The following is a 266,536-nucleotide window of genomic DNA, read 5'->3' on the forward strand; positions in this document are numbered from 1 at the left end:
CGATCCTCCCCTCTCTCGTCATCACCCGACTTCAGCGGGCAACGCGCATGCGCCGTGTCCGCCCGAAAGCACGCCTGTGCACTGGGATCCCCTTCGTCGCCAGTGGGCTGCGCGAGGCAAGCGCAACCGATTCCCCATCCCGTGGCTGACGCAAGCGCGTTGTCTCACAATGCGCGTCTTTGAATGGCACAAAGATTCAAAGCGCAGGCGCGACCCTCCGCTGCGCTGAACAGTTCAGCCGCCCCGCCCGTGACTGACGCAAGCACGTTGTCCAACGTCTTCAGACATCGCAAAAGCTCAAAGCGCAGGCGCAACCACCAACCGACTTCAGAAACCACCCCTCCCAACCACCGCCCAACGGTTAATTTAATCGGATTTGAAACATTTTATCGACTGAAATCGGTGAACTGAATGTTCGATTCTTGGCCGAAGTTGCATTCAGTACGCTCTCTGTCCCTCCCTCCTTCTCAACCAATCTTGAGTGGCGGCCATGATTGACGTGGGCGCTGCACCAACCAGGAGCGCGGAGACAGACGGGCGGGAGTCTCAGTGGTCCAATGGCGGCAGGGCGGGGGCGGGACCTCCACCAGCCAGGCTCCCAGTCCTTGTGTCTGTCCCTGTGGCTGAACATCTGAAGCAGTCGGGGGTGCAAAAAGTTTACTCTTGTATCTTTTATACGAGTTATATTATTTTGTCTGTTGCAAAACACTGCATTAAAAAAAGAGAACGAAATCCAATTGATAAAACGATTTGGAGAAACCAACCTTATGGTGTGGGGAACTAACCCTTGTGAGTAAATGTGTTAGATTGCCTGGAGAGTCAGAAGGTTGTGGGTCCCACTCCAGGGACTTGAGCTCAAAAATCTAACATGACACTCCAGTGCAGTGCTGATGGAGCGCTGCACTGTAGGACGTGCCGTCTGTCGGATGAGACGTTAAACCGAGGCCCCGCATGCTCTCTCTCGGGGGGGATGTAAAAGATCCCATGGCATGATTTCGAAGAAGAGCGGGGGGGTTCTCCCCGGTGTCCTGGGGCCAATATTTATCCCTCAATCAACATCACTTGAAAAACAAGATCTGGTCATTATCACATTGCTGTTTGTGGGAGCTTGCTGTGTGCAAATTGGCTGCCGCGTTTCCTGCATTACAACAGTGACTACACTTCAAAAAGTACTTCATTGGCTGTAAAGTGCCTTGAGGTGTCCGGTGGTCGTGAAAGGCGCTGTATAAATGCAAGTCTTTCTTTCAGAGACACTGAGTCCCTGATTTAGACCAGAGCCACTGAGTCCAGTGAATTCAGTATACCTGAGGCTGTCCTGGTGGGGGTTGGAGGTGCAGAAGGATTGGACATCCACGGTGAAAAGGAGACGGTTGGGACCTGGAAACTCTTAATGTGGCGGAGGGGGTCTGAAGATGTAGGTGGGAAGAGACTGGACAAGGGGAGAAAAAATAGAGTCGAGATAGGAAGAAATCAGCCGTGGGGCAAGAACAGGCTGAAACGATGGGTCTACCAGGGCAGTCTTGTTTGTGGATCTTGGGAAGGAGGTAGAAGCGGGCTGTGCGGGGTTGGGGAACTATGAGGTTGGCAGCAGTGGGGGCAAGATCTCCAGAGGAGATGAGGTCAGTGACAGTCTCGGAAACGATGGCTTGATGTCGGGTAGTGGGGTCATGGTCCAGGGGGAGGTAGGAGGAGGTGTCAGAGAGTTGGCATTCAGTATACTGTATTCGCTGCTCACGATGCGGTCTCCTCTACATTGGGGAGACCAAACGTAGATTGGGTGAGCGCTTTGCGGAACACCTCCGTTCAGTCCGTAAGGGTGACCCCGAGCTTCCGGTCGCCTGTCACTTTAATTCTCCGCTCCACTCCCACTCTGACCTCACCGTCCTCGGCCTCTTGCACTGTTCCAATGAAGCTCAACGTAAGCTCAAGGAACAGCACCTCATCTTTCGCATTAGGCACTTTACAGCCTTCCGGACTCAATATTGAGTTCAACAATTTTAGATCATAACCTCTCCCTATTTTTTCAGATGGCAGCTGTTGCTGATGATTCTGCCATTCCCATTTACACCTTTTCGCGACCCATCTTTTGTTTCTTTACTTGTCCCATTACCATCTCCTTTTGCCTTGTACAATCGTACCTTTTATCATTTAATCACTCCTGCCTTCCAGCCTATCACAGACCTTCCTTTTTGTTCTTTCCTCCCCTCCCCCCTTTCCCTGCCCCTGCACTTGCTTAAAATCTGTTACATCTCTTACTTTTTCCAGTTCTGACGAAAGGTCATCGACCTGAAACGTTAACTCTTGTTTCTCTCTCCACTGATGCTGCCTGACCTGCTGAGTGTTCCCAGCATTTTCTGTTTTTAATTCAGATTTCCAACATCTGCAATATTTTGCTACTGTATGCCGTTGAGTTATTTTCCCGTGTTGTCATCCTAACTTGAGTTCACTGTAGTTCCGGTTGTTCCATGTGCTGATTTGTAGAGCTGCAGTCGGTGATGGCCAGTGACGCGTCCACGGATACCACCCAGCAATTCAAGGACATCTTCACAACAATGGAGTTTGATAGCTATGAAGAGTTTACTTTGAAATTGGAGGAGTTTCAGCAGGTACCTGCGCTCACCTGTGTATTTTGTTGCCGTTGTGTTCAGTTGCAGGCGCTGTGTTACCTTACATTTTTGGCGAAAGACTCAGATTTCAGTGAACGGCAGCCCTCTTCCCTTCTCGCAGGCGACTGGGAGCCTCTTCAACAAGGCCTCCTCGCACACCGTGGCATTTGAGAACAAGAGGCGGAAGATGCCAATTCCCGCCCGATTCCAGTACACGCTTGTGAAACTGTGCTGTGTCCACTATGGGCAGCCACGCACCCAGTCAACTGGGCTTCGACCGATTCAGCGGTAAGTGTTGACACATCTGCCTTGGTTACTGTGGTGTTCAGGTTAAAATGGTTGTGGACTGGGGTCCAGCAAGTGGGCTGCAAGCCGGGCCCCCCGCCGAGAGGGGCACGTGTTCATGCCGCTGTCTCAATCAGGTGAAGTACTGCAATTCACGCACTGACTTAATGTCCTGTGCCCTGCAGCTTCCTACCTGCCGGCATAGAAACATAGAAAAATAGGAGCAGGAGTAGCCATTCGGCCCTTCGAGCCTGCTCCGCCATTTAATATGATCATGGCTGATCCTCTATCTCAATACCATATTCCCGCTCTCGCCCCATACCCCTTGATGCCTTTTGTGTCTAGAAATCTATCTATCTCCTTCTTAAATATATTCAGTAAAAGTAACAGAAGATCCACAAACAGGACTGCCATGGTAGACCCATCGTTTCAGCCTGTTCTTGCTCCACGGAACTTATCTCTTCCTATCTCGACTCTATTTTTTCTCCCCTTGTCCAGTCTCTTCCCACCGACATCCGCGACTCTTCCGACGCCCTCCGCCACTTTAAAAGTTTCCAGTTTTCCGGCCCCAACTGCCTCCTTTTCACTATGGACGTACAATCCCTCTACACCTCCATCCCCCACCAGGATGGCCTGAGGGCACTCTGCTTCTTCCTTGAACAGAGGCCCAACCAGTCCCCATCCATCACCACCCTCCTCCACCTGGCTGAACTTGTTCTCACATTGAACAACTTCTCCTTTAACTCCACTCATTTCCTCCACATCAAAAGTGTGGCTATGGGTACCCGCATGGGTCCTAGCTATGCCTGCCTTTTCGTGGGATATGTGGAACACTCTTTAGAAACATAGAAACATAGAAGATAGGAGCAGGAGTAGGCCATTTGGCCCCTCGAGCCTGCTCCGCCATTCAATGAGATCATGGCTGATCATCCAAACTCAGTACCCTGTCCCTGCCTTCTCCCCATATCCCTTGATCCCTTTAGCCTTAACAAATATACCTAACTCCTTCTTGAATATATTTAATGAATTGGCCTCAACTGCATTCTGTGGTAGAGAATTCCACAGGTTCACCTCTCTGGGTGAAGAAATTCCTCCTCATCTCTGTCCTAAATGGCTTACCCCTTATCCTTAGACTGTGACCCGTGGTTCTGGACTCGCCCGCCATCGGGAACATCCTTCCTGCATCTAGTCTGTCTAGTCCTGTTAGAATTTTATAAGTTTCAATGAGATCCCGTCTCATTCTTCTAAACTCCAGCGAGTATAAGCCCAATCGACCCAATCTCTCCTCATACATAGAAGATAGGAGCAGGAGTAGGCCATTCGGCCCCTCGAGCCTGCTCCGCCATTCAATGAGATCATGGCTGATCATCCAAATTCAGTACCCTGTCCCTGCCTTCTCCCCATATCCCTTGATCCCTTTAACCTTAAGAAATATATCCAACTCTTTTTTGAATATATTTAATGAACTGGCCTCCACCGCCCACTGTGGCAGAGAGTTCCACAGGTTCACCACTCTCTGGGTGAAGAAATTCCTCCTCATTTCAGTCCTAAATGGCTTACCCCTTATCCTTAGACTATGTCCCCTGGTTCTGGACCCCCCCGGCCATCAGAAACATCCTTCCTGCATCTAGTCTGTCCAGGCCTGACAGAATTTTATAGGTTTCGATGAGATCCCCTCTCAATCTTCTAAACTCCAGTGAGTATAAGCCCAATCGACACAATCTCTCCTCATACGTCATTCCTGCCATCCCAGGTATTAGCCTGGTGAATCTTCGCTGCACTCCCTCCATGGCAAGAACGTCCTTCCTCAGGTAAGGCGACCAAAACTGCACACAATACTCAAGGTGCGGTCTCACCAAGGCCCTGTACAACTGTAGCAAGACATCCTTGTTCCTGTACTCGAACCCTCTTGCTACGAAGGCCAACATACCATTTGCCTTCTTAACCGCCTGCTTAACCTGCATGCTTACCTTCAGCGACTGGTGCACAAGAACACCCAGGTCTCTTTGCACTTCCCCTTCTCCCAATCTATTGCCATTCAAATAATAATCTGCCTTCCTGTTTTTGCCACCAAAGTGGATAACCTCACATTTATCCACATTATAGTGCATTTGCCATGTTTCCGCCCAATCACCCAACCTGTCCAAATCGTACTGGAGTTTCACGACATCCTCCTCACAGCATACCCTCCCACCCAGCTTTGTGTCGTCTGCAAATTTGGAGATATTACATCCAATTCCCTCGTCCAGATCATTAATATATATTGTGAACAGCTGGGGTCCTAGGACCGATCCTTGCGGTACCCCACTAGTCACTGCCTGCCACTCGGAAAACGACCCGTTTATTCCAACGCTTTGCTTTCTGTCCGCCAACCAGTTCTCTATCCAAGTCAATCCCATGTGCCTTAATTTAGCACGCTAATCTCTTATGTGGGACCTTATCGAAAGCCTTCTGAAAGTCCAAATACACCACATCCACTGGTTCTCCCTTATCTATTTTACCAGTTACATCCTCAAAAAATTCCAGTAGATTAGTCAAGCATGATTTACCTTTTGTAAATCCATGTTGACTTTGTCCGATCCTGTCACTGCTTTCCAAGTGCTCTGCTATTACATCTTTTATAATGGACTCTAGCATTTTTCCCACTACTGATGTCAGGCTTACCGGTCTATAATTCCCTGCTTTTTCTCTACCACCTTTTTTGAATAGTGGGGTAACATTAGCTACCCTCCAATCCATGGGTACTGTTCCAGAGTCTATCGAGTTCTGGAAGATGACCAGCAATGCATCTACTATTTCTAGGGTCACTTCCTTAAGTACCCTGGGATGTAGATTATCAGGCCCTGGGGATTTATCGGCCTTCAGTCCCATCAATTTTCCTAACACCATTTCCCTACAAATACTGATTTCTTTCAGTTCCACCCTTTCATCAGACCCTATGTCATTCCTGCCATCCCAGGTATCAGTCTGGTGAATCTTCGCTGCACTCCCTCCATGGCAAGAACATCCTTCCTCAGATAAGGCGACCAAAACTGCACACAATACTCAAGGCGTGGTCTCACCAAGGCCCTGTACAACTGCAGCAAGACATCCTTGTTCCTGTACTCGAATCCTCTCGCTACGAAGGCCAACATACCATTTGCCTTCTTAACCGCCTGCTGCACCTGCATGCTTACCTTCAGCGACTGGTGCACAAGGACACCCAGGTCTTGTTGCACTTCCCCTTTTCCCAATCTATTGCCATTCAGATAATAATCTGCCTTCCTGTTTTTGCCACCAAAGTGGATAACCTCGCATTTATCCACATTATACTGCATCTGCCCAATCACCCAACCTGTCCAAATCATACTGGAGTTTCTCGGCATCCTCCTCACAGCACACACGCCGACCCAGCTTTGTGTCGTCTGCAAACTTGGAGATATTACATCTAGTTCCCTCGTCTAGATCATTAATATATATTGTGAATAGTTGGGGTCCTAGCACCGATCCCTGCGTTACCCCACTAGTCACTGCCTGCCACTCGGAAAAAGAGTCGTTTATTCCAACTCTTTGCTTCCTGTCTGCCAGCCAGTTCTCTATCCAAGTCAGTACCTTGCCCCCAATCCCATGTGCTTTAGCTTTACATGCTAATCTCTTATGCGGGACCTTATCAAAAGCCTTCTGAAAGTCCAAATACACCACATCCACTGGTTCTCCCTTATCTATTCTACAAGTTGCATCCTCAAAAAATTCCAGTAGATTCGTCAAGCACGATTCACCTTTTGTAAATCCATGTTGACTTTGTCCGATCCTGTCACTGTTTTCCAAGTGCTCTGCTATTACATCTTTTATAATGGACTCTAGCATTTTCCCCAGTACCGATGTCAGGCTTACCAGTCTATAATTCCCCATTTTCTCTCTACCACCTTTTTTGAATAGTGGGGTAACATTAGCTATCCTCCAATACATGGGAACTGTTCCAGAATCTATAGAATTTTGGAAGATGACCAGCAATGCATCTACTATTTCAAGGGCCACTTCCTTAAGTACCCTAGGATGTAGATTATCAGGCCCTGGGGATTTATCGGCCTTCAATCCCGTCAATTTCCTTAACACCATTTCCCTACAAATACTGATTTCATTCAGTTCCTCCCTCTCATTAGACCCTATGTTCCACGACATCTCTGGGAGGTTATTTGTGTCCTCCTTTGTGAAGACAGAACCAAAATATGTATTTAATTGGTCTGCCATTTCTTTGTTCCCCATTATAAATTCCCCTGATTCTGACTGAAAGGGACCTACGCTTGACTTCACCAATCTTTTTCTCTTCACATATCTATAAAAGCTTTCACAGTCAGTTTTTATGTTCCCTGAAAGCTTACTCTCATACGCTATTTTCTCTCTCTTAATTAATCCCTTTGTCCTCCTTTGCTGAATCCTAAACTGCTCCCAATCCTCAGGTTTGCTGCTTTTTCTGGCCAATTTATATGTCCTCTCCTTGGATTTTATGCTATCCCTAATTTCCCTTGTTAGCCACGGTTGAGTCACCTTTTTTGTTTTATTTTTATGCTAAACAGGGATGAACAAATTCTGTAGTTCATCCATGCGATCTTTAAATGTTTGCCATTGCCTATCCACCACCAACCCTTTAAGTAACATTCCCCAATCCATCCTACCCAACTCGTGCCTCATACCATCGTAGTTTCCATTATTTAAATTCAGGACCCTAGTCTCCGAGTCAAATACTTCACTCTCCATCTTAATGAAGAATTCGATCATATTACGATCGCTCCGCCCCAAGGGGCCTCGCACAACATGATTGCTAATTAATCCTTTCTCATTACATAATACCCAGTCTACGATGGCCTGATCTCTAGTTGGTTCCTCGACATATTGGTCCAGGAAACCATCCCGTATACACTCCAGGAATTCCTCCTCCACAGTATTGTTACTAATTTGGTTTGCCCAATCTATATGTAGATTAAAGTCACCCATGATAACTGCTGTGCCCTTATTGCACGCGTCTCTAATTTCCCGTTTAATGCCATCCCCAACCTCGGCATTACTGTTTGGGGGTCTGTATACAACTCCCACTAACGTTTTCTGCCCCTTGGTATTTCTCAGCTCTACCCATACAGATTCCACATCATCAGAGCTAATATCCTTCCTTATTGTTGTGTTACTCTCCTCTTTAACCAGCAATGCTACCCCACCTCCTTTTCCTTTTTGCCTGTCTTTCCTGAATATTGAATACCCCTGGATGTTGAGTTCCCAGCCTTGGTCACCCTGGAGCCATGTTTCCGTAATCCCAATCATATCACACCAATTTACATCTATTTGCGCAGCTAATTTATCCACCTTATTACGAATGCTCCTTGCATTAAGACACAAAGCCTTCAGGCTTGTTTTTTTAACACTCTTAGAGCTTTTAGAACTATTATTTACTGTGGCCATGTTTGATTTAAACCCTTGACTTCTCTGCCTGCCACTTTTGCTTTTCTTCTTCCTGTCTTTTGCTTCTATCCTTGTTTCCCATTCCTCTGTCTCCCTGCACAGGTTCCCAACCCCCTGCCGTTTTAGTTTAAACCCTCCCCAACAGCACTAGCACTTTGTTCCAGTCCTACTCGGGTCCCCTCCCTCACTTCTTTTTCCGGTACATTGATGACTGTATCAGTGCTGTGTCCTGCTCTTGCCCTGCACTAGACAATTTCATTCACTTTGCTTCCAATTTCCACCCTTCCGTCACCTTCACATGGTCCAGCTCCGACTCTTCCCTTCCCTTCCTTGACTTCTCCGTCTCCATTTCTGGGGATAGGTTATTGACAAACATTCACTACAAGCCTACTGACTCCCACAGCTACCTGGACTACACTTCCTCCCACCCCGCCTCCTGTAAGGACTCTATTCCATTCTCCCAGTTTCTCCGTCTCCGCCGCATCTGCTCTGACGATGCCACCTTTCATACCAGTGCTTCCGACATGTCTTTCTTTTTCCTCAACCGAGGATTCCCCTCTACTGTGGTTGACACGGCCCTCGACCGTGTCCGTTCTATCTCCCGCACTTCTGCCCTCACCCCTGCCCCTCCCTCCCGGAACCACGATAGAGTCCCCCTTGTCCTCACCTTTCACCCCACCAGCCTCCATATTCAACGGATCATCCTCCGCCATTACCTCCACCTCCAGTGTGATCCCACCACCAAACGCATCTTCCCCTCATCTCCCCTTTCAGCATTCCGTAGGGACCGCTCCCTCCGAGACACCCTAGTCCACTCCTCTACCACCCCCAGCACCCCTTCCCCTTCGCCCGGCACCTTCCCGTGCAAGCGCAGGAGATACAACACATGCCCTTATACCTACCCCCTTCCCACTGTCCAGGGCCCCAAACACCCCTTCCAGGTGAAACAGCGATTTACTTGGACTTCCTGCAATTTAGTGTACTGTATTCGCTGCTCACGATGTGGTCTCCTCTACATTGGGGAGACCAAACGCAGATTGGGTGACCGCTTTGCGGAACACCTCCGTTCAGTCCGTAAGGGGGACCCCGAGCTCCCGGTGGCCTGTCACTTTAATTCTCCACCACATTCCCACTCAGACCTCACTGTCCTCGGCCTCTTGCATTGTTCCACGGAAGCTCAGCGTAAGCTCGAGGAACAGCACCTCATCTTTCGATTAGGCACTCTGCAGCCTTCCGGACTCAACATAGAGTTCATAGAAACAGAGAGATAGGAACAGGAGTAGGCCATTCGGCCCTTCGAGCCTGCTCCGCCATTCAATGAGGTCATGGCTGATCTTCGTCTGAGATCATAGCTGATCTTACCAGTTCAGTACCCCGTCCCCGCCTTTTCTCCGTAACCCTTAATCCCCTTAGCCTTCAGAAATATATCCAATTCTCTCTTGAAAATATTTATTGAATTAGCCTTCACAGCCCTCTGTGGCAGGGAATTCCACAGGCTCACCACTCTTTGAGTGAAGAAATTCTTCCTCATCTCTGTTTTAAATGATTTGCCCGCTATTTTTAGACTGTGGCCCCTGGTTCTGTGCTCCCCGGCCATTGGAAACATTCTCTCTGAATTCAGCCTGTCCAGGCCTGCCATAATTTTATATGTTTCGATGAGATCCCCTCTCAATCTTCTAAACTCCAGTGAGTACAAGCCCAAACTATTTAATCTCTCTTCGTAGGTCATTCCCGCCATTCCAGGTATCAGCCTGGTGAATCGCCGTTGCACTCTTTCCATGGCAAGAACATCCTTCCGCAGATGGGGCGACCAAAACTGTACACAATACTCCAGATGCGGTCTCACCAGCACCTTGTACAGCTGTAGTAAGGTATCCCTATTCCTATACTCGAACCCCCTTGATATGAAGGCCAACATACCATTTGCCTTCTTAATCGCCTGTTGCACCTGCATGCTCTCCTTCAGTGACTGGTGCACAAGAACACCCAGGTCCCTCTGCACTTCCCCATCTCCCAATCTATTGCCATTTCGATAATAATCTACCCTCCTGTTTTTACCCCCAAAGTGGATAACCTCGCATTTATCCACATTATAGTGCATCTGCCACGTATCCGCCCATTCCCCCAACCTGTCCAAATCGCACTGTAGCCTCCTGACATCCTCATCAGAGCCCACCCCTCCTCCTAGTTTAGTGTCGTCAGCGAATTTGGAAATATTGCATCCAATTCCCTGATCCAGATCATTTATATATATTGTGAACAGCTGGGGTCCCAGGACAGATCCTTGCGGCACCCCGCTGGTCACTGCCTGCCACTCCGAAAACGAGCCGTTTATTCCAACTCTCTGTTTTCTATCCGCCAGCCAGTTCTCTATCCACGTTAATACTTTGCCCCCAATCCCATGAGCCTTAATTTTGCATGATAATCTTTTGTGTGGAACCTTATCGAAGGCTTTCTGGAAGTCAAGGTACACCACATCCACTGGCTCTCCCCCATCTATTTTACCAGTTACTTCCTCAAAAAATTCCAGCAGATTAGTCAAACACGATTTACCCTTTGTAAATCCATGTTGACTCTGTCCGATCCTTTCCCCATTTGTCAAGTGCTCCGCTATTTTATCCTTAATAATGGACTCTAGCATTTTGTCCACAACCGATGTAAGGCTTACTGGTCTATAATTCCCTGCTTTCTCTCTACCCCCCTTTTTAAATATTGGGGTAACATTAGCTACCCTCCAATCCACGGGTACTGTTCCCGAGTCAATGGAGTTCCGGAAGATGATCCTTAGAGCATCTGCTATCTCCAGGGCCACCTCCTTAAGTACCCTAGGATGTAGTTTATCAGGCCCCGGGGATTTGTCGGCCTTCAGTCCCCTCAACTTACCCAACACCATATCCCTAGAGATACTAATTTCTGTCAGCTCCTCCCTCTCATTAGTCCCTATGTTTGCCGATATTCCTGGGAGATTATTTGTGTCCTCCTTTGTGAATACAGAACCAAAGTATGAGTTTAATTGGTCTGCCATTTCCTTATTCTCCATTATATATTCTCCCGAATCGGACTGCAAGGGACCGACTTGGGATTTTACCAGTCTTTTCCTCCTGATATACCGATAAAAGCTTTTGCAGTCTGTCTTTATGTTTGCTGCAAGTTTACTTTCGTATTCTATTTTCCCCTTCCTGATTAATCCCTTTGTCCTCTTTTGCTGTATCCTGTACTGCCCCCAATCTTCCGGTCTGGTGCTTTTTTTTGCCAGTTGATATGCCCTTTTTTTTTATTTTATGCTGTCCCTAATTTCCCTCGTTATCCACGGTTGAGTCACCTTTTTAGGTTTATTTTTATGCCAAACCGGTATAAACATGTTCTGGAATTCTTCCATTCTATCTTTGAATGCTTGCCATTGTCTATCCACTGTCAATCCCCCCAGAAACACCACCCAATCAATCTTACCCAATTCCCGTCTCATACCCTCGTAATTCCCTTTATTTAAGTTCTGGACCTTAGTCTCTGATTCAATTTCCTCACTCTCCATCTCGACTGAGAGCTCGATCATATTATGATCGCTCTGACCCAAGGGGCCTCGTACAAGAAGATTGCTGATAAGTCCCTTCTCATTGCACAATACCCAGTCTAAAATGGCCTGATCTCGAGTCGGCTCCTCGACATATTGGTCCAGATAACCGTCCCGAAAACATTCCAGGAATTCCTCCTCCTCAGAATTTTTACTAATTTGGGTAGTCCAATCAATATGTAAATTAAAGTCACCCATGATGACAGCTGTGCTCTTATCGCACGCTTCTCTAATTTCCCTTTTTATGCCTTCCCTCACCTCCATATTACTATTTGGAGGCCTATATATCACACCCACTAACGTTTTCCTCCCCTTGCTATTTCTCATTTCTACCCATACAGATTCCGTTTCATCCGAGTTAATATCCTTCCTTTCCATTGCATTAATCCCCTCCTTTACCAGCAATGCTACCCCACCTCCCCTACCTTTTTGCCGATCCTTCCTAAATATTGTATATCCCTGGATGTTAAGTTCCCAGCCTTGCCCACCCTGCAGCCACGTTTCTGTAATCCCAATCAAATCATACTTGTTTACCTCTATTTCCACAACTAATTCATCCACCTTGTTCCTAATGCTTCTAGCATTAAGATACAAAGCCTTCAGGCTTGCTTTTTTCACACTCTCATTATGAATTAGTTTGGCCCTTTGTGTTTCTCTCCTTTGCTTATTGCTTCTCACCTTTCTACCATCTATTTCTGACTTCATATGACTTCCCTCTTTTCCACTACCTAGGTTCCCATCCCCCTGCCAAATCCCCCTTCCGGACTCAACATAGAGTTCAACAATTTCAGATCATAACCTCGGCCCCTATCACATACACATACACATATATATTCCCTTTCCTTTTTTGTAATCCACACTTTTTGTCTCTTAATCTCTCCTGTTTTCTATTCTATCTCTGACCTTCCCTTTTGTTCTTTCATCACCTCCCCCTTTTCCCAGCCCCCACTTGCTTTAAAATCTATCCCTTTTCCTGCTTTTTTTCCAGTTCTGACGAAGGGTCTTCGACCTGAAATGTTAACTCAGTTTCTCTCTCCAGGGATGCTGCTCTGGCCTGCTGAGTTTTTCCAGCGTTTTCTGTTGTTATTTCAGTAACTTGGCCTCCACAGCCTTCTGTGGTAGAGAATTCCACAGGTTCACCACCCTCTGAGTGAAGAAATTTCTCCTCATCTCAGTCCTAAATGTCCTACCCCGTATCCTGAGACTGTGACCCCTCGTTCTAGACCCCCCAGCCAGGGGAAACATCCTCCCTGCATCCAGTCTGTCTAGCCCTGTCAGAATTTTATACGTTTCAATGAGATCCCCTCTCATTCTTCTAAACTCTAGTGAATACAGGCCTAGTCGACCCAATCTCTCCTCATACGACAGTCCTGCCATCCCAGGAATCAGTCTGGTGAACCTTCGCTGCACTCCCTCTATAGCAAGTATATCCTTTCTCAGGTAAGGAGGCCAAAACTGCACACACTACTCCAGGTGTGGTCTCACCAAGGCCCTGTATAACTGTAGTAAGACATCCTTGCTCCTGTACTCAAATCCTCTTACAATGAAGGCCAACAGACCATTTGCCTTCCTAACTGCTTGCTGCACCTGCATGTTTGCTTTCAGTGACTGGTGTACAAGGACACCCAGGTTCCTTTGTACATCAGCATTTCCCAATCTAGCCCCATTTAAATAATACTCTGCCTTTCTGTTTTTCCTACCGAAGTGGATAACTTCACATTTATTCACGTTATACTGCATCTGCCCACTCGCTCAACTTGTCTAAATCGCCTTAAAGCCTCTTTGCATCCTCCTCACAACTCACGATCCCACCTAGAACCTATAAAATTCTGTGAAACCTATAAAATTCTGTCAGGCCTGGACAGACTAGATGCAGGAAGGATGTTTCTGAAGGCCGGGGAGTCCAGAACCAGGGGTCATAGTCTAAGGATAAGGGGTAAGCCATTTAGGACTGAAATGAGGAGGAATTTCTTCACCCAGAGAGTGGTGAACCTGTGGAATTCTCTGCCACAGAGGGCGGTGGAGGCCAGTTCATTAAATATATTCAAGAAGGAGTTGGATATATTTGTTAAGGCTAAAGGGATCAAGGGATATGGGGAGAAGGCAGGGACAGGGTACTGAATTTGAAAGATCAGCCATGTTCTCGTTGAATGGCGGAGCAGGCTCGAAGAGCCGAATGGCCTACTCCTGCTCCTATCTCCTATGTTTCTATGTGTTGTCAGCAAACTTGGAAATATTACATTTGGTTCCCTCATCCAAATCATTGATATATATTGTGAATAGCTGGGGCCCAAGCACTGATCCCTGCGGTACCCCACTAGTCATCGCCTGCCACCCCGAAAAAGACCCATTTATTCCTACTCTCTGGTTCCTGTCTGTTAACCAATTTTCAATCCATGAACGGGTGGGGAAATTGATGGCTGCCAGCACATTGCCGGGAAATTCCAGCAACCATCTTGGGCATAATAAGAACATATAAGAACATAAGAATCAGGAGCAGGAGTAGGCCATACAGCCCCTCGAGCCTGCTCCGCCATTCAGTAAGATCATGGCTGGTCATCGACCTCAACTCCACTTTCCCGCCCGCTCTTCATATCCCTAGATTCCCCTAGAGTCCAAAAATCTATCTACAGTATCTCAGCCTTGAATATACTCAAAGACTCAGCATCCACATCCCTTTCGGGTAGAGAATTCCAAAGATTCACAACCCTCTGAGTGAAGAAATTCTTCCTCATCTCAGTCTTAAATGGCCGACCCCTTATCCTGAGACTATGCCCCCTAATTCTAGACGCTACAGCCAGGGGAAACAACCTCTCAGTATCTACCAATGTTCCCTCTAATTTCTTTTTGTACTGAGCGGGCCACGAGCGCGACCTTTTAGTCCGTGAGCAAATTTTAAAACAACAACAACAACTTTTACAACAACGACAGCAACAGCCACCACTTAAAAGCATATATACAGTAATGCCATATTGCCACCCCACCGACTCAAATCACGAGACGATCAGACAAGGTTCGATACAGGTTTAATATAACTTCTCTGCTTTTGAATTCTATTCCTCTAGAAATGAAACCCAGTGCTTTATTTTCACTTTTATGGCTTTTTTAACCTGCGTTGCTACTTTTAATGATTTGTGAATCTATACCCCTAGATCCCTTTGCACCTCTGTCCCATTTAGATTCTTATTTTCCAACGAGTACGTAACATCCTTGTTCCTCCTTCCAAAAATGCACCACCTCACACTTATCTATATTGAAATTCATTTGTCATTTACATGCCCATTCTGCAAGTTTGTTTACGGTAGAAATAATTAAAAGCTTTTAGTTCGACATGTACATTTAATAAAAAAATACTTGTCAGAAATGACTGGGATATAAAAGAACTGCATAATAATGCATTAACACTTCAGAAACGTCACTCAGTTACACGGTTATGCATCGACAAACAATCCACAATTCCAAGGTGAGCTGTAAGCGGCATATCTATTTGTGCAATTTGTATTAATTTTAAAGTTTTCAACGTGTTAACCCATCCCTCATGTTACTATAGCAGTGGCTGCACAAGCAGCAGGAGCAGCGGCTTTCCTATGGCGCTGACGTGCTGTACGTCCACATAAGTGATTAGGGGCAGCACGGTGGCATAGTGGTTAGCACTGTTGCCTAACTAGCGCCAGGGACCCGGGTTCGAATCCGGCCTCGGGTGACTGTCTGTGTGGAGTTTGCACATTCTCCCCGTGTTTGCGTGGGTTTCCTCCGGGTGCTCCGGTTTCCTCCCACAGTCCAAAGATGTGCGGGTTAGGTTGATTGGCTATGATACATTGACCCTTAGTGTTAGGGGGATTAAATACATGGGGTTACGGGGATAGGGTGGGATATGTGTTGGTGCAGGGGTTATGGGGATCGGGTGGGATATGTGTCGGTGCAGGCTCGATGGGCTGAAATGGCCTCTATCTGCATTGTGGGGTTTCTGTGATTCTGTGATTGTGAATATTAATCACAATGCAACCAGACAACCAAATGTAAAGTGCTGTAGTTCTTTAGTTCACAGTATTAAAAAGAATTGAACAATTGAACAAGAATGGGTATCCGTATTTCCAACTTCAATCACTTCCATTAATAAACGTTGTCTTCTTGAACCAGCACACCCCTGCCCCCCATGTAACATGTCAGAAATGCAGCACTTATTCACAAGTGCAGAAAAACACATACACAATTTGCGTCACCGAATTATAAACAAAAAAAGCAGGAAAAGCAATGTTTTAACAGAAATAAACATTCATCTTTGGTTCTCGGACAGGAGAACCAATCAGACTGACTTGGAAATGTTTACTAATATGTTGACGTAAAGATGTTAATTTACGAATTTCACTTCTAATGTTTTTGTCTCAAACATTCTCCACAATATTAATCCTTGCTCTTATCATGAAAAGTGTTGAATTATTTTAGGTACTTCCCAATTAAATAGCGGGAAACAAACTTCATTGTACTCTCAGTTTTTAATCTCCTATTTCAAACATTTATATCAAATCAAAATTGTACATTATCTGTGTCTTTCTCAATAAACAAATAGTGGTTTCTTCTAAAGTAGCTTCCTGCAATTTTTATACATCATTACATAACTCGTGTTTCTATTAGCACTCCACTAAACGTTTAAGAGGAAATCTATATTTACATTATTCCTGGGACTTGTTCGGACTATAGAACGACAGACAAAATAAAATGGTTTGTGTTTTTCCCCTTTTTTGGATCTCTTCCTAAATGTTTTAATGATACTTATTAAAAAGTCAATAAAAAGTAATATGTAACTCCGACAAATCCTTCCCTCTCTTCCCCCTCCTCAACAGCATGGTTGCATGTTTGTGTAAAACTACTCACTTCAATCGATCGTTCAAAATCAAATATTGAGAAATTTCAATTTTAAAATGTTTTAAGCATTTCAGACCCTCTTTAAAAGCATTTGGACTTCAAGACCTGGTTGAAACTTGTTTGGATGAAAATTGTTAGGGGAAAATTGATTTTTGTTTCTGTTGCTTCCAAAATCATAGTTGAAACTTAGGGAGGGAAAAGGAAGTGTTTTTATTGTTTGTGAAAAGTTCATTAAAAATCTTTAAATCCTTTCAAGTCTCGTTGAAGCTTTGACAGAAGTTGCACCAAGTTTCTCTCTCCCTCTTCAACGCTGTCATTAAACAAAAGAGTGGGAGAGCAATAGTGATAGTGATAGGGGATTCTATCGTAAGGGGAACAGATAGACGTTTCTGTGGCCACAGACGTGACTCCAGGATGGTATGTTGCCTCCCTGGTGCCAGGGTCAAGGATGTCACTGAGTGGCTGCAGGACATTCTGAAGGGGGAGGGTGAACAGTCAGAGGTTGTGGTCCACATTGGTACCAACGACATGGGTAGAAAGAGGGACGAGGTCCTACAAGCAGAATCTAGGGAGCTAGGAAATAAATTAAAAAGCAGGACCTCAAAGGTAGTAATCTCAGGATTACTCCCATTGCCACATCAAAGCGAGAGCAGAAATAGGAGAATAGACCAGATGAATGCGTGGATGGTGTAGGAGGGAGGGATTTAAATTCCTGAGGCATTGGGACCGATTCTGGGGAAGGTGGGACCTGTACGAGCTGGACGGGTTACATTCGGCAGAACCGGGACCAGTATCCTCGCAGGGGAGTTTGCTAGTGCTGTTGGGAAGGATTTAAACTAGTTTGTCAGGGGCCCAGAACAGAGAGAAACAAAGCTGGAAGTGCAAGTTAGAAAAGTAGTCAGCAAAACTAGCAGTGAGCAGAAACAAAGGCCAACAGTAAAGGGGGTCAAAGTGCAGAAAAATATTAAACAGGCAAAGTTGAAGGCACTTTATTTAAATGCATGTAGCATTCGCAACAAGGTGGATGAATTAATGGCACTAATAGAAGTAAATGGGTATGATGTAATTGCCATTATAGAGACATTGTTGCAGGGTAACCAAAGCTGGGAACTGAATGTTCAACATTTAGTAAGGACAGACAAAAAGGAAAAGGAGATGGCGTAGCGCTATTAATAAGGGATGAGATCGGTACAGTAGAGATAAAAAAATCTTGGCTTGGCAGATCGTGATGTAGAACTGGAATCAGTCTGGGTGGAGCTAAGAAACAGCAAAGGGTGGAAAACATTGGTGGGAGTTGCGTATAGGCCACCAAACAGTAGTGGTAATGTAGGGCACAGTATCAATCAAGAGATTAGAAGTGCATGTAACGAGGGCAATACAGTAATCATGGGGGACTTTAATCTACATATTGACTGGGCAAATCAAATTACCACTAATGGTGTGGAGGACAAATTCTTGGAATGCATGTGAGATGGTTTCCTGGATCAGTATGTGGAGGAACCAACCAGGGAACAGGCTATTCTGGATCTGGTACTGTGTAATGAGAAAGGGCTAATCAATAATCTTGCGGTAAAGAGGCCTTTAGGGACACGTGACCATAATATGATTGAATTTTATATTAAGTTTGAGAGTGATGTAGTCCAATCTGAAACTAAGGTCTTCAATCTAAACAGAGGAAACTACAAGGGTATGAGGGACAAGTTGGCCATGGTAGATTGGGAGACTACACTAAAAGGTATGAAGGTGGACATACTATGGCTAACATTCAAGGAAATAATGCATAATTTGCAACAAACATGTATTCCTCTAGGGCATAAAAACCCAAAAGGAAAAGTGATCCAACCATGGCTAACATAAGAAATTAAAGCAAGTATTAAGTCAAAGGAGGAAGCTTATAAAGTTGCCAGAAAAAGCGGTCAGCCTGAGGATTGGGATTTTTTTTAGATATCAGCAAAGGGGGACCAAGAAATTGATAAAGAAAGGGAAAATGGAATATGAGCACAAACTAGCGAAAAATATAAAGTATGTGAAAAAGAAAAGACTGGCGAAGGTAAATGTAGGTCCTTTACAGTCAGAGACGGGAGAATTTATAATGGGGAATGAGGAAATGGCAGAGAAATTAAATAAATACTTTGTTTCTGTCTTCACGGAGGAAGACACAAAAAACCTCCCAGAAATATGAGAAAACCAAGGGTGGGCGAGAATGAGGAACTTAAAGAAATTATTATTAGTAAAAAAACAGTACCAGCAAAATTAATGGGACTAAAAGTTGATAAATCCCAAGGACCGGATGACCTACATCCTACGATTTTGAAAGAGGTGGCCATTGGGATAGTGGACGCATTGGTTGTCATCTTCCAAAATTTTATAGATTCTGGAACAATTCCTGCAGATTGGAGGATAGCAAATGTAACCCCGCTATTTAAGAAAGGAGGGAGAGAGAAAACGGGGAACTACAGACCTGTTAGCCTCACATCAGTAGTTGAGAAAATGCTGGAATCTATTATAAAGGATGCAATAACTGGGCACTTAGAAACTAATAGTAAGATTGGGCAGAGTCAACATGGATTTATGAAAGGGAAATCATGTTTAATAAACCTATTGGAGTTCTTTGAGGATGTAACTAGTGGAGTAGACAAAGGGGGACCGTTAGATGTGGTGTATTTGGATTTTCAGAAGGCCTTCGATAAGGTCCCACACAAGAGGTTGGTGAACAAAATTAGGGCACATGGAATTGGGGTTAATATACTAGCATGGATTGAGAATTGGTTAACAGACAGAAAACAAAGAGTAGGGATAAACGGGTCTTTTTCAGGATGGCAGGCTGTGACTAGTGGGGTACCGCAAGGATCGGTGCTTGGGCCCCAGCTATTCACAATCTATATCAATGATTTGGATGAGGGGACTAAATGTAACATTTCCAAATTTGCTGATGACACAAAGCTAGGTGGCAGTGTCAGTTGTGAAGAGGATGTGAAGAAGCTTCAAGGGGATCTCGACAGGCTCAGTGATTGGGCGAGAACATGGCAGTTGGAATATAATGTGGATAAATATGAAGTTATCCACTTTGGTAGAAAAAACAGAAAGGCAGAGTATTTCCTAAATGGTGAAAGATTGGAGAATGCAGATGCTCAAAGGGCCCTGGGTGTCCTTGTACATGAGTCACTGAAAGTGAATGTGCAGGTGCAGCAAGCCATTAGGAAGGCAAATGGTATGCAGGCCTTCATTACAAGAGGATTTGAGTACAGGAGTAATGAAGTCTTACTCCAATTATATAGGGCCTTGGTGAAACCACACCTGGAGTACTGTGTACAATTTTGGTCTTACCTAAGGAAGGATATACTTGCCATAGAGGGAGTGCAATGAATGTTCACGAGATTGATTCCTGGGATGGCGGGACTGTCGTACGAGAAGAGATTGAGTAAACTAGGCCTGTATTCTCTTGAATTCAGAAGAATGAGAGGGGATCTCATTGAAGGATGCTGGGAGAATGTTTCCCTTGGCTGGGGAGTCTAGAACCAGGGGTCACAGCCTCAGGATAAAGGGTAGGCCATTCAGGACTGAGATGAGAAGAAATTTCTTCACACAGAGGGTGGTGAATCTTTGGAATTCTCTACCCCAGAGGGCTGTGGCGGCTCAGTCATTGGGTATATTCAAAACAGAAGTCGATAGATTTCTGACTAGTAAGGGCATCAAGGGATATGGGGATAGTGCCAGTGAATGGAGTTGAGGTCGATGATCAGCCATGATCTCATTGAATGGCAGAGCAGGCTCGAAGGGCCAAATGGCTTACTCCTGCTCCTATTCCTTATGTTCTTAACCCTTCACTCCCTTATCTTGCAAAAATCTGTCTCTCTCCACCTTAAATGTATTTAATGACCCAGCCTCCACAGCTCTCTGGGGCAGAGAATTCCACAGATTTACAAGAGAAGGCGAATAATCAGAGTGCGGGGCATTCTCCCGCTGTCCCGGCGAAAGGTCAAAGTTCAAGGGAGAGAACCAAACCCCTCCTGGCGTTTCACAGCAACCCATTGACCATGGGAACACACATTTCAAGAGCTGCAATTGAGATCAGCTCTGAGGTCATAATCGAGTCTCCCTGGATTCCCGGGGCCATTGTGTGTTGGGCCCCTCCCCCGCTCCAGCTACTGTCCAGCTCTCTCCGCGGCATTTCATTTGAAGTGCACGCGAGCTCCGGGACGTGTGCACGGCCACACAGGCGCGCACCTTCGAGGGAACAGTGGCATCTACCCTGTCAATCCCCCTCAGAACCTTATATTCTGCAAAGGTCCCGGCAGATTGGAAAACTGCTAATGTAACACCCTTATTTAAAAAGGGTAGTAGGCAGAAGGTGGGAAACTATAGACCTGTTAGCCTAACATCTGTGATTGGTAAAATTTTGGAGTCCATTATTAAGGAGACAGTAACAGGACATTTGGATAATCATAATTTAATAGGACAAAGTCAGCATGGTTTTATGAAGGGGAAGTCATGTTTGACAAATTTGCTTGAGTTCTTTGAGGAAGTAACATACAGGGTGGATAAAGGGGAACCAGTGGACGTAGTGTATTTAGACTTCCAAAAGGCATTTGACAAGGTGCCACACAAAAGATTATTGCTCAAGATAAAAAATCACGGGATTGGGAGTAATATTCTGGCATGGGTGGAATATTGGCTATCTAACAGAAAGCAGAGAGTTGGGATAAATGGTTCATTCTCAGACTGGCAATCAGTAACTAGTGGTGTTCCACAGGGGTCAGTGCTGGGTCCCCAACTCTTTACAATCTATATTAACGATTTGGAGGAGGGGACCGAGTGTAACATATCAAAGTTTGCAGATGATACAAAGATGGGAGGGAAAGTAGTGAGTGAGGAGGACATAAAAAACCTGCAAAGGGACATAGACAGGCTAAGTAAGTGGGCAGAGATTTGGCAGATGGAATACAATACTGGAAAGTGTGAGGTTATGCACTTTGGCAGGAAAAATCATAGAGCAAGTTATTATCTTAATGGTAAGAAACTGGAAAGTACTGAAGTACAAAGGGATCTGGGGGTCCTGGTGCACGAAACTCAAAAAGTTAGTATGCCGGTGCAGCAAGTGATCAAGAAGGCCAATGAAATGTTGGCTTTTATTGCTAGGGGGATAGAATATAAAAACAGGGAAGTCTTGCTGCAGTTGTACAAGGTATTGGTGAGACTGCACCTGGAATACTGCATACAGTTTTGGTGTCCATACTTAAGAAAAGACATACTTGCTCTCGAGTCAGTACAAAGAAGGTTCACTCGGTTAATCCCGGGGATGAGGGGATGGACATATGAGGAGAGGTTGAGTAGATTGGGACTCTACTCATTGGACTTCAGAAGAATGAGAGGCGACCTTATTGAAACATATAAGATTGTGAAGGGGCTTGATCGGGTGGATGCGGTGAGGATGTTCCCAATGATGGGTGAAACTAGAACTAGGGGGCATAATCTTAGAATAAGGGGCTGCTCTTTCAAAACTGAGATGAGGAGAAACTTCTTCACTCAGAGGGTAGTAGGTCTGTGGAATTTGCTGCCCCAGAAAGCTGTGGAAGCTACATCATTAAATAAATTTAAAACAGAAATAGACAGTTTCCGAGAAGTAAAGGGAATTAGGGATTACGGGGAGCGGGCAGGAAATTGGACATGATTCTAGGTTCGGAACGGTCATGGCCCTGTGGGTAGCGGAGCGGGCCCAGGGGCCGTGTAGCCTGATCCTGCTCCTACTTCTTGTGTTCTAATTCTGTGTTAGTTTTCAGGAGTTGGTTCTATTCACAGGGATTAGTGGAGACATCGAACAGGCTGCCAGCTAGGTGTCCTTCAAGAGTAAATTGGGCCTGTTCCTGGCTGGGGTGGAGATCACCTTTTACAGAAGGTAAGTACTGCAGGAAATACAGGGACAGAGTGATCTCCTGGACGAGTTTCGATCGCCTAGATGGGTCGGAGAGGAATTTCCCAGATTTATTTCTCCCAAATTGGCCATTGGGTTTTTTATCTGGTTTTCGCCTCTCCCGGGAGATCACATGAGTTCGGGTGGGATGGAGAGTGATAGAAGATTTGAGGTTTAGGATCAGATCAGCCATGATCTTATTGAATGGCGGAGCAGGCTCGAGGGGCCGATTGGCCTACTCCTGCTCCTATTTCTTATGTTCTTATGTTTCAATGAGATCACCTCTCATTCTTTTAAACTCCAGAGCGTTATAGGCCCAATTGGTCGGCCCCTCACCTCTGAGGCAGAAGGTTCTGGGTTCAAGTCCCACTCCAGGGACTTGAGCACATAAAGCTAGGCTGACACTCCAGTGCAGCGCTGAGGGAGCGCTGCACTGTCGGAGGTGCCGACTTTCGGATGAGACGTTTAACCGAGGCCCCGTCTGCGCTCTCGTGTGGATGTAAAAGATCCCATGGCACTATTTCGAAGAAGAGCAGGGGGGAGTTATCCCCGGTGTCCTGGCCAATATTTATCCCTCAACCAACATAACAAAAACAGATTATCTGGTCATTATCACATTGCTGTTTGTGGGATCTTGCTGTGCGCAAATTGGCTGCCGCGTTTCCCACATTTCAACAGTGACTCCACTTCAAAAATACTTTGTTGGCTGTGAAGTGCTTTGAGACGTCCGGTGGTCGTGAAAGGCGCTATATAAATGCAAGTCTTTCTTTTCAATCTACACAATCTCTCCTCATAGGACAACCCTCTCATAGAATAGACGGATGTGTCTCTGGTGTCACTGCAACTAAACCTGCTCACTTCTCCCCTGAACCCTCCCAAACAATGGATGTGCTGCAGGCAAGGAGCGCTACAAGTGAACTATGTTGCGCCCTAATAGGCTGTGATCTACTGCCACTGTGAGCATGTAAGAATCATAGAATGGTTACAGCACAGAAGGAGGCCATTCGGTCCATCAAGCCCGTGCCAGCTCCCTGCAAGAGCACCTCAACTAGTCCCACTCCCCCACCCTTCCTTCGTAGCCCTGCAACTTTTTGTCCTTCAGGTACTTATCCAATTTCCTTTTGAAAGCCACGATTGAATCTGCCTCCACCACCCTTTCAGGCAGTGCATTCCAGATCATAACCAACTGCTGCGTAAAACGTTTTTCCTCATGTCACCTTTGGTTCTTCTGCCAATCACCTTAAATCTGTGTCCTCTGGTTCTCGACCCTTCCACCAATGGGAACAGCTTCTCTCTATCTACTCTGTCCAGACAGCTCATGATTTTGAACACCTCTATCAAATCTCCTCTCAACCTTCTCTGCTCCAAGGAGAACAACCCCAGCTTCTCCACGTAACTGAAGTCCCTCATCCCTGGAACCATTCTTGTAAATCTTTTCTGCGCTCTCTCTAAGGCCTTCACATCCTTCCTAAAGTTGCGGCGCCCAGAATTGGACACAATACTCCAGTTGAGGCCGAACCAGTGTTTTATAAAGGTTCATCATAACTTCCTTGCTTTTGGACTCTATGCCTCTATTTATGAAGCCCAGGATCCCGTAAGCCTTTTTAACCACTTTCTCAACCTGCCCTGCCACCGTCAGTGATTTGTGCACATATACCCCTAGGTCTCTCTGTTCATGCACCCCCTTTAGAATTGTACCCTTTAGTTTATAATCGATGGTGTGCAGCTGATAATTCTGACCCCGATTCTGTTTTGTCTCAGGTACCTCCCAATGGGGTGCGAGGCCACACTTACTTTGGCTTACAGCGGGAAGAAGTCGAAACTGTTTGTCCGATCCCACCATCTTGTGCACACACACCACGTACTGAGGAAGGAGTTCCTCCCCTTTTACCCTAGGAGGCGGCGCCTCAGTCCCGAGGAGATGAAACATGTGGCGGAGTTGCCCAAGCTCCAGCTTAAAAACAAGCAGTTGAAGGAATACATCGCGCAGAAATTCAACAAGGTCGCAACCTTGAGCGACATCAGGAACATCAAGACACGGCTGAAAGCCGGGAATGGTGGCGTGGCTGCTCTGATAGCCGCCCTGGAGCGTGTCTCGGAGGCAGTCCCGGCTCTTCCAGCTGCCGTTGCTGACCCTGCCCTCCCCCCCAGCGTAGGTCGCGAGGAGGACATCGCCGCCACCCCCGCCCTCCGTGGCTGACCTAGCTCCCGCCCCCCCGCCGCCTCCTGCAGCTGAGGCTTTGGACGCCGGCAGTGCGGGCCGGTGCACCGCTCTCCCGCCTCACGCGCCCGGGCAGCGGTCTGTCAGGCGGGAGCTGACGACCGGGTCTTGGCGAGAGACGGCCGCAGCTGCTGCACGACCCCCTGGGGAACCGGGTCAGCTCCGCCTCCAGGCACTCGAAGGTTGCCGATTGACGTCCGCCGAGCGACGTGACCCCCCAGGGGGGTCAAAGGGCTTGGGACGCATCAGTCAGGAGAAAAGGCCACGGGAGGGAAACGCTGCCCCGGCTCGTTGCGGCTTTTGTCACTTGACATGCCCACCCAGCCACCTGAGCACCGAGCCCAAGATTCTGTGGGTGCGCTGTGGGCATGGGTGCCCTCAGCTGTTTCACCGTTGTTGCTTCCCCCCCGCCGTGACACCGGGCACATATATATGTGAGCGGTGCTCGTGTTGACTCTGTCTTTTCCCACGACGGGCGCCTAACACGCTGCGCAGTGGACGGCAGCGCTGAATCGCTCAGAACCGGTCCTCACACACACGGTCAGGGCTGCCATCACTGCATTTTATTGTGACAGTGCATCGTGGCCGACCCCAGTATTCTGGAGCTTTGCTTGAAACATAGAAACATAGAAGATAGCAGCAGGAGTAGGCCATTCGGCCCCTCGAGCCTGCTCCGCCATTCAACGAGATCATGGCTGATCATCCAAATTCAGTACCCTGTCCCTGCCTTCTCCCCATACCCCTTGATCCCTTTAGCCTTAAGAAATATATCCAACTCCTTCTTGAATATATTTAATGAATTGGCCTCTACTGCCTTCTTTGGCAGAGAATTCCACAGGTTCACCACTCTCTGGGTGAAGAAATTCCTCCTCATCTCAGTCCTAAATGGCTTACCCCTTATCCTTAGACTGTGACCCCTGGTTCTGGACTCCCCGACCATCGGGAACATCCTTCCTGCATCTGGTCTGTCCAGTCCTGTTAGAATTTTATAAGTTTCAATGAGATCTCCTCTCATTCTTCTAAACTCCAGTGAGTATAAGCCCAATCGACCCAATCTCTCCTCATACGTCATTCCTGTCATTAGCAGCCTGGTGAATCTTCACTGCACTCCTTCCATGGCAAGAACATCCTTCCTCAGATAAGGTGACCAAAACTGCACACAATACTCAAGATGTGGCCTCACCAAGGCCCTGTACAACTGCAGCAAGACATCCTTGTTCCTGTACTCGAATCCTCTCGCTATGAAGGCCAACATACCATTTGCCTTCTTGACCGCCTGCTGCACCTGCATGCTTACTTTCAGCAACTGGTGCACAAGGACACCCAGGTCTCATTGCACTTCCCCTTCTCCCAATCTATTGCCATTTAGATAATAATCTGCCTTCCTGTTTTTGACACCAAAGTGGATAACCTCGCATTTATCCACGTTATATTGCATCTGCCATGCTTCTGCCCAATCACCCAACCTGTCCAAATCATACTGGAGTTTCTCGGCATCCTCCTCACAGCACACACATTGCCTTTGGGAGTCGGGGAGGAATTTTTCCCACAAATTGGACAGTGGTTTTTTCCCTCTGGGTTTTTGCCTCCACCCCCCGGGAGTGAGACACGGTAGCTGCAGCTGATAGCTGTACGCCGTTACGTTGACTGGTAAGAGTTTGTTCTGCTATCTATTAAATCCCATGAACGCTGTACGAGGTCACTTGTTTGTCTTGTGAGTCCGGTGTCAATAAATTTCATGAGATTCTTTCCGTGTCACGCGTTTGTTTTCGTGAATCCTGCATCCTTTGGGCCAGTGACTATTGCCAGCTTCTCGGGCTTTGGGGTTATCTTTCGAAAATCAACGACTATGTTAAAGGACCTTATAGGTTACGGCACTTCAATGGAGAATTCGAGTACAGGAGCAAGGATGTCTTACTACAGTTATACAGGGCCTTGGTGAGACCACACCTGGAGTACTGTGTGCAGTTTTGGCCTCCTTACCTAAGAAAGGATATACTTGCCATAGAGGGAGTGCAGCGAAGGTTCACCAGATTGATTCCTGGGATGGCAGGACTGTCGCATGAGGAGAGATTGGGTCGACTAGGCCTGTATTCACTCGAGCTTAGAAGAATGAGAGAGGATCTCACTGAAACGTATAAAATTCTGACCGGGCTAGACAGACTGGATGCAGGGAGGATGTTTCCCCTGGCTGGGGGGTGTCTAGAATGAGGGGTCACAGTCTCAGGATACAGGGTAGGACATTTAGGACAGAGATGAGGAGGAATTTCTTCACTCAGAGGGTAGTGAACCTGTGGAATTCTCTACCACAGAGGGCTGTGGAGGCCAAGTCACTGAATATATTTAAGAAGGAGATAGATTTCTAGACACAAAAGGCATCAAGGGGTATGGGGAGAGAACGGGAATATGGTATTGAGATGGAGGATCAGCCATGATCATATTGAATGGCAGAGCAGGCTCGAAGGGCTGAATGGCCGACTCCTGCTCCTATTTTTCTATGTTTCAAGGGCATATCCAAGTACTTTTAAATGCAGTGGAGGTTCCTGCCTCTACCACCCTTTCAGGCAGTGAGTTCCAGATTCCCACCACCCTCTGGGTGAAAACATTTCTCCTCAACTCCCCTCTAATTCTTCTACCAATTATTTTAAACCTATGCCCCCTGGTTATTGACTCCTCTGCTAAGGGAAATAAGTCCTTCCTATCCACTCTATCTGGGCCCCTCATAATTTTATACACCTCAAGTAGGTCTCCCCTCAGCCTCCTCTGTTCCAAAGAAAACAACCCCAGCCTATCCAGTCTTTCCTCATGGCTAAAATTCCCCAGTCCTGGCAACATCCTCGTAAATCTCCTCTGCACCCTCTGGTGTGATCACATCCTTCCTGTGATGTGACCAGAACTGTACGAGGTACCCTAGCTGTGGCCTAACTAGTGTTTTATACAGTTCAAGCATAACCCCCCTGCTCTTGTATTCTGTGCCTCGGCTAATAAAGGCAAGTACCCCGTATGCCTTCTTTAATCACCTTATCTACCTGTCCTGCTACCTTCAGGCATCTGTGGACATGCACTCCAAGGTCCCTTTGTTCCTCTACACCTCTGTGTCCTACCATTTAATGTGTATTCCCTTGCCTTAAATGCATTACCTCACACTTTTCCTGATTGAATTCCATTTGCCACTTTTCTGCCCACCTGACCAGTCCATTGATAGCTTCCTGCAGTCTACAGCTTTTTTTCTCACGATCAACCACATGGCCAATTTTTGTATCATCTGCAAACTTCTTAATCATGCCCCCCTACATTTAATTCTAAATCATTGATATATACCACAAAAAACAAGGGACCTAATACTGAGCCCTGCAGAACCTCACTGGAAACAGCCTTCCAGTCACAAAAACACCCGTCGACCATTACCCTTTGCTTCCTGCCACTGAGCCAATTTTGGATCCAACTTGGCATTTTCCCATGGAGCCTATGGGCTTTTACTTTTCCGACCAGTGGGACCTTGTCAAAAGCCTAGCTAAAATCCATGTAGACTACATCAAACGCAATAGCCTCGTCAACCCTCCTCGTTAACCTCCTCAAAATATTCAATCAAGTTAGACATGACCTTCCCTTAGCAAATCCATGCTGACTGCCTTTGATTAATCCGTGTCTTTCTAAATGACGATTAATACTGTCCCTCAAAATTTTTTCCAATAATTTGCCCACCACCGAGCAACGTTCCCTCTAAGCTGCGCGGCCGCACAGTTGCCTGCCAGTCCCGTGCAGCCCTGGACCGTCTTTTCCAATGTAAAATTAAGCGCATGCGCAAAGCTTTGAATGGGCCACGCAGCCCACTAAATTAAAATTAAGAGGAACATTGCCACCAAGGTTAGGCTGACTGGCCTGTAATTACTCAGCCTATCCCTTACTCCCTTTTTAAACAACGGTACCACGTTAGCAGTCCTCCGGCACCACACCTGTAGCCAAAGAGGATTGAAAAATGGAGGTCAAAAGCTCCACTATTTCCTCCCTTGCTTCTCTTAACAGCCTGGGATACATTTCATCCGGGCCTGGCGATTTATCTACTTTCAAAGATGCTAAACCCCTTAATACTTCCTCTCTCGCTTTGCTCATCCCATCCAATATTTCACACTCCTCCTCCTTAACTACAATGTCTGCATTGTCCTCCTCTTTTGTGAAGACCGACGCAAAGTATTCATTAAGAAACGCTAGTTAGGCCACAGCTGGAATACTGTGTGCAGTTCTGGTTGCCACACTATAGGAAGGATGTGATTGCATTGGAGAGGGTGCAGAGGAGATTCACCAGGACGTTACCTGGGCTGGAGCGTTTCAGATATGAAGAGAGGCTGGACAGGCTGGGGTGGTTTTCCTTAGAGCAGAGAAGGCTGAGGGGGGACCTGATTGAGGTGTACAAAATTATATGGGGCATAGATAGGGTAGATAGAAAGGGGTCAATAACCAGGGGGCATAGTTTCAAGGTAAGGGGCAGGAGGTTTAATGGTGATTTGAGGAAAAAAAATTTCACCCAGAGGGTGGTTGGAATCTGGAACTCGCTGCCTGAGAGGGTGGTAGAGGCAGGAACCCTCACAGCATTCAAGAAGCATTTGTATGAGCACTTGAAACGCCATAGCATACAAAGCTACGGACCAAGTGCTGGAAAATGGGATTAGAATAGACAGGGCTTGATGGCCGGCGCAGACACAATGGGCCGAAGGGCCTCTTTCTCTGCTGTATAACTATGGGCTAAAAATTGAGTAGCGCCCCAATTGGGGCACTAACTTCGCCGGGGCGCTAAAAGTAGCGCCCCGGAAAAATTAGCATCCCCGTGCCGGAAATTGAGTGGTTGCGCCCCAAGAGGGAAGCAGGGCGCTACTGGAAGCGCCCCGCATCCCTCTTGGGGCGCTGCGAGTCAATATTGCGCCGTTATGTGCTGCAGCGCCACACGCTGCGGCACATCGCGCCGCAGTATTGCAGGCCTTCCTCCCCTTCTTAAAGGGGCGGGGCCTTATGCAGCGCGACCTGGGGCCCAGCTGGGCCCCCGGGGATCGGGAGTGCAGGCAAAAGAGCCCGGCACTCAAGAGAAGTGCCGGGCTCTTGGAGCGCAGCCAGCACTCCGCGGGGGGAGCGTTTCAGGAGGTCTGGGACGGGAGCGCAGGCAGGTGTTGGCAGGCAGCCAGCAACAAAAATGGCCGCCCCGCACCTCGCCTTTAAATAGCGCCTCCCCGGCTGCAGGTACGCCCCCCTGACCCCGTCGGACATAGCGTCCGGCAGTAAGTCAGGGGGCGCTCCCGAAGATCGTGAGCGGGGCGCTGCACACGCCAATGGCGTCATCGCCAGCGCCGCAGGGCGCTACCGGTTAACACTAACCTCCCGCTGAATTTTGCGGGAGGCGTGGGCAGTGCCGCGCCCGGGCGCTAGTTGCTTTGCGTCCCGTTAGCGCCCTCTTAAGGCGCTAACGGGAGGCGCAACCAACTGAATTTTTCCCCCCATGACTCTAAGTACCATACCCAGGTCTTCCGCCCCCACACATAGGTTACCTTTTTGGTTTCTAATGGGCCCTACCCTTTCTTTAGTTCTCCTTTTGCTCTTTATGTATCTATAAAACATCTTTGGGCTTTCCTTGATTTTACTTGCCAATATTTTTTCATGCCCCCTCTTTGCTTTCCTAATTTCCTTTTTAATTTCACCCCCGCACTTTCTGTACTCCTCTAGGCTTTCTGCAGTCTTTAGCTCTCGGTATCTGACGTAAGCTTCCCTTTTTGTGCTTTATCCCACCGTGTGTACCCCCTTGACATCCAGGAGGCTCTAGATTTGGGAGTCCCACCCTTTTTCTTTGTGGGAACATATTTGCTCTGAACCCTCACTATCTCCTCCTTGAATGCCTCCCACTGCTCTGACACTGATTTACCTTCAAGTAGCTGTTTCCAGTCCACTTTTGCTAAATCACATCTTAGCTTAGTAAAATTGGCCTTTTCCCCAATCGAGAACTTTTACTCCTGATCTACCTTTGTCCTTTTCCATAAATACGCTAAATCTAACTGAATTATGATCACTAGCACCAAAATGCTCTCCCACTGATGCCCCTTTCAGCTGCCCAGCCTCATTCCCGAAAACTAAGTCCAGAACCACCTCCTCTCTTGTTGGGCTTGCTACGTACTGGCTAAAAAAGTTCCCATAAAGGTATTTGAAGAATTCTGTGCCCTCGATACCTTTCACACTGATTCTATCCCAGTTAATATTAGGGTAGTTGAAATCCCCTACTATTACTGCTCTATTGTTTTTGCACTTCTCAGAAATGTGCCTACATATTTGTTCTTCCATCTCCCTCTGACTGTTTGGGGGTCTATAGTACACTCCCAGCAATGTGATTGCCCCTTTTTTGTTTTTCAGTTCAACCCATATGGCCTCATTTGATGATCCTTCTAACATATCATCCCTCCTCATGGTTGTAATTGTTTCTTTAACCAATATTATGACCCCCCTCCTTTTTTATTCCCCTCTCTATCTCGTCTGAAAACCCTGAATCCAGGAATGCTGAGCTGCCCTTTAAGCCATTTTTAAAAATTCGTTCCTGGGATGTGGGTGTCGCTGGCAAGGCCAGCATTTATTGCCCCTCCCTAGTTGCCCTCGAGAAGGTGGTGGTGAGCCGCCTTCCTGAACCGCTGCAGTCCGTGTGGTGAAGGTACTCCCACAGTGCTGTTAGGGAGGAAGTACTGGAGGGAGCTGCTGGGGGCTCTAGAACGAGGGGTCACAGTCTCAGGATACGGGGTAGGACATTTAGGACTGAGATGAGGAGAAATTTCTTCACTCAGAGGGTGGTGAACCTGTGGAATTCTCTACCACAGAAGGCTGTGGAGGCCAAGTCACTGAATATATTTAAGAAGGCGATAGATAGATTTCTAGACACAAAAGGCATCAAGGGGTATGGGGAGAGAACGGGAATATGGTATTGAGACAGAGGATCAGCTATGATCATATTGAATGGCAGAGCAGGCTCGAATGGCCGACTCCTGCTCCTATTTTTCTGTGTTTCGATATGTTCTATGTTTCTATGTTCCAGGATTTTGATCCAGCGACGATGAAGGAACGGCGATCTATTTCCAAGTCAGGATGGTGTGTGACTTGGAGGGGAACTTGGAGGTGATGGTGTTCCCATGCGCCTGCTGCCCTTGTCCTTCTAGGTGGTAGAGGTTGCGGGTTTGGGAGGTGCTGTCGAACATGTTTCAGTAATAGCTATGATATCATACTTCCACGTGTTTACCTGCGCCTTCAGCTCATCTGCCTTATTCTCTTGGGTTTGTGCTCTTGATTAGTCTGCAGTGATCCGGGCTGCAAAATGTACGTGTGTAGATATCGGGTAAAGGCCCCTGTATCTGAATATCCAGCCAGTACCCATGCTCTAAAAAGAAAGGAAGACTTGCATTTATATAGCTTCTTTCACGATCTCAGGAGTGCTTTACAGTCAATTAAGTACTTTTGAATTGTAGTCATTGTTATAATGTCAGGAAATGTAGCAGCCAATTTGCGCACAGCAAGCTCCCACAAACAGCAATGTGATAATGTTGGTTGAGGGATAAATATTGGCCAGGCCTTAGAGAAGGTGCAGAAAAGATTTCCGAGAATGATTCCAGGAATGAGGGACTTCAGTTACGTTGATAGACTGGAGAAGCTGGGGCAGAATGCTCCTGGTCTGCTTTGAAATAGTGGCCATGGGATCTTATACGTCCACCCGAGAGGCCTCGGTTCAACTCTCATCCGAAAAACTGCGCCTCCGGCAGTGCAGTACTCCCTCAGTACTGCACTGAAGTGTCAGCTTCATTTATTGTGCTCAAGTCTCAGGAGTGGGACTTAGAATCATCGAATGGTTACAGCACGGAAGAAGGCCATTCGGCCCGTTGAGCCCATGCCGGCTCTTTACAAGAGCACTTCAGCTAGTTGCACTCCCCCACCATTGCCTCGTAGCCCTGTAAATTTCTTTCTTTCAGGTACTTATCCAACTCCCTTTTGAAAGCCGTGATTGAATCTGCCTCCACCACCCTTTCAGGCAGTGCATTCCAGATCCTAACCACTCGCTGAGTAAAAAAGTTTTTCTTCATGTCGCCTTTGGTTCTTTTGCCAATCACCTTAAACCTGTGTCCTCTGATTCTCGACCCTTCCACCAATGGGAACAGTTTCTCTCTATCTACTCTGCCTAGACCCCTCATGATTTTGAACACCTCTATCAAATCTCCTCTCAACCTTCTCTGCTCCAAGGAGAACAACCCCAGCTTCTCCAGTCTATCAAGGTAACTGAAGTCCCTCATCCCTGGAATCATTCTCGTAAATCTTTTCTGCACCTTCTCTAAGGCCTTCACATCCTTCCTAAAGTGCGGTGCCCAGAATTGGACACAGTACTCCAGTTGGGGCCAAACCAGTGTTTTATACAGGTTCATCATAATTGCCACACTTCTGTACTCTATAACTCTATTATTATCTCTATATATGAAGCCCAGGATCCGATAAGCCTTTTTAACTACTTCCTCAACCTGCCCTGCCACCTTCAACGATTTGTGCACACATACCCCCAGGTCTCTTTGTTTGTGCACCACCTTCAGGATTGTACCATTTAGTTTATATGTCCTCTCCTCATTCTTTCACACTTTTCTGCATTAAATTTCATCTGCCACGTGTCCACCCATTCCACCAGCCTGTCTCTGTCCGCTTGAAGTCTGTCACTCTCCTCCTCACTGTCCACTATACTTTCAAGTTTTGTGTCATCTGCAAATTTTGAAATTATGCTCTGTACACCCAAGTCCAAGTCATTAATATATATCAAGAAAAGCAGTGGTCCTAGAACTGACCCCTGGGGAACACCACTGTATACCTTCCTCCAGTCCGAAAAACAACCGTTCACCACTACTCTCTGTTTCCTGTCACTTAGCCAATTTCCTATCCATGCTGCCACTGTCCCTTTTATTCCATGGGCTTCAACTTTGCTGGCAAGCCTATTATGTGGCACTTTATCAAACGCCTTTTGGAAATCCATGTACCGCATTGCCCTCATCAACCCTCTCTGTTACCTCATCAAAGAACTCAATCAAGTTAGTCTTGAACACTGAGCCACAGTTGGTATGTCTGGGCTTATATGGAAAAATGCATCAGAGACAAAACAAGTCAGGAGACGGTGCAATGAACCTTGATTTCAAACAGAGTCCGGATGCAGGGAAGGAGAATAGATATAGGGGGGCGGTGGAGCGGTTATAGCTTAGGAAGCACAATACGGAAAAAAATGTTGTAGAGAACCTGGAAATATTTTCTGAATTTCTATCCTGTACCTACAGTGATGACTTTTGTAAACTCCTTTTACAGGGTGTTAGAAGAGGAGGGTTTGCAGACAGGAAACAAACCAAACATCACGTCAAGATCTGACGGAGTCACTCGACTCAACAGGACCTGCATATCATCGACCTTTGAATGTGGAAGGAGTGATGTTTGTCTGTGGGAAAAGATTTCAAACATCAGTGTGACTGGTAAAGCACCGAGACACACACACCCGAGTGAGAGTGTTCCAGTGCACTGACTGGAAAGAGCTTTAACCAGCTACACAGCCTGAAAAAACATCACACCATTCACAGCGGGGAGAAACCGTACCCGTGTTCTGTGTGTGGACGAGGCTTCAACCGATCGTCCAACCTGCTCAGACCTGGGTGCAACCAGACCAGGCAGCATCTATATCAAAGTAACAACAGAAAATGCTGGAAAAACTCAGCAGGTCAGGCAACATCCGTGGAGGGAAATTTGAGTTGACGTTTCGGGTCGAACCCTTCTTCAAAAGGGTTATTTCGGATTTCCAACATCTGCAGTATTTTGCTACCATCTATATCAAAGTACCTGACGCAGCTGAAAAATTGTGTAGTCACTGGGGGAAAGGCCTTCGCCTACTTTCTCTCTGGTAAAGAATTCACTGGTTGGTCCACGTTGCTGAGACACCATCGTGTTAAACCAATTAAACGCTTTAAAGGTTCTGAGTGTAGGAAAAGCTTTGAAGGTTTGATGAACACTGGGGAGAGGGCGTTAACCTGCTCCCTGTGTGGGAAGGGATACACTCAGTCATCCAGCCTGCTGACACACCAGCGAGTTCACACTGGAGAGAGACCATTCACCTGCTCCATGTGGGAACGGTCATCCAACCTGCTGACACATCAGCGAGTTCACACTGGGGAGAGGCCGTTCACCTGCTCCGGGTGTGGGAAGGGATTCACTCACTCATCTCACCTGCTGACACACCAGCGAGTTCACACCGGGGAGAGACCGTTCACCTGCTCCATGTGTGGGAAGGGATTCACTCAGTCATCCAGCCTGCTGACACACCAGCGAGTTCACACTGATAAGAGACATTTCAAATGTTCTGACTGTGAGAAGACCTTTAAAAGCACGGTCAGCCAGCGGACACACTGGATACTTCACAGCGGAGAGGGCCTATAAATATCATGTGTCTGGGAAGAGATTCACCCACTCCTCAGACCTGCTGAGACTCCAGCGAGTTCACAAGTGACTGCAGAGGTTGGATTCTGCCGTTATTGCTGCTGTTAATCACATCCCGGACTGAACCATGTTCATTCGGACAGTTGTGGGGTTTGTTTCTGCTGCTGTTAATAACCCCTATGATTGGGCTGGAGTTCAATATCCTGTAAAAATGTCACATAAATCAGCTTTGCTTTAAACGCACAGGGTGTTGAGTCCTTGACGGCTCTGAGAGAGCTGATTTAAAACTCTCCTCATTTGCTCCCTGTCCCTCAGTCTCGGTGTGTGTGTATGTGTAGGGGGAGTCTGTTTGTGTGTAGGGGGTCTGTGTGTGTGTAGGGGGGACTGTGTGTGTGTAGGGGGTCTCTGTGTGTGTAAGGGGGTCTGTGTGTGTGTAGGGGGGTCTGTGTGTGTGTAGGGAGGTCTGTGTGTGTGTAGGGGAGTCTGTGTAGGGGGGTCTGTGTGTGTGTAGGGGGGGTCTGTGTGTGTGTAGGGGGGTCTGTGTGTGTGTGTAGGGGGGTCAGTGAGTGTGCAGGGGTGTCTGTGTGTGTGTAGGGGGGTCTGTGTGTGTGTAGGGGGGACTGTGTGTGTGTAGGGGGGACTGTGTGTAGGGGGGTCTGTGTGTCTGTAGGGGTGTGTGTGTGTGTGTAGGGGGGTCTGTGTGTGTAGGGGGGACTGTGTGTAGGGGGGTCTGTGTGTGTGTGTAGGGGGGTCTGTGTGTGTGTAGGGGGGACTGTGTGTGTGTGTAGGGGGTCTGTGTGTGTGTAGGGGGGACTGTGTGTGTGTAGGGGGTCTGTGTGTGTGTAGGGGGGGTCTGTGTGTGTGTGTAGGGGGGTCTGTGTGTGTGTAGGGGGGACTGTGTGTGTGTGTAGGGGGTCTGTGTGTGTGTGTAGGGGGTCTGTGTGTGTAGGGGGGTCTCTGTGTGTGTAGGGAGGTCTGTGTGTGTGTAGGGGGGTCTGTGTGTGTGTGTAGGGAGGTCTGTGTGTGTGTAGGGGGGTCTGTGTGTAGGGGGGTCTGTGTGTGTGTAGGGGGGACTGTGTGTGTGTAGGGGGGTCTGTGTGTGTGTGTAGGGGGGTCTGTGTGTGTGTAACAAACTGAGAAGAACCTTGACAAGGTACAGACTTAGCGAACATAGCCTAGCGATCGAAAAAGGCAGACACAGGCAGACCAGGCTGCCAAGAGAAGACAGGATATGCTCTCACTGCAGTCAGGGAGTAGTTGAGACAGAGATGCACTTCCTCACAGCCTGTGGAAAATATCAGGGCATCAGAGAGAATTTCTATCAAAAATTCTCACAAATATGCCCTGAATTCAGAAATCTGACTGACAACCAAAAACTCCCATTCCTACTGGGGGAGGAGAGAAGCTGTGTAACACTGGCGGCACACTATGTTACAGCTTGCCATGAACAGAGGGACAACCAGTAAACTAAGACAAGAGTATATATAAACAAGGCGAAAATATATTTATAAACTCAGGGATATACCTGTTTATACACTGTATGAATGGAACCGCGTTTATGTGTTCAACCATAAATGTATTTTGATGCTTTGGCAACATAAGATGTACCTTATCATGCCAATAAAGCGATTTGTATTGTATTGTATTGTATTGTGTAGGGGGTCTGTGTGTGTAGGGGGTCTGTGTGTGTGTGTAGGGGGGTCTGTGTGTGTGTGTAGGGGGGTCTGTGTGTGTAGGGGGGTCTGTGTGTGTGTGTAGGGAGGTCTGTGTGTGTAGGGGGTTCTGTGTGTGTGTAGGGGGTCTGTGTGTGTGTAGGGAGGTCTGTGTGTGTGTAGGGAGGTCTGTGTGTGTGTGTAGGGGGGTCTGTGTGTGTGTATGGGGGGTCTGTGTGTGTGTAGTGGGGTCTGTGTGTGTGTAGGGGGTTCTGTGTGTGTGTAGGGGGGTCTGTGTGTGTGTAGGGGGTCTCTGTGTGTGTAGGGGGGTCTGTGTGTGTGTAGGGGGTTCTGTGTGTGTGTAGGGTCTGTGTGTGTAGGGGGGTCTGTGTGTGTGTTGGTGGTCTGTGTGTGTGTAGGGGGTCTGTGTGTGTGTAGGGGGCCTGTGTGTGTGTCGGGGGGTCTGTGTGTGTGTAGGGGGGTCTGTGTGTGTGTAGGGGGGTCTGTGCGCGTGTGTTTGGACTGTGTGTGTGTAGGGGGGTCTGTGTGTGTGTAGGGGGGTCTGTGTGTGTGTAGGGGGGTCTGTGTGTGTGTAGGGGGTCTGTGTGTGTGTTGGGGGTCTGTGTGTGTGTAGAGGGTCTGTGTGTGTGTGTAGGGGGAGTCTGTGTGTGTAGTGGGGTCTGTGTGTAGGGGGGCCTGAGTGTGTGTAGAGGGGTCTGTGTGTGTTGGGACTGTGTGTGTGTAGGGGGGTCTGTGTGTGTGTGTAGGGGGGTCTGAGTGTGTGTAGGGGGGTCTGTGTGTGTGTTGGGACTGTGTGTGTGTAGGGGGGTCTGTGTGTGTGTAGGGGGGTCTGTGTGTGTGTAGGGGGTCTGTGTGTGTAGGGGGTCTGTGTGGCTTTCTATGCCATCAAAAAATCAATCCAAATAGAAATCCCAATTAGCATTTGGCTCAAAATTTTCAAATCAGTAATTGAACCAATTGCACTCTATGGCAGTGAGGTCTGGGGACCACTAACACAACAAGATTTTGCAAAATGGGACAAACACCCAATTGAGATCCTACATGCGGAATTCTGTAAAAGTATCCTCCGGACTCAAAGGAAAACAGTAAACAACGCATGCAGGGCGGAACTAGGCCAATACCCATTAATAATCACTATCCAAAAAAGAGCCACCAAATTTTGGAATCACCTACAAATGAGCAACCCCCAATGCTATCACTACGACGCCCTGAAATGCCAAGAGCTGACCATAAAGAAGAATACCCTCAGTCAACTAGTCCTGGGACTCAATAAAGTAACTAATAACAATACTAACAATAACCAGCCCCAGGACAGTGACAGGGTAACACAAAGAATTCGACCCAACACAATCGTCGCTAAGCAAAAGGAAAAATATCTGTCATATTGGGCAGAAACAACAAAAACCCAAAGCAAACTCAATTGCTACTTGGCCCTAAACAGACAATACAACATAGCTGATTACCTGACCATGGTAAAGGATAACAAACTGAGAAGAACCTTGACAAGGTACAGACTTAGCGAACACAGCCTAGCGATCGAAAAAGGCAGACACAGGCAGACCAGGCTGCCAAGAGAAGACAGGATATGCTCTCACTGCAGTCAGGGAGTAGTTGAGACAGAGATGCACTTCCTCACAGCCTGTGGAAAATATCAGGGCATCAGAGAGAATTTCTATCAAAAATTCTCACAAATATGCCCTGAATTCAGAAATCTGACTGACAACCAAAAACTCCCATTCCTACTGGGGGAGGAGAGAAGCTGTGTAACACTGGCGGCACACTATGTTACAGCTTGCCATGAACAGAGGGACAACCAGTAAACTAAGACAAGAGTATATATAAACAAGGCGAAAATATATTTATAAACTCAGGGATATACCTGTTTATACACTGTATGAATGGAACCGCGTTTATGTGTTCAACCATAAATGTATCTTGATGCTTTGGCAACATAAGATGTACCTTATCATGCCAATAAAGCGATTTGTATTGTATTGTATTGTGTGTAGGGGGTCTATGTGTGTGTTGGGGGTCTGTGTGTGTAGGGGGTTCTGTGTGTGTGTGTAGGGAGGTCTGTGTGTGTAGGGGGTCTGTGTGTGTGTAGGGGGGTCTGTGTGTGTAGGGGGGTCTGTGTGTGTAGGGGGGTCTGTTTGTGTGTGTAGGGGGTCTGTGTGTGTAGGGGGGGTCTGTGTGTGTGTAGAGGGGTCTGTGTGTGTGTAGGGGGGTCTGTGTGTGTGTAGGGGAGTCTGTTTGTGTGTGTGTAGGGGGGTCTGTGTGTGTGCAGGGGGTCTGTGTGTGTAGGGGGGACTGTGTGTGTGTAGGGGGGTCTGTGTGTGTGTGTAGGGATCTGTGTGTGTGTTGGGACTGTGTGTGTGTAGGGGGGTCTGTGTGTGTGTGTAGGGGGGTCTGTGTGTGTGTAGGGGGTCTGTGTGTGTGTTGGGACTGTGTGTGTGTAAGGGGGTCTATGTGTGTGTAGGGGGGTCTGTGTGTGTGTAGGGGGGCCTGTGTGTGTGTAGGGGGTCTGTGTGTGTGTTGGGGGTTTGTGTGTGTAGGGGGTCTGTGTGTGTGTAGGGGGTCTGTGTGTGTGTAGGGGGGTCTGTGTGTGTGTAGGGGGGTCTGTGTGTGTGTAGGGGGGTCTGTGTGTGTGTAGGGGGGTCTTTGTGTGTGTAGGGGTGTCTGTGTGTGTGTAGGGGGGTCTGTGTGTGTGTAGGGGCGTCTTGTGTGTGTGTAGGGGGGTCTGTGTGTGTGTAGGGGCGTCTGTGTGTGTGTAGGGGGGTCTGTGTGTGTGTGTAGGGGGGTCTGTGTGTGTGTAGGGGGTCTGTGTGTGTGTAGGGGGGTCTGTGTGTGTGTAGGGGGGTCTGTGTGTGTGTAGGGGGTCTGTGTGTGTGTAGGGGGTCTGTGTGTGTGTAGGGGGGTCTGTGTGTGTGTAGGGGCGTCTTGTGTGTGTGTAGGGGGGTCTGTGTGTGTGTAGGGGCGTCTGTGTGTGTGTAGGGAGGTCTGTGTGTGTGTGTAGGGGGGTCTGTGTGTGTGTAGGGGGGTCTGTGTGTGTAGGGGGTCTGTGTGTGTGTAGGGGGGTCTGTGTGTGTGTAGGGGGGTCTGTGTGTGTGTGTGTAGGGGGGTCTGTGTGTGTAGGGGGGTCTGTATGTGTGTAGAGGGGTCTGTGTGTGTGTAGAGGGGTCTATGTGTGTGTAGGGGGGTCTGTGTGTGTGTAGGGGGGTCTGTGTGTGTGTGTAGGGGGGTCTGTGTGTGTGTAGGGGGGTCTATGTGTGTGTAGGGGGTCTGTGTGTGTGTAGGGGGGTCTGTGTGTGTGTGTAGGGGGGTCTGTGTGTGTGTAGGGGGTCTATGTGTGTGTAGGGGGTCTGTGTGTGTGTAGGGGGGTCTGTGTGTGTGTAGGGGTTGTCTGTATGTGTGTAGGGGGATCTGTGTGTGTGTAGGGGGGTCTGTGTGTGTGTAGGGGGGTCTGTGTGTGTGTAGGGGGGTCTGTGTGTGTGTAGGGGGTCTGTGTGTGTGTAGGGGTTGTCTGTGTGTGTGTAGAGGGGTCTATGTGTGTGTAGGGGTTGTCTGTGTGTGTAGGGGGGTCTATGTGTGTGATAGGTGGTATTTGCAAAGGAGATGGGGCGAAGGCTGTACACAGGAGGGTGACCTGGTACTATCCACCTCCCGCCTCCTCCTCTGCGCACCGGGCTCTCTTGCCGTGTCGGAGTTCTGAGTAAAGAGCTTGTTCTGGGAGTCTCGTCAAGGACACATTCAAAGCCTACTTGAAAAAGTGCAACATCCCCACGGACACCTGGGAATCCCTGGCCCAAGACCGCACAAAGTGGAGGAGAAGCATCCGGGAAGGCGCCAAACACCTCGAGTCTCTTCGCCGGGAGCAAGCAGAAGCCAAGCGCAGACAGCGAACTCATTGTTAGTGTGGAAGCAAGTCATCTTCGGTTCCGAGGGACTGCCTAAGAAGAAAGAAGACTTCCCGCCAGTTACCAGCGATGCAGACACCAGGCACTGCCCGTCCGTATCAGCGGTGGAATCTACCTGGGCCGGGCACAGATCAGCTCTGAATTATGGCACAGAACCATAGAGCAGCTGCTGGAAATCCGAGACTCTCAGCCGGTCGGGAAGTGTTTGCGGAGAGGACGGAGGAGTTAACCCTTCGGGTGTGGCCTCCGCTGCGTACAGTCCAGAAGGAAAGGGAGGTGGAGAGCGGCGTGCAGATATATATGGGACATCCTCTGGATCAGGACATAGCAGAGAAATTCCTTCACACAGAGGCTTCTTGGGGCGTGGAAAGCTATGTGGGAAAGTAAGCTTCGAGGATGACCCATGGAGGCTGCAAAGGGATGTAGACCGGTTCAGTGATTGGCCAAGAACCTGGCAGCTGGGGAAATGTGAAATCATCATTTGGTAGGAAGACTAGAAAAGCAGAATATTTTATTAAAAGTTGAGAGATGAGTAAATGTTGGTATTCAGAGGGATCCTTGCTCACAAATTACAGAAAGTTAACATGCAGGTAGAGAAAGAAAAACCTGCATTTCTATAGCACCTTTCATGACCACTGGACGTCTGAAAATGCATGAAGTATTTTTTGAAGTGTAGTCACTGTTGTAAAGTCAAGGAACCAACTAGAGATCAGGCCATCTCAGACTGGGTATTATGTAATGAGAAAGGATTAATTAACCATCTTGTTGTGCGAGGCCCCTTGGGGAGGAGCGAGCATAATATGATCGAATTCTTCATTAAGATGGAGAGTGAAGTAGTTGACTCGGAGACTAGGGTCCTGAATATAAATAAAGGAAACTATGATGGTATGAGGTGCAAGTTGGCTAGGATGGATTGGGGAACGTTACTTAAAGGGTTGATGGTGGATAGGCAATGGCAAACATTTAAAGATCGCATGGATGAACTACAGAATTTGTTCATCCCTGTTTGGCATAAAAATAAAACAAAAAAGGTGACTCAACCGTGGCTAACAAGGGAAATTAGGGATAGCATAAGATCCAAGGAGAGGACATATAAATTGGCCAGAAAAAGCTGCAAACCTGAGGATTGGGAGCAGTTTAAGATTCAGCAAAGGAGGACAAAGGGATTAATTAAGAAGGGGAAAATAGAGTATGAGAGTAAGCTTTCAGGGAACATATAAACTGACTGTAAAAGCTTCTATAGATATGTGAAGAGAAAAAGATTGGTGAAGTCAAGCGTAGGTCCCTTGCAGTCAGATTCAGGGGAATTTATAATGGGGAACAAAGAAATGGCAGACCAACTAAATACATACTTTGGTTCTGTCTTCACAAAGGAGGACACAAATAACCTCCCAGAGATGTCGTGGAACATAGGGTCTAATGAGAGGGAGGAACTGAATGAAATCAGTATTTGTAGGGAAATGGTGTTAGGGAAATTGATGGGATTGAAGGCCGATAAATCCCCTGGGCCTGATAATCTACATCCTAGGGTACTTAAAGAAGTGGCCCTAGAAATAGTAGATGCATTGCTGGTCACCTTCCAAAATTCCATAGACTCTGGAACAGTACCCATGGATTGGAGGGTAGCTAATGTAACCCCACTATTCAAAAAAGGTGGTAGAGAGAAAACGGGGAATTATAGACCGGTAAGCCTGACTTTGGTAGTGGGGAAAATGCTAGAGTCCATTATAAAAGATGTAATAGCAGAGCACTTGGAAAACAGTGACAGGATCGGACAAAGTCAACATGGATTTACAAAAGGTACATCATGATTGACTAATCTACTGGAATTTTTTGAGGATGTAACTGGTAAAATAGATAAGGGAGAACCAGTGGATGTGGTGTATTTGGACTTTCAGAAGGCTTTCGATAAGGTCCCGCATAAGAAATTAGCTTGTAAAATTAAAGCACATAGGATTGGGAATAAGGTACTGACTTGGATAGAGAACTGGTTGGCAGACAGGAAGCAAAGAGTTGGAATAAACGGGTCTTTTTCCGAGTGGCAGGCAGTGACTAGTGGGGTACCGCAGGGATCGGTGCTAGGACCCCAGCTATTCACAATATATATTAATGATCTAGACGAGGGAACTAGATGTAATATCTCCAGGTTTGCAGATGACACAAAGCTGGGTGGGCGTGTGTGCTGTGAGGAGGATGCCGAGATACTCCAGTATGATTTGGACAGGTTGGGTCATTGGGCAGATGCATGGCAGATGCAGTATAATGTGGATAAATGCGAGGTTATCCACTTTGGTGGCAAAAACAGGAAGGCAGATTATTATCTGAATGGCAATAGATTGGGAGAAGGGTAAGTGCAATAAGACCTGGGTGTCCTTGTGCACCAGTCGCTGAAGGTAAGCATGCAGGTGCAGCAGGCGGTTAAGAAGGCAAATGGTATGTTGGCCTTTGTAGCGAGAGGGTTCGAGTACAGGAACAAGGATGTCTTGCTGCAGTTGTACACGGCCTTGGTGAGACCATACCTTGAGTATTGTGTGCAGTTTTGGTCACCTTATCTGAGGAAGGATGTTCTTGCCATGGAGGGAGTGCAGCGAAGATTCACCAGACTGATACCTGGGATGGCAGGAATGATGTATGAGGAGAGATTGGGTCGATTGGGCTTATACTCGCTGGAGTTTAGAAGAATGAGAGGGGATCTCATTGAAACTTATAAAATTCTAACAGGACTAGACAGACTAGATGCAGGAAGGATGTTCCCGATGGCGGGGGAGTCCAGAACCAGGGGTCACAGTCTAAAGATAAGGGGTATGCCATTTAGGACTGAGATGAGGAGGAATTTCTTCATCCAGAGAGTGGTGAACCTGTGGAATTCTCTACCACAGAAAGCAGTTGAGGCCAATCCATTAAATATATTCAAGAAGGAGTTAGATATATTTCTTAAGGCTAAAGGGATCAAGGGATATGGGGAGAAAGCAGGGACAGGGTACTGAATGTTTCTATGTTTCTATGTAATGTAGGAAATGTGGCAGCCAATTTGTACACCACAAGTTCCCACAAACAGCAATTTGATAATGACCAGAAAATCTGTTTTAGTGATGTTGATTGAGGGATAAATATTGGGCAGAACACGGGGGATAACTCCCCTGCTCTTCTTCGAAGTAGTGCCAGGGGATCTTTCACATCCACCTGAGCAAGCAGATGGGGCCTCAGTTTAACGTCTCATTTGAAAGACGGCACCTCCAACAGTGCAGCACTCCCTCAGCACTGCACTGGAGTGTCAGCCTAGAGTTTTGTGCTCAAGTCTCTGGACCAAGCAAGCAATTAGGAAAGCAAATGCCTTTATTGGTGTATAAGAATAAGGAAGTCTTGTTGCAATTATATAGGACTTTGGTGAGGCCACACCTGGAGTATTGGGCACAGTTTTGGTCTCCTTACCGAAGGAAGGATATACTTGACTCAGAGGGAGTGCAACGAAGGTTCACCAGACTGATTCCTGGGATGAGAGTTTTCTTTTCCATTCATTCACGGGATGTGGGTGTCGCTGGCAAGGCCAGCATTTATTGCCCATCCCTAATTGCCCTTGAGAAGGTGGTGGTGAGCCGCCTTCTTGAACCGCTGCAGTCCATGTGGTGAAGGTACTCCCACAGTGCTGTTAGGGAGGGAGTTCCAGGTTTTTGACCCAGTGATCGTGAAGGATCAGCGATATAAGAACATATGAACACAAGAAATAGGAGCAGGAGTCGGCCATTCAGCCCTTCGAACCTGCTCTGCCATTCAGTATGATCATGGCTGAATCTCTATCTCAATACCATATTCCCGTTCTCTCCCCATACCCCTTGATGCCTTTTGTATCTAGAAATCTATCTATCTCCTCCTTAAATATATTCAGTGACTTGGCCTCCACAGCCTTCTGTGGTAGAGAATTCCACAGGTTCACCGCCCTCTGAGTGAAGAAATTTCTCCTCCCCTCAGTCCTAAATGTCCTACCCCGTATCCTGAGACTGTGACCCCTCGTTCTAGACCCCCCAGCCAGGGGAAACATCCTCCCTGCATCCAGTCTGTCTAGCCCTGTCAGAATTTTATACGTTTCAATGAGATCCACTCTCATTCTTCTAAACTCTAGTGAATACAGGCCTAGTCGACCCAATCTCTCCTCATACGACAGTCCTGCCATCCCAGGAATCAGTCTGGTGAACCTTCGCTGCACTCCCTCTATGGCAAGTACATCCTTCCTTAGATAAGGAGACTAAAACTGCACACAGTACTCCAGGTGTGGTCTCACCAAGGCCCTGTATAACTGTAGTAAGACATCCTTGCTCCTGTACTCAAATCCTCTTGCAATGAAGGCCAACATACCATTTACCTTCCTAACTGCTTGCTGCACCTGCAGGTTTGCTTTCAGTGCCCTTCAACCCTGCTCCGCCATTTAATAAGATCATGGCTGATCCGATTTTGGCCTCAACTCCACTTTCCTGCCTGTTCCCCAAACCCCTCGACTCCCCTGTTGCGCAAAAATCTGTCAATCTCCGCCTTGAATATATTCAGTGACTCCGCCTCCACAGCTCTCTGGGGTAGAGAATTCCACAGATTCACAACCCTCTGAGAGAAGAAATTCCTCCTCAGCTCCATCTTAAATGGGTGACCCTTATTCTGAAACTATGCCCCCTAGTTCTAGATACCCCCACGAGGGGAAACATCCTCTCAGCATCCACCCTGTCAAACCCCCTCAGAATCTTATATGTTTCAATAAGATCACCTCTCATTCTTCTAAACTCCAATGAGTATAGGCCCAACCTGCTCAGCCTTTCCTCATAAGACAACCCCTTCATCCCAGGAATCAACCTAATGAACCTTCTCTGAACTGCCTCCAATGTAAGTATATCCTTCCTTAAATAAGGAGACCGAAACTGTACGCAGTACTCCAGGTGTGGTCTCACCAACACCCTGTACAGTTGTAACAGGACTTCCCTACTTTTATACTCCATTCCCCTTGCAATAAAGGCCAACACTCCATTTGCCTTCCTAATTACTTGCTGTACCTGCATGCTAACTTTTTGTGTTTCATGTACAAGGACCCCCAGATCCCTCTGTACCTCAGCATTCTGTAGTCTTTCTCCATTCAAATAATATTTTTCTTTTCTATTCTTCCTACCAAAGTGGATAACCTCACATTTTCTCACATTATACTCCATCTGCCAAATTCTCGCCCACTCACTTAACCTGTCTGTATCCCTCTGCAGACTCTTTGTGTCCTCCTCACAACTTACTAACCCACCTATCTTTGTATCATCAGCAAATTTGGCAACAGTACACTCGGTCCCTTCATCCGAGTCATTAATATAGATTGAAAATAGTTGAAGCTCCAGCACTGATCCCTGTGGCGCCCCACTAGTTACAGATTGCCATCCTGAAAATGACCCATTTATCCAGACTCTCTGTTTTATGTTGGTTAGCCAAACCTCTATCCATGCTAATATATTCCCCCCAACACCATGAGCTCTTATCTTATGCAGTAACCTTTTGTGGCACCTTGTCGAATGCCCTTTGGAAATCCAAGTACACTTCATCAAAACTGGTTCCCCCTTATCCACCCTGCTAGTTACCGCCTCAAAGAACTCTAATAAATTTGTCAAACATTCAATGGCATTACCATCGCCAAATCCCCCACCATCAACATCCTGGGGGTCACCATTGACCAGAAACTTAACTGGACCAGCCACATAAATACTGTGGCAACAAGAGCAGGTCAGAGGCTGGGTATTCTGCAGCGAGTGTCTCACCTCCTGACTCCCCAAAGTCTTTCCACCACCTACAAGGCACAAGTCAGAAGTGTGATGGAATACTCTCCACTTGCCTGGATGAGTGCAGCTCCAACAACACTCAAGAAGCTCGACACCATCCAGGACAAAGCATCCCGCTTGATTATCACCCCATCTACCACCTTAAGCATTCACCATCTCCACCACCGATGCACTGTGGCTGCAGTATGTACCATCTACAAGATGCACTGCAGCAACTCGCCAAGGCTTCTTCAGCAGCACCTCCCAAACCTGCGACCTCTTCTACCTAGAAGGACAAGGGCAGCAGGTGCATGGGAACACCACCACCTCCAAGTTCCCCTCCAAGTCACACACCATCCTGACTTAGAAGTATATCACCGATCCTTCATCGTCGCTGGCTCAATATCCTGGAACTCTCTCCCTAACAGCACTGTGGGAGTACCATCACCACACGGACTGCAGCAGTTCAAGAAGGCGGCTCACCACCACCTTCTCAAGGGCAATTAGGGATGGGCAATAAATGCTGGCCTTGCCAGCGACGCCCACATCCCATAAATGATTAAAAAAAACACGATTTCCCTTTCATAAAACCATGCTGACTCTGTTTGATTGCATTTTGATTTTCTAAATGTCCTGCTACTACTTCCTTAATAATAGATTCGAGCGTTTTGCCAATGACAGATGTTAGGCTAACTGGCCTATAGTTTCCTGCTTTCTGTCTCCTTCCTTTTTTGAATAAGGGCGTTACATTTGTGGTTTTCCAATCTGCTGGGACTTTTCCAGAGTCAAGGGAATTTTGAAAGATTACAACCAATGCATCCACTATCTCTTTTCTTTTAAGACCCTAGGATGCAGGCCATCAGGTCCAGGGGACTTGTCAGCCTTTAGACCCATAAGTTTGCCTCGCACTTTTTCTCTAGTGATAGTGATTGTTTTAAGTTTGTCCCTCCCTTTTGCCCCTTGATTTTCTACTATTACTGGGATGTTTTTAGTGTCCTTTACTGTGAAGACAGATACAAAATATTTGTTCAATGCCTCTGCCATTTCCTTGTTTCCCATTATTATTTCCCCAGTCTTGTCCTCTAAGGGACCAATGTTTACCTTAGCTACTCTCTTCCTTTTTATATACTTGTAGAAGCTCTTACTGTCAGTTTTTATATTTCTTGCTCGTTTACTCTCATAAGCTATTTTCTCCCTCTTTATTTTTTTTTAGTCATCCTTTGTTGGTTTCTAAAATTTTCCCAATCTTCTGGCCTACCACCAATCTTTGCAACATTGTATACACTTTCTTTCAATTTGATACCATCCTTAACTTCCTTCATTAGCCATGGTTGGTTCGCCCTTCTCTTTGAGTCTTTCTTTCTCACTGAAATATATCTTTGTTGAGTCATGAAATATCCCTTTAAATGTCTTCCACTGCTTTTCCACCATCTTACCTTCTAATCTATTTTCCCAGTCCACTTTAGCCAACTCGCTCCTCATAACTTTGTAATTGCCTTTATTTAAGTTTAATACTCTAGCTTCAGACCCAAGTTTCTCACCTTGAAACTGAATGTGGAATTCTATCATGTTATGATCACTCTTCCCTAGAGGATCATCTACTATGAGATCATTAATTAATCCTGTTTCATTACACATTACCAGATCTAAAATAGCCTAAAACAGAAAGGTTCCACAGCGTATTGTTCCAAGAAACTGTCCCGAATACACTCTGTGAACTCGTCCTCAAGGCTGCTTTTGCCAATTTGATTTGTCCAATCTATATGAAGAGTAAGATTGCCCACGATTATTGCAGTACCTTTCTTACAAGCCCCCATTATTTCTTGATTTGTACTCTGTCCTACAGTGTAGCCACTGTTAGGGGGCCTATATACTACTCCCACCAGTGCCTTCTTTCCCTTACTATTTCTTACCTCCACCCAAATTGATTCTACATCTGGAACTTCCGAGCCAAGATCATTTCTCACTATTGTACTGATCTCATCCTTTATTAACAGAGCTACCCCACCTCCTTTTCCTTTCTGTCTATCCTTCAGAAATGTCAAGTACCCCTGAATATTCAGTTCCCAGCATTGGTCACATTGCAACCGCATCTCTGTGATGGCTATTTCTTGATTTGTACTCTGTCCTACAGTGTAGCTACTGTTAGGGGGCCTTTGTGTGGAGTTTGCACATTCTCCCCGTGTCTGCGTGGGTTTTCTCCGGGTGCTCCGGTTTCCTCCCACAGTCCAAAGATGTGCGGGTTAGGTTGATTGGCCATGATAAAAATTGGCCCTTAGTGTTAGGGGGGATTAAATACGTGGGGTTACGGGGTTACGGGGATAGGGCTTGGGTGGGATGGCTGTCAGTGTCGGGACCGGGTGCTAGGGTTTGGATGATCAGCCATGATCTCGTTGAATGGCGGAGCAGGCTCGAAGGGCCGAATGGCCTACTCCTGCTCCTATCTTCTATGTTTCTATGTTTCTATACCCATTTATTTCTATTTGTGCCATCAATTCATCTATCTTGTTACAAATGCTGTGTGCATTCAGATAAAGAGCCTTTAATTTTGTCTTTTTATCATATACTTCTAAGTCAGGATGATGTGTGACTTGAAGGGGAACTTGGAGGTGGTGGTGCTCCCATGCACCTGCTGCTCTTGTCCTTCTAGGTGGTGGAGGTCGCGGGTTTGGGAGGTGCTGCCGAAGAAGCCTTGGCGAGTTGATGCAGTGCATCTTGTAGATGGTACACACTGCAGACACGGTGCGCCGGTGGTAGAGTGAGTGAATGTTTAAGGTGGTGGGTGGGGTGCCAATCAAGCGGGCTGCTTTGTCCTGGATGGTGTCGAGTTCCTTGAGTGTTGTTGGGGCTGCACTCATCCAGGCAAGTGGAGTGTATTCCATCACACTCCTGACTTGTAGATGGTGGAAAGGCTTTGGGGAGTCTTCTCCTGTCCCCTTTTCCCTGGCTCCGTACTTGCGCAAAAACTGCGCACCTCTAACATCTTCCAGTTCTGACGAAAGGTCATCGAGCTGAAACATTAGTGCTGTTTCTCGCTCCACAGACGCTGCCTGACCTGCTGAGTGTTTCTCAGCATTCTCTGCTTTTGATGACAAAATGGTACGCTTTGATACTGACTTGTTCTGTGAATACTCCCTAAAACCCTGTTGGCTTTAGCTATAGCTTTGTGGCATTGGTCATGAACCTTTAGAGAGTGGTGCATGAAAACACCCAGATCTCTTTCTTTCATCACTGGCTTTAGTTCCGTTCCCTGTAAGGTCTAAGTATATTCAACATTTGCTCTGCCATCTGTAGGATGGAGTGTACCTGTAGGATTTAGTAAACATTGTTAAGATTTTGTAACCATTATTAAATAACTATAATATGTGAAATTGTATGTACAAAACCTAAAAAGCCTGTATAAAATGGCGAATGGCCGAGAAGCAAAGCATGATGGTAAAATTAACTATGTTAACTATGAGAATAGTGCTGAGGTGGTGTAGATTTTCTGTTATATTAAAAACAAGAAGCCAGTGAAGTACAAAACATTAAGTCTCAAAGTAAGATAGAGGGTTTTCAATATCGAACATCCCTTATCGCTGAAGGTTCAGACCAGTCTAGATAATGGGCTATGGGAAAGGCAAAAGACCTCTGTTGTAATTCATGGGAAGTCTGGCTATGTAAAAGTTCTCACCCTCAAAGCTCACAGCAGAATAGGGGAGGGAATCATAGACCGCACTTGTGAAGGTCAGAATGGTGAGATAGCCCAAGCAGCTGCAAGTTGCTATGTATTTTGAAGGGGAAAAAAGATATAAAGAAACAGCTATTGAACACTGAAAGCAGTGTGAAGCCAGAGGTGGTGAAGCTTCAGTCAACAGAACACAGCAAGAGTTAAAGACCACGCCACAGTCACTCGGAGGGAACGCCGGGGTTTAATGAACAGACTGTGACTATCTTCTTGTTAAGTATTACTTCTTTGTACTGGATGTTTAATAAACCTGTTTTACTGATACACAATATTCCTGTACCCAAAGTGATTTGTGTAGTCACGGACTGTTTTACTGATACACAATATACCTGTACCCAGAGTGGTTTGTGTAGTCATGGACTGTTTTACTGAGACACAGTATACCTGTACCCAGAGTGGTTTGTGTAGTCACGGACTGTTTTACTGATACACAATATACCTGTGCCCAGGGTGGTTTGTGTAGTCACAGACTGTTTTACTGATATACAATATACCTGTGCCCAGAGTGGTTTGTGTAGTCACGGACTGTTTTACTGATACACAATAAACCTGTACCCAGAGTGGTTTGTGTAGTCACGGACTGTTTTACTGATACACAATATACCTGTACCCAGAGTGGTTTGTGTCGTCACGGACTGTTTTACTGATACACAATATACCTGTGCCCAGAGTGGTTTGTGTAGTCACAGACTGTTTTACTGATACACAATATACCTGTTGTGTCCGTGTGTTAATAGAGACACTGAAGGCAGGAGTTGGTTTCACAGGTGTTTACTGAACAAAGTCTGGAGGGGAAATAACTGATACAACACAATATACAGGCTTATATAGCCCGAGTGGCCATTACCGGCATTACAGTACACAGGGGGCTCTTAAAGGCACATACACTACATTTCTGTTTTGGACCTTCTGGCATCCTAGGCAGCTCTTGGTCATTTCTTCGATGTCTCCATCGATACCTGGCCACCATACAAACGCCCTGGCTAGGTTCTTCATTTTCACTCCACCCAGATGCCCCTCGTGAAGCTCCTTTAGAACTTTATCCTGGAGTTTGGGTGGAATCACCACTCTGGATCCACACATCAAGGTTCCTCGGCACACTGACAGCTGTTCTCTTCTTTGCGAGAATGCTGGCAACAGTGGTTCACCATGTGCTGGCCATCCCTTCACTGTTAAATCGTAGACTCGAGAGAGAGAGTCGGGTCATTTCTAGTTTCCCTTTCAATGGCAGAATTTGTTACTGGTAGACATTCGACTATGGTAGAGTGGAAAATCTCCACTGGGTCTACGGTAGGTGCCTCTTCTACCGTTGGCAACGGTAGGTGCGATAAACCGTCAGCATTCCCATGCTGTTTTGATCCTTTGTATTCTATGTTATATTGGTGTGCCCCTAGAAAAAGGGACCACTTCTGTAGCCTTTGCGCTGTCATAATGGGAACACCCTTTTTAGGGTTGAATATGGAGATGAGGGGTTGATGGTCAGTCAACAAGGTAAATTTTTGTCCGTGTATGTAATGGTTGAATTTCTTCACTCCCCATACCAGGCTGAGTGCTTCCCTGTCGATTTGGGCATAGTTATGCTCAGCTGAGTTCAATGAGCGTGACGCAAAAGCTATCGGCTGTTCCGAGCCATCAGGGAATCTATGCGATAATACCGCTCCTACGCCGTAAGGGGAGGCATCGCACACCAGTCTGATTGGCAGTGATGGGTTGTAATGAGCCAAAACTTCTTTGGACGTGATTAAGTCTTTGCATTTATGGAAGGCACGTTTACAGTCTTCGCTCCATTTCCAAATTACTCCTGTTTGTAGCAGTTCATTAAGAGGGTGCAGAAGAGTTGATAAGTTCGGTAAAAATTTTTGACAGTAATTTATTAATCCCTGGAACGACCTTAATTGTGAAACATTTTCAGGTGCTGGTGCTTTTATGACCGCTTCAATTTTTTCAGGTGACTTATGCAACCCTTCCTTATTAATTATGTAGCCACAATATGATGGCCCAGAAATTCCAGAACGGGGCTTGCAGCGCGTGCAAGCCCCGTATTTACACTTACCCCGCGCTACTGACGATCAGCTCCAGGGACGCCTGGACTTGGTGAATGAAAAAGAAGAATCCCGGGCAGCGTATGACGTCACGCCGCCCAGGAGTGCAGCCAGCGCGAAGCCAGGAGCGTGCAGTGTAAGTGAGACACGCCCCTTGAGGTCTCAGTTTCACTGGACACGCCCCCAATGTTTCTGTCAAGCTGCTAAGGATTTTTACATGCAAAGCAGCAGTTTAAATAGGTTTTTGGAAGTTTTTTGAAGATTTTGGTAACTTTTATAAACTTTTTAAAATATTTACATTATTTTGAGTAATCTGAAGTAGTTTTAAAGAGAATTAAAGCAATTTAAAGACTTTTAAAAGCCCTAAAAGAATTTTTTTAATTCCATTTATTTATTTAGCAATGTCGTCGTCATACGTGTCTTCACACTGTTCCCTTTGGGGAACTGTATGAAGTGGTGGAAGGATTTATGGCCGTGATTAACGCTCATTCCGTGACCGTAACCATCTTTGAACCAGGCATTAGGGCGGTTAGTCCTATGGCGGGAGGGTTTTACGGGCTCCCACAAGCTATACAAGGAGGGGGGGCCACCCACACTCACGGACGCAAATATCCCACTGGATGTCAACCCAGAATTTAGAGCCGGAGCTCCGACTCCACTTGCCGGGACTGTCTGGAGCGGGGTTCGAAACCCTACCCTGATCTGGCCCAGCGGCGGGGAAGTTACCGCTATGACAAAGGCCCAATCCGATTAGCAACGTGAAATGGCAGCATAGGGCTCCAGTCACGGGGAGGGAAAAGGCGCAGGAAACGTATGGGTGTCACCTTTTGTGCGGAGTGGGCCTTTTGCGTAGCAGTAAGCATCCCCGCCGCTGGGCCAGAAGGAGTAGGGTTTTGAACCCCACTCCAGACAGTCCCGGCAAGTGGAGTCGGAGTTCCAACTTTAAATTCTGGGTGGACATCCAGCGGGATACTTGCGTCCGTGGGTGTTGGTGGCCCCCCCCCCAGATGGGTTGTGGGAGCCCGTAAAACCCTCCCGCCATAGGACTAACTACCCTAATGGCTGGTTCAAAGATGGTTACGGTCACGGAATGAGCGTTAATCACGGCCATAAATCCTTCCACCACTTCATACAGTTCCCCAAAGGGAACAGTGTGAGGATACGTACGATGATGACCTCTTGCGCAATGCACCTCCTTGGACCCTCAGTCGCAGATGCGAGGGGGCAAGTCGTGCAATTGTTAAATTTTTCATTTTATTGACATGTAAAATGTTGGCCCAGTAATTCCCTTCCAACTGCGCGAGTACGGTCAGGGTACATACGCATCTGGCCGGATGAAATGCCGGTTTTCAGCATGCACAGTGCTTTTGGGCAAAACCGGCATTTCCTGTCCTCTGAACGAAGGGGTTCAGAGGCAGAACGCGTGCGACTGCACAGGCAGCGCGTGCGCAGTATAATTCACCGCTTTCATTACTGCTTTCAGTGAGGTCAAGTCCTGACAACTTGCACGTTGCTCCAGAGGCTGCGGAGGAAGATATTTCTTATCATGGAGCTTCTGAAAGTATGTATGTCTGTATATATTCCTTTGCGTGTTATGTATATATTCCTTTACTTATGTGTATGAATGTATTATTTCATTATGACTTTCAGAGAAAGTAACTCATTTGAAAATCATAATTAAAAACATACATTCATACACATTAGTAAAGGAATATAAAACATACATACATATACGTAAAGGAATATATGTGGACATACATACATAACTCATTCTCACATTCCATTCACACAGCCACAATTGCTCCTTCTACCTACCGTTCTGAAAACCCTTTTTAAAAAAAAAAAAATTTAAACTTTAAAACTTACTTAAAATTTCTTAAAATAACTTCCCTCCCTTTCCCAAACAAAAATATTGCATTTCAGAAGCTCCACGATAAAATGTTTCTTCCTCCGCAGCCAATGAACCACTTTACACTTGCTTTTTTCAAGTGTAACTTCTGAGGACTTACCCTCACGGATTTCATGAATGAAATCTACGAAGTTCACTGCGCAAGCGCTGCCTGTGCAGTCGCACGCGCTCGAGGTCTGGAAATGCCGGCGTTCCCCGCATGCGCTATTCATGCTGAACGCCGGCATTTCCAACGGCCAGATGCGTGAGTACCCCGAGCGCATTCACGCCTTTGGCCGCGAATTTCTGGCCCGATATTTGATTCTGGAAAAATTCGCACTTGGGGTGATTTGCTCGTAGGCCCCGTTCTCTCAGCCTAGTGAGCACCTGCTCCAAATTGGCAAGGTGCTCATTGTCGTTTTCTCCTGTTACAAGGATGTCATCTAGGTAGCATTGAGTCCCCAGAATCCCTTGGAGGACTTGCTCCATAGCTCTTTGCCAGATAGCTGGAGCGGATGCTACTCTGAAAACCAGTCGATTGTACTAGTACAGGCCTTTGTGTGTATTTATCGTGAGATACTTTTTAGAGGCCTCTTCAACCTCCATCTGTAGATATGCCTGTGCCAAGTCAATTTTGGTGAAACGTTTCCCTCCGGATAGTGAGGCGAAAATATCTTCTATCCTCGGAAGAGGATACTGTACTGTGTGAAGGACCGGGTTTACAGTCACCTTGAAGTCTCCACAGATGCGAATTTTTCTCTGTTCTTCAGATTTATCATTATTCAACGTTTTCTTCATAACCGGGACGATGGGTGTTGCCCATTCGCTCCAATCTATTTTGGATAATACGCCTGCCTTTTCTAAATTCTCCAGCTCTGCCTCGACTGCTGGACGAATTGCGTATGGCACTGGTCTTGCCTTAAAAAACTTGGGAATTGCCGCATCTTCCACTTTTATTGAGGCGGTGATGCCTTTCAAGGTTCCTAGTTTCTCTTGAAACAATTCCTTGGCGTTGGCCAAGATGTCTTTTAATCGTTCAGGTATGACGTCATCATCATTTTTTTCCTTACTGGTCACCGTCAGTGCCTGAATGGAGTGCCAGTCTAAACGTATTTTCCTGATCCATTCACGTCCCAACAGCGGTGGACCACCATCTTGTAGAACGTATAAATACAACTTCTGTATTTCCTTGCCGTTGTATACAACAGGCACCCTTATTTTTCCTTTGGGGTATACTTTCTGCCCCGTATATGTTTTCAAGATAATGGATGTGTCTTTTAAAGGTATATGCGGAAATAGCCGCTCGTAATCCCGTCGATTTATGACGGTCAGAGCTGATCCTGTATCTCGCTCCATTTTAACTGGGGATCCTGCTATCGTGAGGGTAATCCAAATGGTCTGGTAATCTTCTTTGGCAATTACATTATGTAATTTGAGACAGCTTAGTCTCTTGTTTTCGGAGTCGCTATCGCTCTTCTGGTCTTCGGAGCTACTGTCTCTCATCATTTGTACCTTTCTGTACTTTTCTTTATTGATTTTTTTTTTCCTGTCCATGGATTTTTTTTGTCCAGATCGGCATACCCGTGCAATGTGTGCAATCTTTCCGCATTGCCTGCATGCTTTGTCCTTGAACCAGCAGTCCCTCTGGTCATGGGTGGATCTGCCGCAGCGATAACATCTCTCGAAACCCTGTGCCATTTCATGGGTGCCGAAGTCCTGTGTCTTTTGTTGTATCTCTGCAGCTCCTCTTGTGGCTGCTTCATATGATACAGCCATACTGAAAGCCTTGTCCAGTGTCAAAACTTTCTCAGAAATCAGCTTTTTCTGTGTTCCTTCACTTAGGAGACCGCAGACGAATTTGTCTCAAAGGTAATCTGCTAGTCCTGCCCCGAATTGGCAGTGCTTTGATAGCTTTCTTAATTCGGTGAGGTAATCAGCGTTACTTTCATTCTTGTGTTGATTCCTCTTGAAGAATTTGAATCGTTCCACTATCAGCAGCGGTGTTGGGTTTAAGTGCTCCTGTAGGGTATCAACAATTTCCTTAAAATTCTTGTCCTTTGGTTTGGCTGGAGTGACTAAGTTTCATAACAGCCCATTCAAGTGGGGGGAGTTAAAAGAAATGTTGTAGTGGTAGGGGATAGTATCGTTAGGGGGATAAATAGAGTTCTCTGCAGCCGAGAGCGAGAGTCCCGAAGGCTGTGTTGCCTGCCCGGTGCCAGGGTTAAGGACATCTCCTCTGGACTGGAGAGAAACTTGGAGTGGGAGGGGGAGGATCCAGTTGTCGTGGTCCATGTTGGTACCAACGACATAGATAGGACAAGGAAGGAGGTTCTGCTGAGGGAGTTTGAGCAGCTAGGGGCCAAATTAAAAAGCAGAACCACAAGGGTAATAATCTCTGGATTATTACCTGAGCCACGAGCGAATTTGGCTAGGACAAATAAAATTAGAGAGTTAAATGCATGGCTCAAAGACTGGTGTGGGAGAAATGGGTTTTGCTTCCTGGGACACTGGCACCAGTACTGGGGCAGGAGGGAGCTGTTCCGTTGGGACGGCTTCACTTGGCCAGTGCTGGGACTAGAGTCCTGGTGGATCATATAACTAGGGCTGTAGAGAGGGCTTTAAACTAACTAGTGGGGGGGGGAGGTTCCTAGAGAGCAAATAATACAAATGACAACAGAGAAGGTCATAGACTTAGGTAGCAGTGGGGAAATTAAAAACCAGAGCATGTCAGGAAGGGGCAGAAGGTATGGAGTAAAAGGTAAAGTAATAAAAAGGGCAAAAGCAGGAACTAAGTGTCACAAAACATCTTTGAAAGTTCTCTATCTGAATGCACGTAGCATTCGTAACAAAACAGATGAGTTAATGGCACAAATAACTACATATGGGTATGATCTTGTGGCCATTACAGAAACATGGCTGCAGGGTGACAATGCCTGGGAATTAAACATACCAGGTTATTTAACGATCAGGAAGGACAGGCAGGAAGGAAGGGGAGGTGGGGTGGCTATGTTAATAAAGGAAGGAATCACTGTAATACAGAGAAATGATATTGGGTCAAAAGGTCAGGACAATGAAACAGTTTGGGTGGAGGTAAGGAATAATAAGGGGAAAAAAACACTAGTGGGCGTAGTCTATAGGCCTCCGAACTGTGGCAACTCTGTTGGACGGAGTATCAATCAGGAAATAGTTGAGGCTTGTAATAAGGGAACAGCTATAATTATGGGGGATTTTAACTATCATATTAATTGGACAAATCAAATTGGGCAGGGCTGCCTTGAGGATGAGTTCATTGAGTGTATTAGGGATGGGTTTCTTGAGCAGTATGTAACTGAACCGACCAGGGGGCAGGCAACCTTAGATCTGGTCCTGTGTAACGAGACAGGATTAATTAAAAATGTCCTAGTAAAGGATCCCCTTGGAATGAGTGACCATAACATGGTTGAATTCCATATTCAATTAGAGGGTGAGAAGGTTGGATCTCAAACAAGCGTGCTAAGCTTGAATAAAGGAGACTATGAAGGTATGAGAGCGGAATTGAGTAGAGTGGATTGGGAAAATAGATTAAAGGGTAAGACGATACATGATCAGTGGTGTACATTTAAGGAGTTATTTTACAACTTCCAAAAAATATATATTCCACTGAGAAGAAAAGGGTGTAAAAGAAAAGACAGCCATCCGTGGCTAAGTAAAGAAATTAAGGATAGTATTCGACTAAAAACAAGGGCATATAAGGTAGCCAAATCTAGTGGGAGGATAGAGGATTGGGAAAACTTTAAAAGACAGAAAAAATAACAAAAAGATTGATTAAGAAAGGGAAGATAGATTATGAAAGTAAATTAGCAAAAAATATAAAAACAGATAGTAAGAGTTTTTATAGTTATATAAAAAGAAAAAGGGTGGCTAAAGTAAATGTTGGTCCCTTAGAGGATGAGACCGGGAAATTAATGGTGGGAAATATGGAGATGGCAAAAACACTGAATGAATATTTTACATCAGTCTTTACAGTAGAAGACACTAAGAATATCCCAACACTGGACAAACAGGGGGCTAAAGGGGGGGAGGAGCTAAACACAATCAAAATCACTAAGGAAGTGGTACTCGGTAAAATAATGGGACTCAAGGCGGATAAATCACCTGGACCTGAAGACTTACATCCTAGGGTCTTGAGGGAAGTGGCGGTAGGGATTGTGGATGCATTGGTAATAATTTTCCAAAACTCCCTGAACTCGGCAATGGTCCCGGCAGACTGGAAAACTGCTAATGAAACACCCTTATTTAAAAAGGGCAGTAGACAGAAGGCTGGAAACTATAGACCGGTTAGCCTAACATCTGTGGTAGGTAAAATTTTAGAGTCAATTATTAAGGAGACAGTAACAGGGCATTTGGATAATCATAATTTAATAGGACAAAGTCAGCATGGTTTTATGAAGGGGAAGTCATGTTTGACAAATTTGCTGGAGTTCTTTGAGGAAGTAACATATAGGGTGGATAAAGGGGAACCAGTGGACGTAGTGTATTTAGACTTCCAAAAGGCATTTGACAAGGTGCCACACAAAAGATTATTGCTTAAGATAAAAAATCATGGGATTGGGGGTAATATTCTGGCATGGATAGAGGATTGGCTATCTAACAGAAGGCAGAGAGTTGGGATAAATGGTTCATTCTCAGACTGGCAATCAGTAACTAGTGGTGTTCCGCAGGGGTCAGTGCTGGGTCCCCAACTCTTTACAATCTATATTAACGATTTGGAGGAGGGGACCGAGTGTAACATATCAAAGTTTGCAGATGATACTAAGATGGGGGGGAAAGTAGTGAGTGAGGAGGACATAAAAAACCTTCAAGGGGACATAGACAGGCTAAGTAAGTGGGCAGAGATTTGGCAGATGGAATACAATACTGGAAAGTGTGAGGTTATGCACTTTGGCAGGAAAAATCGTAGAGCAAATTATTATCTTAATGGCAAGAAACTGGAAAGTACTGAAGTACAAAGGGATCTGGGGGTCCTGGTGCACGAAACTCAAAAGGTTAGTATGCAGGTGCAGCAAGTGATTAAGAAGGCCAATGGAATGTTGGCTTTCATTGCTAGGGGGATAGAATATAAAAACAGGGAGGTATTGCTTCAGTTGTACAAGGTATTGGTGAGACCGCACCTGGAATACTGCGTACAGTTTTGGTGTCCATACTTAAGAAAGGACATACTTGCTCTCGAGTCAGTACAAAGAAGGTTCACTCGGTTAATCCCGGGGATGAGGGGATGGACATATGAGGAGAGGTTGAGTAGATTGGGACTCTACTCATTGGAGTTCAGAAGAATGAGAGGCGATCTTATTGAAACATATAAGATTGTGAAGGGGTTGGATTGGGTGGATGCAGGGAAGATGTTCCCGATGATGGGTGAAACTAGAACTAGGGGGCATAGTCTTAGAATAAGGGGCTGCTCTTTCAAAACTGAGATGAGGAGGAACTACTTCACTCAGAGGGTGGTAGGCCCATGGAATGTGCTGCCCCAAAAAACTGTAGAAGCTACATCATTACATAAATTTAAAACAGAAATAGACAGTTTCCTAGAAGCACGGTGGCATAGTGGTTAGCACTGTTGCCTCACAGCGCCAGGGACCCGGGTTCGAATCCGGCCTCGGGTGACTGTCTGTGTGGAGTTTGCACATTCTCCCCGTGTTTGCGTGGGTTTCCTCCGGGTGCTCCGGTTTCCTCCCACAGTCCAAAGATGTGCGGGTTAGGTTGATTGGCTATGATAAAAATTGACCCTTAGTGTTAGGGGGATTAAATACGTGGGGTTACGGGGATAGGGTGGGATATGTGTTGGTGTGGGGGTTACGGGGATCGGGTGGGATAAATGTCGGTGCAGGCTCGATGGGCCGAAATGGCCTCTATCTGCACTGTGGGGTTTCTGTGATTCTGTGTAAAGGGAATTAAGGGTTACGGGGAGCGGGCAGGAATTTGGACATGAGTCTAGGTTCGGATCGGTCATGGTCCTGTGGGTAGTGAAGCGGGCCCAGGGGCCGTGTAGCCTGATCCTGCTCCTATTTCGTGTGTCTAATTCTGTTAGATGCAGGAGATGGTTCTGTGATGGTGGATTGGCAGTTAGGACCAGGTCAGCCATGATCTTATTGAATGGCGGAGCAGGCTCGAGGGGCTGATTGGCCTACTCCTGCTCCTATTTCTTATGTTCTTATGTATGTCTTTGTGCCCATTAGGTTTAGAAGTACTGACGCTTTTTTATCATTTTCTATTCCATTTGCGGTGCAATATACCTCCACTCTTTCCACATATGTGGTCCAATCCTCTATATCGTTATCAAAAGCATCAATATTGCCAGCCTTAGGCATCCTGGAAAAAAATGGCGCTTCCCGCGCTTTTCTTTATTTCCTGCAGAAAAGATATGGCACTTCCCGCGCTTCCCCGCCGCTGCTGCCAATGACAACGCTGTTTTCCGTGTTTTAAAAAAAAAAATTATTTACAGGTGGAGACTCGTTCCCGCCGGACTCTCTCTGCTAGGTCTGAACGCCGACCTGCTTGCAGCGCCGGCCATCTCCCGAGTGTTCCCTACCCATCTGTTACTGCTTGCCTCCGCCTTCGCTGCTTGGCCTCGCTGCAGAGCCAGCCGCTGGAGCCCCAGCCCGATGCCCAGGAAGGATTATTGCAGTACCTGCCACCAGCTCGGCTAGCTGGTGAAACCACAGCTTTTTCTTTTTCTTGCTTTTCTTCGACTTTGGACGTCTGAGGAATCGATGTCCTTGAGGTGCTGCCGAATTGCAGGTAAGTCCGTTTCCAATTCGTCACCACTGTTGTGTCCGTGTGTTAATAGAGACACTGAAGGCAGGAGTTGGTTTCACAGGTGTTTACTGAACAAAGTCTGGAGGGGAACTAACTGATACAATACAATATACAGGCTTATATAGCCCGAGTGGCCATTACCGGCATTACAGTACACAGGGGGCTCTTAAAGGCACATACACTACAATACCTGTACCCAGAGTGGTTTGTGTAATCACGGACTGTTTTACTGATACACAGTATACCTGTGCCCAGGGTGGTTTGTGTAGTCACGGACTGTTTTACTGATACACAATATAGCTGTACCCGGAGTGGTTTGTGTAGTCACGGACTGTTTTACTGATACACAATATACCTGTACCCAGAGTGGTTTGTGTAGTCACGGACTGTTTTACTGATACACAATATAGCTGTACCCGGAGTGGTTTGTGTAGTCACGGACTGTTTTACTGATACACAATATAGCTGTACCCGGAGTGGTTTGTGTAGTCACGGACTGTTTTACTGATACACAATATACCTGTACCCGGAGTGGTTTGTGTAGTCACGGACTGTTTTACTGATACACAATATAGCTGTACCCGGAGTGGTTTGTGTAGTCACGGACTGTTTTACTGATACACAATATACCTGTACCCAGAGTGGTTTGTGTAGTCACGGACTGTTTTACTGATACACAATATAGCTGTACCCGGAGTGGTTTGTGTAGTCACGGACTGTTTTACTGATACACAATATACCTGTACCCAGGGTGGTTTGTGTAGTCACGGACTGTTTTACTGATACACAATATACCTGTGCCCAGGGTGGTTTGTGTAGTCACGGACTGTTTTACTGATACACAATATAGCTGTACCCAGAGTGGTTTGTGTAGTCACGGACTGTTTTACTGATACACAATATACCTGTACCCAGAGTGGTTTGTGTAGTCACGGACTGTTTTACTGATATACAATATAGCTGTGCCCGGAGTGGTTTGTGTAGTCACGGACTGTTTTACTGATACACAGTATACCTGTGCCCAGGGTGGTTTGTGTAGTCACGGACTGTTTTACTGATACACAGTATACCTGTGCCCAGGGTGGATTGTGTAGTCACGGACTGTTTTACTGATACACAGTATACCTGTGCCCAGGGTGGTTTGTGTAGTCACGGACTGTTTTACTGATACACAATATACCTGTACCCAGAGTGGTTTGTGTAGTCACGGACTGTTTTACTGATACACAATATACCTGTGCCCAGGGTGGTTTGTGTAGTCACGGACGCATTAATTCAGAGCTTTTAGAAGATACACCATGTGTGTAACACTACACTTTCCTAAGTAACACTACACTTTCCTAAGTTAGGCATTGTTTGCCAAGCACGGGCCGTTCTTCCAACCCTTCCAGATCTGTTTGCAGTGGTCGCACAGAGGTTACAGTAACCATTTATAAATCACTGGTTAGGCCCCAGCTGGAGTATTGTGTTCACTTCTGGGCACCACACTTGAGGAAGGATGTCAAGGCCCTGGAGAGGGTGCAGAGATTTACCGGAATGGTACCTGGGGATGAGGGACTTTGGTTATGTGGAGAGTCTGGAGAAGCAGGGATTGTTCTCCTTCGAGCAAAGAAGGTTAAGAGGAGATTTAATAGAGGTGTTCATAATTATGAGGGGTTTTGATAAGAATAGATAGGGATATGGGAATCGGGCAGGAAAGTGGAGTTGAGGTAGGAGATCAGCCATGATCTCATTGAATGGCGGAGCAGGCTCGAGGGGCCGAATGGCCTACTCCTGCTCCTAATTCTTATGCAAACTGATTCCACTGGCAGGAGCATCAGTAACCAGAGGACACAGATTTAAAATAATTGGCATAAAAGCCAGGGGCGGCAGATGAGAATTATTTTTTAAACACAGCAAGTGGTTGTAATCTGTAATGCACTGCCTGAAAGGGCGGTGGAAGCAGATTAAATAGTAGCTTTCCGAAGGAAATTGAATAAATACTTGAAAAGGAAAAAATTGCAGGGCTCTGGGGAAAGGGCAGAGCAATTGGATTAATTGGACAGTTCTTTCAAAGAGCCAACACGGGCACGATGGGCCAAATGGCTTCTTTCTGTGATGAATCATTCTATGATCCCCTTCAGTCTTAACACTCCAGTCAGGGGATGGGGGATCTTAGCCTCTAGAACAGGTTGGAGAAGCTGGATTTGTTTTCATTTGAGCAAAGGAGGTGGAGGGGTGATTTGATAGAGGTGTACAAGATTATGACAGGTTTGGAGAGGCTAGACGGGGAAAGGCTGTTCCCACTAGTTGATGGTACAAGGACTAGGGGTCATAGATTTAAGGTTTTGGGAAAGAGATACAGGGGGGACGTGAGGAAAAACTTTTTTACGCAGCGAGTTGTGAGGACCTTGAATTCGCTGCCGGCGGAAGTGGTGGAAGCGGAGACACTCAATGTGTTCATGGGGAGACTGGATAGGCACTCGAGGGAAATACACTTGCAGGACTACGGGGATAGAGTGGGGGAATGGGAATGACTGGATTGCTCTACAGAGAGCCGACACGGACTCGATGAGCTGAATGGCTTCCTTCTGTGCCATTATGACTCTGATTTACACACATCTTGGTATTGTGTGCAAACTTGCAAATCATTCCCCCAACATGTACACCCCCAAAATCATTAATGAAAATAGCAAACGGTCCCGACATCAATCCCTGTGGAACACCACTGGTAACTGATCACCAAGCAGATCCAAATCCATTGGCAGCAACCTTCTGCCTGCAGCCAATTCCCAATCCGTTCCTGGGCTCTGGGCGTCGCTGGCAATGCCGGCGTTTATTGCCAGTCCCTCGTTGCCCTTGAGAAGGTGGTGGTGAGCCGCCTTCTTGAACAGCTGCAGTCCGTGTGGTGAAGGTACTCCCACAGTGCTGTTAGGGAGGGAGTTCCAGGATTTTGACCCAGCGACGATGAAGGATCGGCGATATACTTCTAAGTCCGGATGGTGTGTGACTTGGAGGGAAACTTGGAGGTGGTGGTGTTCCACCTAGAAGGACAAGGGCAGCAGGAGCAGGAGAAGAGGTCGCGGGTTAGGGAGGTGCTGCCAAAGAAGCCTTGGCGAGTTGCTGCAGTGCATCTTGGAGATGGTGCACACTGCAGCCACGGTACGCCGGTGGTGGAGGGAGTGAATGTTTAAGGTGGTGGATGGAGTGCCAATCAAGCGGCCTGCTTTGTGCTGGATGGTGTCGAGCTTCTTGAGTGTTGTTAGAGCTGCACTCATCCAGGCAAGTGGAGAGTGTTCCATCACACTCCTGACATGTGCCTTGTAGATGGTGGAAAGGCTTTGGGGAGTCCGGAGGTGAGACACTCGGCACAGAATACCTAGCCTCTGACCTGCTCTTGTCACCACAGTATTTATGTGGCTGGTCCAGTTGCCACTAATACCACAAGATTCTATCTTGTAGAGAAGCCTCCTGTGAGGGACCATATCAGAGGCGTTCTGAAAGTACAGATAGACAAATGTCTGCCGGGTTACCCTCATCCACTGATCAGGTGGCGACTTCTTCAAAAAAAAAAATCGATCAAATCGGTGTGTGGAACTCGCTACCACAGGGAGTGGTTGAGGTGAACAGCGTAGATGCATTTAAGGTGAAGCTAGATAAATATATGAGGGGGAAATGAATAGAAGGATATGTTGTTAGGCTGTGATGAAGTAGGGTGGGGGCATAAGCACTGGCACAGACCAGTTGGGCCTGTTTCTGTGCTGTAAATTGGTAAGACACAACCTTCTTTTCTGGGAGTCATGTCTGGTGTGCCTGATAAGGGCTTCTCTGGCTAACTGGTCATATAGGACAACAACAACAACTTGTATTTATATAGCACCTTTAACATAGTAAATCGTCCCAAGACGCTTCACAGGAGTATTAGAAGACAAAAGAATTTGACACCGAGCCACATAAGGAGAAATCAGGTCAGGTGACCAAAAGCTTGGTCAAAGAGATAGGTTTTAAGGAGCGTCTTAAAGGAGGAAAGAGAGGTAGCGAGGCGGAGAGGTTTAGGAAGGGGATTCTAGAGCTTAAGGTCTAGGCAACAGAAGGCATGGCCGCCAATGGCTGAGTGATTATAATCCGGGATGCTCAAGAGGGCAGAATTATAGGAGCGCAGATATCTCCGGGGGGGTGGGGGATTGGAAAAAAAAGCCTTGCATTTATATAGCACCTTTCACGACCACCGGACGTCTCAAAGTGCTTTACAGCCAATGAAGTACTTTTTTGGAGTGTAGTCACTGTTGTAATGTGGGACACACAGCTGCCAATTTACGCACAGAAAGCTCCCACAAACAGCAATGTGATAATGACCAGATAATGTTTTTGTTATGTTGGTTGAGGAATAACTATTGGCCAGGACGCCGGGGATAGCTCCCCCCTGCTCTTCTTCGAAATAGTGCCGAGGGATCTTTTACGTCCACCTGGGAGATCCGACGGGGCCTCGGTTTAACGTCTCATCCGAAAGACGGCACCTCCGACAGTGCAGCGCTCCCTCAGCACTGCACTGGAGTGTCAGCCTAGCTTTATGTGCTCAAGTCCCTGGAGTTGATTACAGAGATAGGGAGGGGCAAGGCCATGGAGGGACTTGAAAACAAGGATGAGAGTTTTGAAATCGAGGCGCTGCTTAACCGGGAGCCAAACGTAGGTCAGCGAGCACAGGGGAGATGGGCGAACGGGACTTGGTGCGAGTTAGGACACGGGCAGCCCTAACGATTCCCTGAAGCAGCTTGCCTGTTACTGAAGTTAAGCTAATGGGCTTATAGCTACCCGATCAGCCTCCTGACAACCCCCGACTCCAGCGAGCTATTATAGATACAGGCAAGGGACTCGCAGCACGGTGGCATAGTGGTTAGCACTGTTGCCTCACAGCGCCAGGGACCCAGGTTCAAATCCGGCCTCGGGTGACTGTCTGTGTGGGGTTTGCACATTCTCCCCGTGTTTGCGTGGGTTTCCTCCGGGTGCTCCGGTTTCCTCCCACAGTCCAAAGATGTGCGGGTTAGGTTGATTGGCCATGATAAAAAATTGGCCCTTAGTGTTAGGGGGGATTAAATACACGGGGTTACGGGGATAGGGCTTGGGTGGGATGGCTGTCGGTGTAGGGACCGGGTGCTAGGGTTTGGATGATCAGCCATGATCTCATTGAATGGTGGAGCAGGCTCGAAGGGCCGAATGGCCTACTCCTGCTCCTAGTTTCTATGTTTTTATAGCACCTGTCCCATCTACCCTCAGGTGGTTATCATCCAGGCCGCCCACCCAATCTATTTTAAGGTTCCTTATTCTACCTAAGACGTTATCCTCATTACATAGAATTACACTGAATTTGCAGCACAGGAAACGGGCCATTCGAAAAGCATTTTTGTTTACGTCCTATTTGAATTCTTACATGACCAGTCAGCCACCATGGCTTGTTGCTTCCACACTCCCTTCTTCCGACTCTCGGGGCGTCCACGCCTTCGATGCATCTGAACTTGCTCTTGGAATACCTGCTCGAGAGCCCGTCGCCGGTTGCGCTCCCCCCCCCCACCCCCCCAGCCGGATTTGGCCGGCAGACAGACCGGTTCCAGGCCCTCTTGCTGTCTCAATCAAGGCGGCCCTTTGGAAATCAGGAATTAATGGCAGACTTTCAGTTACCCTTGGGTTGTGAAATTAAGTTTAATGGAAACCCATACTAAAGAAAAAAAAGGTCAACAAAGGACCGAGGACGTGAATTTAGATTACAACGCAAGTGTGCACATGCGCCCCCACCCCCACACAGGACAGCGATACATATTATAATACGGAGTGACTCCTGCCAACGACCGGAAGCTGCGCAGAAGCATACTGTGCATTAATCTGGAACCAAAAGCTTTTTCCCCCCCCCCCCAGAGCATTTCTCCTCAAAGCCCGCTCTCTCCCGGCATTTTTTCCCTCACAGCCCGCTCCCTGCCAGCATTTAAAACATTTTTTTTTAATGAACCCGCTCCCGCGACGAACCGGCAGCGGCCTGCGCAGTCCGCTTCCGGTTCATTGGCCGCAGTCGCGTCCATTATAAAAAGAAAAAAGTCTGGCGTTTCTACAGCGCCTTTCAGGGAAGTCCTGCTACAACTTTACAGGGCGCTGGTGAGACCGCACCTTGAGTACTGCGTACAGTTTTGGTCTCCTTATTTAAAGAAGGATATACTTGCATTGGAGGCAGTTCAGAGACGATTCACTCGGTTGATTCCTGAGATGAGGGGTTTGACTTATGAAGAAAGGTTGAGCAGGCTGGGCCTATACTCATTGGAGTTTAGAAGAATGAGAGGTGATCTTATCGAAACATATAAGATACTGAGGGGGCTCGACAAGGTAGATGCTGAGAGGATGTTTCCCCTTGTGGGGAAACCTAGAACTCAGGGGCATAGTTTCAGAATAAAGGGTCGCCCTTTTAGAACTGAGATAAGAAGGAATTTCTTCTCTCAGAGGGTCGTAAATCTGTGGAATTCTCTGCCCCAGAGAGCTGTGGAGGCTGGGTCATTAAATACATTAAAAAAAAAATTGTTTATGGGATGTGGTCGTCACTGGCAATGCCAGCATTTATTGCCCATCCCAAGTTGCCCGTGAGAAGGTGGTGGTGAGCCGCCTTCTTGAATCGCTGCAGTCCGTGTAGTGAAGGTACTCCCACAGTGCTGTTAGGGAGGGAGTTCCAGGATTTTGACCCAGTGACGATGAAGGAACGGCCGATATATTTCTAAATCAGGATGGTGTGTGACTTGGAGGGAAACTTGGAGGTGAACTTGGAGGTGGTGGTGTTCCCATGCACCTGCTGCCCTTGTCCTTCTAGGTGGAAGAGGTCGCGGGTTTGGGAGGTGCTGCCGAAGAAGCCTTGGCAAGTTGCTGCAGTGCATCTTGTAGATGGTACACACTGCAGCCACGGTACGCCGGTGGTGGAGGGAGTGAATGTTTACCCAGCCTCTGACCTGCTCTTGTTGCCACAGTATTTATGTGGCTGGTCCAGTTAAGCTTCTGGTCAATGGTGACCCCCAGCATGTTGATGGTGGGGGATTCGGCAATGGTACTGCCATTGAATGTCAAGGGGAGGTGGTTAGACTCTCGCTTGTTGGAGATAGTCATTGGCTAGCACTACTGTGGTGCGAATGTTACCTGCCACTTATCAGCCCAAGCCTGAACATTGTCCAGGTCTTGTTGCATGCTGGCATGGACTGCTTCATTATCTGAGGAGTTGTGAATGGCACTGAACACTGTGCAGTCATCAGCAAACATCCCCATTTCTGACCTTATGTTACAGGGAAGGTCATTGATGAAGCAGCTGAAGATGGTTGGGCCGAGGACACTGCCCTGAGGAACTCCTGCAGCGATGTCCTGGGGCTGTGATGATTGACCTTCAACCACCACAACCATCTTCCTTTGTGCTAGGTATGACTCCAGCCAGTGGAGTGTTTTCCCCGATTCCCATTTAAGGTGGAGAGACACAGATTTTTGCAAGATAAGAGTGTGAAGGGTTATGGGGAACGGGCAGGGAAGTGGCTTTGAGCCCAAGATCAGCCATGATCTTATTGAAGGCGGAGCAGGCTCAAGGGGCCAAGTGGCCTATTCCTGCTCCTATTTCTTATGTTTTTATATTCACGACCACCGGACGTCCCAGAGCATTTACAGCCAATGAAGTACTTTTGCAGTGTAGTCACTGTTGTGAGGTAGGAAACGCGGCAGATAATTTGCGCACAGCAAGCTCCCACAAACAGCAATGTGATAAAGACCAGAAAATCTGCTTCAGCGATGTTGGTTGGGACAGTTAAAAAGGAGAGTTTATTTCTGTGTGTTGTTCTTGGGATGTGGGCAGGGCTGGCGAAGCCCTTCCCCAATGGCGTTAAGAGTCCACCGCAGAGCGTGGGGCTGAAATCACACGTAGGCCAGACTGGTTCGGGCTGGCAGGTTCCGTCTGCTGCAGATCATTTCTGAGCCAGTTGTGTCTTTCCAACAATCGAGCAGCTGTGGCGCCAGCCCGTAATGAGTCGATGTGTTGAATTTTCTCTTCTCTCTCTTAGGCAGTCCCTTGGAACCGAAGATGACTTGCTTCCACATTAAAAATGAGTTCTTAGGTGACTGACGAGTCCAATGCGGGACCTACAGTCTCTGTCACAAAGGACTTATGGAATATACTGGGCGGCCTGCTGGTAATACTCGGGCACAGGCCCAGCTTGCTCAGGGACATTTTGTAAACAGGAACTAGTGAAGGATAACTAGGCTTCCATGTTGTGAAAGTCGATTAAAGCCTTAATACTCTGACCAAGTGCCTAGTAGTTTTCTTACGTCAATGGTGGTGTTGGCCTGAGCGAGAACACTGAAATTAACAGCCCAATTATAGGGGCTCGTGAACAGCAGCCGAAACGGCCGAGGGACGAACGCGGGGGGATCAAGCCCTGGAGGTGACGGGACAAGCCCTGCGGTCACACGTGGACCCGCTGGTGCCGCAGCAGGTTGGACGAGTGGGTGAAGCCCTTCCCGCACTCGGAGCAGGTGAACGGCCGCTCCCCGGTGTGGACTCGCTGGTGCCTCATCAGGGTGGACGAGTGCCTGAACCTCTTGGCGCACAGCGGGCACCGGAACGGCCTCTCGTCAGTGTGGATGCGCTGGTGCCGCAGCAGCTCCTCGGACCTCTTGAAGCTCTTCCCGCAGTCGGAGCACTGAAAGGGCCGCTCGTCGGTGTGGACCCGCTGGTGGGTCAGCAGGTGGGAGGAGCGGGAGAAGCCCTTCCCGCACTGGGAGCAGGTGAAGGGCCGCTCCCCGGTGTGGATGCGCTGGTGGGTCAGCAGGTTGGAGGACTGAGAGAAGCCCTTCCCGCACACCGAGCAGGTGAAGGGCCGCTCCCCGCTGTGGACCCGCTGGTGTCGCAGCAGGTTGGAGGACTGTCCAAACCTCCTGCCGCAGCTGGAGCACCTGAACGGTCTTTCTCCCGTGTGAGTCTGCTGGTGCACCTTCAGTTCACTGGGGTTTTTGAAGCTCTTCCCGCAGTCCAGGCATTTGAAAGGTCTCTCGTCCGTGTGAACGCACTGGTGTTTCAGCAGGGAGGACGACTGGGTGAACCCCTTCCCGCACACGCTGCAGGTGAACGGCCTCTCTTCGGTGTGGACGTACTGGTGCCTGAACAGATGCGAGGAGTGAGTGAATCCCTTTCCGCACACACAACATTTAAACACGGTCTCCCCACTGTGAACACTCTGGTGTGTCAGCAAGGCAGAGGACTGAGTGAATCCTTTCCCACACTCCGAGCAGGTGAACGGCCTCTCCCCGGTGTGACTGCGCCGATGGGTTTCCAGCTGGGACGGGTAATTGAATCCCTTCCCGCAGTCCCCACATTTATATCGTTTCTCCGTGGTGCGGGTGTCCTTGTGCTTCACCATGTTGGACGATCAGCTGAAGCCTCGTCACACACACAACACGTGTACGGTTTCTCCCCGCTGTGAACAGTGCGATGTTTTTTCAGGCTGTGTAACTGGTTAAAGCTCTTTCCACAGGCCGTGCACTGGAACACTCTCACTCGAGTGTGCGTGTCTCGGTGCTTTTCCAGTCACACTGATCTTTGAAATCTTTTCCCACAGACAGAACAAACATTTCTCCTTCTATATTCAAAGGCCAATGATATTGAAGTCCTGATGAATCTAGTGACTCCGTCAGATCTTGATGTGATGGTTGGTTCAAGCTTCCCTTCTAATACCCTGCAAAAGCAGTTTACAAAAGTCAACATTCAGAACAGACAATTCTAGTTTCTATAGAAAAATCTGACCCTCCCTCCACCCCTTCGGGAGCTGCGTCTTCCCCCAATTTAGGACTCTTCCCCGCCCCACTCCTAACCCCTCCTGACACTCTCCACAGGACCCTACCCTACTCGGACCCCCTCGTTGGGAGCCTGCCCTTTCCACCACCCCACCCCCCTCTTTCAGCCACCAGGCACCAATATGTTCACACATTCAGTGTCAGCCGTGGCTCAGTGGGCAGCACTTTCACCTCCTGAGTCAGAAGGTTGCAGATTCAAGTCCTGCTCTAGAGACTTGAGCATAAATATCTAGGCTGACGCTCCAGTGCAGTGCTGAGGGAGTGCGGCACTGGCAGAGGTGCCGTCTTTCGGACAAGACGTTAAAACCAAGGGCCCTGTCTGCCCCCCTCAGGTGAACGTAAAAGATCCCACAGGCACTATTCCGAAGGAGAGCAAGGGAATTATCCCAGGTGTCCTGGCTGATATTTATCCCTCAATCAACAACAACAACTTGTATTTATATAGCACCTTTAATGTAGTAAAACGTCCCAAGGTGCTTCACATGAGTATTTTAAGACAAAAAAATTTGACAACGAGCCACATAAGGAGAAATTAGGGCAGGTGACCAAAAGCTTAGTCAAAGAGGTAGGTTTCAAGGAGTGTTAAAGGAGGAAAGATAGAGTGGCAGACAGGTTTAGGCAGGGAATTCCAGAGCTTAGGGTCCAGGCAACAGAAGGCACGGCCACCAATGGTTGAGCGATTATAATCAGGGATGCTCAAGAGGGCAGAATTTAGAGGTGCGCTGGAGGTGGTGGGGTTCTGAGGCTGGAGGAGATTAGAGATAGGGAGGGGGCGAGGCCATGGAGGGATTTGAAAACAACGATGAGAATTTTGAGATCGAGGCGCTGCTTAACCGGGAGCCGATGTAGGTCACGAAAACAGATAATCTGGTCATCATCACATTGCTGATTGTGGGAGCTTGCTGCGCTCAAACTGGCCACCGCGTTTCCTTCATTACAACAGTGACTACACTTCAAAAAGTACTTCATTGGCTGTAAAGCGCTTTGGGACGTCCAGTGGTCATGAAAGGCGCTATATAAATGCAGGTCTTCCTTTAGGACTGTGCCCCACCGGCTCTTTACCATTTCACTGGTTGGGAGTCAGTCTGTCCATCCATCCACCCCAACCCCCGCCACCTCTGTTTAAACATCTGGACATTAATAATGAATTCCAACCAATAACCCTGATTTTACTCACAGAGGTCCAAATTTTGGTCCAAATTACAGGCTCCAATTTTCTCCACAAATTCTAAAACAATCAATCCAAACAAGAAACTCTGCATTTTGTTATTAATAATTAGAAACAATAACACACACTCCACAACCCAGTTGCAGCTACAGGCAGGACTGGCGGCCTTGTGGACAAAGAAGCAGCAACAGCCGCCTCAAGGGCGGCCGGAAGTCACGCCCTCGACCTCTGCGATTGGTTGGAGGATCACCCATTCCCTCTCGTCATTGGTCGAGAGCCGCGTCAGTCAGCGGCGCGACGGTCGGCGTCCCAGGCCGTCACGTCCGGCTGGTTCGTCACCGCCCCCCCGCCCCGTGAATAAAATAAAATGGTGCCCAGGCGAAAAAGGCTACAAATTGTGAGTCAGAAAATACCGGAAACGTTCAGTTGAGCATTGCGAGGGGGAAAAGGGAAAAGAAGAGGCCCTCGATTTAAGGATTCATTTGAGCCTGGCTTTATGAACGCCGAGTGCGGGGCCGCCGACGGTCCAGCGGGAGGCCGCCATCTTGATAGAGGAAGCCGGTAAGGTTCCGTAGGGAGTTTCCGTCTAAGAATTTCAAAATGGAAACACTCCAAGAAAGACACTCACTGTCGCTTTAAGGAACACCAGACATTAAAATAAAAATAGAAATGCTGGAAATATTCAGCCGGTCAGAAGTTCTGTCCCATCAAACACGCCCAGGGTAGGTATAGCACGGGGTTAGATACAGAGTAAAGCTCCCTCTACACTGTCCCATCAAACACTCCCAGGGCCGGTACAGCACGGGTTAGATACAGAGTAAAGCTCCCTCTACACTGTCTCATCAAACAGTCCCAGGGCAGATACAGCATAGGTTAGATACAGAGTAAAGCTCCCTCTACACTGTCCCATCAAACACTCCCAGGGCAGGTACAGCACGGGTTAGATACAGAGTAAAGCTCCCTCTACACTGTCCCATCAAGCACTCCCAGGGCAGGTAGAGCACGGGTTAGAAACAGAGTAAAGCTCCCTCTACACTGTCCCATCAAACATTCCCAGGGCAGATACAGCATAGGTTAGATACAGAGTAAAGCTCCCTCTACACTGTCCCATCAAACACTCCCAGGGCAGGGACAGATAATTTAATTCACTTTGCTTCCAATTTCCACCCTTCCCTCACCTTCACATGGTCCATTTCCGACTCTTCCCTTCCCTTCCTCGACTTCTCCGTCTCCATCTCTGGGGATAGGTTATTGACAAACATTCACTACAAGCCCACTGACTCCCACAGCTGCCTGGTCTACACTTTCTCCCACCCCGCCTCCTGTAAGGACTCTATTCCATTCTCCCAGTTTCACCGTCTCCGCCGCATCTGCTCCGAGGATGCCACCTTCCACACCAGTGCTTCCGACATGTCTTCCTTTTTCCTCAATCGAGGATTTCCCTCTACTGTGGTTGACACGGCCCTTGACCGTGTCCGTTCTGTCTCCCGCACGTCTGCCCTCACCCCTGCCCCTCCCTCCCAGAACCACGATAGAGTTCCCCTTGTCCTCACCTTTCACCCCACCAGCCTCCACATTCAACAGATCATCCTCCGCCATTTCTGCCACCTCCAGCGTGGTCCCACCACCAAACACATCTTCCCCTCACCTCCCCTTTCAGCATTCCGAAGGGACCGCTCCCTCCGCGACACCCTGGTCCACTCCTCTATCACCCCAATTCCCCTTCGCCCGGCACCTTCCCGTGCAAGCGCAGGAGATGCAACACATGCCCTTATACCTTCCCACTGTCCAGGGCCCCAAACACTCTTTCCAGGTGAAACAGCGATTTACTTGTACTTCTTGCAATTTAGTAGACTGTATTCGCTGCTCACGATGTGGTCTCCTCTACATTGGGTAGACCAAACGCAGATTGGGTGACCGCTTTGCGGAACACCTCTGTTCCGAGTTTCTGGTTGCCTGTCACTTTAATTCTCCACTCCACTCCCACTCAGATCTCACTTTCCTCGGCCTCTTGCATTGTTCCACAGAAGCTCAGCGTAAGCTTGAGGAACAGCACCTCATCTTTCAATTAGCAACTTTACAGCCTTCTGGACTCAACATAGAGTTCAACAATTTCAGATCATAACCTCGGCCCCTGTCATATATACATTTTTTATCCACACTTTTTGTTTGGGCCTTCTGTTCTTCTCTCCCACATGGCAGCCGTCTTTCATTCTGTCAGCGCAATTTACACTTCATCTAAAGCCATCCTTTGTTTCTTAACCTGTCCCATTACCATCTCCTTTCGACTTGAATATCTGTTAATGTCTCTTAACCTCTCCTGCCTTCTATCCTATCACAGACCTTCCCTTTTGTTATTTCATCCCCTCCCCGCTTTCCTAACCCCGACACTTGCTTAAAAATCTGTTCCATTTCCTGCTTTTTTCCAGTTCTGATGAAAGGTCATCGACCTGAAACGTTAACTCTGTTTCTCTCTTCACAGATGCTGCCTGACCTGCTGAGTATCTCCAGCATTTTCTGTTTTTATTTCAGATACGGCACAGGTTAGATACAGAGTAAAGCTCCCTCTACACTGTCCCATCAAACACTCCCAGGGCAGGTACAGCACGGGTTAGATAGAGAGTAAAGCTTCCTCTATACTGTCCCATCAAACACTCTCAGGGCAGGTACAGCACAGGTTAGATACAGAGTAAAGCTCTCTCTACACTGTCCCATCAAACACTCCCAGGGCAGGTACAGCACGGGTTAGATACAGAGTAAAGCTCCCTCTACACTGTCCCATCAAACACTCTCAGGGCAGGTACAGCATGGATCTTGTGACGATGAACCCCCAAGTCTCTCTACTCATCCCCATCAGCCAACCTTCCGTCATTTAAAGTATAATCATTTTTTTTTGCCAAAATGTACCACCTGACACTTAGACATGGAATTCCATCTGCCGCTTTTTTTAGCCCATTGTTTCATCTTGGTATTACATTGTTCTCCGGCACACATCTGTTCTCAAAGAGTACTGATGAAAAGTCATCAATCTGAAACGTTAGTTCTGTTTCTCTCTCCGCAGATGCTGCCTGACCTACTGAGTGTTTTCAGCATTTTCTGTTTTTATTTCAGATTTCCAGCATCCGCAGTATTTTGCTTTTGTAACAGACATTAAAAGTCCCGTACACAGCAATGGTGACGACACTAACCCTTTAAATTACTTCATAGGTAAGACTTGCATTTATATAGCGCCTTTCACGACCACCGGCCATCCCAAAGTGCTTTACAACCAATGAAGTACTTTTGGAGTGTAGTCACTGTTGTAATGTGGGAAACGCGGCAGCCAATTTGCGCACAGCAAGCTCCCACAAACAGCAACGTGATAATGACCGGATAATCTGTTTTAGTGATTTTGATTGAGGGATAACTATTGACCCCAGGACACCGGGGATAACTCCCCTGCTCTTCTTCGAAATAATGCCAGGGGATCTTTTACATCCACCCGAGAGAGCAGACGGGGCCTCGGTTTAACGTCTCATCGGAAAGTCAGCACCTCCGACAGTGCAGCACTCCTTCAGCAGTGCACTGGAGTGTCAGCCTAGCTTTATCTGCTCAAGTCTCTGGAAATGGGACTTAAACCCACAACCTTCTGACTCAGAGGTGTGAGTGCTAATGAGCCACATATAATAAATAAAAGGAAAATATTAGAGAAGTTAGTTAAGCTAAAGGAGGACAGTGTGCCGGGGATCTTGATGGAAATGGGGAAGAAACAGCAGATGTCTTAGATATTACAAACATACGAATCAGGAGCAGGAGTAGGCCACTCGGCCCCTCGAGCCTGCTCCACCATTCAATAAGATCATGGCTGATCTGATTACTCCACATTCCCGCCTACCCCCGATAACCTTTCACCCCTTGCTTATCAAGAATCTATCTACCTCTGCCTTAAAAATATTCAAAGACTCTGCTTCACAGAATCACACAGAATCTCCACAGTGCAGATAGAGGCCATTTCGGCCCATCGAGCCTGCACCGACACATATCCCACCCGATCCCCGTAACCCCTACACCAACACATATCCCACCCTATCCCCGTAACCCCTACACCAACACATATCCCACCCTATCCCTGTAACCCCACGTATTTAATCCCCTAACACTAAGGGTCAATTTATCATAGCCAAATCAACCTAACCCGCACATCTTTGGACTGTGGGAGGAAACCGGAGCACCCGGAGGAAACCCACGCAGACACAGGGAGAATGTGCAAACTCCACACAGACAGTCACCCGAGGCCGGATTTGAACCCGGGTCCCTGGTGCTGTGAGGCAACAGTGCTAACCACTATGCCACCGTGCCCCCACTGCCCTCTGAGGAAGAGAGTTCCAAAGACTCACGACCCTCTGAGAAAACATTTCTCCTCATCACTGTCTTAAATGGGCGACCCCTTATTTTTAAACAGTGACCCCTGAGATTCTCCCACAAGAGGAAACATCCTCTCCACATCCACCCTGTCCAGACCCCTCAGGATCTTATATGTTTCAATCAACTCACCTCTTACTCTTCTAAACTCCAGCGGATACAAGCCTGGCCTGTCCAACCTTTCCTCATAAGACAACCCGCCCATTCCAGGTATTAGTCTAGTAAACCTTCTCTGAACTGCCTCCAACGCATTTACATCCTTCCTTAAATAAGGAGACCGAGACGGTACACAGTACACCGGATGTGGTCTCACCAATGCCCTGTATAACTGAAGCATAACCTCCCTACTTTTGTATTCAATTCCCCTCGATAACATTCTATTAGCTTTCCTAATTACTTGCTGTACCTGCATAGTAACCTTTTGCGATTCATGCACTAGGACACCCAGATCCCTCTGCATCTCGGCGCTCTGCAATCTCTCACCATTTAGATAATATGCTTTTTAAAAATTCTTCCTGCCAAAATGGACAATTTCACATTTTCCCACATTATACTTCATTTGCCAGATCTTTGCCCACTCACTTAACCTGTCTATATCCCTTTGTAGCCTCCGTATGTCCTCTTCACAATTTATTTTCCTACCTATCTTTGTGTCATCAGCAAATTTAGCAACCACACCTTCGGTCGCTTCATCCCAGTCGTTTATGTAAATTGTGAAAAGTTGAGGCCCCAGCGCTGATCCCTGTGGAACACCACTTGTTACATCTTGCCAATCAGAAAATGACCCATTTATGCTCATATGTTTGTATGCACAGAAAATAGTTAGAAGCAGCCAACACTGATTTCAGAATCGAAGATCATGCTTGAGAAACCTGACCGAGTTCTTTGAGGGGGTGAAGGCTATGGGGGAAATGCAGTGGATGTGGATTACATTGACTTTCAGAAAGCCTTTGACAAGGTACCACGCACCTTGGTTAAGGGGTATAGAATTAGGGGGAAGGTAGCAATTAGAATAAAACTGGTCCGAAGAGAGGGAGTGGGAGTGGGAGTTACGGATGAGTTTTTCAGGGCGCTTCGAAGTGGGTAGTAGTGTCCCACAGGGTTCCTTTCTGGGTCTGCTTCTGCCCATCGAGTGCATTAATGATTTCGCAACAGATCTAGATGGAGTGGTGTCAAAGTTTGCAGATGATACTAAAATAGGAGGCACAGTAAATAATTCTGAGGACCAAAGGAAACTGCAAGGGATGTTGATGAGGGAATGGGCTAAAAATAAGTGGTAGATAGAATTCAATGTCTAAGTGTCAGGGGGAACATTTTGGCAAAAAAATAGAATGATTATACTTTACATGACGGAAGGTTGGGTGATGGGGAAGAGTAGAGAGATTTGGGGGTGCATCGTCACAAGATCCATGCTGTACCTGCCCTGGGAGTGTTTGATGGGACAGTGTAGAGGGAGCTTTACTCTGTATCTGACCCATGCTGTACCTGCCCTGGGAGTGTTTGATGGGACAGTGTAGAGGGAGCTTTACTCTGTATCTGACCCATGCTGTACCTGCCCTGGGAGTGTTTGATGGGACAGTGTAGAGGAAGCTTTACTCTGTGTCTAACCCGTGCTGTACCTGCCCTGGGAATGTTTGATGGGACAGTGTAGAGGAAGCTTTACTCTGTATCTAACCCGTGCTGAACCTGCCCTGGGTGTGTTTGATGGGACAGTGTCTTCTTCTTCTTCTTCTTCTTAGGCAGTCCCTCGGAACCGAGGATGACTTGCTTCCACATTAAAAATGAGTTCTCAGGTGACTGATGAGTCCAATGTGGGACCTACAGTCTCTGTCACAGGTGGGGCAGACGGTGGTTGAAGGGGCGGGTGGGTGGGGTGCTTGTGTTGACGTGCGCTCCTTGCACTGCCTGCGCTTCGCTTCCGCTTGCTCCCGGCGAAGAGACTCAAGGTGTTCGGCGCCTTCCCGGATGCTTCTCCTCCAGTTTGTGCGGTCTTGGGCCAGGGATTCCCAGGTGTCGGTGGGGATGTTACACTTTTTCAAGGAGGCTTTGAGGGTGTCCTTGAAGCGTTTCCTCTGCCCACCTGGGGCTCTCTTGCCGTGCCGGAACTCCGAGTAGAGCGCTTGTTTTGGGAGTCTCGTATCGGGTACGCGGACAATGTGACCCATCCATCGGAGCTGATTGAGCGTGGTCAGAGCTTCGATGCTGGGGATGTTGGCCTGAGCGAGAACACTGACGTTGGTGCGCCTATCCTGCCAATGGATTTGCAGGATCTTGCGGAGGCAGCGTCGGTGGTACCTCTCCAGTGCTTTGAGTTGCCTGCCTGTACATGGTCCATGTCTCTGAGGCATACAGCAGGGCAGGTATCACTGCTGCCCTGTAGACCATGAGCTTAGTGCCGGGTTTGAGGTCCTCATCTTCAAACACTCTCTTCCTCAGGCGACCGAAGGCTGCACTGGCACACTGAAGGCGGTGTTGGATTTCGTCGTCGACATCTGCCCTTGTTGACAGTAGGCTCCTGAGGTATGGAAAGTGGTCCACGTTGTCCAAGGCCTTGTCGTGGATTTTGATAATCGGGGGGCAGCACTGTGTGGTGGGGGCAGGTTGGTAGAGGACCTTTGTCTTACGGATGTTTAGTGTAAGGCCTATGCTCTCGTATGCTTCGGTAAAGGTGTTTACGATGGTTTGGAGTTCGACCTCCGAGTGAGCGCAGACGCAAGCATCGTCTGCATTCTGTAATTCGACAACTGAAGAACAACAAGGCCTCAGGTGCAGATGGAATCCCCGCCGAGGCACTAAAGCATGGCGGAGAAGCACTACTGGCGCGAATTCATGAACTCATTTCTCTTATCTGGAAAGAGGAGAGCATGCCAGGGGATCTCAGAGACACCGTAATTGTGACCATCTGCAAGAAAGGTGACAAGTCCGATTGCGGTAATTACAGAGGAGTTTCCCTGCTATCTGCCACAGGGCAAGTCATCGCAAGAATCCTCCTCAATCGCCTTCTCCCAGTGGCCGAAGAGCTCCTCCCAGAGTTGCAATGCGGATTCCGCCCACTAAGGGGCACAATGGACATGATCTTCACCATGCATCAATTACAAGAGAAATGCAGGGAACAGCACCAACCACTGTACGTGGCCTTCTTTGATCTCACAAAGGCCTTCGACACTGTCAACCGTGAGGGATTATGGAGTGTCCTCCTCAAATTCGGATGCCCTCAAAAGTTTGTCACTATCCTCCGCCTGCTTCACAACAACATGCAAGCCGTGATCCTGACCAACGGCTCCACCACAGACCCAATTCACGTACGAACCGGGGTCAAGCAAGGCTGTGTCATCGCACCAACGCTCTTCTCAATCTTCCTTGCTGCAATGCTCCATCTCACCCTCAGTAAGCTCCCCACTGGAGTGGAGCTAATCTACAGAACAAACGAGAAACTGTTCAACCTCCATCGCCTCCAGTCCAGATCCAAGGACAGTGTAGAGGGAGCTTTACTCTGTATCTAACCCGTGCTGAACCTGCCCTGGGTGTGTTTGATGGGACAATGTAAAGGGAGCTTTACTCTGTATCTAACCCGTGCTGTACCTGCCCTGGGAGTGTTTGATGGGACAGTGTGGAGGGAGCTTTACTCTGTATCTAACCCGTGCTGTACCTGCCCTGGGAGTGTTTGATGGGACAGTGTAGAAGGAGCTTTACTCTGTATCTAACCCGTGCTGTACCTGCCCTGGGAGTGTTTGATGGGACAGTGTAGAGGGAGCTTTACTCTGTATCTAACCCGTGCTGTACCTGCCCTGGGAGTGTTTGATGGGACAGTGTAGAGGGAGCTTTACTCTGTATCTAAACCATGCTGTACCTGCCCTGGGAGTGTTTGATGGGACAGTGTAGAGGGAGCTTTACTCTGTGATATACCTATCAATTCATTCCATGAAAAGCGACGAGTTAAGATAGTAACTATAGGTTTTTATTGGCTAAATAACAAAGCCCACCCTCGTGGGTGATCGGTTCCAGCAAGGAAGAATACTGGCCAAGCAATCACCTTTATACCTGGGCAAGCAGGCGGAGCCATGGGCGGAGTCAGCTGAGGTCAGCCCAGGTATAACAGCGTGCGTGGCAAGAGGTAACCTTGTGTAGTGATAACAACAGTGTAAACAGTGATAACAACAGTGTAACAATAGTGAACGGTTGTGAACGATAACAGTGGTTTACCACACTCTGTATCTAACCTGTGCTGTACCTGCCCTGGGAGTGTTTGATGGGACAGTGTTGAGGGAGCTTTACTCTGTATCTAACCCGTACTGTACCTGCCCTGGGAGTGTTTGATGGGACAGTGTAGAGGGAGCTTTACTCTGTATCTAACCCGTGCTGTACCTGCCCTGGGAGTGTTTGATGGGACAGTGTAGAGGGAGCTTTACTCTGTATCTAACCCGTGTTGTACCTGCCCTGGGAGTGTTTGATTGGACAGTGTAGAGGGAGCTTTACTCTGTATCTAACCCGTGTTGTACCTGCCCTGGGAGTGTTTGATGGGACAATGTAGAGGGAGCTTTACTCTGTATCTAACCCGTGCTGTACCTGCCCTGGGAGTGTTTGATGGGACAGTGTAGAGGGAGCTTTACTCTGTATCTAACCCGTGCTGTACCTGCCTTGGGAGTGTTTGATGGGACAGTGTAGAGGGAGCTTTACTCTGTATCTAACCCGTGCTGTACCTGCCCTGGGAGTGTTTGATTGGACAGTGTAGAGGGAGCTTTACTCTGTATCTAACCCGTGTTGTACCTGCCCTGGGAGTGTTTGATTGGACAGTGTAGAGGAAGCTTTACTCTGTATCTAACCCGTACTGTACCTGCCCTGGGAGTGTTTGATTGGACAGTGTAGAGGGAGCTTTACTCTGTATCTAACCCGTGTTGTACTTGCCCTGGGAGTGCTTGATTGGACAGTGTAGAGGGAGCTTTACTCTGTATCTAACCCGTACTGTACCTGCCCTGGGAGTGTTTGATGGGACAGTGTAGAGGGAGCTTTACTCTGTATCTAACCCGTGCTGTACCTGCCCTGGGAATGTTTGATGGGACAGTGTAGAGGGAGCTTTACTCTGTATCTAACCCGTGCTGTACCTGGCCTGGGAGTGTTTGATGGGACAGTGTAGAGGGAGCTTTACTCTGTATCTAACCCGTGCTGTACCTGGCCTGGGAGTGTTTGATGGGACAGTGTAGAGGGAGCTTTACTCTGTATCTAACCCGTGCTGTACCTGCCCTGGGAGTGTTTGATGGGACAGTGTAGAGGGAACTTTACTCTGTATCTAACCCGTGCTGTACCTGCCCTGGGAATGTTTGATGGGACAGTGTAGAGGGAGCTTTACTCTGTATCTAACCCATGCTGTGCCTGCCTTCAGAGTGTTGGTTGCTGACTTTTGTCGATGAGCACAAAAATTCACCTAAAGTAAGCAACACAAACCCATCAGCTTCTCCCCTGGACACAGATACTGAGGTACAGGGAATGTCAGCAAGAAGTCATCAATCAGCTCTTGTCTTATCACAGATGTTAAAGAGTCGATGCACTGTATCTTTGAATCAAAATTGGATTTATTTGACATATATCCAGAATATTAAACTCGAGTTACAATTGTTATTAATATCAGCAGAAACAAACTCCCAACTGCCAGAATGAACATTGTTCAGTCCTGGATGTGATTAACTTCAAGTAACCTAAGAGTCTAAAGCATGGAATCAGGACACTCGGCCCAACTGGGCTAGGTCGGCGTTTATGCTCCACACGAGCCTTCTCCCACCCCTCTTCATCTAACCCCATATGCGTATCCTTCTATCCTTTACTCCCTCATGTGCTTATCTAGCTTATCCTTAAATGCATCTCTGCTAGTCGCCTCAACCACTCCTTGTGGTAGCGAGTTCCACATTCTCCCCACTCTCTGGGTAAAGAAGTTTCTCCTGAATTCCCTATTGGGTTTATTAGTGACCATCTTATATTTGTGACCAAATAGTGGAAAAATCTTCTTTACGTCTACCCTATCAAACCCTTTCATTGTCTTAAAGACCTCTCTCAGGTTACCCCCTCAGCTTTGCCCCAGTGTGTTCAGCCTTTCCTGATAGTTACCTCTCAGTTCTGGTATCATCCTTGTGAATACTGTTTGCACCTTTTCCAGTGCCTCTATATCCTTTTTATAATATGGAGACTAGAACTGTTCACAGTACTCCCAAGTGTGGTCTAACTACGGTTCGACACAATTTTAACATTACTTCTCTGCTTTACAATTTTATCCCTCTAGAAATGAACCCCTGCTCTTGATTTGCTTTTTTTTAATGGTCTAATTACCCTGCATTGCTACTTCTAATGATTTGCACATCTGATAATGGCAGAATCCAACCCCTGCAGTCACTTGTGAACTTGCTGGTGTCTCAGAAGGTCGGATGACTGAGCAAATCCCTTCCCACACATGGAGCAGGTGAACAGCCTCGCCCCGGTGTGAACTCGCTAGTGCTGCAGCAGGTTGGAGGAACTGGTGAATCCCTTCCCGCACAGGGGGCAGGTGAACGGCTGCTCCCCGGTGTGAGCCCGCTGGTGGTCGAGGAGGACAGACGAGCGAGCGAACCCTTTCCCGCACAGGGAACAGGTGAACGGCTGCTCCCCGGTGTGAGCCCGCTGGTGGTCGAGGAGGACAGACGAGCGAGCGAACCCTTTCCCGCACAGGGAACAGGTGAACGGCTGCTCCCCGGTGTGAGCCCGCTGGTGGTCGAGGAGGACAGACGAGCGAGCGAACCCTTTCCCGCACAGGGAACAGGTGAACGGCCGCTCCCCGCTGTGAGCCCGCTGGTGGTCGAGGAGGACAGACGAGCGAGCGAACCCTTTCCCGCACAGGGAACAGGTGAACGGCCGCTCCCCGCAGTGAGCCCGCTGGTGGTCGAGGAGGACAGACGAGCGAGCGAACCCTTTCCCGCACACGGGACAGGTGAACGGCCGCTCCCCACTGTGAGCCCGCTGGTGGTCGAGGAGGACAGACGAGCGAGCGAACCCTTTCCCGCACAGGGAGCAGGTGAACGGCCGCTCCCCGGCGTGGGCGCGCTGGTGCTCGAGACGGTTGGCCGACCAGGCGAACCCCTTCCCGCACACAGGACAGGTGAACGGCTTTGCCCCGCTGTGCACTCGCCGGTGGCTCAGCAGGTTGGAGGAGTCGGTGAACCGCTTCCCGCACTTGGGGCATTGGAACGGCCGGTCCCCGGCGTGGAGCCGTCGGTGCCTCAGCAGGCCGGCCGAGCAGCTGAACCCCTTGCCGCAAACGGAGCAGACGAACGGCCTCTCGCTGGTGGGTCAGCAGGTTGGAGGACCAAGTCAGCCCCTTCCCACACACAGAACAGATGAACAGCTTAATGCCCTCCATCTTGCGGCAGTCAATGGGGGGGGGAACCCTTCTGCGGCTGCGCGCTGGGCCCCCCTTTAATAATGGATAGGGCGTATGCCGGCGCGCTGCGAATTCTGGGTAGGGACAGCCGCCATTATCCGGAGGAAGCGGTTGGAACGTGAACTCGGGCCTGCGCAGCTGGGACTCCTGCGCGGGGCACGCTGGGTACCGGAAACGCATTCGTCCTCACATCCTGTCACCGCCCTAGACATCCCGCCGCCATTTTAGCACATCTCGGACCAGGTCGGTATCTGGGGGCAATCGTTTCGAATTATTATTTTTAAAAATATTTTCAAACCGTTTCGGGCGATCAATGCGATGAATTCTTTACTGCCAGACTGCGAACTGCCGTCTGGCTGAGCCGAAAGCCGTAGATTTTGACGACGCGAGCCGTCGGCCAATCCGAGCAAGGAGGCGTGGCCGGAGGACCAGCCAGCCGGCGGTTCTCCAGCCAATGGGGGCGCGGGGTGGGTAGTGCTCCGCCGTCGCTGATTGTTCTCCAGCTGCAGATGTTTCTTTGACACAGGACAGCAGCAACAACAACAACTTGCATTTATACTGGCCTTTAACATAAGAATTAGGAGCAGGAGTAGACCATACAGACCTTCAGCCTGCTCCGCCATTCAATAAGATCATGGCTGATCATCGACCTCAACTCCACTTTCCTGCCCGATCTCCATACCCCTTGATTCCCCTAGAGTCTAAAAATCTATCTATCTCAGCCTTGAATATACTCAAAGACTCAGCATTCACAGCCCTCTGGGGCAGAGAATTCCAAAGATTCACAACCCTCTGAGTGAAGAAATTCCTCCTCATCTCAATCTTAAATGGCCGACCCCTTATCCTGAGATTATGTCCCCTATTCCAGCCAGGGGAAACAACCTCTCAGCATCTACCCTGTCAATCCCCTTCAGAATTTTGTATGTTTCAATGAGATCACCTCTCATTCTGCTAAACTCCAGAGAGTATAAGCCCATTCTACACAACTCTTATACTCCAACCCCCCTTGCAATTAAGGCCAACGTTCCATTTGCCTTCCTTATTGCTTGCTGTACTGTGTTTCTTGCACAAGGTCACCCAAATATCTCTGAAAACCAGCATTTTAATGTAGTACAACTTCCCAAGGCGCTTCACAGGAATGTTATAACTCAAAATAAATTTGTCACCGAGTCACATAAGGAGAAATTAGAGCAGGTGACCAAAAGCTTGATCAAAGAGGCAGGTTTTAAGGAGCGTCTTAAAGGAGGAAAGAGAGGCGTAGAGCTTTAGGGAGGGAATTCCAGAGCTTAGGGTCGAGGCAACAGAAGGCACGACCACCAATGGTTGAGCGATTATAATCGGGGATGCTCAAGAGGGCAAAATTAGATGAGCGCAGATATCTCGGAGGGTTGTGGGACTGAAGGAGATTACAGAGTTACGGCGGGGCAAGGCCATGGAGGGATTAGAGAACAAGGATGAGAATTTTGAAATCGAGGCGTTGCTTAACCGGGAGCCAGTGTAGGTCAGCGAGCACAGGGTGATGGGCGAACGGGACTTGGTGCGAGTTAGGACACGGGCAGCCGAGTTTTGGATCGCCTTAAGTTTACGTAGGGTAGAATGTGGGAGGCCGGCCGGGAGTGCGTTGGAACAGTCAAGTCTAGAGGTAACAAAACATAACATAGACAGAACATAAGAATTAGGAACAGGAGTTGGCCATTTGGCCCTTCGAGTCTGCTCCACCATTCAATAAGATCATGGTTGATCTTCTACCTCAACACCACTTTCCTGCACTAGCCCCATATTCCTTAATTCCCAAAAATCTATCGACCTCTGTCTTGCATATACTCAACGACTGAGCCTCCACAGCTCTCTGGAAGTCCAAAGATTCACCACCCTCTGAGTGAAGACATTTCTCCTCATCTTAGTCCTAAATGGCCGACCCCTTATTCTGAGACTGTGACCCCTGGTTCTAGACTCCCCAGCCAGGGGAAACATCCTCCCTGCATCTACCCTGTCAAGCCCTGTAAGAAGTTTGTATGTTTCAATGAGATCACCTCTCATTCTTCTAAACTCAAGAGAATATAGGCCTAGTCTACTCAATATCTCCTCATGGGACAATCCCCACTTCCCAGGAATCAGCCTGGTGAACCTTCGTTGCACTCCCTCTTTGTCAAGTATATCCTTCTTTAGGTAAGGAGACCAGAACTGTACACAGTACTCTAGGTATGGCCTCAGCAATGCCCTGTATAATTGTAGTAAGACTTCTTTACTCTTATACTCTAATCCCTTTGTAACAAAAGCTAACATACCATTTGCTTTCCTAATTGCTTGCTGTACCTGCATGTTAACTTTCTGTAATTCATGGACAAGGACACCCAGGTCCCTCTGAATGCAAACATTTCCCAGTCTCACCATTCAAAATATATTATGCTTTTTGTTTTTTCCTACCAAAGTGGATAACTTCACACTTCCCCATGTTGTATTACATTTGCCATGTTCTTGCCCACTAGGCCAACCTGTCTGTATCTCTCTGCAGCCTCTTTGCGTCCTCCTCACTGCTTACTTTCCCACCTAACTTTGTATCATCAGCAAACTTGGATATGTTACACTCAGTCCCTTCATCAGGATCTGAGACAATAGAGAGAAGGGTTAGAGTCATACAGTTATACAGCACAGAAAGAGGCCCTTGACAATTAGGAAGGACAGACAGGAAGGAAAGGGAGGTGGGGTTGCTATGTTAATCAAGGATGGAATCACTGCAATAGTCAGAAATGATATTGGGTCAAAGGATCAGGATAGTGAAACAGTTTGGGTGGAGATAAGGAATAATAAGGGGAAAAAGTCACTAGTGGGTGTAGTCTATAGGCCTCCTAACAGTTGCAACTCTGTTGGTCGGAGTATAAATCAGGAAATAGTTGGGGCTTGTAATAAGGGAACAGCTATAATCATGGGGGATTTTAACTTTCATATTGACTGGACTAATCAAATTGGGCATGGCAGCATTGAGGAAGCGTTCGTAGAGTGTATTAGGGACGGGTTCCTTGAGCAGTATGTAACTGAACCAACCAGGGGGCAGGCAATCTTAGATCTGGTCCTGTGTAATGAGACAGGATTAATAAAAAATGTCCTAGTAAAGGATCCCCTTGGAATGAGTGACCATAATATGGTTGAATTCCAAATTCAGTTTGAGGGTGAGAGAGTTGGATCTCAAACCAGCGTACTAAGCTTAAATAAAGGAGACTATGAAGGTATGAGAGTAGAATTGACTAAAGTGGACTGGAAAAACAGATTAAAGTGTAAGATGGTACAAGAGCAGTGGTCTACATTCAAGGAGATATTTCACATCTTTCAAGATAAATATATTCCACTGAGGAAAAAGGGGAGTAAAAGAAAAGACCGCGATCCGTGGCTTAGTAAAGTAATAAAGGATAGTATTCGACTGAAAACAAGGGCATATAAATTAGCCAAATCTAGTGGGAGGATAGAAGATTGGGAAGCATTTAAAAGCCAGCAAACAATAACTAAAAGATTAATTAAGAAAGGGAAGATAGATTATGAAAGTAAACTAGCAAAAAATATAAAAACAGATAGCAAGAGTTTTTACAGCTATATAAAAAGAAAAAGGGTGGCTAAAGTGAACGTTGGTCCCTCAGAGGATGGGACTGGGAAACTAGTGGTGGGGAACATGGAGATGGCAAAGACGCTGAACAAATATTTTGTATCAGTCTTTACAGTAGAGGACACTAAAAATATCCCAACACTGGACAAACAGGGGGCAATGGGGGGAGAGGAGCTAAACACGATTAAAATCACTAAGGAGATGGTACTCAGTAAAATAATGGGACTTAAGGCGGATAAATCCCCTGGACCTGATGGCCTACGTCCTAGGGTCTTGAGAGAAGTGGCGGTAGGGATTGTGGATGCATTGGTGATCATTTTCCAGAACTCCCTGGACTCGGGAAAGGTCCCGGCAGATTGGAAAACTGCTAATGTAACACCCTTATTTAAGAAGGGAAGTAGGCAAAAAGCTGGAAACGATAGACCAGTTAGCCTAACATCTGTGGTTGGCAAAATGTTGGAGTCCATTATTAAGGAAACAGTAACAGAGCATTTGGATAAACATAATTTAATAGGACAGAGTCAGCATGGTTTTACGAAGGGGAAGTCATGTTTGACAAATTTGCTCGAATTCTTTGAGGATGTAACATACAGGGTGGATAAAGGGGAACCAGTGGATGTAGTGTATTTGGACTTCCAAAAGGCATTTGACAAGGTTCCACACAAAAGATTACTGATCAAGATAAAAAATCACGGGATTGGGGGTAATATACTGGCATGGGTGGAAGATTGGCTATCTAACAGAAGACAAAGAGTTGGGATAAATGGTTCGTTCTCGGGCTGGCAATCAGTAACTAGTGGTGTTCTGCAGGGGTCAGTGCTGGGAACCCAACTCTTTACAATCTATATTAACGATTTGGAGGAAGGGACCGATTGCAACATATCCAAGTTTGCCGACGATACAAAGATGGGAGGGAAAGCAGTGACTGAGGAGGACATAAATAACCTGCAAAAGGACATAGACAGGCTAAGTGAGTGGGCAGAGATTTGGCAGATGCAATATAATGTTGGAAAGTGTGAGGTTATGCACTTTGGCAGAAAAAATCAAAGAGCAAGTTATTATCTAAATGGAGAGAAACTGCAAAGTGCTACAGTACAAAGGGATCTGGGGGTCCTGGTGCATGAAACACAAAAAGTTAGCATGCAGGTGCAGCAGGTGATCAGGAAGGCCAATGGAATCTTGGCTTTTATTGCAAGGGGGATGGAGTATAAAAACAGGGAAGTCTTGCTGCTGTTATACAGGGTATTGGTGAGGCCACACCTGGAATACTGCGTGCAGTTTTGGTTTCCATATTTAAGAAAAGATATACTTGCTTTCGAGGCGGTTCAGAGAAGGTTCACTCGGTTGATTCCAGAGATGAGGGGGTTGACGTATGAGGAAAGGTTGAGTAGGTTGGGACTCTACTCATTGGAGTTCAGAAGAATGAGAGGCGATTTTATCGAAACATATAAGATTGTGAGGGGGCTTGATCGGGTGGATGCGGTGAGGATGTTTCCACTGATGGGTGAGACTAGAACTAGGGGGCATAATCTTAGAATAAGGGGCTGCCCTTTCAAAACTGAGATGAGGAGAAACTTCTTCACTCAGAGGGTAGTAAATCTATGGAATTTGCTACCCCAGAGAGCTGTGGAAGCTGCAACATTAAATAAATTTAAAATGGAGATAGACATTTTCCTAGCAGATAAGGGAATTAGGGGTTACGGGGAGAGGGCAGGGAAGTGGACGTGAGTCTAGATTCAGATCAGCCATGATCCTATTGAATGGCAGAGCAGGCCCGAGGGGCCGTATGGCCTACTCCTGCTCCTATTTCTTATGGCCCGTCGTGTCCGCGCCGGCCATCAAGCCCTGTGTATTCTAATCCCATTTTCCAGCACTTGGTCCGTAGCCTTGTATGCTATGGCGTTTCAAGTGCTCATCTAAATGCTTCTTGAATGTTGTGAGGGTTCCTGCCTCTACCACCCTTTCAGGCAGTGAGTTCCAGATTCCAACCACTCTCTGGGTGAAAAAGTTTTTCCTCAAATCCCCTCTAAACCTCCTGCCCCTTACCTTGAAACTATGCCCCCTTTATTGATCCCTCTACTAAGGGGAAAAGTTCCTTTCTATCTACCCTATCTGTGCCCCTCATAATTTTGTACACCTCAATCAGGTCCCCCCTCAGCCTTCTCTGCTCTAAGGAAAACAACCCCAGCCTGTCCAGTCTCTCTTCATAGCCGAAGCGCTCCAGCCCAGGTAATATCCTGGTGAATCTCCTCTGCACCCTCTCCAATGCAATCACATCCTTCCTATAGTGTGGTGACCAGAACTGCACACAGTATTCCAGCTGTGGCCTAACTAGCGTTTTGTACAGCTCCATCATAACCTCCCTGCTCTTATATTCTATGCCTCGGCAAATGAAGGCAAGTACCCCATATGCCTTTTTTAACCACCTTATCTACCTGTCCTGCTGCCTTCAGGTTGCTTTCATTCAGGGGGATATCTGGATGGTTCTCATTTGGAATTTTTTTTTTAACGAAACATCCAGAGCGAGGAACCATTTGTGAGCTAACAGAATATTTTCTTTCAATGGGGTTTTACTATTTAGTTTCAACCGTATTACAGAAAGTTGTGGGGGTCAGGGCCTGTAAAGCTTCCAGTACTATTTGTCATGTGAACGGCTAGACAGAGATTTTGTCGGCTTTTGAAAGGAACAGTGTGTACCCCTGGCCCGTGGGCGAAGGTATTCAAAGGGACAGTGTGTACCCCTGGCCCGTGGGCGAAGGTATTCAAAGGGACAGTGTGTACCCCTGGCCCGTGGGCGAAGGTATTCAAAGGGACAGTGTGTACCCCTGGCCCGTGGGCGAAGGTATTCAAAGGGACAGTGTGTACCCCTGGCCCATGGGCGAAGGTATTCAAAGGGACAGTGTCTCCTTCACTGCCCGTGAGATAATCGCAAGAGACGGCGTTGCCACCTTTTCTGTGTATTTTCCACGTCTTTCGGATGAGGCGTTAAACCGAGGCCCCCGTCTGCCCCCTTCGGGTGGACGTTAAAGATTCCCGTGGCACTATATCGAAGACGAGCAGGCGAGTTCGCCCCGGTGTCCTGACCAATATTTATCCCTCAGTCTGCATCACTCAGAACAGATGATCTGGTCATTATCACAGTGCTGTTTGTGGGAGCTTGCTGTGCGCAAATTGGCTGCCGCGTTTCCCCATTGGACATGGAATGGACTCCCGAGGGAGACGGTGGAAGCAGATATTATTGATCCATTCAAATAAAAATTATATTTATTTTAAGTAATAACATTTTGGGATACAAGTATGCGAGTAATTTGAGACGTGAAATGTGGTAAGTTTTACATGCTTGGGAGGAAATGGGTGACTTTGGTCCTAAGGTTCCTAAAGCTCTCCACCACTGGGGGTTTCCTCGCCTCATGTCTGGGTCTGTTATAGACTAATTGATAAGAGATTGATCGCTGTGATTAGGCAACAACTCCATTATCGTTGTATCATGGGACTACCAGGATGGTGGAAGGTGAAATAGATGGACCTTGGTCTTTTTGCATCTAGCAATTTGAATGACTGACAATACACCGTGAGGATGGAGAGGGGAGATAGTGTGTCAAACGGGCGATTTACAGTTTAGGAGGAACAAGAAATAATTGAATGTTCTCGAGAAACTAGAATTGTCTGTTCTGAATTTCTATGCTATACTCAGTAATGAAATTTGTAAACTCCTTTTAATAGGGTTTTAGTTGGGGAGGATTTGCAGACAGGAAACTCCAGTCAAAAATGTGGGGAACTTATTTAAAAAATCATTGAGACTGGAAAAGCCCCGAGAGACACACACCTGAGTGAGAGTGTTCCAGTGCACTGACTGTGGAAAGAGCTTTAACCAGTTACACAGCCTGAAAAAGCATCGCACCATTCACAGCGTGGAGAAACCGGACACGTGTTCTGTGTGTGGACAAGGCTTCAACCGATCGTCCAACCTGGAGAGACACAAGGACACCCACACGACGCGGAAACCATACAAATGTGGGGACTGCGGGAAGGGATTCAGTTACCCATCCCAGCTGGAAGTTCATCGACGCAGTCACACCGGGGAGAGGCCGTTCACCTGCTTCGTGTGTGAGAAGGGATTTGCTCAGTCATCTGCCCTTCTGACACACCAGCGTGTTCACACCGGAGAGAGGCCGTTCACCTGCTCCATGTGCAGGAAGGGATTCACTCATTCTTCGCACCTGGTCAGACACCAGCGCAGCCACACTGGGGAGAGGCCGTTCATCTGCTCCGCGTGTGGGAAGGGATTCACTCAGTCATCCCACCTGCTGAAACACCAGCGGGTTCACACTGACGAGAGACCTTTCAAATGCCCTGACTGTGGGAAGAGCTTCAAAAGCCCCAGCGAAGTGAGGATCCATCGGCAGATTCACACCGGAGAGAGACCATTTGGGTGCTCTCATTGTGGGAAGTGTTTCGGGCAGTCCAGTGACCTGCTGAAGCACCAGAGCGTCCACACCGGGGAGAGGCCGTTCACCTGCTCCATGTGCGGGAAGGGATTCACCCGTTCATCCCACCTGCTTAAGCACCATTGCAGTCAGAACAATGAGAGATGCTTCAAATGCTCCGACTGTGCGAAGAGCTTTAAAAGGTATGCGGAATGGATGAAGCACCAGCTCATTCACACCGGGGAGAGACCGTTCAGTTGCAGTGTGTGTGGGAGGGGATTCACTCAGTCATTCCTCCTGCTGAGACACCAGCGAGTTCACAAGTGACTGCAAAGGTTGGCTTCTGCCATTATTGCTGCTGTTAATCACATCCCGAACTGAACCGTGTTCATTCAGGGCAGTTGGGGTTTCTCTTTGTTGATGTTCCCAACCCCTATAACTGGGCTGGACTTTAATATTCTGGTTAAATGTCAAATAAAGCAGCTTTGTTTCAAACACATGTTGTTGATCCATTAAGTCCTTTGTGTCTCTAAGATAAGATGAGAGCTGATTGATGACTTGTCGGGCTGCAGTGTCCCTTTAAGAACCACTGTCTGTGATCTTTCCTTTTAATCCAGGGACTCTCAGCTGAAATTAGTTTAGAACATAAGAATTAGGAGCAGGAGTAGGCCATTCGGCCCTTCGAGCCTGCTCCGCCATTCAATAAGATCATGGCTGATCATCTACCTCATCTCCACTTTCCTGCACTATCCCCATATCCCTTGATTCCCTTAATATTCAAAAATCTATCGATCTCTATCTAGAATATACCCAATGACTGAGCCTCCACAGCCCTCTGGGGTAGAGAATTCCAAAGATTCACCACCCTCTGAGTGAAGAAATTTCTCCTCATCTCAGTCCTGAATGGCCGACCCCTTATCCTGAGACTGTGACTCCTGGTTCTAGACTCCCCAGACAGGGGAAACATCCTCCCTGCATCTACCCTGTCAAGCCCTGTAAAAGTTTTGTATGTTTCAATGAGATCACCTCTCATTCTTCTAAACTCAGGTGAATACAGGCCTAGTCTACTCAATGTCTCCTCATAGGACAATCCCACCATCCCACGAATCAGTCTGGTGAATCTTCATTGCACTCCCTCTATGGCAAGTATATCCTTCCTGAGGTAAGGAGACCAAAACTGTACACAATACTCCAGGTGTGGCCTCACCAGGGCCCTATATAATTGCAGTAAGATGTCTTTACTCTTATACTCAAATCCTCTTGTAATAAAATAATTATCTTTTGACATCAATCAAAAATGAATCTTTGGTACAAAATCTACAGTTCAGTGTCTGAAAGGTTTCACTGATTAAAATCTCCAATTAGAAAGTGCTGATTAATCCTTGCTGGCAATTCTTACTGACTTGCACACTACACTCAGTGCCGCCTCCAGTATTCACCAGAAGGAAGGGGAATGGGAATTGGTGGAGAATCGAGAGTCCCCAAATATTGCCCCTCCCGTCTGATACAGCAATCCCCTCGGCACGGGAATGGACACAAGTCCAATCCAAGTAACGGGCTGAGTTTAATCTTTCTGGGCCTGTGGGGTTGGTTTATATCAGACGGGAGGAGATTGGTGTCAGTGATTGTGGGGTCGGTTTATATCAGACAGGAGGAGATTGGTGTCAGTGACTGTGGGGTTGGTTTATATCAGACGGGAGGAGATTGGTGTCAGTGACTGTGGGGTCGGTTTATATCAGACAGGAGGAGATTGGTGTCAGTGACTGTGGGGTTGGTTTATATCAGACAGGAGGAGATAGCTGTCAGTGACTGTGGGGCTGGTTTATATCAGACAGGAGGAGATTGGTGTCAGTGACTGTGGGGTTGGTTTATATCAGACAGGAGGAGATTGGTGTCAGTGACTGTGGGGTTGGTTTATATCAGACAGGAGGAGATAGCTGTCAGTGACTGTGGGGCTGGTTTGTATCAGACAGGAGGAGATTGGTGTCAGTGACTGTGGGGTTGGTTTATATCAGACAGGATGAGATTGGTGTCAGTGATGTGGGGTTGGTTTATATCAGACAGGAGGAGATTGGTGTCAGTGACTGTGGGGTTGGTTTATATCAGACAGGAGGAGATTGGTGTCAGTGACTGTGGGGTTGGTTTATATCAGACAGGAGGAGATTGGTGTCAGTGACTGTGTGGTTGGTTTATATCAGACATGAGGAGATAGCTGTCAGTGACTGGTGTTAAGTCCGTGAATGATTGAGACACGGACTAGCAGGAGAGAAAACAAACAGATCTTTACTGGTGGAAGTCCATAATGAAACTAAACAACAGAGGCTCTCTAGCGCCTTTTATACAGGGGTGGTCACTGCCGGTACTGCAGTCTGAGACCAGTTATTCGCTTAAAGATACACAATTCCTCCCCTTTTAGATAAACAGTACATAACATTCATTTAACAACTAAATGATAACGAATTACAATCACAATTACTGTTGCTAGATACATTGGTTAAGTTTAAGCAATTATAAGTTCAGTCTTTGAGGAGGCTTCCTGATTCTGTCTGGATAACGCCTCTTTGGGGTAACAGGTTCTTCTGGCAATGTTGAGTCGGAATCAATGTCGTTGTTTGGTTCATCTGCTTCCAATATTACCGGTTCTGCGGTAGCTGCAATTGGAACGTCGATTTCATTACCAGGTGTATCAGATCGTGGTGTGGAGTTGACGTTTTCCAGTGACTCTAGAATCTGGTCAGCATGGCGTCTTACAATGCTCTCCCCAACGTCCACGGTATACATTAGAGGTCCTTGTCGTGTACAAATCGTTCCTGGCTGCCATTTCTCAGTGCGGTAGTCCCGGGCCAAAACTGGTTGCCCTATCTTAAAACTCCTGGTCGGCCTTTCATTTATATTCTGAAACTGCCTGTTCTCCACATCTCTTCGGACGTTTGGCTTAACCAAATCCAAGCGGCATCGTAGTCTTCGATTGAAGAACATCATGGCTGGAGTTTGGTTGGTAACCGCATGTGTCGCATTCCGGTAGGCAAACAAGAAGTTGTCCACCTTGTGTTGTAGGGGTATCTCTTCATTACACATTGCCTTGATAGCCTTCTTGAATGTTTGGACAAACCTCTCGGCCAATCCATTAGTGGCTGGATGATATGGGGCAGATGTGTAATGCTTAACACCATTGTTCTTTAAGAACCTCCGGAACTCTTCAGACACAAACTGTGGTCCATTGTCAGAGCAAATCTGTTCAGGCAGCCCATTCCTGGCGAATATGGTTCGTAAAACTGTGATAGTTTTTTCCGTGGTGGTTGAGGACATTTTTATTACCTCTGGCCACTTTGAATGTGCATCCACCGCAATTAAAAACATCGAGTCCATGAAGGGACCAGCAAAATCAATGTGCACCCTTTGCCATGGAGATGAGGGCCACTCCCATGGATGCAGAGGAGCTTGTGGTGGGGTGTTTTGGACCTTCTGGCATCCTGCACAGCTCTTGGTCATCTCTTCGATTTCTCTATCGATTCCCGGCCACCACACAAACGCTCTGGCTAAGCTCTTCATTTTTACCCCACCCAGATGACCCTCATGAAGCTCATTGAGCACTCTATCCGTCAACTTAGGTGGAATTACTACTCTGGATCCACACATCAAGGTTCCTATGCACACTGACAGCTGTTCTCTTCTCGACGAGAATGCTGGCAGCAGTGGTTCGCCATGTGCTGGCCATCCCTTCACCGTTAAATCATAGACCCGTGATAGTGTCGGGTCATTCCGTGTTTCCTTTTCTATGTTTGCATTCGTCACAGGAAGACATTCGACTATGGTCGAGTGGAATAACTCCATTGGATCCACTGCAAGGTCGTCTTCTTCCACCGTCGGCAACGGTAGACGTGACAATCCATCAGCATTTCCATGCTGTTTAGTTCCTTTGTACTCGATATCATTGGTGTGCCCCTAGGAAAAGGGACCATCTCTGCAGCCGTTGTGCTGTCATTATCGGTACGCCCTTCTGAGGGTTGAAAATGGAGACAAGAGGTTGATGATCGGTTAGTAGAGTAAATTTTTGACCGTGCAGATAGTGATTGAACTTCTTCACCCCCACACTAGGCTGAGGGCCTCTCTGTCAATCTGGGCGTAGTTACGCTCGGCAGAAGTTAACGAGCGTGACGCAAAAGCTATCGGCCTCTCCAAACCATCAAGGAATTTATGTGACAGTACCGCCCCAATGCCGTAGGGAGACGCATCACACGCCAGCCTGATTGGCAGTGCTGGGTTGTAGTGAGCCAATACTTCCTTTGAAGTGATTAAGTCCTTACTCTTCCGAGAAGCACGCTTACAATCATCGCTCCATTTCCATGCTACCCCCGTTCGTAGCAGGGCGTTCAGTGGGTGCAGAATTGTCGACAAATTCGGCAAAAACTTATGATAGTAATTCACCAACCCGAGGAATGACCTCAGTTGCGACACATTTTCAGGCGCTGGGGCCTTAACAACCGCTTCAATTTTGTCAGGGGACTTATGTGACCGCTCTTCATCAATCACGTGGCCACAATACGATATCTGTTTCTTTAAAAATTCGCACTTGGGGCGGTTGGCTCGCAGCCCATGTTCCCGTAGTCTAGTGAGCACCTGTTCTAGGTTGTTAAGGTGTTCACTGTCATCTTCACCTGTTACAAGGATGTTGTCCAAGTAACACTGAGTCCCCGGAATCCCTTGCAGGACTTGTTCCATCGCTCTTTGCCATATCGCCGGAGCCGATGCTACTCCGAATACCAATCGATGATACTGGTAAAGACCTTTGTGAGTGTTTATCGTGAGATACTTCCTAGAGGACTCTTCAACCTCCATCTGCAAATATGCTTGTGCCAGGTCAATCTTTGTAAAACGCTTTCCTCCAGACAGCGAGGCGAAGATGTCTTCTATCCTTGGAAGAGGATATTGTACTGTGCGAAGGACAGGGTTCACCGTCACCTTGAAATCCCCACAGATGCGAATCTTCCTTGGCTCTCCGGACTTATTGCTTAACGTTTTCTTCATGACAGGAACGATGGGTGTCGCCCACTCGCTCCAGTCGACCTTAGACAACACGCCCGCCTTCTCCAGATTCTCCAGCTCTGCCTCGACAGCTGGGCGAATTGCATATGGTACCGGTCTCGCTTTGAAAAACTTGGGAACTGCATTCTCTTCTATTTTTATCGAGGCGGTTACGCCTTTAAGCGTGCCCAGTTCTTGTTGAAATACCTCTTTGGCGTTAGCTAAGATTGTTGACAATCGTCCAGGAGTGACGTCTTCATCTTTTTTACCGCCCACCGTCATTGCATGAATGGAATGCCAATCTAAGTTTATCTTCCTGATCCATTCCTGTCCCAATAACGGTGGTCCACCATTTGGCAGTATGTAGAGATACAATTTCCGTATTTTCTTGCCATTGTATTCGACAGGCACCCTTATTTTTCCTCTGGGGTATACTTTTTGCCCTGTATACGTCGTCAAGACGATGGATGTCTCTCTCAAGGGTATGTGTGAAAATAGCCGCTCGTAGTCTCGTCGATTCATGACGGTTAGCGCTGATCCTGTATCCAATTCCATTTTAACTTGGGACCCTGCTATCGTGAGGGTGACCCAAATGGTTCGGTGATCCTCTTTTGCGATTACATTGTGAAGTTTGAGACAGCTTAATCTCCTGTTCTCGGATTCACTATCGCTCATCTGGTCTTCGGAACTACTGTCCGTCATCTTTTGTACTTTCTTGTACAGTTCCTTAGTAGCCTTTTTGTTGTCGCTGGTCTTCTTCCCAGACCTACAAACTCGTGCAATGTGTCCAATCTTCCCGCATTGTCTGCATATTTTGTCTTTGGACCAGCAGTCCTTCTGGTCATGGTTAGTTCTGCCGCAGCGATAACATTTTGCAAATCCCCGTGTCATTTCGTGGGTGCCGTATTCCTGTGGTTTTTGTTGAATTTCTGCAGCTCCCCTGGCTGCTGCTTCATACGATACTGCCACACTGAAAGCGTCAGCTCTTTTTCTGCGAGTAACTTCTTCTGTGTTCCTTCACTCAGGAGTCCACAGACAAATTTGTCCCGTAGGGTATCTGCCAGTCCTGCTCCGAACTGACAGTGCTTTGATAGCTTGCGTAGTTCCGTAAGATACTCAGCATTGCTCTCATCTTTGTGCTGAGTTCTCCTGTGGAATTTAAATCTTTCTGCTATCAACAGCGGTGCAGGGTTTAAGTGTTCCTGGAGGACAGCAACAATTTCGTTAAAACTCTTCGCCTTCGGTTTGGCTGGAGTAATCAGGTCCCGCAATAGGCCGTACGTTCTAGCGCCCATTAAGTTTAGCAATATCGATGCCTGTTTCCCCTCCGCTATATCGTTTGCCTCGAAATATACCTCGACTCTTTCCACATACGTGGTCCAGTCCTCTAATGTATTATCAAAAGCAGTGATACAGCCAGTCTTCGGCATCTTGCAAATCTAAAATGGCGCCTCCCGCGCTTTGCCTTCTTCCCCGATTTAACAAAATGGCGCCTCCCGCGCTTTGTCTTCTTCCCCGCTGTTGTTAGCGCTGCTTTCCACGGTTTCTTGCGCGTTAAATATTGATTCTTTTTCTTTTATTATTTTCCCGTCGTGGAGCGGACCCTCTGGGACACTTCCCTCCCTCTTCTTCGGTCCGAACGCTGCCCGGCTTCGAAACACCGGCCGCGCCCTGTATGCTCCACCCTCTCTCTCTCTCTTTGCTTCCCGACTCGCTGCCCGGCCACGTTGAAAGGCCACCCGATCGAGATTCAGCCCGCCGCAGCCCAGGAAGGATCAGAGCACTACCTGCCACCAGCCCGATTAGCTGGGAAATCACGGACCGAGGAACCCAGCCTGGCTCTGGACAATCTCTCCTGCAAGTTTTGAACCCGATGATTGACGGTCGACGCCCGTTTCTCGAGTTTCAATGGACTCTTTTTTTTCTTCTGGCTCCGACCTTCAACAACGTCGTCGGAGCTGCTGCTGAGTTGCAGGTAAGTTCGTTTCTTACTCGTCGCCAGTGTTAAGTCCGTGAATGATTGAGACACGGACTAGCAGGAGAGAAAACAAACAGATCTTTACTGGTGGAAGTCCATAACGAAACTAAACAACAGAGGCTCTCTAGCGCCTTTTATACAGGGGTGGTCACTGCCGGTACTGCAGTCTGAGACCAGTTATTCTCTTAAAGGTACATACACAACAACTGGGATTGGTTTACATCAGACAGGAGGAGATTGGTGTCAGTGACTGTGGGGTTGGTTTATATCAGAGAGGAGGAGGTTGGTGTCAGTGACTGTGGGGCTGGTTTATATCAGACAGGAGGAGATTGGTGTTAGTGACTGTGGGGTTGGTTTATATCAGACAGGAGGAGATTGGTGTCAGTGACTGTGGGGTTGGTTTATATCAGATAGGAGGAGATTGGTGTCAGTGACTGTGGGGCTGGTTTATATCAGACAGGAGGAGATTGGTGTCAGTGACTGGGGGGTTGGTTTATATCAGACAGGAGGAGATTGGTGTCAGTGACTGTGGGGCTGGTTTATATCAGACAGGAGGAGATTGGTGTCAGTGACTGTGGGGCTGGTTTATATCAGACAGGAGGAGATTGGTGTCAGTGACTGTGGGGTTGGTTTATATCAGACAGGAGGAGATTGGCGTCAGTGACTGGAGTTGGTTTATATCAGACAGGAGGAGATTGGCGTCAGTGACTGGAGTTGGTTTATATCAGACAGGAGGCTTGCTGACCTACATTGCCTCGATTTCAAAATTCTTATCCCTGTTTTCAAATTCTTCCATGGCCTTGCCCCTCCCTATTTCTGTAATCTCCTTCAGCCCCACAATCCCCGAGATATCTGCGCTCCTCTAATTCTGCCCTCTTGAGCATCCCTGATTGTAATCGCTCAATCTTTGGTGGCCGTGCCTTCTGCTGCCTGGGCCCTAAGCTCTGGAACTCCCTCCCTAACCCTCTCCACCTCTTTTTCCTCCTTTAAGACACTCTTTAAAACCTACCTCTTTGACCAAGCTTTTGGTCATCTGCCCTAATTTCTTATGTGACTCGGTGTCAAATGTTTGTCTTATAACACTCCTGTGAAGCGTCTTGGGTTGTTTTACTTTGTTAAATGTGCTATATAAATACAGGTTATTGTTGTTGTCCCTTAGAGGCTGAGACAGGTGAAATTATAATGGGGAATAAGGAAATGGCAGAGACTTTAAACAAATATTTTGTATCTGTCTTCACAATAGACACAAAAAGCATACCAACAATAGTAGGGTACCGAGAGTGAGTCAGAACAGATCTAGAAGCTCAAAACTGGACATCCATGAGGTGCTGTGGGCCATCAGCAGCAGCAGAATTGTATTCCACCACAATCTGTAACCTCATGGCCTGGTATATCCCTCGCTCTACCATTACCATCCAGCCAGGCGACCAACCCTGGTTCAATAAGGATTGTAGAAGAGCATGCCAGGAGCAGCACCAGGCGTACCTAAAAATGAGGTGCCAGCCTGGGGAAGCTGCAACACAGGACTACATGCATGCTAAACAGCGGAAGCAGCATGCTATAGACAGGACTAAGTGATCCCACAACCAACAGATCAGATCAAAGCTCTGCAGTCCTGCCACATCCAGTCGTGAATGGTGGTGCACCATTAAACAACTGACGGCAGGAGGAGGCTCCATGATCCCCATCCTCAATGATGGCGGAGCCCAGCACGTGAGTGCAAAAGACAAGGCTGAAGCATTTGCAACCATCTTCAGCCAGAAGTGCTGAGTGGATGATCCATCTCAGCCTCCTCCTGAGGTCCCCACCAACATAGAAGCCAGTCTTCAGCCAATTTGATTCACTCCATGTGAGCGCACTGGATACAGCAAAGGCTATGGGCCCTGACAATATCCCGGCTGTCGTACTGAAGACTTGTGCTCCAGAACTAGCCACGCCTCTAGCCAAGCTGTTCCAGTACAGCTACAACACTGGCATCTACCCAACAATGTGGAAAACTGCCCAGGTATGTCCTGTCCACAAAAAACAGGACAAATCCAACCCAGCCAATTACCGCCCCATCAGTCTACTCTCAATCATCAGCAAAGTGATAGAAGGTGTCATCGACAGTGCTATCAAGTGGCACTTACTTACCAATAACCTGCTCACTGATGCCCAGTTTGGGTTCCGCCAAGACCACTCGGCTCCCGACCTCATTACAGCCTTGGTCCAAACATGGACAAAGGAGCTGAATTCCAGAGTTGAGGTGAGAATGACTGCCCTTGACATCAGGGCAGCACTTGACCGAGTGTGGCATCAAGGAGCCCTAGTAAAATTGAAATCAGTGGGAATCAGGGGAATGACTCTCCACTGGCTGGAGTCATAGGAACAAGAGTAGGCCGTTCAGCCCCTCGAGCCTGTTCCGCCATTCAGTGAGATCATGGTTGATCTGCGACCTAACTCCATATACCTGCCTTTGCCCCATATCCCTTAATACCGTTGGTTAACAAAAAGCTATCAATCTCCGATTTAAAATTAATAATTGATCCAGCATCAATTGCCGTTCGCAGAAGTGTGTTCCAACCTTCTACCATCCTTTGTGTGTAGAAGTGTTTCCTAATTTCACTCCTGAAAGGTCTGGCTCTAATTTTTAGGCAACGCCCCCTCGTCCTAGAATCCCCAACCAACAGAAATAGTTTCTCTCTCTCTCTACCCTGTCTGTTCCCCTTAATATCTTGAAAACTTCAATCAAGTCTCCCCATAACCTTCTAAATTCCAGGGAACACAACCCTAATTTGTGTAATCTCTCCTTGTAACTTAACCCTTGAAGTCCTGGTATCATTCTGGTAAACCTACGCTGCACTCCCTCCAAGGCCAATATACCCTTCCTAAGGTGTGGTGCCCAGAACTGCTCACAGTGCTCCAGTTGTGGTCTAACCAGGGCTTTGTACAGCTGCAGCATAACTTCTACCCCCTTGTACTCTAGTCCTCGAGATATAAAGGCCAGCATCCCATTAGCCTTTTTGATCATTTTCTGTACCTGTTCATGACATTTTAATGATCTGTGTACCTGGACCCCCCAAGTCTCTTTGGACATCCACTGTTTTTAGCTTTTCCCCATTTAGAAAGTATCCTTTTCGATCCTTTTTAAGTCCAAAGTGGATGACCTCACATTTGCTTACATTGAAATCCATTTGCCACAGTTTTGCCCATTCACTTTATCAATATTCCTTTGTAATTTTATGCTTTCATCTACACTGTCTACAATTCCACCAATCTTTGTGTCATCGTCAAATTTGGATAGATGATTTTCTATGCCATCGTCTAAGTCGTTAATAAATACGGTGAATAGATGACGCCCCAACACAGGTCCCTGCGGGACACCACGAGTCACATCCTGCCAATTTGAGTACCTGCCCATTATTCCTACTCTCTGTCTCCTGCTGCTCAGCCAGTTTCCTAACCAGGTCAATAATTTGCCCTCAATTCTGTGGGCTTCTACCTCAGTTAACTGTCTCTTATGTGGGACTTTATCAAATGCCTTCTGGAAGTCCATATAAATAACATCCATAGACATTCCCCTGTCCACTACTTTAGTCACCTCTTCAAAAAATTCAATCAGGTTTGTCAGGCATGACCTACCTTTCACAAATCCATGCTGGCTCTCTCTGATCAACTGAAAATTTTTGAGGTGTTCAGTCACCCTATCCTCAATTATAGACTCGAGCAATTTCCTGATAACAGATGTAACTGGTCTATAATTCCCTGGTTTCCCTTTCTCGCCATTCTTAAATAGCGCAATTTTCCAATCTAAAGGAACAGTCCTTGAATCTAGGGAACTTTGAAAGATTATAGTTGGGGCATCTGCAATGTGCTCACCTACTTCCTTTAAAACCCTGGGATGGAAACCATCTGGTCCTGGGGGTTTATCACATTTTAGTGCCATACCTAGCACAAAGAAAGATGGTTGTGGTTGTTGGAGGCCAATCATCTCAGCCCCAGGACATCGCTGCAGGAGTTTCTCAGGGCAGTGTCCTAGGCCCCACCATCTTCAGCTGCTTCATCAGTGACCTTCCCTCCATCATAAGGTCAGATGTGGGGATGTTCACTGATGATTGCAGTGTTCAGTTCCATTCGCATCTCCTCAGATAATGAAGCAGCCTATGCCCGTATGCAGCAAGGCCTGGATGACATTTGGGCTTGGGCTGATAAGAGGTAAGTAACATTCGCACCACACAAATGCCAGACAAAGACTATCCAACAAGAGAGCATCTAACCACTGCCCCTTGACATTCAACGGCATTACCATTGCCAAATCCCCCAACATCAACATCCTGGGGGTTACCATTGACCAGAAACTTAACTGGACCAGCCACATAAATACTGTGGCTACAAGAGCAGGCCAGAGGCTGGGTATTCTGCGTCGAGTGTCTCACCTCCTGACTCCCCAAAGCCTTTCCACCATCTACAAGGCACAAGTCAGGAGTGTGATGGAATACTCACCACTTGCCTGGATGAGTGCAGCTCCAACAACACTCAAGAAGCTCGACACCATCCAGGACAAAGCAGCCCGATTGATTGGCACCCCGTCCTCCACCTTAAACATTCACTCCCTCCACCACCGGCGTACCGTGGCTGCAGTGTGTACCATCTACAAGATGCACTGCAGCAACTCGTCAAGGCTTCTTCAACAGCACCTCCCAAACCCGCGACCTCTACCACCTAGAAGGACAAGGGCAGCAGGCGCATGGTAACATCATCACCTCCAAATTCCCCTCCAAGTCACACACCATCCTAACTTGGAAATATATCAGCCGTTCCTTCATCGTCACTGGGTCAAAATCCTGGAACTCCCTCCCTAACAGCACTGTGGGAGTACATTCACCCCACGGACTGCAGCGATTCAAGAAGGTGGCTCACCGTCACCTTCTCAAGGGCAATTAGGGATGGGCAATAAATGCTGGCCTTACCAGTGATGCCCACATCCCATGAACGAATAAAAAGAAACTTAAAGTAATGATTATCAGTCAAGAAAAATTACTTGAGAAACGAATGCGACAAATACCCTGGACCTGACGGCCTACATCTGAGGGTTCTAAAAGAGGTGGCTGCAGAGATAGTGGATGCATTGGTTGTGGTATTCTAAAATTACCTAGAATGATTGCAGCGGACTGGAAGGTAGCAAATGTAACTCCGCTATTCAGGAAAGGAGGGAGAGAGAAAACCAGGAACTACAGGCCAGTTAGCCTGACATCAGTTGTTGGGAAAATGCTGGAATCCTTTATTAAGCAAGTGGTAACAGGGCACTTAGAAAATGATTCAGCAGAGTCAACATGGTTTTATGAAAGGGAAATCGTGTTTAACAAATTTATTGATTTTTTTGAGGATGTAACTAACGGTAGATAAAGGGGAACCAGTGGATGTAGTATATTTGGATTTCCAAAAAGCATTCAGTAAGGTGCCACATAAAAGGTTGCTACGCAAGATAAGTGCTCATGGGGTTAGGGCCAATATATTGGCATGGATGGATAGAGGATTGGATAACGGACAGAAAACAGAGAATAGGGATAAATGGGTCATTTTCCGTTTGGCAGGCTGTAACTAGTGGGGTGCTGCAAGGATCAGTGCTGGGGCCTCAGCTATTTACAATCTATATCAATGACTTCGATGAAGGGACCGAGTGTAATGTATCCAAGTTTGATGACGATACAAAGCTAGGTGGGACAGTAAGAGCCTGCAAAGGGATATAGACAGGTTAAGTGAGTGGGCAAGAAGGTGTCAGATGGAATATAATGTGGAGAAACGTGAAGTTATCCACTTCGGTAGGAAGAACAGAAAAACAGACTTTTTTAAATAGTGAGATACGATTAAATCTTGGTGTTCAGAGATATATAGGTGTCCTCATACAGGAAACACAGAGAGTTAGCATGTGGGAACAGCAAACAATTAGGAAGGCAAATGGCATGTTGGCCTTTATTGAAAGGGGGTTGGAGTACAAGTGTAAGGCAGTCTTGCTGCAATTGTACAGGGCTTTGGTGAGACCACACCTGGAGTACTGGGCACAGTTTTGGTCTCCTTATCTAAGGAAGGATATACTTGCCTTGGAGGCGGTACAACGAAGGTTGACTAGATTGATTCCTGGGATGAGAGGGCTGTCCTATGATGAGAGATTGTCTAGAATGGGCCTATACTCTCTGGAGTTTAGAAGAATGAGAGGTGATCTCATTGAAAGATACACGATTCTGAAGGGGATTGACAGGGTAGATGCTGAGAGGTTGTTTCCCCTGGCTGGAGTGTCTAGAACTAGGGGGCATAGTCTCAGGATAAGGGGTCGGCCTTTTAAGACTGAGATGAGGAGGAATTTCTTCACTCAGAGGGTTGTGAATCTTTGGAATTCTCTGCCCCAGAGGGCTGTGAATGCTGAGTCTTTGAGTATATTCAAGGCTGAGATCGATAGATTTTTGGACTCTAGGAGAATCAAGGAATATGGAGATCAGGCGGGAAAGTGGAATTGAGGTCGAAGATCAGCCATGATCTTATTGAATGGTGGAGCAGGCTCGAGGGGCCGTATGGTCGACTCCTGCTCCTAATTCTTATACTGTTGAGGCAAGGCTGACGCCTCACGAAAAGTTGGAGAGACTTGGGCTTTACAGCCTAAAAAGGAGACTCCTAAGATGCTGATCCTATGGCGGTTTCTGAGATTTTGGTGTGAGCCGTGGACCAGTGGTCACATTCTCCCTCCTTAGTCAGACGTTCGTGGCTCAAGCTCCTCCTCCAGAGACTTGAGCTCACAATCCAGGCTGACACACCAGAGCCAGTACTGAGGGAGCGCTGCACTGTTGGAGGGGCCGCATTTTTTTTCGGATGAGACGTCAAATCGAGCCCTCTGAGGTGGCACTAGAAGATTCCCCCCGGCCACTGTTGGAAGAAGAGTGGGGGAGTCCTGGGCCAGCATTTGTCCCACAGCCAATATCAGTTTTTAAAAAAACACACACAGATCCTGGCATGCATTTTATTGCTGTTAGTGGGATCTTGCTGCGCGCAAATTGGCTGCCGCGTTTCCCGACGTTACAGTGACCGCATTTCAAAAAGTACTTCATGGGCTGTAAAGCACTTTGGGACGTTCTGAGTTGGTGAAAGGGCTGATATGAATGTAAATCCCATTCCTTTCTATAATAAATGGTGTGGAAAAGGTTCATCTCTAATGCTACTTTAAATTAGAGTCATAGAGTTATACAGCACAGAAAGAGGCCCTTCGGCCCATCGTGTTCACGCCGGCCATCAAGCCCTGTCTATTCTAATCCCATTTTCCAGCACTTGGTCCGTAGCCTTGTATGCTGTGGCGTTTCAAGTGCTCATCTAAATGCTTCTTGAATGTTGTGAGGGTTCCTGCCTCTACCACCCTTTCAGGCAGTGAGTTCCAGATTCCAACCACCCTCTGGGTGAAAACGTTTTTCCTCAAATCCCCTCTAAACCTCCTGCCCCTTACCTTGAGATTATGCCCCCTGGTTATTGACCCCTCTACTAATGGGGAAAAGTTCCTTTCTATCTACCCTATCTATGCCCCTCATCATTTTGTGCACCTCAATCAGGTTCCCCCTCAGCCTTCTCTGCTCTAAGGAAAACAACCCCAGCCTGTCCAGTCTCTCTTCATAGCTGAGGCGCTCCAGCCCAGGTAACATCCTGGTGAATCTCCTCTACACGCTCTCCAATGCAATAGTGTGGTGACAATTAAACAGTGCCTAGTCGCACATGGGGACACAGTTCAAACTAGGAAAAGGTAACTAGGACTGATCTCAGGAGGTGATTCTTCACGCAGAGAGTGATGGACTCGAACAGAGAGGTGGAGGCAAAAACCCTGGAATCATTTAAAAGGATAACCAGATGCAGCGATGGGGGAAAAGCATAGATTTGTTCAGCAGGGAAGAACTAAGATGGGCTGAATGGCCTCCCTCCCCCCCTGTAAGTATCTCATGCCCTGCTGAGTGTTGGCAGCATTTTCGGGTTTGTGTTTCCCGTTCCCACCAGATGCAGTTCTTTACAGTTCGCTTCAGGTATCGCACCAGCCTGGGTCTAAACACCCCCCCCCCCGCGCCCCCGCTCCCCCCGTTGCACCAAGGTAACAGTGTCAGCCGTGGCTCAGTGGGCAGCACCTTCGCCTCTGACTCAGAAGGTTGTGGGTTCAGGGACTTGAACGCATAAATCTAGGCTGACACTCCAGTGCGGTGCTGAGGGAGCGCTGCACTGTCGGAGGTGCCGTCTTTCGGATGAGACGTTAAACCGAGGCCCCGTCTGCTCTCTCAGGTGGACGTAAAAGATCCCACGGGCACTATTTCGAAGAAGAGCAGGGGAGTTATCCCCGGTGTCCTGGGGTCATAATCAACATAACAAAAACAGATTATCTGGTCATTATCACATTGCTGTTTGTGGCAGCTTGCTGTGCGCAAATTGGCAGCCGCGTTTCCTACATTACACTTCACTTAAAAAAAAAAGTACCTCTGTAAAGTGCTTTGGGACATCCAGTGGATGTGAAAGGCGCTATATAAATGCAAGTCTTTCTTTCTTAAGGCAGGTAGATGGAGTTAAGATACAGATCAGCCTTGAGCTAATTGAGTGGCAGAACAGGCTGGAGGGGCTGAATGGCCTCCTCCTGTTCCTGTGATCCTAACTGCTTGAATGACAGCCTCTCCAACGCTCCCACTCCTAGGATTGCCCTGAGTATCGCCAGGAATTGAAGATAATTGAAGACACTGCTGCAAGCAAACCAGGAAAGAAATCTTAGGGCGTTTTTATACAAATGTGTTTCTTTTTCATTTTCTCTGAACACTTTTGTTTGTTCATTATAAAAATATTGGAGAGGGGGGGAAAAAAGACTGTTTGACTGACAGACCACAATCAGGTAACAAACCGTGCGCTGTGCGGGTGGATGTGGCGAGAGGTCATGTGATAGGGCCCTGGTGAGACCACACCTGGAGCATTGTGCACAGTTTTGGTCTCCTTACCTAAGGAAGGATATACTTGTCATAGAGGGAGTGCAACGAAGGCTCACCAGACTGATTCCTGGGATGAGGGGATTGTCCTCTGAGGAGAGATTGAGTAGACTAGGCCTATATTCTCTAGAGTTTAGAAGAATGAGAGGGGATCTCATTGAAACGTACAAAATTCTTACAGGGCTTGACAGGGTAGATGCGGGGAGGATGTTTCCCGTAGCTGGGGAGTCCAGAACGAGGGGTCACAGACTCAGAATAAGGGGTCGGCCATTTAGGCCTGAGAGGAGGAGAAATTTCTTCATTCAGAGGGTGGTGAATCTTTGGAATTCTCTACCCCAGAGGGCTGTGGAGGCTCAGTTGTTGAATATATTCAAGACAGAGATCGATAGATTTTTGAATATTAAGGGAATCAAGGGATATGGGGATAGTGCAGGAAAGTGGAGATGAGGTAGAAGATCAGCCATGATCTTATTGAATGGCGGAGCTGGCTCGAGGGGCCGAATGGCCTACTCCTGCTCCTAATGCTTATGTATTACATCCAAACAGAGTTGGCAACCCAATCTGGGACTGGGAACAAGCTCCATCCCAGCCGCACCGCACCCCCCCCCCCCCCCCCGACCCTTCAAAAAACGTCTGAGTCCCACAGAGACTCCTTGAATGGGTATAGAGAAGATTCCAACTGCGTGCCGCATTCTGGGTGAGAGAATGGCCATTAGAACCCCTGACTGGCTGCGGGTAACCGGGTCCCTCTCCTCTGATTGTGGGTCAGAGAAGCACGCGCAAGCCCCGGGTTCCATCATCAGGCCCATCTCCAACCTTCCTTTCCTTTCCAAAGTCCTTGAACGTGTTGTCGCCCCCCCCCCAAAATCCGTGCCCATCTTTCCCACAACTCCGTGTCTGAATCCCTCCAATCAGGTTTCCGCCCCTGCCACAGCACCGAAACGGCTCTCATCAAAGGCACAGATGACATCCGGTGTGACTGTTACCGTGGTAAACTATCCCTCCTCATCCTTCTCGACCTGTCTGCAGCCTTTGACACGGTCGACCACTCCATCCTCCTCCAACGCCTCTCCACCGTCGTCCAGCTGGGTGGGACTGCACTCAACTGGTTCCATTCTAATCTATCTAATCGAAGCCAGAGAATCACCTGCAATGGCTTTTCTACCCGCTCCCGCACATGTCCCTCCTATTTCTCACCTACATGTTGTCCTCGGCAACATCATCCGAAAACACGACGTCAGCTTCCACATGTATGCTGACGACACCCAGCTCTACCTCACCACCACCTCTCTCGACCCCTCCACTGTCTCTGATTTGACACCCTGCTTATCCGACATCCAGTCCTGGATGAGCAGAAATTTCCTCCAACTAAATATTGTCTTCAGTCCCCGCCACAATCTCCGTTCCCTAGCCACCGACTCCATCCCCCTCCCTGGCATCTGTCTGAGGCTGAACCACACGCTTAGAGTCATAGAGTTATACAGCACAGAAAGAGACCCTTCGGCCCATCGTGTCCGCGCACTTTGTCCGTAGCATAGAAACATAGAAGATAGGAGCGGGAGTAGGCCATTCGGCCCCTCGAGCCTGCTCCGCCATTCAATGTGATCATGGCTGATCATCCAATTTCAGTACCCGGTCCCTGCTTTCTCTCCATACCCCTTGATCCCTTTAGCCTGAAGAAATATATCCAACTCCTTCTTGAATATATTTAATGAATTGGCCTCTACCGACTTCTGTGGTAGAGAATTCCACAGGTTCACCACTCTGGGTGAAGAAATTCCTCCTCATTTGTGTCCGAAATGGCTTACCCCTTATCCTTAGACTGTGACCCCTGGTTCTGACTCCCCGACCATCGGGAACATCCTTCCTGCATCTAGTCTGTCCAGTCCTGTCAGAATTTCAATAAGATCCCCTCTCATTCTTCTAAACTCCAGCGAGTACAAGCCCAATCGTCCCAATCTCTCCTCATACATTATTCCTGCCATCCCAGGTATCAGCTGGTGAATCTTAGCTGAACTCCTTCCATGGCAAGAACATCCTTCCTCAGATAAGGCGACCAAAATTGCACACAATACTTAAGATGTGGTCTCACCAAGGCCCTGTACAACTGCAGCAAGACATCCTTGTTCCTGTACTCAAACCCTTTCGCTACGAAGGCCAACATACCATTTGCCTTCTTAACCACCTGCTGCACCTGCATGCTTACCTTCAGCGACTGGTGCACAAGGACACCCAGGTCTCGTTGCACTTCCCCTTCTCCCAATCTATTGCCATTCAGATAATAATCTGCCTTCCTGTTTTTGCCACCAAAGTGGATAACCTCACATTTATCCACGTTATATTGCATCTGCCATGTTTTTGCCCAATCACCCAACCTATCCAAATCATCCTGGAGTTTCTCGGCATCCTCCTCACAGCACACACTCCCACCCAGCTTTGTGTCGTCTGCAAATTTGGAGATATTACATCTAGTTTCCTTGTCTAGATCATTAATATATATTGTGAATAGCTGGGGTCCAAGGACCAATCCCTGCGGTACCCCACTAGTCACTGCCTACCACTCGGAAAAAGACCCGTTTATTCCAACTCTTTGCTTTCTGTCTGCCAACCAATTCTCTATCCAAGTCACTACCTTGCCCCCAATCCCAAGTGCCTTAACCTTACACGCTAATCTCTTATGCGGGACCTTATCGAAAGCCTTCTGAAAGTCCAAATACACCACATCCTCAAAAAATTCCAGTAGATTAGTCAAGCACGATTTACCTTTTGTAAATCCATGTTGACTTTGTCCGATCCTGTCACTGTTTTCCAAGTGCTCTGCTATTACATCTTTTATAATGGACTCTAGCATTTTCCCCACAACCGATGTCAGACTTACTGGTCTGTAATTCCCCGTTTTCTCTTTACCACCTTTTTTGAATAGTGGGGTAACATTAGCTACCCTCCAATCCATGGGTACTGTTCCAGATTCCATCGAATGTTGGAAGATGATCAGCAATGCATCTACTATTTCTAGGGCCACTTCCTTAAGTACCCTAGGATGTAGATTATCAGGCCCTGGGGATTTATCGGCCTTCAATCCCATCAATTTCCCTAACCCATTTCCCTACAAATACTGATTTCTTTCAGTTCCTCCCTTTCATCAGACCCTATGTTCCCCGACATCTCTGGGAGGTTATTTGTGTCCTCCGTTGTGAAGACAGAACCAAAATATGTATTTAATTGGTCTGCCATTTCTTTGTTCCCCATTATAAATTCCCCTGATTCTGACTGCAAGGGACCTACGCTTGACTTCACCAATCTTTTTCTCTTCACATATCTATAAAAGCTTTTACAGTCAGTTTTTATGTTCCTTGCAAGCTTACTCTCATATTCAATTTTCCCCTTAATTAATCCCTTTGTCCTCCTTTGTTGAATCCTAAACTGCTCCCAATCCTCAGGTTTACTGCTTTTTCTGGCCAATTTATATGTCCTCTCCTTGGATCTTATGCTATCCCTAATTTCCCTTGTTAGCCACGGTTGAGTCACCTTTTTTTATTTTTATGCCAAACTGGGATGAACAAATTCTGTAGTTCATCCATGCGGTCTTTGAATGTTTGCCATTGCCTATCCACTGTCAACCCTTTGAGTGACATTCCTGTGGTAAACCACTAATCTGCCTGTACAGAACATGTCTGGGCATGCCTCAGCTGGCTCCGCCCCTGGCCCAGGTATAAAGGTGATTGACCTCCAGTCCCCCTGGCTTTAAGGATCGGTCTACCAGCAGAGGCATGCTCGTATTCTTTTGTTAATAAAAGCCTACTTGTTATAAGTTTAACTCTTAGTCTTCTGGGGTTATTGATGGCGCATCAATTCCCCAATCAATTCTACCCAAATCGCGCCTCAGACCATTGTAGTTTCCTTTATTTAAATTCAGGACCCTAGTCTCTGAGTCAACTACTTCATTCTCCATCTTGATGAAGAATTCGATCATATTATGATCGCTCCGACCCAAGGGGCCTCGTACAACAAGATTGCTAATTAATCCTTTCTCGTTACATAATACCCAGTCTAAGATGGCCTGATCTCTGGTTGGTTCCTCAACATATTGGTCCAGGAAACCATCCCGTAAACACTCCAGGAATTCCTGCTCCACAGTATTGTTACTAATTTGGTTAGCCCAATCTCTATGTAGATTAAAGTCATCCATGATGACTGCTGTGCCCTTATTGCACGCTTCTCTAATTTCCCTTTTAATGCCATCCCCAACCTCCGCATTACTGTTTGGAGGTCTATATACCACTCCCACTAACGTTTTCTGCCCCTTGGTATTTCTCAGTTCTACCCATACAGATTCCACATCATCAAAGCTAATATCCTTCCTTACAATTGTGTTAATCCCTTCTTTAACCAGCAATGCTACCCCACCTTCCTTTCCTTTTTGCCTATCTTTCCTGAATATTGAATACCCCTGGATGTTGAGTTCCCAGCCTTGGCCACCCTGGAGCCATGTTTCCGTAATCCCAATCAAATCATATTCGTTTACCTCTATTTGCACAGCTAATTCATCCACCTTATTACGAATGCTCCTCGCATTAAGACACAAGGCCTTCAGGCTTGTTTTTTTAACGCTCTTAGACCTATTAGAATTATTATTTACTGTGGCCATGTTTGATTTAAACCGTTGATTTCTCTGACTGCCACTTTTGTTTTTTGTGGTGTATGTGCCTTTAAGAGCCCCAGGTGTGCGTAATGCCGGTAATTGCCACTTGGGCTATATAAGCCTGTGTATTGTGTATATCCTTTAGAACCCCCCCCCCAGACTTGCTTAGTAAATACCTATGAACCAACTCCTGTCTTCAGTGTCTTTATCTACACACGGACACTACAGTGGCGACGAAGTAGAAATGGACTTACCTGCAATTCGGCAGCACCTCAAGGACATCGATTCCTCCAGCATCCAGAAGACTCAAGGAAGTAATAGAAACTGTGGTTTCACCAGCTGGCCAAGCTGGTGGCAGGTACTGCGCTAATCCTTCCTGGGCGTCAGACTGGGGCTCCAGCGGCGGGCTCTACAGCTGAGACAGGCAGCGAAATCGGAGGCAAGCAATAACGGACTGGGAGGGTGCACTCGAGAGACGGCCGGCGCGGCAAGCAGGTCAGCATTTAGACCTCCGTCGGGAACGAGTCTCCAACAGTGAATAAACGGAAACCACAGTAAAACAGCGTTGTTATCGGTAGCAGCGGCGGGAAAGCGCAGGAAGCGCCATATCGTTGATACAGAAAAAAAAAGCGCGGGAAGCGCCATATCTTTTTTTGAAATGCCTAAGTCTGGCAATATTGATGCTTTTGATAACGAAACAGAGCCTAACTTTGGCAATATTGATGTTTTTGATAACAAGATAGAGGATTGGACCACATATGTAGAAAGAGTGGAGGTGTTTTGCACCGCAAATGGAATAGAAGATGAAAAAAAAGCTTCAGTGCTTCTGGATCTAATGGGCGCAGAAACATACAAGCTGTTACGCAACTTAATCACTCCAGCCGAACCGATGGACAAGAATTTTGAGGAGATTGTTGATACCCTACACTGCCAATTTGAGGCAGGACTGGCAGATTCTCTGCAAGACAAATTCATCTGCGATCCCCTAAGTGTAGAAACACAAAAAAAGGTATCTTCTGGAAAAGATTTAACACTGGACAAGGCTTTCAGTGCAATAGGAGCGGCAAAGATACAGCAAAGGCCACAGGACTTCGGCACACATGAAATGACACGGGGTTTCGAGAGATGTTATCGCTGCGGCAGATCCAACCATGACCAGAGGGATTGCTGGTTCAAAGAAAAAGCATGCAGGCGATGCGGAAAGATGGGACACATTCCACGTGTATGCCGATCTGAAAATAAAAAATCCACTAACGGGAAAAGAATCAATAAGGAAAAGCACAGAAAGGTACAAATGATGACGGACAGTAGCTCCAAAGACCAGAAGAGCGATAGCGACTCCGGGAACAAGAGACTAAGCTCTCTCAAATTACATAATGTAATTGCCAATGAAGATTACCAGACCATTTGGGTTACCCTCATAATAGCAGGGTCCCCAGTTAAAATGGAGCTAGATACAGGATCAGCTCTAACCGTAATAAATCGACGAGATTACGAGAGGCTATTTTCGCATATACCTCTAAAAGACACATCCATTATCTTAAAAACATATACGGGGCAGAAAGTATACCCCAAAGGAAAAATAAAGGTGCCTGTGGTATACAACGGCAAAGAAATACAAAAGTTGTATTTATACATTCTACAAGATGGTGGTCCACCGTTGTTGGGACGTGAATGGATAAGGAAGATACGTTTAGACTGGCACTCCATTCAGGCACTGACGGTGACCAGTAAGGAAAAAAACAATGATGACATTGTGGTAAACCACGTTCACTATCGTATCACTGTTAGTAGTTAGCACTGTTCACCACTGTTCGTTATAACTGTATCACTGACCACTATTGTATCACGGTACGAGGTCGCCTCTTGCCACACTGCTATACCTGGGATGACCACCGCCGACTCCGCCTTGGCTCCACCCACCAGGCCAGGTATAAAGGTGAGCGACTGACTGGTATTCCTCCTGCTTGGATCGGATCACCCACGAGAGTGGGCTCTGTTATTTAGTCAATAAAAACCTTTAGTCACCTTCGTAACTCTTCGCCTTTTATTGGAGGAATTGATAGGTATATCAATTTTATTGACTAAATTTAATGATGTCCGACAACGAGTCACAACCGGCGGAGGAGCCACCAGCGCAGCTCCCAGGAGCACAGCCACACCAGCCAGCTTGGCTGCGAGCCCTCAGACCGCCGTACCTGGACCTGAACCCACGAGCAGCAAACTCAGCCGCAGACTTTAAACACTGGCTGGTCTGCTTCGAATCATACCTGAGAGAATCCAGCGTCCCTCAGGCATCCAAACTAAGTGTCCTGCAGGCGCAACTGAGCCCGAGAGTATACACTCTCATCGAGGACATGACTACCTACAAGACCGCCATCAACCTGCTGAAACAGAAGTACCGGACCCCGGTAAACTACATGTACGCTAGGCACCTCCTAAGATCACGGCCGCAACAGCCAGGAGAATCAGTAGCCGAATTCTCACAGGCGCTATATGCACTCGCCAGGAACTGTGACTTTAAATCGGTGTCGGCAGCCGAAAATACTGAAGATAATATCCGCGACGCATTCCTGAAAGGCCTACGGTCCGAGTACTCACGGCAAAGACTGCTGGAAGCTAAAGACCTCAGCATGGAAAAAGCTGAAGCCCTCGCTATCTCCCTGGAAGTGGCCCACCAAGATCAGGAAGCATTCACCAGGTACTGCTCGCGACCCTGGGACTCGGGCCCGACCCCTACCACAGCACCCTTCCCAGCGCCGCCCCCGGGACCTACCTCTGCGTCGGCGTCCCGGACCCGACCGGCCCCGCCACCCCCCGGCACCGGCCCCGACATCGGGCATCCGCGATCGGGCCGCCGGCTGTTTTTTTTGTGGCCAGGAGAAGCACCCGAGGTCGCGCTGCCCAGCCAAGAACTCCACATGCAGAACCTGCCTGAAGAAAGGCCACTTCTCCAAGGCCTGCAGGAGCGGATCCTCAGAGGCCAGCAGTGCCGCATGCGAACTATGGGGGCGGCCATCTTCGTTTAGGGCAACTGAGGCCAGCATCCCCACACATGAGTCATGGGGGCGGCCATCTTTGATTAAGGCAACCGACCCCAATAGTGCCTCATGTGAGCTACGGGGGCAGCCATCTTCTCCGTCATTTTGCCCTACCTCGTGGGAGACGCCATTTTACTCACCACGCCCGACCGCCTCGCCCGCAGATGACAACAACTCGCTCAGCTACACACTAGCTTCCGTCACCCTGGACCAAGCCCGCCCGCACCATCTGTCCAAGTCAATGATGGACATCAAAGTGAACGGCCACGCCACGACCTGCCTGTTCGACAGCGGAAGCACGGAGAGCTTCATCCACCCAGACACGGTGAGCCACTACTCCCTCTCTGTCCTACCAACGCGCAGCCGAATCTCGATGGCATCGAGGTCCCACGCCACGGACATCAGCGGCTACTGTGTCGTGACCCTGTCGGTTAAGGGCACGGAGTATAAAAACTTTAAACTCCTCGTCCTCCCCCATCTCTGCGCTGCCGTCCTACTAGGGCTGGACTTCCAATCCCACCTCCAAAGCGTAACCCTAGCATACGGTGGACCCCTCCCCCCACTCACAGTCAACAACCAGCAAACATTAAACCGCCCACCGCGTAACACCTGCAGCCTCTCCACCCTCAAGGTCCCGCCACCCTCTCTGTTTGCTAACCTTACCCCTGACTGCAAACCCGTTGCTACCAAGAGCAGGCGGTATAGCGCCGGGGACAGAGCCTTCATTAGCTCTGAGGTGCGGCGCCTCCTGAAAGAGGGCATTATCGAGGGGAGCAGCAGCCCCTGGCGTGCCCAGGTCGTAGTCGTAAAGACCGGCGATAAAAACCGCCTGGTCATCGACTACAGCCAGACCATAAACAGATATACCCAGCTGGACGCATACCCCCTCCCCCGCATATCTGACATGGTCAATCAGATTGCACAGTATAAAGTATTCTCGACCATCGACCTGAAGTCGGCCTACCACCAACTCCCTATCCACCCTGAGGACCGCCAGTATACCGCCTTCGAGGCGAATGGGCGCCTATACCACTTCCTTAGGGTCCCCTTCGGTGTCACTAATGGGGTCTCGGTCTTCCAAAGGGAGATGGACCAGATGGTTGACCAGAACGAACTGCAGGCTACATTCCCCTACCTAGATAACGTCACTATCTGCGGCCGCGACCGGCAGGAACATGACGCGAATCTGGAGAAATTCCTCCGTACGGCCCAACGGCTGAACCTCACCTACAATAAGGAGAAATGCGTGTTTAACACCACACGCCTTGCCATCCTCGGCTGCGTAGTGGAGAACGGAATCATCGGCCCCGACCCAGAAAGAATGCGCCCCCTCATGGAGCTACCCCTCCCCCACTGCCCTAAAGCACTTAGGAGAACCCTGGGGCTTTTCGCCTACTATGCCCAATGGGTACCCAATTACGCGGACAAAGCCAGACCCCTCCTGAAAGCCACTTCCTTCCCCCTCACGGAGGAGGCGTGCGCGGCCTTCTCCCTCATTAAGGGAGACATAGCCAAGGCCACGATGCACGCAGTGGACGAGTCCATCCCCTTCCAGGTGGAGAGCGACGCATCCGACTTCGCCTTAGCCGCCACCCTAAACCAGGAGGGGAGGCCAGTGGCCTTCTTCTCAAGGACCCTACAGGGCCCCGAGATCCGACATTCGTCGGTCGAGAAAGAGGCCCAGGCGATCGTGGAGGCAGTACGGCGCTGGAGGCACTACCTGGCAGGCAAACGATTTACCCTCCTCACCGACCAGCGTTCGGTGGCTTTCATGTTTAATAACAAGCTGAAGGGCAAAATCAAGAATGACAAGATTTTGAGATGGAGAATCGAGCTCTCCACCTACGATTATGAGATCTTGTACCGGCCAGGCAAGCTGAACGAATCCCCTGATGCCCTTTCACGAATGACATGCGCCAGCGCGCATATCGATAGGCTTCAGACCCTCCACGACCAGCTCTGCCACCCCGGAGTCACCAGACTCTACCATTTCATTAAGGCCCGCAACCTGACCTACTCCATCGAGGAGGTCAGGACCATGACCAGGAACTGCCAGACCTGTGCGGAGTGCAAACCGCACTTCTATAGGCCGGACCGAGCAAGCCTGATCAAGGCCACCCGCCCCTTCGAGCGCCTGAGCATCGACTTTAAGGGGCCCCTCCCGTCCTCTGACCGTAATGTGTACTTCCTCAACATCGTTGATGAGTACTCCCGTTTCCCCTTTGCCTTCCCCTGCCCCGACATGACCAGTAGCACGGTCATCAAGTGCCTGAATGCCCTCTTCGCCTTGTTCGGGTTCCCGAACTATATACACAGCGACCGGGGCTCCTCCTTCATGAGCGAGGAACTCCGGCAATTCCTCCTAGAGAGAGGTATTGCAGCAAGCAGGACCACCAGCTACAACCCCAGAGGTAACGGTCAGGTGGAAAGAGAGAACGCGACGGTATGGAAGGCCGTCCTCTTAGCCTTAAAGTCTAAGGGCCTCCCAACCTCCCGCTGGCAAGAAGTCCTCCCGACAGCGCTGCACTCCATCCGGTCATTACTTTGCACGGCCACTAACACCACCCCCCATGAACGAATGTTCGTTTTCCCCAGGAAGTCGACTACGGGAACCACTCTACCAACCTGGCTGACCGCCCCGGGGCCGGTCTGGCTGCGGAAACACGTGAGGGCCCATAAAACGGACCCCCTGGTCGAGAGGGTGAACCTCCTGCACGCCAACCCCCAGTACGCCTACGTGGCGTACCCAGACGGGCGGGAGGACACTGTCTCCCTACGAGACCTCGCACCCTCAGCCGATCCGGAAACACCGCCACCACCCCCCCCAACCCCAGCCCAGGTAGACGGCATGCCGGAACCCCACGAGCCCTCGCCGACCACGCAAACACCAGCATCAACACCGGATAAGGCACCAGCACCGGATAAGGCAACACCACCGCTGCGGCGATCGGAGAGGCTTACGAAGCCTCCGGACAGACTGACCTACCAGAATTGGTAGTACACTTCACCCCGCCGGACTTAATTCTAAACAAGGGGTGAATGTGGTAAACCACGTTCACTATCGTATCACTGTTAGTAGTTAGCACTGTTCACCACTGTTCGTTATAACTGTATCACTGACCACTATTGTATCACGGTACGAGGTCGCCTCTTGCCACACTGCTATACCTGGGATGACCACCGCCGACTCCGCCTTGGCTCCACCCACCAGGCCAGGTATAAAGGTGAGCGACTGACTGGTATTCCTCCTGCTTGGATCGGATCACCCACGAGAGTGGGCTCTGTTATTTAGTCAATAAAAACCTTTAGTCACCTTCGTAACTCTTCGCCTTTTATTGGAGGAATTGATAGGTATATCAGACATCATACCTGAACGATTAAAAGACATCTTGGCCAACGCCAAAGAAGTGTTTCAAGAGAAACTAGGAACCTTGAAAGGCATCACCGCCTCAATAAAAGTGAAAGATGCAGCAATTCCAAAAATTTTTAAGGCAAGACCGGTGCCATACGCAATACGTCCGGCAGTCGAGGCAGAGCTGGAGAATTTGGAAAAGGCAGGCGTATTATCCAAAATAGATTGGAGCGAATGGGCAACACCCATCGTTCCAGTCATGAAAAAAGCATTGAAAAATAACTCTGAGGAACAGAGAAAAATTCGCATCTGTGGGGACTTTAAGGTGACTGTAAACCCGATCCTTCACACGGTACAGTATCCTCTTCCGAGGATAGAAGATATTTTCGCCTCACTATCCGGAGGAAAACGTTTCACAAAAATTGACTTGGCACAGGCATATCTACAGATGGAGGTTGAGGAGACCTCTAAAAAGTATCTCACAATAAACACACACAAAGGCCTGTACCAGTACAATCGACTGGTTTTTGGAGTAGCATCAGCTCCAGCTATCTGGCAAAGAGCTATGGAGCAAGTCCTGCAAGGGATTCCGGGGACTCAGTGTTACCTAGACGACATCCTTATAACAGGAGAAAACGACAACGAGCACCTTGCCAATTTGGAGCAGGTGCTCACTAGGCTGAAAGAACGGGGCCTACGAGCAAATCGCCCCAAGTGCGAATTTTTCCAAAATCAGATATCATATTGTGGCCACATAATTAATAAGGAAGGGTTGCATAAGTCACCTGAAAAAATTGAAGCAGTTATAAAAGCCCCAGCACCTGAAAATGTTTCACAATTGAGGTCATTCCTGGGATTAATAAATTACTATCATAAATTTTTACCGAACTTATCAACTATTCTACACCCTCTTAATGATCTTCTACACACAGGAGTGATTTGGAAATGGAACGAAGACTGTAAACGTGCCTTCCATAAATGTAAAGACTTAATCACATCCGAGAAAGTTTTGGCTCATTACAACCCATCACTACCAATCAGACTGGCGTGCGATGCATCCCCTTATGGCATAGGAGCGGTATTGTCCCATAGATTCCCTGATGGCTCGGAACGGCCGATAGCTTTTGCGTCACGCTCATTGAACTCAGCTGAGCGTAACTATTCCCAGATAGACAGGGAAGCACTCAGCCTGGTATGGGGAGTGAAGAAATTCAACCATTACCTACACGGACAAAAATTTACCTTGCTGACTGACCATCAACCCCTCATCTCCATATTCAACCCTAAGAAGGGTGTCCCCATTATGACGGCACAAAGACTACAGAGGTGGTCCCTTTTTCTAGGGGCACACCAATACAACATTGAATACAAAGGGTCAAAACAGCATGGGAATGCTGACGGTTTATCGCGCCTGCCGTTGCCAACGATAGAAGAGGCACCTACAGTAGACCCAGTAGAGATATTCCACTCTACCATAGTGGAATGTCTACCGGTGACAAATTCTGCCATTGAAAGGGAGACCAGAAATGACCCTACTCTCTCACGGGTCTACGATTTAACAATGAAGGGATGGCCAGCACATGGCGAACCACTGTTGCCAGCATTCTCGCAAAGAAGAGAACAGCTGTCAGTGTGCCGAGGAACCTTGATGTGTGGATCCAGAGTGGCGATTCCACCCAAACTCCAGGATAAAGTGCTAAAGGAGCTTCACGAGGGGCATCTGGGTGGAGTGAAAATGAAGAACCTAGCTAGGGCGTTTGTATGGTGGCCAGGTATTGATGGAGACATCGAAGACATGACCAAGAGCTGCCTAGGATGCCAGAAAGTCCAAAATGTTCCGCCACAGGCCCCTCTACATCCATGGGAGTGGCCCTCATCTCCCTGGCAAAGGGTGCACATCGACTTTGCTGGTCCATTTATGGACTCAATGTTCTTAATCGCAGTTGATGCACACTCCAAGTGGCCGGAGGTAATAAAGATGTCCTCCACCACCACGGAAAAAACCATCACAGTATTAAGGACCATATTTGCCAGGAATGGGCTGCCGGAACAGATATGTTCTGATAATGGACCGCAATTTGTGTCCGAAGAATTCAGAAAGTTCTTAAAGAACAATGGGGTAAAGCACTACACGTCCGCCCCATACCATCCCGCCACCAATGGATTGGCTGAAAGGTTTGTCCAGACCTTTAAGAAGGCCATAAAGGCCATGGGTAATGAAGACATAAAACTTCAGCACAAGGTGGATAACTTCTTATTTGCATATAGGAATGCAACACATATGGTTACAAACCAAACTCCCGCCATGATGTTCTACAATAGAAACCTAAGATGCCGGCTGGATTTGGTCAAGCCCAACATCCGAAGGGACGTGGAGAACCGGCAGTTTCAGGGCATGAATGAAAGGCCAACTAGGGCCTTCCAGATAGGCCAACCGGTTTTGGCCCGGGACTACCTTCCGAGAAATGGCAGCCTGGAACTATCTGCACACGACTAGGACCACTGATGTATACCGTGGACATTGGAGAAAGCATAATAAGGCGCCATGCTGACCAAATCATCAAGTCATCCGAAAAGGGACAACCTACACCACCACGCTATACATCTAACGATGAAGTAGAGATACCCATATCTACCTCCGATCCGGTGATACTGGAACCCGATGAACCCGACACTGGCCTTCAAGCCGAATCAGCCTTGCCAGAAGAACCTACTACACCACCAGAAACTACTACACCCCCGAGGCATTATCCGGACCGAGTCAGGAAGCCTCCTGAGAGACTAACTTATAATTAACTAGCTGGGGAGCCCCACGTTGCGAGGGCAATTTTGGGGCGCGAGGGCAATTTTGGGGCGCTTGGTCTCCCTGCCCCTGTGTGTCCCCCCTCTCCCTGTCATGTCCTCTCCCTGTCCTATCCCTCCCTCCCCTCCCCTCCCCTCCTCTCCCTCCCCTCCCCTGTCTCCCTCCCCCACTCCCCTCGCCCACCCCCGCTCCCCTCTGTCCCTCTCTCTGGCCCCTCCCCCTGCCTAGCGCCTGAGGTCCTGAGCTGAGGCCCCCCGCGTATGGCGCGGCTGATGGACGGCTGCTGTGGGCGGGCGGGCGGCGCATGCGCGGTCAGTGTGGGCGGCGCATGCGCGGTCAGTGCGGGCGGCGCGAGCGCCCCGCGATTTCCCGAGGCTCGCCCCCCCCGCGATTTCCCAAGGCTCTTCCCCCCCCCGCGATTTCCCGAGGCTCTCCCCTCCCCCCCCCGCGATTTCCCGAGGCTCTCCCCCCCCCCCCCCCCCCCCCCGCGATTTCCCGAGGCTCTCAATGCCAGTAATTGCCACTTGGGCTATATAAGCCTGTGTATTGTGTATATCCTTTAGAACCCCCCCCAGACTTGCTTAGTAAATACCTATGAACCAACTCCTGTCTTCAGTGTCTTTATCTACACACGGACACTACATTTTTCTCCTTCCTATCTTTTGTTTTTATCCTTGTTTCCCTTTCCTCTGTCCCCCTGCTCAGGTTCCCAACCCCCTGCCATTTTAGTTTAAACCCTCCCCCAGAGCACTAGCAAACACTCCCCCTAGGACATCGGCCCCGGCCCTGCCCAGATGCAAACCGTCCGGTTTGAACTGGTCCCACCTCCCCCAGAACCGGTTCCAATATCCCAGGAATTTGAATCCCTCCCCCTCGCACCATTCCTCTAGCCACGTATTCATCTGAAATATCCTTCTATTTCTACTCTGACTAGCACGTGGCACTGGTAGCAATCCTGAGATTACCACCTTTGAGGTCCTATTTTTTAATTTACCTCCTAACTCCCCATATTCAGCTTTTAGGACCTCATCCCATTTTTTACCTATATCGTTGGTATCTATATGCACCACGACAACTGGTTGTAGCCTTGTATGCTATGGCCTTTCAAGTGCTCATCTAAATGCTTGAATGTTGTGAGGGTTCCTGCCTCTACCACCCTTTCAGGCAGTGAGTTCCAGATTCCAACCACCCTCTGGGTGAAAACGTTTTTCCTTTAATCCCCTCTAAACCTCCTGCCCCTTATCTTGAAACTATGCCCCCGTTGGTTATTGACCCCTCTACTAAGGGGAAAAGTTCCTTTCTATCTACCCTATCTATGCCCCTCATAATTTTGTACTCCTCAATTAGGTCCCCCCTCAGCCTTCTCTGCTCTAAGGAAAACAACCCCAGCCTGTCCAGTCTTTCTTCATAGCTGAAACGCTCCAGCCTAGCGTTCACTGCCTTGTATCATATTTGACCCTGAGATGAGTTTCCAACCACATATCCACGCCATCTCTAAGACCGCCAATTTCCACCTCCGTAACATCGTCTGAAACCCTCACCCAGGCCTTTGTTGCCTCTGGACTTGACTATTCCAACGCACTCCGGGCCGGCCTCCCATCTTCCACCCTCCATAAACTCAAGGTCATCCAAAACTCTGCGGCCCGTGTCCTAACTCGCACCAAGCCCCGTTCACCCGTCACCCCTGTGCACCCGTCACCCCTGTGCACCCGTCACCTCTGTGCTCGCTGACCTACATTGGCTCCCGGTTAAGCAACGCCTTGATTTTAAAATTCTCATCCTTGTTTTCAAAGGACAGGTTGGAGAAGCTGGATTTGTTTTCATTAGAGCAAAGGAGGTTGAGGGGTGATTTGATAGAGGTGTGCAAGATTATGACGGGTTTGGATAGGCTAGACGGGGAAAGGCTGTTCCCACTAGTTGATGGCACAAGGACTAGGGGACACAGATTTAAGGTTTTGAGCAAGAGATACAGGGGGATGTGAGGAAAAACTTGTTTACGCAGCGAGTGGTGAGGACCTGGAACTCGCTGCCGGTGGAAGTGGTGGAAGCGGAGACACTCAATGTGTTCAAGGGGAGACTGGATAGACACTTGAGGGAAATAAACTTGCAGGACTACGGGGATAGAGTGGGGGAATGGGACTGACTGGATTGCTCTACAGAGAGCCGGCACAGACTCGATGGGCCGAATGGCCTCCTTCTGTGCCATTATGACTCTATGACTCTAAATCCCTTCCTGGCCTCACCCCATCCTATGTCTGAAACCTCCTCCAGCCCTACAACTGCCTGAGATCTCTGCGTTCCTCCAGTTCTGGTTGGGGAAGCCCGACAGCCCGGGGTGCCGTCACTGCGCAGGGAACCCTGAGATTTGGGAGTCCTGTCACCGCACTGGTATGGACAGGCGCCTGCTCAGCCTCGCACATTTAATGCACAGAACGAAAGTCTTGCATTTATATAGCGCCTTTCATGACCACCGGATGTCCTAAAGCGCTTTACAGCCAATGATGTACTTTTGAGGTGTAGTCACTGTTGTAATGTAGGAAATGCGGTGGCCAATTTGCGCACAGCAAGATCCCACAAACAGCAGTGTGATAATGACCAGATCATCTGTTTTTTAGTGATAGTGCGGCGCACCCTCAGTTCTCCCCTTCCAACAGAGCAGCGCTCTCTCAGTACCGCCCCTCCGACAGTGCAGCTGTACCGCCCCACCGACAGTGCAGCGCTTCCTCAGTACTGCCCTCCGACAGTGCAGTGCTCCCTCAGTACCGCCCCGCCGACAGTGCAGCACTTCCTCAGTACTGCCCTCCAACAGTGCAGCGCTTCCTCAGTACTGCCCTCCGACAGTGCAGCGCTCCCTCAGTACTGCCCCTCCGACAGTGCAGCGCTCCCTCAGTACTGCCCCTCCGACAGTGCGGCGCTCCCTCAGTACTGCCCTTGCGACAGTGCGGCGCTCCCTTATTACCGCCCCTCCGACAGTGCGGCGCTCCCTCAGTACCACCCCACCGACAGTGCAGCGTCCCTCAGTACTGCTCCTCCGACAGTGGAGCACTCCCTCAGTACTGACCCTCCGACAGTGGAGCACTCCCTCAGTACCGCCCCACTGACAGTGCAGCACTCCCTCAGTACCGTCCCACCGACAGTGCAGCACTCCCTCAGTACCGTCCCACCGACAGTGCAGCACTCCCTCAGTACTGTCCCACCGACAGGGCAGAGCCGCCTCAGTACCGCCCCTCCGACAGTGTACCGCCCCTCCGACAGTGCAGCGCTTCCTCAGTACGGCCCCTCCGACAGTGCCGCGCACCCTCAGTACCGCCCCACCGACAGTGCAGCGTCCCTCAGTACTGCCCTTCCGACAGTGCAGCGCTTCCTCAGTACTGCCCTCCGACAGTGCAGCGCTTCCTCAGTACTGCCCCTCCGACAGTGCAGCGCTCCCTCAGTACTGCCCTCCGACAGTGCAGCACCCCCTCAGTAATTCCCCTCCGACAGAGCAGCGCTCCCTCAGTACTGCCCCTCCGACAGTGCAGAGCCCTCTCAGTACTGCCCCTCCGACAGTGCAGCGCTCCCTCAGTACTGCCTCTCTGACAGTGCAGCGCTCCCTCAGTACTGCCCCTGCGACAGTGCAGCGCTCCCTCAGTACCGCCCCTCCGACTGCAGCACTCCCTCAGTACCGCCCCTCCGACAGTGCAGTGCCCTCAGTACCGCCCCTCCGAAAGTGCAGCGCTTCCTCAGTACTGCCCTCCAACAGTGCAGCGCTCCCTCAGTACCGCCCCTCCGACAGTGCAGCGCTTCCTCAGTACTGCCCTCTGACAGTGCAGCGCTTCCTCAGTACTGCCCTCCGACAGTGCAGCGCTCCCTCAGTACTGCCCCTCCGACAGTGCAGCGCTCCCTCAGTACTGCCCTCCGACAGTGCAGCGCTCCCTCAGTACTGCCCCTCCGACAGTGCAGCGCTCCCTCAGTACTGCCCCTCCGACAGTGCAGAGCCCTCTCAGTACTGCCCCTCCGACAGTGCAGCGCTCCCTCAGTACTGCCCCTCTGACAGTGCAGCGCTTCCTCAGTACTGCCCTCCGACAGTGCAGCGCTCCCTCAGTACTGCCCCTCCGACAGTGCAGCGCTCCCTCAGTACTGCCCCTCCGACAGTGCAGCGCTCCCTCAGTACTGCCCCTCCGACAGTGCAGCGCTCCCTCAGTACTGCCCCTCCGACAGTGCAGCGCTCCCTCAGTACTGCCCCTCCGACAGTGCAGCGCTCTCTCAGTAATTCCCCTCTGTAATGAAATCTGTTTGTCTTGCCTGTATTCGTTTTGCACTCATGTATATTACCCTCCCCCACACGGTGCATAGTTTCACTTCCTCTTTCCTGACTAACCTGGAAGGTTCCAAGTCTTGGCTCTTGGCTCCGCCCCTGACTTCTCTTACTTAAAGATCTCAGGATCTGTATGACTCATTCCTGTGAGCCAGTCGGTGTGTTGAGATGTTAGCGCTGATCTTAGTGATTAAAAGCCAACTTGTTAAAGTCTATAACTTCCAGTTTTATGGTTATTGAAGGCACATCACCCTCCGACAGAGCAGCGCTCCCTCAGTACTGCCCCTCCGACAGTGCAGAGCCCTCTCAGTACTGCCCCTCCGACAGTGCAGCGCTCCCTCAGTACTGCCCCTCGGACAGTGCAGCGCTCCCTCAGTACTGCCCCTGCGACAGTGCAGCGCTCCCTCAGTACCGCCCCTCCGACTGCAGCACTCCCTCAGTACCCGCCCCTCCGACAGTGCAGTGCCCTCTCAGTACCACCCCTCCGACAGTGCAGCGCTTCTTCAGTACTGCCCTCCAACAGTGCAGCATTCCCTCAGTACCGCCCCTCTGACAGTGCAGCGCTTCCTCAGTACTGCCCTCCGACAGTTCAGCGCTCCCTCAGTACTGCCCCACCAAAAGTGCAGCGCTCCTTCAGTACTGCCCTCTGACAGTGCAGCGCCCCCTCAGTAATTCCCCTCCGACAAAGCAGCGCTCCCTCAGTACTGCCCCTCTGACAGTGCAGCGCTCCCTCAGTACTGCCCCTGCGACAGTGCAGCGCTCCCTCAGTACCGTCCCTCCGACTGCAGCACTCTCTCAGTACCGCCCCTCCGACAGTGCAGTGCCCTCTCAGTACCGCCCCTCCAACAGTGCAGTGCTTCCTCAGTACACCACCTCCGACAGTGCAGAACCCCCTCAGTACTGCCCCTCCCGACAGTGCAGAGCCCCCTCAGTCCCGCCCCTCCGACAGTGCAGTGCTTCCTCAGTACCTCCCAACCGACAGTGCGGCGCTCCCTCAGCACCGCCCCACTGACAGTGTGGCACTCCCTCAGTACTGCCCCTGTGACAGTGCGGCGCTCCCTCAGTACCGTCCTACTGACAGTGCAGCGCTCTCTCAGCACCGCCCCTCCGACAGTGCGGCGCTCCCTCAGTACCGCCCCTCCGACAGTGCGGCGCTCCCTCAGTACTGCCCTTGCGACAGTGCGGCGCTCCCTTATTACCGCCCCTCCGACAGTGCGGCGCTCCCTCAGTACCACCCCACCGACAGTGCAGCGTCCCTCAGTACTGCTCCTCCGACAGTGGAGCACTCCCTCAGTACTGACCCTCCGACAGTGGAGCACTCCCTCAGTACCGCCCCACTGACAGTGCAGCACTCCCTCAGTACCGTCCCACCGACAGTGCAGCACTCCCTCAGTACCGTCCCACCGACAGTGCAGCACTCCCTCAGTACTGTCCCACCGACAGGGCAGAGCCGCCTCAGTACCGCCCCTCCGACAGTGTACCGCCCCTCCGACAGTGCAGCGCTTCCTCAGTACGGCCCCTCCGACAGTGCCGCGCACCCTCAGTACCGCCCCACCGACAGTGCAGCGTCCCTCAGTACTGCCCTTCCGACAGTGCAGCGCTTCCTCAGTACTGCCCTCCGACAGTGCAGCGCTTCCTCAGTACTGCCCCTCCGACAGTGCAGCGCTCCCTCAGTACTGCCCTCCGACAGTGCAGCACCCCCTCAGTAATTCCCCTCCGACAGAGCAGCGCTCCCTCAGTACTGCCCCTCCGACAGTGCAGAGCCCTCTCAGTACTGCCCCTCCGACAGTGCAGCGCTCCCTCAGTACTGCCTCTCTGACAGTGCAGCGCTCCCTCAGTACTGCCCCTGCGACAGTGCAGCGCTCCCTCAGTACCGCCCCTCCGACTGCAGCACTCCCTCAGTACCGCCCCTCCGACAGTGCAGTGCCCTCAGTACCGCCCCTCCGAAAGTGCAGCGCTTCCTCAGTACTGCCCTCCAACAGTGCAGCGCTCCCTCAGTACCGCCCCTCCGACAGTGCAGCGCTTCCTCAGTACTGCCCTCTGACAGTGCAGCGCTTCCTCAGTACTGCCCTCCGACAGTGCAGCGCTCCCTCAGTACTGCCCCTCCGACAGTGCAGCGCTCCCTCAGTACTGCCCTCCGACAGTGCAGCGCTCCCTCAGTACTGCCCCTCCGACAGTGCAGCGCTCCCTCAGTACTGCCCCTCCGACAGTGCAGAGCCCTCTCAGTACTGCCCCTCCGACAGTGCAGCGCTCCCTCAGTACTGCCCCTCTGACAGTGCAGCGCTCCCTCAGTACTGCCCCTGCGACAGTGCAGCGCTCCCTCAGTACCGCCCCTCCGACAGTGCAGCGCTTCCTCAGTACTGCCCTCCAACAGTGCAGCACCCCCTCAGTACTTCCCCTCCGACAGAGCAGCGCTCCCACAGTACTGCCCCTGCGACAGTGCAGCGCTCCCTCAGTACTGCCTCTCTGACAGTGCAGCGCTCCCTCAGTACCGCCCCTCCAACAGTGCAGCGCTCCCTCAGTACTGCCCCGCTGACAGTGCAGCGCTCCCTAAGTACTGCCCCTCCGACAGTGCGGCGCACCCTCAGTACAGCCCCTGCGACAGTGTAGAGCCCTCTTAGTACTGCCCCTCTGACAGTACAGCACTCCCTTAGTACCACCCCTCCAACAGTGCAGCAATCCCTCAGTACTGCCCCTCCGACAGTGCGGCGCTCCCTCAGTACTGGCACCTCCAGAAGTGCGGCGCTCCCTCAGTATTGCCCCTCCTACAGTGCGGCACTCCCTCAGTACTGCCCCTTCAACAGTGCAGAGCCCCTTCAGTACCGCCCCTCCGACAGTGCGGCACTCCCTCAGTACTGCCCCTGCGACAGTGTAGAGCCCTCTCAGTACTGCCCCTCTGACAGTGCAGCGCTCCCTCAGTACTGCCCCTGCGACAGTGCAGCGCTCCCTCAGTACTGCCCCACCGACAGTGTACCGCCCCTCCGACAGTGCAGCGCTTCCACAGTACACCACCTCCGACAGTGCAGAACCCCCTCAGTACTGCCCCTCCCGACAGTGCAGAGCCCCCTCAGTCCCGCCCCTCCGACAGTGCAGTGCTTCCTCAGTACCGCCCAACCGACAGTGCGGCGCTCCCTCAGTACTGTCCTACTGACAGTGCAGCGCTCTCTCAGCACCGCCCCTCCGACAGTGCGGCACTCCCTCAGTACCGCCCCTCCGACAGTGCGGCGCTCCCTCAGTACTGCCCTTGCGACAGTGCGGCGCTCCCTCATTACCGCCCCTCCGACAGTGCAGCGTCCCTCAGTACCACCCCACTGACAGTGCAGCGTCCCTCAGTATTGCCCCTCCGACAGTGGAGCACTCCCTCAGTACTGACCCTCCGACAGTGGAGCACTCCCTCAGTACCGCCCCACCGACAGTGCAGCACTCCCTCAGTACCGTCCCACCGACAGTGCAGCACTCCCTCAGTACCGTCCCACCGACAGTGCAGCACTCCTTCAGTACCGCCCCACCGACAGGGCAGAGCCCCCTCAGTACCGCCCCTCCGACAGTTTACCACCCCTCCGACAGTGCAGCGCTTCCTCAGTACTGCCCCTCCGACAGTGCAGCGCTCCCTCAGTACCGCCCCTCCGACAGTGCGGCGCTCCGTCAGTACTGCCCCTCCGACAGTGCCGCGCACCCTCAGTACTGCACCTCCGACAGTGCAGAGCCCGCTCAGTACTGCCCCTCCGACGGTGCAGCACTCCCTCAGTACCGCCCCACCAACAGTGCAGCGTCCCTCAGTACTGCCCTTCCGACAGTGTGGCGTTCCCTCAGTTCCGCCCATCCAACAGTGCAGCGCTCCCTCAGTACCACCCCTCCGACAGTGCGGCGCTCCCTCAGCATGCCCCTGTGACAGTGCAGCGCACCCTCAGTACTTCACCTCCGACAGTGCAGAGCCCGCTCAGTACTGCCCCTCCAACAGCGGAGCACTCCCTCAGTACCGCCCCACCGACAATGCAGAGCCCCCTCAGTACCGCCACTCCGACAATGCGGCGCTTCCTCAGTACCACCCCACCGACAGTGCGGCGTTCCCTCAGCACCGCTCCGCTGACAGTGCGGCACTCCCTCAGCACAGCCCCTCCGACAGTGCGGCGCTGCCTCAGCACCACCCCCCGACAGTGCAGCGCTCCCTCAGTACTGCCCCTCCGACGGTGCAGAGCCCTCGCAGTACTGCCCATCTGACAGTGCAGCGTTCCCTCAGTACTGCCCCTGCGACAGTGCAGCGCTCCCTCAGTACTACCCCTCCGACAGTGCAGAGCCCCCTCAGTACTGCCCCTCCCGACAGTGCAGTGCCCTCTCAGTACCGCCCCTCAGACTGCAGCACTCCCTCAGTACCGCCCCTCTGACAGTGCAGTGCCCTCTCAGTACCGCCCCTCCGACAGTGCAGCGCTTCCTCAGTACTCCCCTCCGACAGTGCAGCACCCCCTCAGTACTTCCCCTACGACAGATCAGCACTCCCTCAGTACTGCCGCTCCGACAGTGCAGAGCCCTCTCAGTACTGCCCCTCCGACAGTGCAGCGCTCCCTCAGTACTGCCCCTGCGACAGTGCAGAGCCCTCTCAGTACTGCCCCTCTGACAGTGCAGCGCTCCCTCAGTACTGCCCCTGCGACAGTGCAGCGCTCCCTCAGTACTGCCCCTCCGACAGTGCAGCGCTCCCTCAGTACTGCCCCGCCGACAGTGCAGCACTCCCTTAGTACCGCCCCTCCGACAGGGCAGAGCCCCCTCAGTACCGCCTCTCCGACAGTGTACCACCACTCTGACAGTGCAGCGCTTCCTCAGTACGGCCCCGCCGACAGTGCAGCGCTCTCTCAGTACCACCCCTCCGACAGTGCGGCGCTCCCTCAGTACTGCCCCGTGACAGTACAGCGCTCCCTCAGTACTGCCCCTCCGACAGTGCCGCGCACCCTCAGTACTGTACCTCCGACAGTGCAGAGCCCGCTCAGTACTGCCCCTCCGACAGTGCAGCACTCCCTCAGTACTACCCCACCGACAGTGCAGCGTCCGTCAGTACTGCCCCTCTGACAGTGTGGCGTTCCCTCAGTACCGCCCCTCCAACAGTGCAGCGCTCCGAGTACCACCCCTCCGACAGTGCAGCGCTCCCTCAGTACCACCCCTCCGACAGTGCGGCGCTCCCTCAGTACTGCCCCTGTGACAGTGCCGCGCACCCTCAGTACTGCACCTCCGACAGTGCAGAACCCGCTCAGTGCTGCCCCTCCAACAGTGCAGCACTCCCTCAGTACCACCCCACCGACAGTGCAGCCTCCGTCAGTACTGCCCCTCCGACAGTGTGGCATTCCCTCAGTACCGCCCCTCCAACAGTGTGGCGTTCCCTCAGTACCACCCCTCCGACAGTGCGGCGCTCCCTCAGTACTGCCCCTGTGACAGTGCCGCGCACCCTCAGTACCGCCCCTCCAACAGTGCAGCGCTCCCTCAGTACTGCCCCTCCGACAGTGGAGCACTCCCTCAGTACCGGCCCACCGACAGTGCAGCGTCCCTCAGTACTGCCCCTCCGACAATGCAGAGCCCCCTCAGTACCGCCCCTCTGACAGTGCGGCGCTCCCTCAGTACTGCCCCTCCAACAGTGTACCGCAACTCCGACAGTGCGGCACTTCGTCAGTACCACCCCAGCGACAGTGCAGCGCTCCCTCAGTACTGCCCCTCCGACAGTGGAGCACTCCCTCACTACTGACCCTCCAACAGTGTAGCGCTCCCTCAGTACTGACCCTCCGACAGTGCAGCGCACCCTCAATACTGCCCCTCCGACAGTGCAGCATCCCTCAGTACTGCCCCTCCGACAGTGGAGCACTCCCTCAGTACCGCCCCTCCAATAGTGGGGCGCTCCCTCAGCACCGCCCCTCCGACAGTGTGGCGCTCCCTCAGTACTGCCCCACCGACAGTGCAGCGTCCCTCAGTCCTGCCCCTCCGACAGCGCAGCGCCCCCACAGTACTGCCCCTGCGACAGTGCAGTGCTCCCTCAGTACTGCCCCTCCGACAGTGCAGCGCTCCCTCAGTACTGCCCCTCCGACAGTGCAGCACCCCTTCAGTACTTCCCCTCCGACAGAGCAGAGCTCTCTCAGTACTGCCCCTGCGACAGTGCAGAGCTCTCTTAGTACTGCCCCTCTGACAGTGCAGCGCTCCCTCAGTACTGCCCCTGCGACAGTGCAGCGCTCCCTCAGTACTGCCCCTCCGACAGTGCAGCGCTCCCTCAGTACCGCCCCTCCAACAGTGCGGTGCTCCCTCAGTACCGCCCCTCTGACAGTGTACCGCCCCTCCGACAGTGCAGCGCTTCCTCAGTGCTGCCCCTGCGACAGTGCAGAGCCCTCTCAGTACTGCCCCTCCGACAGTGCAGCGCTCCCTCAGTACTGCCCCTGCGACAGTGCAGAGCCCTCTCAGTACTGCCCCTCTGACAGTGCAGCGCTCCCTCAGTACTGCCCCTGCGACAGTGCAGCGCTCCCTCAGTACTGCCCCTCCGACAGTGCAGCGCTCCCTCAGTACTGCCCCGCCGACAGTGCAGAGCCCTCTCAGTACTGCCCCTCCGACAGTGCAGCGCTCCCTCAGTACTGCCCCTCTGACAGTGCAGCGCTCCCTCAGTACTGCCCCTCCGACAGTGCAGCGCTCCCTCAGTACTGCCCCTCCGACAGTGCAGAGCCCTCTCAGTACTGCCCCTCCGACAGTGCAGCGCTCCCTCAGTACTGCCCCTCCGACAGTGCAGAGCCCTCTCAGTACTTCCCCTCCGACAGAGCAGCGCTCCCACAGTACTGCCCCTCTGACAGTGCAGCGCTCCCTCAGTACTGCCCCTGCGACAGTGCAGCGCTCCCTCAGTACTGCCTCTCTGACAGTGCAGCGCTCCCTCAGTACCGCCCCTCCAACAGTGCAGCGCTCCCTCAGTACTGCCCCGCTGACAGTGCAGCGCTCCCTAAGTACTGCCCCTCTGACAGTGCGGCGCACCCTCAGTACAGCCCCTGCGACAGTGTAGAGCCCTCTTAGTACTGCCCCTCTGACAGTACAGCACTCCCTTAGTACCACCCCTCCAACAGTGCAGCAATCCCTCAGTACTGCCCCTCCGACAGTGCGGCGCTCCCTCAGTACTGGCACCTCCAGAAGTGCGGCGCTCCCTCAGTATTGCCCCTCCTACAGTGCGGCACTCCCTCAGTACTGCCCCTTCAACAGTGCAGAGCCCCTTCAGTACCGCCCCTCCGACAGTGCGGCACTCCCTCAGTACTGCCCCTGCGACAGTGTAGAGCCCTCTCAGTACTGCCCCTCTGACAGTGCAGCGCTCCCTCAGTACTGCCCCTGCGACAGTGCAGCGCTCCCTCAGTACTGCCCCTCCGACAGTGCAGCGCTTCCACAGTACACCACCTCCGACAGTGCAGAACCCCCTCAGTACTGCCCCTCCCGACAGTGCAGAGCCCCCTCAGTCCCGCCCCTCCGACAGTGCAGTGCTTCCTCAGTACCGCCCAACCGACAGTGCGGCGCTCCCTCAGTACTGTCCTACTGACAGTGCAGCGCTCTCTCAGCACCGCCCCTCCGACAGTGCGGCACTCCCTCAGTACCGCCCCTCCGACAGTGCGGCGCTCCCTCAGTACTGCCCTTGCGACAGTGCGGCGCTCCCTCATTACCGCCCCTCCAACAGTGCGGCGCTCCCTCAGTACCGCCCCACCGACAGTGCAGCGTCCCTCAGTATTGCCCCTCCGACAGTGGAGCACTCCCTCAGTACCGCCCCACCGACAGTGCAGCACTCCCTCAGTACCGTCCCACCGACAGTGGAGCACTCCCTCAGTACCGCCCCACCGACAGTGCAGCACTCCCTCAGTACCGTCCCACCGACAGTGCAGCACTCCCTCAGTACCGTCCCACCGACAGTGCAGCACTCCTTCAGTACCGCCCCACCGACAGGGCAGAGCCCCCTCAGTACCGCCCCTCCGACAGTTTACCACCCCTCCGACAGTGCAGCGCTTCCTCAGTACTGCCCCTCCGACAGTGCAGCGCTCCCTCAGTACCGCCCCTCCGACAGTGCGGCGCTCCGTCAGTACTGCCCCTCCGACAGTGCCGCGCACCCTCAGTACTGCACCTCCGACAGTGCAGAGCCCGCTCAGTACTGCCCCTCCGACGGTGCAGCACTCCCTCAGTACCGCCCCACCAACAGTGCAGCGTCCCTCAGTACTGCCCTTCCGACAGTGTGGCGTTCCCTCAGTTCCGCCCATCCAACAGTGCAGCGCTCCCTCAGTACCACCCCTCCGACAGTGCGGCGCTCCCTCAGCATGCCCCTGTGACAGTGCAGCGCACCCTCAGTACTTCACCTCCGACAGTGCAGAGCCCGCTCAGTACTGCCCCTCCAACAGCGGAGCACTCCCTCAGTACCGCCCCACCGACAATGCAGAGCCCCCTCAGTACCGCCACTCCGACAATGCGGCGCTTCCTCAGTACCACCCCACCGACAGTGCGGCGTTCCCTCAGCACCGCTCCGCTGACAGTGCGGCACTCCCTCAGCACAGCCCCTCCGACAGTGCGGCGCTGCCTCAGCACCACCCCCCGACAGTGCAGCGCTCCCTCAGTACTGCCCCTCCGACGGTGCAGAGCCCTCGCAGTACTGCCCATCTGACAGTGCAGCGTTCCCTCAGTACTGCCCCTGCGACAGTGCAGCGCTCCCTCAGTACTACCCCTCCGACAGTGCAGAGCCCCCTCAGTACTGCCCCTCCTGACAGTGCAGTGCCCTCTCAGTACCGCCCCTCAGACTGCAGCACTCCCTCAGTACCGCCCCTCTGACAGTGCAGTGCCCTCTCAGTACCGCCCCTCCGACAGTGCAGCGCTTCCTCAGTACTCCCCTCCGACAGTGCAGCACCCCCTCAGTACTTCCCCTACGACAGATCAGCACTCCCTCAGTACTGCCGCTCCGACAGTGCAGAGCCCTCTCAGTACTGCCCCTCCGACAGTGCAGCGCTCCCTCAGTACTGCCCCTGCGACAGTGCAGAGCCCTCTCAGTACTGCCCCTGCGACAGTGCAGCGCTCCCTCAGTACTGCCCCTCCGACAGTGCAGCGCTCCCTCAGTACTGCCCCGCCGACAGTGCAGCACTCCCTTAGTACCGCCCCTCCGACAGGGCAGAGCCCCCTCAGTACCCGCCTCTCCGACAGTGTACCACCACTCTGACAGTGCAGCGCTTCCTCAGTACGGCCCCGCCGACAGTGCAGCGCTCTCTCAGTACCACCCCTCCGACAGTGCGGCGCTCCCTCAGTACTGCCCCGTGACAGTACAGCGCTCCCTCAGTACTGCCCCTCCGACAGTGCCGCGCACCCTCAGTACTGTACCTCCGACAGTGCAGAGCCCGCTCAGTACTGCCCCTCCGACAGTGCAGCACTCCCTCAGTACTACCCCACCGACAGTGCAGCGTCCGTCAGTACTGCCCCTCTGACAGTGTGGCGTTCCCTCAGTACCGCCCCTCCAACAGTGCAGCGCTCCGAGTACCACCCCTCCGACAGTGCAGCGCTCCCTCAGTACCACCCCTCCGACAGTGCGGCGCTCCCTCAGTACTGCCCCTGTGACAGTGCCGCGCACCCTCAGTACTGCACCTCCGACAGTGCAGAACCCGCTCAGTGCTGCCCCTCCAACAGTGCAGCACTCCCTCAGTACCACCCCACCGACAGTGCAGCCTCCGTCAGTACTGCCCCTCCGACAGTGTGGCATTCCCTCAGTACCGCCCCTCCAACAGTGTGGCGTTCCCTCAGTACCACCCCTCCGACAGTGCGGCGCTCCCTCAGTACTGCCCCTGTGACAGTGCCGCGCACCCTCAGTACCGCCCCTCCAACAGTGCAGCGCTCCCTCAGTACTGCCCCTCCGACAGTGGAGCACTCCCTCAGTACCGGCCCACCGACAGTGCAGCGTCCCTCAGTACTGCCCCTCCGACAATGCAGAGCCCCCTCAGTACCGCCCCTCTGACAGTGCGGCGCTCCCTCAGTACTGCCCCTCCAACAGTGTACCGCAACTCCGACAGTGCGGCACTTCGTCAGTACCACCCCAGCGACAGTGCAGCGCTCCCTCAGTACTGCCCCTCCGACAGTGGAGCACTCCCTCACTACTGACCCTCCAACAGTGTAGCGCTCCCTCAGTACTGACCCTCCGACAGTGCAGCGCACCCTCAATACTGCCCCTCCGACAGTGCAGCATCCCTCAGTACTGCCCCTCCGACAGTGGAGCACTCCCTCAGTACCGCCCCTCCAATAGTGGGGCGCTCCCTCAGCACCGCCCCTCCGACAGTGTGGCGCTCCCTCAGTACTGCCCCACCGACAGTGCAGCGTCCCTCAGTCCTGCCCCTCCGACAGCGCAGCGCCCCCACAGTACTGCCCCTGCGACAGTGCAGTGCTCCCTCAGTACTGCCCCTCCGACAGTGCAGCGCTCCCTCAGTACTGCCCCTCCGACAGTGCAGCACCCCTTCAGTACTTCCCCTCCGACAGAGCAGAGCTCTCTCAGTACTGCCCCTGCGACAGTGCAGAGCTCTCTTAGTACTGCCCCTCTGACAGTGCAGCGCTCCCTCAGTACTGCCCCTGCGACAGTGCAGCGCTCCCTCAGTACTGCCCCTCCGACAGTGCAGCGCTCCCTCAGTACCGCCCCTCCAACAGTGCGGTGCTCCCTCAGTACCGCCCCTCTGACAGTGTACCGCCCCTCCGACAGTGCAGCGCTTCCTCAGTGCTGCCCCTGCGACAGTGCAGAGCCCTCTCAGTACTGCCCCTCCGACAGTGCAGCGCTCCCTCAGTACTGCCCCTGCGACAGTGCAGAGCCCTCTCAGTACTGCCCCTCTGACAGTGCAGCACTCCCTCAGTACGGCCCCTGCGACAGTGCAGCGCTCGCTCAGTACCGCCCCTCCGACAGTGCCGCACTCCCTCAGCACCACCCCTCCGACAGAGCGGCGCTTCCTCAGTACTGCCCCTCCAACAGTGCGGCGCTCCCTCAGTACCGCCCCTCCGACAGTGCGGCGCTCCCTCAGTACCATCCCTCTAACAGTGCAGAGCCCTCTCAGTACTGCCGCTCCGACAGTGCGGCGCTCCCTCAGTACTGCCCCTGTGACAGTGCAGAGCCCTCTCAGTACTGCTCCTCTGACAGTGCAGCGCTACCTCAGTACTGCCCCACCGACAGTGTACCGTCCGTCCGACAGAGCAGCACTCCCTCAGTACTTACCCTCCGACAGTGCAGCGCTCCCTCAGTACTGCCCCTCTGACAGTGTGGCACTCCCTCAGTACTGCCCCTCCGACAGTGTGGCACTCCCTCAGTACTGCCCCTCTGACAGTGTGGCACTCCCTCAGTACTGCCCCTCCGACAGTGTGGCACTCCCTCAGTACTGCCCTTCCAACAGTGCAGCACTCCCTCAGTACTGCCCCTCCGACAGTGCAGCGCTCCCTCAGTACTGCCCCTCCGACAGTGCGGCGCTCCCTCAGTACTGCCCCGTGACAGTGCAGCGCTCCCTCAGTACTGCCCCTCCGACAGTGTGGCACTCCCTCAGTACTGCCCCTCCGACAGTGCGGCGCTCCCTCAGTACTGCCCCTCCGACAGTGCGGCGCTCCCTCAGTACTAACCCTCCGACAGTGCAGCGCTCCCTCAGTACCGCCCCTCCGACAGTGCGGCGCTCCCTCAGTACCGCCCCTCCGACAGTGCAGTGCTCCCTCAGTACTGCCCCTCTGACAGTGCAGCTTACCATCAGTACTGCCCCTCCGACAGTGTGGCACTCCCTCAGTACTGCCCCTCCGACAGTGCGGCGCTCCCTCAGTACTAACCCTCCGACAGTGCAGCGCTCCCTCAATACTGCCCCGCCCACAGTGCAGCGCTCCCTCAGTACTGCCCCTCTGACAGTGCGGCGCTCCCTCAGTACTGCCCCTCCGACAGTGCGGCGCTCCCTCAGTACTGCCCCGTGACAGTACAGCGCTCCCTCAGTATTGCCCCTCCCACAGTGCGGCGCTCCCTCAGTACCGCCCCTCCGACTGTGCAGCGCTCCCTCAGTACTGCCCCTCCGACTGTGCAGCGCTCCCTCAGTACTGCCCCTCCGACTGTGCAGCGCTCCCTCAGTACTGCACTGGAGTGCCAGCCTAGATTTTTTGTGCTGAAGTCGCTGGAGTGGGTCTGTGAACCCACATCCTTCTGACTGAGAGGCCAGGGTGCTTCCCCAGTGAGCCACTGGTTGGAAAGGTTCCGAAAGTGATTTAATTGCATTTTGCTTTCAATTCTTTAAGCGAGCAATTGAATTGATTATTTGCCCCTTTCTGTTCTCTCGCTGGAGTTCAGCTTGCTGTAGCGTCAGGCGAGCTCGGTGCGCTTTGATTGACGTTGGCCTTGGGCCAATAGGGAGAGCGGGCGGTTGATCCTCCAACCAATGGGCGCGGAAGGGAGGAAGGAGGCGGGTCTTGAGGCTGGCGCCTGCGCGCTGTTCCCTGCCGCCCCCTGGTGGGCGGGCTCGCTGTGCTGAATCCGCTGCTTTATTCCAGCACCTGCTCCTTTGTGTCTGGTTCTTGCACAGTGGTGAGCTGGACGTGGTTTGTGGGTTTTTTAATCAATCTTCTAGGGACTCAGTGAAAAAAATGGGAGGGCCAGAATCTTCAAAGGATTGCTTTTGTGTGGTTGCAGTTACAGGGACAGACAAGGGCTGCCCTCTTTCCACCCCCCCCCCTCGCTTTTGATAGTTAAAGGGTCAGCCTCTTTTTTTTATACGTGTGTGGGCTATTAAAGGGATGGTGTCTGTCTCCTATTCTCTGTGTTTGCAGCTAAAGGCGTCTACCTTGGCCATCTTGCAAACTGCAGCAGCAGCTATCCTGCCCTGCTATTGAGTGATCCTTGACTGGGGGGGGGAAGATTTACAGCTTAGGATGGGGCAAGAGAGTAAAATTTTCTCCAGAAACTAGATTTGTCAGTTCTGAATTTCTATCCTGTGACTTTTGTAAACTGCATTTATAGGGTGTTCGAAGGGGAGGATTTGCAGAATGGAAACTCAAACCAAACTTCGCGTCAAGATCTGACAGAGTCACTTGATTCAACAGGACCTGAATATCATCGGCCTTTGAATGTGGAAGGAGAAATATTTGTCTGTTCTGTCTGTGGGAAAAGATTTCAAACATCATTGTGACTGGATAAGAACCGAGACACACACACCCGAGTGAGAGTGTTCCAGTGCACTGAAGAGCTTTAACCAGTTACACAGCCTGAAACAGCATTGCACCATTCACAGCGGGGAGAAACCGCACACGTGCTCTGTGTGCGAACGAGACTTCAACCGATCGTCCAACCTGGAGAGACACAAGAACACCCACACCAGGGGACAACCCTATAAATGTGGGGACTGTGGGAAGGGATTCAGTTACCCGTCTGAGCTGGAAACTCATCGACGCAGTCACACGGGGAGAGGCCGTTCACCTGCACGGTGTGTGGGAAGGGATTCACCCAGTTGTCCAGTCTACTGAGACACCAGTGAGTTCACACTGGGGAGAGGGCGTTCACCTGCTCCGTGTGCGGGAAGGGATTCACTGAGCTGTGCAACCTGCTAAGTCACCACCGCAATCTTGCTGAGAAGGCACCTTATCAAAGCTCTTCACGTGGGAAAACACTTCGGGTGTCCGCCAACCTTATAAAACATATACGGCCGTTCACCTGCTCCGTGTGCGGGAAGGGATTCACTGAGTCATCTAACCTGCTGATACACCAGCGAGTTCACACCGGGGAGAGGCCGTTCACCTGCTCCGAATGCGGGAAGGGATTCAGTCAGTCGTCCAACCTGCTGACACATCAACGCATTCACACCGGGGAGAGGCCGTTCACCTGCTCCTTGTGTGGGAGGAAATTCACTCCCTCCTCCTCCCTCCTGGCACACCAGCGAGTTCACACCGGGGAGAGGCCGTTCACCTGCTCCGTGTGCGGGAAGGGATTCACCCAGTCCTCCAACCTGCTGATACACCAGAGTGTTCACACCGGGGAGAGGCCTTACACCTGCTCCCGGTGTGGGAAGGGATTCACCCAGTCGTCCCGTCTGCAGTCACACCAGCGTGTTCACACCTGACTCTCAACGTTCTGTGAAGCAAAGGGCTAATCCACTGAGGTGCGGCACAAACTGAAACCTTGTACGAAGGGCTGTCAGCAGGTGAACTCGGCTGGGTTTTGAACGGGAACCGCTCTGTTGAGTAATGGGCCGTGGGTCCCGCGACAAAAAGACCGACGAGCAGGGCAGAGCCTCGGAACCCTGCTTCGTGAACGGAGCACGAGCTGAGAGCAGCGTGGTGACTGACACGCGCCTCTCCAGTTGAATGTATCGGGCTTTTAACTCTTTAAAGGGTACGGAAGGTTAAGAATCAACCGAAGCCGAAACGCTTACTGAATAATTTTACCACCGTTCACGACGGTTTTTCCAGATGAAGATGCCGTACAACCTTTTGTGGGGGAATGCAGTGCGAGACTCGGAATGATCGGTTCGCCTGTTCCGGGAGACTGAACGTTTAAATTGTTGTCGACAAGTTCCCCTTTGACGGCCTCTTCTGGCCCTCCTTGAAATCGCTGTAAAATGGCTGATTTTATATCTTTCTGCTGCTGGTGTCTTTCCTCTCCCTTCCTCTTTCTCTCTCTCACTCTCCCCTTTCTCACGGCTTGAGAAAACTGCTGTCTTTATTATGCTCTGCTTATCTCCCCTGTCCTTTGAAAATACAGCAGGTTTCCCCTCTCCTCGCCTTGTAGCCTGCTAAGGCTCCGAAACACAATGGCCAGTGAGCAAAGACCGTCATGCACTCTGATTATGGCCCAGTTGTCGGTTCTGTGCTCTTTCCTTTGTTGTTCATACTTTTAACCAAACCTCTGCTCTGTTAGCAAGTAATCCAGGGTTTCGAGACCATTCTTTTAGCCTTCCTTTACAAACGGGTATTGAAAGTCCAAAATCCTTCAAAAGGACATGAGCTAATCCTCCAGATTTTCCCACGAGGCTTTCGCCCTCAAAGTCTTAATAGAAATTTAAGGTACAAAGCCCTGCTTTTCCCGTCCCCTAGGTTAGAGAAGAGCGAGACAGGGCATGAGGCTTTTCAAGAATCATATAGCCCAGAAGGAGGCCGTTGTGCCTGTTGCCGGCACTTTGAAAGAACTGTCCAATTAGTCCCACAAACCCCCCGCCCCCGCTCTTTAGCCATAGCCCTGCAAGAAAATCCAAGGTGGTAGGAAGGAGAGAAAGTTGAAGACAAACTGTACAGAACTGTTGAAGCCATTCTGCAAAAATTAAGAAAGGAAGAAAGAAAGACTTACATTTTTATAGCGCCTTTCACGACCACTGGACATCTCGAGGCGCTTTACAGCCAATGAAGTATTTTTGGCGTGTAGTCACTGTTGTAATGTGGGAAACAGATATCGTTAGTCAAAGCTGGACAATTAAGACATTTAATCGACCGGAAGGGAAATTCATCAAGTGAATAGTTTTTTTTTTATTCGTTTATGGGATCCGGGCATCGCTGGCAAGGCCAGCATTTATTGCCCATCCCTAATTGCCCTTGAGAAGGTGGTGGTGAACTGCCTTCTTGAACCGCTGCAGTCCGTGTGGTGAAGGTACTCCCTCAGTGCTGTTAGGGAGGGAGTTCCAGGATTTTGACCCAGCGACGATGAAGGAATGGCCGATATATTTCTAAGTCAGGATGGTGTGTGACTTGGAGGGGAACTTGCAGGTGGCGGTGTTCCCATGTGCCTGCTGCCCTTGTCCTTCCAGGTGGAAGAGGTCACGGGTTTGGGAGGTGCTGCCGAAGAAGCCTTGGCGAGTTGCTGCAGTGCATCTTGTAGATGGTACCCACTGCAGCCACGGTACGCCGGTGGTGGAGGGAGTGAATGTTTAAGGTGGTGGATGGGGTGCCGATCAAGCGGGCTGCTTTGTCCTGGATGGGGTTGAGCTTCTTTAGTGTTGTTGGAGCTGCACTCATCCAGGCAAGTGGAGAGTATTCCATCACACTCCTTACTTGTGCCTTGTAGATGGTGGAAAGGCTTTGGGGAGTCGGGAGGTTTGAGTCTGTGAGACAGAAAGAACATAAAGAGATGAACGTGCGTGGAAAGTTACAAAGATGAGAAGATGACCAAAGTAAGAAGACAACAAGACAGGAGTGACCAAGGGCAACGACTCGCCAAGGTCAACCACCACCCCCCCCCCCCCCGCACAGGATGGGACATCCCAGAAGATGGCAATGCTGCTGTAGCTGGGAAGGGCGCCACCGTGAGTTTTGCGTTCCTATTTCAGAGAAATCACCGAATACTGAGACTGCTCCATGATCCTGACTTAGAACCGTAACCTTGCAGAACCGTGCTGTGATCTCGGACATTGAATATAAACGAAATGGTACAATATTAAAGGGGGCTCAGGAACAGAGAGATACATATGAACATATGAATCAGGAGCAGGATTAGGCCACTCGGCCCCTCGAGCCTGCTCCGCCATTCAATAAGATCATTGCTGATCTGATTATTCCACATTCCCGCCTACCCCCAATAACCTTTCACCCCCTTGCTTACCAAGAATCTATCTACCTCTGCCTTAAAAATATTCAAAGACTCTGCTTCCACCGCCCTCTGAGGGAGAGAGTTCCAAAGACTCACGACCCTCTGAGAAAAAATTTCTCCTCATCGCTGTCTAAAATGGGCGACCCCTTATTTTTAAACAGTGACCCCCAGTTCTAGATTCTCCCACAAGAGGAAACATCCTCTCCACATCCACCCTGTCCAGACCCCTCAGGATCTTGTATGTTTCAATCAAGTCACCACTTACTCTTCTAAACTCCAGCAGATACAAGCCTGGCCTGTCCAACCCTTCCTCATAAGACAACCTGCCCATTCCAGGTATTAGTCTAGTAAACCTTCTCTGAACTGCCTCCAACGCATTTACATCCTTAAATAAGGAGACCAACACTGAACACAGTACTCCAGATGTGGTCTCACCAATGCCCTGTATAACTGAAGCATAACCTCCCTACTTTTGTATTCAATTCCCCTCGCAATAAACTATAACATTCTATTAGTGTTACTAATTACTTGCTGTACCTGCATAACAACCTTTTGTGATTCATGCACTAGGACACCCAGATCCCTCTGTACGTACCCAAATCTTTTGAAGGTGGCAGGACAAGTTGAGAAGGATGTTTAAAAAAAAATCATGTGGGATCTTTATTAATAGAGGCATAGAGTACAACAGCAAGGAAGTTATGCTAAACCTTTATAAATCACTGGTTAGGCCTCAGCTGGAGCATTGTGTCCAATTCTGGGCACCACACTTTAGGAAGGATGTCAAGGCCTTGGCGAGGGCGCAGAAGAGATTGACTAGACTGGTTCCAGGGTAAATAAGGAGAAACTGTTCCCAGTGGCAGGAGTGTTGGTAACCAGAGGACACAGCTAAAAGAGCCAGAGGTGAGATGAGACTTTTTTTTAATGTAACGAGTTGTTGTGATCTGCAATGCACTGCCTGAAAGGGCGGTGGAAGCAGACTCAACAGTAACTTTCAAAAGGGAATTGGATAAATTCTTGAAAAGGAAAAAAAATTGCAGGACTATGGGGAAAGGGCAGGGCAGTGGGACTAAATTGGAGAGCTCTTTCACAGAACCGGCACAGACACGATGGGCCGAATGGCCTCCCTCTGTGCTGTATCATTCTATGATTCATCGTGACTCTCAATTCTTACCCCACCCCCCCCGCCCACCCCCCTATGATGGTGTCCTTGGTTTTTTTCCTGGGTACCTTGATCTTGGTCTTTCGATCTATCTAAGGCCCTCTCATTGTCCTCTGTGCATTTGGCTCTGCTGTTTATATCGATTTTTGTAAATGATAGTGAAACAGTTTGGGTGGAGATAAGGAATAATAAGGGGAAAAAGTCACTAGTGGGCGTAGTCTCTAGGCCTCCTAACAGTGGCAACTCTGTTGGTCGGAGTATAAATCAGGAAATAGTTGGGGCTTGTAATAAGGGAACAGCTATAATCATGGGGGATTTTAACTTTCATATTGACTGGACTAATCAAATTGGGCAGGGCAGCCTTGAGGAAGAGTTCATAGAGTGTATTAGGGACGGGTTCCTTGAGCAGTATGTAACTGAACCAACCAGGGGACAGGCAATCTTAGATCTGGTCCTGTGTAATGAGACAGGATTAATAAAAAATGTCCTAGTAAAGGATCCCCTTGGAATGAGTGACCATAATATGGTTGAATTCCAAATTCAGTTTGAGGGTGAGAGAGTTGGATCTCAAACCAGCATACTGAGCTTTAAAGGAGACTATGAAGGTATGAGAATAGAATTGACTAAAGTGGACTGGGAAAACAGATTAAAGTGTAAGACGGTACAAGAGCAGTGGTCTACATTCAAGGAGATATTTCACATCTTTCAAGATAAATATATTCCACTGAGGAAAAAGGGGAGTAAAAGAAAAGACAGCCATCCGTGGCTTAGTAAAGTAATAAAGGATAGTATCCGACTGAAAACAAGGGCATATAAAGTAGCCAAATCTAGTGGGAGGATAGAAGATTGGGAAGCATTTAAAAGCCAGCAAACAATAACTAAAAGATTAATTAAGAAAGGGAAGATAGATTATGAAAGTAAACTAGCAAAAAATATAAAAACAGATAGCAAGACTTTCTACAGCTATATAAAAAGAAAAAGGGTGGCTAAAGTGAACGTTGGCCCCTCAGAGGATGGGACTGGGAAACTAGTGGTGGGGAACATGGAGATGGCAAAGACGCTGAACAAATATTTTGTATCAGTCTTTACAGTAGAGGACACTAAAAATATCCCAACACTGGACAAACAGGGGGCAATGGGGGGGGGGAGGAGCTAAAGACGATTAAAATCACTAAGGAGATGGTACTCAGTAAAATAATGGGACTTAAGGCGGATAAATCCCCCGGACCTGATGGCCTACATCCCAGGGTCTTGAGAGAAGTGGCGGTAGGGATTGTGGATGCATTGGTGATTATTTTTCATAACTCCCTAGACTCAGGAAAGGTCCCGGCAGATTGGAAAACTGCTAATGTAACACCCTTATTTAAGAAGGGAAGTAGACAAAAAGCTGGAAACTATAGACCAGTTAGCCTAACATCTGTGGTTGGCAAAATGTTGGAGTCCATTATTAAGGAAACAGTAACAGAGCATTTGGATAAACATAATTTAATAGGACAGAGTCAGCATGGTTTTATGAAGGGGAAGTCATGTTTGACAAATTTGCTCGAATTCTTTGAGGATGTAACATACAGGGTGGATAAAGGGGAACCAGTGGATGTAGTGCATTTGGACTTCCAAAAGGCATTTGACAAGGTTCCACACAAAACATTACTGATCAAGATAAGAAATCACGGGATTGGGGGTAATATACTGGCATGGGTGGAAGATTGGCTATCTAACAGAAAACAAAGAGTTGGGATAAATGGTTTGTTCTCAGGCTGGCAATCAGTAACTAGTGGTGTTCCGCAGGGGTCAGTGCTGGGACCCAACTCTTTACAATCTATATTAACGATTTGGAGGAAGGGACCGAGTGCAACATATCCAAGTTTGCCGACGATACAAAGATGGGAGGGAAAGCAGTGAGTGAGGAGGACATAAAAAACCTGCAAAAGGACATAGACAGGCTAAGTGAGTGGGCAGAGATTTGGCAGATGCAATATAATGTTGGAAAGTGTGAGGTTATGCACTTTGGCAGAAAAAATCAAAGAGCAAGTTATTATCTAAATGGAGAGAAACTGCAAAGTGCTACAGTACAAAGGGATCTGGGGGTCCTGGTACATGAAACACAAAAAGTTAGTATGCAGGTGCAGCAGGTGATCAGGAAGGCCAATGGAATCTTGGCTTTTATTGCAAGGGGGATGGAGTATAAAAACAGGGAAGTCTTGCTGCAGTTATACAGGGTATTGGTGAGGCCACACCTGGAATACTGCGTGCAGTTTTGGTTTCCATATCTAAGAAAAGATATACTTGCTCTCGAGGCGGTTCAGAGAAGGTTCACTCGGTTGATTCCGGAGATGAGGGGGTTGACGTATGAGGAAAGGTTGAGTAGGTTGGGCCTCTACTCTTTGGAGTTCAGAAGAATGAGAGACGATCTTATCAAAACATATAAGATTGTGAGGGGGCTTGATCGGGTGGATGCGGTGAGGATGTTTCCACTGATGGGTGAGACTAGAACTAGGGGGCATAATCTAAGAATAAGGGGCTGCCCTTTCAAAACTGAGATGAGGAGAAACTTCTTCACTCAGAGGGTAGTAAATCTATGGAATCTGCTACCTCAGAGCTGCGGAAGCTGCGACATTAAATAAATTTAAAATGGAGATAGACAGTTTCCTAGCAGATAAGGGAATTAGGGGTTACGGGGAGCGGGCAGGGAAGTGGACATGAGTCTAGGTTCGGATCAGCCATGATCCTATTGAATGGCGCAGCAGGCCCGAGGGGCCGTATGGCCTACTCCTGCTCCTATTTCTTATGTAAACCCCATTTACTGTTTCCCTTTTTATGAGTGAGTGTCAGTACAGACATGGTCTGGAGTTAATCTGCGGCCAATGCATTTCTTTTCTTCCTTTGCTGCCAGTGCCAGCACTGAGGGAGTGCTGCACTGTCGGAGATGCCGTCTTTCGGATGAGACGTTAAACCGAGGGCCCCTTCTGCCTTCTCGGGTGGACGTAAATGATCCCACGGCCACTATTGGAAGACGAGCAGGTGAGTTCTCCCCGGTGGCCTAGGGCCAATATTTTATCATCACCAAGACAAATTATCTGGTTGTTACGTCATTGCTGTTTGTGGGATCTTGCTGTGCGCAAACTGGCTGTCCCGTTTCCTTCATTGGCTGTGAAGCGGCTTAGGGCGTCCTGCAGTGAAAGGCGCTGTCTAAATGTACGTTTTCCTTTTTTTCTGTCAGTTTCCCACAATCAATGGACAAATTTCTGACCCTTTTCGATTCTTCCCACCAAGCTCCCAGCCCCACTTCATAAAGAAAATTCGACCACTTCCAATACTCACGTCTGTCCTATAATTTCTGTGGTCCTTCATTCGTTCAGCATTCACTTCCACACTCGCCAACAACAACAACAACTTCTATTTATCTAGCACCTCTAACGTAGTAAAACACCCCAAGGCGCTGCACAGGAGTATTTTAAGACAACAAATTTGACACCGAGCCACATATAAAGATATAAATTAGGACAGGTGATCAAAAGCCTGGTCAAAGAGGTAGGTTTTAAGGAGCATCTTAAAGGAGGAAAGAGAGGTGGCGAGGCGGAGAGGTTCAGGCAGGGAATTCCAGAGCTTGGGGCCGAGGCAACAGAAGGCACGGCCACCAATGGTTGAGCGATTATAATCAGGGATGCTCAAGAGGGCAGAATTAGAGGAGCGCAGATATCTCGGGGGGGTGGCAGAATTAGAGGAGCGCAGATATCTCGGGGGGGTGGGGGGGATTGTGGGGTGAAGGAGATTACAGAGATAGGGAGGAGTGAGCCCACGGAGGGATTTGAAAACAAGAAAGAGAATTTTGAAATCGAGGCGCTGCTTAACCGGGAGCCAATGTAGGTCAGCGAACCCAGGGGGTGATGGGCGAACAGGATTTGGTGTGGGTTAGGACACGGGCAGCCGAGTTTTGGACGACCTCAAGTTTACGTAGGGTGGAATGTGGGAGGCCGGCCAGGAGTGCGTTGGAATAGTCAAGTCTGGAGGTAACAAAGGCCTGGATGAGGGAGTTCCAGAAGGATTTCCGGAGGGAGCGAGTTCCAGAGGGCAGGTAAATAGTGACTGAAGGAGGAACTACTGACGGTGGGGGAAAGAGGAATTGGGAGCTGGCAGTGTCCAGGTGCAGGGGTAGTGGAACCTAGTAGACCATTCAGCCACTCGAGCCTGTTCCCCCATTCAATGAGATCATGGCTGGCCTGTATCCTAACTCCATCCACCCGCCTTCGCTCCACATCCCTGGATACCATTACCGAACAAATATCTCAATTTTCAAAATTTCCCCCTTTTGGGGAGAGAGTTCCAGATTTCCCCCACCCTTCATGTGAAGAAGTGCTTCCTGAACATAAGAACATATGAGGTAGGAGCAGGAGTGGGTCATTTGGCCCCTCGAGCCTGCTCCGCCATTCAGTAAGATCATGGCTGATCTGAGCTTGGCCTCAACTCCACTTCCCCGCTCTCTCCCCATAACCCTCGACTCCCTTATCGTTCAAAAATCTGTCTACCTCCACCGTAAATATATTCAATGACCCGGCCTCCACAGCTCTCTGGGGCAGAGAATTCCAAAGATCCAAACATCACCCCTGAACGGCCTAGCTCTAATTTTAAGGTTATGCCCCCTTGTTCTGGACTCCCCCCCCCCCCCCCCGCCCCCACCAGATCTTTACCCCATCAAATCCCTTTATTATTTAAAGCCCTCAATTAGATCGCCCCTCAATCTGCTATACTCAAGAATGCAGACCAAGTTAATGCATCCTGGTCTCATAATTTAACTCCTTATGGCCCGGTATCATTCTAGTGAATCTGCGCTGCGCCCACTCCAAGGCCAATATGTCTTTCCTGAGGTTTAGTTCCCAAAACTAAGTGCGCCAGTACTCCAGCTGGGGTGCATGCAGGAACACATGGCTGCAGGAGATCATTGAGGGACGGGGGGGCGGACTGGAAAGTGAGAACAAGGATCTTAAAGTCAGTTCCCTGGGCTGAAAATTGAGAAAAAAATGCCCCACATTTAGACAAGTTGAGTGAGTGTGGGTGTGTGTGTGTGGGGTGTGTGAGAGGAGCAGGTTGTGTTGCCAGCTGCTCCTGCTCCTGCTCCTGCTGCTGTGGGGAGAGAGAATTGCAGACGGAGTGAATACACATGCTGAAGATGGGCTGCTGAGATTTTAGTGTTTTTAGTGTCTAAAGTGGGGAAAAAAAAGTTTCATTTCATTTCAATTTTTAAAAAAGGTTTTAAAATTAAATTTAGTTCTAGTTAAGTTAGTTTAGTTTAGGTTAGTTTAAGTTTAGATTAGTCTCGACAAAGTAGAGAAGGAAAAGACCGCCAGAAAGACTACCAAAAAAAAAAAACCCAGAGGAAAATAGAGGAAAAAAAAAGCCAAAGCAAAAAAAAAAAAAGAAACAAGAGAAGAACTACACAAACCAGTGAACGGCAGCCACACGGGGCTTCAGCAGCGGTGGTTGAGTCGGCGGCATCGGGACCGAGTTCGAGGAGGCGAGGTGACTCGGGCCGCAGCCCAGCGGTCCAGCAACCGGCACAGCCGAGGGGACTCGGGCCGCATCCCAGAAATCGGCACAGCCGAGGAGATCCGGAACGCAGCCCGGCAATCGGCACAGCGGAGAGGACTCGGGCCGCATCGCAGAAATCGGCACAGCCGAGGAGATTCGGAACGCAGCCCGGAAATCCAGCAATCAGCACAGCCGAGGGGACTCGGGCCACAGCCCAACAATCCAGCACGGGAAAGGCCCGAGGAGCCAGGCCAGCAGGCACAGAGACCTCTGAGGAGAAGGAGAGCAACCAGAAGGCTCGCAACCAAGACCGTGAGTACAGGGCCCAGGGAGGGAGGCCCAGGGAAAGGCCCGAGGAGCCAGGCCGAAACAGAGGCCCAGAGACCTCTGAGGGGGAGGGGAACAGCCCGAAGGCACCGGGAAACAGTGGCTCACAGACTCAGACCTGAGAAGGGTGAACCCAGGAGCCGAGGCCCAGGGACCACGGGGTCGGAGAGGGGGACCGGGAAAGTTCGCGAACAGGGAGAGGGTAACACCAAACCCGGGGCCCCAGAAAAGCTTATTCTAAGATCAACAATACTTTACCAAAAATGAGCGAATCAGAAGATCCACAGCAGCCCCGCTTCCAGATTCCCCCCAACACCACAAAAAAAGCTATAAAAGCGATCAAGCATGCTCAGATGAGAGAAAAACCAGAAACTCTCTTTACTGACTGTTACAACAATGGGACAAAAAGTAACCTCATATTCTACTCAGATCAGCCAGCGGCTTGGATCAGAGCAATAAAATCACACTATACCAGTGTTAAGCTAAAAAATACCGCAAATGGGTCCATAATGAAAATTAACACACCAGGAGACAGTTCAATCACGACTGTCAACGCGTACAATACCGGAACAATATTAGTGCAAGGCAACCTCGACAAATTTGCAACGGCCTTCAGGACACTGAAAAGATCAACTACGAGGGGAATGAACAGCCCCAGAGTGGCCCGCACTCCCCCCAACATTGACAACTTACCAGGAGAAAATCTGCATGGTCAAGGGATGAACGAGCCACACAGTTCAAACCAGACACTAACCCCGGGGAACCACAGCCACACGATACAACTGACAAACCCCAGCATAACTACCACGGAGGAAGCCACACATAGTTCCCCTACCATTCCCAGCCCACCAAGAGAAGAGCAGCATAGCCAGGAAGTGAGTGAGCCTTCCAGGGCCGACCAGCTTAGCCAGGAAGTGAGTGAGCCTTCCAGGGCCGACCAGACACATACCCCGGGATCACACAGCCAGATACAACCAAAAGATAAATTTTATCAATTAGAGATAGAGATGGTTAAACTTAGAGAGGAGGTCCTCAAATTGAATGACAAACAAAAGCAGGAGAGGGAGAGACACAAGAGAGAGCTGAATAGACTTGATAACCAGGTGAATCTACTTAAGAATCAGGTGAAAGAGCTGCAGGAAAAAGAAGAGAGCCATAGAGGAGAGAAAACACCATTAGACCAGCAACCAGAGACTAGAGATAAGACAAGACAGAGCCGGACGGAACGGCTGCACTCCCACACGGAACAAAAGCAACAGACACACAATACAAGGGGTGCCACACAGACCGACCAGCATGCTGACTCGCAATCTTCCCCCACCACCATGGAACCACAAGCGAGCCGCTCACAAGAGGTACGCACACACCAGACACCCCAGCCCAGCACACACACTATGAGTCCAGGCGAAAGCCACCAGACAGTAAACACAAACAAGGCTGACGTCGTAATACTCATAGACTCAAATGGGAAATTTCTATGGGAGAAAAAGCTCTTCCCTAGAAGTAAAGTAGAAAAGATTTGGTGCCCAACAACAGACAGAGCCATGGGATGGCTGACCAAAGCCAGATTAGGTTCCCCCCAACACATAATAATACACACGGGCACAAATGACCTAAAGGCCAAACAGAAAGAGGTAGCAACATCGCTCAGAGCAATGATTAGGAAGGCAAGCAGTACATTTCCAAACACTAGAATCACTGTTTCCACAATATTGCCGAGAACAGACTTCAACAACAACACAATTCATGAGATAAATGCCAGCATAGCAACAGAATGCGAATCAAACCACAACGTACACCTGGCCCAACACCCCACCCTCGATGAAGAATGTCTTTACGACCACGTCCACATCCAAAGGCAAAAAATATCGATCTTTGCTAAAGCCCTGAAGGACGTCGCTTTTAACCGGGTCCATACCCAGACTCCAAGAGGACCCCCCCCCGACCACCAGAGATCAGCGGGGTACATATCAGGAACACTACAAAGACCACCACCACACCAACCGAGACCGGAGAGGATCCCCATGCAAAACAACATTATCAGACCTGCACCACTCCTGTCCCACAGGGGAATAGGACCGCTACCAGCCAGACAGAGGGAGAGATGCACAGGACGTACGCAATACCTCAGACAGAAACAATCCATTAAGAGACAATAAGCAGATGTGCAGCAGCATCTACTTCCGCCTTATGGATCAAGGACTAATTAATAGAAAGAACTGTAACCAAATTGTATTAACTTTTGTAGACAACTGGGGTGATCTTTTTTTTCCCCACACTTAGACACGACAAACACGTACCACTCTTTAACCTATCATAGAAAAAGATAAAACTTAACATGAAATCCTTATATATTTCGACCTGGAATATCCAAGGTCTACGCTCTTCACTGCGAGAAGTGAAGAGTAGGACCCCAGAGTTCATAGAGGAAACTAAAGATCTAGATATTATAATTTTACAGGAAACTTGGTATAAAGGAAAAGGACACACAGGCTGTCCCCAAGGGTACACTGAGCTAGTGGTCCCCTCCAATAAATTACCAAGTGTAACCCAAGGCAGAGACTCCGGAGGCATACTGATCTGGTTTAAAACAGAACTTAAGAATTACATCAAATTTATAAAAAAGGGCGAAAACCATATGTGGCTCAAACTTGAGAGGGAGATTATCTCAAACACCCAAGATGTTTACATTTGCGCACTTTATATCCCTCCAATCGATTCCCCGTACTACAAAGAGGACACCTTCTCCAACATGGAGGGGGAAATTATCCAATACCAGGCCCAGGGGAACGTGTTGATCTGTGGGGACCTCAATTCAAGAACGGGCGAAGAACCAGACTTCACCAATAATCAGGGAAACAATTACGTATTCGGGAATAACCACTTTGACATCCCTTCCCTTCCATACAGGCATAACTGCGACAAGCAGTCAAATACCAACGGTAAACAGCTACTACAGCTCTGTCGAAACCTGGGTCTGTACATTGTCAATGGTAGGTTCATAGGAGACCTCCTAGGAAGATCGACCTACTGCTCACCTCTTGGCTGCAGCACAGTAGACTATATGATTACAGACTTGGACCCATCCTCTTTCAGAGCATTCACAGTCAAACCACAAACAACACTGTCAGATCACAGTCAAATTACTATGTTTCTCAAAAAGACAGAAACAAACAACATAGAAACACAACCCAGTAAACTGTACAACACCAAAAAATCGTACAGATGGGCCAAAAACGACACGGAAAAATACCAGAAAACAATTAGCAATGCATCAACTCAAGCTCTCTTAGACACCTTTCTGGATAACATATACACTCACAATAAAGAAGGCGTAAACCGGGCAGTTAGTAAACTAAACAATATTTTTGATAATTTGGCAACAAATGCAAACTTGAAAGCTCGCAAGAACAAACCCAAAACAAAAAACTATGAAAAATGGTTTGACCATGATTGCCATAACATGAGGAAAAAACTTAGAAAACTATCAAACCAAAAACACAGACATCCAGAAAACGAGGAATTACGCCTTACTTATTGTCAGACGCTAACACAATACAGAAACACACTCAGGACCAAAAAAGAGCAATTTATTAAGAATACACTCAGCTCCATGGAGGAATCCATTGAGTCGAATTGTTTCTGGGACAACTTGAAAACACTACACAAAAAACAACACGACGATTTGTCCATTCAAAATGGGGACACATGGGTAAACCACTTTGAAAAATTATACCAGAAAAACACACTAGGACCAGAGCAACACCAAATACGCAAAAAACTTGAAAAGCTTGAAATGGCCATAAAAGATAACCAAAACCCGCTAGACGCCATAATAACAGAAAAAGAACTTCTTGAAAAACTCAAGGACCTGCGACCAGGAAAAGCTTGCGGGACAGACGGCATACTAAACGAGATGATTAAACACGCAGACGACAAACTGAAACTGGCTATCCTAAAACTCTTCAACTTGGTTCTGAGTGTCGGTTATTTCCCTGACATCTGGAACAAAGGACTCATAACACCCATATACAAAAGTGGGGACAAAATCGACCCAAACAACTATCGAGGCATCTGTGTAAACAGTAACCTGGGGAAGGTATTCTGTAGCATCATAAACAAAAGACTTATAAACTTCCTTGAAGAGCACAATGTCTTGAGTAAAAGCCAAATTGGATTCCTGCCAAACTATAGAACATCCGATCATATCTTCACCCTACAGACCCTAATTGACAAACACGTTCACCATAACAAAAGCAAAATCTACGCATGCTTTGTAGATTTCCAGAAGGCTTTCGACTCCATCTGGCATGACGGTTTATTCCTGAAACTTATCGAAAGCGGGGTAGGAGGGAAAACATATGATGTAATTAAATCAATGTATACAAACAATAAATGTGCAGTTAAAATTGGAGACAAACAAACAAAATACTTCCCACAGGGGCGGGGGGTGACGCAGGGCTCGCCAATCTCACCGACACTCTTTAATATTTACATTAATGGATTGGCAAAACTACTTGAACAATCTACAGCACCCGGCCTCACCCTATATGAATCCAAGGTTAAATTCCTCCTCTATGCCGACGACCTGGTTCTGCTGTCACCAACTAAGGAGGGTCTACAGCAGAACCTGGACCTGCTGGAGTCGTACTGCCAGACTTGGGCCCTGACAATAAATCCCCAAAAAACCAAAGTCCTTGTGTTCCAGCAAAGATCCAAACAACATGGACCCACAATAAATTTCACAGTAGGAACAACCAAAATTGAACAAACCACTCACTACACATACTTGGGCTTAAAAATCAGTTCTACGGGAAACTTCAAACTGGCTGTGAATGAACTGAAAGAGAAAGCAAGAAGGGCTTTCTATGCCATCAAAAAATCAATCCAAATAGAAATCCCAATTAGCATTTGGCTCAAAATTTTCAAATCAGTAATTGAACCAATTGCACTCTATGGCAGTGAGGTCTGGGGACCACTAACACAACAAGATTTTGCAAAATGGGACAAACACCCAATTGAGATCCTACATGCGGAATTCTGTAAAAGTATCCTCCGGACTCAAAGGAAAACAGTAAACAACGCATGCAGGGCGGAACTAGGCCAATACCCATTAATAATCACTATCCAAAAAAGAGCCACCAAATTTTGGAATCACCTACAAATGAGCAACCCCCAATGCTATCACTACGACGCCCTGAAATGCCAAGAGCTGACCATAAAGAAGAATACCCTCAGTCAACTAGTCCTGGGACTCAATAAAGTAACTAATAACAATACTAACAATAACCAGCCCCAGGACAGTGACAGGGTAACACAAAGAATTCGACCCAACACAATCGTCGCTAAGCAAAAGGAAAAATATCTGTCATATTGGGCAGAAACAACAAAAACCCAAAGCAAACTCAATTGCTACTTGGCCCTAAACAGACAATACAACATAGCTGATTACCTGACCATGGTAAAGGATAACAAACTGAGAAGAACCTTGACAAGGTACAGACTTAGCGAACACAGCCTAGCGATCGAAAAAGGCAGACCAGGCTGCCAAGAGAAGACAGGATATGCTCTCACTGCAGTCAGGGAGTAGTTGAGACAGAGATGCACTTCCTCACAGCCTGTGGAAAATATCAGGGCATCAGAGAGAATTTCTATCAAAAATTCTCACAAATATGCCCTGAATTCAGAAATCTGACTGACAACCAAAAACTCCCATTCCTACTGGGGGAGGAGAGAAGCTGTGTAACACTGGCGGCACACTATGTTACAGCTTGCCATGAACAGAGGGACAACCAGTAAACTAAGACAAGAGTATATATAAACAAGGCGAAAATATATTTATAAACTCAGGGATATACCTGTTTATACACTGTATGAATGGAACCGCGTTTATGTGTTCAACCATAAATGTATTTTGATGCTTTGGCAACATAAGATGTACCTTATCATGCCAATAAAGCGATTTGTATTGTATTGTATTGTATTGAGTGGGAAAATACATGGCAGATGCAGTATAACGCGGATAAATGTGAAGTTATCCACTTCGGTAGGAAAAACAGAAAGGCAGAGTATTATTTAAATGGTGATAGATTGGGAAATGTTGATGTACAAAGGGACCTGGGTGTCCTTGTACACCAGTCACTGAAAGCAAACATGCAGGTGACACGAAAATTGGTGGAGTGGTAAATAGCGAGGAGGGAAGCCTCAGGCTACAGGACGATATAGACAGGTTGGTCGGATGGGCAGAACAGTGGCAAATGGAATTTAACCCTGAAAAGTGTGAGATGATGCATTTTGGGAGGACTAACAAGGCAAGGGAATACACAATGAATGGTGCGACCCTAGGAAGGACAGAGGATCAGAGGGACCTTGGTGTGCATGTACATAAATCCCTGAAGGCAGCAGGACAGGTAGATAAGGTGGTTAAGAAGGCATATGGGATACTTGCCTTCATTAGCCGAGGCATAGAATATAAGAGCAGGGAGGTTATGATGGAGCTGTACAAAATGCTAGTTAGGCCACAGCTGGAATACTGTGTGCAGTTCTGGTCACCACACTATAAGAAGGATGTGATTGCATTGGAGAGGGTGCAGAGGAGATTCACCAGGATGTTACCTGGGCTGGAGCGCTTCAGCTATGAAGAGAAACTGGACAGGCTGGGCTTGTTTTCCTTGGAGCAGAGAAGGCTGAGGGGGGACCTGATTGAGGTGTACAAAATTATGAGGGGCATAGATAGGGTAGATAGAAAGGAACTTTTCCCCTTAGTAGAGGGGTCAATAACCAGGGGGGATAGTTTCAAGGTAAGGGGCAGGAGGTTTAGAGGGGATTTGAGGAAAAACTTTTTCACCCAGAGGGTGGTTGGAATCTGGAACTCACTGCCTGAAAGGGTGGTCGAGGCAGGAACCCTCACAACATTCAAGAAGCATTTAGATGAGCACTTGAAACGCCATAGCATACAAGGCTATGGACCAAGTGCTGGAAAATGGGATTGGAATAGACAGGGCTTGATGGCCGGCGCAGACACGATGGGCCGAAGGGCCTCTTTCTGTGCTGTATAACTCTATGACTCTAGGTGCAGCAAGCAGTAAGGAAGGCAAATGGTATGTAGGCCTTCATTGCAAGAGGATTTGAGTACAGGAGCAAGGATGTCTTACTACAGTTGTACAGGGCCTTGTTGAGACCACACCTGGAGTACTGTGTGCAGTTTTGGTCTCCTTACCTAAGAAAGGATATACTTGCCATAGAGGGAGTGCAGCAAAGGTTCACCAGACTGATTCCTGGGATAGCAGGACTGTCGTATGAGGAGAGATTGGGTCGACTAGGCCTGTATTCACCAGAGCTTAGAAGAATGAGAGGGTATCTCATTGAAACGTATAAAATTCTGACAGGGCTAGACAGACTGGATGCAGGGCGGATGTTTCCCCTGGTTGGGGTGGTCTAGAACGAGGGGTCACAGTCTCAGGATACGGGATAGGACATTTAGGACTGAGATGAGGAGAAATTTCTTCACTCAGAGGGTGGTCAACCTGTGGAATTCTCTACCACAGAAGGCTGTGGAGGCCAAATCACTGAATATATTTAAGAAGGAGATAGATAGATTTCTAGACACAAAAGGCATCAAGGGGTATGGGGAGAGAGCGGGAATATGGTATTGAGATGGAGGATCAGCCATGATCATTATTGAATGGTGGAGCAGGCTCGAAGGGCTGAATGGCCGACTCCTGCTCCTATTTTTCTATGTTTCTATCTTACATGTCCCCACTAGGGCTGATTAACTAAAGCGCAGGACGCGGGATCAGAACCGAGTGCTCCAGTTAGAGAGGCAGCATCAGCATAGCCGCAATGGGCCAAATGACCGCATGGAATCATCGAAATTTACAGCACAGAAGGTGGCCATTTGGCCCATCGTGTCTGTGCCAGCCGAAAAAGCTATCCAGCCTAATCCCACTTTCCAGCTCTTGGTCCGTAGTCTTGTATGTTACAGCTCTTCAAGTGCAAATCTAAGTACTATTTAAATGCGATGAGGCTTTCAGGCAGTGAGCTCCAAACCTCCACCACCCTCTGGGTGAAAAAATATCTCCTCAACTCCCCTCTAATCCTTCCACCAATTACTTTAAACCTATGCCCCCTGGTTATTGACCTCTGTGCTAAGGGAAATAAGTCCTTCCTATCCACTCTATTTAGGCCCCTGATAATTTTACACACCTCAATCAAATCGCCCCTCAGCCTCCTCTGTTCCAAAGAAAACAACCCCAGCCTATCCAATCTTTCCTTGTAGCTAAAATTCTCCAGTCCTGGCAACGTCCTCGTACATCTCTGCACCCTCTCTAGTGCAATCACATCCTTCCTGTAATGTGGTGACCAGAACTGCACGCAGTACTCTAGCTGAGGCCTAACTAGTGTTTTATACAGTTCAAGCATAACCTCCCTGTTCTTGTATTCTATGCCTTGGCTAATAAAGGCAAGTATCCCGTATGTCTTCTTAACCATCTTATCCTTAACCACATGAATGGTCCCAGGGTTGAGCGATTACAGTTGCGTGGATAGACTGAAGAAGCTGGGGTTATTCTCCTCAGAGTAGAGAAGAATTAACAGAGACGATTAAATAAAGAGAAACTGTTTCCAGTGACTGAAGGGTCGATAACCAGAGGGCAGAGATTGAAGGTGATTGGCAAAAGCACCGGAGGCGACACGAGGAAAAATCTTTTACACAACAAGTGGTTAGGATTCAATAGTAGCCTTCAAAAGGGAATTGGACAAATACTTGAAGGAGAAAACATTGCAGGGATTTGGGGAAAGAGTGGGGGAGTGGGACTAACTGGATTGCTCTTCGAAAGAGGCAGCACCGACTCGATGGGCCGAATGGCCTCCTGTGCGGTACTATTCGATGATTCTATCTTGTGGTGTAAGTTACATTAGTTACGTAGGGTCTGCAGCACAGAAACAGGCCACTCGGCCGAACTGGTCGATGCTGGGGTTTATGCTCCCCTATAATTAAAATCAGAGACATGGACCATGTACAGCAGGCACCTCAAAGCACTGGAGAGGTACCACCAATGCTGCCCCCGCAAATCCTGAAAATCCATTGGCAGGATAGGCGCACCAACGTCAGTGTTCTCGCTCAGGCCAACATCCCCAGCATCGAAGCTTTGACCACACTCGATCAGCTCCGATGGACGGGTCACATCGTCCGCATGCCCGATATGAGACTCCCAAAACAAGCGCTCTATTCGGAGCTCCGACACGGCAAGAGAGCCCCAGGTGGGCAGAGGAAATGCTTCAAGGACACCCTCAAAGCCTCCTTGAAAAAGTGCAACATCCCCACCGACACCTGGGAATCCCTGGCCCAAGACTGTAAAAACTGGAGGAGAAGACGCCGAATACCTCGGGTCTCTTCGCCGGGAGCAAGCGGAAGCCAAGCACAGGCAGCGCAAGGAGTGCACGTCAACCCAAGCACCCCACCCACCCGCCCCTTCAACCACCGTCTGCCCCACCTGTGACAGAGACTGTAGGTCCCGCATTGGACTCATCAGTCACCTGAGAACTCATTTTTAATGTGGAAGCAAGTCATCCTCGGTTCCGAGGGACTGCCTAAGAAGAAAAGAAGAATTAAAATAAACTAATGTTCAAAGGTATCTATTCAAGGATGGAATTTCAATGCCTTGAAAGTAATGGGACCATTCCGCAGTCCCTGACATTCCCAATAAAACATGGCCTTTTGTGAAAAAAACGGCAATTGGGGAAAAAAATGCAGCTATCCTGATTTCAAATCACTCCAGATACTTTTCCTCGTGCCTATCGCAAAGGTCCACTTCCAGTCGGCGAGCTAGTGCTTCCCAGGAGCCAGCACATGCCTTTATGTACTCAGTTACCTGGGGAGTCAGCCCCGGCATGAACCATTGCACCCCCTTTTTGCCCTTATGGATGCCACTGGAAATAGTCCTGATCGATCCAACTGGTGGCAAATCCTACACTCAGAGACCAAAGACACGGGTGAAAAATGACAAATTAACTTTATTAAGCAGTAAACTTAACAGAAGCAAGATTTAAACAAACAGCAGATTTAGTTAGATTGCAATTCTTTTTTTTATAATTTTCAGCATCGGTTCCAAAACAATAACAGTGAGTAACATTTAACAGGTTACCAATCTCCTCCTGTCTGATATAATCCAACCCCACAGTCACTGACACCAATCTCCTCCTGTCTGATATAAACCAACCCCACAGTCACTGACACCAATCTCCTCCTGTCTGATACAAACGAGCCCCAGTCACTGACACCAATCTCCTCCTGTCTGATATAAACCAACCCCACAGTCACTGACACCAATCTCCTCCTGTCTGATATAAACCAACCCCACAGTCACAGACACCAATCTCCTCCTGTCTGATATAAACCAACCCCACAGTCACTGACACCAATTTCCTCCTGTCTGATATAAACCAACCCCACAGTCACTGACACCAATCTCCTCCTGTCTGATACAAACGAGCCCCAGTCACTGACACCAATCTCCTCCTGTCTGATATAAATGAGCCCCAGTCACTGACACCAATCTCCTCCTGTCTGATGTAAACCAACCCCACTGTCACTGACACCAATCTCCTCCTGTCTGATATAAACCAGCCCCACAGTCTCTGACACCAATCTCCTCCTGTCTGATATAAACTAGCCCCACAATCACTGACACCAATCTCCTCCTGTCTGATATAAACTAGCCCACAGTGACTGACACCAATCTCCTCCTGTCTGATATAAACTAGCCCCACAGTCACTGACACCAATCTCCTCCTGACTGATAAAATTCAGTCCGTTATCCATGCTGACAGAATTAACAGGGATGTGATTAACAGAGTATCGAACCCCTGCTGTCACGTGTGAACTCGCTGGTGTCTCAGCAGGTTGGACAAATGAGTGAATCCCTTCCCACACACGGAACATTTAAACCGCCTCTTCCCCAGTGTGAATGCACCACTTGTTCAACAGATCCTCTGAAGTTTTACAGCTCTTCTCACAGTCGGAGTATTTAATGGGACTGTTCTCAGGGTGAACTCGCTGGTGTGTCAACGGGTGGGACAACTGAGCGAAGCTCCTCTCACAGATGGAGCATCGTAACGGCCTCTCTCTGGTGTGACTGTGCTGGTGTGTCAGTAGATGGGATGACTGGGTGAACCCCTTCCCGCACATGGAGCAGGTGAAGGCCCTCTCCCCGATATGAACTCGCCGGTGTCTTATTAAATGAGGTGCTCGAGTGAATTCCTTCCCGCACACGCAGCAGGTGAACGGCCTCTCCACAGTGTGAAGGCGCTGGTGCCTCAGCTGGTTGGACAACTCGGTGAATCCCATCCCACACACGGAGCAGGTGAACGGCCTCTCCCCGGTGTGAACTTGCTGGTGGGTCAGCAGGTGAGAGGACCGAGCGAATCCCTTCCTGCACTCGGAGCAGGTGAACGGCCTCTCTGCGGTGTGAGTGCGTCGATGGTTTTCCAGCTGGGCCGGATAATTGAGCCCCTTCCCACAGTCCCCACACGGATGGGGTTTCTCCCAGGTGTGGCTGCGCTCGTGTCTCAACAGGCCAGATGATTGGCTGAAGGTACACTTGCACATGGAACACATGTACGGTTTCTCCCCGCTGTGAACTGTGCTTGTTGCTTCCATGTTCAAAGGCCGATGATACTGAGGTCCCGATGAATCAAGTGACTCTGTCAGATCTTGACGTGACATTTGATTTGAGCTTCTCGTCTGCAGATTCCCACCCCCCCTCCCTTCTAATGTCCTGCAAAAGGAGTTTACAAAAGTCAGCACTGTAAGTACACGATAGAAATTCTCAACAGACAATTCTAGTTTCAGCCCTGGCTCAGTGGGTAGCACCCTCGCCTCTGAGTCAGAAGGTTGTGGGTTCAAGTTCCCACTCCAGGGACTTGAGCACAAAAATCTAGGCTGACACTCCAGCGCAGTACTGGGGGAGCGCTGCACTGTCGGAGGTGCCCACTTTTGGATTAGACATTAAACCGAGGCCCCTTTTGCTCTGTCAGTTGGACATAAAAGATCCCACGGCACTATTTTTGAAGAAGAGCAGTGGAGTTCTCCCCCGTGTCCTGGGGTCATAATCAACATCACAAAAACAGATGATCTGGTCATTATCACATTGCTGTTTGTGGGATCTTGCAGTGCACAAATTGCCTGCCGCGTTTCCTGCATTACAACAGAGACTCCACTTCAAAATGTACTTCATTGGCTGTAAAGCGCTTTGGGACAGCCTGAGGTCGTGAAAGGCGCTGTATAAATGCAAGTCTTTTTTTAATCTTTCTGTGATGGTAACTGTCAGCAGGACCTTCTATTGCGGTATGCATGGCAGTCAAGTCCAATCCTGCCCTGTTGATGGAGGCGGGGGGGGGTCACTGAATTGCAGACAAGAGTAGGAACAGTGGCTGATTGTTACCCTTATTTCGGACAGTAGGACAGTGGCCAACAATAGCACCTCAAATGCTACCCTGGCTGAGATCAGTGAACTCAGTCTAGATTGAACTTGGGACCTTCCTGCTCATTCTTTTGAAATCAACTGGGAATGGTAGCGTAATGGTTATGTTACTGCACTAGTAATCCAGGAGGCCTGCACTAATGATCTCGGAGCTCCGAGTTCAAATCCCACCACTAAATAAATCGGGAATAAAAAGTAATATCAGTAATGGTGACGATGATTGTCATTAATAAACCCATCTGCTTCACTAATTTCTTTTAGGGAAGGAAATCTACTGTCCTTACCCGGTCTGGCCGATATGTGACTCCAGACCCACAGCAATGTGGTTGACTCTTAACTGTCCTCAGTTGTACTAAACCAAGAGTAAAAACTGGATGGACTACCCGGCATCGACCTAGAACCTTCACCACATGGACTGCAGCAGTTCAAGTCGGCGGCTCACCACCACCTTCTCAAGGGCAATTAGGGATGGGCGATAAATGCTGGCCTTGCCAGCGACGCCCACATCCCGTGAATGCATTAAAAAAAACTCCAGCCTCCAAGACAATTCTTGGCTGTAAGTCTTTCAAACTGAAACAAGCGATTGAATGGTGACACAAGAGTGTGGTCATTAAAATAGACAAGTACAGGGAGTCCTCTCAGATCAAAATCTGCCCTTAATATGCCCTTTTAATATCTGCCCCACTCGCACAGGTTTGCCAGGAAGTACACATCATTTCGAGAGGGGAGCAGCGTCTGTCCTGTGTCCCTTTAACAGTCACCTGCACAGAGACAGTGTCCTTTTAAGAGCCACCCCCGCCGGACCCTCCCCAACTCCCCATCTTAACTTGTCTGAAACCAACACAGTAATAACATTCCAGGAAATAAAATCCATGCAAACCAGGGGGCTGCAGATTTTTAAAGAAATTCCGATAAAACGCCAATTTCTGTTTTGCAAATAGCAATGCACGTTTGCAAAAAAATTAATTTGCAAAAGTACGAAGCAGCAAACAGTGCAGTTCAGGCCCGGCCCAGCATAGCCCAGCCCGGATCAGATCAGGGCTCCAGACAAAGAGCCACTGGCCTCCTATCCACCCGCCTGGCCTAGCTCAGGTCCTGCCCCCGCGCTCGTCCGCCATTGGTCGGAAGACAATCGCTCCGGCTCCCGCCCCTTCCCATTGGTCCCGGCCGCGCGTCAATCACGACTGGTTCCGTGCAGGGGTGACGTAATGCACACCCATTTGGGAGGATGGCAACAACAACACCAGCAACAACTTGGATTTATATAGCACCTTTAATGTCGTTAAAACATCCCAAGGCGCTTCACAGAAGCGATTATCAAACAAGATTGGACACCGAGCCACATAACGGAGATATTAGGACAGGGGACCAAACGCTCGGTCAAAGAGGTAGGTTTTAAGGAGCGTCTTCAAGGAGGAAAGCGAGACGGAGGGGGCTTAGGGAAGGAATTCCAGAACTTAGGGCCCAGACAGCTGAAGACATGGCCGCCAATGGTGGAGCCATTAAAATCAGGGGTGCGCAAGAGGCTAGAGTTGGAGCATCAAACATCCCCAGCATCGAAGCTCTGACCACGCTCGATCAGCTCCGATGGACGGGTCACGTCGTCCGCATGCCCGATGCGAAACTCCCAAAACAAGCGCTCTACTCGGAGCTCCGACACGGCAAGGGAGCCCCAGGTCGGCAGAGGAAACACTTCAAGGACACCCTCAAAGCCTCCTTGAAAAAGTGCAACATCCCCACCGACACCTGGGAATCCCTGGCCCAAGACCGCACAAAGTGAAGGAGAAGCATCCGGGAAGGCCACGAACACCTCAAGTCTCTTCGCCGGGAGCAAGCGGAAGCCAAGCGCAAGCAGCGCAAGGAGCGCACGTCAACCCAAGCACCCCACCCACCCGCCCCTTCAACCACCGTCTGCCCCACCTGTGACAGAGACTGTAGGTCCCACATTGGACTCATCAGTCACCTGAGAACTCATTGTTAATGTGGAGGCGTCATCCTCGGTCCGAGGGACTGCCTAAGAAGGAGAAGAAGAAGAGAGTTGGAGTAACGCAGAGATCTCGGAGGGTTGGAGGAAATTACGAGGCCATGGAGGGATTTGAACACAAGAAGAATTTTAAAATGGAGGAGTTGCCAGACCGAGGGTCAATATAGGTCAGCGAGCACAGGGGTGAACGGGGCTTGGTGCGAGTTAGGACACGGGCCGCAGAGTTTTGGATGAACTTAAGTTTATGGAGGTTGGAAGCTGGGAGGCCAGCCAGGAGTGCATTGGAATAGTCAAGTCTAGAGGTAACAAAGGCATAGGTGAGGGTTTCAGCAGCACACGAGCTGAGGCAGGGGCCAATGTTATGTAAGTGGAAGTAGGCGGTCTTGGTGATGGAGAGGATGTGTGGTCGTAAGCTCAGCTCAGGGTCAGATAGGACACCAAGATTGCGAACAGTCTGGTTCAGGCTGATACAGTTGCCAGGGAGAGGGATGGAGTCGGTGGCTAGGAAGGCAATGGTTTTGATCTTCCCAATATTTACTTGGAGGAAGTTTCTGCTCATCCAATCTGACCAAGCAACGTGACAAATCAGAGGCAGTGGAGGGGTCGAGAGAGGTGGTGGTGAGGTAGAGCTGGATGTCCTCAGATGATTAGGTAAACAAGATTAGAAAATTATCATCTATCCCATTTATGAATCAAAATTTTTAAATGAGTGACTAGTTCAGTTAAAGGTTCCTTTATAACCTTTCCTAAAGGGCAGTAAGTGGGTGATTAATGGTGACTACAGGCTCCCAGTGTGCCTCGCGCGGGTGAAACTGCTCTATAAGAACATAAGAATTAAGAGCAGGAGTCGGGCATACAGCCCCTCGAGCCTGCTCCGCCATTTAATAAGATCATGGCTGATCATCGACCTCAACTCCACTTTCCCGCCCGATCTCCATATCCCTTGATTCCCCTAGAGTCCAAAAATCTATCCTTGAATATACTCAAAGACTCAGCCTCCACAGCCCTCTGGGGCAGAGAATTCCAAAGATTCACAACCCTCTGAGTGAAGAAATTCCTCCTCATCTCAGTCTTCAATGGCCGACCCCTTATCCTGAGACTATGCCCCTAGTTCTAGACACTCCAGCCAGGGGAAACAACCTCTCAGCATCTACCCTGTCAATCCCCTTCAGAATCTTGTATGTTTCAATGAGATCACCTCTCATTCTTCTAAACTCCAGAGAGTATAGGCCCATTCTACACAATCTCTCATCATAGGACAGCCCTCTCATCCCAGGAATCAATCTAGTGAACCTATGCAGTTGATTACTGATCTACTCCATGATCCACCCTGCCCACCTCAATCAGATCACAGAAGTCTCTGATAATTAACATTCAATGCCAGTTAGGACCTCCCGTAGTGTAGTGGAATGCATCCTATCTCTGTTGCAGGAGACCAGCGCGCATGCTCAGAAGAGGCTATGTGCTACCGTCAAATGGAGACCGGGACAAAAGCAAAGTACTGCGGCTGCTGGAAATCAGAAATAAAAACAGAAGATGCTGGAAATGCTCAGCAGGTCAGGCAGCATCTGTGGAGAGAGAAACAGAGTTAAGGTTTCAGGCCGGTGACCTCTCATCAGAATTGGAAAATGTTAGAGATGTAACAGGTTTTAAGCAAGTGCGGAGGCAGGGATAGGGGCGAGGGGAGGAAAGAATAAAAGGGAAGGTCTGTGATAGGATTGCACAGGATATACGGCACAGAAACACACCATTCGGCCCAACCAGTCCATGCCGGCGTTTATGCTCCACTCGCGCCTCCTCCCGTCTTTCCCCATCTAACTCTATCAGCGTAACCCTCTATTCTCTTCTCCCTCATAGGCTTGTCCAGCCTCCCCTTAAATGTATCAATACTATTCGCTTCAACCACTCCCTGTGGTAGTGAGTTCCACTTTCTCACCACTCTCTGGGTAAAGAAGTTTCTCCTGAATTTCCCATTTGATTTCTTGGTGACTATCTTATATTGATGGCCTCTAGTTATGCTCTTCCCCACAAGTGGAAACACTCTCTCTGTATCTACTCTATCAAAACCTGTCATAATTTTAAAGACCTCTATTAGGTCACCACTCAGCCTTCTTTATTCAAGAGAAAAGAGACCCAGCCTGTCCATCCTTTCCTGACAGGTATACCCTCTCATTTCTGGTATCATCCTTGTAAATCTTCTCTGCACCCTCTCCAGTGCCTCTATATCCTTTTTATAATATGGCGACCAGAACTGCACGCAGTGCTCCAAGTGTGGTCTAACCAAGGTTCGATACAAGTTTAGCATAACTTCCCTACTTCTCAATTCTGTCCCTCTAGAAATAAACCCTAGTGCCTGGTTTGCTTTTTATATGGCCTTGTTAACCTGTGGCGCTACTTTTAGTGATTTGTGTATTTGTACTCCCAGATCCTTTGTTCCTCTACCCCACCTAGACTCACACCCTCCAAGTGATAAGTGACCTCCCTATTCTTCCTACCAAAATGTCATACCTCACATTTATCTGTGCTGAATTTCATTTGCCAATTATATGCCCATTCTGCGAGTTTATTAATGTCCTCCTGTAATTTGTTGCAGTCCTCCTCAGTATTGACTATCCCCCCCAATTTGGTATCATCCGCAAATTTAGAAATTGTGTTTTTGATTCCAATGTCTAAATCGTTAATGTAAATTGTGACCAGCAGTGGTCCCGGCACTGATCCTGTGGAACACCACTACCCACCTTCTGCCACTGTGAATAGCTACCCTTTACTCCCACTCTCTGCTTTCTGTCTTGAAGCCAGCCAGCAATCCATTCTGCTATATACCTCCTGACTCCGCATTCTCTGACCTTATTCATTAGTCTGGGTGGAAGGTGTTGTGGAGTATTTTGAACCAACACTCGACACAAGGTTTTAGATCGATAGTCAAGTTGTCTTTATTACACCGGTGGGGAGACAGTCTGCTCTGTCTTTAACCAGACTTCTCCAAATTGTTACAGCAAACACTACATTTTTATACAGTAAAATACACATGGCCACCTCATGCACAATTCATTCCTGCCACCTGATTGGATCTTGGCCTGCATGCACCTTCACGGATTGGTTACAAATCTTAATATAAACATGTGTAAGCTGCCTCCTCAATCAATCACTCAAACTGCTGAATGCTGATTAAAAGATACCTTGGAATGTAACCTAGGTAATAAAGCTGTTAAAGGCAGTTGAAATGCTGGACATCCTGTCTCCACTTAATTGTTTTATTTCTCTTCAAAGGTCAGCTATCGTGACCGTGTCTTTATAGATGTGGCCTTTCATGTTAGCACCTGTCTTTCTTACACCATTCAGTGAAACTGCCAGCGATGTCATTTTAACTCTTTCCCCACTGCAGAAGGCAGGAGTGATTAAATGACAAAAGGGATGATGGTGCAAAACAAAAGGAGATGGTAATTGTAATGTATATACTTTTAAGAGGGGAACTATCTTTTACAGCTCATGTATACTGCAGTACCGGCAGTGACCACACCTGTATATAGCACTGAGATCTGTACAGATCAGTTCCACTGTGAGCCACGTTGAGTAAACGCCTGTTGTACCGTTTCTCCTGCAGTCTGTGTCTTATTATACACAGACACAACATTGGCAACGAGGCAAGTTCAAACCTACCTGCAACTCTGCATCACCTCCCGGGGATTCGTTCCTGGAGATCAGTGGATTGGAGGTCAAGGCCAGAGACTCGGGCGTCGACCACGGGCAATCGCCCAGTCATCCAGCAGAGACTCGAGAATTGCGGGGGAGGCTGTCGAGAGCCAGGCTTGGCTTTCCAGTCGAGGTGGTCCAGCAAAACGGGCTGGCAACAGGTAGTGCACAGACCCTTCCCGGACAGCGGCGGGCTAGAGCCCGACCGAGCGGCACAGCAAAGGGCCGAGCAGCGTCGACGGGGGAGAGAAAGAGAGAGGGCAGAGCACACAGGGCACAGCCAGTGTTCAGGGGCCGAGCAGCATCGGAGAGAGGGAGAGAGAGACGGGCAGAAACCCGCGAGGCGCCGCCATTGCCACGAGGACCGCCGAGAGCGGCATTGGCAGCAGCGCAGGAGAAGCGCGCGAAACCTACAGGGTGCCGCCATTGCCACGAGAACCGCCGGGAGCGGCGTTGGCAGCAGCGGGGGAGGAAGGAAAGCGTGGGAGACGCCATTTTAAGTCATTGGGAGATGCCATTTTAAACCACACCCAAAAAGCCGAAGAGTGGCAGTATCACCGCAATTGACAATGAAGTCGAAGATTGGACTACATATGTCGAACGAATAGAGGTGTACTGCAAGGCAAATGAGGTGTCAGATGACAAGAAAGCGTCGGTATTGTTAAATTTAATGGGTGCAAAATCGTATGGTTTATTACGAAATCTAGTAACCCCAACGAAGCCAATGGAAAAGAGTTTTGAAGACATAGTAGCGATACTACAGGAACATTTAAACCCCACACCGCTGCTGATAGCCGAAAGATTCAAGTTTCACAAACGGAACCAGCATAAGGATGAAAGCAATGCTGATTATTTAACAAAACTGCGCTAACTATCGAAACACTGCCAGTTTGGAGCGGGACTGGCAGATACCTTAAGGGACAAGTTTGTGTGTGGGCTTCAAAGTGAAGGAACCCAGAAACGGCTTTTATCTGAAAAGGACCTTACGCTGGAAAAGGCTTTCAGCATTGCGGTATCATATGAAGCAGCAGCACGGGGCGCTGCAGAGATACAACAGAGACCGCAAGAATATGGCACAAACGAAATGTCATATGGAACAGAGAAGTGCTATCGCTGCGGCAGAGCAACACATGACCAGAATGATTGCTGGTTCAAAGACAAAGTGTGCAGACAGTGTGGAAAAGTAGGACACATAGCACGAGTCTGCAGGTCGGGAAAGAAAACCAGCAATAAGAAACCTACCAAAGGAAAGTACAAGAAGGTACATAAGATGATGGAGAATAGTTCAGACGAACAAAAGAGTGATAACGACTCCGAAAGCAGGGAACTGAGTTGTCTGAAACTACATAATGTGATCACAACGGAGGATCACTGAACCATTTGGGTCACTCTCAAGATAGCAGGAGTCCAGGTAAAGATGGAATTGGACACAGGATCAGCCCTAACAGTCATAAACCGACGGGACTATGAGCGGCTATTCTCACACATACCCTTGAGAGACACAAAAATTATTTTGAAGACGTACATGGGGCAAAAAGTCTACCCCAAAGGAAAAATAAGGGTGACCGTTATATATAACGGTAAGGAAACACCAAAACTAGACCTGTATGTATTGCAAGATGGAGGACCACCATTACTGGGACGTGAATGGATCCGGAAAATACAACTGGATTGGCATTCCATACAGGCACTGACTGTGGCTGACAAAAAGGATGACGACGTCACACCTGGGTGACTGTCAAAGATCCTAACTGACGCGAAAGAAGTGTTCCAGCAAGGACTTGGAACACTAAAAGGCATGACAGCGACGATTAAAATTGAAGAAAACGCAAGCCCAAAATTTTTTAAGGCCAGACCGGTACCTTATGCGATCCGCCCAGCCGTCGAAGCAGAGCTGGAGTGTCTGGAACGTTCAGGTGTACTGTCCAAGGTAGACTGGAGCGAGTGGGCTACACCCATCGTCCCTGCGATGAAAAAGTCGTTGAGCAGCACGCCTGGGGAACCAAGGAAGGTTCGCATCTGTGGGGACTTTAAGGTAACAGTGAACCCGGTCCTTCACACCGTACAATATCCACTTCCGCGGATTGAAGATATTTTCGCCTCACTATCTGGAGGGAAACGCTTCACTAAGATTGATCTGGCCCAGGCGTATCTGCAAATGGAAGTAGAAAAAGCATCAAAAAAATACCTCACAATCAACACCCATAAAGGTCTCTACCAATACAACCGGCTGGTATTCGGGGTAGCATCAGCTCCGGCTATTTGGCAGAGGGCAATGGAACAAGTCCTGCAAGGGATCCCAGGGACCCAGTGTTATTTGGACGACATCCTGGTCACAGACGAAAATAACAGTGATCACCTTGCCAACCTGGAACAGGTGTTCACCAGATTGCAGGAATATGGGCTCCAAGCTAACCGCCCCAAATGCGAGTTTTTTAGAAAACAGATCTCGTATTGTGGCCACGTTATCGATAAAGAGGGGTTACATAAGTCCCCAGAGAAGATTGAGGCAGTAGTCAAGGCTCCAGCACCGGAAAATGTGTCACAACTGAGGTCGTTCCTCGGGCTGGTAAACTACTACCATAAGTTCTTGCCAAATTTGTCTACAATACTACACCCACTGAACACCCTACTGCAAACTGGGGTGCCATGGAAGTGGAGTGATGAATGTAGACGAGCTTTCCAGAAGAGCAAAACACTAATCACATCGAAAGGGGTATTGGCCCATTACAACCCAGCATTACCAATTCGGTTGGCATGTGATGCGTCACCCTACGGCATTGGAGCGGTGCTGTCGTACAAATTCTCGGACGGCTCAGAGAGGCCAATAGCCTTTGCGTCACGATCACTAACCTCAGCCGAGCGTAACTACGCCCAGATTGACAGGGAGGCCCTCAGCCTAGTGTGGGGAGTGAAAAAGTTCAATCACTATCTGCACGGGCAGAAATTCACCTTGCTGACTGATCATCAGCCTCTTGTCTCCATTTTTAATCCGAAGAAGGGCGTTCCGGTGATGACTGCGCAACGACTACAAAGATGGTCACTTTTTAGAGGGGCGCACCACTATGAGATTGAATATAAGGGCACAAAACAGCATGGAAATGCTGATGGGCTATCACGCCTGCCACTGCCTACTGCGGAGGAAGCACCAGCAGTGGATCCTGTCGAAATATTCCATTCGACTATAGTTGAATACCTACCGGTAACTAACGCTTGTATCGAAAAGGAAACCCGAAATGACCACACACTGTATCGGGTATATGATTTGACGGTGAAGGGATGGCCAGCACATGGTGACTCACTGTTGCCAGCATTCTCGACAAGGAGAGAACAGCTGTCAGTGTGCCGGGGGACCTTGATGTGTGGATCCCGAGTGGTAATTCCACCCAAGTTAAGGGATAGAGTGCTCAATGAGCTTCATGAGGGTCATCTGGGAGGGGTAAAAATGAAAAGCCTAGCCAGGGCTTATGTGTGGTGGCCGGGAATCGATAAACAAATCGAGGACCTGACCAAGAGCTGCTCAGGGTGCCAGAAATTCCAAAATGCACCACCACAGGCCCCTCTACACCCATGGGAGTGGCCCTCATCTCCATGGCAACGGGTGCATATTGATTTTGCTGGTCCGTTCATGGACTCAATGTTTTTAATAGCCGTGGATGCGCACTCGAAATGGCCTGAGGTCATCAAAATGTCCTCCACCACCACGGAGAAAACTATTGCAGTCCTACGGACCATTTTTGCCAGGAATGGCTTGCCAGAACAGATTTGCTCCGACAACAGACCACAGTTTGTGTCCGAAGAGTTCCGGAGGTTCTTGAAAAAGAATGGGGTAAGGCATTACACATCCGCCCCGTATCATCCAGCCACAAATGGATTGGCTGAGAGGTTCGTACAAACCTTTAAGAAGGCAATAAAGGCTATGTACAATGACAACATTCCGCTGCAGCACAAGGTGGACAATTTCCTGTTCGCCTACCGGAATGCGACACATGCAGTCACCAACCAGGCCCCAGCCATGATGTTCTTTAACCGAAGGTTAAGATCTCGCCTGGATTTGCTCAGACCAAACGTACGAAGAGATGTTGAGAGTAAGCAATTCCAGCACATCCATGAGAAGCCAACAAGGAGCTTCAATGTAGGGCAGCCAGTCTTGGCCCGCGACTACCGAACAGAAAAATGGCAGCCAGGAATGATATGCACATGCCAGGGCCCACTAATGTACACAGTGGACGTTGGGGAGAACATTGTGAGACGCCATGCTGACCAGATCCTAGAGTCACAGGAACAAGTCAACCCCATGCCTCGCCCATACGTACCTGGTGATGAACCCGACGTACAGGTCGCATCTAACCCAGAAACAGTAGCATCGGAAGCTGATGAACCAACCTACGACAGGGGGCCAGAATCGCCTCTGCACCAAGAGCAAGACACTCGGGAAAGGCACTATCCAGAAAGGATCAGGAAGCCTCCCCAAAGACTGAATATATAAATAGACTATTTTCAGCTAATGTTGCATGTTAAAAGTGTTAATTGTAATTAGTTTGATATTTAATTGTTAAATGAGTGTTATGGTACTGTTAATCTAAAAGGGGAGGAATTGTAATGTATATACCTTTAAGAGGGGAACTATCTTTTACAGCTCCTGTATACTGCAGTACCGGCAGTGACCACACCTGTATATAGCACTGAGCAGTAATCTGTACAGTTCAGTTCCACTGTGAGCCACGTTGAGTAAACACCTGTTGTACCATTTCTCCTGCAGTCTGTGTCTTATTATACACAGACACAACAGTAATGGGACAATAAAGAAACAAAAGATGGGTCCAGAGGAGGTGTAAATGGCAACAGCAGAATCATTACCAACAGCTAAATGTCCGAAAAAATTGGAGCAGTGGTTATGGTGTGAATTTGTTGAACTCAGTGCTGAGTCCGGAAGGCTGTAAAGCGCCTAATCGAAAGATCAGGTGCTGTTCCTCGAGCTTCCATTGAGCTTCATTGGAACAGTGTAGGCGGCCGAGGACAGAGAGGCCAGAGTGGGAGTGGGGTGGGGAATTGAAATGATAGGCGAACAGAAGCTCAGGGTCACGCTTGTGGAAACTTGTGGTTTCAGTTCCCACTCTGGAGACTTGAGCACAAAAATCTAGGCTGACACTCCAGTGTATTACTGAGGGAGCGCTGCACTGTCAGAGGTTCCGTCTTTCGGATGAGACGTTAAACCGAGGCCCCGTCTACCCTCTGAGGTGGACGTAAAAGATCCCATGTCACTATTCGAAGAAGAGCAGGGGGGAGTTATCCCCGGTGCCTTGGCCAATATTTATCCCTCAATCAACATCACTACAACAGATTATCTGGTCATTATCACATTGCTGTTTGAGGGAGCTTGCTACGTGCAAATTGGCTGCCGCTTTTCCTACGTTACAACACTGACTGCACTTCAAAAACGACTTCATTGGCTGTAAAGAGCTTTGGGACGTCCTGAGGTCATGAAAGGCGCTATATAAATGTAATAATATATCCAAGTTTGCTGATGATACAAAGCTAGGTGGGAATGTAAGTTGTGAGGAGGATGCAAAGAGGTTTCAAGGGGATATAGACAGGCTAAGTGAGTGGGCAAGAACATGGCAAATGGAATATAATGTGGAGAAATGTGAAGTTATCCACTTTGGTAGGAAGAATAGAAACGCAGAGTATTTTTTAAATGGTGAGAGACTGGGAAATGTTGGTGTTCAGAAGGACCTGGGTGTCCTTGTACACGAATCACTGAAAGTTAACATGCAGGTACAGCAAGCAATTAGGAAAGCAAATGGTATGTTGGCCTTTATTACAAGAGGATTTGAGTATAAGAGTAAAGGCGTCTTACTGCAATTATATAGGGCCCTGGTGAGACCACACCTGGAGTATTGTGTACAGTTTTAGTCTCCTTACCTAAGGAAGGATATACTTACCATAGAGGGAGTGCAACGAAAGTTCACCAGACTGGTTCCTGTGATGGGGGGATTGTCCTATGAGGAGTGATTGAGTAGACTAGGCTTATATTCTCTAGAGTTTAGAAGAATGAGAGGTGATCTCATTGAAACATACACATTTCTTACAGGGCTTGACAGGGTAGGTGCGGGGAGGATGTTTCCCCTGGCTGGGGAGTCTAGAACCAGGGGTCACAGTCTCAGAATAAGGGGTCGGCCATTTAGGACTGAGATGAGGAAGAATTTCTTCACTCAGGGTGGTGAATCTTTGGAATTCTCTACCCCAGAGGGCTGTGGAGGCTCAGTCATTGAGTATATTCAAGACAGAGAGCGATAGATTTTTGGATATTAAGGGAATCAGAGAATATGGGGATAGTGCAGGAAAGTGGAGATGAGGTAGAAGATCAGCCATGATCTTATTGAATGGCCTACTCCTGCTCCTAGAGTCATAGAGTTATACAGCACAGAAAGAGGCCCTTTGGCCCATCGTGTCTGCGCCGGCCATCAGGCCCTGTCTATTCTAATCCCATTTTCCAGCACTTGGTCCGTAGCCTTGTATGCTGTGGCCTTTCAAGTGCTCATCTAAATGCTTCTTGAATGTTGTGAGGGTTCCTGCCTCTACCACCCTTTCAGGCAGTGAGTTCCAGATTCCAACCACCCTCTGGGTGAAAAAGTTTTTCCTCAAATCCCCTCTAAACCTCCTGCCCCTTACCTTGAAACTATGCCCCCTGGTTATTGACCCCTCTACTAAGAGGAAAAGTTCCTTTCTATCTACCCTATCTATGCCCCTCATAATTTTGTACACCTCAATCAGGTCCCCCCTCAGCCTTCTCTGCTCTAAGGAAAACAACCCCAGCCTGTCCAGTCTCTCTTCATAGCTGAAGCGCTCCAGCCCAGGTAACATCCTGGTGAATCTCCTCTGCACCCTCTCCAATGCAATCACATTCTTCCTATAGTGTGGCGACCAGAACTGCACACTCTTCCTTTTTATATTCTCCCACCAAACCCCCACTGCCGGTTCATAAAGAAAATTCGACCACTTCCAATTCTCAGTCCTGTCCCACAATTTCTGCGAACGTTCAATTGTTCGATTATCATTTCCCACTCATGCTGACAGGGTGACGGTGTACCAGAAGGATTTCCGGAGGGAGCGAATTCCAGAGGACAGGTAAATAGTGACTGAAGGAAGAACTACTGACCGTGGGGGAAAGAGGAACTGGGAGCTGGTCGTGTCCAGGTGTAGGGGTAGTGGAACATAGGAACTGGGGTAGACCATTCAGCCCCTCGGGCCTGCTCCACCATTCAATGCGATCATGGCTGACCTGTATCTTAACTCCGTTTGCCCACCTTTGCTCCACAGCCCTTGATACCCTCACCTCAGAAAAAAATCTATCAATCTCAGTCTTTAAAGCTCGAATTAAGTACTTTTTATTGAAGTGTAGTCACCGTTGTAATGTTGGAAATGCAGCAGCCAATTTGCATACAGCAAGATCCCAGAAACAGCAATGTGATAAATGACCAGATAATCTGCTTTTGATGGCGTTGGGTTTAGGTTTTCAATTCCCTCCATGGCCTCGCCCCCTCCCTATCTCTGTAATCTCCTTCAGCCCGCCCCCACCCCCCCGAGATATCTGTTCTCCTCTAATTTTGCCCTCTTGAGCATCCCTGATTATAATCGCTCAACCTTTGCCGGCCGTGCCTTCTCTTATCTAGGCCCTAAGCTCTGGAATTCCCTCCCTAAACCTCTCCGCCTCGCCACTTCTCTTTCCTCATTTAAGACGTTCCTTAAAACCTACCTCTGTGACCAAGCTTTTGGTCACCTGCCCTAATTTCTCCTTATGTGGATGGGTGTCAAATTTTTTTTCTTAAAATACTCCTCTGCAGCGCCTTGGGATGTTTTACGACGTTAAAGGCGCTACATAAATACAAGTTGTTGTAACGTGGGATAACGTGGCAGCCAATTTAGGCACAGTAAGGTCCCACACACAACAATGTTGCAAATGACCAGATCATCTGTTTTAGTGATGTTGTTTGAGGGATAAGGTTTGGCCAGCACACTGGGGAGAACACCCCTGCTCTTCTTCAAAACAGTGCAATGGGATCTTTTACTTCCACATGACAGGGCAGATGGGGCTCCAGATTGAGGTCTCATCTGAAACACAACAGTTCCTCAGTAGTGCACAGAAGTGCCAGCCCATCTAGATTTTGTGCTTAAGGGGAAATTTTAACCTAAACAAATGGGTGAGTTTGGAGTCTGAGGTAGTTAAATTGTTAAAAAGCTGAATCCCGACTCCAACCCACCGACTTCCTGTTTTAACGGGGTGGTTGGGGGGGGGGGGGCGACCAACCAGCTCCCAGGGGGCGGAACGTCAATTTAAATATTTTAATGAGGCTGGAAGCCCCTTTTTTTAACCTCCATTTTGTTTTTAAGTGCATGTGGACGGGTTTTACACACTTCGTGAAACCAGCAGTTAAAGTGAGGCGGGGATTGCTGCATCCAGGAGTTAAATGACTTTATCACCTACCTCCTGGATCCAGGGTCCCTGCCTTACCCACCCCATGAGGCCTCCGATCAATTCCCCAGACCTAACCCCATCCCCCCAGCCGATGATGATGAGGCCAGCCACGATCCTCTGGTGGCCGGCCCCAATCTTCTCTTCACCCACCCCGATCCACGATCCTCGCCCCGATCGTCTGCCTGACCACCCCCACCCCCCCAATCCTGGTAACGGCACGGTCCAATCCCCGATCGCAGGCCGGCCGACACCCCGTCCCGCCCCGCCGATCCTCTGCCCGGCCCCCAATCCCGGTCCTCTCTCCCCCCTGATCCTTTTAACGGTCCGGCCCTCATGCGACTCCAACCTCCATCCTCTGTCCAGTTGAAGGCCTACCCAAGACCTCACATGCAAATCAGGCCCTGCCGTTAAAGTCGGCAGGGCTTGCGGGAAACCTGGTCTCCCGGATTTCCCGACCATATCGGAGCCCCACCCCCAACCCACCTTCCTCCAGAAAATTCCGGCCTAAGTCTCTGGAGCGGGACTTGAACCCACAACTTTCTGACTCAGAAGCGAGAGTGCTCCCCACTTAGCCTTGGCTGACACATGATCCGTTTGATGTGACTGAGGGTGATATCTAGGTCAATGAATCAATTATCATAATTAAATTAAAGGAATACTAAAACAGTTTCAATCAAAAAAACATTTCTGAAGAGGAGTTGGTGGGGGTTGGGTCGTTAATGTATGTGACACTGGAATAGTGTCCCCCAGTGCCCAGAGCCCACCATAAGAACATAGGAATCAGGAGCAGGAGTCGACCATATGGCCCCTCGAGCCTGCTCCGCCATTCAATAAGATCATGGCTGATCATCGACCTCAACTCCACTTTCCCGCCCGATCTCCATATCCCTTGATTCCCCTAGAGTCCAAAAATCTACCTGTCTCAGCCTTGAATATACTCAAAGACTCAGCATCCACAGCCCTCTGGGGTAGAAAATTCCAAAGATTCACAACCCTCTGAATGAAGAAATCCCTCCTCATCTCAATCTTAAATGGCCAATCTTTTTTCTTGAGACTATGCCCCCTAGTTCTAGACTCTCCAGCCAGGGGAAACAACCTCTCAGCATCTGTAATGATATCAGCAAATAGTGATGATATTTGTCTGTGTTTGATTACTTATGCCTTACAGCATATTTGTCTGTGTTTTTGATTACTTGTGCCTGACCAGCAGAGGTCATGTGAGAGACAAGCAGTCCAGAGGAGTTTTACTTTCAGTTTCATTCTAGATGCATCACAGCATAGTGTGTTCTGTAAAAAGCTGTAGAAAGTCTTGAACAAGACTTTAGATTAAACAACATTCTCTTTCAGAAATGAGTCTTTATTGAACCCAAAAAGAAATCAAAATATGATGTCAGAAGTGGCTGAAAGAGGAAAAAATCTGAAGTTAGCAACTTGATGGGACAGTGAAAGCAGTTGTGGCAAGTAAGCAAAATCAGCCCTCCACATATTAGCAAGCCAGAAGAGAACATCGTTGCTTACCATTAGAGAATAGCTAACGAAGTGAAAAAATGGAAGGTTTACTCCCACCGGCGACGCTTCAATTGTCAGGTAATGTGGCTGAAAATTGGAGAAGGTTCAAACAACGTTTAGAGTTGTATTTAGCGGCAATCGGAGCTGACAAGAAAAGTAATAAACAGAAATCGTCACTGTTCTTACATGTCGTGGGTGATGCAGTGCTGGAGGTATATAATAATTTCATATTTGCTGTTGATGGAGACAAAATGAAGCTAGATAAAATAATGGAACAGTTTGAGGCCTACTGCGTACCTAAACGCAACGTGACCTTTGAGAGGCACAAATTTTTCACATGTGTACAGAAAATCGGCGAGACTATTGATCAGTATGTGACTGAACTGAGAAACCGAAGCAAATCGTGTGAATTTGGGGGACTCACAGACTCGCTGATAAAAGACAGACTGGTGTGTGGTATTCCAGATAATGGTCTAAGGGTAAGACTGCTAAGAGAGCAAGATCTAGACCTGGGAAAAGCCATAGCACTGTGTAGGGCTACAGAGACTGTGAAGTTGCAGGCAAAGGAGCTGTTCAGTGACAGTAGCTGCAACGTGGGTGCAGTGAGAGAGAACGGATACAAACCGTTTAACAAAGAGAGCGCCAATGTGAAAAAAGAGGCGTGGCCAGCAAACAAAAATGAAAGGGACAATCGGAAGTCATGTAGTCGATGCGGTACACAGCATACACCAAGAAAGTGTCCAGCATATGGTAAAACATGCAATAGATGCAACAAAAACAACCATTATGCCCGTTGCTGTAAGAACCAAGCGCAACAAAGCAAGGTCCATACAGTAGATGAAAGCGAGATAGAGGAATTCTATGTAGATGTTGTGTCTGAAAACAAAAGAGAAGAGACTGGATGTTGACACTAAAAGTGAATGACATACACATTCCATTTAAATTGGATACTGGAGCACAAGTTAATGTGATATCAGAGACCGATTTTAAGAGAATTAGACCCAGACCAAAGTTACATGGAATACAAGTGAAAGTGACCGGATACTCAGGTACTGATATACCAGTGAAAGGAAAATACATTGTCAAAGTAATACACAAGGACAGAGAGCACACGCTAGCATTAATCGTGGTGCCAAAGGATGTGCAAGCCATACTAGGTTTAAAAGCCTGTGAGAGACTGAACCTGGTAAAGAGAGTCCTCGTTGTGGAAAGTGAAATAGAGACAGTCTATGATGAACTGAATGTTGCGTACACACCGGGTAAGCTGATGTATACAGCAGGCACGTTGTGCAGAGCTGTTGACCTAAGTGAGCCCGCAAACACCACAATGGATGTAAAAGTGAACGCCTACGTGGACATGATCACAAGTGCACTGCCCATAGCAGATGCAAAAATGGAGCTCATAAAGACTGAGACAAACAAAGATGCAACAATGAGACGACTGAGAAAAAGCATCTTGGATGGATGGCCCAACATGAAGCAAGACTGCTCACCTGATATAGCAGAGTACTGGAACTGCAGGGCGGAACTATCAGTGGTCGAAGACATCATCTACAAAGGAAGTAAAATAGTTATCCCAAAGAGTCTGAGAAGAGAGATGCTAAAAAAGATCCATGGAGGACATCTGGGAATCGAAAAGTGTAAGAAAAGAGCACGAGAGGTGATGTACTGGCCACGAATCAACCAAGATGTGACAAATGAGGTGTCAAACTGCACAATATGCCTGAAATATCGAGCAAGCAATCCGGTAGAACCACTAAAGCCACACCCAGCACCAGACAGACCTTACCAGAAGGTAGGCGCTGACCTATTCGTATGTCAAGGGAAGGACTATCTTGTCGTCACAGACTATTACTCCCTGTATCCAGAGGTTTGTAGACTGTACACCACCACTGCAGAAGCTGTGATAAGATGTATGAAAGCCATATTCTCCAGACATGGCGTGGCAAGCGAGGTCTTCACAGACAACGGACCCCAGTTTAACAATGCAAATTTCCGACACTTTGCCAAAGAGTGGGACTTTGTCCACACAACGTCAAGTCCTCACTATCCACAGTCCAATGGACTAGTGGAAAAATCGGTCCAGACAGTGAAAAGACTGATGTACAAGGCAAAAGACAGTGGAACTGACTTCTACCAAAGCATGCTTGTATACCGCACAACGCCGCTCGAGTGTGGTATGTCACCAGCCCAACTCCTGATGGGACGTCGGCTAAGGTCAAACCTACCCATCCCGGAGAACCTCCTGAAAACAAAAGAGGGGGAGAAAGTGAGGAAGTTCAAAGAACAACAGAAAGAAAAGCAAAAGTACTACTATGACAGAGGAACACAAAACCTACCTGAACTCCACACTGGTGACCAAGTAAGGTTGAAAGACAAAACAAACACATGGACTCAGAAGGGAACTGTCCTGAGTGAAGTTCAACCAAGATCATACACCATTCAGACAGATGAGGGTGCTGTTCTGAGAAGAAATCGTCGAGATCTTCTCATGGGACCAGCCACAGCAGGTCAAGAGACTGATACTGGTGAACAACCTGATCACACAGCTGAGAACCAATCATCTGAGGCAACAACTCAGATTCAAGGACAATCAATCAGAAAATCCTCAAGACACGTGAAGCCTCCTGAGAGACTCATTGAGCAAATTTAAGGACTATTGTTAAAGAAGGAAGTAATGTTATCTTATTTTTTCTTCAAGTTCTAGTGTATTGACATATTTCATGTGAACACACAAAGCAAGGGTAAAAAACCTTGATCATGATAATGATAATGTAAGTTCATTAAATGTTGTTAGTTAAAAGTAAAATACTTTTGTTTTAAGAAAGGGAGATGTAATGATATCAGCAAATAGTGATGATATTTGTCTGTGTTTGATTACTTATGCCTTACAGCATATTTGTCTGTGTTTTTGATTACTTGTGCCTGACCAGCAGAGGTCATGTGAGAGACAAGCAGTCCAGAGGAGTTTTACTTTCAGTTTCATTCTAGATGCATCACAGCATAGTGTGTTCTGTAAAAAGCTGTAGAAAGTCTTGAACAAGACTTTAGATTAAACAACATTCTCTTTCAGAAATGAGTCTTTATTGAACCCAAAAAGAAATCAAAACAGCATCTACCCTGTCAATCCCCCTCAGAATCTTGTATGTTTCAATGAGATCACCTCTCATTCTTCTGAACTCCAGAGAGTATAGACCCATTCTACTCAATCTCTCCTCATAGCACAACCCTCTCATCCCAGGAATCAATCTAGCGAACCTTCGTTGCACCGCCTCCAAGGCATGTATGTCCTTTCTCAGATAAGGAGACCAAAACCGTGCCCAGTACTCCAGGTGCGGTCTCACCAAAGCCCAGTACAATTGTAGCAAGACTTCCTCACTCTTGTACTCCAACACCCAACATGCCATTTGCCTTCCTAATTGCTTGCTGTACTTGCATGCTAACTGTTTGTTTCCTCTACAAGTACACCTAAATCTCTCTGAAAACCAACATTTAATAGTTTCTCACCATTTAAAAAATAATTTGTTTTTCTAATCTTCCTACCAAAGCGAATAACCTCACATTTCCTGACATTATACTCCATCTGTGACCTTATTGTCCACTCACTTAACCTGTCTATATCCCTTTTCAGCCTCTTTGCGTCCTCCTCACAGCTTACTTGCCCACCTAGCTTGGAATCGTCAGCAAACTTGGATACATTGCACTCGGTCCCCTCATCCAAGTCATTGATATAGATTGTAAATAGATTCCAAGCACTGATCCTTACGGCACCCCAGCAGTTACAGCCTGCCAACCAGAAAATGACCTGTTTATCCCTACGCTCTGTTTTCTGTCCGTTAACCAATCCCCTATCCAAGCTAATACATCCCAACCCCATGAGCTCTTATCTTGTGTAGCAGCCTTTTATGCAGCATTTATGAAATATCTTTTGGAAATCCAAATATACTACATCCACTGGTTCCCTTTTATCTACCCAGCTAGTTACATCCTCAAAAGAAAACCGCTAATGAATTTTTCCCATCTCATGGCGTTCCTGGACCCTTAAAGACATAAAGACAGAAAATACTCAGCAGGTCAGGCAGCATCTGTGGAGAGAGAGAGAGAGAAACGGAATTAACGTTTCAGGTCGATAACCCTGCGTCAGAACTGCTGTAAAAAACATAACCAGGCGACCGCGGCGCTCTAATGACGGCCACATTACCCACACTGCCCAGCGAGCTAGAAGGCGCTCTATGTCACCGACGGGAAGTTGCTGCGGATGCGCCTCGCGGGGGGAGCGAGCCGCTGACGCCGAGCGCGGCGACCTGGCGGCCAAAGGCGGGGCTGGCAGGGTTTTAAATTGCAGTCGCTTTCATTTATTTCTGATTAGAAACGATCGATAAATTGAACGAATTAACACCGTGAGTTACTTGACGACCGTTGGGGGTTTAATGGCGGGGCGGCTGATTGGTTTTTGTGACGTGACGTGATGGCGTCATAGCGGCGGGGTGGGGCATCCTGATTGACGTGAAACGCTGGCCAATAGAAGGAGAGAGAAGGAGCTGGGAGGACCGAGCGGGCCAATGGGAGCGCGGGAGGGGCGGGACCCCGCTGGGCAGGAAGTTGGTGGCCTGAGTCTGAGCAGATGTCTGGGGAGGGGAGGCTGAAATTATGTATTACTTTTGTATTGATATAAAACCATCTGCTTTTTTCTTATATATATATATATATGCACACACACAGGACAGGGTCTCAAGCAATAGAGAGAAGGGTTATTTCAGCTTATCTGGAAGATTAGATGCAAAGAAATCCTGAGCCAATATTTGAGCATCTGTGAGTAACAAGAGCTTTTTCTCTCAATGGTATTAGTGTCAGTCACTCACAGAAAGATGGGAATGGAGTGTGGAGGAGGTGGGGACCTGTGTTTGAAAGGGACCGTGTTTAGTGTCAGCAGGTGGGTCAGTGGGCAGCACCCTCGCCTCCGAGTCAGAAGGTTGTGGGTTCATAATCCCCACCCCAGAGACTTGAGTGCCAAAAATCTTGGCTGACACTCCCGGCGCCAGTGCTGAGGGAGCGCCGCACTGTCGAAGGTGGCGCCTTTCGGATGAGACATTAAACCGAGGGCCCTGTCTGCTCGCTCTCTCGGGCGGACGTAAAAGATCCCACGGCCACTATTTCAAAGAGGAGCAGGGCAGCGTGTCCTGGCCAATATTTATCCCTCAACCAACATAACAAAAAAGACAGACGATCACATTGCTGTTTGTGGGAGCTTGCTGTGCGCAAATTAGCTGCTGCGTTTCCCACATTACAACAGTGACTACACTCCAAAAAAGTACTTAATTGGCTGTAAAGCACTTTGGGATGTCCAGTGATTGTGAAAGGCGCTGTATAAATGCAAGTCTTTTCACATCACAACAGTGCCTACACGTTAAAAAAAAAAGTACTTAATTGGCTATAATGCGCTTTGGGACGTGCAGTGGTTGTATGAGGCGCTTCTTTCTGCTGCCAGTAAATGGTTCAAACGACAGACATTGTGTTCCCTTTTAAAGGGACAGTTGCTCTACCTGTGAAATAAGGCTTTTTAAAGGGACACCTTTTCTGTGCCTTTTTAAATATCTGATGCCCCTTAAAGGGACAGTGCCTTCCTTGGATGCGTTTCCAGTGATAGTGACAATTGGTACGGAAGAGCGTGTTTGTCGTGGGTCTCTTCTAACACTCCGCGCAATGGCTGTAAAACCCGTCTATTTTAGGGATTTTAGCCTTTCTAAAATGCCTTAATGTTTTAAAAAAAAAACCCTTCTGAATTCAGAACTTTTACAGTCGGTGATACAAGATTTAATTAAATCTGCAGCATCTGTTGACAAAAGTACTGTTGTAAACCATCCTCCACCCCTGCTCCCCCGCCTTTAAATCCCTCCCCACTACAGATGTGGGAGAAACTTCCATCCCTGGTCTGTGCTGATCTCGGCAGCAGAGTCCGTTCGGGCTATAGCGGGGCTCAATGCTCACAGTCGGGGAAGGTAAAACCCAGCCAGGATCAACAGATTGGGACAGGATGAGATGAATCCTGCTTGCTGTGTGATGATTCACCAGGATGGTATCTGGGATGGAGGGACTGGGCTGTGAGGAGAGATTTGGTTGACATTGCCTTAACAAGGCAAGGGAATACACAATGAATGGTAGGACCCTAGGAAGGATAGAGGATCAGAGGGACCTTGGTGTGCATGTACATAGATCCCTGAAGGCAGCAGGACAGGTAGATAAGTTGGTTAAAAAGGCATATGGGATACTTGCCTTCATTAGCCGAGGCATAGAATATAAGAGCAGGGAGGTTATGATGGAGCTGTACAAAACATTAGTTAGGCCACAGCTGGAATACTGTGTGCAGTTCTGGTCACCACACTATAGGAGGGATGTGATTGCATTGGAGAGGGTGCAGAGGAGATTCACCAGGATGTTACCTGGGCTGGAGCGCCTCAGCTATGAAGAGAGACTGGACAGGCTGGGGTTGTTTTCCTTAGAGCAGAGAAGGCTGAGGGGGGACCTGATTGAGGTGTACAAAATTATGAGGGGCATAGATAGGGGAGATCGAAAGGAACTTTTCCCCTTAGTAGAGGGGTCAATAACCAGGAGGCATAGTTTCAAGGTAAGGGGCAGGAGGTTTAGAGGGGATTTGAGGAAAAACATTTTCACCCAGAGGGTGGTTGGAATCTGGAACTCACTGCCTGAAAGGGTGGTAGAGGCAGGAACCCTCACAACATTCAAGAAGCATTTAGATGAGCACTTGAAAGGCCATAGCATACAAGGCTACGGACCAAGTGCTGGAAAATGGGATTAGAATAGACAGGGCTTGATGGCCGGCGCAGACACGATGGGCCGAAGGGCCTCTTTCTGTGCTGTATAACTCTATGACTCTATGACTAGGAGGAGGTGGGGTGGGGAATCTGGTTGTGGAGTACAAAATGATTCAGCGATCTGACAAAGTAGAGAGGGGACAATTCTTCCCTCTTGAGGGGCAATTCAGAACAAGGGGCAGGATCCGAACATTAGAAGCCAGCCGGTTAAAAGAGAATCTCGAACAATTTCTCCACACAAAGGGTGTGATGATGCGGAGTGCACATAGAAACATAGAAGACAGGAGCAGGAGTAGGCCATTCGGCCCCTCGAGCCTGCTCCGCCATTCAATGAGATCATGGCTGATCATCCAAATTCAGTACCCTATCCCTGCCTTCTCCCCATATCCCTTGATCCCTTTAGCCTTAAGAAATATATCTAACTCCTTCTTGAATATATTTAATGAATTGGCCTCAACTGCCTTGTGTGGTAGAGAATTCCACAGGTTCACCACTCTCTGGGTGAAGAAATTCCTCCTCATCTCAGTCCTACATGGCTTACCCGTTATCCTTAGACTGTGGCCCCTGGTTCTGGACTCCCCGACCATCAAGAACATCCTTCCTGCATCTTGTCTGTCTAGTCCTGTTAGAATTTTATAAGTTTCAATGAGATCCCCTCGACATAGCTCTGTCAAAATGGGCAGGATCTGGAAGCACGAGCTAGAATGTATTGCTATGACAATTAATTGCAAAACAAAAAACACTATACTATCCTTGTACAAGATCTTGGTTAGGCCACATTTGGAACTGTGCCCGGTCTGGTCTGTTGTATTGTGGGTGAATAAGAAGTCCTAGATTGATCCCTAGTTTAAAGGCTCTTATCACAATAGACTCGAAGAGCTGCGGCTTTTTATTCTAGAACAGCGTAGAAGATTTGAATGAGGTTTTAAAAAAAGAGATTACATTCAGCCCCTGTATATAGGCTATTTAAGTTATAGATAGGTTAGGGAGGACTTGGGGACATGAGTATCAGTTACATAAGCACAGAACTAGGTTAGATAGCAGGAGGGCACTGCCCCAAAGGGCCAGCGACTTAGAATCAGTTGTGGTGTTGCAATGGGAAATGGATGCGGAGTTGAGAACTAAGGAGATGAAGACATATGGGTAAAGGAGGAGAATTGGGGTTAAAAAGATAAAGAGCTGCCATAGGGAACAAAAATGCCAGAGCAGGATTGATGGGCCGAATGGCCTGCCATACACAGTGAGGATGGAGGCAGAGTGAGAGGGATGGAGGATTGACAGCTTAAGAGAGACAAGAGAGGAACGAATGTTCCAGAGAAACTAGAGCTGATTGTTTTGAATTTCTATCCTGTACTTAGAATAATGACAGATCTGACAGAGTCACTCGGTTCCTCAGGACCTGAACATCATCAGCTTTTGAATGCAGAAGGGGAAATGTTTGTCTGTGCTGTCTGTGGGAAAATATTTCAAACGTCAGTGTGACTGGAAAAGCACCAAGACGCACACACCCGAGTGAGAGTGTTCCAGTGCACTGACTGCGGAAAGAGCTTTAACCAGTTACACAGCCTGAAACAACATTGCACCATTCACAGCGGGGAGAAACCGTACACGTGTTCTGTGTGTGGATGAGGCTTCAACCGATCGTCCATCGTGGAGAGACACAAGGACACCCACACCGGGGGGCAACCCTGTAAATGTGGGGACTGCGGGAAGGGATTCAATTACCCATCTGAGCTGGAAACCCATCGGCGCAGTCACACCGGGGAGAGGCCGTTCACCTGCTCGGAGTGTGGGAAGGGATTCACCCAGTTGTCTAGTCTACTGAGACACGAGCACGTTCACACCGGGGAGAGGCCGTTCACCTGCCACGTGTGCGGGATGGCATTCACTCAGTTGTCCAACCTCCAGACGCACCAGCGGGTTCACACTGATGAGAGACCTTTCAAATGCCCCGACTGTAGGAAGAGCTTCAAAAGCCCCAGCGAAGTGAGGATCCATCGGCAGATTCACACCGGAGAGAGACCGTTCGGGTGCTCTGACTGTGGGAAGAGGTTTGGGCAGTCCAGTGACCTGCTGAGACACCAGAGCGTCCACACCGGGGAGAGACCGTTCACCTGCTCCGTGTGCGGGAAGGAATTCGTTCGTGCATCCAACCTGCTGAAACACCGGCGGGTTCACACTGACAACCCTTTAAGTGCCCGGACTGTGGGAAGAGTTTCAAAAGCTCTGAGGCGCTGATGGTCCACCAGCCCATTCACACTGACTAGAGGCCGTTCAGTTGCTCTCACTGCACAGAGAGGTTCAAGCAGCTATCCAACCTGCTGAGACACCGGTGAGTTCACACCAGGGAGAGGCTGTTCACCTGCTCCGTGTGTGGGAAGGGATTCACTTGTTCATCCAACCTGCTGAGACACCAGCGAGTTCACACGTGAAGGCAGGTGTTGGAGTCTGCTGTTATTGCTGCTGTTAATCACATCCAGGACCGAACTGTGTTCACAGTGACAGTTGGAGTTTGTTTCTGCTGATGTTAATAACCCCTGTAACTGGGCTGGAGTTTAATATTCTGTGTGAATGTCTAATAAATTTGTTTCAAACAGATAGTGTCTTGAATCGTGGCTGTCTTCCAAGATAAAAGAAGAACTGCTCCTGTGTCCCTCCCTTTAAGAGCTACTGTCTGTGATCTTTTCCCTTGATTCGGGGACTCTCGGCTGCAATGATTTTACAATAAAAAAATTATCTTTTGACATCAATCTCAAATGAATCTCAGTGCAAGAACTACATTTCAGTGCTATGTGAGAAAGGAGGAGATTGGTGTCATTAACTGTGGGGTTGGTTTATATCAGACAGGAGGAGATTGGTGTCTGACTGTGGGGTTGGTTTATATCAGACAGGAGGAGATTGGTGTTTGACTGTGGGGCTGGTTTATATCAGACAGGAGGAGATTGGTGTCAGTGACTGTGGGTTTGGTTTATATCAGACCGGAGGAGATTGGTGTCAGTGACTATGGGGTTAGTTTATATCAGACAGGAGGAGATTGGTGTCTGACTGTGGAGTTGGTTTATATCAGACAGGAGGCGATTGGTGTCAGTGATTGTGGGGTTGGTTTATATCAGACAGGAGGAGATTGGTGTCAGTGACTGTGGGGTTGGTTTATATCAGACAGGAGGCGATTGGTGTCAGTGACTGTGGGGTTGGTTTATATCAGACAGGAGGAGATTGGTGTCAGTGACTGTGGGGTTGGTTTATATCAGATAGGAGGAGATTGCTTGGAGTAGCAGTATTTCATAGTCTCTGTGTTAATCAGAAAACGACTTTTGTTTCCTCCGTTCTTCTGTGAGAACTTTTACCTAGCAGGTGTGAGAGGTATCCTTACCAGTACAGGTACAAGGTCAGAAGTTAGACGCTCAATTAAGATAAGAACGTAAGGAGCAGGAGTAGGCCGTGCGGCCCCTCGAGCCTGCTCCGCCATTCAATAAGATCATGGCTGGTTCCTACCTCAACTCCATGTTTCTGCACTATCCTCATATCCCTTGATTCCCCTAGAGTCCAAAAATCTATCGATCTCTGTCTCGAATATACTAAACGACTGAGCCTCTACAGCCCTCTGAGATAGAGAATTCCAAAGATTCTCCACCCTCTGAGTAAAGAAATTTCTCCTCATCTCAGTCCCAACTGGCCGACCCCTTATCCTGAGACTATGCCCCCCTGATTCTAGACCCTCCAGCCAGGGAAAACAGCCTCTCAGCATCTACCCTGTCAAGCCCTCTAAGGATTTTTCAATGAGATCACCTCTCTTCTAAACTCCCGAGTGTATAGGCCCATTCTACTCAATGTCTCCTCATGGGACAGCCCTCTCATCCCAGGAATCAATCTAGTGAACCTTTGTTGTACCCCCTGTAAGGCAAGGATATCCTTCTTTAGGTAAGGAGACCAAAACTGTGCCCAGTACTCCAGGTGTGGTCTCACCAAGGCCCTGTACAATTGTAGCAAGACTTCCTCACTCTTATACTCCAACCCACTTGCAAAAAAGGCCAAAATGCCATTTGCCTTCCTAATTGCTTGCTGTACCTGCATGTTAACTTTCTGTGATTTGTGTACAAGGACACCCAAATCTTTCTGAATGCCAACATTTTCTAGTCTCTCAGCATTTAAAAAATATTCTGTTTTTCTATCCTTCTTACCAAATTGAATAACCTCACATTTCCCCAGGTTATGCACCATCTGTCACAGAATCACAGAAACCCCACAGTGCAGATAGAGGCCATTTCGGCCCATCGAGCCTGCACCGACACATATCCCATATCCCACCCGATCCCCGTAACCCCTACACCAACAGATATCCCACCCTATCTCCGTAACCCCACACATTTTAATCCCCCTAACACTAAGGGTCAATTTATCATAGCCAATCAACCTAACCCGCACATCTTTGGACTGTGGGAGGAAACCGGAGCACCCGGAGGAAACCCACGCAAACACGGGGAGAATGTGCAAACTCCACACAGACAGTCACCCGAGGCCGGATTCGAACCCGGGTCCCTGGCGCTTGTGAGGCAACAGTGCTAACCACTATGTCACCTTACTGCCCACTCACTTAGTCTATCTATATCCCTTTGCAGCCTCTTTGTGTCCTCCTCACAGCTTACTGTCCCACCTAGCTTTGTAGCATAAGCAAACTTGGATACATTACACTTGGTCCTTTCATCTAAGTCATTAATATAGATTGTAAATAGCTGAGGCCCAAGCACTGATCCTTGCGGTACTCCATTAGCTACAGCCTGCCAACCCGAAAATCATAGAATGGTTACAGCACAGAAGGAGGCCATCGAGCCCGTGCCGGCTCTCTGCAAGAGCACTTCAGATAGTCCCACTCCCGCCGCCCCGTACAGCACAGAAGGAGGCCATTCGGCCCTTTGAGTCTGTGCCAGCTCTTTCGAGGTTCTCTGCACTTCTTAAAGGGGAGGGGCTTTCTTGCAGAAGCACCTCATTGTCACTCTGAAGCCATGGCTTAACAGGGAAGAGAGAGAACATAAGAAATAAGAGCAGGAGTAGGCCCTATGGCCCCTTGAGCCTGCTCCACCATTCAGTAAGGTCATGGCTGATCTTCTGCCTCAACTCCACTTTCCCATCCCATCTCCATATCCCTTGATTCCCTTAATATCCAAAAATCTCTCGATATCTGTCTTGAATATACTCAAAGACTCAGCATTCACAGCCCTCTGGGGCAGAGAATTCCAAAGATTCACAACCCTCTGAGTGAAGAAATTCCTCCTCATCTCAGTCTTAAGATTCCCCAAAGCCTTTCCACCATCTACAAGGCACAAGTCAGGAGTGTGATGGAATACTCTCCACTTGCCTGGATGAGTGCAGCTCCAACAACATTCAAGAAGCTTGACACCATCCAGGACAAAGCAGCCCGCTTGATTGGCACCCCACCCACCACCTTAAACATTCACCCCCTCCACCACCGGCGTACCGTGGCTGCAGTGTGTACCATCTACAAGATGCACTGCAGCAACTCGCCAAAGCTTCTTCGGCAGCACCTCCCAAACCCGCAACCTCTTCCACCTAGAAGGACAAGGGCAGCAGGCGCATGGGAACGCAAGTTCCCCGCCAAGTCACACATCATCCTGACTTAGAAGTATATCGCCGATCCTTCATCGTCGCTGGGTCAAAATCCTGGAACTCGCTCCCAAACAGCACTGTGGGAGTACCTTCACCACACGGACTGCTGAGGTTCAAGAAGGCGGCTCACCACCACCTTCTCAAGGGCAACTAGGGATGGACAATAAATGCTGGCATTGCCAGCGATGCCCTGATCCCATAAACAATTTTTTTTTTTTTAAATGGCCTACCCCTTATCCTGAGACTATGCCCCCTAATTCTAGACACTCCAGCCAGGGGAAACAACCTCTCAGCATCTACCCTGTCAATCGCCTTCAGAATTTTGCATGTTTCAATGAGATCACCTCTCATTCTTCTAAACTCCAGAGAGTATAGGCCCATTCTACACAATCTCTCATCATAGGACAGCCCTCTCATCCCAGGAATCAATCTAGTGAACCTTTGTTGCACCGCCTCCAAGGCAAGTATATCCTTCCTTAGTTAAAGGGGTTCTCAGAAGCAGCACTGGAGGGCTTGGTCCTGGGGGTGCATAGAAGACAGCAGGTCCTCTACCCGCAGAGAGGGGCAGGACGCCTTCCAGGCAAAACACCAGAAGGCACTGGGAGGAGAGAGCAGAAGCCGTCAGTGCTACGTGTGCTTCCTCCAGGACCTGGATCCAGTGCCACAAGAAGTTTAATGACCTCACACGAGTGGCCAAGCTGAGTGAATGCACTTTAAAGTGCCATATCCCACCAACTGCACGACCAGCCTCCCACACTGCTCAATGCACCACACTCCCATCACTCACCAACACGCTCCAGCTATCACCACTCATACCTCACAATCATAGCTTCACCTCACCCTCACACACTTACCACTGCTGCAAGACTCACACCCATATCCCGCAGCTTGCACAGACTGCCAGCTATATATACATACTAGCTGGGGGGGCCCGGCGGTGCCAGGGCAATTTAGAGGGCTGCGCAGTTGACGGCTGGCCACTGCCGCTCCCCCGCTCTGTGACTCGGGCCGAGCGGTTGTCAGGCCCGGCCCGAGTGACGCTGTGTTGGAGCTGGAGTTCCCAGGATACGGTGAGTAAGCGGGGGAGCGAGAATATACACAATATAGAGATAAGAGGGGGTGGGGGAAGGGGAGGGAGAGGGGTGGGGGTGGGGGGAAGGGGAGGGGGTGGGGCGAGGGAGAGGGTGGGGGGAGGGGAGGGAGGGGGTGGAGGGAGGGAGGGGGAGAGAGGGGGAGGGAGGGGAGAGGGAGGGGAGAGGGGGAGGGAGGGGAGAGGGAGGGGAGAGGGGGAGGGAGGGGGAGAGGGGGAGGGAAGGGGGAGCGAGAGAGGGAGGGGGGAGAGAGAGGGGGAGAGAGGGGGGAGAGAGAGAGGGGGAGGGAGGGGGAGAGAGAGGGGGAGGGAGGGGGGAGAGAGGGGGAGGGAGGGGGGAGGGAGGGGAAAGAGAGAGGGGGAGGGAGGGGAGAGAGAGAGAGGGGGAGGGAGGGAGAGGGGGAGGGAGGGAGAGGGGGAGGGAGGGGGCAGAGAGAGAGGGGGAGGGAGGGGGCAGAGAGAGGGGGAGGGAGGGGGAGAGAGAGGGGGAGAGAGAGTGGGGGAGGGAGGAGGGAGAGAGAGAGGGGAGGGAGGGGAGAGAGAGAGGGGGAGGGAGGGGGGAAAGAGAGGGTGAGGGAGGGGGGAGAGAGAGAGGGTGAGGGAGGGGGGAGAGAGAGGGGGAGAGAGAGAGGGTGAGGCAGGGGGGAGAGAGAGGGGGGAGGGGGAGGGAGAGGGAGGGAGAGGGGGGGAGAGAGAGGGGGAGGCAGGGGGGAAGAGAGAGGGGGGGGAGGAGAGAGAAACAGAGGGAAGGAGAGAGAGAGGGCGAGTCCCCGGCCCGTGGACGCAAATGGAGCCAAGCCCCGGGACCGTGCGTGAGCCGGCTTGAGGCTGTGAGAGAGGGCCGGGCCCAGCTGCCGGGGTAACCCTTCCCGCCCTCCCGAGCCCCGCGCCCCCGCTCTCCCGAGCACCGGCCCCCCGCCCTCCCAAGCCCCGCCCTCCCAAGCACCAGAGAGAGGGCCGGGCCCGGTTGCTGGGGTAACCATTCCCGCCCTCCCGAGCCCCGGCACCCTGCCCTCCCGAGCCCCGCCCTCCCGAGCACTGGAGAGAGAGAGAGAGACTGGGGGGTGTTTCGCTGGGCGGCAGACGAACGCCTTTCACTGCGGTGGGGGGGGAGAGAGAGACGCCGCCGCTCACCCGCTCGCTTCCCTCTTCCCCCGGGCTTTCAACTCAAGGCCCAGGCTTCTCGCGCTGCTAGGCCGCGCCCGGCGCCGGCACAGCCGCTCGAAATGGCCGTCAAAGTAGGCGAGCCTCGTAAATACTATTTAAAACATCAAAGTAGGCGAGCCTCCTAAATACTATTTAAAACTGAATTAATTTGTTCTTTTCCTTAGTTGCCTAACACACAGAAAGTGGGAAAAATAAAAAAATAGTTAGAATCAAGATGGCAGCTACTCACCTCAGCTCCGTCAGGTCACTGAACTGTAGGATTGGTCAATCGTCACGTCACTCAACTCTAGGATGGCCCGCCCGCACACGCAATGAACCCGCCCCCGTGACGCAGCGATTGGTCAACCGTCAGGTCGCTCGACTGTACGATTGGTCAAACTTCACGTCACTCAATGCTAATGAGCGGAATTTTGAATGTTTTTTGGATACCGTCGGCACAATTTTTGTCTGACCAAAAAGTAAATACGCTTATGACCATTCCGGAATCATAAGCTTTCTTTTGATATAACACATGTGTAGGTACGCTCTATAACTTTTGAGTGTATAGCGTACATACAGACAAACAGACAGACAGACAGACGGAAGGACAGAAGAGCTATTTTATATATATAGACTAGCTGGAGTGCCCGGTGGTGCCGAGGATTTTTTGAGGGCATGTTGTTGTTGGAAGAGAGAGAGAGAGCGACTGGGGGGAAGAGAGAGAGCGACTGGGGGAAGAGAGAGAGCGCTTGGGGGGAAGAGAGAGAGCGACTGGGGGGAAGAGAGAGAGCGACTGGGGGGAAGGGAGAGAGCGACTGGGGGGAAGGGAGAGAGCGACTGGGGGGAAGGGAGAGAGCGACTGGGGGGAAGGGAGAGAGCGACTGGGGGGAAGGGAGAGCAACTGGGGGAAGGGAGAGAGCGACTGGGGGGAAGAGAGAGCGCGACTGGGGGGAAGAGAGAGCGACTGGGGGGAAGAGAGAGAGCGACTGGGGGGAAGAGAGAGAGCGACTGGGGGGAAGAGAGAGCGACGGGGGAAGAGAGAGAGCGAGAGACTGGGGGAAGAGAGAGAGCGAGAGACTGGGGGGAAGAGAGAGAGCGACTGAGGGGAAGAGAGAGAGCGACTGGGGGGAAGAGAGAGAGCGACTGGGGGAAGAGAGAGAGCGACTGGGGGGAAGAGAGAGAGCGACTGGGGGGAAGAGAGAGAGCGACTGGGGGAAGAGAGAGAGCGATGGGGGAAGAGAGAGCGACGGGGGAAGAGAGAGAGCGACGGGGGAAGAGAGAGCGACGGGGGAAGAGAGAGAGCGACTGGGGGGAAGAGAGAGAGCGACTGGGGGGAAGAGAGAGAGCGACTGGGGGGAAGAGAGCGACTGGGGGGAAGAGAGAGAGCGACTGGGGGGAAGAGAGAGAGCGACTGGGGGGAAGAGAGAGAGCGACTGGGGGGAAGAGAGAGAGCGACTGGGGGAAGAGAGAGAGCGACGGGGGAAGAGAGAGCGACGGGGGAAGAGAGAGAGCGACTGGGGGGAAGAGAGAGAGCGACTGGGGGGAAGAGAGAGAGCGACTGGGGGGAAGAGAGAGAGCGACTGGGGGAAGAGAGAGAGCGACGGGGGAAGAGAGAGCGACGGGGAAGAGAGAGAGCGACTGGGGGGAAGAGAGAGAGCGACGGGGGGAAGAGAGAGCGACTGGGGGGAAGAGAGAGAGCGACTGGGGGGGAGGGGAAGTGGGAGGGGGGGAGGGGAGGGGGGAGGCGGGGGGAGGGGAAGGGGGGAGGGGGGGTTTGTAGAGCTATTTTATATATATAGATATAGATACATACGAATTAGGAGCAGGAGTAGGCCACTCGGCCCCTCGAGCCTGCTCCGCCATTCAATAAGATCATGGCTGATCCGATTACTCCACATTCCCACCTACCCCCGATAACCTTTCACCCCCTTGCTTACCAAGAATCTATCTACCTCTGCCTTAAAAATATTCAAAGACTCTGCTTCCACCGCCCTCTGAGGGAGAGAGTTCCAAAGACTCACGACCCTCTGAGAGAAAAGATTTCTCCTCATCGCTGTCTTAAATGGGCGACCCCTTATTTTTAAACAGTGACCCCCAGTTCTAGATTCTCCCACAAGAGGAAACATCCTCTCCACATCCACCCTGTCCAGACCCTCAGGATCTTATATGTTTCAATCAAGTCACCTCTTACTCTTCTAAACTCCAGCAGATACAAGCCTAACCTTTCCTCATAAGACAGCCCGCCCATTCCAGGTATTTGAACTGCCTCCAACGCATTTACGTCCTTCCTTAAATAAGGAGACCAATACTGGACACAGTACACAGCTATTCAACCATGGCAGGCACATCACCCAAACACATTGCACCACACTCGCTGACACACTTCCCTTTCTTTTGCAGGCAAAGGTGGCTCATAACTGCCGGGAGCTGCAGCAGACGGGCAGAGGGGAAGCACGACTTCAGAACCTCACTGAGCTGGAGCAGACTGTGCTGGAGATGATTGGAGGGCCGTCACTGAAGCCATGGCGAGCGACGAGGTTGAAAGCATTGCTGATGATGGTATGCTCATCCCTTCCTCTCACAGTCCACTTCCCCCTCATCCCACAATCTCTTCTCACGTACAAGCTGCCGATGGTGTAAGCATGCACATCTTGCTTTCCCCCCCTCCCTTCACCACAACCCGACCCTTGTGCCTTTCTCCTTTCAGATACCCAAGAGCTGCCACCAGCACAGCCTGTCCGCAACATTGTGGAGGAGGAGAGTGAAGGAGAAGGAGAGGCACCGTCACTCGATCTGACACTCCCAGGCACCAGCTCAGAAAATGGTACATTAGAAGGAAGTATGAAGGCGTGATCTGCACGTGGTGAGTCACTGGGCACGAGGGGGCTGCAGCCAGGTCAGGGAGAAAGGGTAGCTCAGGTGCCAGCTCCCTGGAGGGCAAGCTCGCGCACGAGTTCTGCTGCTAGACAGACTGCATGCAGGGAGGATGTTTCCACTGGCTAGGGGGGGGGGGGGGGTCTAGAACGAGGGGTCACGGTCTCAGGATACGGGGTAGGACATTTAGGACTGAGATGAGGAGAAATTTCTTCACTTAGAGGGTGATGAACCTGTGGAATTCTCTACCACAGAAGGCTGTGGAGGCCAAGTCACTGAATATATTTAAGAAGGAGATAGATAGATTTCTAGACAGAAAAGGCATCAAGGGGTATGGGGAGAGAGCGGGAATATGGTATTGAGATAGAGGATCAGCCATGATCATATTGAATGGCGGAGCAGGCTCGAAGGGCCGAATGGCCGACTCCTGCTCCTATTTTTCTATGTTTCTATATTTCTACTCACAGAATCACACCTTTCAGCCAATGTCCCAAACTCCTCCATCACCATCCCTGGGTATGTCCTGTCCCACCGGCAGGACAGACCCACCGGCACAGTGGTATACAGTCATGAAGGAGTGGCCCTGGGAGTCCTCAACATTGACTCCAGACCCCATGAAGTCTCATGGTTTCAGGTCAAGCATGGGCAAGGAAACCTCCTGCTGATTACCACCTACCGCCCTCCCTCAGCTGATGAATCAGTACTCCTCCATGTTGAACTCCACTTGGAAGAAGCACTGAGGGAAGCAAGGACGCAGAATGTACACAGCTATTCAACCATGGCAGGCACATCACCCAAACACATTGCACCACACTCGCTGACACACTTCCCTTTCTTTTGCAGGCAAAGGTGGCTCATAACTGCCGGGAGCTGCAGCAGATGGGCAGAGGGGAAGCACGACTTCAGAACCTCACTGAGCTGGAGCAGACTGTGCTGGAGATGATTGGAGGGCCGTCACTGAAGCCATGGCGAGCGACGAGGTTGAAAGCATTGCTGATGATGGTATGCTCATCCCTTCCTCTCACATCCCACTTCCCCCTCATCCCACAATCTCTTCTCACGTACAAGCTGCCGATGGTGTAAGCATGCACATCTTGCTTTCCCCCCCTCCCTTCACCACAACCCGACCCTTGTGCCTTTCTCCTTTCAGATACCCAAGAGCTGCCACCAGCACAGCCTGTCCGCAACATTGTGGAGGAGGAGAGTGAAGGAGAAGGAGAGGCACCGTCACTCGATCTGACACTCCCAGGCACCAGCTCAGAAAATGGTACATTAGAAGGAAGTATGAAGGCGTGATCTGCACGTGGTGAGTCACCGGGCACGAGGGGGCTGCAGCCAGGTCAGGGAGAAAGGGTAGCTCAGGTGCCAGCTCCCTGGAGGGCAAGCTCGCGCACGAGTTCTGCTGCTAGACAGACTGGATGCAGGGAGGATGTTTCCACTGGCTGGGGGGTCTAGAACAAGGGTTCACAGTCTCAGGATACGGGGTAGGACATTTAGGACTGAGCTGAGGAGACATTTCTTCACTCAGAGGGTGGTGAACCTGTGGAATTCTCTACCACAGAAGGCTGTGGAGGCCAAGTCACTGAATATATTTAAGAAGGAGATAGATAGATTTCTAGACACAAAAGGCATCAAGGGGTATGGGGAGAGAGCGGGAATATGGTATTGAGATAGAGGATCAGCCATGATCATATTGAATGGCGGAGCAGGCTCGAGGGGCCGAGTGGCCGACTCCTGCTCCTAATTTTCTATGTTTCTATGCACAGGACTCAGATGATGACTTCGATGGGGTGGCCTTCAGAAGAAGGGTGATGGGCATGCTCACGGAAATGCCTGGTGCAATGGCAGGCTTGCCAGAGAGCCTCTTGTCAGTGTCAAGGAACACGGAGGAGCTTGGAGCCCATGATTTCCAGGATGGAAGTGTTGGGCAACGCCATTAGAACACATGTGGGCCCAACCACGATGCTGGGTGTGATGGGCGATATCGCAGCTTCCATCGCAGCACAGGCAGAAGCGACCCAATGACTGAGTGCTCACGCAGTCTCAGCCTGCTGCCACACAAGCTCAGACTGATGCCAGCGTGGCTGGGTTTACGAGTGTGGAAAGGGGTCTCACAGCAGCCCAGCAATCTGTGCCTGGTCTCCAATCGTCTTGGATTCCCCCTTGCCATTGGACCGAGACCTTGCTCTGTCTAGCCCGTGTGGTAACTGGTGTGCAACGGCCACCCCACGTTAAAAGAACTCACGCACAGGCATCTTCCACCCTTTAAAATGAAGTTCGGGACCTGGAACGTCAGGCTTCCCCACCTGTGACAGAGGTCCCGCATTGGACTCATCAGTCACCTGAGAACCCATTGTTAGTGTGGAAGCAAGTCATCCTCGGTTCCGAGGGACTGCCTAAGAAGAAGAAGAATCTGTGCTCCAACAGATGGCTAGGAATGCTGAGGCGCCCTTTTCCCCCCCGCCCCCCTCCCCCTCAACCCCGGGGGAGTGGCAGTGGCTCCGTGGAACAAGAACCTGCTGTCCTTTCTCAGGATGACAGCATTCCTACTCCACAGCACTGCCACTCCGCCAGTGCCCCTGTTCCTGCCTGTCAGCCAGCCCAGACTGCTGCCGCCCACGCCGAGGTGATGCAGCCTACAGCCGGGCCTTCTAGGCCCAGAGCTGCTCGAGGTCTTCTGGTGAGGCCATCTGCAGTCTCCCCCGTGGAAATTCAGCAGACTTCCACCAGCCATGCTGCAGCCACTGGGGTAGCACCGCGTAGGAGCACTAGCGATAGGCAAAGGATCACGAAAGACAGACACCAAGGGAATGCATGAGGGTGATTAGTTGACTTTGTTATGTAGTTTTGGATTGATTAATTTATTCATTATGTTTGGAATGTTTGTTTTGTGGTGGCTCTCATTTCAACATTGTGGCCAAGAGGACGCTGTGATGGTCCGTGACAGAGGGATGGTAAGGTGGGGAAGTGGTGAGCAACGGGGATCTGGGGTTTCATTCAGGGGAACCGAGTTCTGATGAGACGCTCACGGACAGCCCGTGTGGTACGGGGAACTGTCCTCCTCCTCCCTTCCTCCTCCTGAGGCGGTCGTGGAACTCAGGGTGGCAAGGGCTGCACCCTCATGATGGCCATGTGGAGGATGCAGCAGACCACCTCGAAATGGGACACCTGCGCTGGCGTGTACTGGAGGGCTCCTCCCGAGCGGTCAAGGCAGCAGAACCATGACCTTCGCACCCCGGCGGTCTGCTCGATGAGGTTCCTCATGGCAGCATGGCTCTCCCATTGTGTGAGTGGTGGGGCTGAGGAGGGGAGTCATCAGCCAGGTGTAGCGCGGACAGTGGCAAGAGGCAGAGGGTGATGGTCGAAGGTTGTTTTTGTGAATGGAAGCCTGTGTCCAGTGGTGTACAGCAGGGATCGGTGTTGGGTCCTTTGCTGTTTATAGTGTACATTAATGAGTTAGATATGAATATAGGAGGTATGATCAGTAAGTTCGCAGATGACACGAAAATTGGTGGAGTGGTAAATAGCGAGGAGGGAAGCCTCAGGCTACAGGACGATATAGACGGGACGGTTAGATGGGCAGAACAGTGGCAAATGGAATTTAACTCTGAAAAGTGTGAGGTGATGCATTTTGGGAGGACTAACAAGGCAAGGGACTACACAATGAATGGTAGGACCCTAGGAAGGACAGAGGATCAGAGGGACCTTGGTGTGCATGTACATAGATCCCTGAAGGCAGCAGAACAGGTAGATAAGGTGGTTAAGAAGGCATATGGGATACTTGTCTTCATTAGCCGAGGCATAGAATATAATGGCAGGGAGGTTATGATGGAGCTGTACAAAACGCTAGTTAGGCCACAGCTGGAATACTGTGTGCAGTTCTGGTCGCCACACTATAGGAGGGATGTGATTGCATTGGAGAGGGTGCAGAGGAGATTCACCAGGATGTTACCTGGGCTGGAGCGCTTCAGCTATGAAGAGAGACTGGACAGGCTGGGGTTGTTTTCCTTAGAGCAGAGAAGGCTGAGGGGGGACCTGATTGAGGTGTACAAAATTATGAGGGGCATAGATAGGGTAGATAGAAAGGAACTTTTCCCCTTAGTAGAGGGGTCAATAACCAGGGGGGATAGTTTCAAGGTAAGGGGCAGGAGGTTTAGAGGGGATTTGAGGAAAAACTTTTTCACCCAGAGGGTGGTTGGAATCTGGAACTCACTGCCTGAAAGGGTGGTAGAGGCAGGAACCCTCACAACATTCAAAAAGCATTTAGATGAGCACTTGAAACGCCATAGCATACAAGGCTACGGACCAAGTGCTGGAAAATGGGATTAGAATAGACAGGGCTTGATGGCCAGCGTGGACATGATGGGCCGAAGGGCCTCTTTCTGTGCTGTATATCTCTATGACTCTGACATCCCCTCTCCCCGAGCAGCCACCCTCGGGTTCGACGTGGTGGCTGGAAGATTGCTGGCACAACAGACTGGCGCAGGATGAAGGCCTCATGACTGCTGCCAGGATAGCGGGCATTCACCATTGTGATGTGCTGGGCGTGGTCGCACACTAACTGCACACTAAGTGAGCGGTAGCCTTTGCGGTTGCGGAACATCTCAGGATTGATATGCGGTGCCCGCAAAGCCACGTGTGTGCAGCCGATGGCACCCTGCACCGTGGCGAAGCCCAATATCCTGGCAAAGCAACATGCGCGCTCCTCCTGCTTCTGTGTGCAGTTGCAGTATAACGTGGATAAATGTGAAGTTATCCACTTCGGTAGGAAAAACAGAAAGGCAGAGTATTATTTAAATGGTGATAGATTGAGAAATGTTGATGTACAAAGGGACCTGGGTGTCCTTGTACACCAGTCACTGAAAGCAAACATGCAGGTGCAGCAAGCAGTTAGGAAGGCAAATGGTATGTTGGCCTTCATTGCAAGAGGATTTGAGTATAGGAGCAAGGATGTCTTGCTACAGTTGTACAGGGCCTTGGTGAGACCACACCTGGAGTACTGTGTGCAGTTTAGGTCTCCTTACCTAAGAAAGGATATACTTGCCATAGAGGGAGTGCAGCGAAGGTTCACCAGACTGATTCCTGGGATGCCAGGACTGTCGTATGAGGAGAGATTGGGGCGACTAGGCCTGTATTCACTAGAGTTTAGAAGAATGAGAGGGAATCTCATTGAAACGTATAAAATTCTGACAGGGCTAGACAGACTGGATGCAGGGAGTATGTTTCCCCTGGCTGGGGGGTCTAGAACGAGGGGTCACAGTCTCAGGATACGGGGGTAGGACATTTAGAACTGAGTTGAGGAGAAATGTCTTCACTCAGAGGGTGGAGAACCTGTGGAATTCTCTACCACAGAAAGCTGTGGAGGCCAAGTCACTGAATATATTTAAGAAGGAGATAGATACATTTTTACACACAAAAGGCATCAAGGGGTATGGGGAGAGAGCAGGAAAATGGTATTGAGATAGAGGATCAGCCATGATCATATTGAATGGCGGAGCAGGCTCGAAGGGCCGAATGGCCGACTCCTGCTCCTATTTTTCTATGTTTCTTCAGAGAGAAGTCAATGAAGTCCCTTCTCCTGGTGTAGAGAGCCTCTGTGACCTCCTGGATGCAGCGATGGACGGCGAACTGGGAGATGATAACTATGTCTCCTGCTCCAGACTGGAAGGAACCGGTGGCGAAAAAAATTGAGGGCAATGCTGACCTTGAGGGCCACTGGCAGCGCCGTCGTCGCCCTGCTCTCAGGCTACAGATCGGGTTCCAGGAGGTGGCAGAGTTCTGTGACCACCTCCTTGGCGAAGCAGAGCCTCCGAGTACACTGCTCCTGGCTTAAGTGCAGCTAGGAGAAGTGCTCTCGGAAGACCCTAGGTGGGTAAGGCCTCCTGCTGAGAGCCCTCCTGCCCCACCTCTGAGCATTGAATGGAGCGGCGTCGTTGACAATGGTAGGGTCATGCATCAAATCATTACCATTTTTGTAGCGCGCGCAGTGCGCAGCCACACTGCGGACCTGCCCAAAATGGCGGCCGCTGCGGGCCGCGCCGGAAGTGGGCAGAAACGAGGCGGCCGCCGTTTTATTGTCGAAACCTGCCTTAACAGCCGGCGCTAAGGTGCCGACTTTCAAGGAGTCGTATTGTCATGGCCCCTGGGTCACGCTGTTATTTAACCAGATATCGGGCAGTAAAGCACTGGTTATCACAGAAACCCCACAGTGCAGATAGAGGCCATTTCGGCCCATCGAGCCTGCACCGACACATATCCCACCCGATCCCCGTAACCCCTACACCAACACATATCCCACCCTATCCCCGTAACCCCACGTATTTAATCCCCCTAACACTAAGGGTCAATTTATCATAGCCAATCAACCTAACCCGCACATCTTTGGACTGTGGGAGGAAACCGGAGCACCCGGAGGAAACCCACGCAAACACGGGGAGAATGTGCAAACACCACACAGACAGTCCTCAGCTGGAGCATTGCGGCCAATTCTGCACACCACACATTAGGAAGGATGTCAAGGCCTTAAGAGAGGGTGCAGAGGAGCTTTACTAGAATGGTGCCAGGGATGAGGGACTTCAGTTACGTGGTGAGACTGTGGTAACTGGGGTTGTTCTCCTTAGAGCAGAGAAAGTTAAGAGGAGCTTTGATGGAGGTGTTCAAACTCATGGTTTTGATCGCGTAACTAAGGAGAAACCGTTTCCAATGGCAGAAGGTTCGGTAACCAGAGGACACAGATTTAAGCCAATTGGCAAAATAACCAGAGGCAACATGTCTTGCTGCAGTTGTACAGGGCCTTGGTGAGACCACACCTTGAGTATTGTGTGCAGTTTTGGTCACCTTATCTGAGGAAGGATGTTCTTGCCATGGAGAGAGTGCAGCGAAGATTCACCAGGCTGATACCTGGGATGGCAGGAATGACGTATGAGGAGAGATTGGGTCGATTGGGCTTATACTCACTAGAGTTTAGAAGAATGAGAGGGGATCTCATTGAAACTTATAAAATTCTAACAGGACTAGACAGACTAGATGGCAGGAAGGATGTTCCCGATGGTCGGGGGAGTCCAGAACCAGGGGTCATAGTCTAAGGATAAGGGGTAAGCCATTTAGGACAGAGATGAGGAGGAATTTCTTCACCCAGAGAGTGGTGAACCTGTGGAATTCTCTGCCAAAGAAGGCAGTAGAGGCCAATTCATTACATATATTCAAGAAGGAGTTAGATATATTTCTTGAGGCTAAAGGGATCAAGGGATATGGGGAGAAGGCAGGGACAGGGTACTGAACTTGGATGATCAGCCATGATCTCATTGAATGGCGGAACAGGCTCGAGGGGCCGAATGGCCTACTCCTGCTCCTATCTTCTGTGTTTCTATGAGGAAATAAAATGTATGCAGCGAGTTATGATGGTTTGGAATGCACTGCCTGAAAGACTGGTGGAGGCAGAGTCAGTAATAACTCTCAGAAGGGAATTAGATAAATTCTTAAAGGGGAATAATTTGCAGGGCTACGGAGAAAGAGCGGGGCAGTGGGACTAATTGGAAAGCTCTTTCAAAGAGCCGGCACAGGCAGGATGGGCTGAATGGCCTCCCGCTGTGGTGTATCATACTATAATTCTATGAAGGTAACCTCCTGATCGTAGGGGTCATGGGGTCCACTTATGAAGTGACTGGTGACACTGAACCCGAGAGAATATCACATACAGACATGAACTTTGTAATAGCCACCTATAAACAATCACAGTCCCAAGCACACAACACCCGTCGGTGACCAGAGTATTGTGTCCAATTCTGGGCACCACACTTTTAGCAAGGATGTCAAGGCCTTGGAGCGGGTACAGAGGAGAATTACTAGAATGGTACCTAGGGTTGCGGGACTTCAGTTATGTCGAGAGACTGGAGCAACTGGGGTTGTTCTCCTTAGAGCAGAGAAGGCTGAGGCAAAATTTAATAGAGGTGCTCAAAATGATGAGGGATTTCGATAGAGAATATAAGGAGAAACTGTTTCCACTGGCAGGAGCATCAGAGGACACAGATTTAAGATAACCAGCAAAAAAAAAGAGGGGAGATGAGCAGACTTTTATTTTTAACACAGCGAGTTGTAATGATCTGGAATGCAAGAAAGACTTGCATTTATATAGCACGTTTCACAACTACCAGACGTCTCAAAGCACTTTACAGGCAACAACGTACTTTTTGAAGTGTAGTCACTGTTGTAATGTAGGAAACGCGGCAGCCAATTTGCACACAGCAAGATCCCACAAACAGCAATGTGATGAAGACCAGATAATCTGTTTTAGTGATATTGATTGAGGGATAAATATTGTCCCCAGGACACCAGGGAGAACTCCCCCCTGCTCTTCTTCGAAATATTGCTGTGGGATCTTTTGCGTCCACCTGAGAGAGCAGGCGGGGCCTCGGTTTAACATCTCATCTGAAAGACGGCACCTCCGACAGTGCAGCACTCCCCCAGCACTGCACTGGAGTGTCAGCCCTGGATTTTTGTGCTCAAGTCTCTGGAGTGGGGACTTGAACCCACAACCTTCTGACTCAGAGGCGAATGGCCTACCCACTAAGCCACACGGCTGAAAGGGCGGTGGAAGCAGATTCAATGGTAACTTACAAAAGGGAATTGGATACTTGAAAAGCAAAAAATTTGCATGGGGCAGAGTGGAACTAATTGGATAGCTCGCACTCAATATTCTCTCCTGAATGGCCTTCCTTCTGTGCTATGATCAGTAATTCATTCCACTTACTAACTTCCACTTTGGTAGAAAAAAGAGAAAGGCAGAGTATTTCCTAACTGGTGAAAGATTGGGGAATGCAGATGCTCAAAGGGACCTGGGTGTCTTTGTACATGAGTCACTGAAAGTGAATGTGTAGGTGCAGCAAGCCATTAGGAAGGCAAATGGTATGCTGGCCTTCATTACAAGAGGATTTGAGTACAGGAGTAAAGAAGTCTTACTCCAATTATATAGGGCCTTGGTGAGACCACGCCTGGAGTACTGTGTACAATTTTGGTCTCCTTACCTAAGGAAGGATATACTTGCCATAGAGGCAGTGCAACGAAGGTTCACGAGATTGATTCCTGGAATGGCAGGACTGTCGTATGAGAAGAGATTGAGTAAACTAGGCCTGCATTCTCTTGAATTCAGAAGAATGAGAGGGGATCTCATTGAAGCATACAAAATTATTACAGGGCTTGATAGGATGGATGCTGGGAGAATGTTTCCCTTGGCTGGGGAGTCTAGAACCAGGGGCCACAGCCTCAGGGTAAAGGATAGGCCATTCAGGACTGAGATGAGGAGAAATTTCTTCACACAGAGGGTGGTGAATCTTTGGAACTCTCTACCCCAGAGGGCTGTGGAGGCTCAGCCATTGGGTATATTCAAAACAGAAGTTGATAGATTTCTGACTAGTAAGGTGTAAGGGGTTTCTTAGATCGCAGAGGTCTCTCTCTCTAGAGGCCTCCCTCTTTTGCACAGTAAAACCTTGAGTGGTTCGACCCACTCGCCCCTTAGGTTCTATACACTGGACTTTGAGGCAGGAACTACAATGCAGAGAATACTCTATAGACCAGGTTTAATGAAAACCAGATGAAATTTTATTGCATAAAGGAAAAATATCAAACTGCAAGCCAATAAGGTACATGGGAGGGAAAAACAAATCATAACACAGTACTAACTAAGATAAATACAGGCATATTGTACTTTACAAAAGTCATCACGAAATGGGGAAACACACGGAACATCGAGGGACAACAACTCATAATTAATTACCCCTTAAATGCCCACCCCCTAAGCCTATCTAGATCAGATTATGAGGGGCCAGAAACATGCTCACCGATCCCAGTTAGAAACATAGAGGTTTTGAAGTCTGCGTTTTGATCCTCTCAGGCGTCCTGTCTCCACGCGGTCAGCGGAATGCAGCGGGCTGCAACACACATTCTCTCCCTCAAGGTGAAGATCACGGACAGGCTGGATGTCAGCAGGCCTGGACGTCGGTGCGAGGAGAGACCAACTGTTTTACCATTTTCATATGGATTTCGTCGCACAGCCCAGCTGGTTTACCGTTTTCATATAGGTTTCTTCCTATCTTGTCAGCATCCCGGGGTTGGTCGATGATCTCCCGACAGTTACCCCGGGGCTAGATGCTGACTTGATCTCCCCTCTCGGACCTCGATCCTCCGTCGTCTTTTCTCGGACTCTGAACCGATGCCGAAAAGGGCTGCGTTTTTCGATGGCTGGCGATGTTCTTCCTTCTTCAACCCTTCCTAGCCGGCCATTTTTCTTCGCTACTCCGGGTCCCCAGATACACTTCTCAAAGAGGCCTTATCTCCCGCCTAGATCAAGGTTAGTCTTTGTTCAATTTTTGGCGGGCTTTTAGCACAGCGGGGTAGTTATTATGTTTTAAACTACTTTGGGATGGCCGGTAATGGCCATCTCTGGTCTGGAATGACCCTGTATTGTTTTTAATGTCCTCTTGATGTCTTTAACGGTTCTTGATGTTCCCTCTATGAATTTGAAACTGTTTCCCTTTGTCTGGGTAAACATTTAGATGGCCTTTATCTACAGGCCGATCTGACTGGATCTGCATCCAATCTATATGTATGTGGTTCTGTCTGGTTTCGTTTTCTCCGAAACGGCCTTCCAGAACTTACTGTGGGCTGAATCCACAAAGGCTGTCTGGGGACTGCAGGAACCATTTTAAAGTGTCCCAAAAGCTGGTCACGGGGTCTGGTGGCCATTTTGTGTGCCATTTTTTTTCTGGGCTTCTTTTAAAACAGTCTTTAAAATTAAGGCCTCTTCTGCCAGTAGACCCTTATAGGACAATGTTCAAATTTTGCGAATCTTACAAAGGGCATCAAAGGATATGGCGATAGTGCCGGTGTATGGAGTTGAGGCAGAAGTTCAGCCATGATCTCATTGAATGGCAGAGCAGGCTCGAAGGGCCGAATGGCCTACTCCTGCTCCTATTTAATATGTTCTAAAACAAAAATTTGTGTGGCGGCGGAGTGAAACTAATTGGATAGCTCGCACTCAATATTCTCTCCCGAATGACCTCCTTCTGTGCTATGGCCAGTAACCCATTCCACTTACTAACTCACGGTGCAGCATCTCTCGAGAACAGAGGGTGGGATTTAAGGGAAGTTCCTCAGACTGGCAGGAAGTGGGAAGTGGTATTCCACAGAGATCCGTGCTTTTAGTTAAGAGATTTTAATACGTGGAACCTTTCCATCACGGAATTGTAGATTTTGTACCAAAGTTTCATTTAGGACTGAGGGAATTATTTTATTGCGAAATTATTTCGGCTGAGAGTCCCTGAATTAAGGGTGACAATCAGAGCCAGTGGCTCTTAAAGGGACACTGTCACCCGGAGTAGTCATCAGTCAGCTCTCGTCTTATCTTAGTTACATCAAGTTCACTGTACAAAGCCGATTTATTTGACAATTATACAGAATAATAAATTAGAACCGATTTACAGGGATGATTATCAGCAGAAACATATCCCGACTGTCAGAATGAACACGGTTTCAGTCCGGGATGTGATTAACAGCAGGATCCAACCTCCCGCAGTCACTTGTGAACTCGCTGGTGTCTCTGCAGGTGGGATGACTGAATGAAGCCCTTCCCGCACTCGGAGCAGGTGAACGGCCTCTCCCCGGTGTGAATGCGCTGGTGTTCCAGAAGGGTGGAGGACTGGTTGAATCCCTTCCCGCACCCGGAGCAGGTGAACGGCCTCTCCCCAGTGTGGCTGCGCTGGTGTCTCTGCAGGTGGCTCAGGTGCCTGAAGCCCTTCCCACAGTGAGAACAGCTGAACGGTCTGTGCCCGGCGTGACCGCGCTGGTGCAGCCTCAGCTCCTCGCAGCTTTTAAAGTTCTGCCCACAGTCAACACATTTACAGGGCCTCTCATCAGTGTGAATGCACTGGTGCTTCAGCAGGTTGGACGAAAATGCGAATCCCTTCCCGCACACAGAGCAGGTGAACGGCCTCTCTCCGGTGTGAACTCGCTGGTGTCTCAGCAGGCTGGACGAATGCGCGAATCCCTTCCCGCACACGGAGCAGGTGAACGGCCTCTCCCCAGTTTGAATACGCTGGTGTATCAGCAGGTTGGACGACTGAGTGAATCCCTTCCCGCACACGGAGCAGGTGAATGGCCTCTCCCCGGTGTGACTGCGTCGATGAATTTCCAGCTCAGACGAGTAAATGAATCCTTTCCCACAGTCCCCACATTTATATGGTCCTTCCCCGGTGCGGGTGCACTTGTTCCTGGCCAGGGCGCTCGATCGGCCGTTCGTGCTGTTCATTCTTTCCATCTGCACAGGCCGACGATATATATTCCCGACGAATCGAGCGATTCTGTTGGATCTTGACGTGATGTTTGGTTCGAGCTTCCCGACTGTAAATCCTCCTCTTCTGATACCCTGTAAAAGAAAGAAAAAGAAAGACTTGCATTTATATAGCGCTTTTCACATCCTCAGGATGTCCCAAAGTGCTTTACAGCCAACTAAGTACTTTTTGAAGTGTGGTCACTGTTGTAATGTCGGAAGCACGTGCAGCCAATTTGCGCACAGCAAGCTCCCACAAACAGCAAGATGTGATCATGACCAGATCACCTGTTTGTTTTTTAAGTGATGTTGGTTGAGGGATAAATATTGGCCATTGCACCGGGGAGAACTCCCCCCCCTGCTCTTCTGCAAAATAGTGGCCGTGGGATCTTTTATGTCCACCCGAGAGGGCAGACGGGGCCCTGGTTTAACGTCTCATCCCAAAGACAGCACCTCTTGACAGTGCTGTAAAGGTCGAGCCCACACAAACAATCAGGTTTACAGCCATTTAACAAAGTATAGAAGGCGAACTACAGGCCGCTGGCAGGCCAAGCTAGAGGTCAGTATCCCTGTGACTACAAACATGCAGAGATTAGAAACATAGAAAAATAGGAGCAGGAGTAGGCCTTTCGGCCCTTCGAGCCTGCTCCGCCATTCAATATGATCATGGCTGATCTTCTATCTCAATACCATATTCCCGCGCTCTCCCCATACCCCTTGATGCCTTTTGTGTCTAGAAATCTATCTATCTCCTTCTTAAATATATTCAGTGACTTGGCCTCCACAGCCTTCTGTGGTAGAGAATTCCACAGGTTGACCACCCTCTGAGTGAAGAAATGTCTCCTCATCTCAGTCCCAAATGTCCTACCCCGTATCCTGAGACTGTGACCCCTCGTTCTAGACCCCGCAGCCAGGGGAAACATCCTCCCTGCATCCAGTCTGTCCAGCCCGGTCAGAATTTTATACGACTATTCCAACGCTCTCCTGGCCGGCCTCCCACGTTCTACCCTCTGTAAACTTGAGGTCATCCAAAACTCGGCTGCCTGTATCCTAACTCGCACCAAGTCCCATCACCCATCACCCCGTGCTCGCTGACCTACACTGGCTCCCGGTTAAGCAACGCCTCGATTTGAAAATTCTCATCCTTGTTTTCAAATCCCTCCGTGGCCTCCCCCCTCCCTATATCTAATCTCCTTCAGCCCCGCAAACCCCCCCCCCCCGCCGCCGAGATATCTGCGCTCCTCTAACTCTGCCCTCTTGAGCATCCCCGATTTTAATCGCTCAGCCATCAGCGGCCGTGCCTTCTGCTGCCTGGGCCCTAAGCTCTGGAACTCCCTCCCTAAACCTCTCCGCCTCTCTCTCCCCCTTTAAGAGGCTCCTTAAAAACCTACCTCTCTGACCATGCCTTTGGTCACCTGCCCTAATTTCTCCTTACGCGGCTCGGTGTCGAATTTTTTGTCTTGTGACACTCCTGCGAAGCGCCTTGGGACGTTTAACTACGTTGAAGGCGCTACATAAATACAAGTGGTTGTTGCTGTTGTTGAATCACTGCCCCTTCAAAAGTCTGACCCTTTCCCCAGCACCACCCTCCTCCCAGCTTTGTTTAAGTGCTAGAAACTGCTGAAAAAAAAACCTGTAAAAAATGAGGTTTGCCACCTTAACACAAGGTCCAATCTTCTCTTTAGTTTCCTTTAAAAAATATATATATATACATGTAAAACACAGTGTTTGTATCCAAAGAAATATCTTTTTTTTGTAAATTCCCCCCACCCCCAGCTGCTTCTGGAGACACAAAGACAAAAGCTGCCCAAACTAGTCCCGCCTCCGCCGGCTGTGATTGGTTGGAGGACCACCAGTTTGCTGGGTCCTCCAGAGCTTACGATTGGTCGGCCGTGGATGTCAATCAAGGCGCGCCGGTTCATTGGCTGAGCTGAAGACAAAGAGACAAATGCTCGGAATGCCAGGACGCCCCCCGCCCCCACCTCCCCTTGAATCAGTCGGGCGGCCCATAACCAGCTCAACTTGGGGATTTCAAATGTTTTAGCTGAAGAGCAGATTGATCGGATTTTTTTTTTAAAAAACGTTGGGGGATGGCGTTTGCGGTATTCTGCAAAGAGGAAGACTTGCATTGATGTGGCTGCCAATGCAGCAGCGTCTAAACGGCACAGAAGGAAGCCATTCAGCCCATCAAGTCACAGGCCGGCTCTCTGCAGAGAAATTTAGGGATGGGCAATAAATGCTGGCCTTGTCATAAACGAATAAAAACAAACCGGGCAGTCCCATTCCCCCACTCTATCCCTGTAGTCCTGCAAGTTTATTTCCCTCAAGTGCCTATCCAGTCTCCCCTTGAAAACACTTGAGTGCCTCCGCTTCCACCACTTCCGTCAGCAGCGAGTTCCAGGATAGAGTCATAAGGGCACAGAAGGAGGCCATTCGGCCCATCGAGTCCGTGCTGGCTCTGTAGAACAATCCAGTCAGTCCCATTCCCCTGCTCTATCCCCGTAGCCTTGCAAGTTTATTTCCCTCAAGTGCCTATCCAGTCTCCCTTGAACACATTGAGTGTCTCCGCTTCCACCACTTCCGTCGGCAGCGAGTTCCACGTCCTCACCACTCGCTGCGTAAAAAAGCTTTTCCTCACATCCCCCCCTTTCTCTTGCCCAAAACCTTAAATCTGTGTCCCCCTAGTCCTTGTATCATCAACTACTGTAATGGGAACAGCCTTTCCCCATCTAGCCTCTCCAAACCCGTCATAATCTTGTACACCCCTATCAAATCACCCCTCAACCTCCTTTGCTCTAATGAAAACAAATCCAGCTTCTCCAACCTGCCCTTGTAGCTAAGACCCCCCCTCCCCAGAACCATTCTGGTAAATTTCCTCTGCACCCTCTCAAGGGTCTTCAGTACATTTTTTTTTTGCTGTGCAGTCACTGTTGTAATGTGGGAAATGCGGCAACCCAATTCACGCACAGCAAGATCTCACAAACAGCAATGTGATAATACAAATCATAGAATCATAGTACGGTTACAGCACAGAAGAAAGAAAGACTTATACTTTATACAGCGCCTTTCACGACCGCCGGACGTCCCAAAGCGCTTCACAGCCAATGAAGTATTTTTTGGAGTGCAGTCACTGTTGCAATGTAGGAAATGCGGCTGCCAATTCGTGCACAGCAAGATCCCACAAACAGCAATGTGAGAATGACCAGATCATCTGTTTTTTTTGTGATGTTGAATGAGGGATAAATATTGGCCTCCAGGACACCGGGGATAATTCCTCTGCTCTTCTTCAAAATAGTGGCCACGGGATCTTTTACGTCCACCTGAGAGAGAGCAGACGGGCTTCCGCAACTGGTGGGCACCGGAGGGACTGGAGTGCATCATCACCCCAGGAAATAGAATTCTAATTTAATTTAAGTTTCCTTTTAATTTCGGTTAAGTTACAGTCTTTGTTGGTTGTGCCCCTTTAAGAAGGGGGACACATGCTTAACTAAATTGGTGATGGCAATTGCCATCCACTAGTGTAATAAGAGAGAGCAGACGGGGCCTTGGTTTAACGTCTCGTCTGAAAGACGGCACCTCCAACAGTGCAGCGCTCCCTCGGTACTAGCACTGGGAGTGTCAGCCTAGATTTTTGTGCTCAAGTCCCTGGAGTGGGACTTGAACCCACAACCTTCTGACTCAGAGGCGAGTGTGCTACCCACTGGGCCATGGCTGACAAAGCAGCAACAATGAGTGAGGCCTCGGTTATTTCCTAACCTCCACCTTACACACACACGCACAATTCACAGAAATCACAGAAACCCCACAGTGCAGATAGAGGTCATTTCGGCCCATCGAGCCTGCACCGACACATATCCCACCCGATCCCCGTAACCCCTACACCAACACATATCCCACCCTATCCCCATAACCCCACATATTTAATCCCCCTAACACTAAGGGTCAATTTTTTTATCATAGCCAATCAACCTAACCCGCACATCTTTGGACTGTGGGAGGAAACCGGAGCACCCGGAGGAAACCCACGCAAACACGGGGAGAATGTGCAAACTCCACACAGACAGTCGCCCGAGGCCGGATTCGAACCCGGGTCCCTGGCGCTGTGAGGCAACAGTGCTAACCACTATGCCACCGTGCTGCAATTCCTGGTGCAATAGAATCATAGAATGGGTGCAGCACAGAAGGAGGCCATTCAGCCTGTCGAGCCCATGCCGGCTCTCTGCGAGAGCACTTCACCACTCCCCACCCGCCCTTTCCCCGTAGCCCTGCAAAATTTTTTCCTTCAGGTACTTATCCAATTGCCTTTTGAAAGCCACGATTGATTCTCCTCCACCACCCTCTCAGGCAGTGCATTCCAGATCCTAATCTTTCGCTGAGTAAAAAACTTTTTCCCTATGTCGCCTTTGGTTCTTCTGCCAATCACCTTAAATCTGTGTCCTCTGGTTCTCGACCCTTCCACCAATGGAAACAATTTCTCTCTATCTACTCATGATTTTGAACACCTCTATCAAATCTCCTCGCAACCTTCTCTGCTCTAAGGAGAACAACCCCAGCTTCACCAGTCTATCCACTTAACTGAAGTCGCTGAAACCATTCTTGTAAATCTTTTCCGCACCCTCTCTGAGGCCTTCATATCCTTCCTAAAGTGCGGTGCCCAGAATTGGACACCATGCTCCAATTATTGACTCATTTATTTTATTCTCACTCTGCACACAGGGAGGTCTCTCACCATTTTCTCCCCTGAAGGCGCTGGCTTGTGTTGAGGCTGCAGTCCATTCCCCGACCTTCAAAAGCACCTTAGAGAGTACAATTTTGAGGTTCGTGGATAATACAGAACTTGGTAACATGGTGAGCAGGATAGCAGCCAACCTCAGGAGGACATACAAAAAGAAAATACTGCGGATGCTGGAAATCTGAAATAAAAACAGAAAATGCTGGAGATACTCAGCAGGTCAGGCAGCATCTGTGAAGAGAGAAACAGAGTTAACGTTTCAGGTCGATGACCTTTCATCAGAACTGGAACAAAAAGGACATAGGCAGACTGGAGAAATGGGCAGACACACGGCAAATGCAATTTAATGCGGATAAGTGTGAAGTGATGCACTTTGGGAGAAACAACATGGAGAGGCAGTATAATCTAAATGGTACTATTTTGAGGGGGGGGAGGGCTGCAAGAGCAGAGGGACCTGGGGTGCATAATCACAAATCTTTGACGGTTAGCAGGGCAAGTTGATAAGGTGATTAAGAAAGCGTACGGGATACTTGGCTTTGTAAATAGGGGCGATGAATACAAAAACAAGGAATTCAGGCTAAACCTTTACAAATCACTGGTTAGACTGCAGCTGGAGTATTGTGTACAATTCTGGGCACCGCACTTCAGGAAGGCCTTGCAGAGGAGGTTAACCAGGATGATACCAGGGAATAACAACAGAAAATGCTGGAAAAACTCAGCAGGCCAGGGCAGCATCCGTGGAGAGAGAAACAGAGTTAACGTTTCAGGTCGAAGACCTTTCGTCAGAACTGGAAAAAAACAGGAAATGGAAAGCAAGTTTAGGGGCTGGGAAAAGGGGGAGGGGATGAAAGAACAAAAGGGAAGGTCAGTGATAGGATAGAAAGCAGGAGAGATTAAGAGACATTAAGAGATATTCAAGGCAAGAGGAGGTGGTAATGGGACAGGTTAAGGAACAAAGGATGGCTCTAGATGGAGTGTGAATTGCGCTGGCAGAATGAAGGACAGCTGCCATGTGGGAGGGAAGAAAAAAAGGCCAAACAAAAAGTGTGGATAAAAAAAGAAAATATATGTGATAGGGGCCGAGGTTATGATCTGAAATTGTTGAACTCTATGTTGAGTCCAGAGGGCTGTAAAATGCCTAATCAAAAGATGAGGTGCTGTTCCTCGAGCTTACGCTGAACTTCCGTGAATGTGGGATGTGGGATTTCAGTTCCGCAAGATCCTGCAAATCCATTGGCAGGATAGGCGCACCAATGTCAGTGTTCTCGCTCAGGCCAACATCCCCAGCATCGAAGCTTTGACCACACTCGATCAGCTCCGATGGACGGGCCACATCGTTCGCATGCCCGATACGAGACCCCCAAAACAAGCGCTCTACTCGGAGCTCCGGCACGGCAAGAGAGCCTCAGGTGGGCAGAGGAAACACTTCAAGGACACCCTCAAAGCCTCCTTGAAAACATGTTACATCCCCACCGACACCTGGGAATCCCTGGCCCAAGACCGCACAAAGTAGAGGAGAAGCATCCGGGAAGGCCACGAACACCTCGAGTCTCTTTGCCAGGAGCAAGCAGAAGTCAAGCGCAAACAGCGGAAGGAGCGCACGTCAACCCAAGCACCCCACCTACCCGCCCCTTCAACCACCGTCTGCCCCACCTGTGACAGAGACTGTAGGTCCTGCATTGGACTCATCAGTCACCTGAGAACTCATTTTTAGTGTGGAAGCAAGTCATCCTCGGTTCCGAGGGACTGCCTAAGAGAGAGAGAGAGTATGGGATATTTGGCTTTGTAAATAGGGGCGACGAATACAAAAAACAAGGAAGTCTTGCTAAACCTTTACAAATCACTGGTTAGGCCGCAGCTGGAGTATTGTGTACAATTCTGGACACCGCTCTTCAGGAAGGCCTTGGAGAGGGTGCAGAGGAGGTTAACCAGGCTTATACCAGGGATGAGAGAGTTCAGTTTTGTGGAGAGATTGAAGATGCTGGGACTGTTCTCTTTAGAGCAGAGAAGGTTATGGGGAGACCTAATAGAGGTATTCAAAATTATGTGGGGTTTTGATAGAGCAAGTAGGGAGAAACACCAGCAAGTGGGTCGGTAACCAGAGGCCATCGATTTAAAATAATTGGCAAAAGAACTATTGGGGAAATGAACAAAATTATTTCACGCATGTTGAAGGTTGTTAGGATCTGGAACGCACTACCTGAAAGGGTGGAGGTAGCAGATTCCATGGGAACTTTCGAAAGGCAATTGGACCTGTACTTGGAGAGGGCTAATTTGCAGAGTTATGGGGTGAAAGCTGGAATGTGGGACTAAAATGGAAAGCTCATTCAAAGAGCCGGCACAGGCACGACGGGCTGAATGGCCTCCTTCTGTGCGGTATGAGTCTATGATATCATTAAGTCAATAATGAATACTTGTCTCTCTGTAATCTGACAAGTGGTTGCAGATCCGCAGCTCCCCACCCCCCACCCCCCAAGGCCAGAAAAACCACCAGGTAATGAATGACTTTGTTTCTTTTTGAAATGCCTTTCGAAGATTGTCTGGAATGTGTAAAGGACGTGACACTTTAAAGTATTTAAGCTTGTGCCATAAGCCGATTTACCAAAATGAAAAAAAAACACAGCTAATGGCACTTCATCATTCCCCCTCTGGCTGTTCGCTTTCTTGGCAAATCAATGACCACGTTTCCAATGTGGACAATTTCTTTCTGAATTTATGAACCCGATTTTTTGTTTTCTGGCTAAAATGGCGACTTCCAGATGCCACCTTTCATTGCCTCCATACTTGCTTCAAATCCGTTGCATCACTAACTGGGCGCACCAACAACAACAACAGCTTGCATTGCTACAGCGCCTTTAACATAGCAAGACGTCCCAAGGCGCATCCCAGGAGCGATTATCAAAACATAACATTCGCACCACAGTAGTGCCAGGCAATGACTATCTCCAACAAGCGAGAGTCTAACCACCTCCCCTTGACATTCAATGGCATTACCATCGTCGAATCCCCCACCATCAACGTCCTGGGAGGTCACTATTGTAATGTATATACCTTTAAGGGGGGAACTACTTTTTACAGCTCATGTATACTGTAGTACCGGCAGTGACCACACCTGTATATAGCACTGAGTAGTAATCTGTACAGATCAGTTCCAGAGTGAGCCACGTTGAGTAAACACCTGTTGTACCGTTCTCCTGCAGTCTCTGTCTTACTACTGACGGACACAACATTGGCGATGAGACAAATTCGATCCTACCTGCAACTTTGCATCACCTCCCAGGGATTTGTTCCTGGAGATCAGTGGATTGGAGGTCAAGGCCAGAGGCTCGGGCGTCGACCACGGGCAACCGCCCAGTCATCCAGCAGAGACTCGAGAATTGCGGGGGAGGCTGTTGAGAGCCAGGCTTGGCTTTCCAGTCGTGGTGGTCCAGCGAAATGGGCTGGCAACAGGTAGTGCGCAGACCCTTCCCGGACAGCGGCGGGCTAGAGCTCGACCGAGCGGCACAGCAAAGGGCCGAGCAGCGTCGACGGGGGAGAGAGAGACAGGGCAGAGCGCACAGGGTGCAGCCGGCGTTCAGGGGCCGAGCAGCGTCGAGGAGAGGGAGAGAGACGCGAAGAAACCCGCGAGGCGCCGCCATTGCCACGAGGACCGCCGAGAGCGGCGTTGGCAGCAGCGGGGGAGGAAGGAAAGCGCAGGAGACGCCATTTTAAGCCATTTTAAACCACACCCAAAATGCCGAAGAGTGGCAGTATCACCGCATTTGACAATGAAGTCGAAGATTGGACTACATATGTCGAACGAATAGAGGTATACTGCAAGGCAAATGAGGTGTCAGATGACAAGAAAGCGCCGGTATTGTTAAATTTAATGGGTGCAAAGACGTATGGCTTATTACAAAATCTAGTAACCCCAGCGAAGCCAGTGGAAGAGAGTTTTGGAGACATAGTGACGATACTACAGGAACATTTAAACCCCACATCGCTGCTGATAGCAGAAAGATTCAAGTTTCACAAACGGAACCAGCATAAGGATGAAAGCAATGCTGAATATTTAACAGAACTGCGCAAACTATCGAAACACTGCCAATTTGGAACGGGACTGGCAGATACCTTAAGGGACAAGTTTGTGTGTGGGCTTCAAAGTGAAGGAACCCAGAAACGGCTTTTATCTGAAAAGGACCTTACGCTGGACAAGGCTTTCAGCATTGCGGTATCATATGAAGCAGCAGCACGGGGCGCTGCAGAGATACAACAGAGACCGCAAGAATATGGCACAAACGAAATGTCATATAGAACAGAGAAGTGCTATCGCTGCGGCAGAACAACACATGACCACAATGATTGCTGGTTCAAAGACAAAGTGTGCAGACAGTGTGGAAAAGTAGGACACATAGCACGAGTCTGCAGGTCGGGAAAGAAAACCAGCAATAAGAAATCTCCAAAAGAAAAGTACAAGAAGGTACATAAGATGACGGAGAATAGTGCAGACGAACAAAAGAGTGATACCGACTCCGAAAGCAGGGAGCTGAGTTGTCTGAAACAACATAATGTGATCAAAACGGAGGATCACCGAACCATTTGGGTCACTCTCAAGATAGCAGGAGTCCAGGTAAAAATGGAATTGGACACAGGATCAGCCCTAACAGTCATAAACCGACGGGACTACAAGCGGCTATTCTCACACATACCTTTGAGAGACACAAAAATTATTTTGAAGACGTACATGGGGCAAAAAGTCTACCCCAAAGGAAAAATAAGGGTGCCCGTTATATATAACGGTAAGGAAATACCAAAACTAGACCTGTACGTATTGCAAGATGGAGGACCACCATTACTGGGACGTGAATGGATCCGGAAAATACAGCTGGGTTGGCATTCCATACAAGCACTGACTGTGGCTGCCAAAAAGGATGACGACGTCACACCTGGGCGACTGTCAAAGATCCTAACCGACGCACAAGTGTTCCAGCAAGGACTCAGAACACTAAAAGGCATGACAGCAACAATTAAAATCAAAGAAAACGCAAGCCCAAAATTTTTTAAGGCCAGACCGGTACCTTATGCGATCCGCCCAGCCGTCAAAGCAGAGCTGGAGAGTTTGGAACGTTCAGGAGTACTGTCCAAGGTAGACTGGAGCGAGTGGGCTACACCCATCGTCCCTGTGATGAAAAAGTCGGTGAGCAGCACGCCTGGGGAACCAAGGAAGGTTCACATCTGTGGGGACTTTAAGGTAACAGTGAACCCAGTCCTTCACACCGTACAATATCCACTTCCGCGGATTGAAGATATTTTCGCCTCACTATCTGGAGGGAAACGCTTCACTAAGATTGATCTGGCCCAGGCGTATCTGCAAATGGAGGTAGAAGAAGCAGCAAAAAAATACCTCACAATCAACACGCATAAAGGTCTCTACCAATACAACTGGCTGGTATTCGGGGTAGCATCAGCTCCGGCTATTTGGCAGAGGGCAATGGAACAAGTCCTGCAAGGGATCCCAGGGACCCAGTGTTATTTGGACGACATCCTGGTCACGGGCGAAAATGACAGTGATCACCTCGCCAACCTGGAGCAGGTGCTCACTAGATTGCAGGAATATGGGCTCCGAGTTAACCGCCCCAAATGCGAGTTTTTAAAAAAACAGATCTCGTATTGTGGCCACGTTATCGATGAAGAGGGGTTACATAAGTCCCCAGAGAAGATTGAGGCAGTAGTCAAGGCTCCAGCACCGGAAAACGTGTCACAACTGAGGTCGTTCCTCGGGCTGGTAAACTACTACCATAAGTTCTTGCCAAATTTGTCTACAATACTACACCCACTGAACACCCTACTGCAAACGGGGGTACCATGGAAGTGGAGTGATGAATGTAAACGAGCTTTCCAGAAGAGCAAAACACTAATCACATCGAAAGAGGTATTGGCCCATTACAACCCAGCATTACCAATTCGGTTGGCGTGTGATGCATCACCCTACGACATTGGAGCGGTGCTGTCGCACAAATTCTCGGACGGCTCAGAGAGGCCAATACCCTTTGCGTCACGAATACCAACCTCAGCCGAGCGTAACTACGCCCAGATTGACAGGGAGGCCCTCAGCCTAGTGTGGGGAGTGAAAAAGTTCAATCACTATCCGCACGGGCAGAAATTCACCTTGCTGACGGATCACCAGCCTCTTGTCTCCATTTTTAATCCGAAGAAGGGCGTTCCGGTGATGACTGCGCAACGACTACAAAGATGGTCTCTTTTTCTAGGGGCGCACCACTATGAGATTGAATATAAGGGCACGAAACAGCATGGAAATGCTGATGGGCTATCACGCCTGCCACTGCCTACTGCGGAGGAAGCACCAGCAGTGGATCTTGTCGAAATATTCCATTCGACTATAGTTGAATACCTACCGGTAACTAACGCTTGTATCGAAAAGGAAACCCGAAATGACCCGACACTGTCTCGGGTATATGATTTGACGGTGAAGGGATGGCCAGCACATGGCGACTCACTGTTTGCAGCATTCTCGACAAGGAGAGAACAGCTGTCAGTGTGCCGGGGGACCTTGATGTGTGGATCCCGAGTGGTAATTCCACCCAAGTTAAGGGATAGAGTGCTCAATGAGCTTCATGAGGGTCATCTGGGAGGGGTAAAAATGAAAAGCCTTGCCAGGGCTTATGTGTGGTGGCCGGGAATCGATAAACAAATCGAGGACCTGACCAAGAGCTGCTCAGGATGCCAGAAAGTCCAAAATGCACCACCACATGCCCCTCTACACCCATGGGAGTGGCCCTCATCTCCATGGCAACGGGTGCATATTGATTTTGCTGGTCCATTCATGGACTCAATGTTTTTAATAGCCGTGGATGCGCACTCGAAATGGCCTGAGGTCATCAAAATGTCCTCCACCACCACGAAGAAAACTATTGCAGTCCTACGGACCATCTTTGCCAGGAATGGCTTGCCAGAACAGATTTGCTCCGACAACGGACCACAGTTTGTGTCCGAAGAGTTCCGGAGGTTCTTGAAAAAGAATGGGGTAAGGCATTACACATCCGCCCCGTATCATCCAGCCACAAATGGATTGGCTGAGAGGTTCGTACAAACCTTTAAGAAGGCAATAAAGGCTATGTACAATGACAACATTCCGCTGCAGCACAAGGTGGACAATTTCCTGTTCGCCTACCGGAATGCGACACATGCAGTCACCAACCAGGCCCCGGCCATGATGTTCTTTAACCGAAGGTTAAGATCTCGCCTGGATTTGCTCAGACCAAACGTACGAAGAGATGTTGAGAGTAAGCAATTCCAGCACATCCATGAGAAGCCAACAAGGAGCTTCAATGTAGGGCAACCAGTCTTGGCCAGCGACTACCGAACAGAAAAATGGCAGCCAGGAATGATATGCACACGGCAGGGCCCACTAATGTACACAGTGGATGTTGGGGAGAGCATCGTGAGACGCCATGCTGACCAGATCCTAGAGTCACAGGAACAAGTCAACCCAATGCCTCGCCCATACGTACCTGGTGAGGAACCCGACATACAGGTCGCATCTACCCCAGAAACAGTAGCATCGGAAGCTGAAGACCCAACCGACGACAGGGTGCCAGAATCGCCTCTGCACCAAGAGCGAGACACTCGGGAGAGGCGCTATCCAGAAAGGATCAGGAAGCCTCCCCAAAGACTGAATATATAAATGGACTATTTTCAGCTAACGTTGTATGTTAAAAGTGTTAACTGTAATTAGTTCGATATTTAATTGTTAAATGAGTGTTATGGTACTGTTAATCTAAAAGGGGAGGAATTGTAATGTATATACCTTTAAGGGGGGAACTACTTTTTACAGCGCATGTATACTGTAGTACCGGCAGTGACCACACCTGTATATAGCACTGAGTAGTAATCTGTACAGTTCAGTTCCAGAGTGAGCCATGTTGAGTAAACACCTGTTGTACCGTTCTCCTGCAGTCTGTGTCTTAATACTGACGGACACAACAACTATTAACCAGAAACTTAACTGGACCAGCCACATAAATACTGTGGCAACAAGAGCAGGTCAGAGGCTGGGTATTCTGCGGCGAGTGTCTCACCTCCTGACTCCCCAAAGCCTTTCCGCCATCTACAAGGCACAAGTAAGGAGTGTGATGGAATACTCTCCACTTGCCTGGATGAGTGCAGCTCCAACAACACTCAAGAAGCTCGACACCATCCAGGGCAAAGCAGCCCGCTTGATTGGCACCCCATCCACCACCTTAAACATTCACTCCCTCCACCACCGGCGTGTGTACCATCTACAAGATGCACTGCAGCAACTTGCCAAGGCTTCTTCGGCAGCACCTCCCAAACCCGCGACCTCTTCCACCTAGAAGGACAAGGGCAGCAGGAGCAGGGGAACACCACCACGTCCAAGTTCCCCTCCGAGTCACACACCATCCTGGCTTGGAAATGTATCACCAACCCCTCATCGTCGCTGGGTCAAAATCCTGGAACTCCCTCAACAGCACTGTGGGAGTACCATCACCACACGGACTGCAGCAGTTCAAGAAGGCGGCTCACCACCACCTTCTCAAGGGGCAACTAGGGATGGGCAATAAATGCTGGCCTTGCCAGAGATGCCCAGATCCCATAAACAAATTTAAAATTTTTTTGACACTGAGTGCCATAAGGCGATATTAGGGCAGATGAGGTAGGTTTTAAGGAGTGTCTTCAAGGAGGAAAGAGAGGCAGAGAGGTTTAGGGAGAGGATGCCGGAGCTTAGGACCTCAGCAGCTGAAGGCATGACCCGCCAATGGTGGAGCGATTAAAATCGGGGATGTGCAAGAGGCCAGAATTGGAGGCGCGCAGAGATCTCGGAGGGTAGTAGGGCTGGAGGAGATTACAGTGATAGGGAGGGGACGAGGCCATGGAGGGATTTGGAAACACTACACTTTCGGAAGAACATAAGAAATAGGAGCAGGAGTAGGCCATTCAGCCCTTCGAGCCTACTCCACCATTCAATGAGATCATGGCTGATCTTCTGCCTCAACTCCATTCACCGGCCCTATTGTCACATCCCTTGATGCCCTTACTAGTCAGGAATCTATCGACTTCTGTTTTGAATATACCCAATGACTGAGCCTCCACAGCCCTCCGGGGTAGAGAATTCCAAAGATTCACCACCCTCTGTATGAAGAAATTTCTTCTCATCTCAGTCCTGAATGGCCTATCCTTTACCCTGAGGCTGTGGCCCCTGGTTCTAGACTGCCCAGCCAAGGGAAACATTCTCCCAGCATCCACCCTATTAAGCCCTGTAATAATTTTGTTTGCTTCAATGAGATCCCCTCTCATTCTTCTGAATTCAAGAAAGGGGATCTCATGAGAGGGTACAGCAGAGATTTACTCGAATGGTTCCAGGGATGAGGGACTTCCTTTACATGGAGAAGCTGGGGTTGTTCTCCTCAGAGCAGAGAAAGCTAAGAGTAGATTTAATAGAGGTTTTTAAAATCACGAAGGGTTTAGATAGAGTAAATAAAGAGAAACTGTTTCCAGTGACTGAGGGGTCATTAACCAGAGGGCACAGATTGAAGGTGATTGGGAAAAGAACCAGAGGCGACACGAGGAAACCCTTTTTACACAACGAGTGGTCAGGATTTGGAATGCACTGCCTGAGAGGGTGGTGGGGGTAGATTCAATAGTGGCTTTCAAAAGGGAATTGGATAAATACTTGAAGGAGAAAATATTGCAAAGACCTGAGGAAAGAGCGGGAGAGTGGGACGAGCTGGATTGCTCTTCGAAAGAGCCGGCACAGACTCGATGGGCCGAATGGCCTCCTTCTGTGCGGTACTATTCGATGATTCTGATTCGATGACGTGTAACAGTAACTCTTGTTTCTCTCTCCACCAATGTTGCCTGAGCTGCCGAGTGTTTCCAGCATTTTCTGTTCTCAACCCATTTTTTGTTTCTGTTCTTGTCCCATTGCCACCCCCTTTTGCCTCGCACCACCCTCCCTTTTGTCACTTAATCGCTCCTGCCATCCACCCTGTCACAGACCTTCCCTTTTATTCTTTCCTCCCCTACCCACCCACTCCCCCCCCCCACCCCCGACCTCCACCTCCACATTTCCCTGCCTCTGTATTCTGAAGGTAAAAGACCCCATGGCACTATTTCAAAGAAGAGCAGGGGAGTTATCCCCGGAACGGCACCTCATCTTTCGATTAGGCACTCTACAGCCCCCTGGCCTCAACATAGAGTTCAACAATTTCAGATCATAACCTCGGCCCCTATCACATATATTTTCTTTTTTTATCCACACTTTTTGTTTGGCCTTTTTTTCTTCCCTCCCACACGGCAGCTGTCCTTCACTCTGCCAGCGCAATTCACACTCCATCTAGAGCCATCCTTTGTTCCTTTACCTGTCCCATTACCACCTCCTCTTGCCTTGAATATCTCTTAATGTCTCTTAACCTCTCCTGCTTTCTATCCTATCACTGACCTTCCCTTTTGTTCTTTCATCCCCTCCCCCTTTTCCCAGCCCCTAAACTTGCTTTAAAATCTATTCTATTTCCTGTTTTTTTCCAGTTCTGACGAACGGTCTTCGGCCTGAAACGTTAACTCTGTTTTTCTCTCTTCACGGATGCTGCCCTGACCTGCTGAGTATTCCCAGCGTTTTCTGTTGTTATTTCGGATTTCCAGCATCTGCAGTATTTTGCTATCGAGTTATCCCCGGTGTCCTGGTCAATATTTATCCCTCAATCAACGTAACAAAAAAACAGATGATCTGGTCATTATCACATTGCTGTTTGTGGGAGCTTGCTGTGTGCAAATTGGCTGCCTCGTTTCCCACATTACAACAGTGACTACACTCCCAAAAGTACTTCATTGGCTGTAAAGCGCTTTGAGACGTCTGGTGGTCATGAAGGGGGCTATATAAATGTAAGTCTTTCTTTCTTTCTTACTTGCTTAAAACCTGTTGCATCTCTAACTTTTTCCAGTTCTGAGGAAAGGTCAATGACCTGAAACGTTAACTCTGTTTCTCGCTCCACAGATGCTGCCTGACCTGCCGAGTATTTCCAGCATTTTCTGTTTGTACTTCAGTATTGCTTTACTGCCCAGAACAGTTAAGTATTCTCCTTCCTATTTCGTGCAGAGCTGATACATAGGCTAGAATATTTGAGTGGAATCTACATACATGCATGTCAAACTAAATACACAAGGATAAGGTGGTTATTTCGGATTTCCAGCATCCGCAGTATTTTGCTATCATATTAGTGTTTGGCTCACTGCCACCTCTCTTCTAGGAATGCTCACCTTGAAGAAGTTCTGCTCTTCTCTTCGACGGGATCTCCGTTTGGCTCTTCAACCTTGTTCATCTTCATTGCTTTCAGTTTTCCTTCTCGTGTTTGATCCCCTATCATATTTTTATATATTTTTTATCCACACTTTTGGTTTGTGCCTTTTCCTTTTTCTCTCTCTCCCACACGGCAGCTGTCTCTCACTCTGCCAGCGCATTTCACACTTCATCTAGAGCCATCCTTTGTCTCTTTACCTGTCCTTTTACCATCTCGTCTCGCCTTGAATATCTCTTAATGTCTCTTCACCTCTCCCAGACCTTCCCTTTTGTTCTTTCATCCCCTCCCCCATTTCCCATCCCCTCCCCCATTTCCCAGCCCCCAAACTTGCTTTTTCATCCGTTTCATTTCCTGCTTTTTTCTCAGTTCTGACGAAGGGTCCTCGACCTGAAACGTTGACTCTGTTTCTCTCTCCACGGATGTTGCCTGGCCTGTTGAGTTTTTCCAGCGTTTTCTGTTGTTATTTCGGATTTCCAGCATCTGCAGTATTTTGCTATTGTAGGGTGGTTGCAATTTGTTTCTTGGGCAAAAATGCTCAACAGCAAAATCGCTCTGTTGCAATTCATTTATTTGTTTTAAGACTGCAAATTTATTGCCTATTCTTTATATGTCTAAATTTGAAGAATGACCGAATACAATCTACTTCCTGAAAATGTGCAGCCCGAAAGGATTATGACTTTACTTCACCTCGCCTTAGCAATTCAGGAGAAACCTCTTTACTCAGAGAGTGGTGAGAATGTGGAACTCGCCACCACAGGGAGTGATTGAAGCGAATAACACAGATACATTTAAGGGGAAGCTAGATAAACACACGAGGGAGAAGGGAGTAGAAGGAGATGCTGATAGGGTGAGATGAAGTAGGGGTGGGAGGAGACTCGTGTGGAGCATAAACACCGCCATGGAGCAGTTGAGCTGAATTATAAAAATTTACGGCACAGGAGGCCATTCGGCCCATCGTGTCTGTGCCGGCTGACAAAGAGCTATCCAGCCTAATCCCACTTTCCAACTCTTGGTCCGTAGCCCTGTAGGTTACGGCACTTCAAGTGCACATCCAAGTACTTTTTAAATGTGATGAGGTTTTCTGCCTCGACCACCCTTCCTTTTTCCAATCTGAAAAGGCTGACCAATTTACTGCTTTTTTTCCTTTTCTCTGCGGGTCTCTAGTTATGAGGCAATTCTCTAGGCATGTTATTCTGTCTAAATTAAAGGTTCCGTCTATAGGGAATGGGTATTTGTCATTCTTGGTCCAATTAGACCATTTAGGTAAATCATTTGTGGATGATCGGCCACAATTTTGAAAAATATGGAAAGCTGGGGTTCCTCTTTCGGGGACCTTGCTTTGTGTAGCTCCCATCCTAGTTAGTTCTCAACTTCCACTAGGTGTACTTGTTCTGGGTCGCAAGTTTTACCCTCAACCTTCTTATGACTACTACTGTCTGACCAAAGTACTAACAGCAATGAACAATAACATGAAATAATAACAATCAAGAAAATAATAGGGAGTAGTAAGCAGGCCCAAACAGGGAAACAAAAATACTCAGACATAAAGAATAACGTTGGTACAGTTATGCAGGCTTTTTACAGAAGCTAAATTACAATCCGACAGTTTTCTCGATCTGCGTGGTACGCTCTACAGATCGAGGCCTTATTTTACAAGCTTTTAACAACTAATGACTGAGTATCACTATCCTAAGTGCCTTTATGCCTCTCCGCCCACTTCAGGGTCCTGACCTTCACGTGGGGGATTTCCCCTCTTAACAACTGGTCTAAGGCTGCGCGTTTGAGACAGGCACTTCCTTGTCCTAGTCGATCAACTCAATCACCAACAGTTTTTTTTAATCTTTAACAATTTTACATATGCATATAACATATAAGCGTTATCTTACAAAACAGTTGTGTTCTATTTCTGAATCCTTATGCTATGCTTATCCTTATTTTAACTACCAATCTATCCTTCGGGATTACTAGGTAGTCCCTTCACAGATTTACGTCACTGTGCACTCTCTGCCTATCCTTCGAGCTAGTCTCTTCACAGGTCTTCTGGTACCCTTTCTGTGTCTATCCTTCAGGCTAATCCCTTCACAGTACACTCACATATATTCCGGAACTCAACCTGGTCGCGACCTTTCTGCTGTCTCCCTTTGTCCGATAGTTTTGAAACCTGAACCGGCAGTATCCTCCTTTTAATGTCAAGATAAAAGAAGCAAAAGGTTACACAAGTTAACTCAAGTTCCAAACACACATTAGTCTTAACAGATCGCAGTGCTCCCGTCAGAAGTGACAGACTACACCTACTATGTATCTAAAGAGAAATCCTTTTCTTTTTCTGTGAGAAAACCTCACTTATGGCCATTCAGGATTTGTCGTTAGCAAAGCATGGTGTCCTTGTCCGTGACTTACCGAAAGGTAGCAAGCGATCTCGGTGGAACCTCCAAGAAACTGTCGAAGTTTCGACTGTTCAATAAGACTCTGTGAAACAAAGTGATCGTCAAAGGCAGACTTTATTTAATCTACTTGCTAGCAAGGGGAGCTTCACGTAGGCAAAGGCTATCGTGACTTCTCCAAATACATGGACAATAACACCTCTTTTTATACACAAAGATCAAAACCTTCTATCACATGGCATGGTAGTGAGACATAATTAATAACGAAGTAAACATCTAAGAAAGGAATGAGTAAGGAATGTTTAAGGTCAACAAGAAGATGACTAGAGGGTCAGCGGAGCCTCAGTGTCTTAAGATATGGTTAGCCAACAGATATTCAATAGTCATGATGCAGGAATACCTTTGGATAAGGTTAACTAATCTTATACAATGGAGACAGTTTGTCTCTCATTTTGGTTCTGGACATTCATACAATGTTTACAGTAAATGTCCTTCGGTAATCATGCTTTTGTTCTACCATGCTTATCTTGTTTGTGGAACTGCCTAGCCTGCAAGCTGAAGACAGTCATATCATTTTCCTTCCACCGCTTCCTAATATGGACCTGCCTGTTTCCCTGTGTGAAGCCATTTTGACCTTCTGAAAGTTGCAGACTCCATTTTAATATGAGAGTATATGTGAATATATATTTCTACGCTAATGCACTTCTACAAGTAGAAGGAGATGCTGATAGGGTGAGATGAAGTAGGGGTGGGAGGAGACTCGTGTGGAGCATAAACACCGCCATGGAGCAGTTGAGCTGAATTATAAAAATTTACGGCACAGGAGGCCATTCGGCCCATCGTGTCTGTGCCGGCTGACAAAGAGCTATCCAGCCTAATCCCACTTTCCAACTCTTGGTCCGTAGCCCTGTAGGTTACGGCACTTCAAGTGCACATCCAAGTACTTTTTAAATGTGATGAGGGTCTCTGCCTCGACCACCCTTTCAGGTAGTGAGTTCCAGACCCCCACCACCCTCTGGGTGAAAACATTTCTCCTCAACTCCCCTCTAATTCTTCTACCAATTACTTTAAATCTATGCCCCCTGGTTATTGACTTTTCTACTAGGAGAAATAGGTCCTTCCTATCCACTATATCTAGGCCCCTCAAAATTTTATACACCTCAATTAGGTCCCCCCTCAGCCTCCTCCGTTCCAAAGAAAACAACCCCAGCCTATCCAATCTATCCTCATAGCTAAAATTCCCCAGTGCTGGCAACATCCTCGTAAATCTCCTCTGTACCCTCTCCAGAGTACTCATATCCTTCCTGTAACTGTAACTGTAAGGCAAATGGTATGTTGGCCTTCGTAGCGAGAGGGTTCGAGTACAGGAACAAGGGTGTCTTGCTGCAGTTGTACAGGGCCTTGGTGAGACCGCATCTTGAGTATTGTGTGCAGTTTTGGTCACCTCATCTGAGGAAGGATGTTCTTGCCATGGAAGGAGTTCAGCGAAGATTCACCAGGCTGATACCTGGGATGGCAGGAATGACGTATGAGGAGAGATTGGGTCGATTGGGCTTGCACTCGCTGGAGTTTAGAAGAATGAGAGGTGATCTCATTGAAACTTATAAAATTCTGACAGGACTGGACAGACTAGATGCAGGAAGGATGTTCCCGATGGTCGTGGAGTCCAGAACCAGGGGACACAGTCTAAGGATAAAGGGGTAGGCCATTTAGGGCAGAAATTAGGAGGAATTTCTTCACCCAGAGAGTGGTGAACCTGTGGAACTCTCTACCACAGAAGGCGGTGGAGGCCAGTTCATTAAATATATTCAAGAAGGAGTTGGATATATTTCTTGAGGCTAAAGGGATCAAGGGGTATGGGGAGAAAGCAGGGACCGGGTACTGAATTTGGATGATCAGCCATGATCTCATTGAATGGCGGAGCAGGCTCGAGGGGCCGAATGGCCTACTCCTGCTCCTATCTTCTATGTTTCTATGTTTCTATGACCAGAACTGTACACAGTCCTCAAGCTGTGGCCTAACTAATGATTTATACAGCTCTAGCATAACCTCCCTGCTCTAATATTCTATGCCTCGGCTAATAAAGGAAAGCATCTCATCTGCCTTCTTAACCACCTTATTGAAGTGGGCCTTTGGTGTAGCGGTAGCATCCCCGCCGCTGGGCCAGAAGGCGTAGGGTTTCGAACCTCGCTCCAGACAGTCCCGGCAAGTGGAGTTGGAGCTCCGGCTCTAAATTCTGGGTTGACATCCAACGGGATACTTGTGTCCGTGGGTGTGGGTGGCCTCCCCCCTCGTATGGGTTGTGGGAGCCCGTAAAACCCTCCCGCCATAGGACTAACCACCCTAATGGCTGGTACGAAGATGGTTACGGTCACGGAAGGAGCGTTAATCGCGGCCAGAAATCCTTCCACCACTTCATACAGTTCCCCAAAGGGAACAGTGTGAAGCCACGTACGACGACGACCACCTTATCTACCTGTCCTGCTACCTTCAGGGATCTATGGACATGCACTCCAAGGTCCCTTTGTTCCTCTACATTTCTCAGTATCCTACCATTTAATGTGTATGCCCTTGCCTTGTTAGCCCTCCCCAAATGCATTACCTCACACTTCTCCTGATTGAATTCAATTTGCCACTTATCTGCCCACCTGACCAGTCCATTGATATCTTCCTGCAGTCTACAGCTTTCTTCCTCACTTTCAACCACACGGCCAATTTTTGTATCATCTGCAAACTTCTTAATCACGCCCCCTACATTGCAGTCTAAAACATTGATACATACCACGAAAAGAAAGGGACCTAGTACTGAGCTCTGTGGAACCCTACTAGAAACAGCCTTCCAGTTACAAAAACATCCGTTGACCATTGCCCTTTGCTTCCTGCCACTGTGCCAATTTGGCCACTTGGAGCCCATTCTGACCAGTCTGCCATGTGGAACCTTGCTAAAATCCATGTAGACTACATCAAACGCGCTACCCTCATCGGCCCTCCTTGTTACCTCCTCAAAATATTCAATCAAGTTAGTCAGACACGACTTTCCCTTAACAAATCCATGCTGACTTTCCTTAATTAATCCGTGCCTTTCTAAATGGCGATTAATACGGTCCCTCAGAATTTTTTTTCCAATAATTTGCCCACCACCGAGGTTAGGCTGACTGGCCTGTAATTACTCAGTCTATCCCTTTCTCCCTTTTTAAACAATGGTACAATGTTAGCAGTCCTCCAGTCCTCTGGCACCACACCTGTAGCCAGAGAGGACTGGAAAATGATGGCCAGGGCCCCTGCTATTTCCTCCCTCGCTTCATTTAACAGCCTGGGATACATTTCATCCGGGCCTGGTGATTTATCTACTTTCAAAGATGCTAAACCCCTTAATATTTCCTCTCTCACTGTTTAGCTCATCTAATATTTCACACTCCTCCTCCGAATGGCCTGTCTGTGCTGTACATTCTAAACATTGAATGATACCACTCGGCATGAGGCCATTCAGTCCATCATGTCCGTGCCGGCTCTTTGAAAGAGCAGTCCAATTAGTCCCACTCCCCCGCTCTTTCCCCGTAGCCCTTCACATTTTCCCCTTCAAGTATTTACCCAATTCCCTTTTGAAAGTTGCTATTGAATCTGCCACCACCGCCCTTCCAGGCAGTGCATTCCAGATCACAACGAATTGCTGCGTAAAAATGTTTTTCCTCATCTCACCTCTGGTTCTTTTGCCAATCACCTTAAATCTACGGCCTCTGGTTACCGACCCTTCTGCCACTGGAAACAGTTTCTCCTTATTTACTCTATCAAAACCCTCTCTGCCCTCAGGAGCACAACCCCCAGCTTCTCCAGTCTCTCTGCATAACTGAAGCCCCTCATTCCTGGTAACATTCCAGTAAATCTTTTCTGCACCCTCTCCAAGGCCTTGACATCCTTCCTAAAGTGTGGTGCCCAGAATTGGACAAAATACTCCAGCTGAGGCCTAATCAGCATTTTATAAAGGTTTACATAGAAACATAGAAGATAGGAGCAGGAGTAGGCCATTCGGCCCCTCGAGCCTGCTCCGCCATTTAATGAGATCATCCAAATTCAGTGCCCTGTCCCTGCCTTCTCCCCATATCCCTTGATCCCTTTAGCCTTAAGAAATATATCCAACTCTTTCTTGAATATATTTAATGAATTGGCCTCAACTGCCTTCTGTGGTAGAGAATTCCACAGGTTCACCACTCTCTGGGTGAAGAAATTCCTCCTCATCTCTGTCCTAAATGGCTTACCCCTTATCCTTAGACTGTGACCCCTGGTTCTGGACTCCCCCGCCATCGGGAACATCCTTCCTGCATCTCGTCTGCCTAGTCCTGTTAGAATTTTATAAGTTTCAATGAGATCCCCTCTCATTCTTCTAAACTCCAGCGATTATAAGCCCAATCGACCTAATCTCTCCTCATACGTCATTCCTGCCATCCCGGGTATCAGTCTGGTGAATCTTCGCTGCACTCCCTCCATGGCAAGAGCATCCTTCCTCAGATAAGGCAATAACTTCCTTGTTTTTGTACTCTGTGCTTATAAAGCCAAGGATCTCATATGCCTTTTTAACAGCCTTCTCAGCTTGTCCTTCCACCTTCAAAGACTTGCGTGCGTACAGCCCCCAGGTCTTTCTGTTCCTGCACCCTCTTTAAAGTTGTGCCATTTAGTTCCTCCCTCTTCCGATCCAAATGAACCACTTCACACTTCTCCGCACTAAATTTCACCTGCCATGTGACTGTCCATTTCATCAGACTGTCTATGTCCTCCAGAGTGGCTCAGCGTGTAGTACATAAGAACATAAGAAATAGGAGCAGGAGTAGGCCAATCGGCCCCTCGAGCCTGCTCCACCATTCAATAAGATCATGGCTGATCTGATCCTAACCTCAAATCTTCTCTCACTCTGCATCCACCCGAACACTCTGCTTCTGAGTCAGAAGGTTGTGGGTTCAAATCCGCACTCCAAGAGCTTGAGCACAAAAATCTAGGCTGACACTCCTGTGGAGTGCTGCACTGTCAGAGGTGCCGTCTTTCGGATGTGACGATAAACTGAGGCCCCGTTTGCTCTCTTGGGTGGACGTAAAAGATCCCATGGCACTATTTCGAAGAAGAGCAGGTTTTCTTTGAGCATGCGCGGTGCTCTCCTGGTTGTTTTTTTTGAGCATGCGCGGTGCTCTCCTGGTTGTTTTTTTTGAGCATGCGCGGTGCTCTCCTGGTTGTTTTTTTTGAGCATGCGCGGTGCTCTCCTGTGACCGGGGACGAGGAGCATTCGATCGTCACTGACGTCGCGGAAAGTTAGTGATCGGAGATTTCCCGTGATCCGAGCTGCGAGGGGTGGGGCCGAGCACGAAGGCGACGACAAACAACATTGGAGGATAGAGCGGTTTCCCTCGCGCGGGGCACGCTGGGTGACACCTCCGCCATTAATCCCCGCTGTTCTGTAAAGTGCCAGCCAGTGGCTCAGGGGGTAGCACCCTCGCCTCTGAGTCAGAAGGTTGTGGGTTCGAGCCCCACTCCAGGGGCTCGAACACAAAGATCTAGGCTGACGCCCCAGTGCAGTGCTGAGGGAGTGCCGCACTGTCGGAGGTGCCGCCTTTCAGATGAGACGTTAAAACCGAGGGCCCCATCTGCTCTCTCTCAGGTGGATGTAAAAGATCCCACGGGCACTATTTTGAAGAAGAGCAGCGGCGAGTTCTCCCTGGTGTCCTGGCCAGTATTTATCCCTCAATCAACATCACTAACACAGATGATCCGGTCATTATCACATTGCTGTTTGTGGGTGCAAATTGGCTGCCGCATTTCCTGCATTACAACAGCGACTACACTTCAAAAGTACTTCATTGGCGCTTGCGTCTGCGCACACTCGGAGGTCGAACTCCAAACCACCATTAACACCTTCGCCGAAGCATATGAGAGCTTGGGCCTTACACTAAACATCCATAAGACAAAAGTCCTCTACCAACCTGCCCCCGCCACACAGTACTGCCCCCCAATTATCAAAATCCATGACAAGGCCTTGGACAACGTGGACCACTTTCCATACCTCGGGAGCCTACTGTCAACAAGGGCAGACATCGATGACGAAGTCCAACGCCGCCTTCAGTGTGCCAGTGCAGCCTTCGGTCGCCTGAGGAAGAGAGTGTTTCAAGACCAGGACCTCAAACCCGACACCAAGCTCATGGTCTACAGAGCAGTAGTAATAACCGCCCTCCTGTATGCCTCAGAGACATGGACCATGTACAGCAGGCATCACAAAGCACTGGAGAGGTACCACCAATGCTGCCTCCGTAAGATCCTGCAAATCCATTGGCAGGATAGGCACACCAACGTCAGTGTTCTCGCTCAGGCCAACATCCCCAGCATCGAAGCTTTCACCACGCTCAATCAGCTCCGATGGACGGGTCACATCATCCGCATGCCCGATACGAGACTCCCAAAACAAGCGCTCTACTCGGAGCTCCGACACGGCAAGCAAGCCCCAGGTGGGCAGAGGAAATGCTTCAAGGACATCCTCAAAGCCTCCTTGAAAAAGTGCAACATCCCCACCGACACCTGGGAATCCCTGGCCCAAGACCGCACAAAGTGGAGGAGAAGCATCCGAGAAGGCGCCGAACACCTCGAGTCTCTTCGCTGGGAGCAAGTGGAAGCCAAGCGCAAACAGCGGAAGGAGCGCAAGTCAACCCAAGCACCCCATCCACCCGCCCCTTCAACCACCGCCTGCCCCACCTGTGACAGAGACTGTAGGTCCCGCATTGGACTCATCAGTCATCTGCGAACTCATTTTTAGTGTGGAAGCAAGTCATCCTCGGTTCCGAGGGACTGCCTCGGAAGAAGAAGACTTCATTGGCTGTAAAGTGCTTTGGGACGTCTGGTGGTCGTGAAAGGCGCTGTATAAATGCATTTACTACATAGAAACATAGAAGATCGGAGCAGGAGTAGGCCATTCGGCCCCTCAAGCCTGCTCTGCCATTCAATGCGATCATGGCTGATCATCCAAATTCAGTACCCTGTCCCTGCTTTCTCCCCATACCCCTTGATCCCTTTAGCCTTAAGAAATATATCTAACTCCTTCTTGAATATATTTAATGAATTGGCCTCTACTGCCTTCTGTGGTAGAGAATTCCACAGGTTCACCACTCTCTGGGTGAAGAAATTCCTCCTCATCTCAGTCATAAATGGCTTACCCCTTATCCTTAGACTGAGACACCTGGTTCTGGACTCCACGACCATCGGGAACATCCTTCCTGCATCTAGTCTGTCTGGTCCTGTTAGTATTTTATAAGTTTCAATGAGGTCCCCTCTCAGTCTTCTAAACTCCAGCGAGTATAAGCCCAATCGACCCAACCTCTCCTCATACGTCATTCCTGCCATCCCAGGTATCAGCCTGGTGAATCTTCGCTGCACTCCCTCCATGGCAAGAACATCCTTCCTCAGATAAGGCGACCAAAACTGCACACAATACTCCAGGTGTGGTCGCACCAAGGCCCTGTACAACTGCATCAAGACATCCTTGTTCCTGTACTCGAACCCTTTCGCTACGAAGGCCAACATACCATTTGCCTTCTTAACCGCCTGCTGCACCTGCATGCTTACCTTCAGCGACTGGTGCACAAGGACACCCAGGTCTCATTGCACTTCCCCTTCTCCCAATCTATTGCCATTCAGATAATAATCTGCCTTCCTGTTTTTGGCACCAAAGTGGATAACCTCACATTTATCCACATTATACTGCATCTGCCATGCATCTGCCCAATCTGTCCAAATCATACTGGAGTTTCACGACATCCTCCTCACAGCATACCCTCCCACCCAGCTTTGTGTCGTCTGCAAACTTGGAGATATTACATCCAATTCCCTCGTCTAGATCATTAATATATATTGTGAATAGCTGGGATCCCAGGACCGATCCCTGCGGTACCCCACTAGTCACTGCCTGCCACTCGGAAAAAGAGCCGTTTATTCCAACTCTTTGCTTTCTGTCTGCCAACCAGTTCTCTATCCAAGTCAATACCTTGCCCCCAATCCCATGTGCCTTAACTTTACACGCTAATCTCTTATGCGGTACCTCATCAAAAGCCTTCTGAAAGTCCAAATACACCACATCCACTGGTTCTCCCTTATCAATTTTACCAGTTACATCCTCAAAAAATTCCAGTAGATTAGTCAAGCACGATTTACCTTTTGTAAATCCATGTTGACTTTGTCCGATCCTGTCACTGTTTTCCAAGTGCTCTGCTATTACATCTTTTATAATGGACTCTAGCATTTTCCCCACTACCGATGTCAGGCTTGCCGGTCTATAATTCCCCGTTTTCTCTCTACCACCTTTTTTGAATAGTGGGGTAACATTAGCTACCATCCAATCCATGGGTACAGTTCCAGAGTCTATCGAATTTTGGAAGATGACCAGCAATGCATCTACTATTTCCAGGGCCACTTCCTTAAGTACCCTAGGATGTAGATTATCAGGCCCTGGGGATTTATCGGCTTTCAATCCCGTCAATTTCCCTAACACCATTTCTGAGTTCCGTGTCATTCTATGTAATACTATGTAATTTCTCCCTCATGTACTTATCCAGCGTCAACCTCTCCATGTGGTAGCGAGTTCCACATTCTTGCCACTAAAATTTGACCACAGAAAGCATTAGATGTTGAGTGAGCAGAGAGATGTCTGAATGGGGGGGTGGGGGTTGGGAGCATATTGTATTTTTATTTTTCCCCTCAGCGAGTTGTCGGTTGATGGGGTGGCGATGCCACAGTGTGAAGCCGGGTACAGGTTGACCATTAGTGCGCACTGGGGTTCAGTGTGGGGCTGTGGGTCTGAGCACAAGCTTCACGTTGGAAGAAAGTCCAAGATTCTGGTCCCAGATTATTGCTTGCCCTAACCACACTCACCTCTTCAACAGTCACTGTTAAAGAATAAGTTAATATCGTCCCTTAAAAAAAATTAAAATAAAGCAGCAGGTCATTGTGATTCTTTTCTGCATAAGGTATAAATTGCAAAATTCTGCGGATGCTGGGAATCTGAAATAAAAACAGAGAAAACTGGAAACACTCAGCAGGTCAGGCAGCATCCGTGGAGAGAGAAACAGAGTTAACGATTCAGGTCACTGACCTTTGATCAGAACTGGAAAAAGTTAGAGATGCAACAGGTTTTACGCAAGTACAGAGGCAGGGAAATGTGGAGGGGATTGGGGGTAGGGGAGGAAAGAACCAAAGGGAAGGTCTGTGATAGAACATAAGAACATAAGAACATAAGAAATAGGAGCAGGAGTAGGCCAATCGGCCCCTCGAGCCTGCTCCGACATTCAATAAGATCATGGCTGATCTGATCCTAACGGCCAATCCACTATCACAGAACCATCTCCTGAATCTAACAGAATTAGACACACGAAATAGGAGCAGGATCAGGCTACACGGCCCCTGGGCCCGCTCCGCTACCCACAGGGCCATGACCGATCCGAACCTAGACTCATGTCCAAATTCCTGCCCGCTCCCCGTAACCCTTAACTCCCTTTACTTCTAGGAAACTGTCTATTTCTGTTTTAAATTTATGTAATGATGTAGCTTCGACAGCTTTTTGGGGCAGCATATTCCATGGACCTACCACCCTCTGAGTGAAGTAGGGCGGAAGGCGGGGGGAGATTAAATGACAAAAGGGACGATGGTGCGAGGCAAAAGGGGGTGGCAATGGGACAAGTAAAGAAACAAAAGATGGGTTGAGAAGAGAGCATGTTGGAAACACTCAGCAGTTCAGACAACCTCGGTGGAGAGAGAAACAAGGGGCTGGGTTTTTCCAGCCCTGGGGAGGCGGGTTTGGGGGTGGGACTGCCGAGAAAATGGCAGAATCTGGGGGGCGGGTGCCCATCCCGTTCCCCAACCCGCCTCCGTGCCATCTTCCCAGGAGGCGGGTAGCCAACCCGCGCCGGTCCCGTCTGCTGGAGGTGGGAAGGGGATTACAGCCACTTAACCGCCTGTTAACAGGTAGTTAACAGGCAGTTAAGAGGATTATCCCCATTTTTCCACCAGAGGCGCGGGCTTCCCGTCGTCGGGAAACCCCGCCAGGGTCACCGAGGCGAGTAGTGGGTCTGTGGGGGTTGGAGGGGTGCAAAAGTGTGCTGTGGAGGTAAGTGATGGGTGTAAGTGTGGAGAGGTGAGTATGTGAGGTGAGTGGAAAGTGATAGAAAATGTTTATTTACCTTTGTTTCTTCCTGCAGGCTTCAACAGTTGGGGATGCGGAGACTCTCGTAGCTCACCGGCAGAGATAACAGATGGCTGCTGCATTCTCCGATGATTTCTGGTCACAAAAGAGGTTTGATGAGCCTTGAATACAAGAACTCATCAAACAACAGAGAATGTCAGTGTTTGACAGCTTCACAGACCCGTCAAACGATGAGAATTCATCTGGCAAAGATTTTTGACAGATGAAACATTATACGCTGACGTTCCCTGTAACCGGCTTCCCCTTAATTGGCCTGCTAAGCCCGCTGGGCGGACTTAACGAGGTCAATCAAGGGAAACTAGCGTGGGTTGGCCACAAATCGATGGAGGCGGGACTAAAACCCAACAAGTGGGAGTCCCGCCTCCAGCGCGCCCCCATTGGTAAAATCATCCCCAAGAGTTAATGTTACAGGCCATTGAATCAGAATCATAGAATAGTTCAGCACAGAAGGAGGCCATTCGGCCCATCGCGTCTGCGCCGGCTCTCTCGAAAAGCAATCCGTCTAGTCCCACTCCCCCGCTCTTTCCTCATATCCCTGCAATTTTTTCTCCCTCGAGTATTTATGTAATTCCCATTTGAAGGCTGCATCTGCACGTTTTAAGCAAGTACAGAGGTGGGGAAAGGGAGGAGGGGCGGAAAGGACAAAAGGGAAGGTCGGTAATAGGGTGAAAGGCAGGAGAGATTAAATGAGAAAAGGGATGATGATGCGAGGCAAAAGGGGGTGGTAATGGGAGAAGTAAAGAAATAGAAGATGGGTCGAGAGGAGCTTTAAATGCCAGTAGCGGAATCATTACCAACAGCTGCTGTCCGAAAAAATGGGAGCAGAGGTTATGATCTGAAATTGTTGAACTCAGTGTTGGGCCCGGAAGGCTGTAAAGTGCCTCATCGAAAGAAGAGGTGCTGTTCCTCGAGCTTCCGTCGAGCTTCAATACCTTCTACAAGTATGTAAAAAGGAAGAGAGTATCAAAAGTAAGGGGGAAATTTTCCCAGCCCTGAGGAGGCGGGTTTGGAGGCAGGAACTGGCGGGAAAATGGCAGAAACTGGGAGCGGGTACCGACCCCGCTCCCAACCCGCCTCCGTGCCATGTTCCCGGGAGGCGGGTCCCCGAGTCGCGCAGGGACCTGTCTCCTCGAGGCGGGAAGGGGATTAGAGCCAATTAACTGCCTGTTAACAGGCAGTTTTGAGGCTTATCCCCATTTTGCCCCTGCAAGCGCGGGCTTCCCGACGGCTGCGAACCTCGCCAGGGTCAGCGAGGCGAGCAGTGGGTCTGAGGGGGTGCGAGGGATCGAAAAGAGCGCTGTGGAGGTGAGTATGAGAGGTGAGTGTAAAGTTTAAAAAAGTTTCCTTACCTTTGCTTCCTCCTGCAGGCTTCAACCCTTGGAGATGCGGAGGTGCCTCATCTCAACGGCAGAGATGACAGAATGGCAGCTGCATTCTCAGATGCAGCAGCCATCTGATTTCTGCTGAGGAAAGAGGTTTTGGTGAGTCTTTGTGCAAGGGCTCACCTTAGAACAGAGATTGTCAGTGTTTGACAGCTTCTCTAAGCTGTCCAACGCTGACAATTCATCTGTCAAAAAGTTTTGACAGATGAAACGTCATACGCTGTTGTCCTCTGTCACCGGCTTCCCCTTAATTGGCCGGCTAAGGCCGCAGGGCGGGCTTAACAAGGTCAATCAAGGGAAAAGAGCGCGGGTTGGCCGGACGTCGTTGGGGGCGGGACTAAAACCCGACAACCAGCAGTCCCGCCCCCAACGTGCCCCCATTGATAAAATCCAGCCCCATCATGTTGGTCCCGTGGAGGCTGAGACAGGCGAAATTATTATGGGGAATAAGGAAATGGCAGAGACTTTAAACAAATATTTTGTATCTGTCTTCACAATAGAGGACACAAAAAACATACCAAAATAGTGGGGAACCAAGGGTTAATGAGGGTGAGGAACTTAAAGTAATTAATATCAGTAGAGAAAAATTACTTGAGAAACTAATGGGACTTAAAGCCGACAAATCCCCTTGACCTGAGGGCCTACATCCTAGGGTTCTAAAAAAGGTGGCTGCAGAGATAGTGGATGCACTAGTTGTGACCTTCCAAAATTCCCTCGAATCTGGTACGATCCCAGCGGATTGGAAGGTAACAAATGTAACCCCGTTATTCAAGAAAGGAGGGAGAGAGAAAACCGGGAACTATAGGCCAGTTAGCCTGACATCAAACATCGGGAAAATGCTGACCTACATCGGCTCCCGGTTGAGCAGCACCTCGAATTTAAAATTCTCCTCCTCGTTTTCAAATCCCTCCATGGCCTCGCCCCCGCTCCCTATCTCTGTAACCTCCTTCAGCCCCACAACCCTCCCAGATCTCCGCGCTCCTCCAATTCTGGCTTCAGCATTGGCAGCCGTGGCTTCAGCTGCCTGGGCACTCAGCTCTGGAATTCCCTCCCATAACCTCTCCGCCTCTCTCTCTCCTCCATTAAGACACTCCTTAAAGCCTACCTCTTTGACCAAGCTTTCAGGCACCTATCCAAAAACAAAGTGGTATCAGGGCACTTAGAAAATCATAATATGATTCGGCAGAGTCAACGTGGTTTTATGAAAGGGAAATCATGATTAACAAATTTATTAGCGTTTTTTGAGGATGTAACTAGCTGGGTAGATAAAGGGGAACCAGTGGATGTTGTATATTTGGATTTTCAAAGGGCATTCGATAAGGTGCCACTTAAAAGGTTGCCACGCAAGATAAGGGCTCATACAGTTGGGGGTAATATATTAGCATAGATAGAGGATTGGTTAATGGACAGAAAACAGAGAGTAGGGATGAACAGGTCATTTTCCGTTTGGCAGGCTGTAACTAGTGGGGTGCCGCAAGGATCAGTGCTTGGGCCTCAGCTATTCACAATCTATATCAATGACTTTGATGAAGGGACCGAGTGTAATGTATCCAAGTTTGCTGACGATACAAAGCTGGGTGGGACAGTAAGCTGTGAGGAGAACGCAAAGAGCCAGCAAAGCGATATAAACAGGTTAAGTGAGTGGGCAATAAAGTGTCAGATGGAATATAATGTGAGGAAATGTGAGCTTATTCACTTTGGTAGGAAGAACAGAAAAACAGAATATTCAGAAGGGAAAATGCATGTTGGCCTTTATTGCAAGGGGGTTGGAATATAAGAGTGAGGAAATCTTACTCCAATTGTACAGGGCCCTGGTGAGACCACACCTGGAGTACTGTGCACAGTTTTGGTCTCCTTATCTAAGGAAGGATATACTTACCTTAGAGGCGGTGCAACAAAGGTTCACTAGATTGAACCCTGGGATGAGAGGGTTGTGCTATGATGAGAGATTGTGTAGAATGGGCCTATTCTCTGGAGTTTAGAAGAATGAGAGGTGATCTCATTGAAACATACAAGATTCTGAGGGTGATTGACAGGGTAGATGCTGAGAGTTTGTTTCCCCTGGCTGGAGAGTCTAGAACTAGGGGGCATAGTCTCAGCATAAGGGGTCGGCCATTTAAGACTGAGATGAGGAGGAATTTCTTCACTCAGAGGGTTGTGAATCTTTGGAATTCTCTGCCCCAGAGGGCTGTGAATGCTGAGTCTTTGAGTATATTCAAGGCTGAGATAGATAGATTTTTGGACTCTAGAGGAATCAAGGGATATGGAGATCGGGCAGGTAAGTGGATTTGAGGTTGAAGATCAGTCATGATCTCATTGAATGGCAGAGCAGGCTCGAAGGGCCGTATGGCCTACTCCTGCTCTTAATTCTTATGTTAATAGAACGATCAAGGACAGAGAGGCCAGAGTGGGAGTAGGGCAGAGAATTAAAGTAACAGGCGACTGGAAGTTGAGGATCACGCTTGCGGACTGAACGGAGGTGTTCCGCAGAACGGTCACCCAATCTGCGTTTGGTCTGCCCAGTGTAGAGGAGACCGCACCGTGAGCAGCGAATACAGTCTACCAAATGGAAAGAAGTGCAAGTAAATCGCTTGTTTCACCTGGAAGGAGTGTTTGGGGCCCTGGACGGTGGGAAGAGACGAGGTAACAGGGCAGCAGGTATAAATTGGTCCTGTGCCTCTCCCCCATTAATCCTGGGCTCCTCACGAGTCGAATCCTTTCTCCAGTTTCCCTGCCAGTAACCCAGCCCATAATGAGCAGGGCTCAGGGAGGTTGGTTGCTGGGCACTGCAGTGATGTCATAAAGCCGGGCCATTCAGCCCAGCTGGTCGTCTCCTTGTCCCTTTAGCAAGTTATTATATTTATACAGCAGCAATTACCAGCAAGCCACATAACGGAGATATTAGGACAGATGTCCAAACGCTTGGTCAAAGAGGTAGGTTTTAAGATGCGTCTTAATGGAGGAGAGAGAGAGGCAGAGAGGTTTAGGGAGAGAATTCCAGAGCTGAGTGCCCAGGCAGCTGAAGCCACGGCCACCAATGCTGAAGCCAGAATTGGAGGAGCGCGGAGATCTGGGAGGGTTGTAGGGCTGGAGGAGGTTACAGAGATAGGGAGCGGAGGCGAGGCCGTGGAGGGATTTGAAAACAAGGATGAGAATTTTTAAAATCGGGGCGTTGCTCAAGCGGGAGCCGATGTAGGTCAGCGAGCACAGGGGGTGATGGGTGAACGGGACTTGGTGCGAGCTGGGAACATCTTTTCTCAAAAAAAATCCCACCTGTTCGTACCGAAAATCCCAGGGGAAGGGCCAAGGCCCAGAGCGTGAAACACAACCAAGGGGAGAAGAGATAAATCAAGGAGTGGGGACTGAGGGACACCAAGGGTGAGAAATTGAGTGGCGCCCCCTTTGGGGCGCTAACTTCATTGGGGCACTACTTTTAGCGCCCCGGAAAAATTAGCGCTCCCGCAACAGAAATTGAGTGGTAGCGCCCCAAGAGGGAAGCGGGGCGCTACTGGAAGCGCCCCGCCTCCATCTCTTGGGGCGCTCCGAGGGAATATTGCGGTGCTACGTGCCACGGTATCGCAGGCCTTCCTCCCTTTCTTAAAGGGGAGGGGCCTTGCGCAGCGCGACCCGGGGCCCAGCTGGGCCCCTGGGAACAGGGGTGCTGGCAAAAGAGCCCGGCACACAAGAGAAGTGCCGGGCTCATGGAGCGCAGCCAGCACTCTGCGGGTGGGGAGGAGGAGGGGGGTGGCAGGTAAGGAGGCCGGAGACAGGAGCAGAGGCAGGTGCTGGCAGGCGGCCAGCAACAAAAATGGCCGCCCGGCACCTCGCATTTAAATAGCGCCATCCCGGCTGCAGGCAGGCCCCCCTGACCCCATCGGACATAGCGTCCGACGGTAAGTCACGGGGGCACTCCCGAAGATCACGGCCGGGGCGCTGCGCACGGTGATGACGACATCGCCGGCAGCGCAGTGCCGCAGGGCGCTAACGGTGAATTTCGCGGGAGGTGTTGGCATCCCAATTTTCCCCCCCAAGTTTCAGTTTTAGAGCCTGTAGACTTCAGGAGGGAAGACTGAGTTCAGTAGTTTTAGGATCCAGGGAGAGAACAAGGAGCAGATGGGGAGACTGGTGTGGATTCCAGCACAGTGAGGATGTAGGGGGAGGGAGCTTGTGTAGGGCCGTGTATTAGGGGTGTCGATATTTATATAGCGCCTTTCATGACCGCAGGAAATCGCAAAGCGCTTTACAGCCATTGAAGTACTTTTTTGAAGTGTAGTCACTGTTGTAGGAGACACGGCAGCCGACTTGCGCACAGCAAGATCGGAAAGACAGAGGATCAGAGGGACCTTGGTGTGCTTGTACATAGATCCCTGAAGGCAGCAGAACAGGAGGATAAGGTGGTTAAAAAGGCATATGGGACACTTGCCTTCATTAGCCGAGGCATAGAATATAAGAGCAGGGAGGTTATGATGGAGCTGTACAAAATGCTGGTAAGGCCACAGCTGGAGTATTGTGTGCAGTTCTGGTCGCCACACTATAGGAAGGATGTGATTGCTTTGGAGAGGGTGCAGAGGAGATTCACCAGGATGTTACCTGGGCTGGAGCGCTTCAGCTATGAAGAAAGACTGGACAGACTGGGGTTGTTTTCCTTAGAGCAGAGAAGGCTGAGGGGGGACCTGATTGAGGTGTACAAAATTATGAGGGGCATAGATAGGATAGATAGAAAGGAACTTTTCCCCTTAGTAGAGGGGTCAATAACAAGGGGGCATAGTTTCAAGGTAAGGGGCAGGAGGTTTAGAGGGGATTTGAGGAGAAACTTTTTCACCCAGAGGGTGGTTGGAATCTGGAACTCGCTGCCTGAAAGGGTGGTAGAGGCAGGAACCCTCACAACATTCAAGAAGCATTTGGATGAGCACTTGAAAGGCCACAGCATACAAGGCTATGGACCAAGTGCTGGAAAATGGGATTAGATTAGACAGGGCTTGATGGCCAGCGCGGACGCGATGGGCCGAAGGGCCTCTTTCTGTGCTGTATAACTCTATTAGGCCTAGAAATTCGGTATAGCTGTGTTTGGGGCGCTAGTCCTGGCGATGCGCAAAGTTTAGCGCCAGGCGCAATTTAGCACCACCTAGCGCGATATTGGGTTGCAGCGCGCCCTAAAGGTGATTGCGGCGCTAATTCAGGCGCTGCACGCTACTCTTAAGGCGCTAACCCGGCGGCGCAACCTAATGTCGCGGCGGCGAGGCGCAGCGAGGGTGCTGTCAATAATCACTTTCCCTGAGACACACTGGCGCCGGCCAGCTCTTAAAGGGGCAGGTCAATTGGCATCACCAGACACACTCACTGCCTTGTAGGCCTTCAAAGCGGTGGGAGCCTACCTGTGGCGCACCAGCCTAGCAAGACATGGATAGGGTGAGGCAGAGAGCGGAACGCCTCACTGATGGGGCTTTGGATGCTTTGGTTGGCGCAGTGGAATCAAGGCCAAGGAAGATGGTTGGAATGTGATTTATGTTTTGGACAGTCTCCCGGGTGTGAGAGGCAGTTATGTGTCAGTGTATTAGTTTTGCTTTCTGTTGCCATAGCTTTCTCATGTTTGAAGGAACCACATTTTGTGTAATGAAACACTTTCTTCATTTACAATGGCCATGCCTGCTATTTACATGCATCTTGCCCTTCACAGGCTTGGGGGTATCAGACCGGTTCCATTCCTGGTCTTGGAATGACAGCAAGCATTCCGTGAGAGGGGCCTAGAAGCTACTTCTGATCAGCCTCTGATGCGCAGCCTGAGAAGAGCCGCTTGCGTGGAAGTTCAGGCCAGCAGGCATCTTCTCAGCCACCGACAGAGATGTCCTGCACCTTATCTGAGGCTGCAGATCTGGCTGAAGCAGCTGGCACAGCTCAGTCACCACCTCCTTTCTAGATCGCAGCCTTCTGACACACTGCTCCTCCGGCATGTTCATGTAGGAAAACTGCTGTCGGAAAACCCTGCCAGCGTAAGGTCTGCTGTGGCGACGTCTGTTGGCCCTCCTCCGTCTGGCCATGCCCGCCCCCCTCTCCCAGCATCTCAGTGCCCTTTCCAGATGATTCAGCAGCAGGACGTTCCCCTCCAATGCAGCCCCCATAATAAGTGCCCACAGGAAGGTTCCCCGTTGTCAAGGCTCACCAACAGCAAGGTGATGGTCAGAAGGCTGAAGATCATCTGCCTGCGCTGGCTCAGCGGTCAAATGGCTCTCAGTGTGCAGCTCAGCAACTCTTTGCAGCTCTCAAGGAAGTTGTGCTCCAAAAATGGCTGCCGCTTTTAAACCACACCAGTCCCCTTTAAATAACGCTCCTCCAGCCCGAGAGCGACTTGGTAAGGTCCAGGTAAGCTGTCACTATTAGCGCCAGGTGCTACGGAGGGGGGCGCCACTGAATTTCCGGTCCGGGGCGCCCAAAAGGCGTTGCACACTCAAATGATGTCATAATCAGCCTGCGCCCATGAGCGGGCGCTAAGATTTAGCGCCGGCGCTAAATGCATGCTCAATATGGGGCGAGGCGTTAAGCGCCCTGCGCCCGCCCGGAAATTGGCTAGCGCCCCACTTCTCGGCCTCTTTAGGCATTAATCGGTGGCGCTAACAACCGAATTTCTCCCCCTATGACTCTATGACAAACAGCACCGTGATCATGACCATGATTTTTTTTATAGTGGTATCGGTTTAGGGATAAATGTTGGCCCCAGCACACCGGGGAGAACTCCTCCTGCTCTTTTTCGAAACAGTGGCCGTGGCATCTCTTACGTCCACCTGAGAGGGCAGACGGGTTAACGCCTCATCCGAGAGACGGCACCTCCGACAGTGCAGCGATCCCTCGGTACAGCACTGGATTTTTGTGCTCGGGTCTACATGGGGTGGGACTATGAACCCACGCCGTTCTAGACTCAGAGGCAAGAGTGCTTACCCATTGTGCCACGGATAACATGAGGAGGGACGAGGAGAGGGAAGCTAAGAGGAGCAATTACTGCGGCAGTGACGGTGGGGGTTCGAGTGGACCGTGGGCAGTCTGTTAAAGTGCCTGTTTGCTGTGGCCAGCTTTCCTTCTGTTTAAAAATAGCCTGCTATAGCTCAGTGACAGAAAAAAGCCCATTAAACTCCACCAATGTACTTTGAGCTGGTGAGGCCTCCCTTTGAGAAACTGTAGTTGAAGCTTTTCATTCTGACAAGCTCACAGTGAGAAATGAGCTGCAGAACTGCCGACACCGTCAGCTTTAAGGAGACGATTCTCTTTGGAGATCGGAATGCTTAAATGAAGCACAAAAACTGCAGTGGTCTGAAACAAGAGCGGGAAACACTCGGCAGGCCAGACACCATTTGTGGAGAGAGGAAGATAGGGTTAACGTTTCAGGTCGATGCCATTTCCTCAGAACCGGAAGATGTTACAGGGGAACAGATTATGAGGAAGAACAGAGCAAGGAAGCATTAGGAACAGGAGGAGGCCATTCAGCCCCTTGGACTTGTTACATAGGAACAGGAGGAGGCCATTCAGCCCCTCGAGTCTGTTACATAGGAACAGGAGGAGGCCATTCAGCCCCTTGAGCCTATTACATAGGAACAGGAGGAGGCCATTCAGTCCCTCGAGTCTGTTACATAGGAACAGGAGGAGGCCATTCAACCCCTCAAGCCTGTTACATAGGAACAGGAGGAGGCCATTCAGCCCCTCGAGTCTGTTACATAGGAACAGGAGGAGGCCATTCAGCCCCTTGAGCCTATTACATAGGAACAGGAGGAGGCCATTCAGTCCCTCGAGTCTGTTACATAGGAACAGGAGGAGCCCATTCAGCCCCTCGAGCCTGTTACATAGGAACAGGAGGAGGCCATTCTGCCCCTAGAGCCTGTTACATAGGAACAGGAGGAGCCCATTCAGCCCCTCGGGCCTGTTACATAGGAACAGGAAGAGGCCATTCAGCCGCTCGAGCCTGTTACATAAGAACATAAGCACATAAGAACATTAGGAGCAGGAGTAGGTCATTCGGCCCTTTGAGCCTGCTCCGCCATTCAATGAGATCATGGCTGATCTTCTGCCTCAACTCCATTCACCGGCCCTATCGCCATATCCCTTGATGCCCTTACTAGTCAGAAATCTATCAACTTCTGTTTTGAATATACCCAATGACTGAGCCTCCACAGCCCTCTGGGGTAGAGAATTCCAAAGATTCATCACCCTCTGTGTGAAGAAATTTCTTCTCATCTCAGTCCTGAATGGCCGACCCTTTACCCTGAGGCTGTGGCCCCTGGTTCTAGACTCCCCAGCCAAGGGACACATTCTCCCAGCATCCGCCCTATCAAGCCCTGTAATAATTTTGTATGCTTCAATGAGATCCCCTCTCATTCTTCTGAATTCAAGAGAATACAGGCCTAGTTTACTCAATCTCTTCTCATACGACAGTCCCGCCATCTCAGGAATCAATCTCGTGAACCTTCGTTGCACTCCCTCTATGGCAAGTGTATCCTTCCTTAGGTAAGGAGACCAAAATTGTACACAGTACTCCAGGTGTGATCTCACCAAGGCCCTGTATAATTGGAGTAAGACTTCTTTACTCCTGTACTCAAATCCTCTTGTAATGAAGGCCAGCATACCATTTGCCTTCCTAATGGCTTGCTGCACCTGCACATTCACTTTCAGTGACTCATGTACAAAGACACCCAGATCCCTTTGAGCATCTGCATTCCCCAATCTTCCACCATTTAGGAAATACTCTGCCCTTCTGTTTTTTCTACCAAAGTGGTACCATAGTAGCAGGAGGAGGCCATTCAGCCCCTTGAACTTGTTACATAGGAACTGGAGGAGGCCATTCAGTGCCTCGGGCCTGTGACATAGGAATAAAGGGAGGCCATTCAGCCCCTTGAGCCTGTTACATAGGAACAGGAAGAGGCCATTCAGTCCCTCGGGCCTGTTGTGTAGGAACAGGAAGTGGGAATTCAGCTGTTCGGTTCTGTTACCTAGGAAAATGAGGTCATTCAACCACTTGTGCCTGTTACAAGGAACAGCAAGAGGCAATTCAGTCCCTTGAGCCTGTTACATAGGAACAGGTGGAGGCCATTCAGCCCCTCGGACCTGTTTCATAGGAACAGGAGGTGGCTATTCAGCTCCTCGGGTCTGTTACATAGGAACAGGAGGAGGTCATTTAGCCCCTCGAGCCTGTTACATAAGAACAGTAGAGGCCATCCAGCCCCTAAAGCCTGTTCCATTGGAACAGGAGGAGGACATTCAGCCCATTGAGCCTGTTACATAGGAACAGTAAGAGGCCATTCAGCTCCTCGGGCATTTAGATTGTAATAGGAGGGGGCCATTCAGCTCCTTGTGACTTTTACGTAGGAGCAAGAGGAGGCCATTCAGCCCCTCGAGCCTGTTTCATAGGAAGACTAAGAGGCCATTCAGCCCCTCGGGCCTGTTACATAGGTACAGTAAGAGGCCATTCAGCCCCTTGAGCCTGTTACATAGCAACAGGAGGAGGCCATTCAGCCCCTTGAGCCTGTTACATAGGAACAGGAATGAGGCCATGCAGCCCCTTGAGCCTGTTACATAGGAACAGGAATGAGGCCATGAAGCCCCTCGGGCATTTAGATTGTAATAGGAGGAGGCCATTCAGCTCCTTGTGACTTTTTAAAAAATTTGTTTATGGGATGTGGACATTGCTGGCAAGGCCAGCATTTATTGCCTATCCATAACTGCCCTTGAGAAGGTGGTGGTGAGCCGCCTTCTTGAACCGCTGCAGTCCGCATGGTGAAGATACTCCCACAATGCTGTTAGGGAGGGAGTTCCAGGATTTTGACCCAACGACGATGAAGGAACGGTGATCTACTTCTAAGTCAGGATGGTGTGTGACTTGGAGGGAAACTTGGAGGTGGTGGTGTTCTCATGCGCCTGCTGCCCTTGTCCTTCTAGGTGGAAGAGGTCGCGGGTTTGGGAGGTGCTGCCGAAGAAGCCTTGGCGAGTTGCTGCAGTGCATCTTGTAGATGGTACACACTGCAGCCACGGTACGCTGGTGGTGGAGGGAGTGAATGTTTAAGGTGGTGGATGGGCTGCCGATCAAGCGGGCTGCTTTGTCTCGGATGGTGTTGAGCTTCTTGAGTGTTGTTGAAGCTGCACTCATCCAGGCAAGTGGAGAGTATTCCATCACACTCCTTACTTGTGCCTTGTAGATGGTGGAAAGGCTTTGGGGAGTCAGGAGCTGAGACACTCGCCGCAGAATATCTAGCCTCTGACCTGCTCTTGTTGCCACAGTATTTATGTGGCTGGTCCAGTTAAGTTTCTGGTCAATGGTGATAGTGGGGGGTTTGGCGATGGTACTGCCATTGAATGTCAAGGGGAGGTAGTTAGACTCTCGCTTGTTGGAGATAGTCATTGCCTGGAACTTCTATGGCGCGAATGTTACCTGCCACTTATCGGCCCAAGCCTGAACGTCGTCCAGGTCTTGTTGCATGCGGGCATGGACTGCTTCATTATCTGAGTAGGTGTGAATGGTTCTGAACACTGTGCAGTCATCAGCGAACATCCCCATTTCTGACCTTATGTTGGAAGGAAGGTCATTGATGAAGCAGCTGAAGATGGTTGGGCCTAGGACACTGCCCTAAGGAACACCTACAGCGATGTCCTTGGGATGTGATGATTGACCTTCAACCACCACAACCATCTTCCTTTGTGCTCGGTATGACTCCAGCCAGTGGAGAGTTTTCCCCCCGATTCCCATTGACTTCAGTTTTACTAGGTCTCCTTGATGCTACACTCGGTCAAATGCTGCCTTGATGTCTGGGGCAGTCACTCTCAACTCACCTCTGGAATTCAGCTCTTGTTTCCATGTTTGGACCAAGGCTGTAATGAGGTCTGGAGCTGAATGGTCTTGGCGGATCCCAAACTGGGCATCAGTGAGCAGGTTATTGGTGAATAAGTGCTGCTTGATAGTACTGTCGATGACACCTTCTATCACTTTGCTGATGATTGAGAGTAGACTGATGGGGCGGTAATTGGCCGGATTGGATTTGTTCTGCTTTTTGTGGACAGGACATACCTGGGCAGTTTTCCACATTGTCGGATAGATGCCAATGTTGCAGCTGTATTGGAACATCTTGGCTAGAGGCGTGGCTAGTTCTGGAGCACAAGTCTTCAGCACGATAGCCGGGATGTTGTCGGGGCCCATAGCCTTTGCTGTATCCAGTGCGCTCAGCCATTTCTTGCTATCACGTGGAGTGAATCGAATTGGCTGAAGACTGGCTCTGTGATGGTGGGGACCTCAGGAGTAGGCCAATATGGATCATCCACTCGGCACTTCTGGCTGAAGGTGGTTGCAAACGCTTCAGCCTTGTCTTTTGCACTCACGTGCTGGGTTCCGCCATCATTGAGGATGGGGATATTCATGGCGCCTCCTCCTCCTGTCAGTTGTTTAATGGTCCACCACCATTCACGACTGGATGTGGCAGGACTGCAGAGCTTTGATCTGATCCGTTGATTGTGGGATCACTTAGCCCTGTCTATAGCATGCTGCTTCCGCTGTTTAGCATGCATGTAGTCCTGTGTTGCGGCGTCCCAGGTTGGCAGCTCATTTTTAGGTACGCCTGGTGCTGCTCCTGGCATGCTCTTCTGCACTCCTCCTTGAACCAGGGTTGGTCCCCTGGCTTGATGGTAATGGTAGAGTGAGGGATATGCCAGGCCATGAGGTTACAGATTGTGGTGGAATACAATTCTGCTGCTGCTGATGGCCCACAGCACCTCATGGATGCCCAGTTTTGAGCTGCTAGATCTGTTCTGAATCTATCCCATTTAGCACGGTGGTAGTGCCACACAACACGATGGAGGGTGTCCTCAGTGCGAAGACAGGACTTCGTCTCCACAGTGACTGTGTGGTGGTCACTGCTACCAATGCTGTCATAGACAGATGCATCTGCGACAGGTAGATTGGTGAGGACGAGGTCAAGTAGGTTTTCCCCTCGTGTTGGTTCTTTCACCACCTGTCGCAGGCCCAGACTGGCAGTTATGTCCTTCAGGACTCAGCCAGCTCAGTCAGTAGTGGTGTTACCGAGCCACTCTTGGTGATGGACATTGAAGTCCCCCATCCAGAGTACATTCTGCGTCCTTGCTTCCCTCAGTGCTTCTTCCAAGTGGAGTTCAACATGGAGGAGTACTGAGTCATCAGCTGAGGGAGGGCGGTAGGTGGTAATCAGCAGGAGGTTTCCTTGCCCATGCTTGACCTGAAACCATGAGACTTCATGGGGTCTGGAGTCAATGTTGAGGACTCCCAGGGCCACTCCTTCATGACTGTATACCACTGTGCCGGTGGGTCTGTCCTGCCGGTGGGACAGGACATACCCAGGGATGGTGATGGAGGAGTTTGGGACATTGGCTGAAAGGTATGATCCTGTGAGTAGAAATATAGAAACATAGAAAAATAGGAGCAGGAGGCGGCCACTCGGCCCCTCGAGCCTGCTCCGCCATTCAATATGATCATGGCTGATCCTCTATCTCAATACCATATTCCCGTTCTCTCCCCATACCCCTTGATGCCTTTTGTGTCTAGAAATCTATCTATCTCCTTCTTAAATATATTCAGTGACTTGGCCTCCACAGCCTTCTGTGGTAGAGAATTCCACAGGTTCACCACCCTCTGAGTGAAGAAATTTCTCCTCATCTCAGTCCTAAATGTCCTACCCCGTACCCTGAGACTGTGACCCCTCGTTCTAGACCCCCCCCCCGCCAGCCAGGGGAAACATCCTCCCTGCATCCAGTCTGTCTAGCCCGGTCAGAATTTTATACGTTTCAAATGTATGACTATGTCAGGCTGTTGCTTGACTAGTCTGTGGGACAGCTCTCCCAATTGTGGCACGTCCCCAGATGTTGGTGAGGAGGGCTTGGAGGGTCGACTGGGCTGGGTGTGCCGTTGCCGTGCCCGTAGCTGGTGCCGAGGTCGATGCCGGGTGGTCTGTCCGGTTTCATTCTTATTATTGTATTTCATAGTGGTTTGTTACAACTGAATGGCTTGCTCGGCCATTTCAGAGGGCAGTTAAGAGTCAACTACATTGCTGCGGGTCTGGAGTCACATGCAGGTCAGACCAGGTAAGGACGGCAGATTGCCTTCCCTAAAGGGGCAAGAGGAGGCCATTCAGCCCCTCGGGCCTGTGAAATAGGAATAAGTGGAGGCCATTCTGCCCCTCGGGCCTGTTACATAGAAACAGGAGGAGGCCATTCAGTCCCTGATGCCTGATACAAGGTACAGTAAAAGGCCATTCAGCCCCTCGAGCCTGTTACATAGGAACAGATAGAGGCCTTTCAGCCCCTCGAGCCTGGCACATAGGAACAGGAGGAGGCCTTTAACCCCCTCGAGCCTATTATATAGGAACAGATGGAGGCCATTCAGCCCCTAGACCCTGTTACATAGGAACAGGAGGAGGCCATTCAGCCCCTAGACCCTGTTACATAGGAACAGGAAGAGGAGGCCATTCAGCTCCTTGATCCTGTTACATAGGAACAGTAAGAGGCCATTCAGCCCCTCGCGCCTGTTACATAGGAACAGGAGGAGGACATTCAGCCCCTCGGGCCTGTTACATCTGCGACCTAACTCCATATACCCTCCTTCGGCCCATATCCCTTAATACCTTTGGTTAACAGAAAGCTATCATTCTTAGATTTTAAATTAACAATTGATCCAGCATCAATTGCCGTTCGCGGAAGTGTGTTCCAAACTTCTACCACCCTTTGTGTGTAGAACTGTTTCCTAATTTCTCTCCTGAAAGGCCTGGCTCTAATTTTTAGGCGATGTCCCCTAGTCCTAGAATCCCCAAGCAGTGGAAATAGTTCCTCTCTCTCTCTACCCTATCTGTGCCCCTTAATATCTTGAAAACTTCGATCAGATCACCCCTTAACCTTCGAAATTCCAGGGAATACAACCCTAGTTTGTGTAATCTCCCCTCGTAACTTAACCCTTGGAGTCTGGGTATCATCCTGGTAAACCTACGCTGGCGCCCTCCAAGGCCAATATATCCTTCCCAAGGTGTGGTGCCCAGAACTGCTCACAGTACTCCAGGTGCATAGGAACAGGAGGCCATTCAGCCCCTCGGGCCTGTTACATAGGAACAAGGGGAGTCCATTTAGCTCCTCGCGCATGTTACAGAGGAACAGGAGGAGTCCATTCAGCCCCTCGCGCCTGTTACATAAGAGTAAGCCATTCAGCCCCTTGAGCCTCTAACATAGGAACAGAAGGAGGTCATTCTGCCCCTCAGGCCTGTTGCATAGGAGCAGGAGGAGGCCATTCAGCCCCTCGGGCCTGTTACATGGGAACAAGGGGAGGCTATTCATCCCTCGTGCCTGTTACATCGGAACAGGAGGAGGCCATTCAGCTCCTCGGACCTGTTACATAAGGGTAAGCCATTCAGCCCCTTGAGCCTGTTACATAGGAACAGAAGGATGTCATGCAGCCCCTCGAACCTGTTAAATAGGAAAAGCAGGCGGCCATTCAGCCCCTTGGGCAGGTTACATAGGAATAGGAGGCCATTCATCCCTCGTGCTTGTTACATAGGAACAGGAGGAGGCCATTCATCCCTCGCGCCTATTACATAGGAACAGGAGGAGGCCATTCAGCCCCTCGTGCCTGTCACATTGGAACAGGAGGAGGCCATTCTGCCCCTAGAGCCTGTTACATAGGAACAGGAGGAGGCCATTCAGACCCTCAGGCCTGTTGCACAGGATCAGGAGGAGGCCATTCAGACCCTCGTGCCTGTTCCATGAACAGGAGGAGGCCGTTCAGCCCCTCGGGCCTGTTACATAGGAACAGGAGGAGGCCATTCAGCCCCTTGAGCCTGTTACATAGGAACAAGAGAAGGCCATTCAGCCCCTCGAGCCTGTGATACAGGAAGAGGCCATTCAGACCCACGTGTCTGTTCCATAGGAACAGGAGGAGGTCAGTCAGCCCCTCGAGCCTGTTACATAGGAACAGGAGGAGGCCATTCAGCCCCTCGGGCCTGTTACATAGGAACAGGAAGAGGCCATTCAGCCACTCGAGCCTGTTACATAAGAACATAAGCACATAAGAACATTAGGAGCAGGAGTAGGTCATTCGGCCCTTTGAGCCTGCTCCGCCATTCAATGAGATCATGGCTGATCTTCTGCCTCAACTCCATTCACCGGCCCTATCGCCATATCCCTTGATGCCCTTACTAGTCAGAAATCTATCAACTTCTGTTTTGAATATACCCAATGACTGAGCCTCCACAGCCCTCTGGGGTAGAGAATTCCAAAGATTCATCACCCTCTGTGTGAAGAAATTTCTTCTCATCTCAGTCCTGAATGGCCGACCCTTTACCCTGAGGCTGTGGCCCCTGGTTCTAGACTCCCCAGCCAAGGGACACATTCTCCCAGCATCCGCCCTATCAAGCCCTGTAATAATTTTGTATGCTTCAATGAGATCCCCTCTCATTCTTCTGAATTCAAGAGAATACAGGCCTAGTTTACTCAATCTCTTCTCATACGACAGTCCCGCCATCCCAGGAATCAATCTCGTGAACCTTCGTTGCACTCCCTCTATGGCAAGTGTATCCTTCCTTAGGTAAGGAGACCAAAATTGTACACAGTACTCCTGGTGTGGTCTCACCAAGGCCCTATATAATTGGAGTAAGACTTCTTTACTCCTGTACTCAAATCCTCTTGTAATGAAGGCCAGCATACCATTTGCCTTCCTAATGGCTTGCTGCACCTGCACATTCACTTTCAGTGACTCATGTACAAAGACACCCAGGGCCCTTTGAGCATCTGCATTCCCCAATCTTTCACCATTTAGGAAATACTCTGCCTTTCTGTTTTTTCTACCAAAGTGGTACCATAGTAGCAGGAGGAGGCCATTCAGCCCCTTGAACTTGTTACATAGGAACTGGAGGAGGCCATTCAGTGCCTCGGGCCTGTGACATAGGAATAAAGGGAGGCCATTCAGCCCCTTGAGCCTGTTACATAGGAACAGGAAGAGGCCATTCAGTCCCTCGGGCCTGTTGTGTAGGAACAGGAAGTGGGAATTCAGCTGTTCGGTTCTGTTACCTAGGAAAATGAGGTCATTCAACCACTTGTGCCTGTTACAAGGAACAGCAAGAGGCAATTCAGTCCCTTGAGCCTGTTACATAGGAACAGGTGGAGGCCATTCAGCCCCTCGGACCTGTTTCATAGGAACAGGAGGTGGCTATTCAGCTCCTCGGGTCTGTTACATAGGAACAGGAGGAGGTCATTTAGCCCCTCGAGCCTGTTACATAAGAACAGTAGAGGCCATCCAGCCCCTAAAGCCTGTTCCATTGGAACAGGAGGAGGACATTCAGCCCATTGAGCCTGTTACATAGGAACAGTAAGAGGCCATTCAGCTCCTCGGGCATTTAGATTGTAATAGGAGGGGGCCATTCAGCTCCTTGTGACTTTTACGTAGGAGCAAGAGGAGGCCATTCAGCCCCTCGAGCCTGTTTCATAGGAAGACTAAGAGGCCATTCAGCCCCTCGGGCCTGTTACATAGGTACAGTAAGAGGCCATTCAGCCCCTTGAGCCTGTTACATAGCAACAGGAGGAGGCCATTCAGCCCCTTGAGCCTGTTACATAGGAACAGGAATGAGGCCATTCAGCCCCTTGAGCCTGTTACATAGGAACAGGAATGAGGCCATGAAGCCCCTCGGGCATTTAGATTGTAATAGGAGGAGGCCATTCAGCTCCTTGTGACTTTTTAAAAAATTTGTTTATGGGATGTGGACATTGCTGGCAAGGCCAGCATTTATTGCCTATCCATAACTGCCCTTGAGAAGGTGGTGGTGAGCCGCCTTCTTGAACCGCTGCAGTCCGCATGGTGAAGATACTCCCACAATGCTGTTAGGGAGGGAGTTCCAGGATTTTGACCCAACGACGATGAAGGAACGGTGATCTACTTCTAAGTCAGGATGGTGTGTGACTTGGAGGGAAACTTGGAGGTGGTGGTGTTCTCATGCGCCTGCTGCCCTTGTCCTTCTAGGTGGAAGAGGTCGCGGGTTTGGGAGGTGCTGCCGAAGAAGCCTTGGCGAGTTGCTGCAGTGCATCTTGTAGATGGTACACACTGCAGCCACGGTACGCTGGTGGTGGAGGGAGTGAATGTTTAAGGTGGTGGATGGGCTGCCGATCAAGCGGGCTGCTTTGTCTCGGATGGTGTTGAGCTTCTTGAGTGTTGTTGGAGCTGCACTCATCCAGGCAAGTGGAGAGTATTCCATCACACTCCTTACTTGTGCCTTGTAGATGGTGGAAAGGCTTTGGGGAGTCAGGAGGTGAGACACTCGCCGCAGAATATCTAGCCTCTGACCTGCTCTTGTTGCCACAGTATTTATGTGGCTGGTCCAGTTAAGTTTCTGGTCAATGGTGATAGTGGGGGGTTTGGCGATGGTACTGCCATTGAATGTCAAGGGGAGGTAGTTAGACTCTCGCTTGTTGGAGATAGTCATTGCCTGGAACTTCTATGGCGCGAATGTTACCTGCCACTTATCGGCCCAAGCCTGAACGTCGTCCAGGTCTTGTTGCATGCGGGCATGGACTGCTTCATTATCTGAGTAGGTGTGAATGGTTCTGAACACTGTGCAGTCATCAGCGAACATCCCCATTTCTGACCTTATGTTGGAAGGAAGGTCATTGATGAAGCAGCTGAAGATGGTTGGGCCTAGGACACTGCCCTAAGGAACACCTACAGCGATGTCCTTGGGATGTGATGATTGACCTTCAACCACCACAACCATCTTCCTTTGTGCTCGGTATGACTCCAGCCAGTGGAGAGTTTTCCCCCCCGATTCCCATTGACTTCAGTTTTACTAGGTCTCCTTGATGCTACACTCGGTCAAATGCTGCCTTGATGTCTGGGGCAGTCACTCTCAACTCACCTCTGGAATTCAGCTCTTGTTTCCATGTTTGGACCAAGGCTGTAATGAGGTCTGGAGCTGAATGGTCTTGGCGGAACCCAAACTGGGCATCAGTGAGCAGGTTATTGGTGAATAAGTGCTGCTTGATAGCACTGTCGATGACACCTTCTATCACTTTGCTGATGATTGAGAGTAGACTGATGGGGCGGTAATTGGCCGGATTGGATTTGTTCTGCTTTTTGTGGACAGGACATACCTGGGCAGTTTTCCACATTGTCGGATAGATGCCAATGTTGCAGCTGTATTGGAACATCTTGGCTAGAGGCGTGGCTAGTTCTGGAGCACAAGTCTTCAGCACGATAGCCGGGATGTTGTCGGGGCCCATAGCCTTTGCTGTATCCAGTGCGCTCAGCCATTTCTTGCTATCACGTGGAGTGAATCGAATTGGCTGAAGACTGGCTCTGTGATGGTGGGGACCTCAGGAGTAGGCCAATATGGATCATCCACTCGGCACTTCTGGCGGAAGTTGGTTGCAAATACTTCAGCCTTGTCTTTTGCACTCACGTGCTGGGCTCTACCATCATTGAGGATGGGGATATTCATGGCGCCTCCTCCTCCTGTCAGTTGTTTAATGGTCCACCACCATTCACGACTGGATGTGGCAGGACTGCAGAGCTTTGATCTGATCCGTTGATTGTGGGATCACTTAGCCCTGTCTATAGCATGCTGCTTCCGCTGTTTAGCATGCATGTAGTCCTGTGTTGCGGCGTCCCAGGTTGGCAGCTCATTTTTAGGTACGCCTGGTGCTGCTCCTGGCATGCTCTTCTGCACTCCTCCTTGAACCAGGGTTGGTCCCCTGGCTTGATGGTAATGGTAGAGTGAGGGATATGCCAGGCCATGAGGTTACAGATTGTGGTGGAATACAATTCTGCTGCTGCTGATGGCCCACAGCACCTCATGGATGCCCAGTTTTGAGCTGCTAGATCTGTTCTGAGTCTATCCCATTTAGCACGGTGGTAGTGCCACACAACACGATGGAGGGTGTCCTCAGTGTGAAAACAGGACTTCGTCTCCACAGTGACTGTGTGGTGGTCACTGCTACCAATGCTGTCATAGACAGATGCATCTGCGACAGGTAGATTGGTGAGGACGAGGTCAAGTAGGTTTTTCCCTCGTGTTGGTTCTCTCACCACCTGTCGCAGGCCCAGTCTGGCAGCGATGTCCTTCAGGACTCGGCCAGCTCAGTCAGCAGTGGTGTTACTGAGCCACTCTTGGTGATGGACATTGAAGTCCCCCACCCAGAGTACATTCTGCGTCCTTGCTTCCCTCAGTGCTTCTTCCAAGTGGAGTTCAACATGGAGGAGTACTGATTCATCAGCTGAGGGAGGGCGGTAGGTGGTAATCAGCAGGAGGTTTCCTTGCCCATGCTTGACCTGAAACCATGAGACTTCATGGGGTCTGGAGTCAATGTTGAGGACTCCCAGGGCCACTCCTTCATGACTGTATACCACTGTGCCGGTGGGTCTGTCCTGCCGGTGGGACAGGACATACCCAGGGATGGTGATGGAGGAGTTTGGGACATTGGCTGAAAGGTGTGATTCTGTGAGTAGAAATATAGAAACATAGAAAAATAGGAGCAGGAGGCGGCCACTCGGCCCCTCGGCCCCTCGAGCCTGCTCCGCCATTCAATATGATCATGGCTGATCCTCTATCTCAATACCATATTCCCGTTCTCTCCCCATACCCCTTGATGCCTTTTGTGTCCAAAAATCTATCTCCTTCTTAAATATATTCAGTGACTTGGCCTCCACAGCCTTCTGTGGTAGAGAATTCCACAGGTTCACCACCCTCTGAGTGAAGAAATTTCTCCTCATCTCAGTCCTAAATGTCCTACCCCCGTATCCTGAGACTGTGACCCCTTGTTCTAGACCCCCCCCCCCAGCCAGGGGAAACATCCTCCCTGCATCCAGTCTGTCTAGCCCGGTCAGAATTTTATACGTTTCAAATGTATGACTATGTCAGGCTGTTGCTTGACTAGTCTGTGGGACAGCTCTCCCAATTGTGGCACGTCCCCAGATGTTGGTGAGGAGGGCTTGGAGGGTCGACTGGGCTGGGTGTGCCGTTGCCGTGCCCGTAGCTGGTGCCGAGGTCGATGCCGGGTGGTCTGTCCGGTTTCATTCTTATTATTGTATTTCATAGTGGTTTGTTACAACTGAATGGCTTGCTCGGCCATTTCAGAGGGCAGTTAAGAGTCAACTACATTGCTGCGGGTCTGGAGTCACATGCTGGTCAGACCAGGTAAGGACGGCAGATTGCCTTCCCTAAAGGAGCAAGAGGAGGCCATTCAGCCCCTCGGGCCTGTGAAATAGGAATAAGTGGAGGCCATTCTGCCCCTCGGGCCTGTTACATAGAAACAGGAGGAGGCCATTCAGTCCCTGATGCCTGATACAAGGTACAGTAAAAGGCCATTCAGCCCCTCGAGCCTGTTACATAGGAACTGGAGGTAATTCAGCCCCTCGTGCCTGTTACTTAGGAACAGGAGGAGGCCATTCAGCCCCTTGAGCCTGTTACATAGGAACAGATAGAGGCCTTTCAGCCCCTCGAGTCTGGCACATAGGAACAGGAGGAGGCCTTTAACCCCCTCGAGCCTATTATATAGGAACAGTAGGAGGCCATTCAGCCCCTAGAACCTGTTACATTGGCACAGGAGGAGGCCTTTCAGCCCCTCCAGCCAGTTACATAGGAACAAGAGGAGGCCATTCAGCCCCTCGTGCCATTTAGATTGTAATAGGAGGAGGCCATTCAGTTCCTCATGCCTTTTACATAGGAACAAGAGGTGGCCATTCAGCCCCTCAGGCCTGTTACATAGGAACAGGAGGAGGACATTCAGCCCCTCGGGCCTGTTACATCTGCGACCTAACTCCATATACCCTCCTTCGGCCCATATCCCTTAATACCTTTGGTTAACAGAAAGCTATCATTCTTAGATTTTAAATTAACAATTGATCCAGCATCAATTGCCGTTCGCGGAAGTGTGTTCCAAACTTCTACCACCCTTTGTGTGTAGAACTGTTTCCTAATTTCTCTCCTGAAAGGCCTGGCTCTAATTTTTAGGCGATGTCCCCTAGTCCTAGAATCCCCAAGCAGTGGAAATAGTTCCTCTCTCTCTCTACCCTATCTGTGCCCCTTAATATCTTGAAAACTTCGATCAGATCACCCCTTAACCTTCGAAATTCCAGGGAATACAACCCTAGTTTGTGTAATCTCCCCTCGTAACTTAACCCTTGGAGTCTGGGTATCATCCTGGTAAACCTACGCTGGCGCCCTCCAAGGCCAATATATCCTTCCCAAGGTGTGGTGCCCAGAACTGCTCACAGTACTCCAGGTGCATAGGAACAGGAGGCCATTCAGCCCCTCGGGCCTGTTACATAGGAACAAGGGGAGTCCATTTAGCTCCTCACGCATGTTACAGAGGAACAGGAGGAGTCCATTCAGCCCCTCGCGCCTGTTACATAAGAGTAAGCCATTCAGCCCCTTGAGCCTCTAACATAGGAACAGAAGGAGGTCATTCTGCCCCTCAGGCCTGTTGCATAGGAGCAGGAGGAGGCCATTCAGCCCCTCGGGCCTGTTACATGGGAACAAGGGGAGGCTATTCATCCCTCGTGCCTGTTACATCGGAACAGGAGGAGGCCATTCAGCTCCTCGGACCTGTTACATAAGGGTAAGCCATTCAGCCCCTTGAGCCTGTTACATAGGAACAGAAGGATGTCATGCAGCCCCTCGAACCTGTTAAATAGGAAAAGCAGGCGGCCATTCAGCCCCTTGGGCAGGTTACATAGGAACAGGAGGAGGCCATTCATCCCTCGCGCCTATTACATAGGAACAGGAGGAGGCCATTCATCCCTCGCGCCTATTACATAGGAACAGGAGGAGGCCATTCATCCCTCGCGCCTATTACATAGGAACAGGAGGAGGCCATTCAGCCCCTCGTGCCTGTCACATTGGAACAGGAGGAGGCCATTCAGCCCCTTGTGCCTGTCACATAGGAACAGGAGGAGGCCATTCAGCCCCTGGAGCCTGTTACGCAGGAACATCAGTCGTTGGAAAATGCTGGAATCTATTATCATGGAAGTGATAACAAGGCACTTAATATGATTAGGCAGAGTCAATATGGTTTTATGAAAGGGAAACTGTGTTTGAAAAATTTATTAGAGATTTTGAGGATGCAACTAGCAGGATAGATACCGAGGAACCAGTGGATGTAGCATTCAATAAGGTGCCACATAAAGGGTTGCCACGCAAGATAAGGGTTCATGGGATTGGGGGTAATACATTAGCATGGATAGAGGATTGGTTAACGGGCAGAAATCAGGGAGTGGGGATAAATGGGTCATTTTCCGGTTGCCAGGCTGTAACTAGGGTGCTGCAAGGATCAGTGCTGGGGCCTCAGCTGTTTACAATCGATACCAATGACTTAGATGAAGAGACCGAGTGCATTGTATCCAAGTTGTTGATGATATAAAGGTAAGTGTGAATGTAAACCTCAAGGAGGACACAAAGAATCTGCAAAGGGATATAGACAGGTTAAGTGAGTGGGCAATAAGGTGGGGAAATGTGAGGTTATTCACTTTGGTAGGAAGAATAGGAAAACAGAACATTTTTTAGATGCTGAGAAACTATTAAATGTTGGTGTTCAGAGAGATTTAGGTGTCCTCGTGCAAGAAACACAGAATGCTAGCATGCAGGTACAGCAAACAATTAGTAAGGTAAATGGCATGTTGGCCTTTATTGCAAGGGTGTTGAAGTACAAGAGTGAGGAATTGCTACAGTTGTACAGGGCCTTGGTGAGACCACACCTGGAGTACTGTCTGCAGTTTCGGTCTCCTCATCTGAGGAAAGATGTACTTGCCTTGGAGGCGGTGCAACTAGATTGATTCCTGGGATGAGAGGGCTGTCCTGGGATGAGAGGGCTGTCCTATGATGAGAGATTGTGTAGAATGGGCCTATACTCTCTGGAGTTTAGAAGAATGAGAGGTGATCTCATTGAAACATACAAGATTCTGAAGGGCATTGACAGGGTAGATGCTGAGAGGTTGTTTCCCCTGGCTGGAGTGTCTAGAACTAGGGGGCATAGTCTCAGGATAAGGGGTCGGTCTTTTAAGACTGAGATGAGGAGGAATTTCTTCACTCAGAAGGTTGTGAATCTTTGGAATTCTCTGCCCCAGAGGGCTGTGGATGCTGAGTCTTTGAGTGTATTCAGGGCTGAGAGAGGTAGATTTTTGGACTCTAGGGGAATCAAGGGATATGGAGATCAGGGGGGAAAGTGGAGTTGAGGTCGAAGATCAACCGTAACCTTACTGAATAGCGGAACAGGCTCGAGGGGCTGTATCGCCTACTCCTGTTCCTATTTCGTATGTTCTTATGAACAGGAGGAGGCTATTCAGCCCCTTAAGCCTGTTAGATAGGAAATGGAGGAGGTCATTCAGCCCCTCGAGCCTGTTACATAGGAACAGGAGGAGGTCATTCAGCCTCTCGGGCCTGTTACATAGGAACAGGAGGAGGCCATTCGGCCCCTCAAGCCTGTTACATGGGAACAGGAGGAGGCCATTCAGCCCCTCGGGCCTGTTACAATGAAACAAGAGGTCATTCAGCTCCTTGGGCCTGTTACAATGAAACAAGAGGTCATTCAGCCCCTCGAGCCTGTTACATAGGAACAGGAGGACATTCAGCCCCTCGAGCCTGTTACATAGGTACAGGAGGGGGCCAGGAGGGGGCCATTCAGCCCCTCGAGCCTGTTACATAGGAACAGGAGGACATTCAGCCCCTCGAGCCTGTTACATCGGTACAGAAGGCGGCCATTCAGCCCTCAGGCCTGTTACATAGGTACAGGAGGAGGCCATTCAGCCCCTCGAGCCAGTTACATAGGAACAGGAGGAGGCCATTCAGCCCCTCGAGCCTGTTACATAGGAACAGGAGGAGGCCATTCAGCCCCTCGAGCCTGTTACATAGGAACAGGAGGACATTCAGCCCCTCGAGCCTGTTACATAGGTACAGGAGGGGGCCATTCAGCCCCTCGAGCCTATTACATAGGAACAGGAGGACATTCAGCCCATCGAGCCTGTTACATCGGTACAGAAGGCGGCCATTCAGCCCTCAGGCCTGTTACATAGGTACAGGAGGAGGCCATTCAGCCCCTCGAGCCTGTTACATAGGTACAGGAGGAGGCCATTCAGCCCCTCGAGCCTGTTACATAGGAACAGGAGGAGGCCATTCAGCCCCTCGAGCCTGTTACATAGGTACAGGAGGAGGCCATTCAGCCCCTCGAGCCTGTTACATAGGTACAGGAGGAGGCCATTCAAGCCTGTTACATAGGTACAGGAGGAGGCCATTCAGCCCCTTGACCCTGTTACATAGGAACAGGAGGAGGCCATTCAGCCCCTCGAGCCTGTTACATAGGTACAGGAGGAGGCCATTCAGCCCCTCGAGCCTGTTACATAGGTACAGGAGGAGGCCATTCAAGCCTGTTACATAGGTACAGGAGGAGGCCATTCAGCCCCTTGACCCTGTTACATAGGAACAGGACGAGGCCATTCAGCCCCTCGAGCCTGTTACATCGGTACAGAAGGCGGCCATTCAGCCCTCAGGCCTGTTACATAGGTACAGGAGGAGGCCATTCAGCCCCTCGAGCCAGTTACATAGGAACAGGAGGAGGCCATTCAGCCCCTCGAGCCTGTTACATAGGAACAGGAGGAGGCCATTCAGCCCCTCGAGCCTGTTACATAGGAACAGGAGGACATTCAGCCCCTCGAGCCTGTTACATAGGTACAGGAGGGGGCCATTCAGCCCCTCGAGCCTATTACATAGGAACAGGAGGACATTCAGCCCCTCGAGCCTGTTACATCGGTACAGAAGGCGGCCATTCAGCCCTCAGGCCTGTTACATAGGTACAGGAGGAGGCCATTCAGCCCCTCGAGCCTGTTACATAGGTACAGGAGGAGGCCATTCAGCCCCTCGAGCCTGTTACATAGGAACAGGAGGAGGCCATTCAGCCCCTCGAGCCTGTTACATAGGTACAGGAGGAGGCCATTCAGCCCCTCGAGCCTGTTACATAGGAACTGGAGGAGGCCATTCAAGCCTGTTACATAGGTACAGGAGGAGGCCATTCAGCCCCTTGACCCTGTTACATAGGTACAGGAGGAGGCCATTCAGCCCCTCGAGCCTGTTATATAGGAACAGGACGAGGCCATTCAGCCCCTTGTGCCATTCAATCAGGTCATGGCTGATCTGCAGCTGAACTCTATTTTATGGCCATTGCTCCACATGCGCTGAAAAGGAGGCAGGGGAAGAAAAGGAAATGGTTTGTGATCGGGTGACGGACAGGGGACGAATAAATGACAGAGGGAAGGACGTGAAAGGCTTTGGAGAGCTCGTGGAAAGAGATTTACTGAAAGTGTTCCAAGGGATGAGGGATTACAGATACGTGGCTAGACTGGAAAAGCTGGTGTTGTTCTCCTTCGAGCAGAGGGGGCTAAGATTCGATGGGCCGAATGGCCAACTTCTGTGCCGCACGATTCTATGATTCTAAGCGGTGATGGTGCAAGACAAAAAGAGGCGGAAATGAGAAGCAACAAAAGATGTGTCCAAGACCCAGAGGATGTGTGAAGGGTTATAGTTGAATAGCAGAAGGGGAATGGGAGGAGAAAGATATGCAATTCCACAGTAACTTTCACCAACTCAGGACCTGCCAAAGGGGCCGTGTAGCCTGGTCCTGCTCCTACTTCTTGTGGTCTAATTCTGTGTTAGATTTCAGGAGATGGTTCTATTCACAGGGATTAGTGGAGACCTCGGGAACAGACTGCCAGCTAGGAGTCCTTCAAGAGTAAATTGGGCCTGTTCCTGGCTGGGGTGGAGATCACCTTTTACAGAAGGTAAGTACTGCAGGAAATACAGGGACAGAGTGATCTCCTGGACGAGTTTCGATCGCCTAGATGGGTCGGAGAGGAATTTCCCAGATTTTTTATCCCAAATTGGCCATTGGGTTTTTTATCTGGTTTTTCGCCTCTCCCGGGAGATCACATGGGTTCGGGTGGGATGTAGAGTGAAAGTAGATTTGAGGTTAGGATCAGACCAGCCATGATCTTATTGAATGGTGGAGCAGGCTCGAGGGGCCGATTGGCCTACTCCTGCTCCTATTTCTTGTGTTCTTTACAGCCAATTAAGTACTTCTGAAATGTCGTCGCTGTTGTAATGCAGGAAACGCGGCAGCCAATTTGCGCACAGCAAGATCTCACAAACAGCAGTGTGATAATAGATCATCTGTTTCTTCGTCATGTTGGTTGAAGGGTAAATATTGACCCCGGGGAGAACTGCCCTGCTCTTCTTCGAAATAGTGGCCGTGGGATCTTTGATGCCCACCCGACAGGGCAGACGGGTCCCCTCTGTGTAACGGCACCTCCGACAGTGCAGCGGTCCCTCAGCACTGGCGGCCGGGAGTGTCGGGCCCTGGATTATGGAGCTCGTGCCTCTGGAGTGGGGATTCCAACCCACGACCTTCTGACTCGGAGGCGAGAGCGAGACCCACCGGTCGTGTACCTGTAGGGGATCACCAGCCCACAACCAATCCCATTCCCAGAAGCACCCATCCTACATGTCCAGCACCTGCTGTGGTGAAGGTCTGCTCTGATTCGGACAGTGGCCGCGGGATCTTACACGCCCACCCGAGAGGACAGACGGGGGGCCCTCGGCTTCACGTCTCCGGCGAGAGGCGGCACCTCCAGCGGTGCAGCGCTTCCCCCCAGGACCTAGAATGTACAGCACCGAAACAGGCCATTCGGCCCAACAGGTCTGTGCTGGTGTTTAGGCCCCCCCCCAACTTCATCTCACTCTGTCAGCACAGCCTTCTATTCCTTTCTCCCTCCTCTGCTTATCTAGCTCCCCCAGCACTGGAGTGTCAGCCTCGGTTCGGTGCTCAAGTCTCTGGAGTGGGGGCTGGAACCCACGACCCCCTCCCCCACCCCCGCCGATGCCAAATAACCACACTCGCAGAAAACTACAAAGGAAGTTTATTGATACGGAAGCTTGAACAGAAGCAAGGTTTAAACAAACAGCAAACTTAGCTAGATTACAATACTTTGTGTTGTGTAATTCACAGCATCTATTCGGAAACAACAAAAATGCAAGAAGGCTTTTTTTATTATCCAATTCTATGATCAAGTTGAAACATGCGTCCTTAATGAAAAGCTTATCTCTGGAAAAACTGAACCCTGTGGGGTCCTCCATCAGCCCCACCTGTGCAGTGGTACATGTGAGCAGATGTCGACACCCTGGGTCACATCCTTTTCTTTCCCTTTGAAATGAAACTGACAGTAAAGAAGATATTCTTCCCAGTTGGAGAAAACTTGTCAATCAAAGTCGGGTTCAAAGGTCCTGTCTGACAGGGGTCCTCATTTAATTTTGGATACCTGTAGGACAGATGCCACTGTGTGCGTGTCTTTACTCGGTTGAATAGCCAATACAACACTGGCTTGCCTGAAAGCTCTTCTTTGAAACCATTTCTCCGCGCTAGCCAGGGATTGGGGATTAGCTCAGACCCACTACACTGTGCACACCGAGTAACGGAGAGAGCAGCTTCCCCTGGGGTTCACCAGCAATCCCTTCATAACCCAGGCATTGGACCAGCTAAAAAAAAAAATCTACAATATACGTTAAGGAGATCCTTAAACTCAAACTACCCAAAGCCCTGACCTAGCTAGGATTTAAATCCTACATTAAAAAATGGAAATGCAAAATTCTGGTTGAAAAATCAGAAAATGATTTAGTTAAAACCAACCCCACAGTCACTGACACCAATCTCCTCCTGTCTGATATAAACCAACCCCACAGTCACTGACACCAATCTCCTCCTGTCTGATATAAACCAACCCCACAGTCACTGACACCAATCTCCTCCTGTCTGATATAAACCGACACCAATCTCCTCCTGTCTGATATAAACCAACCCTGCAGTTACTGACACCAATCTCCTCCTGTCTGATATAAATCAACTCCACAGTCACTGACACCAATCTCCTCCTGTCTGATATAAACCAACCCCACAGTCACTGACACCAATCTCCTGTCTGATATAAACCAACCCCACAGTCACTGACACCAATCTCCTGTCTGATATAAACCAACCCCACAGTCACTGACACCAATCTCCTTCTGTCTGATATAAACCAACCCCGCCACAGGCCCAGAAGGATTAAATTCAGTTCCCGTTATCTGGACTGGAGTCCCGTGACGCAAGGTGGGAAATTGCTCCAATCGAGGCGGGGTAACATTTGGGGGAACTCTTTACATTTACTAAACCGCCCCCAGAGGTCTACAGATTTAGCTCTCAATTAGGTCAAAGTGGAAAAGTCAACAAAGTTTATTGCCGCACAGTCACTCGGCATTTCGGGAAACACAAGGCGACTTGACAGAGCGGGAATACAGCCGCAGCAACACTGATTTGCTCTGACACTACATGACCGTGTAACGCGGCGCTGCCGCATCGGCCCGCCACCCACGTGCACCCCAGGTCGACGGGAGACTCGGAGAGCCTTTTAAAGTGGAAATCCTACACAAGGAAATGACACATTGGAGCTTTGAAATAGCTTTCTTTTTTAAATGGCATGCGATGACCTGCCAACCAATTTGCACTATAACTACAGAGAGATAACCACCACCACCTCCATCCCACCCCCTTTTTTTCCTGTACTGTGACCCATTGCACCCCCCAGCCCTTGTCACACCCCAGGAACCAACAAGGTATCTCCTGGGGTCAATTTGCAACTTCTTGGGGGGGCGGGGGGAGAATCTGGTTGCATGATGTCATTCCCTCATTTGCATACGTCCACCCCATTGGCCAAGGAGCCAGATGGGCGGATGCTGGACAAAGGGAGGGGGGGGGCGGGACCTGGGTGCACACAC

The 266,536-nt window shown here is 49.3% G+C and overlaps 4 protein-coding genes and 2 pseudogenes across 7 annotated transcripts; 4 read left to right on the forward strand and 2 right to left on the reverse strand.

Moving 5' to 3' along the window:
* The first annotated feature begins 250 nt into the window (after nucleotides 1-250).
* LOC147119562 (uncharacterized) lies at nucleotides 251-25,723 on the forward strand (annotated as a pseudogene). The gene is made up of 4 exons (XR_015078044.1): nucleotides 251-789; nucleotides 2,482-2,606; nucleotides 2,728-2,894; nucleotides 24,434-25,723. The product of XR_015078044.1 is annotated as an uncharacterized LOC147119562 (transcript).
* A 43,806-nt stretch (nucleotides 25,724-69,529) lies between these two features.
* On the reverse strand, nucleotides 69,530-70,800 carry LOC147119563 (uncharacterized). 2 transcript variants are annotated; one of them, XM_085985142.1, is made up of 2 exons: nucleotides 70,771-70,800; nucleotides 69,530-70,307 (listed from the first exon to the last, which is right to left on the reverse strand). In XM_085985142.1, exons 1-2 carry the CDS (start codon nucleotides 70,783-70,785, stop codon nucleotides 69,621-69,623), a joined length of 702 nt encoding a protein of 233 aa, XP_085841268.1. In that variant the 5' UTR covers nucleotides 70,786-70,800; the 3' UTR covers nucleotides 69,530-69,620. The 2 variants fall into 2 exon arrangements, with proteins under 2 accessions (XP_085841268.1, XP_085841267.1); XM_085985141.1 differs by lacking the exon at nucleotides 70,771-70,800 and having other exon boundaries at nucleotides 69,530-70,661.
* A 12,154-nt stretch (nucleotides 70,801-82,954) lies between these two features.
* Nucleotides 82,955-207,897, reverse strand: LOC147119564 (uncharacterized; annotated as a pseudogene).
* LOC147119565 (uncharacterized) lies at nucleotides 90,451-92,502 on the forward strand. Its single transcript, XM_085983649.1, has 2 exons — nucleotides 90,451-90,460; nucleotides 91,408-92,502. The coding sequence occupies exons 1-2, from the start codon at nucleotides 90,451-90,453 to the stop codon at nucleotides 92,328-92,330; spliced, it is 933 nt and encodes a 310-aa protein (XP_085839775.1). The 3' UTR covers nucleotides 92,331-92,502.
* Nucleotides 106,738-143,718, forward strand: LOC147119566 (uncharacterized). Its single transcript, XM_085983651.1, has 2 exons — nucleotides 106,738-106,765; nucleotides 139,599-143,718. The coding sequence occupies exons 1-2, from the start codon at nucleotides 106,738-106,740 to the stop codon at nucleotides 140,177-140,179; spliced, it is 609 nt and encodes a 202-aa protein (XP_085839777.1). The 3' UTR covers nucleotides 140,180-143,718.
* LOC147119567 (uncharacterized) lies at nucleotides 182,024-187,217 on the forward strand. Of its 2 annotated transcripts, none has more exons than XM_085985155.1 (2): nucleotides 182,024-182,194; nucleotides 185,986-187,217. In XM_085985155.1, the coding sequence occupies exon 2, from the start codon at nucleotides 186,506-186,508 to the stop codon at nucleotides 186,863-186,865; it is 360 nt and encodes a 119-aa protein (XP_085841281.1). In that variant the 5' UTR covers nucleotides 182,024-182,194; nucleotides 185,986-186,505; the 3' UTR covers nucleotides 186,866-187,217. The 2 variants fall into 2 exon arrangements, with proteins under 2 accessions (XP_085841281.1, XP_085841283.1); XM_085985157.1 differs by lacking the exon at nucleotides 182,024-182,194 and adding an exon at nucleotides 182,404-182,606.
* Nucleotides 207,898-266,536: the final 58,639 nt, after the last annotated feature.

This window comes from Somniosus microcephalus, chromosome 4 (assembly GCF_052327205.1).
Source record: "Somniosus microcephalus isolate GS21.2 chromosome 4, FLI_Smic_1.0, whole genome shotgun sequence".
Classification (NCBI taxonomy): Eukaryota; Metazoa; Chordata; class Chondrichthyes; order Squaliformes; family Somniosidae; genus Somniosus; species Somniosus microcephalus.

What these genes read in the sequence shown, in the direction of transcription:
- LOC147119566 (XM_085983651.1), top strand. Translation starts at nt 106,738, where the DNA reads ATGGGGACACAGTTCAAACTAGGAAAAG. An exon ending in ACAGTTCAAACTAGGAAAAG is followed by an intron (nt 106,766 to 139,598) that starts GTAACTAGGACT and finishes GACACCAGTGAG; the next exon opens with TTCACACTGGGGAGAGGGCG.
- LOC147119563 (XM_085985141.1), bottom strand. Translation starts at nt 70,574, where the DNA reads ATGGTGAAGCACAAGGACACCCGCACCACGGAGAAACGATATAAATGT.
- LOC147119567 (XM_085985155.1), top strand. Translation starts at nt 186,506, where the DNA reads ATGGCATTCACTCAGTTGTCCAACCTCCAGACGCACCAGCGGGTTCAC.